Here is a 288,358-nt window from a genome sequence, read left to right as displayed (position 1 = left end):
CTGAAGGATCAGTTGCTTTGTTTAGGGCACTTTGCATTGTGTCGTTCTTTTTTCCGTATTTGCATTAAACAGGTTGGAATTATTTAAACTATATTTCGAGCTGGTCTGTTATGTGCTGCTAAAAAGGCATTTGAGTATTTTAAATTTGGTTTCTGTTGAGACAACAATATTCCTAATTTGTCTCCTTAGGAAAAGGACAATCCCTCAAGTGAGTTCAATTATGACAACTTGGTTTCTACTGTACTGAATCTGTTTGTTGCTGGAACAGAGACCACCAGCTCCACCCTGAGATATGCTCTCAGTGTGCTGATTAAATACCCCAAAATACAGGGTAGGTGTACAGAAAAAAGTATTACCAACTTGCTTTTAGCCCTAAATATATTATAGTTAGGGATAAGTCTGTTTGTGAATCTAAAACTTAGCAGTCATTACAAACAGATCAGAGCGGTTATAGTTTTTGTTTTGCTTTGTCCAGAGAAAATGCAGCAAGAGATTGACACTGTAATTGGAAAAGATCGTTGTCCCAGGATGCACGACAGGAAGTCCCTCCCATTTTCAGATGCTGTCATCCATGAGGTCCAACGTTTTCTTGACATTGTGCCCTTCAGCGTACCTCACTATGCACTGAATGACATATCCTTCAGGGGTTATACAATCCCAAAGGTATTCTTAATTCCAAGACATTATACGTATTACAGTCAGTATTAAGTCCATTGTGCATCATGTCAGGGGTTAATGTCAAAAGTATTAAAAGCATCAATAGACTAACAACATATTTGTTCTGAACAGGACACTGTAATTATTCCTTTCTTGCACTCTGTGCTGAAAGAGGAAAAGCAATGGGCCACTCCCAGGTTCTTCAATCCCCAGCACTTCCTGGACCATAACGGCAACTTCAAGAAAAATCCTGCATTCATGCCATTCTCTGCAGGTACATAAAGTCCTGACACAGTTGATAAATTATACAATTTTCAGCTGTAGCTCTATATAAATCAGCTAACCTGGCCTCAAGGCACTTATTATTGTAAGGTAGAAAGCCTAAATTAATAAGAACAAGCAATTTTGGTTACCATAGAGTGATTTGTGATTGTGTGTCTTTACAGGGAAGAGAGCGTGTGTTGGCGAGTCTCTTGCTCGTATGGAGCTTTTTATCTTCGTAGTCTCACTGCTGCAGGATTTCACCTTTTCCTGTGAAGGAGGCCCTGACAGTGTAGACCTCGATCCAGAGTACAGCAGCTTTGCCAATTTACCTCGAAGTCATCAAATCATAGCTACAGCACGTTAAAATGAGAGCCACTCAGTCTGTCATCATTTGCAGCACTATCACTGACATGGATCTCTACAACATGCTGCATTGCGTTAATGTGGTGCAGTAACATTAAATGCACAATTAAAAGTAGAGTTAAATGAATGTGCAATAAATTTTTGCTGTTATGTCTGTGATATAGAAAAAAGACATGAAATAATAATAATATAAGTGAGATGTGGGGTTTTAGCTGGGAAGGCATGATTTCAAATAATGTGCTGAATCTAAGTTCTAAGAGTTTCTGTAGTGTTTTAAACTAAATAGTGAATTTACTGACAAATTGTTGTTGTTGTTGTTGTTGTTTGTTTTTTTTGTTTCTTTCATTTTTTTTTTTTGTCAAAACACAAACACAGAAACACGATAAAGTTACTCATAGGTTTTATATAATAATTTCAACAAGTCTTTCAGAGTTGATGATAAAGAATATCCACGCCCTGAGTCATTCCTGTGAATCATTAACGTGCAATCTTGGTGAAGAGGACGGAGCTGTTTTACATGTTTTGATTATAGAAATCAGGTCAAATGTTGTAATAGCTGTTTGGCAATGAAATGAGAAATAGGTGTACTAAGGTGAACAGGAAGATCACATGGCTCACCTGTGCTCTAATGCGGTGCTCCTGCCAACTCTCTGTCAAACATAAACTAACTAGCAATGAGTATAAACAAACAAGTAACAGAATACAAAGGTTATCTAATAGATGACAGTTGGAATTTTGCTGTATTGCATAGCTCATGTATGAAACCTGCTTTGCCTGTACTCTTTATTCCTTATGTATATCTGGATGCAGTGGATTCAAAATAAAGATACTACATAACCTGCAAAAGCATTACAGCTTCATGCATACCCTTGCTTTTCTAAGAAATCAAAAAAGATCTTTAAAACAAAATTTTAACTGTAACAAATAGCAGTTAATTGTTGCACCAGAGTGGATCAATATATTCATTGTAACCACACTATTACAACACCAACAGTCACAATATCAATAAATGTTAATGATTGAGGAGCTTTAAAAAGGTTACACTGAGTGACCTATGTGCCAGACAGCCAGTGGATGTCCAAGTAAACACATAGGCAACATTATGTCATGTCAGACAAAGCTAAAGACAATACTGTAAATACTGACAGCATTTACAAGTACTGACATGGTAGACCTAAAGTTAATCATTTGAAAACACAATATAATTTTTGGATTTTTCTATGTATATATTATTGCTGGGTCTGTCTTAAAATATAAAGCGTCTTGAGGTGATTGTTGTTGTGATTTGGGGCTGTATAAATAAAATTGAATTGAAAATTGAATTGAATTGAATTGAAAATGGTCAAAGCATACCATCAGAGCAGCCTGTTATTACTACTTGTAGAGTGCTCCAATAGAATCCCCATTAACTTAAGAAAAACTAGTCATCCTCTAGTATAGAATTGAAGGATATCTATCTTCTTCCAGAAGCACATTGCTTTATTCTTTGAAGTCAACCTTCATATCTGCTTGTTTTTGCATTGTCATCATGATGCTGAAGCACCATGTCTTTATTTTAGGGCTTTATGTTAATATACAACTGTTTTCTATCAATAATTACAAATGTCATGCTCATTGTTTGCAGTATGACATGACTAGTGGGTTTAATTTTTTTCAAAATAAATGATGTAAAATCTAAAAAATATATTATCTCTGTTTATGGTGTTGAAATTAATAAAAAAAAATGAATAGTGCATTTACTAATTTCAGGTAACTTGTTGCTGCTTTCTAAATTGATACATAGTTCAAAATTTGGTATAGACACATTATGACGGATTCCTTGACTCGGTTCAAAATGGAACCAAACCAAATGCAAAAGCAATATAAACAGTATGTGTTGCACTTATAAGTTAACTAATAGCTAGTACAAATTACTTTAGGCCTGTCAACAAAGCATATGTTTTTATGTAAACACCTAGTCTTGAACATTAAATTGTAATCACTATGTTTCTCCTTAGTGCTGAGCAGGTAAACCCAGTTTCATATGAAAAAGAAAATAAACAATCCAAATAAAGTCTGACAAAGATTTTTGTGAAATGTTCCTTTCAAATTTAGATCATAAGTATTTACTACTTTAACAGCATTCACTGTAAACATATTTTATGTTTCTACGAGTGAAGCACAGTATTGGATTGCTTGGATTCATTTCACAGAGTTGATTGGTTTGGTAAGAGAGCAGATTTGTATTAGAAACTGAACCTATTTTATAATAGTTACGTATGCTGTTGCAGACAGCGTGTAAATGTTCAAACAGGTGCCAGAGCAGTGTGTGGGCCAAATCTTGATTCCAGTAGAGGGCAGTGTAGACTGTCAAATGAGGATGGTTTACATGTTTTGACTTTATTATTCAAATCAAATGTTGCAACATCTTTTTGTCAATGAGCATCATTAACAAGGTAAAAGTGTGCTAAGGTGCACAAGATTAAAACATCACATTGGTCATGTGTGTCCAACCAGCCAAACCCCTGTTAAACATAAACTAGCTACAGAAGCCAATCACAGAGAGAAAGTAGGTATATAAGGAAGGACAAAAATACAAAATACAACATTATGGAGTTTTCTGCCACAGTGATCTTGGCAGGGCTAATCTTAGCTCTGCTGTGGCTGTTTAGTGTAAAAAGAAGGAAGTATCGCCTGCCTCCAGGACCTCCAGGATTTTTCATATTGTTAAATTGTTCAGTAACTTAAGAATAAACAAGGGCACACTCCCCAAAAGTGGATTCTGTTCATCTGGACGTAGCGTTTTGTGGGAGAAACGTTTCGTCACTCATCCAAGTGACTTCTTCAGTCTCAAGAGCACACTCCATTACTGTCTGGATTTTTATTTTAGCTGCGTGCTGACGTTGCATGAATACAAAAAAGGTTTTTTTCTTCTTAGCTTTGTCTTAGTTCAGTGAAACCTATGGTCCTGTGATGACACTGTACATGGGCTGGCAGCGGACAGTGGTTCTGGTGGGGTATGATGCTGTGAAAGACGCCTTGGTGGATCAGGCAGATGACTTCACAGGCAGAATGCCCGTACCATTTCTGTTCAAAGCTACCAATGGTTATGGTAACAAGACACCATATATCATTTTTCAAGACGAGTGATTTCTTTGGCATGACTCCAAATCAACTTTACATGAAAATAAAGAAATTTCAAATAACAGTTTGTGTAAAAGTTTTCCTAAGCTTGACATTTCATCTTCTCAGGTTTAGTAATCAGTAATGGGAAGCGCTGGAGCCAGCTGCGACGCTTCACACTCACAACCCTGAGAGACTTTGGGATGGGACGCAAGGGGATGGAAGAATGGATCCAAGAAGTCAGCCAACACTTGAGGGTTCACATACGTACATTTAAAGGTGCGTTTTCAACATGTTGAGGGTGGATTTGAAAAAGGACTGCTGTTTTTCTTTTTCCCTCAATCACTGCTCGAGTCTTTCACTCTTTTTCGAGTACAGTAGCTTGAATATGACCAAAAAATGTTCAATTCAATATTTACCTGAGAAGTTACTGTCACTTTGAAAAAAAGGAAACTTAATAACAAGAACATTTCTTGGAAACACTACAAAACTCTTCATTTGTGCCTGCACAAGAAATAGGCTGTAGTAGTAAGAGAGGTTAGGGAAACAAAACTAAATATGTAACAAAATGCAACAACACGCATTAACATTTTGATAAAATACATCAAATAATTTAGTAACATATGGCGAAGTCTACAACTATCAGATTTTGTAATTCATGTACAAATCCTGTTTTGTCTGAACTCTTTAATCTTTGCATAGAAAACATAAAGTATTGCATATCCTGCTAAAACACTAAAGCATCATTTATAACGTCAGCTTGCTGTGACATGACTGATGCGCTTGGAAAAGATTAAATTACCCATGCTGATTTACAGTTATATACTTTATGTGAAGAGTTTGCAGCCTCAGAGTCCTCTCACAGTACAAATAAATGTGTGTCAGTGTATTTGTTGATCCTAACTGGGCTGTAGGTGTGTGTGTGGCTCCTTGTGTTAGACGTTCACCCTATTACTACTGGAGTACATTCTAGAAACCAGAGGTGTGGACTCGAGTCACATGACTTGGACTCGAGTCAGACTCGAGTCATTAATTTTATGACTTTAGACTTGACTTGAAAAAATGTTCTAAGACTTGTGACTTGACTTGGACTTTTACACCAATGACCTGGGACTTGAATTGGACTTGAACCGGTTTACTTGAAAAGACTTGATATTTTACCCAAAATATAAAATTTAACATGCATATTATATAGAGATTGAAAATGTGACGTCATTCACGGGTAGAACCGCAAAGGATTCTGGGAACTCGTGGCAAGCGGTAGTAGCGCACGCAGGCTTTCAATTGAAATCAGTCACACAGCGATAAAAAGAAACACAAAAATGTCAAGAAGCCGTTGTATTATTAACTGCAATAGCCGGTCGCATGACAGCCACGGGAAGCCGACGGGTAAAGAGATCGGTTGTTATCGGATTACGTCGTTGAAGAGAAATTGTTCAAGCCATGTTTCCGAAGTAACAAAGACGCGACGGGTGGCCTGGATTGCAGCCATTCAAAGACCAAATATAACGTCCCAGAACACTCCAGCTCACAGGTTAGTCTGCTCCAAGCATTTACACGAAGGTCAGTGTTTTTCAGTAGTTAATACCTCATTTTCATAACATAATTAGTGATATAGGTTACAAGCAAGTCTGGCGCTGAACAGAAATTGTCGCGCTATGCTCCTTTATTTATTGTGCATAAATAGTGAATTGTCCTGACACAATATTGCGTTTCGCTTCTGTTATTATGGTACATTAACAAAAACATATACTTTTATTCACAGGATAAAACAGGTTTTTTGTATCACTAATTGCCCAGTACGATTACAGCATACAGTATTATTGTCACTGCTACATTTCTGTGATGCTACCAGAAATTATTTCCACTACTAATTAATTACCGTTGAGCTCAAAGGTCCTATTAATAAACGGTTAACGATTGTGTATTTATGACGACAATTTGTGAGACTGGTAAACTTATGATACGTACGATGGTCTTTCGTTCTACACGGTGCATTTCAAGGTCCTGTACCCATCCGTCGGTAAACTGTACCCGGACTTGTTGCAGTGACCTGAAGTTACTAAACTTCACGAGTGTATGCACTCACTCCAAGAACCGTATGATTATAAATATGCATATAAATATGCTACGATGAGATAGCTGACTTCATCTAACTAGCAAATGTTTTCCAGGCTACGTTGGTGATGCAGTTCTTTTTAATGTGTATGATATTTTTGTCATGCGATTTTAAAGCCGGTCCTACAACCGCATCCAAGAATAACATGCAGCTTATCTCAGAACTGTAGGTGAAAATTATTCTTGGAGCTAGGTTTAATTGAGCTGCATTTTAAAGAGGTGCAATTTCACAATTTGTGTATATTTTCTAAGTTCACTATTTTGTCATGTGTTGAGAAAAACACAGATTTTAAAATTACATGGTCTAATATTTACATTTAGCATAACTGCAACATTATTTTTTCGTTTTGTTTTTTTTAAAGACTCGAAAGGACTTGAAATTCAAAGTTTCAGACTTGTGACTTGACTCGGACTTTTACACCAGTGACTTGAGACTCGACTCTGACTTGCCTGACATTACTTGAGACTTGACTTGAGACTTGAGGATAAAGACTTGAGACTTACTTGAGACTTGCAAAACAATGACTTGGTCCCACCTCTGCTAGAAACAAACAATCCAAAACAAATATTAAGTATTTACTCCATAGCAGACAGTGAAGTACAACAACATGTTTGGCAAGTAGATTCTAATATAGAAGGGTGGAAATTCAGCAATGGCAGAAAATAGCACAATACCTATGGGCCTCGATGCTGGTGGAATAATAACACAGCTGGAGTCTTGGATGAGCAACAATGATAAAGTGGACATGGCTGAGGGGGAATTCGAAAGGTAAAATGACAGAAACACACTGTGATTTAAAGCACATTGAATAGAGACTTTTTTATTAGAAATTTATAGAAAAACAAATCAAATTATTGAATCATTGTGATGATGAAAGAATTCGATTTAAAAACAGGAAAGCGGAAGTGAGAAAAAGAAAAGAGTTGCAGTCGAAAAGCCCAGAAATCCAGACAGATGACTTCATTATTGAACTTCATGTTATCATCATATGATAATTAGCTTTAGTTGACTTCAATTGATTAAGGTGGATATTTTTCTTTTGTTAATCATAATGCTGTCTTGTGTTGATGGTTGAGACTGTTTCTCATTGTCAAATCTTTCTTCAAAGAGAAACTATAAGCTAAATGAGATGATTTATTTAAATAAAGATTTCACATAGTTGTATTTGTAATTCGTAACTTTGCTAACTATTTCCAACTGTCGTTTTCCTTTTTTCTCCAGGTAAACCATTTGACCCCCAATTTGTGTTAAGCAGCACCATTTCTAATGTGATCTGCTGCCTGTTTTTTGGGGAACGCTTCAGTTTTGAAGACAAGCAGTTCCTGCACCTTCTGACCATCATGCCTAAGGTCACAAGGTTTAACAGTAGTCCTCTTGGTCAGGTCAGTGGGCATAATAAAAAAAAAAGACAAACATACTGATTGAATAGTTCTGCATTATTACCTCCAAACCAACAAACCTGAAGTGTGTTGTCCAAAAAATTGATACACAATAAAATTTATTGCATGTTTCCACACGTCTTTAAACAAATAAAGCTGTTTTGTTTTTCCCCGGAAGATGTACAACATCTTTCCCTGGATCATGGACCATCTTCCTGGCTACCACCAAACTATTTTTGGACATGTAAAGGAGGCCAGAGATTTTATCAAGAGAGAAATCCAAGAGCACAAAGAGACCCTGGACCCCAGCTCCCACAGAGGCTACACTGACTGCTTCCTCATCAGAATTAATCAGGTTGGAAAGAACTGAAGGATCAGTTGCTTTGTTAAGGACACTTAGGACTTTTTCAGTAGAGATGATGCATTCAAATATGTATTATTTATTCAAACTATATTTCAAGTGGGTCTGTTGCCTGCTGCTGAAAAGGCATTTAGTTGTTTTTTTTTGTAATTTCTTTTGAGACAAAAATATTCCTAATTTGTCTCCTTAGGAAAAGGACAATCCCTCAAGTGAGTTCAACTACGACAACTTGGTTTCTACTGTATTGAATCTGTTTGTTGCTGGAACAGAGACCACCAGCTACACCCTGAGCTCTCACTGTGCTGATTAAACACCCCAAAATACAGGGTAGGAATACACAAAAAATATTACCAACTTGTAGTGTTGGGAAGGTTACTTTTAAAATATATTCCACTACAGATTACAGAATACATGCCCCAAAATGTATTTTGTAACATATTCCGTTACGTTACTCAATGAGAGTAACGTATTCTGAATACTGTCAGTGCGCCCCAGGGTGGCTGTGGCTACAATGTAGCTTGCCATCACCAGTGTGCGAATGTGTGTGTGAATGGGTGGATGACTGGTTGTGTAAAGCGCTTTGGGGTCCTCATATGTGGATCTCATTTTTCTCAGAAACAAAAATCATGTAAAAAAAAAAAAATAAAATAAAATCTGGAAATTCTTTGTTTTTACATTCATCAGGTCCCAATCTGCCCAAATAGGAAAGAGAAATTAAAAATGCATGCCATGAAAGAGTTTGGGTCTTAGGAGGTTAATATAAGGTGGACATTAGGCATCTCATATAGAAAACTATTCCACGTGTATATAAAACAGGTCCACGGCTCCGAACTGTAGTAAAGGGACCTCTGGATAATACGTCGGGTTCCGTGTCGGGCTCGTAGCCGAAAACTAGCTTTACTTTGTTGTCGATTACGGCGAAACTCGGGCCGATCCCCAAAATGGTCAAACCTTCATTTCTGGTCTTCGCCATGAAGACATTTTTCATTGTCATTGTCATCATGCTGCTGAAGCACCATGTCTGCAGTCTGCAGTTAACTTGTAATATGTAACTGTGTTATATCAATAATTACTTATTATTTGCTTAATAACAAGACTTTAATCAAAAAAAGTGAGTATTGTAGAAGCTTAATTCACAAAGCTTCTACAATACCTGTCATCTATTCTTCCATTTAAAGGTGCATTTCATGATCCAGTTGATACTTAACATTAGATATTAGATAAATATAACCCTTCAACTAGATGAACTGCAAACTGCTCAAATTAGACTCTTTCAGTCCCCTGGCTAACCACGTGACTTTAAAAAAATAATAATTTTGGACCATCAGACAAAGTAAGATAGGGAACAACAAAAGACACACTTAACAATTACAAAACTCTCATTTAACATAACATGGCAGAAACCTGACAATGGGAGACAGACAGGGAGAGGAACCAAAATCACAAAGGCCGAACAAAAATAAAAATTCAAAACACAACACCACAAAACTTGAGGAAAAAGATAAAGTGAGTATTTTGAATTTTGGCTCTATTTTGAGTGTCAAAGCAGTGTTACCAATTTGTCCTCTCAGGACATTATGACAGCTTGCTGTCTGCAAAGCCGGATCTTGGCTGGAAGAGAATCCACCAGTTCTAGCCTACAAAACAAGACAGTTCTAAGGAAGAAACAACTTTGGCATAGCTGAATAACTTTTAACTTTTCTGTTACGGTCATCAAAGAATTAAATATGTAACTTCTATGTTATCTAAATAAATCCATAATTGTGCAACACTGCAGTGACACTGCTTATGTATAAACACAACGTCCTCTACCACTTCCATAGAAGATATTTGTTCCAAAGGTTAATTCTTGGAGTAATGCTACTTGTTTGTATGGTTGTATGTTTGAACATACTATTAAACCCAGTAGAAATATTGTTAACCTGAACCCATATTATTCTTGCTCACTCTTGGCTTAAAAATACTGATAACCATAGCTTCATAGCAGACCTTGATTGAACATTCAGTAACTGATTCAAAAATTAAAAAAACAGGAAAAAAATATTGACAGATATCAATGACATCACTTGTATAAAGAAGAAAGAAGGATTTAAACTACTTGACCCTGTTCTTCCATTTATTTACTACAACTGTAATACTTAACCTTTGATGTACAAACTAAACCTGATAGAACTGGCTTCAGGTACAAACTACAAACCGCAGTCAGTCTAGATTCCTTTATTATGTGTTTTTGTAAATGGCCTGTATTTGTATAGCGCTTCACATAGTCCCTAAGAACCCCAAAGCACTTTACACGTTCAGTCATCCACCCATTCACACACTGGTGATGGCAAGCTACATTGTAGCCACAGCCGCCCTGGGGCGCACTGACAGAGGCCAGGCTGCCGGACACTGGCGCCACCGGGCCCTCTGACCACCACCAGTAGGCAACGGGTGAAGTGTCTTGCCCAAGAACACAACGACTGAGACTGTCCGAGCCGGGGCTCGAACCGGCAACCTTCCGATTACAAGACAAACTGCCAACTCTTGAGCCACGATCGCCCACAATTTTTAATGGAATCTTGTTTCTTTTTCTATTGTTTTTGTCTGCTGAATGTGTTCCTGTGAATGTTCTTGCTCTTGTGCATTTCCTTGTGAGAGGAAATTGTAATTTAAATAAGACAGCTCATGTATATAAATATTTAATACCACAAAATTATATTTTCTTGCTGCCTCTTTGCTGATGCTCCACTCAATTTAATATGACTGGAAGTACTATGTCTAACAAAGAGGTGTTTGTTGTTAGCTCAATTATACGGTAAAGGGCTGACTTTTCATATGTCAACTGGGCCCATTTTTGTTGTTTACATTTTTTCACATTTCTTAATTATTCAATGAAAATACTAACTCGTATTTTTACCAGTCTAAAAACAAAATTATTTTTTAAACACAAACCACAAAGTATTTAATACTTGTACTGAAACTCATTATTTGATCATTTGATTACGTCTGTATTTATTAATGTAACTTGTTCTTTTTTCTGTTTGTTTAACCTTTTCAAATAAACCCAGATGATATGACAGATTGGAGGCTAAACAAAAAGGTGCTTCGTATTTACTATGGAATAATGCAAATGTTGCTGCCACTGTCTCTAAGACAAAGGTTATTCCTTGCAGTACAGTGGCATTTTCTGCAGAGCTGATTTCCTTCGCTCTCATGTGGGTGTTTAGTAACATAAGCATAAAAAAGGGGTTTTCCTTCAGGACTTACTGTTCTCACACCAATCTGAAATTAAACATGTAACCGACAGATTCAAGTATGACTACAAGGCTGAGCATATTGCTCAACAGCATTCTGCAGCACAGCGTGAAATCCAGGCAAAAGGTTGACCAGCGCCTGACAAGCAGCGTAAATGGCTGCATTTCAATTAGTTCTCTTTTGATCTCTCAGCCATTTCAACTCCAGGGAACAGCAAGAGTTTCTGTCCTGGAAAATCATGGAGTTTTCTGGCACGTTGATTTTAATAGGGGCTGTCTTGACGTTACTGTAACTTTTCAGCATCAAGAGTCATAGGCAACTTGCCTTACCTCCCGGACCCTCTGCCCTGCCTGTCATCGGAAATGTGCTGCAAATGGACAAAAGGGCCCCATTCAAAACTATGCTAAAGGTGACTGAATTACTTCTTAACACATAAACCCCCACATAATGTTTAACACAATGTTCTGACTGTTTTGATTGCAGTGTGTATGTGCATGTTTTTGTGCATTCTTATGGAAAAACCACTAAGCTGATTGTTATTTTTATTGTGTAAGACAGCATTATAGTATACCAGTAAACCATTATTTATTTATTTACAGACATCAGCCTCAACTGATTGTCAAAATATTTCATTGCTTGTGGCATAGGATTATGCTTTGGTGTTAAAGATCCCAGGGATTGGTATGTCTGTATAAGCTCACTCATTTTTCCATTTAACCCTTCAGCTCAGTGATAAATATGGCTCGGTGATGACGATGTATCTAGGCCCCCAACGCACAGTGATTTTGTTGGGGTACGATGCTGTGAAGGAGGCGCTGGTGGACCAAGCAGATGACTTCTCTGGCCGAGGACCTATCCCGTTACTTTTCAAAGCTTCCAAAGGCTACGGTAATATAGAGGATTTAATGTTACAATGTGTCTTTTTTGTGAAGGTCATGTTTATGAAACTATGCGTTACTTCTACCTTTCAAAAGGTTTGGGTGTTAGCAATGGAGAGTGTTGGCAACAGCTACAAAGGTTTACCCTGACAACTTTGAGAGACTTTGGGATGGGATGTAAAGGAATGGAAGAGTGGATCCAGGAGGAGAGCAGTCATCTGGTGGGCTGCATTAAAAAGATGAATGGTTGGTATAGAATATGGAAAGGTGACTGTGCTTGTCTTGTGTGTTCAGTTTGTCATATACAGAGTTATAAACTAATATTCACACATTCAAAATAAACTAAACTAAATGATGTTGTACATTTGAGCTTTTGCACCATGTCCATTGTGACTTGCTGTTTGTTTTTTGACCAACACTAAGTGATTTGCAGTCACAAATCATGTGATTATCAAGTTATAAATAAATCAAAAGTTGCTCCAGAAACACCATAATTTTTGGATCTGTTTTTGCACACATATAAGTAAATGTTGCCTATTTTTACATCATCCTAAAAGCTCTCAGGTAAAACAGTGTCATATATTTTGATGCGATTTTGACTGCTGGTAAGCCCAATTCCCAGTAAATATCAGTAAATTTTAAAGTTCACAGTTTCTCAGGGCTGTTGTACGTGTCAGTTGTCATGATGCTCTTTAGTTTTCTGCTGGATTACTGAGTAACAAAAGACAATTTCCTATCATCTGCAGGCGTTTTCTTACACAGGGACTTTTTGTAATGTCTCTGTTAGAATACTGATACTACAATTTTAATCTTTGCATGCCCTACTGCTTCAAATAAAATACAAAATTAGTTAACATTTAAAAATGTACCTTAAACTTAAAAAAAGCATTTAACACAAATAAACATATATTTTTGATTGAGTGCCATTGTTGCAACTGTTTAAGTATTCATATAATTCTTGATAATAATAAAAAAGGACTATAATGAAAATTGTTGACTCCTGACTAGTGTCGGTTTGTTGTTTCATGGGTGACACTGATGAATGTCTTTCTTTCTTTTCTTTTTTTTAGCTAAACCCTTTGATCCAACCTTCTTCCTGAGCTGCACCGTGTCCAATGTTATCTGCTGTTTGGTGTTTGGCCAGCGCTTCAGTTATGATGATAAACACTTCCTATACCTTCTGCAGATCATCTCAGACACCTTGAAATTTGGCAGCAGTTCTCAGGGCCAGGTAAAAGCTAAAGTAACAATAACATGAAACTGGCATGGCGGGTGAGTGATTCAATTAAAAACCAAATGTGCCCAAATAATAGCTAGAGTTCAGCAACATTGCAACACAGCAATCGAGTCTTTTTTTGTTTCTCTCATCACAGCTCTATAATATCTTCCCACGGTTGATGGAGTGGTTGCCAGGTTCACATCACAATGTGTTTGCCAAACTTGAGGAGATGAGAGCATTTATTATGAATAAAATCCAAGAACGTCAGGACACACTGGACGCAAGTTCACCCAGAGATTACATTGACTGCTTCCTCCTAAGACTCAATAAGGTGTGACAGAACTAAATTTAATAACCAGACTAAATCTTTGTGAATTACCTCACTTAGGCTTCTTTTATTTACTGCTGATAATTGCTCTTTTACAAATGTGCATGCCCCCTATTATAAGACAATTCCTTTGCATTGGTATTCCCCTGCAAGTGCATTTTAAAGTCTTTAATTTTAATCTTGAGGTTGTATTGTTAAACTGATAAAATTGTTTTTACTTTCTGGAAAAGCACATTCCTACAAGCCAGTTCCACTATGACAACTTGGTGTCAACAGTGTTGAATCTTTATGTGGCAGGAACTGAAACCACCAGCTCAACTATCAGATATGCATCAAATGTTCTGATCAAATACCCCCAAATACAAGGTAGAAACAGAAAGCAAATGAAATTCTACACACTTGCTCTGATGATTTTCTTCTCTTAAAAATAAATAAAACTTCAGACTGAATGACATTATAATTGGTAATTTGTGTTAATTGTTCACTCCAAAATTCTTTGTAAAGCAGCACTAAAATATTTGAAAGTCTTTATTTAATCTTATTTTTTGCTGATTTGCTACTGACTTTAGAGCTTTCTCCACTAATTATGTTGCAATTTTCTTCTCATTCCAAAGAGACCATTCAGCAGGAAATTGACACTCTAGTTGAACAGCGTTGCCCTTGTATGGAAGACAAGAAGTCCCTTCCATATACAGATGCAGTCCTCCATGAAATTCAACGTTTTCTAGATATTATCCCCTTGAGCATCCCTCACTATGCACTACATGACATTTCTTTCAGGGGTTACACAATTCCCAAGGTATTTTGATGTAATCTATTTTAGTGCTGTTTATGCAGAATGTTCCCAGATAAGAAATGTCCCATCTGATTGAACATCTTTTCTCAACAGGATACACTAATTATTCCCTTGTTGCACTCTGTGCTAAAAGATGAAAAACGGTAGGCAACTCCACGGTCTTTTAACCCCCAGCACTTTCTGGACAACAATGGGAACTTTAAGAAAAACCCTGCATTTCTGCCCTTCTCTGCAGGTAATGATGCACATTTCCTTCTATCCTCCACGCCTTTAGAAAATGTGCTCCTCATTGGATCTACTTTATTAACACATTTTTGTGGTATTATGCCCTTTCCTGGAATATTCTGAGTAACTATTTCTAAGATTTTTTTCTGTGAACAGAAGAATCATAAAAATCTTTTTTTCCATCACAGTTAGATGTATATTGTTTCTCTCATTGACTTATTTATGCTCTTCTTCCAGGAAAGAGATCTTGCATTGGAGAGTCTCTTGCTCGCATGGAGATTTTCCTCTTCCTGGTGTCACTGCTGCAACATTTCACTTTCTCTTGCCCTGGCGGGCCTGACAGCATAGACCTCAGCCCTGAGTACAGTGGCTTTGCCAACGTGCCTCGCAGATACACAATTATTGCAACACCCGGGTAGTAATGCTGATTTAAACTATAGTCTGGGTTTTCAATCTTCTAAACTTTTAAGACTGATATCACTAGCTGTTACAATCAATTTTCATGCCCCGTGCTTCAGTGTGTTTTTCTGTCTATATAAATTCTATCATCTTCTTTACAGCATATCCAATGTTGTTCTGTGTGGTATATTTTCTTTTCCCACCTATCTTTCCATGAAATCTCTTGTTTTTAAAGAAATCATACAATAAACCACGAGAAGAGATCCATATGAAGTAATTTCATTGATGAATGGGAAATTTTATTAATCATTATGTGAAAAGTTGCTTTGACCAGGAAAAAAAAGTAGGGCTGTTTATAGTGTATGGTAAACCCTGTCTGTCTACAGCACAGATCACTGAACTATATAACAAGGAGTTAAATCTGTAATTTGATAAGTCAGGTGATGAATCAAGCCATGTGTCAGGATGCTGGTGTGCCGATGCGTACTCCAGTGGATGGCTGAGTAACAGTGGATGCCTGCATCTGACCTTAGGTATCGCCATTGAGACAGTGGCTGGAGTACATTAAGAACCCATCAAATTATTTAAAGTATTGGCTTTCGTGGTGGGTTTTTATTAAACCTTAAGACTGTGTGAGGAAGTTAAACATCAAGTATACAGGCTAATATCCAGTACTAAACGCTCTTTTTTTGGTTTACATTAACAACATCAACAATGTTTACAGAATCTGAAGATAGATGCATTTGTTTCTCTTATATATGGTAAAATGCTCAACTATTTTAATGTATGATTAGTAATTACTGGATGTATCAGAAAACCGGTATAGTCTTGTAGCCAATTCGCAATGGCACAGTGGTGACTACAAGACATTTGTTTCAATCTTGTAGATGTATCTTTAGCTATGATACGAACAGATTGTGCATTCTTTGCCCTAATCTCAGCTCATAATATATAAACTATTGTTTTTTGTATGAAGAATATCGTTTATATCTATAAGTAATCACAGAATTAAAATCGTATTTTACTTACCACAACATTAACGTATGTTCCTTCAAATCAGCTTATTTAAATGACTGCGCAAAGCAGAACTTTACTCCATCGTTTACACATTTCAGCCACTAAACACTAGATGAATTTATTTATTATATGTTGGGCAGGTGATATTTTTGCTTCACTTGTTTCTTGACTTCTGGTGCAGGTGAGATGTTACTGTTTGGTAACTGAGGGAGGTACTGAGCCTAGAGAGTGAAAGAGAGAAGGAAACAATGTATTAGGATAATGTCTTGTCAGCCTGTGTAGAGTTGCATTCACCGGTTTAAGGACATTTGTAGCTGTAGCAGTGTGGACAATCTCTTTGGGCTTTGGATCATTTTCTTGCACGATTAAACCCCTGTGTGTCACACTGACCCCAGCCTGTCTGCGGCGGGAGCCTCTGTCATGTCGTCTTCCTAGGCGCTCCCCCTCACGGCCATAGTTGAGTCCTCCTTCCTCCTGGAAGTAAGGCAGCTCTAGCAGCTCTTCACAGGACAGGCGCAAAGAAGGATCCATCACCAGGGATGACTGTTAACACAGAGACTTAGCATGAAGCAAAGGCTTTTCAAAATATGTGGACAAAAACTGACTCGCTTATACTGGCTGGGCCTGAAGGACTGATTTGGTTAAAAATTGTCTTTGACAAATTGTCCAGTAGCATTAATCATGATGCTGTATCAGCCAGTCTGTATTACACTAAATATACCTTCATAACCTGAAGGGCATGGGGAGACACTCCATGGAAGCGCTTTTCCAAAGGTTCCTATAGCAAAAAAAAAAAAAAAAAAAAAGTATATAACCCCATTCATTATGACTTCATTACGAACACAGATTTGGTTTTAATAGTTTTCATACCATTGTATCAGGTTCAGGAATGCTAACTCCACTGAAGAAAACATTGGAGCGGAAGACCTGCTGGTGATGGGGGATCAGGTCACCTACGGTCAGAAATTTGATTATTAACCCAGCCTGTCTGTGAAAAGTTTCTTGTTGTCTGAGGGTGTGTTCGGACCTAAACCAGTTTGGCTCAGTTCACACAAAATAGCAATTTGCATGCAATGGGTGCAATGAGCTAACAATATTGTGAAAAAATTTCAAGCAACTAAATAAGAGGAAACAGCTCCTATTTTGAGCAACTAGTTCTCTAGTTAAAAAAAAAAAAGCTACCAGACTGTCTGACAGAAGACAGTTCTCCTGATTGTAGATGTAAATTTATGCTGATGTTACTGATGTCATTAGTGTTTTAAACAGCTCTTCAGTCTACCCAGAGTTTTCCTGATGAGGTAGAGCTGGTCAACGTCAGACTTCCCGGGCCAAAGTGGGTTCCCATTGAGGAGCTCGGCAAAGACACAGCCCAAAGCCCACACGTCAACAGGAGGCCCGTACTGAGTATCCCCGACCAGCAGCTCAGGAGCCCGGTACCAGCGGGTTGCTACATAGTCTGTATAGTCATCCTCTGGTCCCGCTAGTATACCAACACAAATACACATGGTGACAACTTATACACATAAACATTAATATACTGAATAATGCACACTAAATAACACATACATAATTGAGGGAGGGATTACAAGACATGGTGAAAGATTACATGTTAATGTATGGAAACATGACACTGAAACGTTATGCAGCAGGGGTAAAGAGAGACTGTACAGTGTCATTTCACTGTACAATGCATTCACTGGAACTCTAAAAGTGAGGTGGCCATGAGCAGGGCTGACATATAGGATCTGTGTTGAATAAGTCATTACAGACAAATTAACACTCTTCCTTGAATGACCTACTCAGAATACGGGCGAAGCCAAAGTCACAAAGCTTGATGACTCCGGTTTTAGTGAGGAGGATGTTCTCTGGCTTTACATCACGGTGAATGCACTGTGAGACAAACAGTCATTATCAGGGATTTAGGCAACATGATATACAGTCTCTTTGTGTCAGAGCCACAAGCTTATGTTAAGGCTGGCAAATTAAAAATGAATGGGGAAGAACAAGAGCAAGAGATTAGAAACCGTCACACTTTTAACTTAATACTGTATGGCTAAGAGTTTATTTTATTTTTTATTTACCAGATAGACTGCCTATGCTTGTCTATCTATCTATCTATCTCTCTCTCTATATATATATGTGTGCGTATGTGTGCGTGTATAGGAGGGAGCAATAAGGCGAACTGCTCCCCCTACAGGCACCAACTAGTTTTACAGACTGACATTTCAGAAGGGAACCTATTATGACGTGTAACAAACATTGCAATAAAAGCTTTGAGAACATTAAAAATGACTATGAAATAGTATATTTGCTACAATGATGCACAAAAAGGTGCTTATATAGTCGGTAGTTAGATTTAGCTACAGAATTAAGCAGAACTGTGTATCATAAAGAGCAATATATAACATTTAAAAACAGATAAATGTTTGGGAAATAACAATCACTGAAAAAATATATTTAAAAAATGAATATGTTACGGATATCAGATAATTTAACTTATAAAATAACTATATACGTGAGATTTTGCTGAGTAAAAAACAAAAAACACAAAAAAAACCCCCCAAAAACAACAAAACAGCATTTTTATATAAATCAAATCAATAAAGACTTGGTTTGATTAATATAAAAAGGAATGCGTCAACCATCCTCCACAGTAAGTCATTTGCCACTAAGTCAAATACCAGTACAGAGGAAAGGAAGTATTACAGCAATGAGTAATTTAACAAAAATAAGGCATGTGCTCACCTGCATCAGATAAATATATGCAAATCATTTAGATGAAGTGCAACATATAATAAAATATACTGACATTGTGTTTGTGGCAGAAGCTGACAGCCTGCAGAGTCTGCCATACTATACTTTTCAGCTGAGCCTCAGGTACCCTAGAGACCACAAGAGACAAAGGAAGGAAAAACAGACAAACTATTTACAAATTACAATGTCCTCATCTGTCATTCCAGTCATTTCAATAAAAGAAGTGGTGTTTTACTCGGCCCTGCGGTCACCCGGGTAATCCTAGGCCTGTCTTTAAAAGCAGCAGCGCCTTTGTTTTCAAGACCAGCTAGAGTTTCTGCTGCACACTCGTGGGAAAAAGAAAAATGGTAAGACAACAGATAGCCATTGTGGTTTACGTGAGTTCACGTGACAAAAGCTAAACTGAAATCTTGGCTTGCGACCATACATTGCTCAAAGTGCAGAGAAAAGACAAGAGCTATTTTTTCCTACTTTTTGATCCTTCATGTTAAGACTGCCTATTACGCCCTCATTCTACTGCCAGCATTTTCTGTCACCAGAATTTCTTAGCTACAGTCTTGCTCCCTCTTTCTAATTCACCCTGTTCCTTTCTTCTGTCATTCTCCTGTTAGAAATACCAAATACTTCTTTGGCAAACTATTTGCCAAATAGATGACTCCTTAAACCTAAATTCCTTAGTTATAATGTTACTTTATCAACACATCTGGAGGTTGAAGGGAATGATTATTTGAATTTCCAAGTATGTTACCCTTCAGCAGCTCTACCACAACAAACATAACCACTAATCCCAAACTGGCAAAGAGTGAACAGATATTTTAAAAAGTTAATTTGTCACATGCTGTTCCTGTGCTGCTTTGACTTACCCTCGGGGATGTTTGTCAAGCTCATTTAGGACTGTCTGTTCACAGAACTCAAACACCAAGTGGAGCCGCCTTTTCCTCCTGAACACCTCGAGCAGGTTGACCAAATTCACGTGTTTGAGTTGCTAAAAGATGAGCACACATCACAGACACTTCAGTGTCAGTGCTTCACAGCCTGACAAGTTTCTTTCATCAATTCATGTAGCATGCACATGTGTGTGTGTGTGCAAGTGTACACGTGTGGTGTGACATGTGGAAAACTTGATACCAGAACTAATGTCTTCTCACCTTCAGCATACGTATTTCTCGCAATGCAATCTTCTTAATAACTGGATCATCTTCAGACTCCACAAACTTCTTGATGGCGACTATTTGGCCAGTATCTCTGTGCCTGCATTTGAACACCACACCGTAGGAACCCTCACCAATTTTGGACAGCTTTTCGTATTTCTCCATTATGGCAGCTGAAAACTGTCACCTGTCAAAAAATAAATGTTCCCCATTTTATTTAAAATCGCTATCGGTGCCATACTTCATCAGTTTTCACTGCAATCTTTCATTACTGGGGATATTTTTTTAAAGGTGGGCCCAAATAAAAGTCACAGGGCAAGATATGTATGTTTGAAAATTAACTCACGGAGACGTAACCGTTTTCAACGTCTGAGAGGCACACAGGTCCAGAATCTGTCTTTATGTCAGTAGTGAGTCCATCAAACGTCCGCAAAGCTACAAAGAATAGCCATCTCTGGTATTACCTGTCAGGCTCCTTGGTCTTGAATTTACTAATGTCACACTAAAGAGGACTCTCGCCTTCTCGCTTTCATTGCTATTTGCTGTTTCCTCTCCCGATGCGTCGTCACCACCTTGGTAACCCAACAGGTATTATTTCCAATCGGCACAGTCCACTAACTCAGTGCGAGTCATTTTTAACGCAGTGTCCCTTTAAAACGACGCCTCGGAAACGTGTCGACACAGAAATAATACTTCTATAAACTCACCTTTTACCTTACTTGTGGCAAAATGCACAAAAAGGGCAGAAATGCGTCCCAAACACAGAACATCAATTCACAAAGCCGCCTGCGTAAGACACGCACGTATACACTTTCGTTGTAACTATGGAGACAGGTGACACTAGCCTGAGAAGAAGCAAGTAGTAGCAAAAAGTTAATGAGTAGTTTAAATATGTATTATATGGCACATTTTTGATGCATATTGAAGATACAAAAAGGAACTTAACAACCCCCCCTCCCCAAAAAAACCCCCCAACCCTCGGCCACTTTATTAGGCACACTTGTTCAGGTGCTTGCTCAAGTTTTAATGTGATTAGCAGCAATCCATTGCATTTAGGCATGGAGACATAAGTAAAATCTCATATGTTGAAGTTCAAATTGAGGATCAGAATGGAGAAGAAACGTTATTTAAGTGCCTTTGAACATAGCATGGTTGCTGGTGGCAGATGGCCTGATTTCAAAAAGTATTTCAAAAAGTGATAATTTGCTGGGATATTCCTACAAAACCATCCCCTGAGTTTACAAAGACTGGTCCAAAAAAAAAAAAAAGAAGGTATCCAACATACTACAGTTCTCTGGGAAAGGCAACAGTAACTCAAATAACCACTTGTCACAACCAAGGTATGCATAAGAGCAAATCTGAATGCACAATGTCTTGAACCTTGAAGCAGATGGGCTGCAGAAGACTACACTTAGAGCTAGTCCTGTAGACTAAGAGCAGGAAAATGAGGGTACAATTTTCTGCAATTGGAAAGTTATAAAAACATTGCCTGTTCTCACCAGTCTTGATTTCTGCTGGAACATGCAGGTGGAAGGGTCAGAATTCTGCTTATATAACATGAAAGCATGGTTCCATCCTGCCTTGTATCAGTGGGTCAGGCTGCTGATGTAAAAGTGCGTGGGGATTATTTCTTGTGACATGTTATGCCCCTTAGAAGAACTGAGCATAATTTAAACACCACATCCTACTTGACAATTGTTGCTTCAAGTAAGAACCTTCACCATGTCCATCCATCTATACCAGGGGTGGGCAACTTCAGGCCTTGAGGGCTGGTGTCCTGCAGGTTTTAGATCTCACCATGGGTCAACACACCTAAATCAAGTGATTAGTTCATTACCAGGCCTCTTCTAGACTTCTAGACATGTTGAGGAGGTCATTTAGCCATTTAAATCAGCTGTGTTGAATCAAGGACACATCTAAAACCTGCAGGACATCGGCCCTCGGGGCCTGGAGTTGCCCACCCCTGATCTATACCCACGTCCCAATCCAACAGTGCAGGTTTGGGATGTGATGGAACAGGAGATTTGCATCATGGATGTGCAGCCAACAAAGCTGCAGCAACTGTGTGATGTTATCATGTAAATATGGGCCAAAACCCTCTAAGGAATGCTTCCAGTACCTCGTTGAATCTGCGCAATAAAGAATTAAGGCAATTCAGAAAGCAAATGAGGTCCAACCCAGTGCTAGAAAAGTGTACAAAAATAACCCCAAGACTTGTGACAGCTAAAATTAATTTCCTCTAATTAAGTTTTAGATCACACAATCAACAACACCCAGTCAGCATCAATGATTTATTATAAAACATTTAGCATAAAAACGAATGACCTCAGCTTTGAGAGTAAAAGCTGTTATCCAAACCAAATCCCAGAGCAAACTTCATGCCAGTTCTCAATATTGTCATCAGTTGGAAAGACCTTTGTAAGACCTTACAACATCTGATGTGGTGATATGATTCATATACTATCTGTTCTCTCTGTTGACTGTGAATCTTTTACCTCACTTCTTTCAGAGACTTCAGTGTTTACCACAGCTGTGTGGGATCTTTAGCAGAATAACACAGAGAATCATTTAGCTCTTCAATGTGAATGATGGGAAAGCAGTCCAAGTTGCACTCTTGTGCTCAGAGACACACAGACACCTTGAGCTACTGCCATGCGGGCTATGTGGTGACAGGTATGAAATGCCCCATGGCAGACTGGTCAGACAGGATGGCTGTGCAGTGTCAGTAAGAGATGGATGCCATCTTCTTAAGCACTTATGTAACTGAGATTTCTTGCTACAGCAAACTTTCACACAACTTCTGTTCAGGGGTTTCCCAAAATACTCTATCCACTGTGACACTCTTAATTGTATTACAGAATACACATCCAGTTAAAAGCATGACGACATAAAAGGTCTTTTTTAGCCATTATAAAACAGTCTGTCTCGTTTGTCTTCAATCGCACTTCTTCTGGATTTGCGTGTTTATTAGGTCTGCTTCTTAAGGCTGTGTGTAAGATTTTTTCCTCTTGTAATTTTCAATCGTTACTCTTGTCTATCTTGTTTTCCTGTTGTTAAAACAGCAGTATACATTTGTAATGGATATTTTTGTAGGGGAAATAATTTGAAATATCCACACCAAATATCCATACCACCAAACTTACTATCGATAAGAAAGTCAGTTCTATAACCGTTATACCATATTTGCCCACCAGATGGCAGTGTATGCCAATCAAAGTTTAGGTGTCACAACACAAACGACATAGATCAGCAACAACATTAAAAACAGACACACAGGTAACAGTAAAAGCATAATCTGTTTACAGTGCTGGGAAACCTTGGGACCTAGGATTCATATGGCTTTTACTTTGACATATACCACCTACCTAAATTCCAATGTAGATCCCCCAATGTCATAGGGACTCCATGATGGCAGGGGCCTCCCCCAGCAGGACAACACACTGCCACACTGCAAAAACCTGCTCAGAAATGGATCAACAACACAGCCAAGATCCACAGGCTTTGGCTTTGTTTTCCATACTCCCAGTCAGACTGAGCAACCGCAGGATTCCATAGAACAAGCCCAGTCCGTGAAGGCCCAATGGACCCAAAGACCCTACTTGTGCCAGGCATCGGCGGACAGCCCCAGAGGTCCTGTCTCCATGCCCAGACAGTGTATGGAGGATTTAACAACACTAAATAAGATGCTGTTGATGTTGTGGCTGACTGGTTTACAGTAATGACTGCTGACATTTGATCACCCTTTTTTGTTTTTTTCTCACTATCTTATCATTAATGGTAATCAGAGCCATGGAAAAGCTGACACTTAAACAGCCTTTAGGTTCCTTGTTTAACTGACAACTGTTGTTATAGTACTGCTGAAATACAAGGGGATTTTGCCCTGACTTTCCCCAATGCTGAATGTCACTATTTATTCTCAGTTTGTAATGAACAGCTTATTCATGAGCACATTTGGCTAAACCTTAAAAAATTCCAAGAGTCTCCACTGTGCAACGATAGTTTGCTATCTTTACTTCTCTGTTGAATCATCCATCAGAATGAGACAAAAAGATTGAAATAATCTAAGTTTGTTTTAGTCTAGCCCTTCTTTTGAAAATATACAATCTAACCTCTAAAAAGCACCCAGACGCAGAACAGTGCACCACACAGCCCTGCCCTGTTGGCTCCCAATGCTTTGAAATTCACTTTTCTATTTTTAAACCAGCTTGTCTCAAGTGGCTCAGTTCTTTGACATGGTTTGGCTTACACCTTTTTATCCACCAGGTAAATGTGGTGGGCATTCGGTGAAAAATTTGTATAAGACTTTATTGACATATCATCACTGCCTTGGTTGCAGACATCGCAGTGTGACAGAGGTAATGCTTCTAAAGTCAGTTATTAAGCATGTTCAGTTCCTGGCTTCCTGATGTGGACAGAAGTCAGCTCTGTTAAACAGCAGATGTTTTACACTGCGGCCGTTACCCTCATTTCCTGGGCGGAGAGCTGCTCGCTCTAATAGAGTAACAGGAACAAGAGAAAGAGAAGAGCTAGAGGGGGGGAGAGAAAGAGGCAGAGCAAGGCAAAAGAAGTTATCTAAGCGCAGAGCTCCCACAAATCACTTTGTCACCAGCAAGCTCTGACAAGCAGGAGGAGAGAGAAAGAGTACGAGCAGAGACTCCGAGTTAAACAGAGGTGCGAATAGGGAGTCTTGTCGGTGGAGCCTCGAAGGAAGAAGGTGTGAAGAAACTGTAGAGGAAAATAACGAGGCGATACTGCTGGATGGACAGAGGGAAGATAGAAGAGAGACGAGACTAAAATCCAGTTCCCAAAACAGCATAAGTTAAGAGGGACGGCTACTGCTGTTGTTACTGCCGCTGTGTCTGGATGGTACATCACCATTTAAAGAAGGTGTGTCAAACTTAAAATCTGTTACCGGAGGACACTGTTTCATTGAGACTGACATTTTAATCTTCTGATAGCAAACGCGCTTGAGACATTTAATCTCACAAGTGGAACCCAGAGAGCATACACTATCGTATTATCATGTTTGAGAGAGAGGAGAGGGATAGAGAGACAGCTGCTCTGTCTGTGAAGTAGGCATGAGACAGAGGCGTTGAAAGCAATTTCTGGTGTAGTGCAGCTGTACACAGATCACATGTTGTTACTAGTAAAAAGAGGTAGTTAGAGCCAAGAGCAGTACATGTTTGTGAAATGTTTTTCTATAGGGGCATGTGCAGGTTTGTGACTGGTATTGAATAAGTTGATGAAAGTAACTTCTTTGAGAACAATTTCTTTCTTTTAACCATTGATATGGTTAAAAGCGCCTGAGAGTTTTATCTGGACTGTAAAGGTTGAGGTCATCTCACCAAACCTAAAAAAAATAGGAAGATCATTTTCAAACTTTTTAAGCAGAGACTATTATTAATATTTTCTCTTTATTACAGAACATTACAGGGGAAATATTTGTCATTAGCACTAATAAGAAATTGTGCCAATTTAAACGTCTTAGTCTTAGATAACAAGTAACTTGGGCTCTGTAAACACCTGTCTTCATTTTGCTGAGTGCCATACTACTCTTTTCACATTCACTTAGGTTGCCTCTGTAAGAAAGACTGTGGTGACATGTGGAGGATGATATGCTAGCTCTAAAATAGACAGGATTCAGTTTATATAATAACATAATATAATCTTGGATTTGGAGGTTTGAAAACATATCAGTCAAACATTGGTCTGTGAGCACAGAAACAAATCTGCTGAATCCTTGATGGGTAGTAGTTTGTTTTGGACCTAGAGGTGTTGAAGAAACTTACAAAAGGGCACTGACTGTGTGCATGGGCTCTTTTAGCATTTGACAGCTCTGTTCTGGACTTGCTTCATCCTGTGGGACGTAACTTGGTTACCTGTTTGGCTGAGTCAGAGGCTGGGTCGTCACTGGATGTCTGTCTGCTCACTGGGATTCTTTCCACCTGTTTCTATGCAAATAAGACAGATGTGTTAGGTACTTTTTACAGCAGCAGTGACAGTCGTGGTGGTGAATTTTCAGGACTCTCCACACTGCTGTAATTGTTTTGTCGTGTGTAAACACTTTGCGTCAGTGACACCTCTCCACTGAGTGATTCACTGTTCCCAAAGGATCCCCGGTTGGACGAAGGCATTGAAAGGGAAGTTGGAGGAGCTTTTACTAAGAACCAAAGAACACAAGTGACTGCACAGACAGGCTGTCAACATGAAATTGTGGTTCTTGATATTGATGGTAGTGTACATGGTGGGCAGTGTACACAATCTGTCTACATGTAACACTGTGGACTTGGAGATGGTGAAGAAAAAACGCATCGAGGCCATTAGGAGCCAGATCCTCACCAAACTGCGTTTGCAAAAGGCGCCAGAAGAGGCTGGGGAGAAGGAAGAGATCCCTGCCAACTTGCTATCACTCTACAACAGCACCAGTGAGATTCTGAAGGAGCAGCAGGTTCTGGAAGAGGAAAACATCCCCACAGAACAAAAGGAGGAGGAATACTTTGCCAAGGTGGTTAACAGGTTCATCATGAAAGGTGAGTATAAAATTACCCTTAGCAGCAATATATAAATCTTGAATCTGTGAATCCTGATTGAATATTAAGAAAGGGGGCAATTCCTGATGGCTTAACTATAGTTGAATGTCAAGTAATGACTGTTATTTATGCTACTACATTTACAAGCTGAGACATAATTCAAGGTGAACACTAGCATTGCACTGACACTTTCCACTCTGAAAAAATAGTTATTGTCCAGATGTCACATGAAGTGCTGCTGTTAATCCCTCCACTACGGCAATACTGCGGTAATAATGTTGTTATTACTAGCAGAAACACAACAATAGCATTGTTTACAGTCCCCCTGTACAGTCCTTACTGCTCTTTGTCTGGTTGATCAACACTAATATTAAATATAGTGCACACAGTGCTGTCCAGAAGTTTCAAGCTGCACTCCCAAGCATTCACCGTATGCCTTATGGCTGGTGTCAGTTCCAATCTTGACCATAAATTCCCTCAACACGTGTAACCCTTATGATCTCCACCAAAGATCCTGAGGCAGTTTCAGGGGTTCAGAGATCACAGGCATTACAAGTTAGCAGAACTCTGTGCAGCATCTGGTCTGATGCTGTGTTGCTTACATGATATCTATGGCATTTTTACTGCTTTATTACTGCTCTTTGTCTGGCAAGGCTGCATATGATGTTTGTTCAGCCAAATGGTTTCTGGCTGTAATTGCCTAATGATTCCCAAACTATTACGATAAACATATTTTCTAGTTTTGCTTCTATGCTCCATTGTTCTCTGCATGTCTATACTCATCACCCTATCAGGCAGCCATCCACACTATCCCCCTTTTATCCACCACTTCAAACAGCACACTTTAGTGGATGGACCATGCTCAGGAGTGTGTAGACCAAAGAGAGAACAAAGCAACCTTCAAAATGAAGAGCACAATTTTGTTCTGCTTAGGTAACAACCAAAGAACAGGATGAAAAGTAGAAAAGCCATAGGAAGAGACATGAAATGAACTCCTTCACCCATGCTTGCTCTTTTTCTCTTTCATTTTCTCTTTTTTCTTTCTCTCTGACTTTGACCCTCAGGGATTGGGGTTTTCCTGTAACTTGAGCATTGAGTTCTCCCTTGCTTAACCTGTCACTTGTTCTCCATCACTTTTGCTTCTCTTTGTCACTGACTAGTTTCAGTGTGTCCCTTGAACCATGATTATCCATATTGCACGCTCTCTCTCTCTCTCACTTCTTTCCTTTGCACTCCTCTATCTGCGGGTTTCCTGAGCTTATTATATCAATGTGTTTGCAGTGTGTTTGTGACAGGGCAGCTTGACAGGAAGGAAGACAGGCTGATGGCCACTGAGATCTTGAATGACTCAGGTCCGGTCCGGTGCAAGCGGTGCCCATGGGGAGCATGTGTTTCCTATAGCTCTGGAATGCCACAGAACACCCATCCACTGCCTTATCTATCCGCTGCCTTGTTTTGAATCAGCTAATAAGGGAACAGCTGAAAGTAGCTGCCCCCTTACTCACGAGGGGTCACAACAGCATGTAGCACCACGTATTTGATTTGGCAGGTTTTTATGTCGGATGACTTTCTGGGAGGAGACACAAGGGATTTGTCTCCTCCTGGGATCAAGCTAGGGATTTTGCTGTTTCAATCCTGGGAGGTTCGCTTGCTAGGGGAATGTGTAAACCATTACACTATGGAGCCACTGTTGAGTCAACCTCTGCACACTGAAAAAGGAGAATGACAAATGTATGAGGATAAATGTTAAGGCCATCAAGTACTGCTTTGCAATTGTGAATTTAAAAAAAGCCACACATACACACACGCAAGGATTTTATCCAGCTTCTGCTTTTCTGTAATACGTTGTTTGAACGAAACAACAGAAATAGAATACAGGGGGAAAAATATTTTTATTTCCATTAACAATTCTTTTCTACATTTAAATCTTATTGGGCAGCAGACACTTTCCTGACTCTCAAAATCATTCTACGGGGGAAACATATTTGTGTGCAGAGCATTTAGAACATAATAGGTTTAGTCTTCATTGTGGTAATTGTGTGGTAGATTAAGCTAAATTCCTTTTGCTGTTTAGCACTCATATATCTCCCTTGAAGCCCACACAAGTTATCCTCCTATTAAAAGGAGTTTTGGTCCAATTTACACGAGGGAACGCTTTTCTCATTTGGAAGCTAGCCACTTTGTGCTATTCTGGGATGAAAGTAGTTCACTTCTCTGAAGTAATTATTGTAGTTACAAGTAAATGAACTTAAAGCTGTATTGTAGAAAGGAGTAGCAACAAGGGACCAAAGTCAAGTGTGAAATAGGGTGAAGTGGGGAAACAAGACATTGATGAGGGGGCTGTGAGAAGGTGGAGCTGAGAGGGAAGAAGGCCAATATTTAGTCAGTTGCTGGAATCTGGTTCCTCCTACTGGTAATTATAGAGCTGTTACTCAACCTGTCACAACAGCTGTCCCCGGCTTACCTGTGGATAGGCCTTGATTCAACACACAAATCCCCCCACACCCACATTTATATGCAGGCTAGGATGCTATCTCTACCCCGTCTAGCAGAGAGAGAGATTTTTTTAGCTGAGCATGGAGCTCATTTCTTACACTTTCTACTCTAAATGATTAATTTTGATCACAGAGCCAATGCAAACTCTGTTAATTGGAAAGTAGAAGTGAAGATAAAGCGTCAACGTAATTATGGTGCAGCAGCCAATATGCTTCTTAGGGGAAGTGACTTAATTTCCTGTTTTGCAAACACTTCTCTAACCCTTAACACATTTATCTCACTTTTCTCAAACTAAATGGAGACTCTGACTTTCCGTGCATGCGTTTGCCTGGCACACCAATTCCACTTGACATACTGTACGTTGTTGTGACCGTCTGTGTTTCCATTCATATGCTTCAAACCAAATATTTGACTGCTCTGGGTGGTACCAGTAAACTGTCATCTCATTTCCCGTTACACTCCACATCAGTTCTTTTTGGTTTCAGTTCGGCCTCACTGCAAGGGGTGAAACACTACCTCAGCCACAATGCAGATGGTAGATGATATACAAGCAGCCGTGACATGGAGTATCCTGGTACAGCCTGGGCTGAATATGTAGCACAAGTATGCAAGGCTGGGTTGCAATTCCTATCAGAGAATAATTCCCGGACTTGAGAGCAGAGAACCCTTGCTTTGGCAGGCTGAGACAGAGTAGAGGGTTTGGGTCCTGGCCAGTACTTGCGCTCCATTGATACACATCTCCAATTTCTCCACACCCCCACTCACACCCTCTCACCCCTCACAACTGTGAGTTATATTCAAGAGTGCATTCTTCCCTGTGCTGTTTCCTTACCATTGTGTTTAACAGTTACATTGCCCCTCTCTGAGCCTCTCACTCGCTTTCTATAGTGTTTCACTCTTGATCTTCTGCCTTCCTGTGCTTATCTTTGCATGTGACTGTTCGACGTAATCTTTTCGATCGTAACACTCATACATTTATGGTGTTAAAGCCTCCAGTAGCTTGTCTCTGTTTTTTATCAAGCCCTCTAGGCATCTTCATGCTATGATTAAAGTTGCGCATATGGGCAGCAAAACTGTAAAAGAACAAAATATTCATGTTGGTCAACTTTAGCAACAGCTGGAAGAGATGAACACTTGGCTGCAGTTATGATTATTGAGTAACACTGAGCTCAGCCATTTTATCTGATTAATGTGTAATCCTGACAAGCACTTATGAAAGAAGCCTTTCATTTACTTTATTCATAAAAAACATTGATATACATCTAAGTGTTGTAATGTTTACTAAATATCAGTGTTGTTAACAGTTTAGAAGTTAAAAATTGTAATTAACTTGGCTTGATTTGAAAAATCTGAACCCGCTAATTCGAGAGTCCTGATGTTTTTGAGCCATATGTCCATTAATTCTAACCTTACAATGCCCAGTCATCCCTTTAATAATCATAGTTCTTTTCTTTGTGTTTACAGATATTACACTAAAGACCATTTACATTAAATACCATTTACCAAATACAGTAACGATAGGATGACTTACCAAATAAGCTCTAGGAGTGGTCTCACAAAAAAAAAACAAGTAAAGATTCATGATTAAAAATAACCAAAACGTGTAATGAAAAATTAGTAAATCCTAAACACAAATAGAATGTTTTAATGCCAAAACTTGTTGCCTTTGCCTAATGTTAATGAATTCAGAGGAAAATGGCAAAATGAGGGAGAGCAGAGAAACAGCAGAGGTGTAGAGTGAAGGTTTTTTGGGACTAGCTCACATCTAAGCATTTAAATATACTAGTGCAGTGCCTTTTAAAGTAGGTCATAAACCATCATAACATTACTGTATTAAAAAGAGATCAGCTATAAGGTTCGAACGTGTTTGAATGATTGCATACGTTTAAATGTGGTAGACAGGCAGATTGTGGGTTGCAGCTTTCTTGAGAACTGCACATTTAAGTACCAAGAAGTTGTCTGTCACAGGAAACCACAGACAATAATCATCATATAAAGTTAAATTGAAAATTGAAAAAAGGTATTTTGTGAGAGCCTTTTTAGTTTTAAACTAGGCGTGATGACATTTAGTAACATTGTGGCTTATTCTTATTTTATCACATTCTACAAAAAGGCACTTTGAGGGTTCATTCCTGGCTTTATGCTTAAAGTTATAATTAAATTCATGTTAGGGTAAACTTGGCCTAGTTGGAATGGTTCAACGGAGAGGTCAAAGGGTTGGCAAAGTTAGCCAAAGAAACATGCCTCTTTTGTACATATGTGCCCCTCCCCCTAAATACAGAGTGGAGCAGCAGTAACTGTAGGAGAAAGACTGTTAGCAGAGAACAAAGCACAGAGAACCCCTCATCTGAACAACATCAAGTTTAACACTGCACCCACTTGGGTCTGCAGCAATACAAATGCCATGTTTAAAGCAAGTTTGATACGGAGTTATTGAGACAGTCAAAGAAAAGATTTCTTGGAAGTTCTATGTTGTGCTGACTGACATTTGGTCCTGGTCCAACATTTAAACTGTTCCACATTAGCTTTCTTTACGTTTTTAAATATAATAATAACTCCTAAAAGACTAAAAACACATTACAACTAGCTTTTAATAAAAGACAGTTTAAAGTACATCTACCATGAAAGTTGGTTCCCTTCGTGATGGATGAAGTTCTTTTGAAATATTGTACCACAAGATATACATGAGATGTACATCTGCCCATTAAACATTAAATGCACTTAGATGGGTTGTTTGTCAAAATATCAAAACATAATTTCCTCTTCTTACATCATACAGAAAAAAACAACTCAAACACCAACTACAAGCCCACGGTCATCTCAATGAGCTTCAACATCGCTCAGATACGGAGTAACGTCGGGGGCAATCTGCTACTCACCAGAGCAGAGCTACGGATGCTCATCAAGGAGCCCATGATTTTGTCTGAGGAGAGAGTGGAGCTATACTATAGCCAGGGGACCTCGACTCGTTACCATGCGTCTCGCTTTGTCACAAACATGCTGAAGGACAAATGGCTGTCCTTTGATGTCACTGAACCTCTGCGGACCTGGCTCCAAGGGAATGGTGAGATAAGCTTTTATTTTTACTTCATCATCATGTATTTGTCAATCTTTCCATTTATTTAGTTCAGCCCATGTGTGATATCATATAATTTCTAGGTAATATTTCCCTCCTCCATGATTTTTTTCTGTTACTAGAGAATGAACAGAAGTTTGAACTTCGGCGGTACTGTGAATGCGGCATGCCGCATGACGATGGTACTTTAAGTTTTATCATCTCTGGGACTACGAGCAAGAGGGGAGACACTAAAGAATTAGAGAAGCTGAACCAGCAGCTACCCTACATCTTTACCATGTCCATCCCTAAAACCAACCACTCTAAGAGTTTACGCACAAAACGTTCCACTGACACAACGGACAGCTGCAGCACGTAAGCAATTCTGAACTTAATGATTTATTCCACTCCATTTCTGCTTTAAAGCTGCAATAGTAACCTACTAAACCACGAGCAGCTTCAAAATACAGACCACTGAAACAACAAACATCAACTATCCCTGTTTATCCATGCTGTAATTCTGTGGTCGTTTTAGTGGCTGTATAATAAATGGACTGTAGCTTTAAAATGTTTTATAATCTTAGACAGATTACAGTGTGCCTCTCATTTACCCCCACACATATACACAAGATGGAGTATACCTCCAAGGCCCAGCCATAGGGTTAAATTGAGTGTAATGTTGTCTCCCAACATAACAGTTATCGTCCTACAGCTTTAAAACTGACTTGATTTCAATACTCTTTGCACCATCTCATCTTCACACTGTTTTCTCTTTTGCAGCCAATCACACAACTGCTGTTTGAAGAAACTGTACATTGACTTCAGGAAAGATCTAGGATGGAAGTGGATCCATAAGCCAACGGGGTACTATGCCAACTACTGCATGGGGTCCTGCACCTATATCTGGGATGCAGAAAACAAATATTCTCAGGTACTGTGTGCATTTTCATGAGTGTTATTTCTCCCAAATCCCAGGAGGCAATTTCTTAAAGTCTGGAAAAAATGTTAATGGCAATGTTGTATTTATATGTTGCCATAATAATTCTTGATGATTTAAATAAACCAAAATGCAAAGACTACTTGTATTATTTTAGCTCTAAGCACTACGGCACTAGGACTATCTGAATTTAACCGGTTATATAAAATTCTGGTAGAGACAAATCCCACTCAGAAGGAAAACCAATGGTTTTATGAGAAAAACAAAAACACAAATCCCTTGCAGGTTGCAGGAAGGGGATGTAGTGTGAAAAATCCGCCAAAAATCAGTATACACAGAGCTACCTCATGCGTTGCCCCCTCGTCAGTAAAGGAGCAGGAGCTTTGTTTGTGCCAAACCTGATTAGGTTAGGGCTGAAATGATGACAAAAACTTTGTCTCTGGTTGTTTTTACTCTTTTAAAAAGCTAAATATCCTTTTTATGGCCCTTAATACTTTTAACACTTTCCACTCATTGAGGAAACTCTGGGTCTTTCAAAAATTTGTGCAAAAATGTCTTTAAAAAGTAAAGTATTGTAGTTTGTATTAAGATTTTTCTAAAATCACACTGAAAATTCTTAGAAATGTTGTGCTTATGTATTACATTTGCTTCGGACCATGTTGTCTTGGTGAGTAAATTCTCATAAATCTTGCCTACAGATTCTGGCACTGTACAAACATCATAACCCCGGAGCTTCTGCCCAGCCCTGCTGTGCTCCACAGACACTAGAGCCACTGCCAATCATCTACTATGTGGGGAGGCAACACAAGGTATCTATACTGCAGTCACTTTCAGGTCAAATGTTTGCAGAACATTTTATGTGAAAACAATATATAATTGATCACATCACTGTTATTTTCTACTTGCAGGTGGAGCAGCTGTCCAATATGATCGTGAAGTCTTGCAAGTGTAGCTAAAAATATAGTATGGCACACAGCTCTGCCTCCTCTTCTCAAAACACAGAGGGAAAGAAGATGTTGTGTTGGAGACTACAGATAAGAGCAAGTGACAGAGAATTTGAGATAATGTGGACATGGGGAACAAAATATTTTAAAGCTTTTCTCCAACAATCCCTCAGTTGTCACATTTGATGCACATTAAGCCATGGACCTCTTTTTTCTTCTTCTACATATTAACGATTATAGTTTTTATACGTACATTTACCTTGCAGTAGTAAAATTGTCGGTCTTGAAATGAATTAATTTATTTGTTGCACTGACAGGTGTCTAAAGAATAATAATGTACATAAAAGAAGTGTGTGAGACAATAAAATTTGGACAAAAAAGCACGAGGACAATAATGAACGTTCATGGAAGAATATCCATATTCAGGGATGAAAGCGTGGGACATTTCAGATGACCACATCATCGTCCTGGTGAAAGGTGCTGAATTACAGGTGGAAAACCAGGGAGGTTGGGGTTTTCCTCAAAGATAAGGCTGTAGGTGTTTTTGCATGGCTACATCATAAAGGACAGAAAAAGACACAGGGAGAGTCCAACCTGGGGAAAATCCCTTTTGACTGAAAGGCTGGACTTTCATTTTACAAGAACCGTCCATTAGTTTTATTTTCTTTTTTCAACCCACGTGACTTCTAATATGCATTTTATCAGTATGTTTCTGTTCATAATGTTCATAACTGAATGTCAGATTGTCCTTTAACCCCACTGGTTTTTCAAAGCCAGAGGCACTATCAGCTGAGAGTGATGACATCATGCTTTTAATCCCTCTGGGGACTTACCGCCATACATGTTCTCTATTAATGGACACATGGTGGTAGTGCTGATATGAGTAAGGCTATTAATACTTATTGTTTTATTTTATTTTGTTTTAAAATCATGGTAAATTATTTTAATTTCAGGAAGTTTCACAAGGATGTTTTTTCTTTCAAACTCATGAACTGGTCTGGCTTCTATGACTCGCATTAGGAATAAAACCAACACATGATTTCAGCTTTCTATGTTTTTCTGGTGCACCTGCTTTTATAATGTCTATTTGTAAATATTCAAACAAAAAAAAAGAAATAAACATGTTAAATTATGTTGTGATGGTGGAAGATTTTATGAGCAAAATAAACCACAGGAGATGTTTCCACTTGGCAGAGAGTTGCCTTGATTAGGTGTGTGCGTGTGCGGGTTTGCGTTGCACTTGTCAGTGCATGTATGCGTCTGTTTTAACTGTAAGCCGACTTGACGAAAGCATAAACTGAAACACACCTAAAGTGATGTAGACGTGAATTTCATCATCTTGTCTTTGTCATCACAAAAACAGTTCAAAAGAGTCGTGTTGTTAGACGTGGTTTTCCTCAAAAAACTGTAACTAAAACATTTTTAGAGTACAGTCATGTTAGGTAAAAAAAATAAGATGAAAATGTAACGCTAGTTGAGATAAAACTGTGACTTCAATTTGAAACTAAGAGTGATTTGAAGTTCAGGGCCGTTGCCGTACTTGACAGACTGGGACCCCACCCCTTGCACCTCCTTTTCCTTCTACACTTCAGTGTGTGACTACTTCTCTTTCTTGATGTCTTTCACAATCAGTTTTTTTAAAACACTACTTGTACTTGTGTACTTGTACAATGACTTTCCAGTGTCGGGGAACAGATCGGCCGATGGAAAAGCTTGGCTTATGGCACCATGTGGACTATTTCAGGCCAACTGCAGGGCAATTATGGGATGACTGAAGAACAGCAGCAACAAGTCCTATTTGGCTTCACCAGTGGCAAAGAATGCTCGGATGTACAGGTTCTTTAGTTGCACTGTCTTAACCTGAAGGGATGGATGCCTTTCCAGTTTTTATGCTATCTCTGTACACCACACCCCCACCGTCCCAACCCCACCCCTCTCACTCTGTACTCAAGGGATTATTGTCAGCCCATGAGGCTGAATTGGGAATGAGGAGAGCAGGTCCAGACCCGTTGGTAAGTCCCAGACTTAAGGGCAGTGACTACATGGAAAATTAAACACACATACTGTGCACATGCATATGAAAACACTGAACCCACTGACACACAGACACAGCTCAAGCACACCAACATCAAATGCCTTACATAAGCTTTGTGCTAGTGACTCGTGTGGGGGATGCTTGTGCTGTTAACAAAGTGACAGTGATCAGTGCTATCTTGTTCCAAGGCTGGTCATGTTACCCAGAAAGCACAGCAATTTTCCCCCAATGAAAGAACACACAAAGCGCCTGTTTGGAAAGGCAGCTAAACAAAGTATAATGAAACATCATCAAAATAATTGAATCCTCTTCAGTCTCACCTCTCAAAATGATTCTGAGTGATCTGTTGCCAGGTCATAATCTTGCCAAAGTACAATGTGTACCGTGTTATCGTGACAGGGGAAATGTAATTGGAATGTTAATGGGGCTTTTTTTTCACCAAGAAAACAGGATCATTGCCCAACCTAAACAAGGAAAACCCAAGATCTGATGCAGGAGACAAGATCATTAACATTAGACACTAAAGGTGCTTGAACTTGAATTTTGCTTTTTTCACTTTCCCTCCTAAAGATGAAACAAAGAGTAAGAATGTCAAGAGACTCATAAATCTATCTGTGGTGCTAATGGAACAGCCCTATGGGGGAAGTAAAACTTAAGTAGCCTTGTTCCTCCAAGTGATGTTCATTTCTCAGCAGCTGCTTCCTCTCAAGCCCTCTGGCTTTTCATGGGACTGAATTAAACTGCTGACACCTCCTGCTAAAAATGAAGCACATCGCAGAATACGGCCCACCCGAAGAAAAATAAAGGATTGAACTGAACACAATTCAACCCAACAGAGAAGATTTAAGACAGATGGCGGCAGCTTTTGAAGGTCAAGCAGGTGTTCTTTTACAGCTAAGTCCATGTGTTGAGTTTATACAACTGCATGAGTAACAAGAAAATTGTTCTGTTGTTGCTATTCATCAATTTTGACACAACTGGTCCTTTAATTACATCCAAGTGCAGTGTTTAACCCTTTTATATCTGTTGATGTGATGACTTTCGAAGCATTCTACCTGTATGCTACTTATCTAGGTTCATAATGCAGTCATGCTAAATGTGAGCTCATTCGTCATGCCGCTGGTCTTGAAATGTTATTTTGGGTTCGCGTCTTATTACAACATCCATGAAATGTGCGATTATACGTCCACCAGTCTTCCAGCACAACTGCTCATTAAAAGTGGAGCAGGAAAGCGACCTGGTATAATTCCTGTGAACTCAGACGGAGCTGACTGCGACCTTAATAACAGACGCTGATGTCCTGCTGCAGCTCAGCTCTGCCTTGCAAACACACAGCTGTGCAAATCCATTGTTGCTCCAGGTGCTGAATCTGTGTGCAAACACACACAAATACACAAACATCAACAAACATGCCTTTCTGTTTAAAGACGCAGTTTTGCAGTTTAAGATTTTGGTTTTATTTTCGCATCAGTTTTACACAAGTCTAATTAAATTCGAGATTTCTCTCTTAAAATAACAGGGTAATTATGTTACCATACTTACTGATATAAGGGGTCAGGCTGAACAAATTTACCACAGTACTGACTTTAATTTTGTACATGTTTAACTTACTTTTATGCCTAACTTATTTTTTGCTTCGCTGTACAGGCAAGATTTGAAATAACTTTAGTGTAGATATATATGTTACTGCTCTACCTGTATTTTTATTAAATAAAATGTTTCTGATACATATAAATTAAACTTTGATTTATAAGTCCCCAGAATACCTGGGTGTACAGATCAACAGAATATTGACAAGTTTACTGGAACATGTTAGACATGAGCTGACAGCGATTTCCTTCTCCACCTGTCAGGCTTTTATTGCCATCTTTTTCCTTCACACCTGCAGTAGATGTTTATCACAGTCTGAGTCAGCCGCCCATATCGCTCGCTTCGCCTCCTCTTTTCTCTCCTTTTCTCTCTGATCTTTTTGTTAGCCGCTGCCAGCTCTTTGAAGATTCCCTGAAAGTTTTGTGTTATCACCTGCACGACACAAAGCAAGTGATAGGGGATGAAAAAAGATGAGTGACTAAATGAGGGACAGAGACAGAATAAAATACCACACACGTTTTTCTTTCTAGCTTTTTTTCCCTACAAGCTAAAAAGAAACTAGGGTAGAACAAACATTTTTAAAAGAGAGTAGTTAATTTCCACTTCACCAGATGGCCGCTGTGCTCCTTTGTCATGTAAATAACCAGTAGCTAGCGTCATAGCTTAAAATTCTAAGGATCAAAGACTGAGGAAAAACAAAAAAAGCCTCTTCAAAGTGAAGCCCACAAAGGGAAAGTATGATAAACCATATGACAGTGAGTGTGGTTATAAAGCACGCTGGGCCCTGACTCATTTGCTGGACCTCTGTAAGTAAGAAATGTTTTCTAAAAAAGGAAAGGTACCAATTACATCTCTGGACTGGCTCCTTCTCGTGGCACCGCCCCTCCGTTTCCTTCCTTCCTCCTCTCTCTCTCTCTCCCTCTGTGTGTGTGTGTGTGTGTGTGTGTCCCTGGACACACAGGGACAGATATGCCGCTATAAACAGCTACCATGTCCCTGGGTAATAAACAGAGGAGAGGACCTGGCTCATGGCTCTGAAAAAACAACAATGTCCGAGCAGGATCTACACCCAGAGGAGAGGCAGTCTCTAAATAGCAGTTTAATCATACAATCCCAACTGAAGAACATACCCCAGTGGGTGATGGTGACGGCAATGGGGAAGACGAATTGGTGAGGGGTGGTGTTTGAGGGAACCTTAATTCCCCTGGTGAATCACTATCAAGCATTTATTGCAATAGCATCTGTTGCTCAATGACTTTATAATTGAAAAACTCCAAACATCATTCTGGGCTCTATAAAAACTAAACGCTTCTAATCTAGATCTAGATATCCTGCTGTATTGGGCTGGCTTGTAAAGTCCGAACACAGCAGTAATTTTAATTGTATATCAGTTGTTGTTGTTGTTGTTGTTGTTTTGGTTGCTTGGGAAAAGAATAATTCTCAAACAAGCTGTTGACCAGATGGCCTTGATATAGTCTAAATGTTTATTTCTAACAATAATTTAGGTCTAACACTCAGTCTTCTGCTAGCTCTGTATTGTTCACCACCATCTGCTGTATAAAAATCTAGCTTTTGCAAGACGTTTGACTTACTAGTCTAGCGGCATAAATACTGCAATCTTTTTATTTTGGTAAACAGCTGCCTGCTGTTGTTGGACATAAGGTTGATTGAAAGCAAAGCAATGTTTTGGCCACTATTTTCAGGGGATTTTCCACTCTGAATGACACTTTTCCCATGAACCACTAGTTTAGTTCATTCACTGAATAGCTCAACTGTCCTGATATAGTTTTTAAATAAAAACACTTGTCCCAGTTCCAGTACTTCTTTTGGAGTTTTTTTTTTAACCATTTTGCCTTATGACCACCTTTTAGTTGGAGAAAACAGTCATTATGAAAACACACCTGTGTAAAGTAAAAAGTTAATGATTTTAGGCAGATGCAGCCATGCGGCTTCAGAATCCAGTGGAATAGAGGCATGCTGGGAAAGCGTACAAGGCATAATCTCTTTACAGACCCCATAGTAAGCTTGGCCGAACCAAGGCTGTGACCCATACCTTGGGCGTAAAAGTTCATTCACACACTATTACTCATCCTACTACTTCACTTCATCCACGCACCCTCACGTCCACATAGACACACACACGCACACACACTAAAACACGGGCAAGGCTGCTGACTCCTATTAAGTGAGGTGTGACTGAACTCACAAATCACACATTGGTGTTAAACTGACATGGTGGACAGAAAGAAATATCATCCCGAGAACATGCACACACAAATTTGGGTTAAATCACACAGTAATATGAATCTTCTTATTGGATAAATGGGAGGTTAGGGAGGTGTGAGGTTTTCAAGGTTAGCTCTGCACAGGGTCTGTTTTAGATTAGTCTGCCATAGTCTGTGGCCTACTGTGTCAGTGGAGCTCTCAGCTGTATTGATAGGTGCAAGGGTTATGACAGCAGAGAGAAAAACTTGGCAGCCTGTTCCTCCATTGCCTTCCCTCAGAGGGATACTGGTCAGCACGCTCCCACCCCTCCTTTCTCTCCCCACTAGCTCTGAATTCCCCAATGAACAACACATTCCTCCTTCCCAGTACCACTGTTTATGACACGGTATCCTTTGAAGCAACATGTGAGTGTTTGTGTACGTGTAAGTAGATGGGTGTGCAAGTGTGTGTGTGTGTGTGTGTGTGTGTGTGTGTGTGTGTGTGTGTGTGTGTGTGTGTGTGTGTGCGCGCGCACAGCCTTGAGCAACTGAGCCTTGGTAAATGCATAAATGTTCCAGCATGACAATAACAAAGTTGGACTGTGAGTTTAATAAAGGTCTAAGTGTTCTGTGGAACACCTGAGCAGGTATGATAAGGGCATACATCTGTGTGACAGCTGTTTCCTTGCATCCCTCAAGTGATGGCAAAATCTAGAATCTAGGCCAATTGAATTACACATTGAGATGGAGAGTCCATGAGAGCAATGGGTGGAGGAAAAAGCTGTGAGTCATCACCAAACTTGGGATGCGCTCATTTTAAAAGGCAGAGAGAGAGGGGGGAAAACTGGGTGTTGAGACAAAGAAAAACAAACGAGTTGCTTTTCTAATTAAAGCAGCCCTAAAGGAGAGGGTGGGGGTGTTAGGGAGCTGGGAGGGGGGCAGAGGTCAAAGCTAGCTGAGTCATTTCTAAAAACACCCATTTCCTGTGATTGGGGTGCTTCAGGAGCGGGCAGAAATTACTTGTGGTTTATGCAAACCCTCCTCACATTTCCTCCCAATCAATGCACTCTGACACGCAACGGTAATACGCATTTACCATGTTTTATTCAGGCACACATTGATGAGTAGACCTGGAAAATGTATAGAAGGTGCATCCGAAAATGCAAAAAAATGCCTTTTTTTTCCTCTCTCTCTTTTTTTTTTTTTTTTTAGATCTTTGCACTTTTTATAACAAGTCTTCTTCATAAAAGTTTTATTCCACTATTTTATAGCAGCTTTGTAATATTGTTATATAGAGTTCTAACCTTACAAAGTATCAGTCAAAAGTTTGTCCCAAACCTTTGATGTATGTTTGAATATGTGTATAAAATAGTAAATGTTATTAGCTGCATGATTAAACATAACTAAAAAAAAGTCAGTGTTTCTAGAAAATCAGCAATGGAACAGATATATAAAAAAATACCAATTTTTTATAGATCATATTTGTTTTTATATTTTTTATTAATAACAACATTCCACATCTTAAAGCATGGCAAAACCTTTTGTGTTTTAATAGTTTTATAGAGTTCAACTTAAATATGTCATTATAACTAAACAAGATTCTGAACTTGGATTACATTTTTGTTCTTGATATTTTTGCAAATTAGTACAAATTTAACAAGATATATTAACTTAGTTGAATATAAAATATTGAACAAAAGCCTTGAGCCATTCCTCGTTTCTTTTTCCTTATATTTTGCTTTTCAGAGGTTAGAACTCTTGTAATGCTCTAGGATCGTTTTTGTTTTTTTTTGTCATTTTCAGTCTAATTCTTGCACCTAATTATTTTCAGAGCACTGTTTATTTGATATGTTAAGCCAGATGATGTGCATCATTCAATCATAAAAAAGACTCAAACTAGACTTGTATCTGCACATAACACACAACTTGGCAAAGAAACTATTTTAAACTCTATATTAGACACTTTGTTACTAGCAACCACAAAAGCATATAACTTGTTCACATTTCTTTTGCCCAATCTATAAAAAATGCTAAACAACACAAAACAACAAAAAACAGGGAGAGTCCCAAAGAGCTATTGGCAAAAAAAAAAAAAAAAAGAAAGAAAAAAAAGCAGAGGGCAGAAGAAGAAGTCTGAAAGCAGTACCTGAAAGTCATGTTCTTGAAAAATAAGAAAAAAATATCCAGCAAAGAGGACATGAGAGATACAAATGGCCCTTCGGCTGAGCTACTGTTTGCTGGAGTGTCGTGAGAAATGACTTCAGGGGAATGGTGGCTGTCAAGAAACCATTCTTAAGGAAGGGAAACAGGGAGAAATGACACAATAATTGTACTGAAAATTATTAGCAATGCATCTTACACTGCGATGAATCAAAACTAGAAATCCTTAATTAAAATTGCCATCTTATATAGACTAAATCAGAAAAAGGGTGCAACACATTGGAGGCTCTGGAGGTCTGAAGCTGTATTTAAGTTAGTGGTGTTGGGGATTTTTGGATGGAAATGAACGCTGAAAAGTACGGTCAGATTTTGATGCACTGTGCAATATCACCTGGAAGGCTTTAGACAGAAAACAGAACAAAAGGCAGCCAACATCAAAATAAGAGCTTTTAATGTTCTTCAAGAAGCCTGGAAAACTATTCCTGAAGACTGCTTAAATATTATAAGAAAGCTTGTCTAGCAGAGTTCAGGCAGTGTTGAACAATGGAAGTAGTCAGTTGGTGACGTTCCCTGTCCAGTCTGAGTAAAAAAAAAAAAAAAGAAATGTTGAAAAGATGCTTTCATTTTTAAAATAATTCATAACTAAAGGAGTTAATGAAGGGTTTTCCATAACATGATTTTGCTGCTTTTTTTTAAGTAAAGCTTTTTCTTCTGTTTTTGTTCTTTTGGTTTGGTCCTTTCTTTTTAGCCTGTAACAACCAAGATTTCTCCTCTCACAGGCCCGACAACAGCTTTGGCATCCTCACATATACACACGTGCTCAACACACAACCAGGGGGGAAAAAAGGCATTTTGTCAGAGAGGTATAACAGAACCCAGACTGTGAAAGAAGGCCCTAATTCAAGCCAGTCTATCCTAGCATCAGCACCACAGTCCCGCCCCTCTGGCACTGCTGAATCATCAAGACTCACCCTTAATGCACTGGAATGGCCGAGAGTTTCACACACACCATGCCTTCCATAGTAGTATTTGTGACTAAATTAATTTGGAAGGCCGACTACTTGATGATAAAGGCAAAGATCATAAAGTCTGACTCATTCTACTGAGGTCCAGTGAGAAATTGGAAGATGATATCTGTGGTGGATTTTTGGTTCACAGCACCTGATGAACACATGTGACTAAACGACTGAGTGTGGTCCTCATTTTCCTTTAGATACACCCGCTGGTCTGCACTGCAAATAGGTAGAAAGGGCCATCTGGTGCAAAAGGCACCTACATCTAATGCTGCCTCCTCTGACTGGCCACCCAAGAGTTCAGGATGTGAACTAATACTTTGCTGTAATGAATTACTCCCTAGAGATACAAAAATAAAGTTAAGGGATGAGTCTGGAAGGCTCCCAAAGTGCTGTCAGTAGTCAATGCTAACTGACAGGAAAGTCCAACAGTAAGAGCAACAGGAAGAGGAAACTCTCCCCCACAACATCCTGGATGGCCTGCCCATGTGTGACTGAATATTTTCAGATATTGTTCAGGGTCTTTGTTTGTGCCTCATAGCTGGTATTGTCATGGCAAAGTTATAATGTCTAATTAGTGATTTGCAAACATCTGTGTGTACACTATAATGCTGTGGTTGGCAAAGTAATGTTATTCTACTGACAGATATTTACAGCTTGTTTTGAATACTTCTAACTGTCTGCTCCGCTGCTTGTTTGTTACAGCTATTCTAGTCTCTTGAGATAATTCCACCACATTAGAAGAAGTCTGGGGCAGATTTTTCAACAACCCGTCCCTCTTTCCACCTTATTTGCAGAGTTCTGTTGAAGTCTTCCTTTCCTTTCAAGTCCCATAGTCATCTAATGGTCAGAATGTGTGTACCCAGACATCCTGAGTCACTTATGATGCCGGTTCCTTTCTGTGGGAAAGCGTGACCATGTGTGCTGTGCTCAGTCGCTCATTGCTCATAAACAGTAGGAGCACAGCCTGCAATGTAAAATAAACTAGCCGCCACAACATGCTGTCACTACCGCTAACTAGCGTGAAAACAACAACCACAGAGCCAGATCAAAGGGGTGCAGCCGGTCACACAACTCCTCGGCTTACGTGCCACTCTCGCTTTGATAGATTATCCTCTTGCTCTTTCTCGCTTTACGATAGAAGGTTATTGTGAGATTTAAGATGTAAGTCTGTCAAAGAGTTGGCGTCACATCCAAGTGAAATGGGCGAGCTGGTAATGAACTCTAAAAAGGTGAAAGCCTGCGTGTGTTAGATGAAAACTTGCCAAGTTCACCATGATGGTTGATATCACAAGGCAATGAAGAGCAGCGTCATGGGTGGTCACTGTGTATAAATACTTTTTACTGAGGATGTTCCTCTCCTTGCCTTTCTTCATGCTCACATACAGACTATAACAAACTTTTCACCTCAAACATTCATAGCATGTTGATTCAGCATGTCTATTTCACATCCTCCGCTGTCTGCTATGCTCTATCTATCTGCATTCCTCCACATGAGCTTCTGTCTTTCTCTCTGAGGCGCAGAGTCATTGCCCTATTTGCTTGAATTTCTCATTTCCTGTTTGGGGTGTGTATCCGATCCCTTGTTCTCGTGCCCAGCACACATCAAACACTCAAAGCGAGAAAAAGAGACCGAAAGAAGGGCACACAGAAAGTATATAAGTGAGGGAATCGTGGCAAAATTTGAGGTGAATGGGAGAGGTTGACTTTGAAAGGAATCGGGCTGAAGATGTCAGGACAATGGAAAGGAAAAATCTTGACCACTGTCAGAGAAAGCAAATGGAAAACCAAAAAGGAGTAGGAAACACAAAGCGGTTAATTATAATATCCACAGATATGCCTCAAAAAAGGTCAGGCTCATGTCAAAGGCGTTGTTCATTCTGTAAGATCACGTTTCATCTTTATCTAATTTATAAGGAATCTGAGCTGATTTCACTTCCCTGTGCAATTTGTTTTTATTTACTCAAATTATCTGTTTAGTCAGTCATTTTCCAAATTTCCTTTAACAAGGCTGTGGTGCCAGTCAAACAGGAGGGGGTTGCTGAGCTATAGCCATTAAAAATACAGCTTCCCATAGTCTGCTTCACATTTCCATCATAAAGGACTGATTCCACTCAGGCTGTGTGTGGGCTTACACTCAGGTATGGAGTAGTGGTTTCAGTAGCTAAAGCAACTAACTGTAGTGTATTTGTTTCATGAGACAAAACTGCTTGTTTTACTGGAAAATATGCTGTCATTCGTTGTAGCACCAAATCTGATATTAAACTTATAACCCAGCTTTTAAAAACTGAAGTGAAGAAATAAAGCGAATGGAATCCTGATGCAAAGTTAAAGAGTTTCCATTTATTCTGCTAGTCGTTTTCATTTTTCATGGCCGGGTTTTTTGCAAAAAACAAAACAAAACATAGATTTTCTTTGTCTATGTATCAGAAAATGATAAAAAAAAAAAAAGTCAACAAAAACAACTTAAAAAACAAATCAAAACTAAACATAAACTCAGCTACAACCGTTGTGTGTTTATATATCTTCAAGGTAAGGAAAGAACAATAATTACCAGTAAATGTTTGCCCTTTTGAATGACTTCATACTTAAAATCTGTGTTTGAATGGAAGAGTTACAAATTAAGAAATAAAACAAGCAATAAAAACCATCATCAACATGAAATCAGATGCTCATTTAAGGATTTCTAGTCATCAAAATTCAAACTGTAGCCGAAAGGTAAAATTTGTATTTTATACTTAGAAGAGCACTGCAAGAAATGCAAACAGACGCTCAACAGAATATAAACACTAACGATTTCTATACCCTCCTTCAGTCTCCACCCTAACCACTGTGGTTACAAGTCCAAGAAACACAGGAGAAAAACAGAAGAGGATTTTAATGTGGAAAGGTAAAGCAGCAGTGTTTTTTAAGCAGGTATGCATCACGTTTCTTTTCCATTTACATAAAATTTCCAACACTTTTCCTGAGGCACAAGTGAACATGCAATTTGTCATTTGGGGATGTTGGTTGACACACTAGCTGATGGCTACACCAATCAACAGGAGACTTTGTAATGCTGCTGTACAATGTGGGCAATCCCTGCAATTTATGACTCACACTGTCAGAAAAAAGCAGCAGGTTACAGTCAAAGCCAATGTCTAAACTAACCATGACGGAAATGAGAACTAGGATGGTAACTGAAGCTCATGGGGTTTTTTTTTATCACAACTTATCTTCAATTTGGCTTTAAGTCCTGTGCCCTGCCTACTAGAAAAACATGTGGTTCAAATAAACGTGACCCCCCACAGACTCCCTGAAGTCAAGCGCTCATTAGTGAATTATTTTCACAGAGTAGAGCAGAAGAAACTGTTGTTGTCTCAACTTATACATAATACTCGCCAGGTCTGATAAGATGGTTAAAGGGATATAGTAAAAGAGTTGGGGGGTAGGGCACAATCACACAATCGCTACTACTATGCGCTACAAAACAATAAATACTAAGAAGGTCTGGAACAAGCCTATGTAACAATATACTCCAAGCACTCTGAGACCTCATCATTTATTGGCTTGTGGACCTGGAATGTCACTCACATTCCCACTGACCTTCATCAGTGTCTGTCTCTGGTTGCTCGTATATCTCTGTGCTCCTCCGTTTGTGTTTGTTTTAACTTTCTCAGGACCCCCCCCACCACCAAAACGCCCATGCATCGTGCACCCGAGAGGACAGCAATTTCCCTCTTCCCTCCTCCCACCAAGCCAGACTTTCTCTACCTCTCTCCCTCCCACACTGTCTCTCCCACTCACTGTCTGCGTTTACTCTCATGTGTGGCTGACGCTATAACGTCAGCTCATGCTCAGTCAATCTTGACGTGTTTTTTTTTTTTTATATATTTTTTTTCCATCCCTGAAGCGCTACTAGTAAAACCATCACAGACACGCCATGGCTCAGAAAGGCGGGCGAGTCATTGGTAATCTTCTAAGAGAAAGTGAACTCACACTGAGGTTAGTAAGTGTATGGTAGAGGTCACGGACAGTGAGTCACCCAAGTACTTGGCCTCTTATTCTTCATGGTGGGATGTCGCTTGTGAGTCACTGCAACAGACTGGACTTGGTTGTATACTCTGTGTCATGTGCTTTTCTTCACCATGTCAAGTTCTGTTGAACTTCTAACCCTAACCAGTTAAAACCCAAATACACCAAACTGCAAAGCTATATCTGAAAGGGCTGATGTTCTGGTACACAAGACATATGTGACTATGTACATTGCTACTAGAAAAGGAAAGGTGTTTCTATTTAAATTTAGGTTCATGTGACATTTTACAAGCCAATTATATGAGACTGAGGTGCATCAGATGTCATGTGTGAGTGAAAACATTGTGGAGCTATGCACCTGTGCTTTGTCCCCTCATTAGTGTGTCTTGTTGCGTGCATACAACAGTGACAGAGAGAAATGTAAACCCCACATAGCCTGGAGGCATATGTAACATAAACAAAGTAACTGTGCCAGAGGCTGTACTTTTTTGTTATTGAGCCAACAATTTATTAAATGGGGAATTTTCTGTAGCTCAGTCAGGTGCATATTTAAAGACAGGGTATTTAAAGCAGTTAATCCAGACAGACCATGGCAAATTGTCCCACATATGAATCATTAAGTCAGTCTTTCACTAATTATTCTTTTGAAACAAATTACTCATCATCTTAAAATTTCAATGGTTAACCTCACGCGAGGCTTAAGGCTGCCTACAAAACAAACCGGTTTTATGTCTATATCAGTGAATGTATTTACTGACCCCTGCTGGCTGATAACCTAAAATAACTCAAACGTGGATACAATTTGACATTGAAATTAGATTTGCAAGTCAAATGAAGAGCTGAACCAATATCAGCAAACACACAGTTTATGTGCAGTTTGTTACATAATGTGTCTCAGCTGAGTTAAATACAGATGCAGAATTAACTTTAATATGTGAAACTCAGAAATTGAGAAATATGTAAGAAAGAGAGGAAGGGAGAGTGAGAAAGGGTTATTTTCAAAGGTAAGGATTGTCCAGGAAGTAGATCTTTTAAAGGGGAAACTTAAAGCATAAAATCCTCATTTATTTTAGAGTTGTTGTTTGTTTTGTTTTTTAAATCAGTTATTGGATATTGAATCTATACATTACTGCGGAAATTTTGCTTTTGCACAACATTTTGGAAAACAAATTGAAGCCAAATTTTGCTTGCCTAAAGTTCATGGTGAAATTTAGGTTACACTGAGGGTAGCAAACCAATTTAAATAGAAGGTGATGATACTGATTACATTCACTCAGGGGAATTCTACCTGTCACATTAGCTTTAAAGTGTCTAAAGAATGAAAAGAATCTGTGACAGCTTATGTAACATCTGATTATCTCATTATTTTTTAAGGGAATACTGGAGTAGCAGCACAAGACAGCTGATCACAGCCTGCACACATATAAAAATCTCCTTGAATTGACAAAACAATTCACTATGCGACTTATTTCCAGGTGACTATTCTCTCACAGTTTCCCCAGCTACCAAATCCTACTTTAAATACTGTAGAAGGGAGAACAAACACTAGAGGGGCTTTTTATTTATTTATTTTTTATCACGGATGTGAACCTCAATTACAAAACCATACTTTCACTATTTACTGATAGGACACCAAAGGAAGTTATTAGTGGACACTGAAAAACACAAAAAACCCAACTAGCAAAATATTAATGTAACAAAGAAATGCATTTACTTTTTTAGGCACTCAAAGCACAAAACGTGCTTATTGCAAACTAGTCTAAAGCAGTGGTAGGAAACCATGTGTGTATGGGATTTGCATGTGTTTTCCACACTCACTGAAATCACTGCTCAGGTAACTAATCTTATAACCCCACAAGTTCCTCTTTTGATTTTTATTGGAATCTCAGCTGACTCTAAATTATATTAATTTCAGATAAATCAGAATAATTGGAATCTAATTTGGTTGTTATTGGGATCTTTTAAATTGTGGGTATTTTTGCTTTCATTTGCAAAGCACAAATATATATAGCACTTACATATTTATAATGCACTTATAACATGCATGTCTTCGGACCCTGGCAGAAAGACAGAGTACTAAGAGGAAATCACTACAGGTACTTTAGAGTGAGTCAAACATGCAAACTACACACAACGAGCCCCCTGCCAGGATTTGAACCAGAAGCCTTCTTAACTAAGGACAGCACTAACCACTCCACCACTATGCTAACCTGTTTCAGATCTCCTGGCACCCTCTCAGCTCGGTTCCTTGGGTGCACCATATATGATAACGGCTATGCTGTTTTAGTATTTTACTGTTTAGAAATTCTTCCACGATCAGTCAAACCAGATGGTGTCTGTCCCTGCAGAAACCTGGGCAAATGTGATGAGAACACAGATATCGCTCATGACAGTGTCAAGCTCTACCACTTGTCACCACTATCCCATAGAAATACACATGTAACTCATAATAAATCCAGAATTATTTATTCCAGAAATAATTTAACCCACATTGGTGGATCTGAAATTGGGTATAACATCAATGTTATTAACTTTGACCCGAACAGTGTGCAAGGGTTACATGTTGTAGTTTCGTAATGTCGCACGTATGATCACCCCGTAAAATTACTTTCAATATGACAAATGGTAAAAACTACACCTAACTTTGCGACCTTTACGACAGTCCATCCCAATGGCGCACATATCGGAAAACGGCAGTGAGAAGAAGATGGCGGAGGGAGGTAACGATGCCGAGCTACTCAAGGAGAAGGCGAATAAGTACTTTAAAGGTAATTTCTAAAACCTGTCAAGTCAGTGTGTTTTTTCAGTATTTTTTTTATAATTTGACACTGTGACCATTGGTTAGCAGCGGCGTGATTGTGTTGCAGTACACCTCAAGCAAAGCCGGTCGCAAATACTAAGCTAGTGTTGCTCAGAGAGCATGCTAATGGTAAACCCCATTCATTGGGATCCGCGGCACTGATGGGTAACAGCAGCTAGCTAGTAGCCACTACACTCAGCAGCGACAGCACCGACGTTAACCCATGCCGTCACTCGTGTCGTGTATATTACACCACCAACTTCCCTATTTATCCAATGTCTCGAAGTTATAAGGTTTATGACCATGCGCTGTGTTTAACAGTCACTGATTTGTTTCCATTTAGCCGCCGCAGCGGGTTAATATTGTAGTTTAAGGTGAGGTTCACATAGAACTAGAATTTTCTGTTAGCCGGCGGCTGCTTGAACAGGAAGAGCAGCGAGGCAGAGCTCCCTAAACTCATGGCAGCAGTTACGAAATCTTCAATGCAACTCAACTCTTATTCGTTTATCTGAAATGCAATTAGATTTCAAGTCACTGAAGAGGCGCTTTTAATATCGTACGATTAGCATTGAAACGTGGTAGTCACGTTGCGCCCCCATTCAAAACACATAGATAATGAAAGTGTCTGTTAAGCAACCGGCGCTAGGGTTTCTAGTTCATTTAGGTAGATTCCTTAGTAAATCAAAGCATATAAAATCCAGCTTGGACACAGTGGTGATCTGTGAAACATGCATATGAGGTTATCAGCCGTCATTCACATTTTGTATTAAGTACATTGTCCAGGATGTATTTTTCACGCCCACGACAGGTCTGTCTGTCGCTGGTTAATTGGGAAACTTCTGCGGGGTTGATACTGATGAGTCAGAGTACCGGTAGGTGCAAAGAAAAGACTGTTATGTGAGGGACGGGGTGGTATTTTTCTGCTTTATAATTCATATAACCATGTTAGACATGCACTCCCCGGGGTTGCAGTCCCATTACTTTCCTAATATAAGACACATTTTTTCCTGGTGTCAGATTCTAGAATAGAATTGTCATTTTACATGTACAATGAAATTGTGGGTGCTCCACACCAACTGTGCTGGAATGAAATATAAATGGTAGATAGCAGGAATAAATAGCCAACAGGAGAAATATATACAATCAAGAGGGATATATATAAACAAAAGAAATATATGGCACACATTAGAAAGCAAATATGGTCTAGAACTAGTACGTTTTGGCAGTTTTATTTTCTTAGTTGTATATATTGCAAAACTTGTAAAACCTGCTTTAGTTTGTTGTCTGTTTGTAAAGGTGGGGATATGATTTCTTCATAAACAATGCTGAATTAAAAAAAAAAATTCTTAATATGTTTGGTGACTGGTCTGCATATAGTTTATGCCCTTCAAAATAAACCCATTAAATATATATGTGTATATATTATGTTTGTGTGTGTGTCTGTGTGTATAAATAGTTATGTTAAATAATCGTGATTGACCAAAATGATCAACAATTTATTTTTGCTATAATTCAACAGTCCTATGATTAAGAAAACCATGTATCATGGCAGTGATATACACTGCTAAACACACACCATTGTAGTTTTTACAATTTCTTTCACTAGTGGGTAACTCATTACGTTATGTTTGAGTGTATGATCAAGGTCCAGTTAAACTCCAACTTTGTTTTTTCTTTTCCTTATTCAGAAAAAGACTATGAAAATGCAATCAAGTACTACTCAGAAGCCTTGGAACTCAATCCATCCAATGCCATATACTACAGCAACCGAAGCCTGGCATACCTACGCACAGAGTGCTATGGTTATGCCCTGGCGGATGCCACAAAGGCCCTGGAAGTAGACAAAAACTACATTAAGGGATATTACCGCCGTGCCACCTCCAACATGGCACTGGGCAAATTTAAAGCTGCACTAAAAGACTACGAAACGGTAAGAAGCAATAGCATTTTTTATTATTAGAAGACACATCATGTACACTTGCCATCCAGTCTAACCTTGAATAGAACAAAGTACAGAGCTCTCCACTTCCATCTGTTGCTCTGTCACCACCAGTTAGGCTCTTTGTGTTGCCTTAACAGCACAAAGTGGGGATTATCCTGTAATCCTGTCATGATGCCAATTAGATCCAGTTTGAAGGCTCTCATACCACAGTTAATGGGGTTTGTGCCTTCCTCATAATAAGCAATATAATTTAAATATAACGATAGACCTTAGGGATCTCTGAAGTTCTGTCTTAGTCTCTAGTTTATTGCACAAACCAGACCACTAACCATGATATTTCAAAAAGCATATTCAACGCTTCTGTAAGCAAAGAAGGGTTGGGGCTAGATTTAAATGTGTATAACTCTTAAGAGATATGGGACAGAACATCATGTGACTAAAACCATTGTTCATTTTACGTATGTTAATTGAGAGATTTGATCCTTTATGTTTCTGTTTCTATTTATATTCTCAGCTTTGCATCTATACAAAGTCCTTGTCCCTATGTATGCTTTAATGCCAGTTAAAGGTTAACCAGGGTGTTTATTTCATGTCTCTGTCCTGATAATAGGTAGTGAGGGTTCGACCGAATGACAAGGATGCAAGGATGAAGTATCAAGAATGTAACAAGATTGTGAAACAGAAGGCTTTTGAGAGAGCCATTGCCAGCGACGAGACAAAGAAATCTGTTGTTGACTCTTTGGACATTGAAAACATGAGTATGTTTGCTTTCTTATTTGAGGAATATACATTAGTGTCATATAATAATATTTAATTCAGAAGGTAATAAGGTGAAAGATGTGATGTGAACCATATTAATCTTGACTGTGCAGCGATTGAGGATGACTATACAGGCCCAAAACTTGAAGACGGGAAGGTAACATTGAAGTTCATGAAAGAGATGATGGATTGGTTCAAAGATCAGAAGAAACTGCACAGAAAGTGTGCTTATCAGGTAACCATAGTTATTTATATGACATATAGTAGAGTAAGACAAGGAAATGGAAATATGTGTATGCTTCAAATTAAACTGGTATGTATGTATGTATTTCTTTTTTTCCCAGATTTTGGTGCAAGTTAAAGATGTTCTGTCAAAACTGCCAAGTCTTGTTGAAATCACGTTAAAAGAGGTGAGGATTTTTCTTCATATACTCAAGAATGAAGTGAAGTTTTTTAGTTCACAAGTAATGAGTACAAAATTAGAGCGTGGTCATATTTTCTAAGTGCTAACACTAACAAAACCCATAATGGGAGTACAGGTAGTAGATGATTGTACATGGCCATTTTTTAAAGTTCTCCATTCTTTGTTAAAGATGTTCTGTTTCTCTTTGTCACAGACAGAAAAAATAACTATTTGTGGGGACACTCATGGCCAATACTACGATCTCCTCAACATCTTCAAGTTGAACGGCTTACCTTCTGACACCAACCCTTATGTATCCTTTGTTTTTGCTGACGCTCACACACATTGGTTTTAAATTTGTGTTCACTGGAGTACTTTTCTGTGTCTAAAATTGTAACAGTCAGATGCCACAAACTTGTCCAGAACTTGTGCGTCATAATGCTTAACCACAGCATTCAGCTGTTCAATGGTGACTTTGTGGATCGTGGCTCTTTCTCTGTTGAGGTCATTCTTACCCTTTTTGGCTTCAAGCTGCTCTACCCCAACAACTTCCACTTGCTTAGAGGTGAGAGCGCTCAAGAGTGTTGTGCATGGATCTCAGGCTGCTGTAACGTGCCATATTGTACATCATGATAACTACATATCTCTGTTGGCATTGGGTTTAAAGGCATCTACTGCAAAGTCCTATAATTTATCAGTAATTTAACACCTTTCATGATTAACTGAACATATTGATAGAATATCAAACAACAACTGCTATGGCATTATGTTCAAATAGTCTATGTATTGTAAAAATATTGTTTTGAAGAATAGTCAACTAAACAAGAAAGGTTCATGTTTTACTTTAATGGAATACAGACCACTAACCACACAAATTTGTACCATTAGATGGTGCAACATGTCAGTGCAACATTTATTTAACCACACAAGAAACTGGGAGTAAATTCTAGTTCATAGCAGCAATGTGGTGAATGGCAGAAGTTGTTAAATAGGGGGTGAAATGCTGTCACCTAGTGGTGAAAGTTTAAATTCTGCAGAAGGTAATCGCAAACAACTCTTCTAAAGAGCGATACCCAGAAGTCATTTGCTGGATAATTGATCCTCCATAGTAATGACTGATTAAAATATTTAAGTGTCCTGTGTAATCCGCAGTAACCACTTTTAAATCTGCAGGTAACCATGAGACGGACAACATGAACCAGATGTATGGATTTGAAGGGGAGGTCAAAGCCAAGTACACAGCCCAGATGTTTCAGCTTTTCAGCGAGGTCTTCCAGTGGCTTCCTCTTGCACAGTGTATCAACAATAAAGTACTGGTAAGCTTTGAGAATGTGAACTAAAAGGTGACACTGGCGAGTAATTTATTTGTGCTTAAGGTGTGAATATGTATGGATTTAATTCTTATGGTTGTCATTTAAGTGGAAGTTAATTCAAAATGATGAGATATAAAGTATATAGGAGTATGCTAATGTATGTAATTTCTGTCACCTCAGTTATGCTTCTGAAATAGTATGTGTTGTTAAGATAACTTACTGATTACTATTTTTTTGTATTCATCACTTTTCTTGCACAATGTTTCATGTGTTTTTATTCCTGTACTCACAGTTCTAATTAAATTCTCCATGTCAGGTTATGCACGGTGGGCTGTTCAGTGAAGATGGTGTCACATTGGAAGACTTAAGGAAGATTGACAGGAATAGACAGCCTCCAGACTCAGGTGGGGCCAGACTCTTAAGTCATTATCAGTTTAAATTGCTATAAGAAATAACCTTTAAAAGGGATGACAAGTATAATTTAACACTTTTCCCCATGCGTTCACAGGTCCTATGTGTGACCTCCTCTGGTCAGATCCACAGCCACAGGTGAGTTCTCACCCACAGGTTTATACTGAAGCATAATTCAGTGCTTCCTACAGATCTGGATGCAATTTGTGGCAGTACCTGCTTTATAGTTTGTGTCTCTCTCTCCCTCTTACACAGAATGGCCGGTCGATCAGTAAGCGAGGGGTGAGTTGCCAGTTTGGGCCCGATGTGACGGAGCGCTTCCTGGAGCAGAACAAGCTGGATTTCATTGTGCGTAGTCATGAGGTCAAAGCTGAGGGGTACGAGGTCACTCACTCAGGGAAGTGCATCACCGTGTTCTCAGCACCCAACTACTGGTAAGTAATCAAGTTACCTAACTTAAGTGTTGACTGTTAAAAAAGTGGCACATTTTAACTGTTGTATTCTCCTTTTTTTTCCCTCAGTGATCAGATGGGAAACAAAGGAGCATATATCCACCTCAGGGGATCAGACCTCAAACCAGAATTTCACCAGTTCACAGCTGTGGTTAGTGTCCTGTTATCTTGAGTTTAATAAAATCAATATAATATAATAATAATAATGATGATGATATAGAAATAAATAGTTATTTAATAAATAAAACAGTGCAGGCAGTGTCTCCTAAAAGATTAAAAATTTACCCGTAATACATAAAGTGCATGTTGAGGTTTAGTCAGTAAGGTACATCACTTTCAGGTCCTTAATTAAAAGAAGCGATATCTCAGATGTTTCTACATGAAACAGGGATTGAATTGCGCTAATGGAAAAGTGGTTGAAGTGTAACAAAAACTTAAAAGTACTTCATTCTCATTAACAAAAATTTTAAACATAAGAAACCTAGAAACAACATTGATATTATATCACTTAAGTGGATAGTTTAATGAAGATCATCACTATACAAATTTTGAATATGTGGTTAGCTTAATGCACAGTGTTACAGTGACATCTGCTGGACTACTGAGATGAACTTCTCCCTCATGTTTAGGCCATTTTTTTCCCTATTCCTAATTTATAAGTAATCTGACAATTTGTGAAAATGATGCATTAGAAATCATAACACCCTGAGATGAGCAGTGGAGTCATATATTATCCTAACCAAGTGGAATAAAGCCGAAAACATTAAACTACTATTAACTGCTAAAAGTTTAGCTAGTAGTGTCTTAAGAGTTTTAAAAATCTTCTTAAATTGGAATCTAATTCTCATCTCCTTTTACAGCCTCATCCGAATGTCAAGCCCATGGCATATGCCAACACGCTAATGCAGTTGGGGATGATGTAGAGACCCATCTAATCTGTCTGTGACACTGATGACCTCTCATCGGATCCGAACCATCCCAGCCACCTCGTTCCTTCCAGCGCTCGGACATGCTGTTGTTCATGCTTAGCCTAAGGGATCCCTCTCCCTAAAAAACTTCAGCTAGTTGTACGCATAAAGTGTGTGCTTTAGTTCGGATGGGAAGAGATCACTTAGACCAGCCCAGGCCTGGATATACTCCTTCACATTACCGGCTAAAACTGAAAAATTACAATTTCCGTTGTCCCTTTGCCTGCTTTTGTGTTCCATCAGTGGGTACAAAAACAACCACAACATTTTCTGACGAGTTTCCTTCAAGCTGCTTTGTTTCTAAATATGTGAGCTCCTCAGACGGCATCATATAGCTGGTATTTACCAAAGATCTGTAATGAAAATGATTGTTCAGTTTTTGCAAGGTGCATCTTGTGACTCTGAAACCTAGCATTGTATACTGTTGGCCTGCATACACAGAGATTAGAGCTTTGGAAACTGGTTGAAAAGCAGCATGTCTATCAGTGTTTCTCAAACCACTCTGCAGTATGTCGGTTTATTTCTCACAAATCCAAAATCTTATTACATGTATGATTCCAGTCTAAAAAACAGATATTGAGTCTCTGGGTACACACTGAAAGGTGCTGTTTGCCATTAGTGGTGTATTTAGCTGGTTCGGTCACGTGCACTGCTTCCCAGTAAGGAAGATACTGCTGCTCTCCATGTGTTCATCTCCTCGGTCGTCATTGTGCCACTGACCCAGCGGTTCCCGCACAGTCCACTCTCTCCAAACTAGCTTGTAAAGCAAACACTGTTGGCACTCTAGTCTCCAATACATGTTCAATTACCAGTGACTTATTAACCCCGTATGTGAATTTCTTCAGTACACAAACATCAGAAATGCAATCCTGTCTTGAAACGCACAGCTGCATTGTCCAGTGGCCCTCAACTTTTTAGATAAAGAAATACACTGATGTGTATGTATATAACTGTATCATTTAAAGATTCTGTGTAATGTTTGGAGAAAAATATTGAATAAAAAAGCCAGTCCAGTGATTTTAGAAACATGCCTATATCTTTATTTACGTCAGCTAATAGTCTAAGCTTGCAGCTTTGCAGTTTCAACAAGCTTCAAATATATTACCTTGTTTTGTTTAATTACAATGATCAGATTGTTTTTTTCAATAAAATACTTAATATATGTTTCAGAAACAGCAAAGGCTACAAATAAGAATGCTATGGAAAGTACAGATCACAAAGGACTGGAAAAGCAATGGAAGACAGCAGGTTTGATAAGTTTTTTTTCTTCAAAAATTATTCATTTTGTTTCTGATTTCATATCCATGGAAAATATGGAAGATGGCAAGGAGTATTAAATTGGAGACTAAATGAAGTAAATAATAATCACAGATCCAAACTCAAGCCAATACGTGGGTAGCAAAGAGCAAGAGTGGAGGAGATGCTATTAGCTATAAATACATTAGCTAATATTTAAAACAAAATGTAAAAAATAGATGGGGACAAGCTAGCAGAAAGAGCAGTGTACAGTACTGTGCAAAAGTTTTGAACCCCTCTTAATTGCATCATATTTTGCTTCCAAGGAACTAGAGCAAATAACTTATCCAGGCTTACTGAAGATCTGAAGAGTCACACAAGAACTGAACTAAATATCAGTGGTAACAGGTTTACTATTGTAATGAATCCAAATGTGAAACTCTTCTGTACGGAGGATCTCAGGAAAAAGGTGCAACACTGGGTGTCTACAGCCATCTGTAAAGCATGGCTCTGTCATGGTCTGCATTGTTTGGAAACAAAATGCTGGAAATATTAATACAGTCAGAGTTTGATGCACCATCTTCACTGAGAACGAAACAAACGGCAGACAATATCAAAAGAGCTCCGAAGCCTGGTGAGATAGTCCTGAAGAAATGACAAGAAAGCAGCCGAACAGGCTGTGTTGAAGAATAACAGCCTGAACCCATTTTCCCAGCAAAATATAAAGAAACGACGTCGTTTTTCACAGTACTGTATATTTATGTAATTCTATCACTTTTGGGTTTACTAACGAAAGAGTCCCATAAAACAACGAAACAGCTTATTTCCTGAAACAACGTTTAAAATGTATACATCTAGAAAAAGTCAAACAGTTTGCCAACTCATCCGCGACTCCTCAAGCAAAGCTGCCTGCTTCCTGTGGGCGTGGCGGTCGCGCTCGTTTGACGTCGCAGACTCCCAACAGCTGATCCTCCTTCGTCATCTAAGGCGCCACGAGTTTACAACACAGCACGAGTTTCACAGACCTGTTTCACCTTGTTATGAACTCAGCGGGACACGAAGACAGCAGCAGAAGTTACCGTAGCGCTCCGAGATGCCAAAATATTGTTCGGTCCCAAACTGCAAGAATGACTCCGCGAGCGACAGCGACAGGAAAAGCTTCTACAGGTGAGCAGGTGTTTTAAAACGGTGTTAGCAGGCCAGCTAAACGCGATGCTCAGATGAGACAGGTAGAGGCGCAATCCAACTTCCAGCAACTTTTTCCTGTTCGACGGGTTAGTCTCACAATCTCGTTTTTACTGACGGAAAATAACAACCGAGGTTAGAAAATCTCCGCACAGGAGACGCTTTTTATACGTTTGATAAGTTTGTGTCTTCTACTTCTGACTTTGAAGAAGCCTTCATTTAATCAACACAGCACTTGACTTGATTTAAGCCAGGCCGTCAACACGGTGAAGTCTCGATTAAAGCAAACTTTTAATCAAGACATTTTTGTTTATATCAACGCTGTCTGATTTGTAGCTCTAAGGTATTCTGGTGAGTAAGTTATATTGACAAGTTGTGCAGAAGAGCAGGCAGAAATAGTGATGTGTCATCCTTATCTTTAAGCTGATGCACTCCTAGAGCTGCAGAACCATTGTACGATATTGCAGCCAGTATCAACGATACTTTTAACTTATAAAGGCAGCTTATGTAGAGGACAGCAGTGGATCAATATGCTTAATCTGAATACTTTGACAGCTAATTTTATTTTATTTTTTTACACCTTATATTTTTAATTAATTAAGTAGTTAAGTTAAAACACACGTCTGTGAAGGTTCTCAGTCATCCAGGTCATCGTAGTCTAAAGGAGCTTGGAAAGAAAAAAGTCCGGACTTCTTTGAGTTGCTTCAGTTCAGAACCGAAGAAGCTTCTCGGATGAGAAGAAGTCCAGACTAAAAGAAAAGAAGCCCTTTAGACTAAAAACACACATCTCAAAATGCTTCACCTGTTTTGAAACATTTTATTTTATTTTATTCTGGAGAGTTTGAATGTGCCTGCTTGGAAAGCACTTTGTGTTGGTTTCTACTGTGCTGTATATGTGAATAATGCCTTGACAGTTGACACAAACGGTATTACTACGTTATTATCGTAGTTAGTTCATACTTCATTTGTTAAGTTCCAATAAAGTATTTCATATATATCATTGCCATGGTAATCAGTCTTCTGGTAACATCTGTGATGACCAAGAAAACTTTGAAAAATATCTGACACAAAGATACTGAAACATCACTTTTACCAGACCATGATGATGTTCGTCTGGGTCTTTATTAATTCCTACACGGATATTTGCAGTGTATTTAGTTACAGCCATAAAATACCTCCACAGGATGCTCCTCTGCCTCACTCACTACAGCCTACACGTGTCTACTCAGTCTGGGTCACGTGACTTTACAATAACAAAACATGGCAGCAGGAGGGGGGAGGGGCAACATGTGCTGGCATGTCTGTTAAAGTATCAATCTAGATTGTGTAAGTCGCTATAGCATGCAAGTAAAGATTCAAAAGATGAAACATCCTACGAATAAAATAAACTTTTCAGCAATAATAAGAGTACCTCAAGAATATTGCCTAACACCTTGGCTGTTTTGGGGGATTTATTATTTTTTTTGTTGTTGTTGTTGTTTTTGGCTGTGTAATTTCAGTATCAGTTAATGTCTAAAAGAACATGCAACAACTTCACAGATTTCACAACTTTACAACAGGTTCAGAACAAAAGTAAATATGAACACAGTTACACTAGCTGCAAGCTGCTGCAAGATGTAGTTGGTCAGAGCAAGCCAAAATGTGATGAGTCCACAGAGTCAGTCAGTTACCTGATCAGATCATATCAGATGCACTGATTTGCACTGTCCAATCACTGACACACACACAATGTAAACTGAGTTTTAGGAAGCTATTTTCTAGTTGCACATTAATATGAACAATTTCACTTGAAGGAAGCGTGATCAGTGTTTTACGTGTGTAATTTTCATTGTTTTCTAGGTTCCCTCTTCAGGACCCAGTCAGGCTGCAGCAGTGGCTGAGAAACATGGGACGTGAGAACTGGGCTCCCTCTCGGCACCAGTATATTTGCCACGAACATTTTGCACCTTCATGCTTCAAAGTGCGATGGGGGATCCGTTACCTTGAGAGAGACGCTGTGCCCACTGTGTTTCAGGAGGCTGAGGTAAAGCAAAAAGAAACTAAACTTGATTTTTAGTGTTGCAAAGTAGCGCCAATTATTTTACTGAATGCTGAGGTCTTGTTTTAAAACACAGGAAAGTTTCATTCTCCTACCTGGATTTTAGTTTAAGCAGTTTACCTTAGTTCATAAGGCTCGAGAGCAACTCTTGCAGTATTTTAAGTAGTAATAGTGTTATTGTAATTGTGGAGATTCTATGCTAGAGTCACACAGCATTTGTTTTTTCTTGAACAAAACTAACCAGAATCATACAGAATGCTAATACAGAAGTTTTTGTTGCGTACCAGAATATACAATAACAAATACATTATTTTATAGCTTCTATCTTAACATGGAGAGTTAAGATAAAACCTTGTTTTATGCTTTTTGATTTATCTTTTTAGAAACGGAAAGCCACAGACGATGGCGAGAAGAAAACAAAGCGTCTTCGAACTATCTGTAATCCAAGCGTATCGGTATCAGATGACAAGACCATGGTTTTTGACACAGCAGACATGCAAAACAAAGTGCACACTGTGCACCTGTATCAGATTGCTGTCGATCCATCGCAACAAGAAGAAACCAGCTTGGTGCAACTGAGTGATGTTGGAGAATCTGACTGCTCTTTTGAGCCAGAACTAGACTCACTGGCAACAGTAGACAGATTAGAAACGGGGGTAAACTTCCCTTTAACTGTTTTACACACAATAGATCATCTAAGTAACAGTGGGGAGAAGACAGAGGTTGTACTTATGTCTGAATGTCCTGCTGGGGAAGGGCAAGATGAGCTTATGAATGAAATAACTGCGGCCATTTTAACTCAGGGACACAGGCTGGTAGTGAATGACTCCACCCTTGAGTGCACAGATGAGGCTGTGGCTTTAAGTGGAGTTGAAGATGTGACGCATACCACAGAGTTGTTCTCAGATGGCGACGACGGCAACCATGAAACTCAAGTCATTGCCTACCTCGAGACGATACCGAATGTTTTACCCAAAGACACCTTTACCCAGTTTACCTTTTCACCAGAAACGGTACTATCATCGGCTCTGAGCTCCACACCCATCACATCCACTCTGCCTATAGTGTCCAAACACGCAGCACCTCCCCCCACATCCCTGGTCCTCACTTTGGAAAGACTGGATTCTGAAGGAGGAGAGGGAGATGAAGGCAAGTCGGAGGACGACGATACAGAGCAAGATTACCAGCTCGAGGAGCACTGGTGAGTTCTGATGCTTAATTTAAATTTCTTTTTTTTCATTCAATGAAAGAGTCTTTCTTATATCCCTTTGCAGTATTATGGTTTTTAGACTCTCTATTTTTATTACATCATCAGCTACCACAAGAACAGTTTGAGTAAGGAGCAGCTGGAGGGAATTGTGTGTGAGCTACAGAAAAAGGTCAAAGTGCTGCAGCAGCGGCACCGAAGACACCTGGAAAAACTCGTTGGACTGGAGAACACGGTCAGCCAGCTGAGACAAAGCAATCTGCTGAATGAAGAGCGACTGCAGTTACTTGAGAGGGTATTTATTGGAATGAAGTTCAGACTGGCAGCTGTAGCTGTCTTCCAATATATCACTTGAAGTCATTTAAGTTTTCATTTAACTGAAATAATTTTTTGTCTCTTTGTTTCTCAGGCGTACATGCAGACCAACGGAGCAGTGTCTGATGCTGGTGAGACGGTCACCATCATCTATGAGGAGGACGATGCTGCTTACTTGTATACACCACTGATAGATACAGAGGCAAAGCTGTGAGGCCTGACTGACTGCGGATATCCCATCTCTGCGTCTGTGCCAAATAAATAAATAAATGAAAGAATAATGGAGCTTAAGCTGTTGAAAACAAAATGCTACAAAATTTTGTTCTTTCCAGTTTTGTCTCTAATCCAGAAAAAAATATATGAAATGTGACTGTGGGTTAGTCCATCTGCTGTGAACTTTCAACAAATACGGATAAATAGTGGGACAGTGTGGTTTGTGGTAATGTACATATAATTAAAGTAACTTCAGTTTGGGTTCCTGTTTGTGTAGTTTTTATGAATCCATATATTTATTAAAAAAAAACCCAGATTATTCAACCACTGAAGTGCATCTCATGAGAAGGAGTTGGATATAATTATCACTGACGGCACTGAAAGGCAGGCTGAAACAAAACAAATGAGTCAACACAGAACACACCCTGTTTTCTGAATTGCAGTTTTGGTTCTTGGAAGTTCACTCTCATTTTCCATTACACCGAGAACACCATGTAGTGATTTGATCTAAAAGGCATTTCTTATATATTTATGTGTAAATATGTGCCTGCTTGTCTCCTCCTACCTTTGTCCCAGAGATTAAAGTCGCTACACTTTATTGAAGGATGCCCCAAATCCCACTTCATTTCAAGTGTCTTTGTCTAAAAGAACTGATAGAGAGCCCCAGGTATTTAACTAGTTTGTTTTCCCCTTGGTGGTGGTCCTGACTGTTGTTGACCCACTCTGAGCTCACATGTGTTGTCACATGAGGCAAAGTGTGACACAAGGCGTGGGTCATTATGTCAGAGGAGCCACCCTTTGGGTGACATTTCCTCGTCATGTGAGTCTCAGAAGTCAAAATTATAGTGGGGTTTTAATCCCCTTGGTAGGGTTCTGAAGATTGCATTGTAAGTGGCTGACAGCTGGTGTCGTTAACCATCACTTCTTTTTGAAAATGGTCGTCCTTTCACTCCTCTGTCAAAGCACGCGCTTCCTTGGTCCAATAAGCACATCACTCAAGACTCTACAACTAGTCTTTTTATTATTCATGTTATTTCAGTTACAATCACTGTATGTTTGTGACATTTGAATATAAACAGTATATCTAGTAACACTATATTATTAAAAGTAAATCGATAAGAAAAGTCACGAACACTGTTACATCTTATATCATAAAACACAGCAGTAGTTGGACTAAAACAAAAAGTATATATTTAGGCCAAATGTCACATTTAACTAACCTTTCAAAATCTGACTTTTAGACAACGACAATTTAAATGTACATTACCTCACCTACTCCCCTTTTTTGGAAGGGGAGCTAACATTTTTTCCCACATTTGCTTTACTAGTATTTAAAAAGAGAACATAAGTAGTTTTTGTTTTGTTTTTTCCCCTATGGAAATGAACATAATGCTAATAGAGAATCTATGCTATAACTTTGTTCAATAAAACCTGTAGCAAATTATGTATATGATGTAGAGTTGAGACATTACTCAACAGTAGAACTGCCAGCAAAATAAGCAGTTCATTAAACCTGCATGATTTCATAGGAGTGTGAAATTCTCCCTTTTACAGTGTGTTTTCTGTTTCTGTCACTAGATGGTGGCAGTGCCAGTAAAACCTTACTGGATTGTTCATCTGGATTGTTACAATTTTAAGTTAGTTTTACACACATTTACAGTGACAGATTATTTTTTGAAAGAGGGATTTAACACAGTCAAAGTGGTTCAAATAAGACCAACACATCACATTGCTTTTTTAAATAAATGACTGCAAACAAGTTTTACCTTCATTACCAGTGTAATATTTTTATGCAATTAGTCTTGTTCTGAGTATTCATTTTTTGCTTAATTGCTCTCATTTATCAGTTGCATTATAAAAGTGGAAATGAATGTCTAAATATGTTCTGTGGGGAATTGAATGAGCTATTATAATAACTTGCAAAAGTACCTTGGATGGCTGCATGGAGAGTTAAGATCCAACCGTGCACAGTAAGATAGATAATATTGTTAATTGAAAAAAATTCACATCCGCTTGAATAGCAAAAGAAATAAAATAGTTATTTCCTCTGTGTGAATAAAATGAGAACTGCTTTTTTATGCTGCAGGATATGACCCTTTAATTGTCCACAAAGTGACAATGTCACTGTTTTATTTTATGTTTAATCAAGTGCTCAGAGAAGGGAGTCATACTTGAGATTCACTCTGTTGCCTTGAAGAAATACAGAGCAGTCAAAAAAATGCCTGATGCCTAAATACAGATCCACCTACAGAGGATAACATAATATAACCCTCTGATTGTGAAAGCCATTTGTGCTGTGAAATCTTGACCTTAGTCAAAGAGTGTCTTGATTGGACATGCTAATTACTTAAAGTTTCAAATTATTTAAGAAATATTAAGACCATTTTGAATTTTTTAGCAATACATTTCATGTAATTTCTCATCATCCTCTCCTCTATCCTTAGTATGAGCAGCGACATGCCAGGAAGTTTTCACCTATTTGTCTCCCATCTTGTCTTGGTGGTAGGCGTAGCAGTCAGTAGTGGGAACCTGAGGGTGAGGAGCTGGTGAAAGAGAGGTGTGGGGCATAGGAGAGAGGTGGCTGACCTCTGGGCAGCCGTCAGGTAGCTTGTAAAGAGACAGATGGTGACACTGGGAAGATGGAGGCATGCTGACAGGAGTCTGCATAAAAATGTAAACACAACTATAAGCACAAAAAGGAAGAAACCATTTTAATTAATTTTATTTCACTGAGTCAGTGAACAAGCATTGTGCTGATTAATAGCTTACAAATGGGCACATAATCAAAATGTGTGGCCTTGGGAAAGGACTAGGCTAATATTTATATTACAGCACGTATTATTTTCAAATATTAGCTGATAATCACATTTGAAGAAACATCAGTTTTATTAAAATTTCTAGAAACTTACCAGCACAGTGTGAAGGTACAGGCAAGCCCCTAATCAAAGGATAACTAGCTACCTTCTCTTACAAAACAGAAATTCCTATATAAATCATATGTTTTTTGCTCTGCCTGTTTTATTAGCCTTTATGCAAGTTTTCAGTTTCTCTTTAATGCACAAATTATATAAATAACACAGCAAAAACCACTGTAAAATAAGTTTTTTTTTACATTATTATTATTATTATTACATTTACAGCATGTTATTGGCACTGGTTGCCACTGGACCCAGGTCAAAATTTATCCTTTATCTGAGGGCTGGCAAACTTTAAATTGAGGCAGTGGCAATATAGAAAGCTTTCAGTGACAGTAGGAGAGACCTTATTTCCCTAAGGGGACCCCTGACTCCACTCACTGCAGAGGCAAGTGACATGCATGATCCTATTTAAACAAACCTAAGAGCAACAATAAAAGCCACAAAAAGCACAACCAACTAAAGCAAGATGGCGGTGAGAAGAGGGGAAATAACGATTAAATATGATGCTGATTAGCTAAATGAGGTGGCTTCCTATGTACACTGTATTGACACCCACCTGCAGTGTGTTACTGTCACTATTTCTCAGTTCATCTAGGTAAGTCAACCACAGCTTCAGCCTCTGCCATGTAGCCTTTATTTCTGCTTGCACCTGTAAGAAAGGGGAGGAAAAGAAGCTTGAAATAGGATAATAACGAGAACTGAATTTGGAAACTTGACTTAGAGACTGGGTTAACGACTAAGAAAATGAAGAGGCTAAACACTGCAAAGAGTGTTTGCAAGTAAGGGAAATATCTCAAATGCAAAAGCTAAAATCTGCAAAAAATGAGTAACACATCCTCTGCTGAACATGAAAAACATTTACAAGAGACGCATGTCTTGATTCTTAAACTGTAGAACATATGAACGACATCAAGACCAAGAGGGCCTGCACCTTTTCTAGTGTCACCTAGTCCCTTTTCACTCCAGATGGGCATTACATTGACTTACATGAATTTCTCGGCTGTCCATTCAATTCAGCTAACTATAACCTGTACGCTGACCTTAAACAAGCCCCGCTCTAACCTTAAACTGAGGCTTCATTCAAAAATGTAATGATTAATATTATGAGAAGTTTGTTTTGTCCACCACATCACATGCTACATACCTCCTTGTTGACAAAACAGTACAGGACGGCTACAAGTAAACCCTGTAAAGAGTTTGTATTAGAGGTCATTTAGTAGTGTTTTGCTACTTTTATCTGCAAATTATTATGATGGTAAATATTATCTAGGTGCAGATTCTTGATTATACCTGAAAAGAGTTCAAGAAGAGCTGGAAGAAGAGGTTGATATTGTGAAAGACTCCATCTGTTTGCACATTCGTCAACGCCGCAAACACAACTTCATGGATCCCCAGCAGAGGGATCAGGGTCAATGTGGATTTGGCCAGTCTGGAGAGAAACATGAGAATCAAATGTTCCCTGGTGTTTACTTATTGAACTGTTATTAAACTCACTGAAGCAGTGATATGCTTTTGTAGGCAAAGGTTATGTCAAGCGATGTAACAGAGTTCCCTCACTTGTCTTCTCTTAATTACTGTCTGTATATGTGTGAGTTTTGATCTTTACACTTACACACAAGATTCTTACAAAAAAGTCTATCAATTAGTTAATTCATGTTTTATTTTCACCTGATTTTTGTAGTTGCTAAGCAAAAACGAAAGGAAAAAAAACTAAAATTAAACTAAATTAAAGATAGGTGAGCAAATTAGGTCAAACATTAGATAATTATGTCAAGACAACAAGGAGATGAAAGCACCTTCACTCATCTTAGTGCTAATAAAAAATTCTCACTATACATAATGCAGTTCTCAAATCAGTAACGCTTTCCCTCACCCACATTAGACATTCCAGGCGTTTTTACACACAATGCTATGGTTACTACACATACTTCACTACTAAAGATATTTGTTACTGTGTTGAGGCACTTCTAACTTGAATCTAAAAAACTCATCAGCACACTCTCTCTCTGGAGCTCTCACTTCTCTGGATACTGTATTAGTATTTCCAGTCAAGTTACTTCAAGTTTTGTTCAAATATTTATACTGTCAGAAGTTTACACACTCTCACAGGTTTACTTGGAACACATAGAAATACATACTGTCAGTCTGTGTCACAGGTGCATGTGACAACATGTTATGAAAAATGCCAGAATGACTTTTTCTGCTGTGAGAATTGCGGCGATCGAGAAAAACCGTATCTTTTGTCATTGTCAGTGTTCATTACTTTGTTGTTATCTACATACCTGAATTTATAGTCAGTATATCTCATCTGATGGGCTTTCAGTTTAGATATAAGGATCAGAATGATGCGAATAAAGATGAAGAAGTTAACCTGAAAAGATAAAATAAGAGAAACAGACTCATTAGTATATTTATTTTGTAATTATTATTTTAGTCATTTTAGTTTTAATTTGAAAGCTGGAGGTGATATGTAGGTGACTATGATGTACAGAGTGCCCCGCCCCCTGTAGGTCACAGGGCTGTTTATGGTCACATAACTCACACATGATTGTTCATACTGACAAATTTACTTTATAACCTTTATATTTGTGTCTATTACCATTATGGCCAGGAGAATAGGGATACGGATTATACACCAGTAAGCCATGTTTTCATTTATTTCCCAACACCTGAAAAACACAGACATTGCATGAAGATGATAAGCAGTTTTTATTTACTGAAGTGCTCCATTCTGACTTCATGCATTGTAATAACATATGCATTATGTATATATTACCATTACATCAACACTTTTTTTTATCATGGTAAAAGCATGGAGACTTACTACAGAACAAAATGGTGTTAAAACTACTGCATACATATACTAAAGCTATGATGTAGAGTGTAGTTAAGAGATTAAAGAAGAGACCAGAAAAGAATACAAATAAGTACAAGGCAGCACAAAGTCAGCAAAATAATTATTAAAAAAGTCAGACTAAAAGTTCACCTTGTGTCTTCATACATGTAACGTACAAGAATCCAGGGAAAGACAAATAACACTGGGGTGCCTGAAACAACGACAGTTCAGGTAAGCAGAGAAAATTCAGGATTGTGAGATTGACCTAACCAATTTTGCCATAATGTGAGCCAAGCCTTTAACTACTTCATTTCCTTTGTGTTGTATGTAGCTACTTTTGTCTGGTGTCCTTGGCTTACCCCAGCCTATCAACAGATATCCACCAAAAAAGCAGTTTTCAGAGAAAGCCATCAGCGCCAGCAAGTTGTGCAGATACAGGCCTTCCACGAGAAGCCAGTAGTAGTTGGCTCCCACACAGTAATGCATCAGCACTTGAGCCACAAGACAGCTGGACAATGCCTAATATTTAAGTGTGTTTTTAGGAGGAGATACAAAAAAGTAGAATTAAGAAATATCCGTCACTTCTAACAGTTATGAATCTTCAGAGTCCCTGGCTATACTTAAGTCTATATGAGGAAATTAAAAAAACTGCCCGGGTAATGAACACTTTTATTTTATAATGTAACAATTTATAAAGTCAAATTAATAACTAATTATCACTTAGTATTACTATATGTTATCTCGCATGAATGATGAAGCGGTCCAAGGAAGGGGTGTGAAATATGTTCAACTATGTCATCTGTGAAATGACACATATATTAGTATCACTGAAATAATACAAGTTTTTATGCTTATAACCTGGTTACTGTTCACTTCAAAGATTTCCCTGTTGTCTGCGAACTCCAGGTAGGTTTTACCCAGTAGAGCATCTTTAGTCAGGATGGAGAGAGCTCGCAGAATGAACGACGCAAACAAGTTGCTGTGGATGTAGTTTCTGGTACAGTGGAGCTTACTGCAAGTTTCACAAAGGTTAAATAATGTTAAAAACATAATAATCACAAAACAAAGTCAGCCTGCTAAACATGTGGCTCATAGAGAGTGAGATTGATTTCACTTTTCGTTTCAAATTTTTTGTAACAACAGAGCTTATAGCTGCAGTGCTAAGGCTCATGTAATTTCCCCATGTTTCATGGATTATTGTTGTTATGGTATTTGCACTTGCAAGAGCTTCACAGCTCTAGTTAAGAAAAGTTGGTTTTGAGAAGAAAGTCTGCTTAAATGCTACTTGGAGAAATGTTAGAGTATGAGACAGATTACCTACCTGAAAAAGAGAAGAATAATCAGAGCCACACAGAGACTGACCAGACTGAGAGAGTAGCCCACTGTGTACATGACCCGAAAGCAGGCATAAATAATAATTTGCTTCTCCTACACAGAAGAAAACAAAAAGACAAGGGTGGGTTATTACTGTGAGGCCACTAAATATGAACCTACGTAACTTCCTTTTACTAAACCCTAATTGTTTTAAAATCTGTTATTCAGAATAGTTGTGCACTTTCAAATGGAAAAATAAAGCATTGATTCTACTGATTTTGCAGTTTCACACTTTTTAAATTAATTTTAAATCAATTCTACTTTGGTGACAGTTTTCTGATTAATTATTTTCTGACCAATTTTCCCATATGCTCCTGGCATACCTCCTCCTGTTGGCTGTCCTCAGGTTGGCACTGAGAATGATCCCTCCAGGTTTGACTGGAGTTTCTGGTGGCCCATTTGCCATCAGGGCCACACTCACGCAACACAAAGCCACTACGCACTACAGGAAAACAGAAAAGAGGCTAAAACACATGCCTGTGATTAAAACAGTGCTTTTATCTGTGTGTATATAGCCTGTTGCTATGTCCATGTGTTTTTGGATAGCGATATTTTTTTTAATCATTTATTATCTGTACATCACTACAGCAGATTTTAAAATCAAATATTTAACATGGGTTTAAAATACAGTCACTTATTTGGACATTGGATAGAAGTATTGTTTTGAATATTTGAATAAGTATCAGTTGTAGTCATTTAAGTCACCGAAGTCTAGAACCCATGGACATGCCCAAATAGTGGATTTTGTTTCTTGAAATGCTCTGCCAGATTTTTACTGCAGCCATCTTCAGTTGCTGCCTGTTTTAGGTCTTTTTGCATTCAGTTTTTTACTGAATAACGGAAAAGCTGCTTTGCTCTGGTGGGTTTAGTTGAGGCGACTGACTTGAAGAATATCCCATTTCTTTGTTTTGAGAAGCTCTTGGGTTGCTTTTAAAGCATATTTTAGATCACTAACCATTTGCACTGTGAAGTACGGCCCCATCAGTTTTGCAGAAATTGTCTGAATAGCAATGACTGTGAGCAAATAGAATAGCCCTGTACACTTCAGAATTATCCCTGCTTCTTCTAAGAGCAGTCACCACCATTTTATCAGTAATCAGCAGTTATCAGTAACCACCAGTGACCCGGTTCTAGTGGCAGCCATACATGCCCATGCCATAACGTTATGGCCTCCATATTTGACAGATAATGCAGTATGCTTTGAACTGTTTCTGTTTTCCCATCATTCTGGTACAAATTAATCTTGGTTTAATCTCTCCAAATATCAATGGTTTTCCAAAACTGTGCCGGCTCTTTCATGTGTATCAGTTTGTATCAGAAGGTGGCTCTTAATTGTAAACTTTTACAATGGTACCTAATCTGCATTCATCCAGCTTAGTTATGCTCTGTGGTCTTTCTGACCTTTTAATGTTGTTGAGTTCTATACTGTGTTCCTTCTTTTGGCACACTTAAAGTTTTGCCGTCTTTCTTATAGGTTTATTTTGGGTTTTTTATTTTTTATTTTGTCATAATGATGGCCACCATGTCTGTCACCTTCATCTCTTTGGACCTCATATTGAGAATTGTAATGAACAGTTATCAAATACAAGTTCAACACTTAAAATCAACAATCTTTTATCGGCTTAAATTATCCCAACATAACAAGGGAACAGCTCTCACATGGCCATGAAAGTGTTTGTCAGTCCAATTATTTTTTGAGCTTCTGAATGGCTGTAATTCCAAAACAGTTAATAAAGTTTTTTATTAAGCTATTTAAATTGAATCGCTAAAAGCTAAAGGTTTGCAAGTCACATAGTCACATCTGAGTTGTTTCATTTAAAACTCATTGTTGTGGTGTGCTGGGAAAAAATGCAGGAAAATGTGTAATTGTAAAAAAAAACAAAAAAAACCTTTACCTAAATGTATCTATATATGTGTGTTTGCAACCTGGTACCTACCTTGGTTGTACCAAGGTAGGTACCAGGGGCAGGGCACCTTGACTGTAGAGTTGGGTTGTCCATCTGACCAACAAGCATATTCGTCAAACATACGACTGCATACCAATTCTGGAGACAGAATAAGAATGAATGAATTGTGTTTTATAATCAGTCGGTGAGATGGATGAATGTTCTATAAAACTTTCACCATGTTTGCACATTTATTCTAAATTAAATGATTTAACGCTTAAATTAATGGATTATATTTAAGCGTTAAATCTAATTAATGTATGTTTTAGCATTAATATGATTATTGAGCATATGTGTGGATTACCGTCTGGTCCGGGTTCTGCGCTCATCTTGACCAGACACTCATTTCTGTAGCGGATCCATTCTGCCACCATATCTTCAACAGTCCTCGCTGATATACTCTACACACACACACATACACACAAATGACCTGAAATGATCATTTATAGCCACTAAATACTAAACCCAACCTGTACCCTCAGTCAGACCCAACCACTTAAGCCTAATACCAATTTTAACCCTTAAACCAGGTCTAAACCCACAAACACCTCTTTGAATGTGGAATGTGAAAATGAGGACTAACAGAAATGTCCTTTTGGTTTCAAATTGGTATATTAAAATACAAAAGTGAACATATGACAATATTTTAGCTTTACATTAGTCAACACTTGCATTTAAATTACATGACGATAAAGGACACAAGTTCTGTGGCTTACAAATGACTGAGATTTAAAATCATCTATATACTTTTTTCCTTTGCATGCTTTTCTTTTATAGACTTTTAACATTATTATGGATACTCTTAGACCAATGCTTACTATCTGTTCACAATCTATATTCATTCTGGTAATCCCCACTAGGGCTTTTTGCAAAGAGTGCCTAATAAACTGGCATTTCACTGGATGTTGTACAGCTGCAGTTCTACAGCTACAGAGCTTTTTTTTTCAAGTATCAGGTATTGTTTGGTCATTGCTGGCACAATAAAATACTTTACCACAGTCCTGTCGAGTAGAAAGAGGATGATGAATATGTAAGAAGCCTTCATCATTCAGAGGTGCACCAGGCTGGCCATGCATAGGTCATCACAAAGCTACAGAAGGTCACTCAGAGGTCATTAGTGAGTAAACAAAGATTAAATCAGGATGTGGTGTAACATATTCTATTCTCTACCTGTAAATACAGAGAAAACAGTTTGACCCCATGAACGATTTTAAACGAATTTCTATTTGATCTGCATCCAAAAATCTAAAAAGTGGAAGCAGCATGCAAAGACTAACAAGAACTAAAAATGAAAGTGATTTCCATTTACTCCATGCTCTTACACCGTAACCAGCTGTGGACAATTTTACAGCAAAATAGAAAAAACTGTGGTGGTCAACCCCACTGACAGACATATTAGTGGAGCTCTGCCTTGCTGTGGCACAAATGCATAGTTGTGTTTTCATTTATATTTATAGAGTTTTTAACTATGACAATAACTTGTCATCATGTAATTTCAGCTGTGGGAATTTGCTGTTCTTCTTCATTAGTGAGATGAGCCTCCATAAAGTGACTCTGTAAACACATTAAGATCCCCAAAGCATCAGAAATACCCACACAACTACACATGAGCCCGCATGATGCTGCACCCAACAGGTTTTAGTTTATGTAACAGGACTAGCAGGCTTTTGCTTGCTCTCTCTCTCTCACTGCACACATGATGAAACACATACAGTTGTGTTCAAAAGCTCATATACACTCATCATGCATATCATGGTCATTTTAGGCTTTTAATAATTTCTTTGAACTGTTCCTTTTGGAACGATTGTACACCATACATTTCTAATGACTTAAAAAACAAGAATTGGTTGCTTAAGTTTATTTATTTTAGATTTTCTCCAATCCACATAGACAAAAGTATCAATACACCCACTAATAATATTTGGTTAAACATCCCTTACAAAGTTGCATCCAAACCATATGGTTTTGTTTGCCTTCAAGACGCTTCTGACATAATTCTGTCTAAATATTTGACCACTCTTCTTTGCAGAGTTCATCTAAATTGAATGATTTCCTAACCTCTAGCAGCCTTTAAGTACAGTCAACAAATTTTAAATATTGTTGAGGTTGGAGCTTTGGGAAGACTGGTGCAAAAATTTAATGTTAAACCACTTTATCCATTCCAACACGAGTTTTGATGTGTGTTTGGGATCATTGTCCCATTGGAATATTCAGTTGTGTCAAAGTTTTGACTTTCTGGCTGCTGATTTGAGGTGAAGCTGAAGAATTTGGGGGTAGTTCTCCTTCTTTATTATTCAACCACTTTTTGGATTGTACCAACATCGTGCTTGATAGCTGATGCAGTGTTCTTTGGTTTGAAGAGCTCACCCCTACTCCTATAAAAATACCTCTTGTCATTTTTAGGAAATCGCTCAATCTTTGTCTGTCATGCTGGTGTTCCAGGAGTTTTGAGTTGTTCCTGAACATCCTAACCAATTTGGACTCATCTGAGGGTGACAGTTTGGGTTTTTTCCAGACCTTTACAGGAAAGAGGTGACACATCCAATAAAACTGATGATCCTGGATTCTGCAGGAAACCAACTGATTTGAAGGAACTCTACGAATTCTTTCAAGAGGACTCGAGGAATATCCAGCCAAGGTCCCTATGCTGTTACTGTGAACTGAAACAATAGTCTTAATAATATTTTATGCCATTACTGTGGCAAAAAGATTTTAAACTATCACTATCTAAAAATACTGTTAATTCTTAATTGGTGAACTTGTCTGCATTCATTTGTTATTTTATATGACTCTAAGGCTGAGAGATCATTGGAGAATTTAATGAACTATTATTGTCTTTTTTGATATTACTCCAACTCCACTCCATGGAGGTCAGAGGTCAGGAACTCAGTGTGCTTATCGGTTTCTACAACCATTAGACTGATTAGAATCAACTTTAGAAGGAGAAATTTTGAGAAAACAAATCAACACAGGATCTGTGGACATAAGCCAACATAAGGCTGTTGGTTATGGAAACACTCACACAACACTCTGAAATAATTTTGTCATTTGACATTGCCATGACGATTATAATTAAGGATTGATAATTATTAGGAGCTACCTATTAAACAAAGAAATATGACGCAGTCCCTCCTGCCCCCCTCCCAAAAAAAAGAATAAAACGCAAGGCACAAGTTGTCTTGTGTAAACACAATTGAAAAGTCGAAACATACCTCACCTCTGGGAAAATCACGTTTCTCCGTCAAAGAGACGAATGTTGAACAGGTCTAAATCAGTCAGCGGGAACTGTTCCTTGAAGCAGAAATCATATTATGCCAGTGTTTATATCCAATCAGCGCACACACGACCTCCCTCTGATGACTGCCAGCAAATCCCACCTTTCTCTCTCCCTCTCTCTCTCGCTCTGTATCTCTCTCTCTGTTTCTTAACCTTCAGTAATTTGTATCCTACCAGCCTCGGAGGAGAGATTGGGATCACTAGCAAACCCCCAGAATGAATGTTAGAAACTATGAATACATCCATTGCCTTAACTGCCTTTCCAATAGCGAAAGGGGGCTGGAGGCTATCACACGTGTTGTCATCAAGGGGTTGCTTGATTCTGGTTTTATTTAGTTTTTGTTAATTTCAAGTAAATATTACTTAAACTATATTAATTAATACTGTACTATATTAAATTGTGTACTTACCCTGTGAGGTATATATCCCTCGGGATGAATAAAGTATTCTGATTCTGATTCTGATATATTAAGTGTTATATTAAGTATACCTACTCCTGCCAAAACATCTGAAGAAAAATATTTAAACCTAAAAGATAAAGAGAGATAAACTGTTTATTACACTAATGCAGGGTAATGTGGCGTGATAGTCTAGCTGTCACTGTAAAAAAAAACAACAACAACAACAAAAAAAAAAACAGGAAAGAAACATTTGTGGTTTTAACTATGGAAGTTGTAAAAAGAAAGGTACCATTTTTAGCTAGCTGGGGAAAGGTTTTGCACACAATCCCTAGCTTAATTTACAATTAAGAACATGTATTGAGATTATAGCAATTATTCCTTAACAGCAGCCACTAAGTAGTAGTACTATCAGCTCACGACACCCGTTCATTTCATGTTTTTGTGAGAAAACTCTACAGCAAATGCTTCTGTTGTTGGAATGAAGCTTGAATAGAAGTTGAAACTCATGTGTTTAATTTCCTGGGTTATCAAGGGTTGTGCATTCGGTCATAAATGCATGTACTGAAAATTAATCAATCACATCTCTGTGGGAAGTAGGAGTGCTGCAGCACCCCCTGTCACAAAATTCAGTCATGTCAGCTCCTGAAAAATGCAAAAAGTTGTTGAAACATTTTCAATTATCCAATAAGTTTATTGTATGTCTTGACTGCTGTGTCTTAAGAGGCCACTCAGTTAGAAGACTGTGTATACCTGACATGTTTGTCTTAAGTTTGAACTGTTTATTCTTGTCTGCTGTGTTCAGCGGAGTCGGAGCCCGTCCACGGCTCTGCTGGGGCCTTTCTCAGATAGATAATTGAACTGCATTAAAAACTGCAGGCCACCTGGTTTTAACTGCACCACAGACAATCCAGTATAAGGTTTGAACATGGAAACATGGATGTTGTACAAAATACCTGTGGTGTTATAAAGATCAGCAAAAATGAAATGACTGATTTTACAATAAATCACTTTGATGTTTACTATGTAAGAAACATTTAAACGGTGATAGCATTTTCTCGCAGAAACATTGTAACAACATGAAATAAATGGGTGCTGTGAGCTGATAGTGCTTTCAGGAAATGACTTCAAGTCTACAGTTGTGAAGGTGGATTATATGTGCAATGTCAACTATGTGCTGTACATTGTACATGAAGAAGTGTTCATTCACTATTGAAAATCTTATGCAAACAAAGCTCAAAGTCTCATAACTTCACACAGGTGTTTCCCCATTGCTGGTGAAAACTGTATAATATATAGTTTGCATTTAGCCTTTCTAATAGAAAACATTACTGTCAGGGCTGTGTGTGCGGGCAGGTGGAGATGTGGATCCAAATGCAGAACTCTGAGACGAAAATGTAACTGAAGACCACAGCTTTATTGCTGGCACCAAACAAAACGAACCAAACCATGAAACCGCAAACTGGAACACACAGGAATAAATCTGAGGGTGCGACGCTAAGCAAGGGCAAACACAGGGCTAATATACACAGGAAAGTAATCAGGGAATGGAAGATAGGAGGGAGACACAGCTGGGAGAGATCAGGGCTAACGAGACAGGGGGAGCGAAGCTGGACGCACTGACATAAGATACAATCCTTCAAAATAAAACAGGAAACAATACACAAGGACGCAGACTAAGAAACACGGACCTTACACGGGAAGAACTAAACCTAACCAGAATAATCTGGAACATAGAACATCATCAGCATCATCATCAAGAAGATAACCAAAAATACAAAATCAAACCAAAACATGAAAACTCAAAATACTGGGTCAAAACTGACCCAGAACCGTGACAATTACGCAACATTTTCTGTTCAACCGGCATTTTTCTTGGATGCGATCCAACTAGGTCCTTCTTTGAAAAGGTATGGTCTTACTGGGGGACTTATAATTCTGGTATATTTTAATAGACTAAATAAAACATTTTAAAAGCGCTAACAGTGGTCTATATGCTGCTATTTTTAAGCCTTGTATATCTTTACATTAAACTATAAGAATTGTGTATCTTACTTTATTACGTTTATTATGTGCATGCCTAAATTTTTTGACTGACTTACACAGTCTATTCATAATTACTGCACAGAATAAAACCAGTGGTGAGAGTAGTGTACCAACTTTGATTTTTTTCTTAAATAAAGACAAATCTTGCTAATTTTATTTTCAACCACCAGAGGGCAGAATTCTATTTTTTTCCCCTCTAGGTGTTTGTCCAGGACACACTTTTAAATGTGACAGATTTATTTTTGCAGTAATTTTACAGCGAGGAAGAACAAAAATGTAACCCTTCCATACAATTCAGGTCAAATTTAAATAGAGTATAAATACTGTTTTGAGAGGAAACTGCATTTCCCCAGATGCCCAGAGAGAAAGGCACCTGCAGGTCTTTGAAGGATCATGGGGGGAATCTCAACAGCATAAAGGGCCCCTCACATACAAAACTACAACAGCAAATCCATTATGTCTGATGACTTGCCACTGCGTTAAGCAAAGTGCAGCTCACAACAAGTAGGCTGTGCTCTGGGGCACAATTTCAATGAAGCACATTTGCTCGAGCAATAGAAGCAAAAAGTGACAAGGAGTTTGCGCATTTAGGACCATGAGGGCACAGAGCACAGCACATCCGCTTAACTTAGCTGTCAGTGTAGCCCGTATCACTTTCTTTGTGAAGAGGCCACAAATTTACTCACATGTGGTGCACATGCAGCTAAGAAATAGAGGTCATAAATATGTTAGACGGTGTCTTGACTGAGAAAACCTTGACACAGAGAGTAGAGCTACACCTGTAAGTACAAACACGTGCAATGTAACTAAATAATCTAAAAAACAAGAAAATTAAAAATATTTACTCTGAGGTAACTGAGATTAAATTACCTGAAAAATAACTGAGAGTAAAAAAAGAGACCAAAAGAGGTGTGGGGGATGGGGTCTTGCTGCTATAATGGTACCTAAACTGCCATTCTGCAGGATGTGGGAAACAAGTCCCACAAATGCAAGGATTCCCACTGATTTGACTAAAAGGACTACTGTAAAACAAGCACGTTTTAAGTGTTAATTGCAATTGCATGAATTGTTATTGATAATTAGAGATATTATGATTTTTTATGATAAAGCAGTAAGGGCCTTGTTATCAGCTCTAATGGTTATATATGGTTATTATAACAAATCCCCCAAATTTCAGAATGTTCTTGCCATGTTTACCTAGTATTAGGCTATTTATACATTCTAAATAGAACTATAATTCAAAATTTGGTATAGACAGTTATTATCAAAACTAACCCGAACCATAAAGTGAAATATCAATATATAAGGAATTAATCTGTTGAGTCAAAGTCCGCTTTAAACTGTAAAACCAGGATCCTCAAATCTAACTGAGAAGAACTTAAGTCGATCTCCTGACTCACACAGAGAGTGTCAGATTTGTAGCAGTCTGTCTACTGACATGATATCACTCTTAAGTGCTTTGCTACTTGGTCTATGAATCAAAAAGACTCCCCATTTTCTCAGCCAATCATCTCCATTCTTGTTGTGGTTGAGATTCTTTTTTTTGCAACTACAACTGTTCTCCTCTGTCGTTATTCCACTACCACGCCAAACTGGCTTCAACCTGTTTTATTCTTCCAAAGAACTGAGGAGTGAGCAGTGCTTATCTCTGCTCTGCCTGAGGTTATCCTGGAATGTAAAAGGGAGGAATTCTCTTATCTGCTCCATTTCAAATCAACTTCACCAATGAACTAATAGGCCAAGATTCCAGTGAATTGTACCCTGTACCTTTATGCACAACCATCCACCCTCAAATTCGTTGGAACTTTCTTGGTCAAGATAAACCTCAGTATTACTTATAATCCCTTCAGAAATCCTGTGCAGCTATATGGACCTAAACCTCCTTTTTTCAGCTGTGTTCAACAAATAAAGCCAAGCAATCTATTTTTATAAAGCACTTTAAAAACAGCCAGTGCAGACCAATGTGCTGAAAATAGAATAAGAAAAAATATTAATATAAATAGTATAAATAAAAATACAACAACCGTAAATGATATAGAACACCAACATCAGAAAAACAATAAAATCCAAATAAAATGAACATTTCTATACTGGCTTCAAAGCCAAACTGAAAAAGTGGGCCTTCAAACCAGATTCAAAAGTCTTGCATCTTCGGCACATCCAACAACAACTGGTCAGCTGATCTAAGAGACCAAGAAGGGGTTTACAGGTTCAGTAGCTCAAATAGGTAGAGTGAGGCGAGACCATTTAAGGCTTTAAAAACAAATAAAAGGACTAAAATTAACTCTAAAATGAATAGGCAGGTAGTGAGGGTAAAACGGGAGTAATATGCTTTGTGCACCAGTTAAAAGCTGTGCGGCAGCATTTTGCACCTGCTGAAGACCCGACAAGGATGACGGGCTAATACCAAGGAGTTACAGTAATCCAGCGGAGTTGTAATAAAAGCATGGATTACTGTTCTGAAATCATCTTTTGACAAGATAGGTTTAATTTTGGCCAGTTGCCTCAGCTGATAAAAGCTGGATTTCACTACTACTCTCACTTGACTGTCAAGCTCAATATCTATTTTAAAACCCACATTGGTGATAGTGGGCTTTTCATGCTGTGCTAGAGGGTTCATGTCCACAAATTGCTCTCCCTGTCACTCACCTTGGTGGCCTCCTCCATTTGTTGCAGAGTGGATCATGAGTTTTCTTATTTTGAATAAGGTACCCTCATTTCCAGCAGCTTTTATGAGTTTCATTCCACAAGACCTTTCATATATTATTATTATCATTATAGTGCAAATGTGTAGGTCCTGCTGTGGGATCTACATGCTGTAGGCCTTTGTTATATGACAGTGAAACAATCACACTAATGGCAGATTGTTATTATGAGGCATCAAAGTTAAATTATCTTGAGAAAAAAAAGGCTACAACATACAGTAATCACATTACACGTCATAGATCAGGGGTTGGAATTTTTAGTACAGCATGTTTTTTGGTTTGATAATGATTTATGTGTGAGGTTTGTTTCTTTTGGAATATTGGTCTGTATTTAGTTTACTTTTAATCAACATATTGTTTTTATTCAGTTGTGTTTAAAAGTATTCTGTAAAGCTACTGTGACTTTCTGGAGGTATTAAGTTCCCCTTTGTCTGATTTTGGTTCCCGTCTCATTTCTGTGTTGTGCTTTGTCTTTCAGTGTCCCTTTGTGTCAAGTTAAGCTTTTTTCCTCATTCAGTGGTTTGAATGAGGAAACAGGTTTTACCTTGGTAATTTTGATCCCTTTTGTCTTGTGTTGAGTCAACTCTGTCTTGTTATGTTAATTGTCTGCAGCTGAGTTCCCCACCTATTTCCACTTCCATCAATACCTCTAATGTATATATTGTCGCTGTTTTTTTTGTTAAATGTTGAGTTGTCCTCATAGCTGTATGCGCTCTAGCTCTGTGTTCTCTATGTTCCTAGTGATTTCTGTCATTTTGGATTGGATTTGCTCCTTGTAACTTTTGGACTTTTTTTTTACTCCTTGAACTTACCAGCATTTAAGGCTTGGTTTATGGTTTTATTTTGATATCCTGGATTCTGCTATAGGTCCCAAAATAAACACTCTAAACTCCACACAGTGCAATCATAACACAGCAAGACAATTATGACACTATTCTTGAACTTTAGATAGATCTGATAGCATCAAAAAAGTGCCACATGAATGTGCAGACACAAAGTTATTCAAACCCGATTCTGCATTCTGCTAGCTTTACTTCGTTAAATTACATCAATAGGATTTCCCTCAACTTAAACAAAGTGTGAAACTTTGGGACTTATTTGGGGTCATTTTCCTGTTGGCAGTTCTGTCAAAACCCAAGAGTCAGCTGGCTCACTGATGGCATGATGTTATCTTCCAGGATTTTCCCTGTTATACAATGTGGGTTTCCAGTTCTGGAGAAAATTTGAATAAATTTACTTTTTACTTTTTTTTAAATTTATGTATGCTGTATGCATTTTGTTCATTCCTAAGTTGTGAGTCGACACCAACCAAAATACTGTCTTTAGTTATTAACATTAATTAACATTAACATTTGAAATGTTGAAGACACTTGAAAAGTAACACAAAAGTAACACAAAATTAACTGCTTTTCCAGGAAAACTTTTCAAAAGTACTTAAGGTTTTGTGAGGGTACAAAACCCTGTTCAGTCTTTCCCTCCCAGACTTCTAGACTTCTGATCGGCACACATTTTGTTTTTAGCGTTATTTAGCAATATTTTTTCAAAACTGCACATTTAGACTGGATTTTTTTAAGAACAAAACCCGAAAAACGTAGTTTTGTATGTGTGGACGTAGCCTTAGATGCTCCTGAGAATACTGCAGCCAAGGTTTTTGTGCTGAGCATTGATCCATTAAACGGAAACGTCAGTGATTGCTAACACCAGGTCCTGTGTTTGTTTTTACTTTTGCAGACACACACGTGATCTGCCTTTGATAATGTCCTCTTTCTGCTATGCCCAGTGGAGCCACAGTACATTTGATTTAAAACTTGTAAAGTTTACTTCCAGTACTGGAAACATTTAGTGGCTTTGCTCTCCTTTTTTCCATTCCTGCTCTTGTTTCTGCAAAGTAAGATTTTGGCAACTTTCTCATCCTGGCCATATTGTTAATAATAAATTTAGCTGATAAAAAAGTGTTAAATTTAGGTAGGAAATGTTTCTTGAAGATTAACAGAATTTCTTTTGTTGGTTCACTAACTTTGTTATCCTCATTGTTTTATCATTGATATGTGGATCTGTTGTGCTTTGGATTTGCATTTCTTGCTGTTACTGGTAGGAATCTTGGTGAGTTTCTGTTCACAGTGAGTGGACACAGTGAGTCTGTGTAATTATCAGGTAAGGGGGCTGTTTTCCTTTTCTGCCTCCAGGTGCCAGGCAACCTCACTGTCCTTCACATTCCCCAGTTTCGGTCATGTGACCAGAGTTTGGCTAGAGCCAGCAGAGCATGACCAGAAACACTCACAGACTGCCCTTTCTTCTTTCCCCCCACTCATCCAGGTTTAGGTATTTGATTAGATACAGTTTTATTAGACCCTCAGGAACTCTGGGGTTGGTTGGTCCCCGTTTGCTTCTCAATTCCAACTCCCTGGGTTTTTCCCTGTTTATTTATGGTATTATTTTGAATTTGTTTTTTGAGTTAATCACTAGTTTTATAAAGTTTCTGTGTTGTAATTCACCAGCTGGGAGTAGGGCTCTTAGTAGGACTTTATATTTTGCAGAGCAAATAAAGAATTGATTTTGTAATAAGTATTATTTTAAGCTGATACTTGACTCCTTTTATACTTCTCGTCAAAAATAATTCTCCTTCAAATAAAAACGATTAATTTCATTTCACTTCTTTCCATCGCTAAAGTGTGGTACCTGATCTTAGAATGGTTTAAAGTGCACCTGTGTGTAAATCACCGATTAACAGCAGCCAAACATGCCCGAGGCTCCTAGACCAGTCACTGGAACAACACACGGGAAATGGTGCTCAGTGGTAAACAACTTTAGATGATGATCCTCTGTCACATGTCTGAGAAAAGAGCTCATTTGTTTTATTTATTTGATATTTATTTCATTTAAAACTTTCAAGTTTAAAGAAAATTTCTTGTAAATGTCTGAAACTTTAATATTTTAGCCATTTGAGAGGGATGTGTTTGGATGCCCACATCTATTATAATGCAGTTATACAAAAAGTTAATCTCAATTAGTTTAAAAGAACTTTTAATTTAAATGAGCTCTAACCTGTGGTTACAGGGATCGTGACCAGATGTCAAGCAGCTCCTTGTCCATTGTTGAATGTATAGGACTAAGAGACAGCAGTCAGTAACATGATACAGCACCAAGGGACCTCTTCCATATTTACTGTGAGATATTCATAAATTTTTAACATTCCTGCCTTCCTCAGATGTGTTTGCATGCGTTTTGAAACTACACTGAAAAGGATGTCTGTCATTGCATGGAAATTCTAGTTGGTAGGAGTTTTTTTAAGCTTCTGAGTTAAGATCACTATGTGCTCCTTTGCTGCATGTTTTTATTAAATAAAGAGACAAAATGAAAAACTAGGTAGTAGAAGATTGAGGAGAAGTTAAAGTTTTACTGCAATTGGTGAACACTTTTAAATCTTGTTTTTACTTTCATAAATTTGAAATATTTTACTTTGTTTTAGTGTTATACATGCATTTTTATTTTGTTTTGTAGTATTTATTTGGATTTCAGTTGATTTTACTTCATGAAGGACGTTGTTTTATTTAATTATTCAAGCTATTAGCTGTAGTTAACTTGTCTTAGCTGCTGTACCAAAGATATTTCTTTACATCCTGTTACGTGACGTATAGTGAAGGTGTGTGTTGTTAATGGGTACTACCTGCAAACAGGCGTAGCAACAAGAAATAAAAGAAATGCAACTTGCCTGGAATGACTCCACTGTTTTGTGCTCACATTCTCACCTCTGCCAGTTAACTGATCCTGTGGCTAATTGTTTAGAGCGTATGTGGTAAAGCTGCCAGCTGGAGGTAATTTATATCTCAGGATTGAATATCAGGGTTACTCTCATGAACACACACCTTCCTTTTTTGTTACTGGTTTACTGACTCATGCAAGAGTCTGTATGCTGTTAAAAGATTAACAAAAGCATTTTTTATGTTCTTGATGAAAACATTTTTTTAAAGAAAGGGGTAAAATCTTAAAAAGTCATTTTATTTAGAAAAAAAGGCCATTGAAAAATACATATTCATCATGTAATACAGCATGATTAGCTCAGTGACAAGTTGCCTCAGAACCCATGTTCTTTTATTCTCAGTACACACTGTGGACACTGTGTGTCCTGCAACCTCCAGTCTCTCAGCAGACTTTCACCCTTTCCACAATGTAAAAGAAACTCCATTTAATGCATGTTAACATTTGTCTTGGCTGGTACAGGTCATTATTGATATTGTTTCTACAGTATTTACCTCTGTGTGCTATTCAACACACCAAATCATTAAATTTTCTACAGAGGGATGCTTTAGTATGAATGTGGCAGTGGTGGCTTGTGGGGAAAAAAACTTTCTTTGTAAACATGTAAAGAAGTTGGTACCATATAAAATGTAACAGTAACAAAAAATAAACAATATTAATCTGAAAAAGATGGAGTACTAAGATATGCACAGACATGTCTCTTTCATCCTTTTTCAGTCTCTTGAAAAGCAAAAGGTCCATCACAAAAATACTTAATATTACAGGCAAAATCAAATGCATCCCTCATTGAACAGTTCTCATTTTTTATGAGCTCTTCGTCTAAAGACAATCTCACTTTGATGGGGTGAGCAAGTTCAAGATTGAGTACTGTTTTTTTTTCTTTTTCTTTTTGGATCATACATAGTCTTTCCTTTCTAAACCTGGCCCACCGACAGACCGTGGGGCAGAATAAGCCATTCGTGAAGGGTTGTATCGTGTCTCACGAGGCGGACAGGAGAAACAGAGCAGTCCACCGCCCAGAATCAGGAGTGCAGCGGCTCCCCAGCCAATATACATTGCAGCCCCCAGCTCCCTCCGCTGGGCATCAGTGAGTAACGGATTGTAGAAATCCCTGATTATGGTGTTCGCAGACCAGGAGACAGGAATGAGCTGCATGACACCGGATACAATGAAGAAGACTCCAGAGATGATCATCACTTTGGCCTTGGATGCCTCGTCTTCAATGCAGTTGGTGCACTTGGCCCCAGCAATAGCAATGAGCAAAGCCAGGATTGCTAACAGGATGGAGATGACTGTGAGAGCTCGGGCAGCTTGAAGATCTTGGGAGAGGGCGAGCATAGAGTCATACACCTTACACTGCATCTGTCCAGTGCTCTGGACCACGCAAGTCATCCACAGGCCCTCCCAAATGATCTGAGCAGTCACAATGTTGCTGCCAATGAAGGCTGTCACCCTCCACATCGGGAGGGCACAAGACACAATGGCAATAAGCCATCCTATAATGCAGAGGGAAATGCCAATCAACTCCAGCCCTATAGACATGTTGAGGGTCCTTTTTCCTTTTCCTGCTGAATGTCACACCTGAGGTAAGATCCCAGAAAAGAAATCTAATACAGGAGAAGAGCCGAGAAGAGAGCCAGGTATGGTTAATTTCAGGCCTCGCATTGGTGTGTGATGATCTTTCACATCGACTTCACTAGAGCTGATTTTATAAGGCTGGTCAGGTGCAGGGGAGGAGTCTGTGATGAAGCTGACATCACTAAAAGGGGAGGGATTACCTGGACACTCAAGTCTTTCTGCTATCGGCTTACATGGCCAACTTCACAATGGGCCTGACCACAAAGAGGTCTTTTACAGCTAAAAGTGTTTTAAGTTTAATGTACAAAAGTATGGGAAGAAAAAAAGATCTTTGTTGTCAAGCAAACTTATTAAAAAAAGAATATAAATGGAATTTTACCTTCTCAGAAAACGTTTATGTAATGAAATTTTGTGAAACCAGTGAAATCTTTCCTTTCACTTTGCAGCTGCTCTTAAAGCTGATAAACCTTCAGCCCAGCCTTCCCTCTGTGATATCATGTTGCTCTTTTTGAAATGCCTGATAAATGAAGAATTCTGGTCTCACTACTTCCAAAACAAACTGTTACTCTCCTGATAATCACTGCAAAAGCCCTTGCTTCTCCTAAGCGAGGGAGTGAAGATTCTCTGCAGCTTTACGAGAGCACAGACTACCTCGGTTGAAGTTAAATCCTTACACATACAAAGAGTAGACTTATGAGGCTGGCTTTCACCTGGCAGTCCTGTTAACCTTTATGAGTCTTAATGAATCCATCTGTCTGTAGAATGTCCTTGAATTTCTTTTCGTCCAAGACTGTCTCCCTAAGAATGCCCCCATCCCCCAGCACTCTGTAACCCAGGAGTAAAATGGGTTCATTGTTTGGAGTGAGAGTTCAGATAGTTGTATGTGTGTAAGACAAGGTAGCGGTTCTTGTTATCACAGAGCCTGCAGACATATGGGAGACAGGGAGATGAATAAGTGCTGTGACAGAGACTCTGAGTTGTCTAATGAATCTGAGTGTGCAAAATTAATGACATTGTTCTTCTTTACACCCCTACAATATCAAGCTTGACCATTTTTGTTCTAAATTAGTACATTCTCATTTTAGTATGAACAGTAGAGTATAATTGACCAGTCTACCATCAAACAGAGACTTGGTTAATTTTATATCATTACCATTAGTTTATATAACTGCTGTGTAATAGAGCACTGCTTCTCAGCCAATGATGGAAGCAACTAGATTTTGAAAAAGTCAAAACATACATTACTTCGTTGATGCTATGAAATATTATTAATGTGTGTATTTTGCATGGTTTTTCTCAAATGTTGATATACCAGATAGCTCACTCTCAAAAAAGTAAAAAGGAAGAAAAAGCTTCTTTTGGGTGTTCGCTTATTCACATTCACTTATTTTTTATTTATTTTATTTTACACTGCATACCCTATCTCACAGTAACATTCATCCAAAGATCATCGTACACCTCGGATTTCTTAAAAAAAAACAAAACCCACTGACATCGATTATTTTGATTGACATTTAATTTCATGTATTTGTTGCTTACACTCTTTTTTTCCTGCCCTTTATACTTTTTAACTTAAATTTTTGCGATCACTTAAAACAGTCATAGTCACGCATTGATTATTTTTTACATTAACTGCAGGATCCTTTATAGACAGATAAATAGATTATCTTGAAGCCTTAGCAATCCGTCATTTTCAACAGTGAGGGCTCATTGTCAACAGTCAAAATCATCACAAGAGGTTTGTTTAAAAAGGGCATTAAAAACATGTAAACCAAGAAAACATTCCAGAGAAACAGATGTAAAAAAGCATATAGATAGATACAGACAGAACACAATGACACCTTATTCTAATCAAAGCATTTATGTGTATTTAAAAATGCGTAATCAACACAATTTAAACTTCAGGCATATAAATGAATAAACTCTCTAAATTTGGACTGCAAATAATAGAACTTTAAAGTTGTTAATCTCCAACAGCAACATGTCTGCACTTAAAATGTAGGACATGACAATATACCAAGACAGAATATGGAATTTCCTTCTGAACATGAAAGCAGAGCGATACCAATTTCTAAGAAATGGCTCTTCTCCTCAACCATGATGGCAAAGATATGATAAAAGAGCAGATGTTTTTTTCAGACGTAGTCTTTCCTGTCATAGTCACTGGGGACGACGGACTTAGGTTGAGCGTATACCGTTGATGGAGGCCCATGCTTTTTCTGAGGCTTCTGGGGCCGGCTGCACAAGAGGATGGCCCCTCCTATGAGAAGAAAAGCAGCTGCTGCCCAGCCCAGGTACAAAGCTGCACCGAAGTCTTTCTTCTCCCCCGATCCCGTTGAATTGTGGAAGTCCATCATGATATTGTGGGCAAACCATGACACGGGTATCATCTGGCTCAGAGATGCCAGGATAAAGTTCACACCAGCAACAATCATCACTTGAGCCTTGGTTGCCTTTTCATCCACACAGTTGGTACACTTTGCTCCCACAAAGGCTGCAAAAAGCCCCACAATTCCCAAAAGAATGGAGAGGATAGTAAGGGCACGCGCGGCCTGAAGCTCAGGACTTAGATCCAACATGGAGTAATGAATTTTACACCCCATGTAACCTGTGCTCTGGATTCGGCACTCCATCCAGATGCCCTCCCAGCTCGTCTCAGTAGTGATGATATTACTTTGAATAAAAGCTGTTACTTTCCACATGGGCAAAACGCAAGATGCAATGGCAAAGATCCATCCAAGGAAAGCCAGGGCCACTCCAAGAATCTCTAATCCCATTGAAGGCATGTCTGCACTGTGTGTAAATACGAAGTGTCCACTGTCAAGTGTCAAGTGTCAGATGTCCTCAGAGTAGTTTGAAGAGATGTGAGTGATTTATTGAGATTATTGCTGATACGAGAACAGATGGTTTTAAATAGGTGGAGTCACATGGATATTGATTGGAGGAGTTCAAATAGTTAACTGCCCCACCTCATTTGTACTGCCAGAAACAGCCGACTCAGCTTAATGATTCAACTTTCACGGCCTTAGCAGCTCTCCCACCTGTTTGGGTGAGGGGAGAGTAAACAGTGGCTTTTTCTCTCAAGTCTACAGTAGTTAAAGAATAACAGAAAAGTTAAAGGTCGAAGGATGAATGCTTGAAAGTAGAGGACAACTTCAGCAATAGTATCATTGTAGTAGTGTGTGGCAAATGAATCAGAAAGAAAATTTGTTAAAAATGCTTATTAATAATGCAAGTTGCACAAATGGGTTTGTGAATGCCATTAGTACTTTATTACACCTTATTTGGATAAACAGTAGTCACTGAACCCCGAACATGATGGAAGTGGTGAAAAGCAAATGGGGAGGGGGAGTTCTCTGGAAACCAGTGGGAGTTCTCTGATTATGTGAAAGTTGTATTTGTATATATGTGAAAGCCTCTGCATACCTCTGATAAATTTGATTAAAAAAAAACATCATCCCAAGTTCTATGGAAAGCTTTCACAATTCCACCTAAAAATGTTTAATCTTTAAAAGTTTAGAGATATAAATGTTTTGGAAAAAGCGCTTTCATCTGGCCACAAAAAAGACAAGGCCTAGGTTTCTTTCTCTGCTTTTTATAGAAATATCATTTAAAAAAATGTCTTTTTAAGACAGGTGATTGATAAGAATGTTGTTCGAGTTAATTTTCTCTTAGTGTAAAGCACACACTGAGTTACTCAAGCAGCCTCAATTTAGAAAGCTTAAATTATTAGATATTATGTCATCATAATAGGGTGTGTAATGTGCTGATATGTACTGCTGAAAACAGCTTCACTGCATCTGTTCAAATGACTAATCTGTCCTTCTGGGAAGTTCTTGACTAACACTACTTGTGGAACTGCAATGCAACACAAAACCCCTCTAACATAATACAGTGTGCACTGAATATATTACTTTCGTGAAACTCTTTTAGGAACATCTGTATTTCTCTCAGTACACACACGTGCTCGTAATAGAAGAAAACACTATATAATAGGCCAGTGTGTTGGAAAATGCATAAATAGTCTGTTTAGGTGTCCTGTGGGTGGGTGGAAGGGATTATCAGTGTCCTTTTTCAGAAAATCATTGCATCATTTATTTCAACTTTTATTTCAGTGTGCTGTGGAGAAAAACTTACACTCTGGCCTCCAAGATTTAGCAGAGCTTCCTCATCACACTAACACAAACTGCACGGCATCATTTTCACTTTGTAAACCATTTTACTAACATGAACATTATTGACATGATCATAGGACCACAGCAGTCAAACGCATGGCCTTCAGACACTTGAATGCTTGGGCTTAAATCAAACATTATTCAAGAAATTTATATTTTCTTGAAGTTGTTGAGCAAGCCTTGGCCCATCAGAATAAGAACAGTAAAAATATGAAAAGCCTTAACATTTTATCCTGAGTCAACCTCTGCTGGGAAATGATGCACTCATAGTTTGTCCACACCTCATTTAACCAACAACAACATCATTTTTCTCTCTTGCATCTGCAGTTTCTTTGAAATGGGAACTGGCTTGTACTAATATGTTTTCCATCACTTCTGACTAGCACCCGATTGCACTGTTGTGCTGAATGACACATTTTGTAAGCAGCTCTGTGGCCACTGAAAAGGAATTTCTAGTATATTTATAAGCTCGTAAATATACTTTACTGTATACTAATAAATATATGTAACTTCGTATCTAATGCCTAAGTTAAGAAGAGATGAAATGTTTTCTAATTTGTGTTTCTTGTGGATTTTTAGCTCTTCTTGTTTGTCGAACGGATTAAATCACATGGGTTGGTTGACCTTAAATGAAGCAAGTCGACTATTTTTCCGTCTATATTGTTAAAGTGTACTATTTAAGCATAATTTCTTTCATAGTAAATCTTTTTTATATAGTGTTTGCTTTTTTTAAAAAAAGAAAAAAAGAATTGACATACCCTTTTAAACATTCAAACTATATTTTGAGTCTGTGAATCCAATGCCAAGCAGAAGTGCACAGCAATTAGTTGCAAACTAGCTGATCAATAGAGTCTTTGTGGCTCAGTTGTGACTCGGCAGAGGTTACATCCCCTGCAGATGGAGACTGTTATCTCCGACTCAATTTCACTTTGCAAATGGAGGGCAGGCTACAAAAGAAAGGGAGCACAAGGTGCTCTTCTGAAACAAGCCATCTATTGTTAGTTTCTTCCATCTACATTGAAATAAAATATCCAAAGCTGGAATGCCCCTGAACTGCACTTCTTGGTCAAACATGGCTGAACTCTATAGCCGGTATATGTCCCTGCCTCTGCACACCAACAAACCTTTTGGAATAAAAAGCACAGCACAAAGTGCACTATAAAGAAAAGTTGATAACAAACCAGTTACTGAAAAAAAAGTTTTACTTTTCAACTGAAGTTGTGAAACTTCCTCTTGTCAGAATTTACTTCCAAGTACATTGTGTGAAGATTTCTAAAGGTTAGAAACATCTTGATTTCAGCTTTTTGAGGAAAAAAATGTGTTCATACTTGCAAAAGAAACAAAAAAATGCACATCATTTTAAAAAAAATGTTCACGACTAAAACATGAAACACGGATCAGTCATTTAAACATTTGAAGCTAGCACCAAACATGCATCTACTAACCACAAATTTATAAATGCAGTTCATCATTTCCTCATGTCACACAGTCATACATAGTCTCTTCTGGTGTATCCATTGACTGATATGGTTTTTACAGCTGAGTAGTCAATGCGGGAAGGTGCAGAACCACCACCACTTGGTGCCGTGGTTGATCTGCGAGGGCAGGAGCAGCAGAGCAGGGCTCCCCCTAGAATCAGCAGGCAGGAAGCAGCCCAACCAAAGTACAGAGCATTACCAAACTCCCTCTTCCCTGTCTCCTCCAGCATGGGGTCATAGAAGCCCAGGACAATGGCGTGAGCTGTCCAGGACACAGCCAGCAGAAGCAGCAGTCCAGCCACCACAAATGTCACCCCAGCAGCCACCATGAGGCGAGGTTTACTGCTCACATCCCGGCTACAGTTGGTGCACTTGGCACCAGCCACTGACAAAATGATGCCCACAATGCAAAGAACCAGAGAGATGATGACCAAGGCACGAGCTGCTTGCAGGTCAACTGGAAGCCCCAGCATGGAGTCATGTACCTTGCAGTGCATCTGTCCTGTGCTCTGTACAGAACAGTTCATCCACAAGCCTTCCCAGATAACCTGAGAGATGACAATGTTCTGGCCGATGTAGGCAGCCACTCTCCACATAGGCAGGCCACAGGTCACCATTACTCCCAGCCAGCCAGCCACAGCCAGAATGATCCCGAGGATCTCCAAACCGGTAGAATACATAGTTGGAGCAGGGGATGAGGAAGGAGCTGAACAAAATTCTGTTTCAGTACGCTGTGAGATGGGAGGGCTTCTGTGTCGGTGAGCTCAACCCTCTTGAGATGAAGGTGACATTGGATCTCTGTGGCTCAAAGGCCTGTGCAAGGCTTTTAGCGAGAGAGGAAGAGAGAGGGAGAAAGAGATTCTACCTTCTTTATTCAGTTTAGATGACTGAAGGTGGAGTCAGCTTAAGGTGGCATCATTTCTACCTCCAAACTGAACTTGGGTTTCTGGAGACATCAAAGTTTTCTTTAAAATCTGATACAAAAGGATGTCTTATAATATGAGACAACCACAAAAATACATATCATTGTTAATAGAATAGTCCAATGCTGAAATGTACATGAACCCAGGGAGTGTTAGTTTATAGTAAAATGCTGTAGATTTTTTTCTGAAAAACAGTTTTATCTATTTTTATACCAATTAAACATTTACATTTATTTACTGAGATGCATAAACTGAATCGAGTAAAGATACTTTTAAGTGTTTTGGAGTTTGTTTGTTTTTTTAAACTGGATACACAGTATTTTAGTCCATGTGTGCATATTTCTGTGACATGTGACAGAATGATGAAAAACGCTGAATCATTCCCTGAATGAGACCCATGAAGAAAAAAAGAGGAACAATGCCAGCCTTGTTTTTTGGTGGCCAGTCACACAATCCCTTATAGCACAGAAAATACCTACTGGCCAAAAAAAGAAAAAGAAACAGGCATCTAATGAGTCCTCTTTATGTCATTTGAGACCTATCCAGAGATTCTTGGATGACTTTATCCAGTTATATTACCTCATTTTAAGCCAGTTTCCTTAATGATGGCTAGGTAATACTGAAATAAAGTGTGATGGGCAAATTAAACTCTTGATAATCTAAATGACCAGAAAATAAAAAAAATACAAATCAAGGTGTAGTAATGCCCAGATATTTTCCCATTCAAAAAATATTCACTCACAGCTGTTATGTCTTTTTTTCTTTGGTACTGTCTGTCCTGCAAATACTTTGGTCAAAGGACTAGAAAAAAGTCTTCACATCTTCTTGAGAATAGGGGCTTGGCTAATAAGTGAACTCTGTGTCATTAAAGGCTATCCACTAATATACAGAGGTCACATCGGGTCAGTGATTGGCTACAACAGCATTAAAATGATTTGTTTATCAGCACTAATTAGATTGACCAGTGCTCAGAACAAAGAGTCCAAAGAACTGACTGAAGATTTAAGAAGGAGAAACATAGGTTTGCACAAGCTGGGAGGGTCTCTTGGGGCTATTTCTAAATAACTGCAGATCTGAAAATCTTTGGTTCAAATAATTTTACGTGAATACAAGTTATTCAGATGTGTCACTCAAACTCTTACCCTCAGATGAAAGAAATTTGTTAGGTTGCTCAGGAACAAGAAAGTAACTGCCAAGACTCAGGCCTGCAATGAACAGTAAACTACTGGAATGTCAGATCTCAACCTTAATGGAAATTTGTGTACTTTGCTTAAAAGTCAGGCCTATGCTAGGAAATGGACCCATTTAAATTCAAATATCCAGAAAGAATTATCCCAGAAGCTTGTTGATGGCTACCAAAAGCATGTGGTTGAGGTGCAATTTAACTAAATTTAACTAAAATTAATAGGGGAGTATAAGTCAGTAAAGATGTATGCTATGCAATCATTCCACCCTGAAAAAGAACAATTCAAAGAAATCATTAAGAGGCCAAAATCTCCTTGAAATTCTTGTGCATCATCAGTGTCTGAAAACGTCTGGCCACAACTGTAAGCTGGGAGTAGTAATAGTTCTCCATTCTGCAACCACACAGTCTTTCATCATCATGACACATGCCTGCCAGAAGTCTGTTGTTAGTCAACAGAAATATACTGAATAGTACTCCCTTTGTTGCCAAATAAGTATTAATAATGTGACTTAAAATATAAATAAATAAATACAAAAGCTTTATCGGTTAGAAACAATAGTAGCACAGTGGTGATGCAGTGATTTACCTAAACATGCAAACATACATGGAATACAGTACATAAAGAAATAACTAAAGAATTTGTACATACAGTACTTTGCTTCATTTATTATTTCATCAGTTTTGACAAAACCACCTCTGTGTTCTAAAGACGGCTGTAGGGACTCACTGTTGTACCTCTGCTTACCTCTTCTGTACAGATTGACAATTTGTACAACTTTCCCCCCTACCTTGTTCAAATTTTTACACATTTTCTGTCCTTCCTTGAGAATGTCTTCTTCACAGACACTTTTTCCCTCAGACCATTTCTAATCATACTTCAATGAACAGACTCAACTGAAGGGCCTATTTCTTGACTATAAAATACTGTTCATCTGCTGTAGTTTCTTTTTGGGCTTTTCCCTTCTACTTTTGTCCTACACTTTTCCAGTTTCTTCAGAACTTTTAAGAAATATCCTGCGCACAATGCCAAGGTATGCACAACTATTTTAAGTAATGTAACTATTTGGCTAATAGCTATTTGGTAAACACCTTGTTGGTGTGAAAATATTAAAATATTATTTTATGGCTGTCAAACTGTGTTATATTTTGCATCATATATTATATTTCGGAGATTCAAGTAAGGAAATGCTGCGTGTTGTTACAACAGGTTGATAGTATGTTAGTAACAAAATACCTAAGTTACCTGTTATGTGTAGACACAACACTGGTTCCTCCCTGAGTTCTCTTTTTATGTTTGTATAAAAATAAAATTCACTCAGGTGTCTTCTGTACAAGCCTTTTATGCTCGACTGATTCATATTATCAGATACAATGACTGGATTGAAAAACAGTGAAAAAGCAGCCAGTTTCCATATAAACACTGTGAAAGAGCTCAGAAAGCCTGGAGCACTACTCAGTATCACTTTAAAATTTACAGGTAAGTCCGGTTCCATGGAGGAAACATGAAAAGAAATGGGGAGTGGCTGGAGACTTTTGCACAGTACCATGCATGGATAATATGTTATGGGAGCTTTAAGATGTTCTTTCCTGCGTGCCTCAGCTGTGGTGACCATTTCTTGGTATCACACATGTAGCAACTCGCACACCTTGCTCAACATTTACCTGTTATGGGAACCAGTCTGACCTGTTCAATGAAGGTGCTCCTGGTTGTTGTCACTGTACGCTAAAGTGTACTAATCCTAAGTATAAATGTATACCAATTATTGTTAACATTAAGCTGAAGAATTTCTTTTGTTGTTTGATTTGATTGCTTTTTAATTGTTATTTAAAAACAAGCATCTGTTGTTGAAAAATACTGTAGTGAACTAATCCAGTTTAAGCTAATACAGCTTAGTGCAATCAGCATTGTTACAGTGATTGAAAGCACCATGAATCATGTAAGGAAATAGTAAAATAAAAGGAAATAAAAGCTGTTCCTGTATAGAGCTGTAACGGTCTACACAGACTTTACGAGTCTTTCCCCAGGGCAAAATACAACCTGACAACAATTCTTATAGAATTCAAAACAACACCTGCATGCTTGTATTTATCATAGAACAAACAGCATTCTTTTTTTTAGGGGGGGGGGGTAGCTCTCATCTCAACCATATGAGCATCATAAGTTGTAAATTAGCAAACCAAAAGTAGATCCGTCTAAAACGGGCCAACTGTCGTTTTAAGTTTTCTTGAAACCTGTTCAGTCACAAAGACATCCATATTTGGTGCGTTGTTATGTTGTGTCGTGCAGACTAGTCTCTGAAGTTGCGAAACATTAAAGGGCACGTCGATGTACTCATTGAGATTAGTTCTTAGCATGTCATCCTCTTGGCATTACAATGCCCACAAATGCAGTTCGCTCTAAACTGAAACTGGGCACAAACAGTTTGCATGGTACTTTTATTTATTGCATTACATCTGATCAAGCAGTTTAAATTCAAGGTTTAGTAGCGCTGGGTGGTTAGCGCTTGCGTTCATCCTCATGCCCTGGATGTTTTTGTTTATTTGGCAACATAAACAGAGCAAGCACCTTCTGTTTTTCTAACACAAGTTGCAAGTGGCCTGTACTTTTTGAACACCTGTTAATTAATTTTGTGTGTAATGTGGTGGTTTGTATTTAACGGCATTGCTCAATGAATCATTGTATAAAAACTAAATAACCTGTTGTCATCTCTTTGAACAGAGATATTAATAGAATGTATTAAGGGGCTAATAGGAGTGCTACTGTCAACAGACCTGACTTCAGTAAGCTCCAAATAACAGATTAAACAAGAAAAAGACCACTGTGAACAACAACGCACAAACACACACAGACATCTTCCAAGAGTGTGATTTTAAACCACTGCCCTCTGAGAGTAAATATTAACAGGTGTGTTTTATACAGGATGTTATCATTTCGGGTCTAAAGAAGCTCCTATTTGGCAGACTGAAAGATTTCAGGTTCCCGTTGGTGTCATGTGATAATAAGACACGGCAAAAATGAGTGAGTCACTGAGCAACACACCATGTTGTGCCTAAATCATCTGTCATGGTCCTGGGTCATTTCGACCCAGTGTTCTTAGTTTTTCTGTAGTTTTGTATTTTGTTTCTTATGTCCATTGGATTGTTTGGTTTGGTATTTGGATTCCCCCTGTGTCCATGTTTTTATTGTGGTGTTTGCTCTGGTACCGTGTTCCCATCCTATGTGTTCTGTGTTCTCCTCATCCCCTCGTATTCATCCTTCTTCTCTGCCTCTCTCTCTGCCTCTCTCTCTCCGTGCTCATCTCTGTGTACTGTGTTGTGTTTAAGGTCCACATCTTGGTGTCAGTATCGTCAGTTTCGTGTCCTCCCTGCTCGGCCATGAGTAATTGTCTTCAGCTGTGTTCCCCGTGTGTTCCCACTTCCCTCGTTACCTTCTGTGTATTTATGTCAGAGTGTCCCTCTAGGTTGTGTGCAATTTCCGTGTCTTCCCAGCGCCTCAGCTTTTAGTTGCTCCCAGTATAGTTTTGTATGACTTCTTATGTTCCTGTTAATAAAGACCGGCCTTTGAGTTCATCCCCGTGTGTCTAGAGCCGTGCATTTGGGTCCTCTCTTGCCTTCACACAGCCGCCGCATGACATCATCCACTGAAACTGTGACGCTACCTGAGCAACTGGCACGCAGCCCCCAGTGATGATGTCATACAGATACAAGCAAACCACAGTTTTATCTGATGAAAATCCTAGACAGTATAACAATTTCCCTTACATCAGAAAATCTAACTTTTTCCATAGGAACCAGTAACAAAACATTGATCTCATATACAAGAAGATACCTTGAGCATATGACAACTTATAACTTATAAACAGGTGCAAAAACTATTAAATAGGTCAGGTAGGTTTTACATACAAAGCTTATGGGCCTTACAGCATATAAAATAACACACAATCCCTCATCTGCAGTTTTATTTTGTTTATTTCTTTGCATCGTAACCCTTCAAGTTTGACTAAAGGGTTGGGCAACTGAATAACAACCAAAGGCAGCCGTTACTGTGAAGTCTGAGCTTGTTCCAGACAACTCCCTTTGTCATTTTCCCACAGCTCAAGCATTCAAGTCTCTTACCTGTTGTATCAAAATTTGTACTGTTGGCTTTTGCAGGGATACTTACGCATTGTTATGCTTTTTAAGCACAGTTTAATTACTTGATCGCATGTCTTGGCAGTTTTTTAAGTAACATTTTTTAACAGTTACATTTAAATTTTGTTCACCATCTGAATCTTAAAATGATCTTACATGTATGTGAATATTTTCTTATTACCCACGAGTTTGACACGAGGAGTCATGAGGTAAATGATTGCAGCATAAGGCCTATCAGGAGTAATCTGGCCCTGAAAAATCTCTCCTCAGAGTCTTAATTGTGAAAATTCCTCCCAGCCTCCTTGTGTCTGGAACCTAATCTCCATAGCCAGGCTCAAGTACCTTTAATGATCCTACCTTGGAAAAAATAGAGGTATTATGGTCCTTACCGCAGGTCTGGCTCTAAAACACTGCCTCTATTCATTTCGGGGACAATCTGATTCTCCCTCTACCTCCCTTAGCCCCCACTCACTATTCCCTCTTTTAGTAATAGTCTGTCACCTGAAATCACTGTTCCTGGTGTTTGCTATTTCTCTAACATCTCAACCCTGATGTCTTCAGAATACTGTGGAAAACTATCTGTAAGTCAAGTGGGATCTGGACTGCAAAATATACATTCTCTCTGAGGACATCCTGTAAGAGCTGCAAGTATTTAAGGACTGACATCACTGCAAGGTCAGCTTTAAACCTTTTTACTCTTTTCATGCTAACTAATATAAATTATTTTCTTGAGGCTGTAAAGGAGGTTGACAACAAATCTATCATTCTTTTTCATTCATTTCAGCATGAAATAGCATTCTCTTTACATTTGCTGACAAGCAGGGCATGTGTGCTTTCAGTGAATGATAAGAATGGTGTGAGTGCACCTGCACAGTGTAAAGTTTATGAGAGTCTTTTCTAAAAAGCTGTTTTGGAAGACATTTGGGTTCAGCTAATGTACATTTAAACAACTATTCAATTCAGATTAAGTATTATTAATATTAGTTTATATTATTTGGACAGTCAGGATTTTCTTTCTCTAGACTGAGGCATTATTGAATTTCAGAAATAACTTGTTTTCAGTGGATCTGTTATCCTGACTTGTATAGTTAATCAAAAAAAAGGTTAACTATACTACAAAAAAGTATAACAATTCGATCTGTATATTTAGGAACCAGTTGGAGAAGCTTTTTTTTTCATAGTTCCTCAAAACCTGACATTTTACATATGCATGATTGTTACTTCACAACAGTAAAGTAGTTTCAGTCATTGTTACTGCAACACATCAAAAAACATGGGACAAAAAATATCTTCTATGGGCAATGCTTCTGCCACACCCGTGAGTCATAAGGTAGCTTTTCCACCTGCAACGATTACCCAACTGAGACCAAAACTGACATGATGATACACGTTTGGGGTTGAGATTAGGGATAAGAACCGTAAGGACGTCACAGCTCTGTGTAACTTTGCATGTGTCAAGCCCCTCCTCAGTTAAGTATAAAAAAGGCTCGTTCCAGACTTATTCAAACATTTACACTTGGGGATCTTTCAAGCAAGACTAACTTTCTGGACATTTTTTGAAATACTGCAAGAAATTTTCTGAGGAAATATGGCTTCGGCTGGCTTTCAGATGCTGGGCACTGCCCTGTGCATTATTGGATGGATTGGGGTCATTGTTATCTGTGCTTTACCTCAGTGGAAAGTTACAGCCTTCATCGGCCAGAACATTGTCACAGCTCAAACTACATGGGAAGGCATCTGGATGACCTGTGTAGTCCAGAGCACAGGCCAGATGCAGTGCAAAGTTTATGATTCAATGCTGGCCCTGTCTTCAGACCTCCAGGCTGCTCGAGCCCTTACTATCATCGCGATCCTGCTTGGTGTCATTGGCATCCTACTGGCCATGGCTGGAGGGAAATGCACCAACTGTGTGGAGGATGAGAGCTCAAAAACCAAAATTGGCATTGCAGCTGGAGTGGTCTTCATCATTGCAGGTGTTTTGTGCCTTGTCCCAGTGTGCTGGACAGCAAACACCATCATACAGGAATTCTACAGTCCAATGTTAATTGCTTCTCAGAAGAAGGAACTGGGAGCTTCTCTGTTCATTGGCTGGGGAGCAGGAGGCCTCCTCATCATCGGTGGTGCATTCCTCTGTGCCAACTGTCCTCCCAAGGATAACTACTCTGCCAAGTACTCAGCTCCCCGTTCATCTGCTCCAGCTGCAAACAAGGGCTACGTTTGAGGAGAAACAAGGAAAAGGAAAAGCTGAGAAAGCCAAGAGACTAAAAAAAAGACATGAATCAAATGCGTTGTGGTCTTATTGATTGATTCATGTTGACACTTTAAATATTTCAATATTTCTATCGTGCTTGTTTGAAAATTGCTAAGAAAAAAAGCCCACCGCACCCAAAACTGGGCGTGGTGCACACAATGTCCCATACGGTGGAGTCACAAAATGCTGTAAAGTTCATCATGCTACTTGGATTTGTTGTATTTTTCATTCATTCATTTTCCTTTGATATTATCCATTTGTATCTTTTTGCATAACATTTCATGTGTGTTCAGTGTGTTTTTTATTCATAGACGTTTTTAAACTGTAAATAAAGATGCGTTTTAAGCACTGCTCAACCAACATATTTTGTGAGTTTATCCTTTTTTTTATTTATTAAAACTGTATAATGTTAAGTTTAAATGAAGTCTTATAAAAGAGGATATGAGGTAACACCTCTGTCTTACAACAGAGGTGTTACCACCCATAACCATATTTTAGTTTATAGAACTAAATCAGTGTTTCTTTTTGTTGGCCAAAAAAGAGTCCAAGCAGATAAAACTTATACAAATCAGAAAACAATATAATTATTAAATATATTGTAATATAATTAAATATAATATATCTAAGCACATATTTTTAAAAAAAAAATGATTAGTAGATAGTTGGGATAGGCTCCAGCGCCCCCCGCGACCCTGAAAAGGATAAGCGGAAGCGAATGGATGGATGGATTAGTAGATATATATAAGATACATATTTATCAAATCACTACTAGGAAACATGACTAATTTTTATGTAAAAATTCTTTAGTAGATGCATGAGCAGCTTAAAGATTTCCATAATGTACTTTAAAAAGAACAGTACAATACCGTGAAAAAGTATTTGCCCCTGATTCATTGGTTTTTGCATATTTGTCACACTTTCAGATCATCATGTTTCAGATCATCAAATAAATTTTACTAATAGTCAAAAAACTCAAGTAACTACAAAAGTAGTTTTCAAAATTGGTTTCACTTATTAAGGGAAAAAAGCAAACGCGGTTTGTTTAGCCGTCGATAGGACGACTTACTGAGTTTCTTATCATTGGCCTTCTGCATAACCCAGTTTTACTCGTGCTTCAGGGCACAAACTGTTTGCCCAATTTAAGTGTGAAAAATGTGCAAAAAATAAGAAATCAGAAAGGGGGCAAATATTTTTCACAGCACTGTATTCTAGGAAAATAAGGCACTCCTTTTCCCTCCAAAACTGCTTCCTCTGAGTGACTCTTTAGTGAAGCGCTCCCTATCTGAGTAATTACTTGGCCAACACTGCCTCTTGCTGCAAAGAAGATATCACATCTTGCAGTTTTTTGTCTGACTGCTGAGTGAGACAAAAAAACTGTTTCAACAGTCAAACGGTAGCATTTTAACCTTAAAAAATCTGTTAAACCTGAACCTTCAATACATCAGTATAGTATAAATGAACAAGGTTAGTCACTTATCTGATTAAAGATTTAAACATTTAGCATAATGTCTGTGTAGGTTCTCAGTCATCCAGATCATGATATTCCAAGGAGCTTGAAAAAGAAGCGACTGGACTTCTGTAAGTTTTTGACAAGAGACCATCAAATAAAACAGGAAATTGCTAACACACTCAAACATATGAACTTGTCCCAGAGACAGGAGATAAATACAAGACAGCAGGAACAGAATGGGAACACAAAAGAGGATTAAAACCCTATAGCCAAATTCAAGCAGTAAAAACACAGATTTCAATATCACAAGGAAAGTAAAGCTAACATGGAGCTCGAACATAAATCCAATCTCAAAACCAAAAGAAAGTCATAAACCCCCAAAACACAGAATAAACCTTAAGACCTTTGGAACAGGAACACAGAACTAAAGGCATGAATTAGCACCAAAAGGAACTTGTATCAGTTGTAAGCAAATCAAGGCCAACTCAAGTAAATCAAAATAAACACTAAGAAATAACAGAAATCTAAATATCAACAATACCGACTAAAACTAAAGAAAACTTAAATATTCCCAAAACTCAAAACTCTGGATCCCAGACAGAAAGACCCTGACATTTATAGCATATTTAAATCAACTGACCAAAGTGTTTAGAGGCCATAAAAAATATACATACAATTAAAAGTGCCCGAATAAAGACATTAGAAACATAATTAAACAATAATAGAAATAAATAAGACTCTGCTTGCACAATGATAAACCAAGAATATTCTTTTAAAAGTCAGAGAAAATAAATAGGTTTTAAACAGCATAGCGTGGCTTAGCATATTTGATTCTGCATTTTCAGCATATTTTTACACCAAATGTCCTTGCTATTGCAACCCAAAAAATTAAAAAGAAATAAAAGAAACCACAGAAGCAAAAAATTATTGTTGTTTGCTTTTTCATTTTTTTATCCAACCTTGAAACTCTGGATTTCTGGCTGGTCAGCAATAATGAAGGTCACTAGGTCTGTTTGTGTGTAAACTCATCTGGCCAATGGCAGTTGACGACTGTGGTTTCGCATTCCCTTATGTCTGTGTCTCTTTTATTTCACACAACAAACTTTAAGCACAAGCTTACAGCATTTCCTCTGCACTCTTTTTGACCTTAATGTTGAAGAAATTAAGACAACAAGATGGTTTCTCAGGGGATTCAGATCACTGGTATAACAATGGCTATAGTTGGCTGGCTCTTGGAGATCACAGCATGCGGCTTACCCATGTGGAAGGTCAGTGCTTTTATTGGTGCCAACATCGTCACAGCTCAAACCTTCTGGAAGGGCTTGTGGATGGACTGTGTGGTGCAAAGTACAGGCCAGATGCAGTGCAAGGTGTATGACTCGATGCTGGCTTTGGAATCTGACCTACAGGCTGCTCGTGCCATGATTATCATCGCGATCCTTGTTGGAGTCTTTGGACTGATCTTGTCAGTTGCTGGTGGAAAATGCACTAACTGCATCAAAGAGGAGCGATCCAAAGCAAAAGTCTGCATCTGTTCTGGGGTTCTGTTCATCATCTCGGGATTTCTCTGTCTCATTCCAGTCTGTTGGTCTGCCAACGCCGTCATCACCAATTTCTATAACCCAATGATGATGAATTTCCAGAAATATGAGCTGGGATCTGCACTGTATATTGGCTGGGCCGCTACTGGGTTGCTCTTAATGGGAGGGGGGCTCCTGTGCTGGAACTGCCCACCTAAATCTGAGCGCCGCCACTATGTGCCCAAATATGCACCTGGAAAGTCAGTCTCCACATCAAGAGAATATGTTTAAGGTGGTATTCCATTTCCACATGGACTCTCAAGGTCACAGAAATAGCAAAGGTAGCAAACTGGAGATTGCTTTAAAACTAAGATATAAATTATCCACATATTTGAGATAATGTAAATATGGCTTAAAACTACTGCTTGTTGAACGATGAGGTTTGGTCATGCTTTGTGTGGTTGTCAAGGTGATCTTTTCCACATCGGATGTTTTGTTTGGCCAAACATGTGAAGCTTATATCATAAACAATGGCTGCATTCCATTTGGAGGTACCGGCAGGGCTTTGCGACTGAGTCATTTGATTCATTGTCACATCTGCATGAAATGAAATGTTATTATTGTTACCGCTGTACTATTCCTTATGTGATTTCTCAAAAGGATTGGTGTAAAATACTTTCCTTAAACACCAAAGTATTCTGTGAAAGGGGCTTTTGTAATGTCTAATTTATAATGGAATGTAGCTGTGTTCAGAATTTCTGTTATTTGTAGCATCATTATGATCGGTGTAAATTTTAAGTCAGTTTTCTGTCAATGACAAATTGATTAATATTTATATCTTCTCTCACATATTACCTAAACAACCAGCAGCACATATATAACTGCTACTCAAGAAATGTGTCTTTAAAATTGTTTTCTTTTGCAAAACACTCTTTCTTGCCTTTGATGTATTTTCCTGAAAATAGAGAATTCTCTCCATTTTTCTGTTGGTGATCACTTGTAACATTTCAGCACTGCAAATAAACTGAAGTTTGTTCTGCATTCTTGATTTTTATTTTGGTCAAATTTTAGTGTATAAACTATATTATGGAGACAGGTGAATGTTGAGGAGTAGTAAAATGAAAGTCAAGCAAAAGGTGAGGCAAGTACACAATCCTCTACTGTAACTAAAGAGCAGATTAAGTACATCATTACTCTGATAATCTATTTTGCATGCCAGTTTGTCTCAAAATATGCCATAGATCAATACTGAAATATAGTATAATAAAACTATCAACGTGAGCAATAGCTGTAATATGACATAGTGAGGATTTTTTTTTATAACTTAAACGCACCCATTGTTGTGTTAACAAGCTTTAGTTTCAAATTTTTATAAAAACCTAAATCATATATCACTCCGTAAGAAAAAGGTGTGTTCTACTAACAAGCGAAAGTGTGAAAGTGGTTGGTAGAGCAGTATCGGGTAACTGGTATAACATGTGAGCACTTTGTTTTTACCCAACAGACATCTCGGTCATGGGATGTTATGGGTTTTCTTTAAAGTATCACCGTCAGCTGTATTTTATCCCATTCCTTTTATGTGATTATTATCAAAACGAAAACAAATAATCCAGTTTCTGTATGTACCTTTGATCGCCTGTCAGATTGGCATAAAGTATATGAGAGAAATAACTATAGGCAGGCAACAGAGAAAACATTGTGAGTCTAAATGTGTTTGTTTTGTACTTCATCACGTTTTTTCAAAAGCTTTTATTTTAGTTTTAATTTTAAAAAATGACAGCTAACAATTTAATTACTGAACCACAGAGAGAAGCAGCATGTCAGCTTTGTTATTCCCTAAATAAATGAAATGAAGAAATACTGGCGAGTGTGTTAAACAAAATAAATAGATGAAAATAAATAAAATTAAACCATGTGTTTCATTTTAGCTTATGGCCATACCACCTTGAGCTCACAAATCCGTCTGAATTTAGAACTAAACATTTAAAACAAATTTTCCAGTAAAAATCTATTTAGCTTCAAGTTACTCAGTTTTAGTGAGTGTGTGAAGGATGGAGAGGGGTTATCCCAGTTTCAGGTACTTTAAACTTGACGAGTGATTGTTTCATCCAAAAGACTTATTATCACTGTGAGAAAAAGATCCACATATGACACTGTGTTTTGTTTTGTTTTGTTTTGTTGTAAAAGGAAGCACTATAAACATTTTGTTTGCCTGATTATCTAATCAGCTGTAGGCTAATTATCCTTGTGTGTGTGTGTGTGTGTGTGTGTGTGTGTGTGTGTGTGTGTGTGTGTGTGTGTGTGTGTGTGTGTGTGTGTGTGTGTGTGTGTGTGTGTGTGATCACCAGTGAAGGGCAGGGAGGGGGCATCACAGTTTAAGCTGGTTTCAGGCACGTTAAAGTTGATAAGGGATTGTTACTAACCAACAGGCCAATAATGATTATGAAAAGAGATCTGCATATGAAACTGTGCTATTTATAAACAAAAGGCAGGCACTGTTTAAAAAAATCTGTGGCAATCCTTCAGCTTTAGAAGCAGAGGAATCTTGTTTGGCCAGAAGAACTCATCTGACAACAGGACTGCCCTCCTCCTTCACATTCTCTCGCAAAAAACAGAGCTGTGTCACTCTGCAATTGAACCTGTCCACCGAAAGACTTTTCTCTCCTGGTGTAGACGAAGCTGCTAGACAATGGGGAAGATTGGCAAGGAAACGGCAGGTCAGGTCATAAGCTTCATAGGCGTCATTGGGGTGGCAGTGGCCTGTGGGATCCCCATGTGGCGAGTTACCTCTTTCATTGGAGCCAATATTGTTACAGGCCAGATTGTATGGGATGGTCTGTGGATGAACTGTGTGATGCAAAGTACTGGACAGATGCAGTGCAAGCTGAATGACTCTCTCCTGAGCCTGACGACTGATCTGCAGGCTGGCCGAGCACTAGTCATCATCTCACTTCTCTTTGGATTTATTGGCTTTATCATCTCGTTTGTTGGAGCCAAGTGTACCAGCTGCCTGGAAAAAGATGCATCAATGGCAAATGTGGTGATCATAAGTGGCTGTCTCATCATTATCTCTGCTATCCTGATCTTAATCCCCGTCTGCTGGTCTGCAGCTTTCACCATCTCAGACTTTCAGAACCCCTTGACTGTAGCAACACAGAAAAGGGAGATTGGATCTGCTATCTACATTGGATGGGGCTCAACTATACTTCTTCTGATTGGTGGGATCATCTTAACCACCTCCTGTCCTCCCCAAAAACAAATGTATGGATACCCTAGCTACCAACAACCGGTGTATGCTTATTCAAGACCAAACTCAGCTGCATATGGCCGTGTGTATGCTCCACCATCCAACCAACCATACACAGTCGCAGGTGGTTATGCTCCCAGCAAGCCATATGCAGCACCAGCCTCATATCCTGCTTCACAATATCTATAAAAATGAAGGAAGAGATCAAGGACAGAGACTGAAAACCTTGCCCTGACAGCTGCTGGACTTTCAAATGACCACTGGGAAATACAATCACACGAAAATATCAGATGTACAGACGGCATTATTCTGATACACTGATGTAAAACAACTAGACTTCTACACATACTTTTACCTTTAAGATTGTGAAGCTTTGATGTAAAAGGAATCTGTGTGTGTGCTGAAAATTGCATTGCTTTTCACAAGGAAGTCACTGTCTGATGTATTTATTTCCCTGTTATGAACTACAGATTTAGCAGTGTGCTTCTTTTCTGTAACTGCCACTTTATCTTGTACATTTTCATATGAATTTCAATAAAAACATTTGTCTTACCTGTAACCTGCCTGTTTACGGAGTCATTGTTTATTAAAACATCATGAACAATTATCTACATAAAAAAATAAGTTCAGATCCGTAGATCTACACCTACGTAAATTTTCTGCTAAAATCTTTAAGAAATTGATAGGTAACAAATGATATTAGTGTCTGATTCCACAACACAAAATAAAAATAAAAATCACAAGGAGTGCGGTTTAATCTTTGATAATAATGTAAAATATTGATAGTGATATCAACAGAGTGGAAAATAAATTGGGAAAAAATCAACTCGATTGGTACAGCATTTCTGATAAATTAAAAAAATGAAAATAAAAATATACAAAACAATACATTGACTCAAAGCTATGATCAATTTCTATTATGTCTAAGGACACCTAAAGTAGGAAGGCATCTTGTTAGAGAATGCCTTGACATCCATTGAAACTAACACCCGTGTTTGTTTGTAAAGCCCGAAACCAGTGACCTGCCCAACCAATGGTTGACCAGTGCAGAGGATTGTTGGAATGAGGAATTTTTACAGTCCTCATTTACATACTGACGTGCATCTGATCGAAACTAAGTCTAGTCTGCGTACAGATAATGTGAAGAATCTGGCTGGGCTGGTAAATCATTCCTGGTAGTGGTTTCAGGTCAGAGGGAAGGATCATTTGACTCCACCTTCAAGAGAGCAGAAGCACCTTTATATGTGCCATGGTCTTAGTTAGAGTTCACAACCTAAGTGGACGTGCTCGTGAAACCTTTAAATCCTTTGCTTCGTTCATCTCCAAGGGACTCAAGCCTCATCATGGTGTCAATGGGACGACAGATGCTGGGCTTTGCCCTGGCAATCATTGGCTTCGTGGGGACCATCGTCACTTGTGCCTTGCCTATGTGGAGGGTCAGCGCCTTCATTGGAGCCAACATTGTGACGGCGCAGATTATCTGGGAAGGTTTATGGATGAGCTGTGTCATGCAGAGCACTGGCCAGATGCAGTGCAAAATCTATGATTCTCTGCTGGCTCTTTCTCCAGATCTCCAGGCTGCCAGAGCTCTTGTGGTCATTGCTATCTTGGTTTCTTTTATGGGGGTTATCGTCGGCATTATTGGAGGAAAGTGCACCAACTTTGTGGAGGAACCAAGATCCAAAGCCAAAGTGGCCATTGCTGCTGGAGCTATCTTCATCTGTGCTGGTGTGCTTGTTCTCATCCCTGTATGCTGGTCTGCCAACTCCATCATCCAAGATTTCTACAACCCTACCCTGATAAGTGCCCAGAGGAGAGAGATTGGGGCTGCACTCTACATTGGCTGGGGCACAGCTGCACTTCTAATCCTGGGTGGTGCCCTCCTCTGCAGCTCCTGCCCACCCAGAGAGAGCCCAGAGTATCCAGTGAAGTATGGCGGTCCCAGGTCCACAGCCACCAGCCGAGCCTATGTCTGAAATTCTACTGAGAAGGACTATAAATTATTTTAATTTTCTTCAGTAACACTCCTTCATTCTGATTGTCTAATTATACCACAATTTGTATGTCACTTTCTGTGTTAAGGTAACAAACTATTCTGACTTTCTGTGAAATTCAGAATTCTTTGGTAGACACATGAGGGTTGTGTTTCTTAGACATCAAAAGTCCAAAGATGTGTGAATCACAGAGCTTCCAGCACGCCCCAAATCTGGACTGAATGAAACTATTTTATACTGAGCTTGTATCAAACCTAACTATCCTCTGAAGTCTTGTGGGAAATCAAACCTGTGCTTGAACGATGCTATGCAAGTAAATGTGTATTGTACTACAGTTATATTATGAATTTGTTGTAAACAATATTTAGAAATATCTCTATTCAGCTGCAATATGAAAGTACTGCTTTTGTTTACTGAGCTGATTTGTAATAAAACATTTTACCTAATTATATAATTTTGTTGGTGTCCTTTTAGATCACTCAGAAATTTGTTTACTGGTTTAAATGAGGTGTTTTTCTTTTTTTCATCTTTTTTTCCTATTTATCTTGACAATAATGTATTTATCATTACACAGAGCCTAAGCAGTTAAAACATTTAGCCTTTGTTGCCGCCTTCATGGCAATAAAAGCTAAATGCTCCTTCGTGGCACCTTTTAACAAGTTTAGCCAGTTTCACACCAATACTGCCAGCGATACTCTTTTCATAAAACTGGTTTTGTGTGTTAGTCAATGAGTAAATAGAACACCCATAACACCCATAAGACACTACAAGTTAAAAAATAATGTCAATTAAAAGGCATTTAGTTCTGCTTTGAATGTAAGCTATATAGTGAAAAAATGAAGTAGAGCGGTGGCCCATAGATGTGTTTTTGGAGACCTATGTTTTACTAAGCTCGATAAGTGGCGAAAATTTATTCATCGATTCAATGGATTCTCTTTGGAAGGCATGAGGTGGGAAGTAACAAAGTACAAATACTTGTACTTAAGTAGAAATTTCAAGAATCTGTTATTTGATTATTTCTGACAGTACTCGCTTTTACTCAACGTGTAATTCTTGTATCATTTATGGCACTAGTCTCTGAAACGGTTAAAGTGGAACCGTGTGTGCTAAAAAGCAATAATCCACCAAAAATTTATTTCCAGTCTTTATATCGTTGCCCATATGGTAAACAGGTGACAGTCTCATGGTCACAGCACTTCAGTCTCTAGCTAAAAGACGCATAAAGGGAGTAACATGTTGTGCAACTTTTAAATGCAAGTATTTAGTGAATATCAGCTAACACAAACTGTTTGCCACACAGTGTGTCTGCTAGATAAAGGTACAACAGTTTCATTTCCCAGGGAGAGAAAAGAATGAGAGATAACCACAGATTGAGAAATATGTAAGAAAGGCACGTCAGCACAAAAAGAAGAGAGGTTATGTTTAAAAGTAAGGCATGAAGCATGTAATGTGCTCATTAAAAATCAGGTGTTACATCTTTTTATGGTGTTTAGATAAATTAGATTTTTTTTCATGTAGTGAAATTTCCTGCAAAACAAACTGAGGTTTGCTAGCCTCAGGTCATTGTCCCATTTAATGGGCTTGTGATGCTTAGATTACGTCACACCAACTGTATACTGCCGTGTATAAGTACAGTATCAACAGTATGCTGTCAGTGTAGGGGATGGAAATCACCCAAGGTAGCTTGTTGAATTCACTTCATCCACAAAGAGCAGTAAACCTCAGTTCAGCAAAAGCAGCAGCACAGGTCAGCTGATCAAGCCTGTGCACAAAGAAAGTATACTAGAACGCACAACAGTAGCGATGGTGTTGTGAATCTTTTACCCACACTGAATAACTACAACCAATTTAAAGGTTCCCCAGCTGCTGAATTCCATTTTTAACCCTGGTGTTCAGGGTGTGTTCGCTACAGTCACACAACCTGTTATGTCTGTCCATTGTTATCTAGTATCACATTCCAGAGTTTCTCTTTGTGGTTAGACAGTGAATCTGCTGAAACCAGCTGGGTTGATTACTCTGAGCTCTGTCACATGTCACTGACATCACAGCCTTCTTCTCTGAACGAACGAAAAATAACAACTAGGTTTTGGTTACTCAATTAACAGAAACTCTAACGCAGGGGTGTCGAACTCCAGGCCTCGAGGGCCGGCGTCCTGCAGGTTTTAGATTTCACCCTGGGTCACCAAACCTGAATCAAGTGATTAGTTCATTACCAGGCCTCTGGAGAACTTCAAGACATGTTGAGGAGGTCATTTAGCCATTTAAATCAGCTGTGTTGGATCAGCACATCTAAAACCTGCAGGACACCGTCCCTCGAGGCCTGGAGTTTGACACCTGTGCTCTAACGTGTTGTTTCTACTTCCATTATACATTAAAACACTTATAGTAGTCTTGAAATAGATAGTTGACATTTGAACAAATGTAAATATAAGGAAATATTTATGAAAACAAAATCAATTTGGCATTATGTTGAATAGATTTCTCACTACTAGTATTCAGATTGAGGGATTAAGATATACTTCACTGATCCTCTCAGGGAATTTTATTCTATTTATTCAACCCATCCTAAATATTTAGAAGAGCAAACAGCCAGTATATTGAGTCCAGATGTGAGCAATTGCCTTAATCAAGGGCACAGTGACAGGAGAATTGAATTAACACATGTGACATTTTGACAAAAAGACAAAAAATAAGAAAAACAAAATCTTATCAACATTTCAAAATGTCAAACAAACTGAAATACCGATGCAGTGTCTCATTTCCTAGAGAAACGTGTGTGAGAACAGATAAGCTTTGGCACCGTTCATCTAAGGTTTTGGATCATTAGGACACATTTTAAACAACAAAATAGAGTTCTGTCTAATTAACATCCAATATTGATTTATTTAAAAGTAATTTATCCAAACCTTCATCAGTGACATTGTGAATCAAGCTAGATACAGGATCACTTCACAACAAAGCTGAAGTTTTCTCAGACCCCAGACATAATGGAGAAGACAAATATATATATGTATAAAACAGATAAAGACAATTTTTCATATGGGGGTTACAAATAATATATACTGAAAATGAAAACACGCCTGAGAACATGAGAGCAAAGCAGAAACAATGAGCCCCTCCCTGTTTCCGGAAGCTTTTACTCAGTACTTGGATGTCTGTGTTTTGTTCCTTTTACGGTAGTTCTCACTATGACCACATTTCGCCATGACAGCACATACACTTCGACACACACTGACTCACAAAGCGAAATCAATACCACCTGCTCTATTGCGGCTGAAAATCTGTTTACAGATTTGGAGTTTACATATTGCACCTTTATCCTTTGTTTTTGTTGAAAAAATGTATTTTGTTTTGGTTTTTGATGTTCAGAACATGAGGAAAGCATTCAGTTACCAAAGTCCTTGTCCTTCTGAAAAATGATAGAAGCCTGAATGTTTAATATTCCTAAACACAAAGAATCCAGCATAGCCAGTCTTCTCTGTCAGGGCTTCTGAGCCCACAATAGCTTCGCTTTTATACCTCTTTTTATTAGATTTCATACACACTTTAGTGACATTCAGAGCGAGAAGACAATGGCTTCTCTGGGGTTGGAGATGGCAGGCTGTGCCCTTGATCTTTTTTGGTTGGATTGGTTTATTTGGTGCTCTTTGTCTGCACCAGTCCCATGTGGAGGGTCACAGTGTTCATGGACAGCAACATTGTAACTTTGCAGGTCATGTGGGAGGGCATCTGGATGAGCTGCATGCATACATGTATGTCTACGACTCCATGCTGGCTTTAAGCCCAGACCTCCAAAGTTCCTGTGCTCTGGTGGTAGTTTCCATCATCATAGGTATTGCAGGGCTCCTCGCAGCTTCTGCTGGAGGGAAATGTACAAACTTCATTCCAGAGGAGAGAGCCAAAGATAGGGCCTCAGTGACAGGTGTTGTGCTGCTGATCATCATTGGTCTACTCTGCACTATTGATGTTTCCTGGGCTGCCAGCATCACCATAAGGGACTTTTACAAACCCATGGTAGTAGACGCCTAGAAAAGAGAGCTTGGTGCTTCCCTTTACATTGGCTGGGGGACTACTGATCTCAGGAGGGGGGCTCTGTTGTGTCAACTGCCCTCCTAAGAAAGATAATGCTCCATCTGTGAAGTACTTCTTAAACAAGTCTGTAGGAAACAACACAAAGGAGTCATTCAGATCTCTGACACCAAAGACATACATTTGAACATTCTGATGGGAATATTGAATAAACAAAGGCTGTTGTGAAACATAAAGAAAAAGCACATGCACACAGACAACATGCAATGAAGGAAATCTGTTCATTGCATTTGTTCTCAAGAGGGAATCAGTTTTAGCTTCCTAGAGGCTTCCTAAACATGTTTCCTAAACATTAAACATGTTTATGTGGACAGTTTATTGTATAATGTATTTTATTATATATATACATATATATATATATATCAATCACCTGACTAATATATATATATATATATATATATATATATATCAAATATATTATATATATAGTTCTTACTTTTATTATTATTATTATTATTATTATTAATAATAATAATAATAATAATAATAATAATAATAATAATAATAATAATAATAATAATACAATAATTCTGCTTCTGTGTTTGTTTCCTCTGATGATATTTGTTTACATACTTTTGAAAAAGGGGCCTGGGAGTGATGTGAAAAAAACACGGAGAGAACCTGTTTGTCCGGTACTTACCAGTAACGACTACTCAAGTAACAAAAAATGGTGACTCAGGGACCAACAACGCTGTTGGCTGATGAGTTTAGTAACCCATGACTTACCCTCAGTGGTTTCATTCATCACACTGTGTCATGCTGCGTTTGCTCAGCACCGCAAAAATTCAAAGGTATTATCTGAAAGGGTGTAAACCTGTTTCCGTGTGTTGAAACTGGTGCCACTGTGTGTATTTCAGAATAAAAAAATAACTTTTAACTGATTTTCCTTTAAAATGCTTATGTTGTTTGTGCTCAGCCGCACCTGTCTAAAAGGAGTGTTTTCTCATGTTATCAGGCTGCTGATCTGACAGTGGGCGGGGTCGAATCACTAGATGTTCAGGAAGTGTGTGAATAGCAAATGATGGTCAAAACAACACCTCTCACTGCTGTTCCTATCTTTCTCTGCTGTTTATGGTCACAGCCCACCCCCCGAATGGCACTTTCCGGTTATATGGATACAGCGGAGGAATAAAGATAGCTATTAGTATCAATAGACTTTATTATCAGTTTACTAACAGACCCAATGCAGTGTGGGGCGCTAACAGCTCATTGTTTAACATTAAAGAAAATTCAGTTGTAAATATGTGCACCACAGATTAAAAAAAAAAAAAAATCAAAAAGGTGATACCAGCTTCTCCAACATCCCATAAAGATTCCGATCGAATTAAATTTTATACTAACTCAATTTTACTTATATAGCGCAAACTCACAACAGCAGTTTGTATATTGTAGGGCAAAAACACTGTAACCTCCTAGGTGAAGGAGAAACTCCCTTGAAACAGGAAGGGAGAACAGCAGAACCAGGCTCAGGGTGGGGCATCAATCGGGTGTGACTGGTTTGGGGCAAGGGGAAAGAAAGAGAGCAGACGTAGCGCATTTTGTTTTTTAAATAAGGTTATTACTAACTCAGCAGTGACAACTCGAATTCTGAACCTGTTCATTGTGAAACAGCTATTTATAAGATGATAGATCATAGTCCAAGAAACTGTCGACTGCAATCATCTTAACAGATGTGTGTTCGTCTTTAGTGAAATACTGCCATCTAGTGGACTGTGAGCCAGAAGGCCAGAAAACCCCAAAATGATTTTCCGATAAAAGACACAGGAAACCGTGGAAGCTTGTTTTTGCCAGTAGAAAATGAATAACTTAAAAAATTATGTATTTTTTTGTTATACAAAAGAGCTTTTTTGCCTTAATTTTAAAAATTCTCTCAAAATTCCAAGTCAGCTCTCTCAGAATCTTGACTTATTAACTCAAATGTTTGAGAAAATAACTTGAAATTTAAACTTCATACAATGCTTCATATTTCTTCAGTTTCCAAGTAGTTATAATTTAAATTTAAAAGCTGTATCTGTATGATGATCCTCATCTACATGAGTACATGTTACATGACAGAATGTTGCAAACATCTATTCCAAATAAAAACGAAGCTTCTCATTCTTGTCAACCTTCTGTGTTTCCTGCAGTTCTCCATGGGTCTGCAGGAGCTTGGCATCAGCCTGTCAATGACCGGTGTCGCTGGGACCATTCTGATCTGTGCTCTGCCCATGTGGAAGGTGACAGCATTCATTGGCACTCATCTGGTGGTTATGCAGGTGTTCTGGGAGGGTTTGTGGATGACCTGTGTCAGTGAATACACAGGTCAGATGCAGTGTAAGCTCTACGATGCTCTTCTGGACCTGTCTCCAGACCTCCAAGCAGCCCGTGGCCTTATTTGCATCAGCCTGGTTTTGGGATGTCTGGCGTTCCTTATCTTTCTTCTGGGGGCGCGCTGCACCAACTGCCTGGGCCACCCACAAATCAAAGCTAGGGTGGTGATGAGCTCTGGGGCCATCTTCTGCCTGGCAGCTCTCACCTCTATAGTTCCTGTTTCTTGGACAGCCAACTCCATCATCAGGGATTTCCACAACCCTCGAGTCCCTGAGGTGATGAAAAGAGAGCTTGGAGCAGCCATATACATAGGTTTTGTGACATCTGGGCTGTTGTTCTGTGGGGGAGCCATTTTGTGCACAAGCTCTCCACCCCATAGAGACAGGTTCCCCTCTAGTGGGTACACACTGGCCAAGACACCCACACGTAGCAGTTACGCCATCAAGAACTATGTGTGAAGATAAGATTGAAGACTGAACACACATGTCAGGGTGCATCTGAGTGAATAAAATACACTACCAACATGTTATCACTTTAGAATAAATACCTTGAACTTGCAGTCTTGAACTCTTTGGATAAAACCTATTAGCCATTTAATAATTCAAATATGGAAGCAATTGTTAAGATAACCATCTATTCTGGCAGTAAAGTAAAATAATTAGATAATTTATGTCTTAGTGTCAAATCATACATGTTTGATCATATGGAAATCAACTTTAAAAGTATGAAAAATTTACTCAGTAGTTTGTTTGAACCACATAAATCTTTTCTTTTTTTCTAGATATTTTGAAGTGGCACAGGGTTGCACCAGTAGAGGTAGTGCATTTGCTTCACACCTCACTCCTTACCCAACTCTCACCTCTACCTCAAAGAAGGTGTCTGTTGAATCTGGCTTAGGTGTCAGAGTTGGTCAGTGACTGCTCAGAAAGTCAGTGGTTCAGTCCCAGGCTTGTCCAGTCTGCATGCGTTGTACTGTGTGGCTACAAAATAGTGAACATTCCTATTTCTTATGTGTCTGTTTTGTGTAGCAGTCTGATGTCTATAAGTTGTAAATTTAACTTTATTAGAGACACACACAAAAAAAACAATCAAGAGAAAAACTCTTGAAAGTTGCCATTCAGTGAGACAAACACACATATTTGTAGTTGTATCCAGTTCTGGAGTACTGCTGATTGTGAGAGTGCTATCAGTCCCCACATTCAGTTAGTGATTGTGACCATAATTGCACAGAATGAACACATATTTCACACCCATCAAATCACTCAAAAACCTCTCTTGAGCTATGGATGGGAGCATCATTGTCATCCTATAAAAGACTCATCCCATCAGAACAGAAATGTTTATAATGCACTCACCATGGCCTGCTAGTAACAGCACCCCTCCCACCTTGGCCTTCAGAATTGCCTTAATTATTCATGGCATAGATCCAACAAGGTGCTGGAAACATCCCTCAGAGATTTTGAATGTGTTGATAAAACATCATTACACAGTTGCTGCAGATTTGTCAGCTGCACATCATCGACAGCAGCCCCCTGTTCCACTGTTTCCCAAAGGTGCTCTATTGGATTGAGATCTGGTGACTGTGGAGTACAGTGAACTTATTGTACCCATAATAATCAAAAAATGAACTTGTTTCTTGAAGCTTTATGACAGGGGATGTTATTCTGCTGAAAGCTATCAGAAGATGGGTATATTGTGGTCATACAGAGACAGAGATTGACAGCAATAGTACTGAGACAGGCTGAGGCATTTAATTAATGATCAGCTGTTGTGAAGGGGCCAAGTGCCACTACACTACCACTCGAATACTGAAGCATATTCAGTATCAGGCAGGATGGATCCATGTTTTCATGTTCATACTACTCTCTGACCCTGTCAAAGCTGGTCCAAATGATACGCCTCAGAAAAGCTTAACTCTGGTGAGCCTTTGCAACTTGTAACCTCATTTTCCTGTTCTTAGCTGATGGGAATGACGCTCTCCAGGACAGGTCCTCTGCTGTAGCCAATCTGCTTCAAGTTCAACATGTTTTATATTTTCCCAGATGCTCTTCTGCATTCCTTGGCTGTAACAAGTTGTTATTTGAGTTACTGTTGCCTTCCTATCAGCTCGAAGGAGTCTTTGCCTCTGACCTCTGACATCGCAAGACAGAGCAACACACTAATGCTCACTGGATATCTTCTCTTTTACAGATCACTCTCTGTAAACCCTGAAGATGACTGTGTGTGAAAATCCCAGTAGATTAAAAGTTTCTGAAATATTTACACCATCACCAACAACCATGACATGTTCAAAGTATTTGGAAGTAATTGTAAAAGTAATTGTGTTTTCAGCTTACCGTGCATGCGTTCGTGTAGTTTAGTCTGAAGTTTTTGTGAACTTAAACAGAGAATGTTTTCTACGCTGAAAGCTTTTGTGATTGTGACTTGTTTCTTAGTATTCAGAATAAAGACTGCAGAGTAACCGTGCGTCATTTGAATCAATATTTTGCTGTCACTTTTCTTACTGCCACAGAGATTTAGTAACCTGTCTCAGAATCAGCAAGAATTTGTGGCTCTTTAGATCAAGTTACTTCCCAGAAACACAGGCCAGTGGCTAAACATGAGCGCACAGAAGAAGCTTTGTTTTCCCCCTCTGCTGAGAAACTGTGAGAAAGCGATTGTTTTGAAACCATGGTAGGGCAAACAGGGATTTCCCTCCTCCACCCAGCCGTAGACACGCGGTGCCTTCTTTTCAAGAATACCAAAGAACTGGTTTCCTCTCTCTGAACACGGCATGCAAAACAAACAGGCGCACAAGCAAATGATCTCTGCCTCACACATGCACATGCACGTTAAAATAACACCCCACCCCACTGTGCTCTGCAGCCAGCTGCTTCTGGTTACACAGGCAGGTCTGCAGTGAAGAGGAGGACCCGGCATGAAGCAGAAGCTGGAGCAGAAGCTGGAGCTCGCTGCCCTCGGCCTCGGCGCCATCGGGTGGCTATGTGCCATTCTGACACGCTGCCTAGCCTTGTGGAAAGTAAGCGGCACCGTGGACAACACCACAGCTACTCTGCCTGCCTACTGGGACGGGGTGTGGTTGGAATGGGATCACTGGGATTTGGCCCACGATGGCAGCCTGCATTGCTCCTTTTACCGGTCTCTCATGTCTCTTTCTGGAAGTTTTCGGACGTGGAGAGCCCTGATTTTGGCAGCCATTGGCGCTGGGGCTTTTGCTTTAGTGATCGGAACAGTGGGGATGGTGTGGTTCCCTCAGCGAGGCCAGATCAAAGTGTTTTCTGGTAGTCTCTTTGTTTTGTCAGGGATCATACTGTTGGTTCCCATAGCTTGGACGTGCCACCACACCAGTCAGCCACTGGAGGGCGCTGTGGGTCTACAAAGGGACTGGGGACCTGCTCTCTACCTTGGATGGATCTCTTTTGGCTTGATGCTTGCCGGTGGGGTGTTTCTTACCACCAGATGCCCAACTGCTCAGAGGCAGGAGGAGCAGACTTCAGACAGCAGGTACCCAAATCTAGAGGAGGAGGCCAGTCACCCACTGAGCAGGATCAACAGGACTACGTTCACACACAGCCAGTACGAACGCAGATCAGAGCCTATATGAGAGGACTGTGATGCAATATTTAACCGAGCGTGAGGGATTAAACTGGAAAATCAGCAAAGAGCTGAAGAAAACTTGTGGCTGCAGGTTAGGTAATGATGCACTGGCTTAAAAGTAATGAACACAGCACTGGAAAGTCATTTATCATGGGGCTAGTTTCACTGATAGGGATGTGGGCAGGACTTTAACTTTGCATGTTGCTTTGCAGTGTTTTCACCTCCAGTGAAGATAGCAAACTGTTCATAATGCAGTACTGTTATACAGTTTAAATTACTTTCAAGTGATACTTTTGGGTGTCTGTTGCATTACTTGATGAAATTACCAATTCTGACCGATAATAACGATCCCAAAACTTATCGCACAAATACATTTTACTGTGTAAATAAAGCAATACAACTTTACATGGACTGAACTGTTGGACACAGAAAAGCACTGCAAATTATTCAGAAACATGTTTTAATAAAGTTGTTTGACTTTTTTTCTTTTAACTAGTTATGCCACTGAGCAGATGAAGAGGTGTGAGGGGCAATTTAAAAATCATATAACCATCGGTTTTTCAGTCTTTTGAAAATGTTTGATGGAAATAAAGCCAGAGTCTCTGAATAGATGAATATTTGTGGCCCAGTGGCGAATAAGACCATAAACGTACTCATCCTACTCACACAATAAGCAGTGAGAAACAAGCATGAATTACAGTCTTCTAGAAGAACGCCAGCATCTGGATATCATTGCACGGATTAAAGTTTACCAGCACCACATCAGGTGCTACAACCTCACCCAACATCACCCAGCATCACCCAGCAGGAGTGCATACGAGAGCTCAAACGTGTGACGCTGCTGGACAGAAAAAAGTCTGCGTTATATCGGATTAAGCCGATGTGCCAAAAGCATAGATTATAATCCAACAAGCAGAAGTGAACCGTTTCCTGTGTGTGCTGCATGTGAGAAAGGAAAACTGTGGAAAATATCCTCATTCTGAATTTGACAGTCTCTGATATTCATGTGTGAACGAGGATCTGATTTCTCAGCTGTATTTCTTTTGTTTGACTTCTAATTTAAAAAAACAACAACAGTTGCATCACTCTTTGGGCTGCATCTCACTTTTACTTTATAGTTTCTTCTACTAATGATATTTACAAATGCTGTATTGTCACCTTTCTGAACACCTTTAAGATAAACACGATATTCCATGGAATTCTGTACATTATTTTTTTTCTTAAAGAATAAAACAGAGGTGAATTTGTCATTACCCTGTGCTGGTTTACTATCCATCCTCCTAATTGCTTTACCAATTCTGGGTCTTGGGGGCCTGGAGCCCCTCCCAGCTGTCATTAGGTAAAAGGCAACAGGAACCCTGTTGCTGTGAGCAGACAGTGTGAACCACTGCACCACTGCGCCGCCTCTGCAAAGCAGCGTATATGAGAAAAATCCCCCAAGAGATAATATTTTGTATAGTGTTTATTACAGACCAAACTTATTATAATAAAATAGAATTTACCAGGATAAAGAAATGATCCACAGATAATAGGATGGGATACTGAGCGCGACTACATGGCACACGACTTTGTGTAGACGTTCTGCTAAATTAGTAATCGACTTAAAAAAAAGTGAATAAATAAAAGAAAAAACATCAGAAATAAGCACCGACTTTAAAGTTCAGGCATAAATTCTCAAACCTGCTTTCAAAATATATTCCACTCAGCAAATTATAACTTCTTTCAGTCAAATTAATCCTTACAGGGTGAAAGTGGCTGAAATTGTGATAAATCAGACCATAAACATAGATTTTTTTTCATGAGTTTGCAGTCTGTGTGCCCTAATGAAGCTAGTGTGTTAGTGTGGATAAGGTGCAGAGTTCTGACGGGCAGGGTTACTATAGTTTCTCATCTCCCTCCTCCACATCCTTGAGACTGAGAACCTCCAGAGAGCCTCGGCCTTTAGTCTCACAGCGGATCAGCTCATCGATCTCCCTGAAGCAGCCGGGATCCACCAGACACACCTGACAGACGCACACCCGGGAAAAATAAAGAGTAATAAAGGGATAATAATATTGGCTTTACATTATAATATGGTAAGAGACAAAATTTCAGTTTAAAAAACACAAAGCTGATCTGCAGAGCTTCATGGAATTGTTCATATTATTGAATGAAAGTAGAGATTATTCAGTCACAACCACAAATACCATTAAACGCCGCTCACCATTTCCAGCTCCTCATCAAAATCCTCACTCTCCACGACCTGCAGGAGCGGTTTCAGCTTCTCCTTCAGCCTCTTGGCCTCTTTGGCTGGCAGCACCAACCGCAGCCTCATGTGGGCTCTCTGGATCTCCATGCTCTCCTTCAGCTGCCGAATCACCTCCAGGGCCTGAAAACAACAGCACACATCTGTTTATCAATGATGTAAAAAAAGCATCATCATTCACTGCAGAGAAGGCCTGAAATACACAGATTATAACTGCAACAACTTCCACACCAACAAACTGAAGTCAGAGGGGCAGAGTATGTGTGATCACCGAGCTTCAAACATTTAGTTGCTCTTTGTTTACTTGTCACTGGCAAAAGACTTTGAATTCACTCTCGTCTATTTATTTGTTTTAGACACAAAACTCAAACTACTGAAAAAATATGAAGCTTCCTGGCTTGAACTTTCTAGTGGGGTCTGCTTTGTTCTTCCTGTGTCTGTGTGGGTTTTCTCCAAGTGCTCTAGATTCATCTCGTAGTCTTTGGACTATCAGAGGAACTGGTGATTCAAAATTGGCAGTAGGTGAATATGAGAGCCTGAGGTTGTCTGTCTGTGTTAGCCAGGATGCCCTAATGCCCTAGTGCTATGGAGTAGACGCCAGCCACCTCTCTCAAGACCCGTATATATAAAACCAGTTTTAAAGAAAATGGATGGATGAATTAGAATTTTTTTTTAATATATTTAACATGATTTTTAATGACTTTAAAGGAAAATACACCCATTCGTGCACTATTTTCCATCTGAAGTTGCTGTTGGCTCCATGTTAAGCCTCCAGTTCCTCCTGGGAGATCCTGAGGTGCTCTCAGGCCAGATAAGAAATTTAAGCTCTGCAGCAGGTTCTGCATCCCCCCACAGGGTCTCCATACATACATACATACCCAGAAAACCTCCAAATAGAGGTGCCCAGCAGGCCTGAGATGACCAAACCATCTAAACTGGCTCTTTTGACATGAACGAGCAGCACCTCTACTCTGAGCTCCCCAGATATCTGCTTAAAGGGCTTTGAGTGCTCAGGTAAAGTAGAAAGATGCTAAATAAGAACCAGCCCATTTACTAACACAACACAAGAAAGGGAAACACATGGTATCCTCCTCACCTGCTGCTTTGTGCTCTTGTTGGGCTTGACAGAGTAGTGGATGTCCTTCATGGCCCGCTCAATCAGACTGACTGTGTACGGCCTCTTGGTTTCAGGGTTGACGCACTTCTCTGCCACAATAGTAGCTATATCCCGGAACATGGTCTCCAGCTGAGTCTGCCTCTCTTTGTCTGACACCTGGAGCTCTCCTTTGGCCAAGATCTTCAGGAGAAAAAAACAAAACAACCAAGCCTACATGCAGTAAATGGCATGGCTTATGCTTACAATGTGTACGTATGGGGATGTTTTATACCTGTTTACAGATTTCTGTAAGGTCGTCAGTCCCAAAAGCTTTGGTTAAGTCATCCTTCTTCGCCACCTGGCCTTTGGAAACATTGACGAAAACAGAGTGCGTCTGCAAAACCTCGTCCAGGTCCTTCTCTCTGTAATGAAAACATGACGTTTTGGAGCATTTTTGGCTGCTTTAGCATGTAACGACCATCGAGAGGATTTAAAGTGGAAGAGAAATGAATTGTCAAAGTTTCCTCTAGCAACAACGAAGTAAAACAGCAATCAGGCACAGGAGGCGTTAACATCTCCTGGTACTCACGCTCCTGATCTCCAGCTCATAACTTTGTTCTTGTAACAGGCGATTTCAAATCGCTTCCCGCCTTTCTTCATCCTCACCACCGCTACGTTGGTCAGCCGGATTTGATTCGTTGGCGTAAATATCGACATATTTGCGATTACCACAAACAGTTGCGAAGCAAGCGCCGCTGACAAGAAACGTACGCTATCACAACACCACCCGTATTCTTCGAGTGTATCCTAAATGGCTGTTCGGTATGAAACTGTGACTTCGAACATCAGTTCCGAGTCAGTTTTGTTTTCTTTGTTGTTATTCGTTTAATAAATTAAATAAATACATATATGCATAATTAAATACATATTTATGAAATTTAACTTTTCAAACTGTTATTATTTTCGAAATAAAACGCCACATAAATTGGGCACTGTTAGATTAATGGCTGCAGAGTTATGAGATAACATCATATTTAATTGTCTGACAGCACAATCTATTCTTATTTATTGTTATTGACAGCGTTAAGTATTAAAAACGTTTTGAACTACGTGTAAGTCTTATTTTGAAATGAATAATCGGACGTGCTTAATGCCGCTGTCATGCCTACATTAATGCAAGTTTGACGAATTTCTATGTGCAGTTCGCCGCTGTGACCACTGGAGGGCAGAAAATATTCCGTTTCAATTTAAAGCCACCTGCAGTTCTTTCTTCCTACATTATCATACTTTTCTCTGCACGTTAGTGATTTCGCCTAATAATAGTTGTCACATTATCACGGAAGTTAACACAACTACCAGAAAATAGCTCACAGCTTTTCTCAAGCCTCAGTGTTGTAATTAATTTGAACGTTAGCATATTTTAATCGGTCTATTGCAGTTCCTCCATATGACCACAAGAGGGCGATCTACAAAAACGACTAGAGGTATTTGTAACCGAGCTAGCTTACCAGAATGCATAAGTGCAGTTATTTGTTCAATATCAATTGACATTGCATTCATTTTATTTTTAATGTCCGGGTCTCCTCATCTGGCGTCAGTTTACAAAATGTTAAAAGGAATTAAAATAAAAAGGACAAATTAAAAATCCTTCTGGAAACAACAAGAAAATCAAAATAGACATAGTGTAATAGAACCACTTCCTCTATAGACTTTCAAAATAAAGCATATAGGTATGAATGAGTAAAATATTCAAAATTAAATCCAAGAAGATGAATTTCATCGTTTAATTTAACTTCAGCTGCTTTTTAAAAAGTCTGAATGTCCATAAGCAAACAAACTCAAGCCGTTGGACGATCCGAACTCAACTTCCCAGCATTCATATCGGCAAAGAATATGGTTGCGCAGAGCTTCAGGTGCTGAAGACTGTGTGCAAGTAGTTACTTGCAGCAATGCCAACTTTTATCGTATTTGTATTGCTTTTGGCCTCCAGCGTCTCTGCCTCGGATTCAAAAGGTGAGTTTATTTTAAATATTTAAAGCAACTGAAAACTCTCTTCAAGCTGTGTTTTGGCTAAAGGAGGGTAGCATTACTAGCTAGCATGCGTTGCTCGCCAGTCCCCCGACTTTTATTTTTCGCAGGTAGCTTCAGGTTGGGATTTAATTCTGTTTTGTTGTTGCATGTGGTCAGCTGTGGTTTGGCAGAAACAAATATGATGTGGCTGTTTTCTTCATCAAAGCAGTTCAGGATCTGAGGACTCAGTTTGATGTGTTTTCTCCCTCCAGTTTCTCAGGATGCCCGCAGTCCCACTGAGAGCTATTTCATGTGGTTATGGCACAGCAGGTTGTACCTGTACTCAGCTGCTGCGCTTGTTTTTGGGCTCTGGTTCTTACTGAAGAAGGTGAGGCACTTACTCATACCTTACTCTAATTTGTGTATGTGTTTTAGTCTCTAAACGGTCTCTGCAGTGCTTCTTAAGGTCTCGCTGTCTTGACCGGAAACAGCTCCATTTATCGCTGCACTGATCTGCTTTCAGAAAAGCGTTTCTAAAGATGCCAGCAAAGAGAAGAACGACAAAGTTGACAAAGCTGCAAAGAAGAACGACAGAGAGACCAAGGAGGTTCATGTGTCAGGAGTCAAAATCTTCTATGGCTCACAAACCGGGACTGCAAAGGTACAAAAGTTATTTCCTGCAAATCTAAAGTGACCAGATGAGAGCAGAGAAAATATGAGACACAGAGAAAGCGACTGATCAGAAACCTCCTGTTGGTTTTCCAGCCTGTCTCTCCTGTCACAGGGGGCCACTGACACGCAAACCCCTTTACCCTTTTAAAAATAAAACAAAATAGTAATACTAGTAATTATAATTACTCTACAGATCATTGACAACCTGAATCACTACACTGATTAACAGTTTCTGTATCAAGGCTCATGTGTAACTTTCACAGTCTGCAATAACAATTCATTACCCTTGTGCATATTTTTGCTCTAGCGTGGTAAAGCTACTGCATTTTAATGCATCAGTAGCACTCCTCATCTCACAAAGCACAGTGGTAGTAAAGCTTTCTGTTGCATACAGCAATGCTAAGCTAAATTTCATCAACCAGTTCCTGAGTCAAAAACTCTGAGCACTAAATTTTACACACATGTAATCAAGCACATTAAACGCAACTCAAATTTAAATCGATAGTATTTTGAAAAGTACTCAGCATGTGGTAATTTAGTCTTTACTGACATCTTAAAAGCACCATCTGAGACTCTCCATATGTTTAGGGCTTTGCGAACGAGCTGTCAGAGGAGGTGAAGTCTTTGGGTTTACCAGCCGAGGTGATTGACATGAAGGACTACGATCCAGATGATCAGCTTGCTGATGAGGTAAGCCAACCAAAGCAGAATATGCTTTTCAGTTTCATATTAGACTGCTTTATACTGTAAGGTAGAGACCCTGTACTGTTTCACCCTGTGAGCAAACACTTCTCAGGGGAATGCTAGGTGTCTGCCAAGTCCTGTTGGGGAGTATGGGGGAAGTATAGACAGAGAAGGTTAGCACAGAGATGACAAACAACACACAAGTGACATAGTTGGCTGGTTGATGGACCAGTGAAGCCGGACAGGGACCGTGCATCTTGGAAACCATAGACACCGCTGGAGGGAGAAGGTGTTGATATGTAAGTGCATATGGAGGGAAAGTGACCAGAGGCTAGTTGCACAACAAAACACAAGAGGTCCAGAGCCACTAGCAGCATAACTGAGGGTGGTTCAAGGGCATATGGGCCAACCCAAATATTTAATTCTACTATTTAGTAATACTTGTCTAATAGTTTATCTAAAAGGAAAGTTTAAGACTAATCTGCAAAGTAAGATGGTGTCTACACCCCAAATCCAAACTGGGAGCTGGTTCCACAGATCCTCTAAGGAGACCTGGCAAACTTTTCTTTATCACCCCTACCTGTGGCATCATAGAGAATAAATGAAAGATTAATGCAGCTGTCAGATGGGTACTCTGTAAGCAATTAAATGCTGTTTACAGGATGCTCAGAAGCAGCTGTTGGGTGCTAATTAAATCTCTAAAATGTAACTGTGAGCTCATAAGACCTGCCTGTGTGTACTTCCAGGGAACACCTGATTAGAACAGAATTAATCAAAGGAAAATAAAAATCGTTACTCTTATTTTCAAAGCTTGACAGCAAACACTGGCGTGATAAGCCTCAAGTTCTATTACTGCCAGCTCAGCTTAAGCTTCATTTCTGCTTGAGCCTTCAAACGGCCGGTGCAGAGAGCAAACATGTTCCTGCTCATCTGCAGCAAGATGGATTGTTTTCATCAGTCTTTTTATTTTTGTGAGCACAGTCCCTCTGTGCTGCATTTCGAGATGAATAGGAGATTGGTTGGCTGGTTGACAGCAGAAAAAGGAAAATAACTATTTATTCAAAGGGACAGTGATACAGTTTTCAGTGACAGAAAAGCTCTACGTGAAATGTGTCTGCAGACATCTCTCCTTCAGTGCGACTGATTTACTGGTCAGGCATCAGAGGAAGGAACCTTTTTGTTTGGCACATTTGACCCTGTTTCAGTTCAGTTCATTTTATTTCAAACATTTCAAACATATGGAGAGATGGGAGGAAGCCGGAGTACCATGAACCTTTTTGGATACTCCAGCTTCCATCTACCTGTCCAGGGTGTACTCTGCCTCTTGTTTATAGATTCCTCCCCAACTGTGACCCTGAGTTACGTAAACAGAAGAAAATAGATGACTGCATTATTTGTGGATTTGAGCTACTGTTGGTTCAGTAACAAAAAAACATCCACCATCCATTTTCCACTGCTTCTCCAGCAGCAGTCTAACCAGACTTGCTCAGACTTCCTTCTCTCTCTGGCACTTCCCTTCCACCAGATGCAGATACATAGATTCCCAAGCCAGTCGGGAAAAATAACATCTTCACGGTGTTCTGCCCTGGGGTTTGCTTCCATTTGGACATGCTGAAAACACCTAGGAATGCCTATACCACTTCAACTGGCTTCTTTATTGCATCTGCTGCTGCTTAGTTTGTAGCCACAGGCGAGAGTAGGGTGTTAGTAATTGCTTAATTAATTAGGACTAGCTGGTACGTAATTATGTGTCAGCAGTACATCCAGTTAGTGTCCAGTGTTAGTGTCTCAACCTCTCACTGCATTTCGTCCCTAGTTAGTCCCACAGATAAGTGTTTCCATATTTGGACAAAAAAAGTCTTGAATGAAGAAACACTAAGCTTTTTTCCTCCTGTTTAACTCTTTCCTATATGCTGTGTTTACCTCTCCCATTAGTGCATCAGTAAGTCGGTGTGCGTGTTTCTTGTGGCAACCTACACTGATGGACAGCCCACAGAAAATGCTGAGTGGTTCTGCAAGTGGCTCGAAGAGGCATCCACTGACTTCAGATATGGGAAGACCTACTTGAAAGGACTCAGATATGCAGTGTTTGGCCTTGGAAACTCTGTCTATGTTGGCCATTACAACACGGTATGAAAGGTTTTCACAAAATGAGAAGAATGACACTGGTTGATAATAGTCAGCTATTCAGAGGATGTCTAAAGCTTCAAGGCTGTAGCTCAGCAGTTTATTAAGCCTGAATCACTTCAGTGCTTTCAGTAATTACTAAGAATTCAACCTGCTTTTTTCATACAGGTGTGTAAAAATGTGGACAAGTGGCTGTGGATGCTGAGTGGCAGACGAATCATGACCAGGGGAGAAGGCGACTGTAATGTGGTGAAGAGTCTTAATGGCAGCATCCAGGCAGACTTCCTGACCTGGAAGGTCAAGTTCCTGAACCGCTTAAAGACTCTGGCAAAGGGCGAGAAAAAGAGCTGCAGTGGGAAGTGCAAGACTGAGGGCTCCTGTAAGAACAAGAGGAAGGAGCGACAGGAAGAAGAGAAGAAGGCCTCTCCACAGAATAACAGCTCTGAGGTAAGGGCAGGAAAGTTGTTTTTATTAAAGTCTTCATCAAAATATTCAATTATTCACATTTTTGGGATCCAGATATTTGCTTTTAAATATGTTTGAGCCTATACCGTCTCAGCTTGGCAGCCTGACACGCCTCTCACTTCCAGCTGTCATTATCACGCATCAGTTCGCTTCATTATTGCCAACTTGGAAACTTTGTATCAACGTTTAGCAGCTTTTCTAGGAGCCGTGTTTAATTGCCATTGGACGTTTCTTCCTGTACTTTTGAAGGGAACCAGCACCCAGACAGAGAAAAGGAGACATCCTCTTGCTTCTGTCATTCTCTCCGAGCGATTGTTTTAAGATAGTATATCTTAATATTATTATCTATAACAGTAGTTCAAACGCCCCTTTTGCCCCTGCTGATGGGCAAAGCTGTGAATACTCGATGTTAATTATCACCAAATCTGTTCTTTTGTGGGTGAAGGCTGGCCTTGTGCTTAAAATGACTAGCTGATAAGCCATTTAGTTTCTGAACATTCATTCAGCTGTTCTTAAATATTACAGCAAACATCTACCTGCTGTGTGACAGACAGAAAAAATATTTATTGGTCCACACCAGTTGTTCAAGTTTTGGTAGCGTGTCTCTATTTTTATATAATAGTGAAAGCAAGCTTCTGAGTGAAAAAATGTTGATTTCTCTGGCTTCTGACTGAGATTATAAACTATAGTCAGAATATGAAATATAGCCATGGGTTCTGCTTTTAAAAATGTCCAAGTGGTTTCTAAAGGCCAGCAAGAGGTGATTCACGTCTTATTGAATACTTCATGAAAATCATTCTGTTTACATTTAGAGTAAGAAATGGGGATAAATCCAGGGTAAGCTTTCGGGTGGGCCTAGCATGTGATTTATAAGCCACTGCTGTACATGCGGCACAACTGTCCTCGATGTCTCAGTGATATTGATCTCTCTCTCTCTCTCTCTCTCTCTCTCTCTCTCTCTCTCTCTGGACGCCCAAAATGCTTTAAAAAAAAAAAAGAGTTCACAAATTAATGGGTGACATCAGGGTGCCTCTGTCATCTTTTATAGACAGCCTACAAATAAAAGTAAAAACACCCACATAAAAATGTTAACTATCATCAGAACAGCTTTGTGCATACGATACCACACGTTGTAATATTATTTCCTCACTATTTGACTCCAGGCTTGTCCCACCGACTCTAAATGAAGCAGGTAAAGAGAACTGGAGAAAGAAAGATAGAGAAAGCATCCAGCTTACATCTAGTTGGAGAATTGTCCTTTGGGTTAGGATAATGTAATATGACATTACATGGGCACTTTAGAACTCCAAGCAGGAGTCTGAAACAGACTGGCCAGGCTAATGGCTTCATGTTGCACTCCTTCAACAATGTGATTAAAATCAGATCAGACGCCTGAATTTCTCAGGAGTGTTATACTTGGCTTATTAGGTCCTTATTTAGTAGCAGCGATGTGCACTTTCAGGTGCAGCGTGGCGTTATTTAATGTTCTGCATGAAAATTGTTGTATTTCACTTAACACCGGTCTATCATGTGAAAATATGAAAATAGCACTTTTTTTCCCCCCCCACCGCTCTCTAAAATTACACATTTCACAAGTACAAAAAGACATTTTATGTACACACATGCGCACACAGCCTTCATATGCATCACAGCACACACAGATGATCAGTTGTCATGGTAGCGGGGACCTCAGAGCCAACTCTAGCTGAGACTTCCTCCCCTCTGTCTGCAACACTCAGCAGAGGTGACATTCAGCCGGAACCGAGAGGAGCTGAGAACTGTGGCGAGGGGACCATCGTGGTGATTTATGTACCCGCTGTACCACTCATGCATTTTATTCTCCTGCTGCACATGTCGGCCATGTGTCGTGATAAATCTGCTGAAATGCCATAAACGCATACGGTACATAGTTTTCTTATTTAATCAGGCAGCCCAGGAGGACATAACGATGTTCAATAAATGTGTTCCACATCAGCACACTCACTCAATCACAACTTCTTTTTTTTTTTTTAATTTGTTATGGATTGGACCATATGTGAGCCTTTCTTTACTACATGCCATTCATCTTTATCACCGTGTCCCCGACTTTCCATTTTGACCTTGTTTTTTAACCACTTTTTGTGCTTCTTTATTTCTTCTTTCATTTTTTCCCCAGGATGATCTAGTGGAATCCAGCAGTGATGAAGATGAGTCCGGTCTGCCAGATGAGAAAAAAACGGTGCTCGACGTGGAGGATCTGGGAAATATTATGAACAGCGTTAAGAAAGCAAAGGTCAGGCTTCCTCCGCCAACATGTTAGCACCACTTTTTGCAATACATATGCTCGTGTTATTTCACACATTGACAGCAGAAACCCTTAGAACTAAGCAGAGCTTAGTATTCGTACTTGTAAATATGAGTTGTGTATACAGTACTTAGCAATTCCCCTCATAAACCTGCAGTTTTGTTATTCTTGAGTCATTTTAAACTGTCACTCCAATGTCATCATCCAGCAGCTCTATTTTCAGCATTTCCATTTCAAGGTCTGCAAGCAGGCATCACTGTGGCATTAAGCTCCCACCACCTTCATCCAGTGTAAGTGCGTTCAGTAAAGAGATAAGAGTGGTATCATTAAAGGAGAAATGGCAGATGGTTTGATAGACACCAGACCCCGACAGACGAGGAGTGGAGGCTTGCGTAATAGTTAGGACGCCCACTCCACAGACTTGCGAGAGATGAGTGACTCAAGAAAAAATTGAAAAAGAAGAGACATTATCACTCTGCTGTTATAGGCTGTCCTATAAAGATCTATGACAGCTTATATAAAGTGGACAGACGAGTACCCTGTAATGTACCACTTTGAATGTAGCAGATTAGTGTAAGCTGCTCATTAGTTTCATTCAAAAAAATGGAAGAAATTGGAAATTCAAGAAAGAGAAATTACTTCATTCAATTGCAGATTTTCATTTTTATTGATTTTAATCATGAATAATGCCAAATGATATAAATCTCTTATTTTTTTTATGTACATCGTGACATTTTTGTTAGTATGCTTTACCTCAAAACCTCTGTACTCAGTTCAGGAAGCACTGATGCACTGCAGAAATGAGCCTTTTTGGACTTCAGTCTGCTTGTTGGCAGATAAAGATGAAATTCATAATACACAACAACAACACAAGATAGATTAGTATCAGTACAGGAATTTTCCATAGTGTAGGCCCACTTTAGAAAATGTGAATGAGTGCATAGATTTTGAACTTTTAACTATAATTTCAGTTTCACCGCTTGTGCCCATTCACACTACACCAAAGTCCTTTGGGGTTACATCAGGAAGGGCATCCAGTGTAAAAACTTAAAATAAGGGAAATTTCAGCCGAAATGCTAAAAAAAAAAAAAAACTTCAAATAAATTGCCAAATCAAATCCAACATGATTTGGCAACTTGATGTGGCAGCTCTTTGTCAAAAAGGGAGCAACTGAAAGTATCATTATTATTGTTATTTTAAATTGATAATGATAGTTGTTGTGACTGTATCATTTCTATACATCCATTTTATTAATTGAAGTGAGGGGTCACAGGGGGACTGGGACAGAATTGAGGTAAATGATGGACAAATCAGCAGTCCATCACAGGGCTAACACAGAAACACAGACAGCCATAGACTGTCACTTGCAGACAATATACATTCATCGCTTTAACAGCAGAGCTGTGTGTTTAAAGTGTCGTAAAGATCTGTAGCAGTCCTGATGTGCAAATCGGTCCTCCATCCTGGGTATAGCGGCAGGCGACTAATTGGTAACTTGAACATTCTTGCTCTAATACGTGGTGCTAACCACGGCACTACTGTGCCATGCATTTACTGTTACTTTATAGTATTTGACATTTTGAAGTGATCACACTCTACTTTAAGCTTCTTTCACCAGAAATGTTACATCATAAAAAGACATTCACAGAATTATTTACTAATGTTGCCACAGTCAAAACACAAACTTCTGTCTCGGTCGACTTTACATCCAGAAAACTTTTAGTGTGGAGGCAGCTCCTGTCCTGAAGACGCACACAAGTATTTTATTCTGTTGTGTTTTGATAGATGTGAAATTATTATTTTCGCTGTATGTGCTCCTTTGGGTTACTGAATATTATGCTTCATTTGACTGCGGTTCATAGGAGACTTAATGCACTGAATGCAAAATGCTTTGTGCTGTCCATGCTCTCCCAGGCTCATCTCTTCCTGTGTGACAGTAATATTACAGTGTAGACGCTCTTGGAGGTTAGGACAGACTACGTTGTAAGGACAGCACAAATGTGTTTATACAGCACAGCTGGGAAGTTAAAGAGACATTAGTTTATGACTTGAGGAGTCTGGGTTGATCAGTACTATTCAGTTATGCCCTCCACAGTAAGAAGAGTCAGACTTCTTTTCTTTTTTCTTTTTTAATTCATGAGGTGTTTTCATGTAATTTTTATGATCAAGCTGCTGTTATCCTTTTCCCCAAAGATATACCCATAGACTATTTGTTTATGATACCCAAGGCAGTCATCTTTATTCCTAACCTGTCATGTAAGATTTAATTGTAACTGCTCTGGGATGATTTGTGCCATCACACGTGGATGCCAGAGATGACTTGGATTCCTGTAGTAACAAATTTATGTTGCTTTTGCATAATTTGTTCACACAGAGCGAGCAGTGTAAGATGTAATTAGTTTGAGCATTAATATTGTCAAGAGACAGCAGGTATTTAGCCAAGCTGAATACTCTGTGAGTAATCAAACTGTGACTAGAAAATGCTGTATCTGTGGGGCTTGTTACACTCTTCAGGCTTAATTCTGGCTCTTTATGGTGATTTTTAGTAAAACATTACATTTTCTTTAAATTTGACATCTGTAATACTGTAAGAGGACCAGATTTACAAATACCATTACAATGATGAAAGGGAGGATTTTTTTTTTTTTTTTTACAGGTTTTATATCCCACGCTGATTTCACAAGTTTCCTTGTGGCATTTAATGCTCTCTACCCCATTACACTGAAATAAACATCAGTCTCCTGTTCGTTTTTAGTTTACAATTATGGTGTAGTGTCAGTAGCTGAATAATTCACGCACAAATCACCTCGTGCTTGGATAAGTAGGTTACCTCGCCCAACCTGTCTTTCTCTTTTTTTTGCCATTAAGTTGATGTAGGTGCCCCTGTGCAAGATACTAAACCGCACATTACCCCTTAGATGCATCGACTGACCTATGAATGTGTGCATGGGAGGTAAAAGGTGTTTAAAGACACCAAATATTTCTTGAAACTAATAAAACACTGTGTGAATTGGTAAGTTTGGCTTGTAGTGTGAAATGAGCTTTGAGTGCTCAGTAAGAGTAAATATAAGTTTGCATTTATTGACTGATAAAAACTGAAACTGGAAGGATTTGTCTGTACTGGTGTCCATGTGGCTTGTATCCCAGATGGAATCAGGATGACTTGATCACTGCTAAACATTTCATGAATACATGTTTTGTTTTTTTCCTTCAGTGATGGACAGGCTGTGATTGGCTGTGGCCTTAATCTATATCAGTCTTTGGCTGTAGCTCCATTTTTATTCTAGCAAGTGCCTGCAAAATTCATTTTGCATTGTTGTCCTAAATTGATTTTGTACAATTGTTTATAGTATTGGCATCTAAACTTTGTCATAAGAGTCTTCCATTTCTGCCAGAGTGGTCGATTTTACGTTGTGGGACTGTTGCCAGTTAGGAGTTAGTGTAAAACGCATCATTAACCTGAGCTGGCACGCAGCAATTTTGGCTCCGTTTTTATGTTTTCAGCTCACTAGCCAAAGGAAAAAAGCACACATAAGATGCCAGTATAACTACTACTAAGGTATATTCTATATTTTCAGAAACATTGATTGGCATAAATTAACATGTTCAGATTCTGGACTGGACTGGCTTTATTAAACCTCCTGTGTGCAAAATGCACCCTAGTTAAAAGTCCTCAGGCAGATTACATAGTGAAAACAACAATTTTGAGCTCTTAGGGGTGCAGGGGAGTTTTGATTCATCTGCAGGCCTTTTTAATTTTAATTTTTATCATTATTATTGTTATTATTATTTATTTTTATTTTTATTTTTTATAAATCATCACATTTTTTTTTTGTTAAGTTTTAATGTCTGCTAACTGTTTTAGAAACAGAAATGTAGAAAAAAAAAAATTCGAAATTTAGAATTTATGCTGTTCCATCAACATATCTGTTACAATATGACTACACTTGTTATAAGCACAAAATAATGGCAAATACTGTTATTTTATTGTTTTACAGTATAGAGAGTAGTGCACCTATAGACTAATTTTCTTGGTGTGCAATCCTCTTTTGGAGCCGGAGCAAACACTGGTAACAAATAGCTTCTCTTATTCACATATATTAAAATATTTGGATAATAAGGTTAAGCTTTAAAATATTGAATTCATTTTGCCAGCTTAGAGTGTTTGTCTTTCTTATTTTCTACTTGTTCATGGTTTGGGCTTTTTTTGCCTCCCGTACTTTTATGTTTTTCCCTTATTCACATGTGCTACTCAATCAGTGAAGTATTATTGCATCATTCATCTGCAGCAGCACCATGTTGTGTCATGGTTCCCGTGCACAACACGATGCTGTGAGATGTCCCATTTCTGTTAGCCCAGATTGGCCCAAGCATGACTGGGTGTCAAGGCTGAAAGCCAATCAGTGGGATCCAGAGACTAGGGCCAGATAAATTTTCAAGGCTGCATGAAAACACCATAGGGACAGATTGTTTCACCGTTGGCTACGTGCTGTGTATGCTATCAGAACTGTACGAGTCACAGATGCATTAAGTGAAGGTGGACATTTGGGCCGGCTGAGTGGCAAACTAGTCTTATCCAATCTTGAGTGTTAAATTGTAGGCTGTACATGTTTTCACTCCCAGTTTAGATTTTTGGTGAACTTTAAGAATGACTTGAGGCCCATTCACACGATGATTGAAACACTGGATGGCTGTTGCTCGCCCTGATTTACAGTGTATGGTTGTTTTTGTACTCCTGTCTTTATTACTGGAATAGATCATAGCTTAACGTCACCTATAATAGAATAGATCATCGCTTTAAGTCACTCAGAGTAAAACATGCAACCCACACATTTTGCAGTGATCTAAATGACGCGTAAAAATATCATCAAGCACCATCTTTTTTCCATCTAAGAAAGAAATGTGACAGTATTCTGACAAAGCAGCGTGGCTTCCTTGTTCACAGCATCTACTATCAAAACTGAGCTCTAGGGGACCACTGCTGCTGTCAGGTGTGAGAAACCTCCTCTGTATTTGGGGCTATGATTGTTGAGGAAATGCACAGAGCAAATAGTGCTACTAGATAGCTACAAGGGCTTGCATTCTTCCAGTTTTAAGTTAAAAGAGTGCTATTTTACACAGATGACTGTGAACACCTGAAGCATAGGTTCACAAATAAAATTGGCAGTATATTTAGAGAGAAGCTTGCTCTCTGTTTTTTAACAAAGGCTTTAGGAGACTAAAACGGATTAGCAGCTGCTCAATTCTGGCAAAAATTATATTCAGAATTAATATTGAGGCAATTATCATTTAACCAACTGCTCACAGACTGTGGAAAAGTTGACTTTGTCTTGTTTCTTTTCCAGTTGATCAGATAGTTATTAAAATATTTTCTAGGCTTGCAACAAGAAACTTACTGAAGAGTTTCACAAAGAACAGACCTCATAATTTCTTATCCACACCCAAGGACATTAATTGCAACTACGTTAAAACAAAGAACAGAAGCAAAATTCTCACAGACTCTAAGTTTAACAGTTAATTTGTGTTACTGTTACATACTGGGGTAGCTACTTGGCTGGGAAGCACCAAGGCATGGACGTGCATGCTGGGAGCTACCGAGGCCTTGAAGAGGGTTGGACGGTAATATGTTACAATTTCTAAATCTATTGCTCAAAGATGCTCAAAACATAGTTTCACAAGCTTTTAATACTGGAATATAATTACTTCCAATGAACAGACCCGAATAAGGGAAATGGTAGCACCAACAACACCAAACAAAAGAGAAAGAAGATCATGAATCAGACACAATAGACTGTCATATTCAGGCTTCTCCCCAAACTAGACTGTTAGTAAACTAGACTACAAAAAACAAACCTGAAATCTGGAATGCCGGTATTCCCAACTCAGCCTATAATAAATGTGAGGAATAGTGCAAGTGCTGATGGAGGTGAGGGAGCGTGAGAAGGAATCAGCCTGACAACCACTCTCAGGCCTCATATGAGTGCAGGTGAGCCTTCTGCTGCCAGTCAGCACTGGAGATAAATTGGATAGCAGGTTACTCAGGATGACTGAGAAAGAAAAGCTGGTGCACTGAAGCACATGTAACAATCCACATTGGAAATAGCAGTTGACCAATAATTTCTAGCCCTGATGCAAATGATGTTTTACTATCATGAGGTGAAAACTTGCCTGCAGTAATTAGCTATATCCTGTGGAAGCCCACTGTATTCTATCTGCTCAGCACCAAGCAGCAGACATATTTAGAGACAAACTGGTGTAAATGAGTAAAACATTTAGCATTTAAAGAGCATGATCTTTCCTTTTACACTTGCAAGAAGCAAATATATGGGTTAAAAGGGGAGTGAGTACTGGACTTAATTAAATTTCCACTGGGTATAGCGCAATATTTTCATTTATTTAGAGCCATTTAACCAAGAAATCTGCTACTGCGGGATCAAAGTTTTTGCAAATTTGCAAGTAAGAGAGAGTACAAATGTTCTCAAGACTACTGACTCCAGAGATAAGAGAGGAAAGATTAAAATGGACTCTATAAGAATCTCATTGATTTGCAGTAACGGTTTGTGCAATGTTAACAAGTATTTTTCACACAGTTCTACGGGGGTTAGTACCATACGGTGAGCTACAAAGGAATCTGTGAACTATCTACATTCTTGAAGAATACAAGTGTGTTGAACATTTATCAGCATTTGCTGACACTGTATTAGCACCTAAAGGGCCCTAGTGTGCTGACAGAGTGACATATAGATCCCTATAGACAAACTGAAGAAGTGGCAAAGGTGCAGTAATTGGGTGAAGCTGTCATTTACCATGGTTAATGTTAAAGGCTGGTCATCCATCACGTCTTTCTGAAAAGTAACACCTGTTTCTCTGTCCCCAGGCAAAGTTTTCTTGCAGGATTTAATCAATCTTGTTGTATTTGTCCACAGAATATATCTAAGATATTTAGCATTATACACAAAATCACTGCATTGCAGTATTATAATCCTGGCATGAAATAAGATGTTGATGATGATGCAGCAAAAAGAAAAAAAATAGCTGTTGTGATACAGAGAGCTGTATAAAAGTTGGTCATCACTTTTCCAAATGGATCCTGGACATGTTTTCAAAAGTCAACTTTCTTAGACAACAGTTGATGTCTGCAGCAGTGTCCATCTTTTTAAGCAGCCTGTGATGGTCATTTGAAAGCAAAAAAAACCCCAACTTATTAATTTTCGCAAAGCAGGGAAAATGAAAAGACGCCAAAGTATTTTTCGCTCGCAGTTTCTAAATATGGACCACATACATATGTATTGTAATGATAGATGCAATTAATAGGCAGGTTGAAGAGGAAATGTTGGATTTGTAATGTCTTTATGGTTTTTTGCAAGTGTGTAAATGATTCCTTAATGTATTTATTCTGCTTGTCAAAACAAATATATATACATATATACATAGCTGGATTGACGTGATCATCTTTACAACAAAATGCTCAATTTATGTGGCCTTTACTTTGTTCTTTACACACACAACAGAACATAACAGAAAAATTTTTTCAAATACTATAAATAAGACATCATTTAATTATGTCTTTTTCTCTGAATCTTTTGATGATGGCTCATCTACAGCATTGCATTCAGTTTTCACAATTTAATATTAATAAACATTGTCATCTTTTGCAGATCTAGATCCCCTTTTTTGCAGAACCATCTTTACTTCTGAGAAACCCCGTCTCGCTAAGATGCTCTTTTTGTACTCTGTGATGTTACGGACTTGTTGCCGGTTAACCTGATTAGTTGCAAAATGTCTCTCCAGCTGTTTCCTTTTGTTACCTAGTATAGATATAAATGTTTATATGGCTGTAGACCATAATAGACTGAAAGTTTTGTTTCTGCCTCAGAGCAAAGAGGAGAGTCAAAGAGACGGCCAGATGGTGAAGCTATCCAAATTAAACGGAGTGCAGAAGATTGAAGACGAAGGGGAAAGAAGGGAGATGATCACCCCTGCCCTCAGAGAAGCACTGACAAAGCAAGGTGAGGAAAGAGGATTCAGAAAAAAAATTGAGGATTAGCAAAAGAGAAGTCACAAAAGCAAATTAGAAACCAAAAATGCCAAGTTACCAGCACTGATAGCTTACTGACTCAGTCAGTGGTAGTTTTATGGTTCTTCAAGGTGTATTTGTAAAATTATATATCGCTTTCTAAAGGAACATCTGGTGGGTGTCACTTGTGACTGCGAATAATATATGCATGTTATCTAGCTGCATTGCTTTGCATTGTAAACCAAAGAAATCTCATTACAGACAGAGTGCACCAGCTGCTCTCAGCATATGTTTAACCTTCATCTTTCCACAGAGGGCAGCAAAGTTTTTTTCACTTTAAACATAGATTGTTAGTTATGCCATTTTTTTAAATTTATGTGGTACTAAAAGGTATTTGCATAACAATTTAATGTAACTCATATGGCTAAAGATGTATTTTTGCAATTCATTAAGTATTTAATGGCTATCAGTGCTTATTGCTCTGGCGTACTATGCAGAAAGAAGAAATTAGTTGAAACCATTGGAGTATATTTGGGTTAATCAGTTGCTGAAATTTCATTACGTTTTAACCTTGCTGATAAGCTGTTATTTAAAGGTTCAACATGGAAACTGTGGGTGGGTGCAGTGCATTTCAGTTCTTGCTTGTTTAAGATAGTAAGTTCAGGACTAAAGATTAGCTTAAAATGTTAATCTAATGTTAACTTAATGTCTAAATAATAATATGAATGTATAACTAGTGTCTGTTTTAACTGAGGCTATTTGAAAATTGGACTGTTGTATTAAGGTTTAACATTATCTAGTAGAAATAACATCAAAATATTCTGTTTAAAAGGTCTGTGAATCCATCACTATTTATATTGTTGCTATTTTTTTCCACTGTGCACCATGTGCTGATTTTTTTTTTTTTTTTACTCATTAGGTCTGGATTTTACTATTCTACTCTTCTACTATCCCACTATTAAAACACAAGCCAGCAGTCATTTTCAGCCAATACCCCCCACAGTTAGCTTACACAACACTCTATAAATAGGACACTGAACACAGGACTTCACTTCATTTGACCAAATGTTGACCTATTTCGTGGTGTTTATGTTGGCAACAATTAGTCCTGGAGGGCAGTTTGTTTTATTTAGAAGGAAGGATGAAAGTTTTGGCATTGTCTTCATGGTTTTCAGCCTTGGAAGGATATGTTTCCTGTATAGTCTTTTCCTGGCATGGATTGGATGCCAGTGTCACATACTGCTCTTGTGCATTGTCCAAAAAAGTTTTAACACAGTGCTGCACAGTGTGCAAAATAGTTTTCCATCAGCGAGGTTCAAGAGAAACCTATTTCAAGAAAATAGTGACAGGGAAAGTCATAACTAGAAGGTAGAGGTTAATTAGTAAATTATTATTAATTATTAAAGTAGCTTACCAATGTCACTTTCAGTCAGTTCCGGTAGTGTGCAACACACAGAGTTTGGCTTCTTCTTTGTGCCACACACCAGGTAAAGCTTTCCTGTTTGGTTCAGACAAGAAAAGCACAAAGTCAAGAGTGTGAAACCTGTTGTGGGGGTGATATGTGTGGTATCTTTGTGCTTAAATTGTCACTCTAATATGTAAATTGGCAGTCGTCTCTTTCATTACTTGGTGGAAGACCAGTTAGGACATTGTCTCCCTGCTCCTTTCATTCCCCTCAAGCAGCTCAAGAGTGAAAGACAGAGTATCACATGAGTGTAAACTGTTTTTATAATTTTCATATTCTCCGATGCTGTTTCTCTGAAATGGTGCAGTTATCATAGAGTGTATTAAAAAGACGGACACATTCTCAGTGACATCAACTGTTGGTTTGTGAAGTCTAATGTGAATTGAGCATATTCATTGTCGTCATCTTGTGTTTTAAACCTGACATGATGGCGAGGGGAGGCTCTCACCGGAAGAACTGAGAGACGCTGCACACATGGCATCACTTCATTTTTCATATTCAGAAGACATGTCCATCTTTTATATACAGTGCATGGAGACACACAAACACAAAGATAATCATTGTTCTTGTTAAAGTCACTAATAGCAGGTCCGATTCAGTACTGTGTTGTCCAGAGTCTTGTAGACCTGCACTCAGTTTTTTTTGTTACTTGTGAAAAGATGATTCAGTGGTAAGCTGTTACATTGAAGTGTAAAAATCAAAAAAGTGTATTTCATTCATTCAGCCTTTCCTGCAAATATACCCACAAACAGCCTCGATGAGGAACATTTTGTATTTGACTAATCTTGCATCAAACCTGAGATCTGTGGGAGCAGTTCGAGCACAAACACACCCCGGTACAGATGTCCTGCTGTGTTTTTGTGTTTTAGATATTTCATGAAGGTTTTAATAGCAGCTACAACACACACAAGCTTCCAAAATAGGAGGCTTTGTTTTTTAAACTTGCTGCCTACATTCTTTGTGTGGCTTTGTACTGCTGTACTTACTAGAAAGCTATTTTAAATGATTTTGAAAAGGAAAGGCAGCCCTTCTTCTTTAATCTATCACGTTTTTTTGTTTGTTTGTGTTTTTTCCTGGGATTTCATGAATGCGTCAAGTCATGAGGATAAAAGGATTCCATCTGACAGATATTATAGAGCGGGACGGATTTTTTTCTTTTCAATTTTTTTTAATGAGGGAGAATGAGGAGAAATCCACATCCGGCTGTTCATAGTGGTTTGAGGCCATGGTGTTAAAAGGGATAGAGAGGCCCACCTCAGGGGCATTTGAAACACTTTCCTCACAGACCTTTTTGTGCAAAAAGGGAATCTGAAACATTCTCTCCTTTCTCCCAATGACATGGCTTCAAGCTGCCAGTAGACACTTTGCTGGAGATGTTCAGTGGCTGTTAGCATGGGGCCATTAAAAAATCAGACTTTGTGAATGTTGAAAGGCTTTACTGAAGTAAAGCTATAAAAAGTATATTGTCCATGTTTCTTTCAGCTTAATTTGACTTGTGCAGTTCTGCATTGTGAAGTGTTTCACTGATTTGATGCCGTATTTATAACACGTTGTGTTTTTACCTTTTTGTGAAGGATATAAACTGATTGGGAGTCACTCAGGAGTGAAGCTTTGTCGATGGACTAAGGTAACGAAATCAACCCTTTTAAATAAACCGTTAAAACACTTCCTTTAAATTATCTCAAATTTCTATTACAGCTTTGACAAACTGAATGCATGAATTGTAATTCATTTATTTATTTTAGTCTATGTTGAGAGGAAGGGGAGGTTGTTACAAGCACACTTTCTACGGTATTGAGTCCCACCGGTGCATGGAGACTACCCCCAGCCTCGCATGTGCTAACAAGTGTGTCTTCTGCTGGAGGTATGTGCTTCTCAACTTCTTCTCTTTTAGTTTGACATCATTAAGGAGAATCTTAAGTGATCCAAATAAAAGTTAATCTTTCAGCCTATCAATATTAATACCCTAGTAGAGTACATGTCTTATTTATACTGTGATTTAATTAAGATGCTAGTCCTTCTGGGTACAGGCTTTATGCTTCCCATCTAGGGCTGTGCAATATGACCAAAATCTCATATCCCGATATAAGAATTTTATCGTCCCGATAACCATATGAATCACAAAAATATAACATTTTCTGTAAATTCTGTGAATCTCGGGCAGCTCCACTTGCGTGAAGTGTTTCCAGCTGCGCGTCATGTAGCTGGAGTCGAGTGTTTTAACCGATGCATGAAACTATACATTTTTAGACATAAGTTGTAAAGGCCGCCGTTTTCTTTGTGAGTATTTATTACACGGCGTGCTGCGGGGAAAAGCCTGTTCTAACGTTTGAGTCTAAGGTTTATTTTTTAGCACCTGGCGGCTCTTTTTTTAATTCTCATCTGTAAATAATCTGCTCTTTCACGCGATTATTTTGAAAAGTCTCAACAGGATCTTGAGCTTTATTGTGAAAGGTTTATGTGGAACATAAACAAGCGGACACGCGATGCTGTTACTGTCGTTGTTGCTAACGACAACGCATTAAAAACGGCGCTTGTCCGTCTGTAGTGTGGTTATATTAAATGTAAGAGAAAGAGAGAACTTTAAGAAATTAATATACAGTGACCATCAAAACGATGAAAAAATATTGCCGTAAACAGTTTATTTTGCGACACCACGAAACAAACAATAGCGTAAAATGAAACGATAGACGTTTTTATATCGTCATCCGATATATATCGTTATATCGAACAGCCCTATTCCCATCACTTTAACTGTCCATTGCTACACAACTGTATATAAGGTTTAACTCCAACATGTGTTTTCCTGTTTTTAGGAGTGTTTTTATTTTGCTATATATTAACTAGTTTTAGCCTGTTTGGTTACTAACTTGTAGGGTTTTTTGTTTTTTTTAAACCAAACCCATTTAGGGTTTAGTCCAGTCACTGTTGATGATCTCGCTGTTCCATAGAAGTTCATGTTTTATGTGCAGATGGATAATGGTCTGCATAGCTGCAAGGCCTAAATGTGGACACTGATTCATCATGGCATTAGTGAGAGATTGGGCCTTTTACCAACTTCAAGTTCCATTTGAAAAGGCGACTGTGTTGAGCACTGAAAGGTCGCTGTCAGAATGTGCTGTGGTGAACTGCTGCCCTGTCAACACAGATCTGCCCGTCTCCCTTACTACAGCTATGTGGGATGACAGGAAATAAGCAATTTCGGGGCACAGTTGCTTTGTTCCTTGCTGCCCCCACCATCCACCTCTTTGTGGCAACAGGTGGATCAAGATTTTCATGGACGCCATCAGTATATGTCACGTTAGAGTGTGCATACTTATCTGACAGAAATTTGTGATGCCCCAGGATTTGGTGTTGCACGATGACAGAGGTCAGTAATTTGCACCAGAGGTACACTTCAACTGTGAGAGACAGAATGTGAAAAAAAAAATCCATGAATTCACATGGTAGGATTTGTAAAGAATTTATTCATAAATCAGGGTGGAAAATAAGTATTTGGTCACCTCAAACAAGGAAAATCTCTGGCTCTCACAGACCTGTAACGTCTTCTGTAAGAAGCTTTTCTGTCCCCCACTCGTTACCTGTATGAATGGCACCTGTTTGAACTCATCATCTGTATAAAAGACACCTGTCCACAGCCCCAAACAGTCAGACTCCAAACTCCGCCATGGCCAAGACCAAAGAGCTTTCGAAGGACACCAGGAAAAGTATTGTAGACCTGCACCAGACTGGGAAGAGTGAATCTACAATAGGCAAGCAGCTTGGTGTGAAAAAATCAACTGTGGGAGCAATCATCAGAAAATGGAAGACATACAAGACCACTGATAATCTCCCTCGATCTGGGGCTCCACGCAAGATCTCATCCCGTGGGGTCAAAATGATCATGAGAACGGTGAGCAAAGATCCCAGAACCACACGGGGGGACCTGGTGAATGACCTGCAGAGAGCTGGGACCAAAGTAACAAAGGTCACCATCAGTAACACACTACAACGGCAGGGAATCAAATCCCGCAGTGCCAGACGTGTTCCGCTGCTGAAGCCAGTGCATGTCCAGGCCCGTCTGAAGTTTGCCAGAGAGCACATGGATGATACAGCAGAGGATTGGGAGAATGTCATGTGGTCAGATGAAACCAAAGTAGAACTTTTTGGTATAAACTCAACTCGTCGTGTTTGGAGGAAGAAGAATACTGAGTTGCATCCCAAGAACACCATACCTACTGTGAAGCATGGGGGTGGAAACATCATGCTATGGGGCTGTTTTTCTGCCAAGGGGACAGGACGACTGATCCGTGTTAAGGACAGAATGAATGGGGCCATGTATCGTGAGATTTTGAGCCAAAACCTCCTTCCATCAGTGAGAACTTTGAAGATGAAACGAGGCTGGGTCTTCCAACATGACAATGATCCAAAACACACCGCCCGGGCAACAAAGGAGTGGCTCCGTAAGAAGCATTTGAAAGTCCTGGAGTGGCCTAGCCAGTCTCCAGACCTCAACCCCATAGAAAATCTGTGGCGGGAGTTGAAAGTCCGTGTTGCTCGGCGACAGCCCCAAAACATCACTGCTCTCGAGAAGATCTGCATGGAGGAATGGGCCAAAACACCAGCTACTGTGTGTGCAAACCTGGTAAAGACCTATAGTAAACGTTTGACCTCTGTTATTGCCAACAAAGGTTATGTTACAAAGTATTGAGTTGTATTTTTGTTATTGACCAAATACTTATTTTCCACCCTGATTTATGAATAAATTCTTTACAAATCCTACCATGTGGATTCATGGATTTTTTTTTTCACATTCTGTCTCTCACAGTTGAAGTGTACCTCTGGTGCAAATTACTGACCTCTGTCATCATTTTAAGTGGGAGACATCACACTTGGATAGTTGGAACGTGTTATTAACACCCAAAGGGAGAGCATGCATTCTTTCACTTAATATGTTTTTATAGGGTGATAATACACACGCCCACATAATTCACTTTCAATCTGTGAGTAAATAACTTGAGTCTTAGCATTTGGCACCTCGTTAACGAGGTGCTCCTCCCTTTTATTCTAGTGAAATATGTCTTTAACTTTTTAAGTGATGTTTGTGTTGAACAAACGGTCTAATAGTCTTGGACTTTCTAAATCAGAATTACCATGGAGTAATACCACCGATGAGGTGTAATGTCCTTTGTTTGTACTGAAGCTGGTTTGGAGCCCATATTTACAGTTTGTTTAGGCCATTTATTCCATTTGTAGCCACAAGCAGTGTTCATTTTCCCTTTTATGCTCCAGAAGCATGTCTCCAAAGAAGGTAATACCATCTCTAAGGCTACAGTGGTTGCTCTTTGATTAATATTTAGTTTGCTGTATTGCTACATTTGGTTGGTGCTTGCTGAAGCAGTTACATCTTGACTGCTGTTAGTTCCTATTTATTCATGTTTGTGCTCCACTAACAGACATCATACCAACCCTGTCGGCACTGAATGGCGCTGGAAAATGGATCCTGCAGAGAAAATCTTGGAGGATGCCCTGGAAAAGCACCAGAACATGATTCGACAATTCAGAGGTTAGGCTTTGAGCAGGTGACACATGCAAACATGAACAACAACATGCATGTTTTTTCTAAATGTCTGTCTGGCTATTTGTCTGTTTACTTATGCTTATGCTTGAAAGTGTTCATCATCTTTGTTAAAATGAACATAGTCACAAAAGTGTGCAAGAATAAGCCATTTTGCACTTTTTCTCCTTAAGGTCTTCAGCTTGGAACTTATGAATTCTTTTAAACTTAATGAAGTAAAGTTCACATGCAAGTGCTGATGATCTGTGGGGCTAATGAGCTGTTTCATCACATTGTTGCTTTCCTCGCTCATAAATCACTTTTCAATCGCAGATCCACAGACACACAGTGCATGCAATCTTTGATTTCCACCTCCTGTTTGTAACAACTCCACTCTTTATTTTCTTAAAACTTATCAACATTTGAGGTATCTAAGTTAGTAATTGGAAATCAAAGATTTAAACCTATTTGTACTCCCATTTTCTGGACTATGCTTCTACTGCTTGTACTAACATTGCTGGCATTTGGGACTTTTTCTCTGGCTGCTACCAGCTTTGGCTGAGAACGGCTGGCTGGCCACTCAAAGCTCAGTCCAAACAGAATTTACTGATCCTGTGTGTATGCCCCAAGCAGATTTTCTTTGAGGTTTTCAGAAATGTTGTCAAAACATAGTGGTGACAAATTTATCAGACGTTAAGTAAGGCAAACTAATTCAGAAATATTTTGTTCCTCGTGTGGATTTAAAGGTAATCAGCAAAATTAGGTTAGAGTTCAGACTAAGTTACTCCTTAATGAGTTGTAGGAATAAAACAATGCTTATACTGCAATGTTCTTACACATAAATGTAAGAATATTTTATATTGTCTGTGTTAAACAGTTATTTATTATTCAAAATATAGTGGAAAGGCCTAGCAAAAAGATTTCTTAAGTTTTTCATGTATGTGTGGGCCATTTGATTTACAGTGATATAAAATAACAATTTGAGAAGCTAAATGTATGAATGTTTTTATATTTTTCTAGATAAAACAATTGTGAATAATTAATAGTCAAGAATGTGTTTGCATCTGTTTTGTTTTGTGACAAGCTCAAAGAAATGCGGATAAATTCATTACCATATTGTTAAAGACAAAAGTGTTTTCAAATGTTTTTCAGACTCTTGCTCTCGAGTGTCAGCTGTGGTACAGAAATACAGTCTTACATTATTCCATTCCAAACTGCATTCTGCTCAACACTGGATGTTACTCTGTCCGTACAGCCTGTTGTGACTCTAGTTAGCATAAACACACTTGCAGAGACCATTTCCATCAAGCCCAAACCAGCATCTTTCCAGTTAAACTCTTCATCTTATTTTCTATCGTGCTCATGTACAAGTCAGTACTGACACCATACACTTACCTGCATTATGTAATATGATATTATATGGCTAATAAATAAAATATTCACATGATTGCTAGGCCGGCATGTAGGACCTCGGTCCAGCCAACTATTCTTGAGGCCTGGCCTGATCCTGCAACTTTACGGTCAGAGAGCTGCCTCTCTAACCTCAAAGCTGCTGCTGATCCCATTATAAAACACTGCAGACATTGTGCTCGTGAAATGATATAAATGCAAAAAACTTCTGAGACGTATCTTCTTCAAAGGGGCTATTTTATAGTTAATATGATTCTCAGAGCTGAGTTTAAGGATATATATAACGCACATCATCATAGAAAATCTAATAATTTTTTCTTGATGTGGTTGCAAAAGAGCAATGGCATACCAATGGTTGTCCTGAATGCCACCTTCATATTTCTCTTAGAGTTAACCCCCCCAATATTTCACAAAAGACATTACAGTAAAATGATAGAAAACGTATATTTTCAACTTTGCAATTCTAATTAGAGGCATACTAAAGCAAGGCACAAGCTTCTATTGTCATCATCATCCATAATCATCTTTCCAGTTGCACTGTAAGACCACATTATGCAGCCTTCAACTTCTTTTACAATTGACAGTGATACATTTTACTCTCTCTAGCACAATGAAATCCCCAGACAGTGGCTCACAAAACCTTCAGTGTGATTAAGCAGCTTGGTGTCTGCTCTGACTCCATGATGGGCTACTGAATAAAAGGTCTCAAGTAGCAGTTTAATGTCAGGCACAATTTATAATGGATTTATAATGAAAGCTATTACTCGTAGTTTAAAAGCATAAACGTTAGCTTATTACCCTGGGATCTGCTTGTTGAGTTTGTTTGTATTCTTTGTAATGTTGTCTTGATGACTGCATCTAGGAATAAATCTGTGTTCTTCACGCATTAGGCTTGCCATGATACTAGAATCTCAAGCTTGATATCAGTACCCAGGAAAATACTCAATACCATTTGGAAAAAACAAAAAACCTATAAGGTGTGTAAATGGGATATTTTAAGATTACCTTACATAGTGCCAAAAAAAAAAAACCCAAACAGACACCAACATTTTAGCTTGTCTGAGGTAGTGCTGTTGCTGGTTGCGTTGCACCAAACCTTTATTGCTGATCAAATAGAAAGGTAGGCTGCAACAATTTCTGTCTAGTTCCTTCCTGGTAGGCTTCTCAGCTTCAACCTATGCATGACACGAATATTTGTTCTGTGCTGTTAAATTAACACTGTTAATTATAACGTTATGGATGAGCATAGCTGCTAGTTGTTACCTTAATGATGACTTAACAGGAAGCTTATGTGGCTGTTTGACAAAGGCTGTTCTGAAAGTACCTTTGATTTGTCAAAGGTTTTATACCAGATACACTTCCTGATGCAACCATCCCAGTTATGGGATGCATAGTTGCATAGTCTACTAGCTTATGACCCCCCTGAGGCTAGGTCAGTGGCTATTGGGTAATTGACGATAATTAAGCGTCTAACATTTACGTATGCTCCAGGCAAGTTAACATTTGTGACAACTGTTTAATCCTTCAGTGTTTCTAAAGTAGGAGCTTTGATGACCTCTCAAAATTCATGTCAACTGCTTCAGCCAGTAGTGAGGGGAGTGGTTATGTGACTGTCTATCTGCAAGTGCTGTGTGAAGCTGTGTGTCAACTGCAGGAGTCAAAGAGGGCACTTTCATATAGATACTGTTGCAAACGAGTATCTAATCTCAATCATTTTCATTACCAAGCATAATGAACCCCAAACTATTAGTGATACGTATCCTGTATTCAGTATTTATCTAACTGTCCCACTTAATTCTACACTCTAGGCAGTTTGTTACAATTCACACAATTATTTATGTCACTGTGCAACAGAAGCTTGGTGAAGTTTACTTTGGCAGACAAGTCAGCACATTAATTAAATATCTTGTAATGTCATTCCCTGTTACAACAGCATGGCACTTTCAGTACATGAAATGTCTTTCTTCATTCATGCATACTGAACTAACCTGTACCCTTTTCATAATGTAAAGGTGCAGATGCACTGATATGAGTGGACAGTATCATGACAAAGTCTTCAGTATACTCAACTCTTATACAAATTGAACTCAGAAAAGAAGCCTGCAAAGATAACCAAATTAAATTGTAATGCTAATGCCACTTTTTATTTATTTATATATAGAGATATAAAGATAGATCCATATATATAGATATAGAGATATAGAGAGATAGAGATAGATATAGAGATATATAGATAGATATAGAGATAGATATGGATCTATATATAGATATATAGAGATATATAGAGAGATATAGAGATATATATGGATCTATAGATATATAGAGATATATAGAGAGATATAGAGATATATATGGATCTATATATATATATATATATATATATATATATATATATATATATCTATATATAGATATATAGATATAGATATATATATAGGGATGGGTACCGGTGTCCGGTGCCATGATGGCACCGGTTCTGACATAAACGGTAGTAACCAGACCGAAAAGCAGCGCACATTTCGGTGCTTTTTTTTTCCTGAGCTGTGATACACTTCTAGCCAATCATTTTACGTTTCCCAGGATAGTAGGCGGGGCCAGGTACGTACGTTCAGTTAGAGCAGAGCTACAGATTAAAAATGTCCAAGGCGAAGCGGTCAAAAGTCTGGCTGTACTTCACAGTAAAAGATGCAAACTCAGCAGCAACAAGTGCTTTAAGCTGATACTGTGATATTGTCAAAGGAGGTAACACCTCGAATCCGATGAAACACCTGGCGACGCATAGCGTTTTTTTTAAAAGCCGAGAAATGCGCCGTATTTGATAGCTTGCTGCGAGACCTCACACTGTGCACGTTGGGTGGGTTGCCAGTTATCGGACCGGAGCAACATCCCCCAAAAACCCGAAGAATAGAGTCCTGGCCCCTAGCCCTGCCAGTGTAGCAGAAATGATGAGGATGATGATGGCAGCAGAAGCCGTTCTTTTCTGCGTGAGTCGCTTAATGTTGTTCGAGTGTAATTTACGTTGAGTAGGCTAACCACGTTATTACATTAATGCATGTAAGGTGAACTAGCAAACATCATCATAGCTACATGCGGCTGTCCTCTTGTTTGATGGCAGATACTCCCTTCACCCTGGACAAAAAGGCTAAAATGACCAAAGAAAAAGTGGGAAACAGCTGAACATGAGAGGATTTTGGACAAAGTTTGTGTTTTTTTTCCATTGTTTAAGCACTGCTTCCAGCCAAGAGTGATACCATATATGCCCCATAGCTGCAGAAAAGGCTAACATTGTTATCTTTTTACAAAAAAAAAACAACAGCTGAACATGAGGTTTTTGGACAAAGTTTGTGTTCTCCATTCTTTAAGCACCGGTTTGAGCACCGTTTAAGCACCGGCACCGTTTCAAAAGTACCGATTTGGCACCGGTATCGGATAAAACCTAAACGATACCCATCCCTAGATATATAGATATATATAGATATAGATATAGAGAGAGAGATAGACATATATGGATCTATAGAGATAGATATAGATCCATATATCTATGTAATATACTTTTTATAATCTGAGTGATCCACATAATTCTCTAATTATGTGAGAATTTAATGGAATTTCGCATATGATACTGTGCAGTGTCATAACATTGACTCCAGACATACAGCCAGACTCATAAAAACTATTCTCAGCAACAAGAATAACCAGAGGTCCTAGAACAGATGGTGCCCCCCCTAGACCTGATGTCAGCATCATCAAGTCAATCTGAGGCTACATGAAGAGACAGAAGCAACTAAGAGTTCCTAAATCTGCTGAAGAGTCTTCTGTCTTTCAAAGATCTTGAAAAAAAAAAGTGTGTGTAGACACACATTAGTGTTTAAAAGCAACAAATACTGATTCTTTTTTGCTCTCTGCATTACTAGCTACCAAGTTATTAAAAATATATATATACCGGTGTGTGTATATATATATTCATGATTCATATCAAGATCTTCTGTAAGATTTCCTGAATTTAGTCTAAAAATGTCTTCTGTTCTGGCTTGAGAAATATCACATTAAACCCTTTGAATATTCTCTGATACCATTTTCATGTTTGTTTATTCCCTTTATTACAAATTCCTGCAGTGTCATACTGCTTTTAATACTTTATACCATTTCCAGGCTGGAATCCCAAAAGCAAACTTGGCCTGATTAAATCATTCATATACCTACATACTTCACATTATCTCTCCTGCTCTTTTCAGTGTTTTTGATTTCATTCATCAACATTCTTATTTCAATTTTAGATGAATAGGTGGATGGATAGATTTTTAGCATGGTTTGTGTCCTTCGAGATCTCAACACAGCTGAAAAATGAATGGGAGGTTTTTAGATCCATCTATTATAAAATGCTCTCCACCATGCTCTCAAAACACCAAATGAGCAACTGTCTATTGGGTGAATGTTTAAAACCATTACTGTGGTTATTTTTTGCAGTTTATTCTATGGATCTTCTGTTATGCAACACTTTGAAGGAAATGGATTAACTGTTTAAGAGCCTAGGATCAAGAGTTGAAATGAAGATATGTCAAGCCCTAGATCTCTCTTGTTCATCTTCACATCTATTTCTTGTGACTCTTTGGTTATGGGTGTAAGGAAGAGGACTCCCTTACTACATTTATTTATATTATATTATCTGTATAGCACTTTAAGCACACCTTTCACTTTATTAAAAGCACCTTATCAAGCACTTTATTTAGCATTGCACTTTAAGCCTGGATTTGCACAGTAAAACATTTACACACAAGAAGTTTAATTATTTATTGACTATTTATTGGGAATTTTAAAATCAGTTGGTAGCCTTGTTTCAGATCCTGCACAGCTGCTCCTCATCAAGGAATATGGTGGTTGTCTGTGAGGAGAGAAGAACGGTGATTGAGATTGTGATTAAAGTTTACCAGTAAGGAACACTAATGCAAGTGTGTGTGTGTGTGTGTGTGTGTGTGTGAAATCTAGGAATAAAACTGGTGCAAATAAGTGTTTGTAAGATAATGATTACTCACCTTTCTTGCCTGTGTCCTCTTCAAGGTGTTTGGGCAAATGTTTCCCCAGGGGTCCAGACACCATTTAAAGGTTCCGGGAGAGACCATGGGTTAAGAGAGTGTGGTGAATCTTTTTGTGCTTGAGGTTTCTGGGTTTTTATAATATTGGGTTTGGTGTAAAATTAAAGTGTGAACTATTTATTAATATGAAAATGTGAAATTTATTTATGTATTTATTTATTCTAATTGACATATAGTGTGTTGTGGTGGAAGGTTGGGATTTAATAATTTACCTGAGAGTGGAATAATGGTTTAGTCCGTGACAGCTGAACATATTTAAGGCTGCCAGTTGTCATTAGAGGGGTTGATTGTGCTGTGAAGAAGCTCGACGAGTTAATTGTTGTAAGGAGAGCTGTATAGCAAATAAATACTTTTTGTTCCACTACACTTGCCTTGGTCCATCTCACTGTGTTTCCAGCCGCTAAGGGCTGCCCTGTTACAATGGCTAATCACTAAAACAGCCTTCAGTTCAAAACCTCACCTCAGTCTATTGCTTCACACAGTTGTTTTTTGTGTCTGACAACTATGATCTACTCCGACATTGACGTCTCTCCTGCTAGGTGTCCCTGGAGTAAAGCCTGACAGGTATGAGGAGGGCCTAGCAGTCAAGCACTGCGCCCTGTCCTTGGTTGGTGAACCAATCATGTATCCTGAAATCAACAACTTCATTCGCCTCCTCCACCACCATCAGATCTCCAGTTTCTTGGTAACCAATGCGCAGTTCCCCCAGGAAATCAGGTACAAGCAAAATGAAAAAATATCTTCTTTGTGTGTTACATGATCTTTTTGTTCTTACTATTAAAGTAATCTTAAAATAAGTTTGATCTGTTTTCATACTTTAATAACCTACCTAACCCTAACAAGAAGATTAAAGAGTTAGTCGGCGGGGGGGGGAAGATAATCCATTTTTCAGTGCTTTGAGCAGCACATAATTTCAATTAACCTTCATTAAATTGATGGATTTTTAAAAACCTTAAATGTTTGCATGTACTGGGATAATTTGAACGCTTTTCTATAATTATATTAAAAAAAAACATTTAAACCATAATGGCTGATTGTTGGTACCTTTGCCTGAGTGTGTAAACATATATTATTTTCTGACTTTCCTTATGAAGGTGAGGTCTCTGTAGTTAATCCGTAAGACATACTGTAGATTCCAAACCCATTTTTTCCCCTACTAAAAAATTCCTAACCACGATAAGAATCAAGGTCTCGATTGTTTTTATTAATGTTTCTTTCACTACAGCTTCACCACAAACACAGTTAGATACTAAGTGTAGTAAGTGAAATGTGCCTTAGATTCAGGAAGGACTGTAAGCATCAACATGAAAAGTTTTTGTGAGTCACACTCAGTGTAATGTGAAGTGTAAGACGAAGTACCAAAAGTTTTGTCAGGGCAATATTGTCATGCTACAAAAAAGCATGCTGAAGTGCACATCTGTTGTATTATTAACAATGTTACCTAACACAAAGGTTACTTTGTTTGCAGACATGTTTTATTCAAGAATAAGTTTTCCAATTGAGTGTTGGTAACTGGTAAATGCCCTGTTTGTATAGGGCTTTACTTAGTCCCTATGGACCCCAAAGCACTTTACACTACATTCAGTCATTCACACACTGGTGATGGCAAGATACATTGTAGCGCACTGACAGAGGCGAGGCTGCCGGACACTGGCGCCATCGGGCCCTCTGACCACCACCAGTAGGCAACGGCTAAAGTGTCTTGCCCAAGGACACAACAACCGAGACTGTCGGAGCCGGGGCTCGAGCCAGCAACCTTCCAATTACAAGACGAACTGCCAACTCTTGAGCCACGATTGCCCATTCTATGAGTGTTGAATAAATCTGCTAAATTCTTGATTAGATCAGCAGACAGAAATTTTTATTGTATTTTTATGTCATTCTTCACTCCGAAGAGGAAAGTTACCACTTCTGCACAAACTAAATTTATCATTGCCTTTTAATCTTTCAGTGGTTTTGTAGCCACACAGACTCTTAGTGAAGATGCTGCTGCTTGTTTAAAAAAGAAAAAAATATTGTATGTGTTCCCATTTAGTACACAGAATACTGTTGACACTTTCTATAAGTCTAGACTGTAATGGATGAATGCTGCGTGAGCCATTTGAAATGAACAGGATATTGACCTCTCTATCAAGAACCACTTACCGGTTTTCACGACACACACTGACATATCCAATATTGTGGCTAACTGGCCTGTCACAGGCTTATCACATAGTCATCGAGCAAGTTAAAGGCAAGGACACCAGGCATCAGCCATTTATCCTGTCTGCCAGAGCTATCTTATAGGAGATGAGCTGTTGCACTTTGGGTTGGAGAATCTATTCCACGGCTCTTTTAACAAGGGGAAATGTGTTTTTGTTTTTTGCTTTATTTGTTTTTTTGTTCTTTCACCAGTATTATAAACGTTCTTCATGTGGTACTTTCTGCTCTATTACTCTTTTCTGATTACTTATATGACCAAAGTTCAGTTTCACCCAAATAAGTTTTTTTTTTTTCTTACTTGATATTTATAATAGGTACTCTTTATTTTTACAGTTTCTTTCTCAGCTCCAGCTCAGTATTCTCCTTGTTTATTGATTATCTATAGAAAAAGAAAGAAAACCATTGCTTCAACAACAATGAGTATTTGACTTGATGTTCTTGTGTCACTGAATCAAGTTGGCAATTAATCACGTTGTCTGAATAGGGTATAAGTGCCTGCATCAGAGAACTGTGTTTTCTTAGGAGAATGTAATTTTTGTTTTAAATGCGTCTTAAATTTTGCAGCAGCTACATAATTCTTGTCTTTTCTCAACCAAATTCTTTTTAGGAGTTTGGTGCCAGTTACTCAGTTGTATGTCAGTGTGGATGCCAGCACCCAAGACAGTCTGAAGAAGATCGACCGGCCACTTTTCAAGGATTTCTGGCCGCGCTTCCTGGATAGCCTCAAGGCCCTGGGAGAAAAAGTAAGCTTTCATCCAGGATCTTAGACAAGTGATCAGCTGGGCTGTGGGGTTCAGTTTGATAAAGAATCTGACTCCTCGGTAAAATTCAACTGGATAAAAACTAGCATTATTAAATTATCTGCAGACTTTTACGATAGCATGGTATTGAGCCCTAAAAAGAATGTGCTTGCTTTCCATTGGGACGCTAAATTAAAAGTAAAAATGTTTTTCACACATTCATACATTGTTATTCCTGTCCTAAAAATCTTGGCCCAGAGCCAAACCACATAACTGTCCTGGGTTACATAAAAAATATAGCAAAAATTAGCAGTGGCAATGTAGTATTTTAATACCATATTTTAATTGAAAAGAACGAAAGAAGTCATTCTTAAACCTGCAACGCAGATGTGATAATTATCAGTTTTATACTGTGTCAGTCACAATTAAAGTTTTAATGTGTGGATGTTATGCTGCTGTTAAAGCCTACAGAATTTCACTAACCTGAATGTTACTGTAAATATGATTAATTTAGTGCCTATAAAATAGTTGCTGATATGTTTTTTTCCCAGGTCATAACAGCTTACAGCAGCAGTCTTTGACTAATACTGCTTAACTTGATCGACCTTTGTAGAAACCTCAGAAGGAGGGGTCTTCTCTGTTTACCCATTTCCATATATTGACACTGAGATCCCAACAAATGACAGGGAGCAGCTATTCAAGTGTGAAATGTTGCCTTGCTATTCTGCCTGTTCTTTTTGCAACTTTAAGAGAAACAGAGACCTATGTTTTCATTCTTATTGTGGTGACAGTGACCTTATCGACTTGTCTTTGTGATCTGTGCTCATAGATTAATTTCAGCAGGTTTAAAGTGCTTTCAATAGACTTTTAGAAGTTTTTGTCATTCCAAGAAGAGGGAAAATCCATTATCACAACCTCCACCTTGCTACCTGGCTGCTTCCCCCCCCCAAATAAATAAATGGGTCTATTAACCACCAAATGACCTTGAGAAGGATAAAGTCTGCAGTGTCTCTATTGCAAATAAAACCTGTTCAATAAGTATGTAGATACTTTTTTTTTCTTCACATTTTATGTTGCAGCATTTTGGTAATGTCAACCCTCCTTCAGCTAACACTGAATTATTTATGTTGTTTGTTTTTTTTAAACTTGTATAGTATATTAACTTATAATTAAATTACTGTACAGAAGACATGAGCAATCACTCCTTCTCCCCCCAAAAGGAAGGGAGTATATAATCGGTTCAATTTGTTTGTCTATTTGTTTTCATGCAGTTTTCATGATATCATTTCCAAATTTTGTGTGATGGTATGACCATTCTTCATTTCGTTGTTCTCGTGACAATGACAATAAAGTTTCTGATTCTGATTCTGATCCCAATAGTAGCTCGAGCTGATCTAATTTTGGTGACAATGGCATCATGGTCAAGGTCACACCAAATATATTACCCACAGTTTTTATGGATAGTCTTAAAACTACACTAGGTCTTGAGTACTTAGGCTGGTTAAGCATTTGACCTTGACCCCTCCATTGTTAGTATCCAAGATCAAACTTGACCTTCAAATTCAAGAAACCACATTGAGTAATATATCATATGAAAGGGCGTGGAGTGAGCTTTGCAACACACTTCTTATTTTTTCAATGAGATGCCCTACGACATCTCATTGATACCATAACATGCTTATATTTGCCAGTATTTGCCCATTATAGCCCCTTATATATTGTATACAGGTTTCTGTCTGCCCACTCTACCATGAAAGTCAGATCAATGTACTGTACAGGTGTGGTTATGATTGTTTTCCTGGAGCTTTTTCATTTCCAAATTGGATCTCTGAAGCTTAGTGGTCATCAGCTCTCTTACCATGGTTTATTCTCTGCCACTATTTTTTTTTTATTCCCAACACGGAGCTGTGTCTTAGCATTGCAGGCAGTTTCTGTGAAACTTTTGTTTTTTGCTTTGATATAAAATATTATATACATATTTCAGGTTAGAATTATAAATACATTTACAAAAAAAATCAAAACGTATTTATTATGGAGCAGCAACATAACATACAAATTTGAAAAATACTTTCTCAGCTGTATCTGTGATGAGCCTGTGTCCTCATGTTTAATCCTTTAATATTGGGACTTATTCATTAATGCTGCCCAGCTTGAGGTGTTTTTCAGTGCTTGGCGTGAAGCAAACTACAAGTGATCATCACACTCTATTTGGATCTATATCACCAGTTTAACCTGACCACAGCAGGAAAATATGAACGTGCTGTAACTGCACATATGAGATGTACACACACGTGCACACACAATTTTACCCTGTGGCATATTTACTGATTTCTGCCTGCAATCTCATTATTGTAAATATTGCTCCATTGTCTGATAGTCGGATGAGGCATCAATCAATACAATTATTTCTGAAGTTGTCAGAAATATCTGATATCAGTTTTTCTTGGCTAAGCATTTTCATTTGCATATTGCATATTAGCGATACTAGCGATGACATCTAATGCGCACAATCTGTTTTGCATAAATGTCAGCAAAAGTCAAATCTGCAGACCTTGCAATTATGTATGCCGTGCCATTCTGGGGGGCATGAGAATGTTGCATATTGTTTGTTTTTAATAGTTTGAATTGTAGTGTGTGTGTCCAAAGGGTTGGCTGGAGCTCAGGAGGTAGAGCAGGTCATCTACTAATTGGAAGGTTGATGGTTCAGGACAAAGTACATGAACACAGATGTTTATTTAGCATTAGAGGTCATGTGATTCAGTTCAATATGGATGTTGTACCTGTACTTCTGTGTTTGCATATGCACATCTGACTGTAATACTACAGCATGTCTGTGTGCAGTGTCCAGAAATAACCTTTCTGTTGCCAATCCCCCTCCCATCCCATTCACCTCCCTGTTCGTAAGTCTTCATTTCACGGTGGGCTCGCTCTCCATCCTCTTGAGCGCTTATCCTTTATGCGCTCTGTTTGACAGCTCTCCTCCTCTCCCCCACTTGGCCTCCCTGCCAGTGCACTTGGGATTGATAGAGTTGTGCCTTCGTGTTGGATTTGGAATAGAGACAGCTTGAAATACCTCACCTCCCTGCTTCCACTGGCCAATTATCCCCTTCCCTATTGGGCTGAAAGGACCTAGTGTTAGAGATAACCTTCGAGTGCAAGAGGAAGATGGAGAGGAAATGAGGGAAAGAGTGCGCTTTCTTTTCTCGATGTTATTTGCTTGAGTCTTTGTACCAACCATTTGTCATATCATCTGTTCTTACAATCTCTTGGCTTTCCTTGCTTCTCTTCCTCTCTGTCATATTGACAACAATTCAGTTTCTACTGTATCTACACCACTGAACTGTGATTCTATATTTCCTGTTTTACTTACCTGGGAAAAATGGCCGACTCATGAGATACAGATCAGGTATTCTTATCCCGTATTTCGGTTCAAAGCTGTTTATAATTGTAACATTTAAGCCTGCCCAGTATTGTGTAGGTACCCTTTGGACTGCTGAGATAGGTCTAATCCACAGAGGCATGGACTTTATAAGGTGTCCTGTGGTTTCAGGCCCCAACATCTTTACAGCAGATGCTTTTCCTAAAGTGCTGTAAGCTGTAAAATGGGTCCTCCATACATGTGGACTTGTGACCCGCTGTTTTACAATTGCAGTGAGCAGTCATAACAACTCTGTCCAGGGCCATAATAATGTGGCCAGATCCTTACCCTTCACTGAAGCCTTATATGAATACATATACCCGAGTGTGGCAGGCAGGTTGGGACCCAAATGCAGGACTCTCAGGCTTGACTGAACTGAACTGCTTTATTTTTGGAAATAAATCCTACTAAGTAACTGGCAGTCACTCATGGAAACAAACACTGGAGGCGCTGAACAAAGAAAACAAAGAGACACAGACGATATATACACATGAGGGAATCGGGGCGGAGAGGAAACACCTGGGGAACACAGCTGAACAATAATCTAACTAACGAGATAGGGGAACAGCACTGAGACACGACTGACTAAACAGAGCGAGAGCAAGGGACAGAGAGAAAGAGAATGACATCGAACTTGACATTAATAGATCGACATGATGGGCTACACACTAGGGACACATTGGAGGAGACAGCAAGGAGAGACAAAGACAAACTGGACACGAAAGGGAACGAAATTTTTAAAAAAGAACTAAGAACTAGAAACATTACATAACTCGGAGGCTCTCCAAACTGAACATTAGCATCTCATTAACCTGCAAGAAGTGACCAAAAGACTAAGCAAACTCATAAACCTGTATCAAAGACCCAGAACCATGACACAAATGACAATATAAACAAATGCTGCTCAACCTGCAAATGCATTTTCCTTACAAATTTGCCACCATTTAAGGGGAAATAAACAAGCTTTTCAGGCATATATTACCAAGAAGTATTGTTACAACAATCAATTGTCAGCCAAACACAAATTTCTGTACTTTTCATTCTAATATTTTTAAATAATTTAACTTACTTTGTTCATGTTAATATTTTCATAACAAACAGCTCCGTTTAGGGTTACACTCTCCACACTCCTGCTTATTGAATGTACAAAGCCTAGGGTTCTCAATTCTAGAGCTACATGGTCTTTTGTGGCAGCTAGAACTGTGTCATTCTCTTACTTCATCCTTGAAAGGGAAAAAAAAAAAGTTCTAAAATTTTAAGATGTTTACCCGAAACATCATTTCATTTGTGTAGTGTGCCTCACGGTTGTTTTCTTTTTATATTTCTATCTCCTCTGCTCACATAGCTTATGCTTACTGAAGCCGAACAACTGAAGGTGCTGGCAGCTTTTTATTCATTAAAAGTCCACATGCAGTCCACAATTCCCTCCACTATTCACTGGCTTACAGTGCTGCTGGAGTCCCAGTGTATTGTGGAGATTTTTGTGTGTTGTGTCTGTAGTGCAAAGTATTGAATTTGAAAAAGTGTTACACAGTAAATAATATAACATGCAGCTCTTTTGTAACAGAGGGTTAGCAACCATTTGCTAACTGATTTAGGAGGAAATACGGCAGCTGACATCTGTGAGCAGCTGTGTTGCCTCCAGTGAACAGATGTTGGTGATGACATACTGTCACTGGAAGTGATTTGAAAAAAAAAACAAAAAAAAACGAAGTGGTTAAGTTCAAAAGTTATAAATGACTCATCAGCTTTGTATACCAATGTGTGCCAGAGGAAAATAATGCATGCTTGTCCTTTCTAATTTGAACGAATATTCTATATAATGTACAAGTCACAAAGGTAACTGTGGTTTAGAAACCGAATTAAAAATGAAGTTTTTCCTTCAGTGTTCTGTAATCTATATGTCAGTGTCTTGCAGATATATTGTCACTTCAGAATCTTTTGAGTAGCACTAAGAACTTAAGTTTATAAGTTCTTACTGATGAAATGTAAACTAAAAGATTGATACATATGGCATCTCTTTATTGGATATCATAGCTATTCCCACACCTTATGACTTCTTACATCACTCCCAAAAATCTGTTTATTCATCCACAGAAACAGAGGACGGTGTACAGACTGACGCTGGTCAAATCCTGGAATGTGGAGGAGATGCAGGCTTACTCAGAGCTCATAGCATTGGGCCAGCCAGACTTCATTGAGGTCAAGGTAGGATTTAACAACATTACGTATCTCAGCATGTATTTTCATGTATATATCATTGTGGTGTAGCATGATTGCCTAATTGCCTGAAGTGTGTAAAACATTTGTGCCGTTCCTGTTACTACATATATTGGATAAATTCACTGAACTGGTGTGCTGTGTACCACATTCACTGACCTTATCCTCGGTCATTTGGCGGATATGGTATTAATAGTGTGGGAGGGGACACCTGGTGGCAATCTGAGCTACAGCTGTCATAGTGAAAAATGTGAAAGAGTTTGAGCTCATTATGAAGTGCACCACATCAAGTAGTGTTGGTGATAGAGCCCCATCTTGGATGTCTTTTTCCCGTTCATGTCAGAAAGACACTAACAGGAAGGGGTTTTTCTGTCAGTGAAGACAAAAAGTTTCTAGATTGCTCTTCTCACCTGTAGTGGTGAAAAGGTTTGGAGAATGCTTAACATTAAACAAGCCCCCTGCCTGACAGGAAGGCTTTTGTGGAAGTATGTTGAAAAAGTCGTTGTCTCAATTGTTAATCTACAACTATGAATTTAGAGTTTTTGACAGCTCTATGCTCTAATTTAATTTATTTATTTAGGACAGTGCATGGTAATGAACATAAATGTAAAAAAATTACATGAATGTAAACATACCAGATTATAGCCAAGGGCTAATTTCCATCTGTTGTCCATAAAACATAAAAAAAAGACATAATAATTCATAAAAAAATCATAATTCATCCATAATAAAAACTCCATCACCAAACTCACACATACACACCATTCTATTCCCAAATAAAACATAGAATCTATCTATAATAATATACATTTTTTGGTTTTACTGGGGTAGGCATCAGCAACCTTCAACATCAAACAAGCTATTTTAGCTCCTCCTACCAAACAATGGGAGAAAAAGAGCAGGATTACAGTTAATCCAAATTATAACCTGTGGTTGGAGGTTGCTAACCTCCGGACTGGAGTATCCAGACATTTTAATTAGGGGATGTCCCACTGGAAAGTTCTTAATTGTCAGTGTTATATCATTAAATTGTAATTATTGTGTCAGATTGCGTCTTAAGATCTGTCAACACACGCTTGTAGTGCAGGTTTATTTAATTCCCAATTCTTTTTCTTCCATATTCCCCAAAAAACACAAATCTTATTAAAGCACTATATGCCTTATGATTATTCTGTCATGCAAAGACACCATAAATGTAAATATTCACTTCTTTATTCACATCTTCTGTCACGTCTACTGTGATGTCATTATTTCTTTTAGGGTCTGTCAATTATAAAAGTACATACATATAGACATAGACAAATGAGGCAGGTTTAGTGACAAAACACAGGATTTTGTGACTTGTGCAATTTTAGTTGATTAATTAATTAACTAAATTAATTCTTTCTATATAAAAATAATGTAGAGAGAAAAGAGAAACATAAGAGAAATATAACACTATAAACAGTTTATATTCCTTATAATAGTAAGCCAGCAGAAACACTATGTCAAACAGAGATTTTTAAAAAAGTAAACCAAAGTTGAGTATTACTTGTGTTGATTCTACTCTAACTTGAGTGTGGAGGTGTGATCTGATTGGTCTGAAGTGTTTTGCTCTACTCTGGTGGTGGTCAGAGGGCATGGTGGCGCCAGTGTCCGGCAGCCTCTCCTCTGTCAGTGCGCCCCAGGGTGGCTGTGGCTACAATGTAGCTTGCCATCACCAGTGTGTGAATGTGTGTGTGAATGGGTGGATGACTGGATATGTAAAGCGCTTTGGGGTCCTTAGGGACTAGTAAAGCGCTATATAAATACAGGCCATTTACCATTTACTTCTTTCCTTATCCATTTACACATAAATGACACATCATCATGACACATCTTACATGTGCACCATTACTTGTCCCTTATCTTCAGTGTCCTGATATAAAGGCAGAAGAAGAGGTGCAAGGTTTCCAAAGTCAAAATTAATATTCACCGTGAGCCTCTGTCTGCACGGAGCCTCACATGGCAATGCTTCCACACATCCTCTCATTCATAATCCAGAGTACAGTTTAGGAGTCCAACTATGACACAGTGTCCGCTGGGATCTCACTGCTCACAGTTACTGTAGCTATTACTTTCTTTAACCTTCGTTCACGCAGGCTAGGTTTACTGAAGTGAAGTTTAGGGTTTTTTTTAGTACTAGGCTGCCCACAATTACACTGAATCATACCTGGGAGCTGAGTTGTACAAGCACAATGTTATCTATCAGCCAGCCAGGAGCATTTGGGGGTTAAAAGTCTTAATCAAGAGCATTGTTAAAGATGAGGGTTTGTCTTCTGTGTGTTTTCAGAAAATGAAATTCCTAGGTTTTGTTTATTAGTTCATTCCCTTTGCATTATACACATTTAATGGCAATTTTAATCTAAGTTACAAAGCGGAAATTTATTTATTTTAAATCACTTGTTCTGCCCACCTGCATTAACTCCATGCTCACTGTTGCTCCATGCTCACAAAGATTTGCCCTGTTCACTATATGTCCCTGCTCTAGACTATAGTTTGCTGTAATTCTGCTCCTGCTTACTGAGGTGTTCTGTAGCCCACCATAGCATATTTGAGCAGACTGCTGACACTTAAAAAGACCGTAGAAATGTGCCTGTTTTGCTATCTCGGTTCACAGTCTTGACTTCTGCAAACTCCACAGAGAGAAAGTGAGATGACGCTTTGCAGAACTCAGCAGCAATCATCTCCTCTCCCCATTCATGTTCTGCTCTTCTGATGTTGCATCATGTTGCTGAATGTGCAACGACACACAGACACACACAACAGAATTTGTTATAAGCAATCTATGCAGGACCACAAGTAAGATTGTTGTTGACCTGAGCAGTCTTTTCATTTTGCTGTTCACACCAGACATTGTAGCACTGTCTGGATGTCATGCCATTAGTTCAAACATGTTAGTATATAAAAGGCACAAGTGCGTTCTACATGTTCAGTTTAAATGTCTTTAGCCTTGATCTTTTATGTAACTTTAAAGCACATATTGTTTCAAATTTTTTTAAGTATTGTTCAACATAGCAAAATCAATCACTGTAGTTCTACTGTGTCTTTTATCATTTCCAAATACAACATGTATCCTTTCATGGTAAATCAACTTTTTTCTGTATTTAGATGACAGGTTGGGAAGACAAAACTTCTCTCAGGTTCTGGCACAGAACTTGGTAGGATAAGCTATCTTTCACCTAAACTGAACCTTTTAGAGCTTTCTTTTTGTGTGTCTAGCTAGATTCTATTGAAGTAAGTTGCCATATGGAAATGGTCAACAGGTTAAAAATCATTTCTAAACATGTCTTGCTCTGAGCTTATAATCTGACTCTTTTAGAAACTGGCTGCATGGCAAGGATTGGTTAAGAGCATTAATGTCGGGCTTGTCAAGCGTTTCCAAGGGAGCACTGAAAAATTACCATAACATTGGAAGACTTCAGTCTTGTAAAGAATACTTGATGTCTCAACTATGACATGCAACTTTGGTACTTAGACTTTTTTAAATGTAGTCTTTTACAGAGCTGCTGGGGATTAGCAGGGTTGGGCATATGTACTGAGTTACCTGTCTAGATACTCACACGTTAAGCCATAGAAGTATTCCAATTTATTCTTTATAGTGAGTTGTAGTTGTTTGTTACCAATTCATCCTTTTACCTGATCTTTATTTCTACTAAAGTTGTGTAGTGACATACCTTTATAGCTTGATTTGTAGGTGCTGTAGAAGAAAAAGGACTTAATTTGCCATGTGTGCAAAAATTCAACCGCCTGTGTGGTAATTAATGGATCCCCATCTGTATCTCCCCCAGTTCTTTTATGTACTACTAAGTTTGCTTTGCTTGCTGTGTTTTATTGCTCTCAAGTAATCGGCGTGGTGCTTCAAGCAAGTCTTTGCTTGATCGAGTTTATGATGTGCTCCTTTTTCAATCCAAGTTGTCTATTGAGACAGTTTATTATTGACATTCTCTCACAGGACTCTGTATTGACCCAACACTACATGCCATTTTATTATATTGAAGAGGCAGAACACTAACAAGATAGTGGGGAGCATTGTAGTGGAGAGGAAACCACCAAATATGGGACGTCAGACCTTGAAATATTTTTGGCTTGTCTTTTCTTATATGCCTTTCTTTAATGAAGGCAAACTACAAACCCACATTAACAGTTTTGCCTGTTCTCTGGAGTGTGTAAAAACGTCAGCCAATAAAAGACCACATCCTCTGGTACAGGAGACTAACAGCGATGCCGCATCCAGAGACCTTATCTCAACTTGGAAGCTAACATTTGAAGTGACTAGCAGTTGGATTGATACCAACTGATATACTGTATGTAAATGCATTAGGGCTTTAATTAAAATGTGATGCATGATAAGCAAACCGCTTTGTCTTGACGGACTTGAGACCATCACATACACACCTGTGCTGTAAATAGTACAACTTGCTGTTTCCTTGTCATCAGTGTATCTGCACAGTGATTACCATAAAGTACAAAGGTACATAAAGACAAAACTAATTTGAAAACATAGATGACAAATTATTAAAGATATTTTACACAATTCTTTGTTATTGATCACATTTAAGCAATATTTTTAATAATATATTGGAAAGTCATAACTTCTACAGCACTAATTTTGGCTTACTTCCTCACAAATACAGCCACATTTTATGTGGTAGCGGAAACAGCGGTACTTTATTGCTTTATTCAATGCCCACATTTGCCCTAGCATTTGTCCAATATTCAGTTGTACATATGTAATTATATATCTATCAGTCTTTATACAATTTTGGTCTCTCAAAGTCTGACCTTCAGATCACTGAAAATCACAGTGAAATCTCTGCCTCATCTTGACAGTTAATAATTTAAGCTGTCTCTCTTGCACAGGTCACTCTCAGGGTGAACTCTCCTTCATGTTATAAAGGCTTTTGTGTCTTTTCTTCCTTAATTATCTTTCTCTGTCACCCTCTTATCTCTCTGTCCTCCTCTTCCCTGTTTCCACAATGAAGAGTATATTGTCCCTTACTGAACAGATAAACTTCTCTGGCTACTGGCAGCTCTGGGCAAGCTATCAACTTCAGCATCATGGGTCCAGTAATTAGTACATCCCAGGATGGATTAATGACAGTATGATAGAGTGAATTCCTTTGTCATCATATCGCTAGCTCTCAAATTGGCTTTTACTGCTGACCGGTGGGGTTGCTTGGGCCTGTGAATGGCTTTAGTAGTTATAATAATCTTAACTTGTCCTTTTTTTTTTTTTAAGATTTACAGTACTTTCCAACAGTCTTAAACCACCCCTTGTTTCTTTATATTTTGGTAGGAAAATTGGGAAAGAGTTGCAGTGATTTACTGTAACACATGCAGACATGGAAATATTATGTCTGCATGTACTATACCAAATACTATTAAAATAATAGTATTTGGTATGACCACCTTTATTCTTCAAGACTGAACTCTCTTTTTCTTTTGTCCTTTATTTGTCCAGTTTCCTCATTTTATCTTTAAGGACACACTGCACAGCATGCCAAGATATGCCAAGTTTTAGGTTTTTGGAAATCACCTTGTTTCAGCAAAAAATAAAATTTTATTATCAAACGTAATTATCTTAGGTGTTTATGTATTTTAAATTGGTTCTTTCCCGAGTTGTCTGTTATCTGTAGACACAATACTAGTTAACCCTTGAGTTAGGTGCCATTCTTTCCTCATGAATAAATTCATAGGTCAGTGATAAATGGCTTAACAAACATGCTTCAGTCTAAAAGTCCAAAGGTTTGCGGATAGGATGAGGACAAAATGCTAGGTTTAAGAGTTTTTTGAGAGATTACGGGTAGCAGACTAGGAACATACTGAAGTGGGAAAATTTATGACATTGTTACCATAGTTATGATCAGAAACATCTGGAAACCTGAAAAAAATCAACTTAATTACCTTCCCAGTGGTATATTACAACAATTTTTTTTCAACAGTTGTTAAAAATGAGCCTTCAGAACAGCTTCAGTGTTCATTGAGTCTGTATGTGTGTACGTATAGCATCCATTAATTAAGATGAATTGTGGCTCTTTAAGAATGATGAATTGTATGCTTATGTGCATGTCCACCATCACCAGCAACAAGACCTTTATTACTGACCCACTAATAACTAGTTCATCATCTTATGTGGCACAACACATTCTGCCTGTACAGTTTACCATCCTCTATCCAATTGCCCAGTGCCTAATTTATCATCTTAGTCCAGCATCAATACCATTTACTCTGCCACAGTCTCTCACTTGGCCTGAAAGGAAATGGATTACTGAGAGCAAAAGAGACACAGAAAGAGAAGAGCCAGGCCAGCATGTAAGTGTATTGAGATAAATTTGGTGAAAAGTGCACAGGGATATGTTGCACAGCGTGAGTGAGGCCTCAATGACCAACATTTATGATTTCCATTAAAGGTAAGAGACATAGATTATTTGAACAGGTGAGGGACTCTTATTATTTTTGCTCCATCTCTCCCACATAGTACAATATCTTCTACCATATATCTCAAAGATCTTTCCCCATCTCTTCCTGCTGCACACTCCTCCTGCCCAGGCCCCTTCCTGATGATTTATACAGAGTCCTGAATGGTTGATCTTTATTCAGCAGGCCTCCGGGCAAGGCTGATAACTCCAAGGTCTCCCATCAATTTTGTACAGCGCTCCCACTGTGTTTGCCCTCAGCCACCCAATTTCTGTCTTTTCAAACCCAACCCAAAGAAATTTTACACTCTGTGTTAACTTTTTTTTTGGTGCAGTGAATTTTCAGTCTTAGAAGACATATGAGGTTGGATTAGTGTAGAAATGGCTGCAGCTCACAACTGGATTCACAGATCCCCTACAGCTCCTCAGTAGATTGACTAGAATAAATGTGAATGGCAGTCTTGAAATGGGTGGACCGGTGCGAGAAAGAGATCAGTTGTAAAACTGCTGTTTGGGTAGCCTCTCTCTGAGGAGTGGAGTAAATTCTCCAACAGAGAAATGAAACTGTTTGTTTCATTTGACAACCAATTCTTTCTTAGGTGAAAATGATTTTTTATTGGATTAAGAAGTTTTACCTCATCTGTCAGATTTGTGTTTTGTCTTTGTTTTTTTTAAATCTGGCTCTGTGAAATGGTGAAGCATCAACTATTTTTACTTCCCTGGACATGTCATGTCTTCAAACTTCCAGAGTTTGAAGCCAAATAGATTATTTCTAACAGACAAATTAGTACTTGGGGCTTTTTCTTTGGGTCTTACTTAACAAAGAATCTAAAAGATAACAAAAGCAGACTCAGAAAAGAAGAGTCACAGTACAGTATTTAAATAGTGGATTGTACCAAGAGTGAAAGAGATGATTTTCACAGCTTTAGTTACAGTGCTTAGTGGTGCAGTGGTTAATGTATTCGCCTAAAAGCAAAAGATCCTCCGTTTGAGAATGAGAGGAGACATAGATCCCTGGGAGTGTTGTTTCAGGAAAGGCATATGACATAAAAAATCAACAATGCAGATTCATCTACTGTGGTTATCTGAGCAGCCAAATTGAGTTTTTAGTGAGTTGTATGATGGTTTGCAGATGGTGGCACTAGCAAAAAGTAGGGGCACCAAACTGGAGGTGGCAGAGCTGAAGATATTAAGATTTCCATTGGGAGTGACCATTATGGACAGGATTAGGATTGAGCATTGTAATGGGCAGAGGAGAGAGAGTGGATATAGTGGGCAAAGGATGTTAAATATGAAGCTGCCAGTCATGAAGAAAAGAGGAAAACCACAGAGAACATTTTTGAATGTAGTGAAAGAGGACAAGCAGAGGATTGGTGTGATAGAGGAGGATGATGGGAGAGGCTGAGATGGAGGCAGATGAGGAGACCGCTAAAGGAACAACAACTGAAAAATGAAAACTGTGAAATACATGTTGACAACAATATATCATACCGAAGGAACTGTGTAAAACAGGGTCTTTCAGCTCATTTTCTTCAAGCTTATAAGAACTTATAAAATACTGTTCAGGTGTGCTTTATGCTGTGAAGATGACCTACAGCAGTATATTTAACAAAACCATTCAAAGGTTTGTGGCTAATGAAATTTTTATCTTTAGGCATTAACTTTATTGGTTTCACTGCCTTTCACTAAACTTATTGTGATTATTGTGAATCACACCTTTTATTTAAAGTTTATGCAGTTAGTCGTTACAGGAACATGATGCAGTGGTTCATGTGTAAAGCTTTAATTAAAATAAGTAATGGCTGGCTGGGTCTGTGTAAAGATTTCTTCAAAAGACAGTTACGTCGTGTGCTGTGGATTCTTACTTTTAACTCCTCTGTAAAATTGTTTTCTTAAATGGTTTTAGGTAACATCTCTGTTTGTGAAGGTCCCCGACTCTTTCCAGTTTTTGCCATATCAATAATCATGTGTAAATACATCTATTTTTCCAGTTGTACAGGACCTTTTTTTTTTTTTCTGAAAATCTCATATCTGAATAGGTACTACTGAAAACATTCCTTAAATCCTGATGCATACACTGATTTCTTCTTCCTCTGTACTGCTTTGAGAGGTGTACTGAACTATTAAGAGGCTGGCTCAGTGATTATTCACTAAGAAATACAAAAACTTCAAGCTCCGACAAAACAGTTGTCTGTGACCTCCACAATCTTTTTGGTGTATAATGCAAAGCCAAGAGCAAATGACAGTCTGACACGGGGTTTTAGTCTGCAGCAGATTCTTTCAGATAATGGCAAAAGTTCGTGAAAGGTGTATTCACCTTATTGCTTTCTCCTCTGCAAAAGTTTCTCTTTATCTAGCGCTAAATCACAACAGTTCAAGTTCAAGACCCCACAATAATACAGAGAAAACACCAACAATCAGATGAACCTTACGAGCAAGCAATTTGGCAACAACAGAAGAGAAACCTCAAGTAGAACCAGGCTCAGGGAGGGGTGGGCATCTGCCTTGACTGGTTGGAGATGAGGGGAGGATGACAAACTGTGGAACAGAGCCAGTGATTAATAACAACTAAAGATTAAATGCAGAGTAAGAGCCACTATTGATCAGAAGAGTCGCTGCTGTATATCAAGTCTTAACAATTTCACAAAATGAGCATTAGTTAGAGTGAGAAACATCAGGGTCAAATGAATCATAAAAGTCACTACATAAAAGGTGAATGGTCAGTTGCCAGTCATTGCCCTCATGGAGCCAACAAAAGGAACTCACTGCAGCTCAATTTGATTGTAATTGACTTGATCTGACTGAACAGGGTGATCCGAAGGGCCAGCTCTGTTCTAGGATGCCCTCTGGACCCAGTGGAGGTGGTGAGTGACAGGAGAACGGCGGCTAAACTGTCATCCCTGATGGACAACATCTCCCACCCCATGCAGCAGACTGTGACAGCACTGAGCAGCTCCTTCAGTGGGAGACTGCGGCACCCACGGTGTGGGACGGAGAGATTTTGCAGGTCTTTCCTCCCCACTGCTGTCAGACTCCATAATAAAGACTTTAACTGATCAAGCACACACATCCATACATATGCAATAATACTAAGTGCAATAATCCTTTCTGTCATCGTTGTATTTTTACTCAGTTGTATATAGTATTTGTATTTGTATTCTATTTTTATCTTATTGTATATTTATTTTATTTTATTCTACTGTATATAGTATTTTATTTTATTCTATTCTGTACAGTTGTGTACTGTATTTATTCTTATTGTATTCTAATTTTTGCCTCATAACTTTTGCACTATCCACTTCCTGCTGTGACAAAACAAATTTCCCACGTGTGGGACTAATAAAGGTTATCTTATCTTATCTTATCTTATCTTATCTTATCAATCAATTACAATCTGGATATTTTTATGCTTTACATTGAACATCTTTGTGGTTCCTTTAGATCTATATTGGTTTAGTTTACCAGTTTCTTTTTTTTATGTTTTTGTGGACTTCTGTCTAGTCTATCAGTTTCTCCACAGGATAATCTACTTTTGATTGCTGTACTCTAAAGAATTTTAAGCAATAATACTTTGTTTTCAGAGGAAAGTATTTGATCTAATCTTACAGTATCTCACACATGTTATTGGTCTGGTAAATATTTGAAAGTCATACCTGTCCATTAGTATCCAAAGTACAAGCTCACCAGAAAAGACTCTGCATTTTCCAGTCTTAGATATTTCACTCAGTTTAATTTTTCAGTATTAATCTTTTGATGAAGGCATGAATACAGAAGCATTTATGCTTTTAATAGCTGATGTTCAATCAAAAAACCACTTCTGTTAAAATATGTTTCTTGGAAAATCTATTTATGTGTTTAAAAAAGAGAGAAAGAAAACAAATGGAGTACTAAGCAACTACAAGTGGATGTGTTTTAATGCTCTACAATGGCTGTTTTGCAATTTTAAAGACACCGATTCAGATATGATCTAAAAATCGAACTAGTTCTTCCTTTGCTCAACATCTCAAAAAGCTTTTATTAATGTAATGCCTTGTAGTTCGTGCAGTCTTGCTGACAGACACTGTGGCACTAAAAAAATTACTCTGTCACTCAAACTAAGGCCTTTGTATGGAGACAAAAAGCTGTTTTGCTGAAGTTTGTGCAGGAAATTATTTGTCCTTTACTTGCATCGTTTCTCTTCTGTATTTTGTGGGGTAAAAATATGTTTGTTAAAATCTGTAAATCTTTCTTTTCTGTACTCTGTTTCTGATTGTCTGCTCATGTGTCTCCAGGGGGTGACATACTGCGGGGAAAGCTCTGCGAGCAGCCTGACGATGGCAAATGTTCCCTGGCACCAGGAAGTGGTCACCTTTGTTCAGCAGCTAGCTGACATGTTGCCTGAATATGAGATTGCCTGCGAACATGAGCACTCAAACTGTCTGCTCATTGCACACACCAAGGTAATAACTCCTTCTAAGCCTCCAAAGGTTTGTACAAAACTACATAATGTAGCACATCTGAAGTTTTTGACAACTAAAGAATATTTGATACACAGTTATTATTTATTTGGAGTTTCTTCTCATCATTGATAATTACTTGGATGTCACAGGGATCCAAGTAATTCCACACATTTGATGCAATTAGTGTCAGTTCAAGGTTTTAAACTTATAGTAAGGTCTGTCACTTAATGTGAGGAAGATAATTGTCTAATTTTCGTGCTTTGCTCAAGATTATATGACTTTTTTGACAGATAATCTAGAAAACGTACGTTTTTAAACATTATTCCACAAGAAATTGATTTTCAGGAAGTTAGTACCACCTATGCATCTGATGGAAAATTCTGATTCCTTCTAAAAACTATGAACTTGAAATTAATAAAAAAAAATTAATGTTATCATTAGACGATACATAATTCTCTGTAGTTTTCCAGACACATGCCTTTTTATCTGTTTTCTCTTCTAAGGTTGTTTTCCAGGCAGCCCAGTGCAGGTTCTTAGTTTTAAAATTGGCTTTTTGATTTTTATCTTGTTTCATAATTTATATAGTTTAGTCTGCTGTCTTTTGAAAACGTCCAAGCATCAGGAGGAATTTACTTCTACAGAGGCAAACCCTCAAAAAAGTTCCAGTCAGTGTTGGGTTCTGCCAAGGCGACTGTCCATCAGCAGTTAATGAATGATGATTAATTGCCATCTTGGCTCTCTCTGACAGGAGAAATTCAAGGCAGCCAGCAAGCAAGGCACCCACACCTGCCTATCACAAAAACACATACACACATAGTAGGAACTCTGTTTGATGTACAGTCACAATTTATGGGAGTGCCAGTGCTCCTTATCCTCCTTTTTTCATTTTCATTTTTACATTTTTTTTTTCAGGTTGGGGGCAATGGTCCAAGTGTTTCTCTCTGTGGTGTGTTTGTTGACTCCTACTGCCAATTTCTTCTTTTCATTTAAATGCAATTGCTTGAAGCTATATATATAAACTGCATATACTGTAAACATCATATCTCTTGAGTCTTGGAAGATTTGAGATATGATTCTAAATAAGCTTTAGTTTTAGAAGTGCTGGCAGCATTGCACAAAGGATGGAGTGGATGGAAACGTTAGCCTGGCTAATGGTGACCATTCTTTTCCAGACTTGAATATCAGTAGCGCTACTGATATATATAAACACACTTTTAATATGTGCACTGCACTAAGCAAATGGATCAGAGACTTCCACTGAATAATTACTGCAGTGATTGTGTTTTGGCTGGCAACGGGTCATTTAACCTTAACTGATGCAGTGAATAGCTTCTCATTTCTTAAAATACCATCATGGTGGTTGTGGAAAACATTGCATTTCTAAATGCTAAAATTGTTTATTTATGTGCTGAAAGTACTGAAACTGAGTTAAGAACCGTCAAACACATTATTCAATCTTGAAAGTTAATGGTGAATGATCATCTTTGTGGTAGAAATGTGGTCGAAAAGCATCCTGAATGATCATGATTGGACGTCACTTAAACATTTGGAAAAATCAGTAGAAAAACAGTAGAACTCAGAACTCAGTTCTACAGTGTGTTGTGAGGGGATTTCAAGGGATTGGGACTAAACACTTTAGCCTTAAGAAAACCACTTATTAATTACACTAGTCATAAAAAAGGTTCAGTTGTTAAATAGCATAAAGTCTGGACTTTAGAGCAATGGAAAATGGTCATCTGGTCTGATAGGTCCAGATTTATTCTGTTCCTGACTGATGATCAGGGAAAGAGCTGGATGAAGTGATGGAGCCGTCATGCTTAGTGCCTACAGTACTGACCTGTGGGAGCATCACGATGCCAGGAGTCATAAGGCTCAAACTGTGAAATGGTGATCCAGGGAGTAGGAGACATCATTTTCACACAGATTAGCACAGAGTCCAGACTTTAATCCCAGTGAGAATCTCTGGGATTGGGCCGTGGTCCAGCTCTCCCACCAACAGCACTAGATCCTGACAAAAAATTAACAAAACTCTGAATAGGAATAAATATTGTAACACTACATAGGCTTATTGAAGCCATGCCACATATTGTAACCAATCATTAACTTGTCGGAGATAGCAATGAGGTGCAATGCTTATTTAACATTAGCGACGAATTATTAGGTCTGGGAATCTAGTGGACCTTGTAGTTCATCGTATTATCATTAAGTTTCTAATGTTGTAGAAAGCAAAACATTAATTACACTGCAATACTTGTATATTCACTTGCAGGAGACGGTTTACATGTTTTATGTTTGCTCTTCAGAATCTGTTTCCATGTTATTTTTAACAGGAATAATAATATGATACCATATCAGGCAGAAATAGTTTGGGGTGTTTTTTGCTGATTAGAATATTTTGGATGGATCTTAAAAGTCGTACTCATGACACTGAATGTTAATAATATGAATATGTTAAGATTGTCGTTCTGTTCTCAAATTCCGTGTGAGATTTATTGATAATTAGACAAGCGTTTTGACTTTATGGAGATAAACTGGAATGTAAGCCCATAGATGGTACAAGTGCACAATAACTATTCGCTGTTTGTGTCTTTTTATCTTTTTCTTCTATTTTTCTTCGGACTTACACTTGCGCGAGTATGTTGTTTCCTGTATCACACAGTCCATCTGTGTGTTTGTCTGTATCCACCTGAACTCACACATACTGAAAGAATGTGAATATGTTTTTGTGTCTGTATTTAAGACCATACTGCAATTTATAAAACTGCCAGGGAGAAATTGGATTATTATAGGTTGTTATTATTAATGAAACTAATGAGCAACGTTAATAAGAAACTGAATTATATCTTAGGTGGGATTCGCAAAAAAGGCAAAAAACCTCAAATATGGAAGCACTTAATTTTAAATTGTGCATAAATACTATTCAATGTTCAAATTTGAGCGACAAGTTAAAATACTCAGCTGTCAAGGACCATTAATTGAAAGGTCACCGCAGTAAGAGGAGTAATCCCTCAAATTCCTTAACCAAAAAGAGTCAGGTAAAGCCTTTTATTTATTCGCCCTATGAAATCTAAAACTAATAATAATTCAACTTCATAGGAGATGATGATCACCATCATCTCTAAATATACCAAAGCGCCAAATGGTAAATGGTCTGTATTTGTATAGCGCTTTACTTGGTCCTAAGGACCCCAAAGCGCTTTACACTATACACAATCATCCACCCATTCACACACACATTCACACACTGGTGATGGCAAGCTACAGTGTAGCCACAGCCGCCCTGGGGCGCACTGACAGAGGTTTAAAGCCAGTACCTGCCTTAGATATATCTCTACAGTGCTCTCCAAAAGTGCCCTGAAGTCAGAGTGAAATGTTTCCTTTTGCTACTTTAAGCTTTGTAATTTCTCATGAAAACATAATGCAGTTTTTTGTTATGCTATTTAACAGTTAACTGTAAGTTGAAATGTGATTCAGCTGTTAACACATGCTCAGAGCAGTGTTAATTTTGACTGCAAATTTTGATTTAGTTTTAACTATAGTCTTTTGAATAAAACATCAACTTAGACATCGAGATTTTTTTTTCGTTTTAGTCGACAAAATATAAGACTGTAGTAGACTAAATATAAAGTTGATTTAGTTGACTAAAATGTAAAGTCTGAAAGTTTGTCATGCTTTTACTGGCATCAAATGTGAAATGTGCATGTCTAATCTTCTCTTCCACCCAAACGTTGACATTTTGCTTTTTACACAAGTTAATTAGTTCTGATTGGATCTGGTTGCTCCAGAATATTTTCATCCCATTTTCATTTTTTAACAAAATTGTCAGTGCATTTCATCAGTTTTTGGCCTGGTGTATTAGTTTTTATTTAGTTATCGTCCTAGTTATGGTCAGGAAATAAAGGTCCCTGACAAAGACTGTGACACAAATTTCAGTGAAATTTACACTGTTTCAGTTGGTACTTTATAGATGAGTTCATCAACATTTATAGTTTTAGGCAGAGGAAAAGAAACCGCTATTGGTGCGCCAATGCCAAAGTGTGACTGGAGCAACTACATAGACCAAAGTAAAGAAATAAAAGGAAAATCAAAATTGAATGAAAACTTGAACCTCTGAATGCCTCCCAGTTATTTCTGTGTAAATATTTACCAATGTGTGCGTGCTGGCACACTGCTGTCTTTGGGCATTCATCAATAATCCAGCAACTTTGGGAATTGAATTCACTTTTAGGTTCCTCTTGTGAATGAGACTGTTTTGCTTACAGGTCTTCAGGGTTTTGAATGTCTTTGTGCAGCAGGAAGAGAAATCAGAATATGAATTCCTTCAGGTTTTATGTCAACTTACATAACAGCAGAATTTAATATGCATCACAGGGAAGCACATCAGTCTCATTTTGTGGGTGTGTGTATTATGAGTGTGTCTATTTCTCTATAGCAACTAGCAATAGATCCTCCTTGCACTGACACATCATCATCATTAGTTACTTTTCAACTGCTGGGATCCTCCCATAGCTGGGCATTTCTTTCTCTTTGAATCTCTGCCTCTCTCATCCATCGTTTTACTTTTCCTGCCACCCTTTTTTCTCTTTTATCTCTTCTCTCTTTCCCTTCCCTCGACTTTTCTCTGTTATTTTCAGTCTTCTTTCATCCTTCTCGGTTTCATTTCTCTAAGAGCACGGTGCAACGAAAAAACAGTTGAGACCCAACCTTGTTTTTATGAAAGGCGAGCTGACTTGCACATCAGTGCTTTCACTAGACTTGTTTAGTTTTTGTTTCAAAGCCTAAATTAAGTCAAACCTTACATCAAATGTTTGAACGTTTATTATAAATGTAGGAACAAAAACATCCTTGTCCCTTCTGGGCTACTGTATGTGTTACATGTGCCTGCATAGAGATGTATTTTTCAAAGATCTTGAGTCTACTTTTAATACAAATTATGCCAGGTACATTGCAGAGTATGTCTCCTCAATATTTCTATCTTTGGTTTTGCAAGTTTTCTACCAGTTTAATGACAGTGCTGTAGTCTTTTGACATTTCTGTGATCCATCTCACAGAGTGAGATATTTTAACTATCTGCCCTGAAGCTATCGTTTGATTGCTTTTATGAAAGGTTGTTTTTGCACCGGGCTGTGCAAAGCACTCAGCGTGGTAGTGCATTGGTAACCTGTAGGTGCTATGAAGAGCTATGCTTGTTTCTGGTGTTTTTGCTCTTTTAGCCCCACGACAACGTCAAATCTTAAATCTTAATAGACAAAGCACTTCTTTGTAGTTAGGTGGTAAAATTGTTCACTCTAATTATTATCGCTGCATCTCATGTATACTTTTTTTTTTATCATTGTGGGGTGGAGGGTTAAGGCTTTTTCTTTTTTGTGATTAACTTCTGCTGTTTCCTTTCTGTTCAAGATAACTTTTTAACATATTAGCGTTTGACATTTACATGGCTTCTATCAGGCTACACACAGGACTGCACACAAGTGCCTCTCCTGGTTGAATACCTCCCTCTGCAAAGCCAAAGAGCTACGTAAATCCAGCATAACTTGGAAGAGTTGTTTTTTCCCCTCTACTCAGAGCACTGTGCTTATTTCGAGTTTACTGTACCTCCAGTTGATTATAATCTATAGACAGAAAAGCTGGAGCGGTCTTCCATCCATCCAGTTGCTGAGAGCTACAGCTCAGTGACATGTTCTGACATGAAAGTAGCTCATTTAGTTAGTTAAAACCGCTGGGTGCCTGTTCTCCTCTAAGACGGCACAGCTTTGCTCTCACAGAGACAGTAATTGTTTACTGACATGCCAGCTAAGCAAATATAGTCCTTCCTCATTACAACAAACATCAACTCCCAACAGGTGATGGTTCCATTATTTTGACTCTTCTTGGGCTTCGTTAGAAGTGGCAAAGAGATTTTCTCTAATGACCGACGAAGGCACTGGGTCATCAACAGGCTAACGTTCAAAAGCCATTTACCCTCAGTGAGGCATCATTAGTCTTTAAAGGGGCAAATCAGCATTCATGAGTAAAAAAGAAATTCATCAAGTTGCTATATTTTTTTCTTTTTAGAAGAAAGTAAGTGATGTGATGTTACTCTCTTTTCCACTTGTTTATGAATAAAGTGGTAGGAGCAGTTTGGTGCGTGAAAATTTTAAAGTGGTGAGCCCAAGTGCACTCATGGGGGGTCAGGCTAAAGCAGCAGTGAACCTGAAACAAATTTTAAATGCTAAAAGCACAATGTTTGTCCCCAGTGACAACATGGTGACATTTTGCATCCAGTTACAGCTTATAGAAAACTTCCAAGTCTTCAGGGACCACTTTGAAATTCAAGCTTTGCTGTAGAGTTAGCTATAAATAGCATCAAACTTCAGAGAAGTTTGGTTTATATAACACACGCTTGCTTCTTTGCCTGCCCCCTGTTTCTTTTCAGTCTTTCCCACCTTTGCTGATAACAAGGAAAACATCGTATTGTATCAACTAGAGAGCACTGGTGCATGCTGGGAAAGTAGAGGTCACGCTCTTCACCCACTGTGCTCGTCAGGGAAAACAGGCAGGCTTAGCGAATGATGATGGAGGCTCTTCCCTCACTGTCAAACACACAAGCTGTTCTCTCTTTCCCGGGTAGTTTGTGTGCCCCACTCAATAAACACACACACACACACACATATTCTTTCTCCACGCTCCGCTGCCCATTTATCTCTGCTCTTTTTTTCTCTTTAGTGAGATGGATGGCAAATTGGGTGATGAAGAAGGAAGCAGTGATTGATAAAACAAGTGATGGGATTGGAAGGGAAGTGGTGGAGTTGATGAATCCCACACCATTTAAAGAAAGGCTCAACTTCTAGCCAGTGGTGAATGTGGAGGAAGAAGCTCTTTAATTAATGTTCATCTTTCACACCTGTGAATTATTTATGTTTGAATTTACACCACACAACACTTATGTGTTTGTGTGGTAATTTGCTGAGAGCCTTTGCTTTCTGCTTTGCTTCAGTTCCAGTGAAATATCCTGTAGAAATGAAATGTGTGCATCTCTTGTTTTACTTTCATGAAATGACAGATGCATGAAATTTGATGGGTGATATTATTTTCTGATACGGAAACGGCTGACATCAGTGGACATGGTGTCAGGTGGCCGTCTCCTTAAATTAGTGTTGAATTTCAAACAGGCTTAGCAAAAGATTTGCAAAAGCACAGATCCCTAAACTCTACTTGGATTACTGCTTGTTGCTCATCTGCAACCTTGTTTCTCTGTCTTTTTGTTTCTGTGGTTTTAGTTCAAGATGGATGGCGAGTGGTGGACATGGATCGACTACGAACGCTTTCAGGAACTGATCCAAGCTTATGATGAGAGTGGAGGACAACAGACTTTCTCTGCCTTGGACTACGTAGCCAAGACTCCCAGCTGGGCTCTGTTTGGAGCCCAAGAACAAGGTTTCGACCCTGCTGAGACACGTTTCCAACGACGCAACAAAAGCAAAGACATCTCAGGATGCTGATAGATGGATGAGCGAGCGAGAGAAACCAGACAGAGGTAGAGTTGCTATAGTGAGCACCAATACTTAAATAAAAAACGGAAAATTAAGGGTTTGTTGTTTTTATTGCTATCCTCTTGGAGCTTCAGAGTTATTTGTGTGTCTGTATGTCCACAGCTGCCTTCCTTGTCATGTGGACTCCCTGGTTTAATTTTTCTTATATTTCATTTCTTTTGACATAACCTCTAAAATCAGCCATGGACCAGAAGAAATTTACTCACTCCTGTTTTCTAGGGATTTGCCGGAACATCAGGTTATTGCTTCTTTTTCTTCATAGATGTGCCTAGATCTTTAAAATACCCCACTTTTTGAAATTATTATTATAAATATGAATGGCATTGATCCTTGTAATAAGGCAGTGGCAATATTTTACTTTGTTGAAGCCATTGACGGGTTTTTCGCACGATCTTATCTTCATTTCTAAAGCTTTTAAATCTAGGTTTTAGTGATGCAACTGCACAGCACAGGACAAGATTAGCACATAAGGAGTAGTGCCTATATTTCTCCTTATGTTGTCCTTGGGAGCACCGCATCTTTCCCGGGCACCTTTGCTCTTCCTCCTACTCATTAGGACTGTGGTTGTTTTTATTTAGAAGGAAAAGAGTTGAGCAGTGAGAGAAGTGCATCAAGGCTGCACCTCCATGGGAGAGTCTTTTTACAGCACATGCTTCTTGATGCTCTCTTTTTTTCCAGTTTTCTTCCAATGCATTGCATTCTCTGTTTTCTCGCATTGTCACCTTTGACTGGTTTCAGCACTTCGTATCTGGATGATAGAAAATATGTAGCGTTTCAAACATATGATGTGGCTGTTTTATTAAAAACAAAATCATGTGTTTGAAGTATTTCAGTACCGCAGTCATAAAAAAGTCAACATTTTGTGTTTGATCATTTGAGCTAAACTAAGAAATGTTTAATATGATAAAGCAGGCATGCTTCTCTTACTGTTTTACATCAAAAACTTAATTTAAACAACACTGGGTACAAAGATGAACCAGATTAAGGTTCAAGTTTAGATTGGATTGGTACTGTAATGCTGCTTTTTGCTGGTTAAATTCATATGTACCATCAAATGTTTGTCATGTCAGAACAATGCAGAACCTCTACTAGTTTGTTATTCAGTCCATATGTAAAAAACTTTTCTTACATGGATGAAAATCTACAGAATCACATGAATTTGGTTTGTTTTCTCAGGTCTCTGATGTGGTGGTGTGTTAATGTATCACTGTAATAAATGTCTTTGCAATAAAGTTCTTTCTCACTCGTGAATTTCATACAGTTCAACGAGATCTTAAAGCAAATAACAATAACTTACTGTACTTCTCGCAGTTTTTTGTTGACTTTTTACTTGCAGCAGTACTGAGAAGTTGACATTTTAACAAAGGAATGATTGTGGCAAAAGTTTTCTAGGCTGCACTTAGAGGCCACAAGGAGAGCACTAACCGAACAAAAGTGATTCAGACATACAGCAGCCCCTTTTTTAAATTTCTACATGTAACTTTGGCACTTCAGAAATAAAAATATTAAAGGTGATGGTAGTGGTGAGTTAGGCATACAAACACATTATCCTCTACCCTCTACAGAAAACTTGCATTATTAAGTGAAGGAAATGAAGGATTAAGCCATCCTTCATTTCTTTATATTAATAAATAGAGAGAGAAAATGCTATGTATTTTTGGGGACTTTCTTTTTTTTTTTTTTTTTTTTTTTTTTTTTTTGTTATGTGTAGACACAAAACTAATTTGTTCCTTGAGTTTATTGGCTTTTTTATGCTTGAATGATTCATAGATAAGTGTGAAGTGGCTTAACAAACAAGCAAAAAAACAAAAAGGGACTGGATTGAAAATGAGTCAAAAAGCAGCCAGTGTCCAAAATCTGGGGACTGGGGAACTATTGCTTCAATAAATTAGAAGCAAGGGACATAAAACTCACGGTGGCATTTAACTGTTCAGAAATTGTGTTCTTTTCAAAATACTGTGTGTCTCATTTTTAGTCCACAAGGTGTGGAGTAATTTATGTAAACTGAGTCTTCGTGCAGTTGGAAAATTCTTTGAGCTGTAGTATTGTTAGGTTTTTAAGATTATATATGGCCAGGTCGGGCATAAAGTCACTATTTAGCTATTTCTAAGAAAGCAGGGCTTCATAGTTCCTGCTGATGCGAGAAATGTTGAGATTCTTGAGTGTGGAGATTGTGGGGTAAACTGAAAGGTTAAATAAGTAGAGCTGCATGGCTTCATCTTTATTTCAGTCTGCAATTACCACAGACAAAAGAAAAGAAAGCTGTCTGGTTGTCTACTTCTATATAAGAGTAGGTGGATGGCTCTACCACAGATAATAGCATTTTTTTTCTTTCATTTTGCAATCAACAAGAAGCGGTTCCTTTTTTTTTCTTTTTTAAATAGTGGGGCACATATCAAAAATAGCTGTAAAACATTAATAAGCACCAGTAATTTGTAATTGATATATACTGTCCTTCACAAAGTTGAGGTAAAAATGCCATACGTGACTTTTAATCCGAATGCATGTAAAGCATGAGAGCACATTGCAAATTTACGGTTATTTCTGGCTTTATTGGTTTAACTGTACCCGTCTCTGTAGTCAGGAGTGGGAATCTGCCTGCCTGCGGTTTAAGTGCCTGCGGTTTAAGTGACTGGTAATGACTGGTAATAGCTCCTTTTCCACAGGGGACTCATGATAAGAGAGCAGGATATGCACATTTTTTGTTGTTAAGTTATTTGCCTCCTTGAAGACAGAGCTCCCATTGAAAGAACGTGATACTGATGCATCATTGGGTTGATGAAGTGTTATGTGCAGTAGGTAAGTCTGACTGTATTGAGGCAAAGGTTCATTTGAAGGTGATTATTAAAACATCTAATTTCAGTTGGATTTGATTGATTATTCATCATCGATTCACTCACAACCTTGTGAATAGTGAATAGCTCAGCAGATAGAGGTCATCTAATAATTAGAAGGTTGGTGGTTCGATCCCTTGGTGCATATTTGGTCTGCATGCCAAATATCCATAGGCAAGATACTAAAAATTCCCATTTCACTTAATGGCTTGACTGGTGTATTTTAGTTTTTTATTCATTACATAATCTTAAATCTGCAAATGTATCCGCCGAACATGGCCGTTATTTTTATTGTGTTATTGTGCAACACATTTAACCAGCACTGCCTCCTGCCAAATCTTAAGAGTTTGTGTGATTAAGCAAAACAAATGTCTAATGTCAAAAGGAACATAATGAAAGCATGTTGTTACGTCCACAGTGGAATAATGGATTCAAAATAATAATTTCCCCATGACTGACACGTTCCCACTTGTGTGCTTGCAATGCTTATTGCCATTAAGACTGGAAACTGGTGCACTCTCAAAGTCACTTTGGATTCAGGGGTGCTTTTTACCAAATAGCTTTAATGTCAGTGTAACTTTGAAATGTCTCCAAAAGAGTTTTATCCAGTAATGCTGTGAAGCACTTTGTTGTTGCAGTTGCAGGTGACAGTTCTGGGTTCAAGACTGTTTCCAGAGAAGGCCATTCCAATATACACAAGGATAAATCTAACTGAATAAAAGTATTTCTTTGTATGGAGAAATTGTTGTTATTATTATTACTATTACTGTTAGTGTTGTTATAATGTGAAAGCATTTTTAAATGAGAGAGAAGTCGTGTCCATGTGCTCTAGGAGGACTGATGGAGGATGATCTCTGCTCTGATCTCTCAAACAATACTAGCAACTCAAACAAACTGACCTACGTAAACAAAGGGGAAATTTAAATAGTCGCTGATCAGCACACAAAAACACAAAAAAGGGGTAGAACACAAACAACCTAACTGAAACTAGCATAACAATTTCCAATTCCCCTCCTGATCCAGAGTTATGGTATGTGCCAATTTGCTGGTCTCCATATAGGCTTGCTCCTCCCCTTTTCCACCTCTTGGCTCATCAATCAAAGGACTGGAGCAGCTGCAACTGAGGTCACTCAGAAAACAAAGATTAAATCATACATAACAGTCTAAACTAAAATGTGCGCACTTATTTTAGAATGCAGTATTATGTGAATATGTAAATTAATTCTAAACCAAAACTAGTTATTTATTATCCTGTAAATTAAATCCTATATTTAAAGAAAGAAAAATGTGAGTGTAGTGTTATGTGTAAGCCTCTAATATTTGGTGGCTATTAACACTGTGTGGCTGTAACTGCAGCCATCACAACTTATTTCATCCAAAATGCTTTGTTAGGTTCAGATGTAAAGTGCCATTTTAAAGCAGGGGCTACCAAGGGATATTATTTTTGGCAAGTAGGAAATCACTTTTAATTATTTTCCAGGTAGGTGTGGAGTCCACTGTCTCTTTGGAGCCCAAAAGAGTACGAGCAAGGGTCATTATGGGGATTTGTCAATGAATCATCTCCTTTACAGCCATGGTTAAAAATTGTTTTAGGTGTTCATTTTTTTCTCCTGTTTATGTCCCAGAGGGACATCCATTTAAAGCTGCTGCCAGTGTGTACAAGCTCACAGGTAGCTTCTGATTGTGAGGCTGTAAACACTTTGTCTTCAAGTCCATGGATCATTCTGCTTTCAGCATCCACTCAGCACTGTAACCTGGGAGTAAACTGTGTATTTATAAAGGTGGAATTTTTAAGGGTGTGTCTAGAAGCATCCTTTATACTAATGTGCCCAGACCTCATGGGAATGTGAAAGTGATAATGGTATTTGCAGATGACTGGTAAATGTGTTGGAGGACATGATTGCGTGTTTTCAGAAGAGAAAAAAGTCTGTTTGCCTCACTGGCGAGTTTTCACAGCCTGTTTCAAACCATTACTTTCAAACCTTCTTCGTCTTCAGCGTTTGTGGGCAGCGTGTAGACTTGTATGTATATGCAGATAATGTTTATAACTGTGCATCTGTGTGTTTCCTGTTTGGGCCAGATGTCCAAAGAACCTGGGCTATAAGCAGCTTCCTGTTCCTGAGTTAATCCAGTCTGTGTCCATGTGCAACAGACCATCAGTCCTAGTTGGTTTACCTGTCTCAAAAACCTGCTCCTGGATTGTGGTAAGTCAAATCTTTGACTTCCTGTTGTCAGGTGACCCTTCGCACTTTTAAGTTGCCTGCTGACAGTAGATTTAGATATGTCTCCTCGTGATTTATGACAATATTATATAACAAAACGAATCTTTTTAGTAATGTGAATGTCAGCATTAGTGTTAACAGAGTCATGTGAGTGAACTGAGGCTTACTTTAAATATTATTTTGTGGGGGATTTTCTAGTGGGGCTGTGACAAGAAATGAAAAAAAGAATAAATATACATAGTGTACTCTACTGAATACTTTCTTTGGTGTATTGTGCTTTGAATAATGACATGCTCATTGTTCATCTTTGGTCTAAAATGTCTGAAAAGGCTGACCTATAAGCCTGCTTACACCCAGCTGTGTTTATATCTATAGTACCTGTACATTCAGAAGCTTCTGTGACTGCTTTGCTTGTCCGTCTGTACATAAATGAATTCAGACGTGCAGGGACGAGTGTATCGGCACTCTGTCAAATCAACAGATTTCAAGGGAGCAGGAGCCAAATGTTAGGATGCCTGCTGCCAAAGAGGAAACTGCTGAAAAAAATAAAAGCCTCACACAACTGAAACAGGGACCCATATCTGGTATTATAATGCTTTATTACAAGCTAATGCATTTTCCTTCAGTTCTTATGTTACATGTTCAGATTGCTGTGGTTCAAATGTGGCAGGAGAGCACAAATCACACCCCGAGAATGTGTGATGGGAATCGTTCTGCTCCAGCTTCTTTCTCGTGCACTCAAATTCATTTGTCACATCACTTGAAGCAGCAGTGAAGCTCAACTGTTAGTACAAGCCCACAAATGCTCTATCAACACATACACCTGACCTCCTATTGGTTGACTAAATTAACTTTGCTCACTCATTTATCATCTGGGTCGTCATAGTGCGTTACTCAAAGATGCAACTGCTTAAAAACTGACATTTGCCCCCAGAAGTATTGGGATGCTGTATTGGTTGGTTGTAGCGTGTCGTGTCTGTATGAGACAGGTGGGGCGAACGACCTTGATTTAGCTCATATGCTAATTCCCTCTTAAAACAAAGTGACTCAATTAACCAAATGACCGTCTAATGAAGGCATCGCCTCGCATATTGATGCTTTATTTTCAAAGGAGGATTTGCATTCTAATGGTGTAATGAATTCTCGCCTGACTGCTGAGTGGTGGTAAATCACACAGCAATGCGATGAATCATAGAAAATCTGTCTCAATAATGAGTGCTGAAATGCATGCAGGGCGCAGACTGATTAGGAGAGATAGGTGCTAATTGCCTGCTGTGTGTCCTGGATCATTGTTTCTTTCCTCAGGCTCAGCTGTCATATGGTCTGTTTCACAACTCGGTGAATAAAAGGGGAAACGTCCATGCAAACATTTGACACCATCAAAAGCAATTAGCAAAATCAAGCTGAAGGTTAAACTTCTTTACTTTCTTTTTTGCTTTCTTGAGCACCATTAATGTTGACCTGCAAAATAACTTGTATCCAAGTCAAAATACCTAATTTCACAAAATTAAGTATGAAGAAAGTACAAAATGACCAGGCTATATCTCCCTTTTCTGGCTTCACCTACTGTAATATAAGAGTCACATGAGTCACCTTCATTCATATACTGTACCAACCCAAGAGGCACCTATCAGCTCTCACGCCGTGGCAGCTGGGATAGGCTCCAGTCTCCCTGTGACCCTGAATTAGATAAGCAGAAGAGGATGGATGGTAACAAAATAATAAAATACTAGAATTTCATTCAACAAAATTTCATACTACTACCCATGTCAGCACACCTGTCACTTAAGACAGCAATCCCCTCACTCCAGTATGTAAACATATGCAGACGTTATGAACTTCTCTGCTGTAAAGTTTGTTATTTTCATGTGATAGTCTATGAGGATTGTTTATTTTTTGGAGCCAGCCTCAAGTCCCATGAAAGGAACCGCGTCATTTAAGCCTTGGCTTCATTTTTCAGCTCCAGAGGTTACCACTTGTTACCTCATTAACATAACCCGGAATCTATAATCTACCAATCTATCAATCTAATCAATCTATCAATTTACCCGTGAGTATGATCAGTCACAAACATGGGCAGGCCCAATCCACAGAGTAACATAAAAACAAGAAGGAAACTATAATATTAGAAAAATATGAAGCTGATAATGCAGTCTGAAAGCAACACAGCTCCTAGAGCTAAAGCGGAGGAGAGCAGAGCAGAAAGAGGGACTGTGCACATGTAAAAGCTCTGTATGAAAAGCACTGTATTAATGGGTGCACTTCAAGACTTTTGAGTGGCCACAAATAATAGAAAAGCTCTACATTAAAAAAAATCAATCTAAAATTAAATCCAAAAAAGGCAATCTAAGGAAAAAGAGATCGTCTCATTTAGCAAACTTCACTGCCCATCACCGAGGTGCCATAATGACGCCTATAATTACTTCTGTATTTCATTGAATTAATGAATTGGTTCAATGAAGAAATTCCTATGTTATGTAAAACTTATTCTTAGATATTCTTTCAGCTTTAACTTTATCAGTGTTAAACTGTCTGAGAGCAAAAAATAAGCACATCTAAAAACATAACACAGACTGACTTCCAGTGCAAGGCTTTATTGGTTATTAGGTTTTTGTTTTATATGTATAGATCCTTTATCTTAAACTAATCTGCTCCAGAGTAGATTAGGTCTGAAGAATAAGTTTCCAAGATCCTATCAAAAGCAAATCCAATTTGTAAAGAGTTGAACTTCCTTCTCTGAGCATCAAAACCTTCTTCATTATATAAAGTGACTTAAATGGTTATGTATTAAGTTAGGATGCTGTTGTAGTTGAAGGCACTGTAAGAAAGTTTCTACGAACTGGTGCACATCATAAAAATATGCTAAATTACAATCTCAGCCAGAAAGCCAGAGATAGTTCATTCAATGTTCTATGTCCAGGAAGCATATGTAGCACAATTTCATGTAAGAATAATTGACTTGGCTCTATCCTGTTTTCATCCACTTACAGTTGGTGGCTGTGTCTGTATGTACACTAAATCTTGCATTAAGACTTTAAGGATGCTCATTAGAATAAACAACGTGGCAACAAAGAGTCAGTGTACATGTACTGGGAGCACACAATGCTCTCAGTACATCTCCTTTTAAATATATTATCATTTAAATTGAGAGAAAGAGAGACACAGTAACAGTCTGGATTTCAAAAAGGTTGTCATATGCTATTTATATGTTTCTGTCTCATGGAGACTGTGTGTTGTCTCAGCGAGCCTATTGGTGGGTTTAGAGCACATTATTCTGTAACCTTTATGTCCTGTGGTTCGCTATCTGCTGCTCAGTTTGACTGATGAATGGATGAGAGGCAGGTTAGCAGACAACAAGTCTGGGTTGCACAAGGTGACTGAAATAAAGACCTGTGATACTTGCTCCATCCATCAGGGAGCATCCATCCATCTTCTTCTGCTTAACCAGTTCAGGGTCAGGAAGGGGAGTTGACACCCTCTCCCAGCTGTCATAAGACAAAAGCTAAGCGATAAGCAACCACTCACACCTATGGCCAGTTCAGAATCACAAGTAAGGACTAACCCCATGCATGCCTTGGACAGAGGCCCTCCAGCTGGCGGGTAGATTCAAACCCAGGACCTTTTTAATGGGAGGCCACTGCACCATTGTGCTTGCCCTTAATGTGCCATGATGTGCCATGTGAGAAGACAGATGGTTTGAAAGAGGAGCAAAGGAGGCTATGCATGTCTGCTGTGAATAATCATTGAATAGAGGTGTCGGCTTACATCTCCATCTATCAGCCAACTACAATGCAGTCTTAAAATCCCATCCCAGGTGCTTCAAACCCAACTCGCACCTTGATGACTCAGGTGACCTCAGTAGGTCACATGATAGGATGGGGCAAGGTCTCACAGCGATTTCACCCCGCCCCCCGAAGTGTTGGTACTGTAGTAACTTTCTGGAAGTACTTGCACGAAGTTTTGTCAAACTCTGAAAATAATTCTATTTTAATGAAAACATGCAAATGCAACTTTTACCAACAAAAATGCAACAAAATATCCCTGAAATTTTTAGACAGAGAGACACAGATTTCTAGGACAGAAATCTTTCTAAAATATTCTTATACTGTAACCACCAACTGAAGATTACCATATGAAATGCTCTCCTTTTTAAATCACCTCTCTTTAGATCAGTTCTCCTTCATTCATGATTCATATCCAATAAGGTTATTTTGGCACATTTACAGACAGGCTGCTGTGATGTGTAACTCCAGCCTGTTCACTGCAGTTTTTGGTGATTAAGAAGCTGAGGTTGAGTAAGTGAATCAGTTTAATGTGAAAAATGTTAATGTAATGTAAACAATTGTGGAGCTATTTTAAAATATGTCTGTTAAAGCAGGACATTTGCCTTAAATCAGAACCGTCTCTCACTGGGGTTAGTATTCTTTTGTTCTTAAATCAGTTTAGTTTCATTTAGTTTCCAGAATAAGTTTTCTGGTTTTAGTTTAATTCTTATTGTTTAAAAATCTGAGTTAAAAAATAACTAAACTAACAAATACTAAAACTAAGAATATTTCCTCTGTTTTGTTTTGGTTAGTTTTCCAAGTTAAAAGTAATTTTAGTTGATTTTTCATCGTTTTCTTAGAAGCTTTCTTTCTTTCTTTTTAAATCTTAGTTAACTACAATATTTGTTCACATATATTTTAACTAGAATAACCTTGTCTCTCACTTGATCCATGACAACAGCACAGCTTTGAAATTTGTATTTCGTCTGCTCTCCAGATACCTGACCACCCAGCGTGATGGTTTTTTATTTTTCAGAAGCCATGGATCTGACCTCCGTGCAGAAGAAGAGACTTGCTCAATTATATTTAGCCACAGCTCCTTCTGTCAATAACAGGCTAAACCATGGTAACCGTGAACTGACTGCACTATGTTCCTCAGACAGGACTTGAACTTGAACTGAAAGGTTTTTTTCCCCAGAAAAATAAATAAATAAAATATCTAAACTCTTGCTGAATTATAAAAATCGCCAGGGTGTATTTTTGCATTTACTTAATCAGATTTATTTGTACTATTATTTGTCCTCACAGCATCAATTGGAAAGCAGGCAATTTGAAAAGCTGCTAGTTAACAGGTCCTGTCTTTGAACTGTGGGAGGAAAGTGACACTAAAGGCTCTAAACTGCCAGAAGTGTGAATCTCAGTGTGAATGTGTTGGACTGCTTGTGTGTGATGGAGCAGCAACTTGTTCTAGGTGTTCTCTGCCTTTTGCCAATACATTCAGAGAAAGTCTTTTTGCCACCGTGTCATAACATTATTGTCACAGAAATACTGTTGATCAAACTCTATTTTTCCCTAGTGCTGAAGTCCAAAATCATATTCATAAGGATTGTTATTAGCGTTGGTTATTTCAGTTTGGTTTTAAACCAGAGCTCATACCATTGCTCTAAAGACATGGATGGTAAGCTCCCATTTCACCGAATCATAATGCAATGAATGAGATATTCCGAATCATGCCTCTGACAATAGCCATTTAGTATTCACATAGTTCTAAAAAGACAGTCCTCCTCTTTGTCCCCTACAGAGATAAGCAGCAGGGAGAAGCTTTGTGGTCTTCAGCTGCTGTCAAGCCTCATCGTTGAGGACTTTAATTTTGTTTCAGCAAATCCAGAGCAGATGAATTGACGCATTAGATTCCATTTTGAAAAGTTACATGAAGCCACAGCAAAACCAGAGACATTGTGACTCATTCCATCAAGAACACACACACACACACACACACACACACACACACAGGCTCAGAAATGCTGTCCCACTGACACATGCACATACACACACCTCATGGTGATGAGCTTTCTTTGGCTGAACTAAGCACAGATTGGTTTCGTGATGCATGGTAGCTGTATGTGCATGTTCGGATGTGTGTGTGCAGAAAAGCTAATATCAAAATAGCTTTCAACGCTGCCTGCTTGAGGTGTATCCTAAGCCCAGAGCTGAAAAAAACTGCTAAGACTGCAATTTATTCAAACATACTTCCTCTAAATTGCATGGTTAATGACCTACCAAGCTTACTTGTTTTCTATTATAGGGGTTTCTTTATAGCACAGCCTCTATGAGAAGCTCCTTTTCAAGTAGTTATAAGACAAACAAAAGATAATCTTGAGTTGGATTAGTTGTTTGTCTTCTCTTGTTGTTTTTACATTCACAGAACCAGCATAACTCCCATCCTATAAGCTCCTTTTAATCAATGGAATATATTTTTGTCACAACATCCACGTAAATCCAAACAGTAACCCTCTAATGCTGGTGTCACAGTATATTTAAGCAGCTACGGAGTTACAGGCTGTTCCTACCAAAGAGTATTTATGTATGCACTTCTAACAGCATGAGGGTCAATCTGCAGGTAAATAATAGACCTCACCGGAACTCACAATCAGCTGGATCAGGGTGATTTCTCTACTCTGATTGCAATGTACAGGACACTGTAAAAAAAAAAAAAAATGAACTGTTTCATAAAAACATTTCTGCCTGTTGCTGATGTCTAGAGTCCAGAGCAGCAACACAGTAGATATGTGTTGAGGAAACATTACTGAACATAATGAGACATTAATTTTATAAATTCTGGTCCTCATTATAGTCATGGCAGGTATACTGTGTTACTGACAAGCTGTGACCCTAAAAACAAGCACTGTCCCTCACATTGCTCCTCCCTCATCACATCTGGATTCAAAACACCAATATGGCAACATTGAAACCACTCAACGTAAGACATGAAAACAGGATTCACTAACAGATGTGTTGATCTCATCCATCTTTTATATTCACAAGTAGTTTCTTGATAGTCTGTAACAGATCATGGACTGTGTATAAAACCTTTGTTTTTGCCTTGACCTTCTTGAACAAGAGTCACATGTACACTTGCTTCTAATAACCCCATGCAGTGCGTGGCAGCTTTGCAATGCACGGGGTTTTGTGCTCGCTTGATAAAAAGGAATTTCATGTTTATTGGAGAAAACTGTTATTAGTCAATATGCAGTACATCCAGCGTTTCTCAGACTACACTGTAACCAAATTGTCTGCCTGCTGACTCACTCCAAGTCAGACCAGGTGACTCCTTCCAAATGCCTTAAAATGTGAAAAATAATTGTTGCAACCCTGACAGTATAAACGTGGGTGGCACTTTTGGCAGGACCTTTTTTGTCCTTTGGCATTCCTAGTGGGCACATTACCCTGAATCTAGAATACCACTATTAAACATACAATACTCTGTTAGACATAGGCATTCATTTGATTAAACTGACAGGAATAGGAATAAAGAAAGTGAGTGGGTGTGTGGAAAGAGCTCTGCCGTCAGCCTCGTAGCCTTCAGCAGAAAACAGCCGCTGACTTCTAATCATTATTGAACAGAAAACCACGTATTATTTTCATTACTGGTCAGCTTCTTTAAATGACTTTAGCGACTCATTTGGAGATAAGTTCCCATTGTTATAGTCTTTCTGTATATAAACACTGCCTCAGAACTGAAAAAAATGTCAAGGTAAAATTACATTTGGTTAAAATTTTGTATTTGTATGCATAGAGGCTGCAAATAATCATCAAAAAAGCATTTCACGTACTGTATTGCAACAAAGCTGGGGCCTCCGGTTGCTGAAATGCTGGCTAATTGCAAACAAAGTCCTCATATTTAAACACAGACACTGAAAAGTATTTTCACCTGCAAATCACCAACTAAATACTAAGTCTCTCTGTATTTTGATTCCTTTGAAGAAAGTTTATTTTCTGGGAACAGCTTTCATTAACTATTAAAATGTGAACTGGCAACACTGAAAAGTAAAACGTATATCACTCTCACGTTAACCTTGAACAAAAAGCAACCAAACTGAAGGGCCACGTGGGCCTGCTGAGACATGAGAACCTGAGAAACACCTATCTAATGAGGTCTGCAGTGTATTCTGCTCAAACTGGTATAGTAAAGGAGGTTGAGGTAAACAACTTCCTTTCTCATATTAGGTACCAGATACTCTCAGACTTTCTGGGAGATGTCCGTGGTTTGCTCACGGCTGTTCTCTCACAGTATTTCTCCTCATTAAGGTAAACTAATTCCCTGTTTCTGTTTGAATCTGCCTGCATGTCCACCAATAAGACAAAATATCCTTAAGGCAATATATCATATACATGATCAGTGCACCAAATATGGACATTTAATAGCGTGCAGTGAAAAAGAAGAAATTTGGGAATGTGGTGGTGGTAGTGATAAACAGAGGGGTGGAAAAAATCTGGGAAGCCTTTTAGTTAATGAGACACATCATAAAAAAAAGACTAATAATGACACAATGGGAAGTAAATACATCCATTTCTTTTCTTATGGGCTTTTTAGGGGTCTTTCTTTCTTCACATCATATTATACTGTATGGTAGATGACTGTCTGGCAGTGCACTAATAATCAGAATTGCTTTAGCTTTTTGTTTGGGCGACATATCAGGATAGTAACGTTATTTTTAGCAGCAGCTTTCAGCTATAGATTTCTTCTTCTTCTACTTCTACTCCTATACAGGATAACTTCATTCTGTAAATGCATGTCTTTGCTCAGTTCTGAACTTCATTCATTATAAATTTCTCTTTTTCTTAAGGAGACATGTTGTTCAAAAGAACACACTGCACCTGCAGAATGTCACTGCAAGCCTTTCTGATATATTCAGTCATTCATCAGAGAGTTTGTTGCCGTTTTTAGTCATCAGTCTTGTTTTGGGTTCTGGTAAACATAAGCCATTGTTCAGCAGTCTGAAGTGGAGAGAGAATGTGTGATTAAGGCTTTGTTTGGTGAAGCAGGGCAGAAATGATGACTGAGCGTTGGTGAAAAACCTGTAAAAACTAAGCTCTCTGAGGAGCAAATACATGAATATTGGAGCAGGGAAGAGAAATTGTTGTATTGTATTGGAAACAGAATGTATTAGGAAATATGTTTTCTGTTGCTGGCAGTAAATTAATTTGAAATAATCCTAACACACAAACTTATTTTGGCTGGTTTGGCACGATGTCACGTCTGAAATTCGGAGAAGAGGCGGGGTAACCAGAAGAAATGTGTCCGGTTAGGTGTTTTCAAAACGGTGCAGGTGTTTCCTCCGCTTGAAAATGAGACGATAGACCACGATATAAGCAAACAAGTAAAAACAGCCAATCCGCTGCTTTCCTGCTCGGTTGCGTATTGGTTTGGATTGAAGCGTCTCTGTTGGGCACTGGGCTGCTCTCATCAATCGTACTGACGCTCGGCACTTGTGTGTGTGGATCTTCACTCCTTGGATTGTGAGTTTGAAACAACAGACCCAGGGCAGTGATTTTTTTTTTTTATTAGATTCCGCAGTCTCTGTGAGTATTCGGGGCTACAGCTAGATGATAAAATATTTTAAATGCTGATGAGAGTTTGGCAAAAAAGTGCAACTCGAATAGATGTGTCCAACTGCTGCTGGACTTCAGAAGCTATTAAAACACACGCTGCCCTGCCGGTGTAGCATGGCCACGCTGCACTGTCAAAACAAAGGAATAACTAACTAATAAGAAAGCAATCAACAGGATCACCGTCGTCAGGATCGATCGACACGGCTGATTGAGGAGTCCACCCCAAGTCTCTAAACTGGAGCCTACTGCGAGCATCGATTAACGGATTTGACAGCTCACCTTCAGACATCTAACAGCCTCAGAGGTAAGCAGTGGAATTCAGGGTATAAAATATCTTCACTGGGCAATGAATTGGCTGCAGCGTATCATTGGAAAATGGGGATTTTTTTTCTTTGTCCACATTTAATCACGCAAGTGCTGCGCTCAGCCCCACACCTGTTGTTGTTTGGCCCCGTCAGAACCAGCGGATGTCCACTCGTAAGAATCTGCGGGTGATTTTCGCTGCAGTTTTTTGTGCCTATGCAGACACTGTGGAGACTGGGTGAAAAATAGGCTTGAACATAAGTCCGCATGATACTTCGTTTTCCCTTCTATGCACTGACATTTGCGCAAGATTTCAGTCTAATAAAGTCTAGCACATTGTTCCTTAAAAAAACAAAAACATGAATGTGGTTTAGCTTAAGCAAAATCGGGTTGAGATATATTTTCGATTGAAGTAGGTGTTTCTGAGACGCATGTGAGCTTTGACTCAAACAGCATAAGATCTGAGCTGAAGGTGTTTAAATGAGAGGGTGGATGCTGTTAGTGATGATGGTAGCTGTTGGAAAATGTCATTTCTATCACACTGATGACAAGAAAGCGCGGAAAGTGTCTGTCTTGTATGTATCTTGGGTCGATGTGAGGAAGGACTTCTCACTGTGGACCCCCTGCCGGGACGCCGCCCCCCTTCCACCATCCCCATCCTCCTGTTGCGAGGCGTCCAGCGCGCACTCCTGCTCCACACGGTGGCGCACGCTCTTATAAGACTCTCCCAACATGTTCCGCTCTCTGTGGTTTCTCCCAGCAGGTCCCCGTGTAGACCTGCAGAGCGCACTGTAAGCAAAACCCACTGGGTTATTGGGACCGTCTGTACAAAAACACCCTTTCAGCCTTTTTCACGTTACCTATCATTTTTCTTTCAATTTCCCTGTTTTTCGTCTTTTTTCGTCTCTAATTAATCTCTAATAATTCACGTGTCTTTATTTTCTTTTTCTTCCTCTGTATCTCTCCCTTTCTTTTCGCCTCGCCCTTTCTCCCTCTCTGTAGCTTCTCCGTGTGTACTTTGCCAGTACAGCCGCAGGCAGGCAAGCAGAGCTGAGTCTGTCATCGGGACTCACTAATGAGCCCTCACTCCATTTCCCCATGTGGAGGAATGTTTGCGCTGTAGAGTGAGCGAGCGAGTAAGGAGAGGGGGGGGGAACGAGGGAGACAGACAGGAGAGGGAGGGACGGCGGGAGTGAGTAAGAAGCCAAGAGTGGAGTGTGAGAGGAGCTACCGTACCTGCTGCTCTCACTGCTCAAATATTAACAACGGATTTCAGGGAACTGATGCTGCTGCTCTGGGACAAACCCAAACTGTGGAGGCAGCCGGGTTCAGTGGTTTGTGGACAGGCACTGTACTGCTGCTGCTGGAGGCACTGCATATAAAAGACTGATGGAGGAGGAGGTCACAGAGCCGGATCCTCAGATGGTGGAGCCCTCCAGCATGCCATCGCCAGAGACACATGCGGAGGTAAATGGAGACTTACCGGGCAACCCATACCTGAGGGATGATGGGACAGTGGACGTGGTGGAGAGTCCGGCAAGAGAGCCTGTTGTGCTGCAGTATCCTACAGAGTACAATCTCAGCCACCAGTGTGGGTAAGAATCATCATATGGGAGAAACAGAGAAATGGTCTGTTGCTGCAGGGAGCAGCTGATAATATGTGCAGAGAGGTGGCACTTCTGTGGAACACTCCCGTCTTTTCTTTTCTCAGTTTGGAGATTGAATTCAGCTTTGTAGTGATGGTTTGATGAATTGGCTCTGCACTCACTTGGCCAATGTTTAAACCCCTTGTGTGCCTTTGCTGCCCAGTCGATGGCACTGGAAGTCATAGAGCCATAATTTAATTTCACAAAAAGTCCATATTTCATTGACAAATGGAAATGTTTTTCACGTTATGATTTCAACAGAAATTTGTTTCATTGCCTGTTGTGACTTGTCACCTTGCACACCATTCGAATAGATAAAGTTGAATGATCAAAAGCAACAGGCAATTAAATAAGTGTCACCATGACTTTTGTTTTCAGGTCTGTTTTAGCAGCTGTGTTGTGCATTCGCTGTATTGTATAATATCGTCTTATGGTCAATGTGTTTACACAAACTGAGTCATCAGATGGCACCAAAGAGCCTCACACCACAGAAACACCATTGTAACCGAAATGACCAACTTCTGGTTTGGTCTGGAAATTATTTTTTTTTTCATTGTTTTTATTTTAACATCTGTCATTTCTCTAATTGGCAATTTATTTTATGACCAGTTGACACACTATGCTCTCATTTTAATCTCTGTGATGAAAAATGATCTAACTACACACAAAGTTTCTGCTGCATTTATTTCTGTGGTTGGACCTTTTCAAGAAATCTGCCAGTGTAGCCAAACTTCAGTCTGTGACATCGCATCAGGTGGTTTTGTTTTGCTGTTACATCTTTGATGGAGAATGTATTTTTACACAAAGCTGTCACTGTATTATGTCCATTACGAAGCTGATCTTGTGGCTGGAGCGGCTGCTGTTGGTACACATTGTTCTCCTCGTGTCCCGCTCTGTATTGGCCCATTGCTGTTGGCTGTTGTGCTGCAGGGTCTGATGTAAGAAATTGCCATCTGGCCTCCTTGTCATGCAGGAAGCTCTGAGTAAGGCTGTGCTCTTTCATCAGGTTTTGCTTTTTTTCAAACGTGAAACCTCAGAAATGAGGACGGGCTACTTTTGCACTTTTGATGCGGTCATGGGTCAATTAGTGATTTCTTATAGGAGAAGAGAGGTGAGGGATTCAAGGGACTGAGTTGTTTGTATAGTTATGAGGCAAAGCATCAGTATATTGGTGAAACTCAGTTTGATCATTTATATCACATCATATATTTTTTGTTCAGAGAGATAGTGACTGTTTCTGGACATTTACATACAGTTACAGCATGAATACACCTTAAATGGAAGTCCATTGTGCTTAAATTGTAGTGCTAAAATGGTATGAAAATTATTGAATTGAAAGAACGTATTTTTATTACAGCTCAATTCCATTATATTCAAACAAACATTAAAAAAGAGCATTTGGAGAGTATCTGCCCATAAAAATGAAATATTTAGTGGTTTATAATTTTTAACATTTGGGATTGTTTTGGCTTTTGATGTGCATGTTCAACATTTTTTGTGACTGTAATCTTTGGCATCCAGTTGATGGACAGTTTGCAGTGGAATGAGTTCGTCATGTCTTCCTGCCAGTTATTTGAGGACATAAGACATTTTAATGGCAGCTGCATAATTGCAGCTTCCTGCTTCTTCCTTTGAGGTCAAACAGTTTTGATTAGTCATGTCACCTTTGTATTATCCTTGAAGTGTCAGCACAAGTAATGCTTTCCCCGTAAGGCATGCAACTTTAGTGAGATTTTATTTATGTCTCAGGTGTAATAGGGTTCATTTTTGCAGTGACCCAGTCTTTACAGGACTAGAAAGTCTTAAGAGTATTAAATTGGTGCATTAATAGTTTGTTCTCCCTTCAGCTAATGTGTAATACTAATATTTAAAGTGATTAAAATGCTTTGAAAACAAAGCTGTGAATGCTCCAAATGGCATTTAATTTTCTTAGAGTTGCCACCTTCAAATAAAAAGTGGCTTTTAAAATGTCTTTATTATATTACTGATTGTCATCCGTATTTACACAACCATCTACCATGAGTCATCTGTGGGAACTTTAATCATGAAAAAAGGAAACATGAGCTTCACTTTGCTCATACTCAACTTCAGCCTTTTTTTTGTTTTTTTAAAGCATGACTGTTAAAAACATTCATGGACTTTTATCCATCTGAGGAAGATCTGTTTTTAAAATCATGTTCGTGGTTAAGTTTTAATGTCAAGGTTTGTGGTTAGACATTGCAGAACAGTTCTGTGTTCTTTTTTTGAGCTTTTAATCTTATTACTTTTATCTTTGGGATGAAAGTTGAGGATCTAAAAAAATTAGAGACTTCAGACTTTTATCTGTGACCAACTCCTTCTCACCTGTCATATTTAGCTGTCACCTTTAGTACAGAACCTCTTAAAAAATCAAGACTCTTGATGTGACCGCTCGGCCCATGATTAAATGCCACAGGTCTAATCACAGCTAGTGCGAACATCAACAATAGTGTTCAGTCAATTCATACACTGTCCTTGAGCCAGATTCTGACTCCTAGCTCATTCCCTCACAGACTGAAAGTCACTTTGTGTAACAGCATCAGCTAATGGCCTCAACCTATTGTAAAATTTGAGTTACTATCCTATAAAACTAAAGGGCGGGTTTCATCTGCTTTTAGTGCCATGTTCTTTTGTGAATTTACATAAAATGTACTTTTGGGCAAAATATCTTCTAATCCATTCTAGTAAAAATGAAACAATTAGTGGATTAATTGCTTTATGGATGGTCTCTTAAATGTGTGAGGATATGGTGCTTTTCTTAATTCTTTGTCATTGTGAGCTGGATTTTAGGCTTTTTGTCAGTCAGAACGAGCGCAGTGATGACATTCGAGCGGATCATGTTGTAATATTTCTAAAACAATCGGTGATTTAAATAAGTAAACGAGTGAAACCAGTTGTTTGTAACGGTTTGTAATCGTCCATCTTCAAATACATATACAGAATTTGTCATTCTGTGCCATTTCAGTAAAATCCTCAGGAACATCTGCTGATTTCTGTGGTTCACTTTTATCAGGCACTCGATCTGAGTATTAAATTCCATGATCTTGCCTCCTTTTCCCGTTCATCTAATATATATATCACAGCATGCAGAGAGTAAGGATTAGATGAAGGGAAGATCACTTCTGATTTAAGTGATTACTGCATGCTTTGTTCCTGAAGGGCAAATTAGCTTCTTCAGCTGAGACCTTGATCAATTTAATCAGATCTAATGATGCTGAAAACTGTGAAGCGCTCTGTTCTACACTGTCTTTTTAAGGGGTTGAAGGTCAGTGTTTCATGGTCTCAGCACATTATTTCACACTTTATCTTTTCCGTTATTAAACACCATATCCTTGAGATATTTTAGTAAAGTGTTATCTAAATCTTATCCTTTCTTAATGTCCCATAGCCTTGATGTACGGAGCCCCGCAAGGGATATGGGAGAAAATAAAATTACGATAAACTTTTGCGACATCTCGCAAAACTAACTCGGGATCTCGCAAAAGTTTTGCGACATCTCGCAAATGTTGAATTCCAACAATGGCGGCAGCTACTTAGTTGTAATATTACTCTTTCTGGGTCACAAAATAAACTTTTTAAATATTTTGAGGCGTAAATGTAGCTGTGTAAACGTCAAATATCTGCTCGGATTAGAAGATCACATATTTGAAAAAGTGCTCCGACGTTTTCGGAGATGTCTGACACGCACCATCTCGAAGCTAACGGGAGGTCGAGACCTACTACAGCCGAACACCGTCCTCCCAGTCGGCTTTGAGCTGGCGGCCTCCGAAGAATGCGGCTAAAACGTTTGCAAGATCCCGAGTTTGTTTTGCGAGATCTCGCAAAAGTCCGTCTTAATTTTTTTTTTCTCCCATGTCCCTTGCGGGGCTCCGTACCGTATTGATGTGTAATTACATTAGTCTATATTTATTTTTATATTTCATAGTCGTTTTTTTTCTTTACATTTTGAAATTGAAACGTAAATGGACATATTTGGCATGAATAAATATTTTGTGCCATTAACTGTAAGATGTCAGTCAGCTATTTCAATTTTAACATTTACATTAATTTCCACTGTCACTAAAAATACTGTATTACACCATAAATATGTGCAGTGGTAGGAAGACTGCAAGTAGCCAGTATTTACACAAGACAGTATATTCCTCTACAAACCTATCAGGAAGTGTTTTACAGCGTGCATTTAATTTAACAAATCTTAGTCAAATCAAATGATAGCATGAATAGCACATGAGGAAGAGATCGAAGGAATTGTGATGGAGTGGTGTGGGCATAACTGAATCAGCAGAGTGATAGCGGGAAGTGTCAGATTGAAACGTGTGAAGATCTGAAATGGCTAATACCACTGACTTCAGTGCTCTGCTTGAACTAACATCATGCTTCATTTATGTATTCTAAAATGATTCTTTACTCTATGAATGTGTGGAAATAATTGAATATGTCTGCCACAGCAGCATACCAGGTTAAACCTAGTATAACTTAAAGGTCATGCTTGATTTAGGGAATTTAAGGAAAAAATGTCACCATGTGATTCATTTTCAACCAAACAACTACTAAACTGGGTTTTTGGTGAGATCAGGTACACAGATGACTGATTTAAAAAAAATAATAATAATAACAACTCAACAATTTAATTACTGCTGGTGTTTAAAATTCCAGCAATCCAACAGACTAATAATTCTAGCTTGCACATAAACTCTTACTACCTGTTAAGATGCTCAACAACCATCCCAGGAATGTAAAAAGTAAGAATTGGATTTCTGCTGCTGAGTGTCATTATGTCATTCATTCTTAGTCTTGATTAGTGTGAGCTTTTCTGCTGAATGCAGAATCTAATGAAAGTGAGAAAACTCACAATGGAAGCCACAATTTCCCTCCACCCTGAGAGTACACACAGTGCTGTTTCATCCTACAAAACCAAAAGTTTGCACCACAAACTGCCTTTTAATTAATTTGTGTCTCCATTGTCTGCTTTCAAAATATTTTCAATATGATTCTTGTTATCATAATAAGCCATGTGTTGATTTCTGATATGAATTGAAAGTCGCCCTTACATGGTAGCCATTCTGATCAATAGTTCCCCAGGCAACACAAATGCAGAAAAGTACCTGTGTAAATCAGCTGATATCATGTGGGTTGGCTCGTAGCGATAAAGTTGAAAGAGCGGACAAGAGGGATGATTGTAATATTCAAAATGACAGCTGAGAAATGGCTGAATAATTGATGAATTAGGAAATGAAAAATCCTGACATTACGCGCAAGAAAAAGCTGCTCCTAATAGGTGGAGCTGCAGACGTCTTGATGTGCATGCTTATTAAACTGACAAACATGCAAGATGCAGAGGCCGGTTGTGAACTGCGAGGCGACAGATGGCTGATCGTTGTTGCAGGATGTAGGAAAATAAACCTTTCGAGATAAAAGAAACAAACAAAGAGGGAAATATTAATGTATAACTATAAACTCCTCTAAAACCTTCAGTGAAGGCTAAGAAAAGATCACCCCTGGCTTATGGTTGTTGTTATTTTGGTTTTGCAAGAAGAATGAGCAGCATGCCTTTGTCATAAAAACCTCTAAATATAAACTAACAGATTTTGAGGGCATAAAATTACTGTAACCCTAAGAGTGTAAAATCTTTTCCCTTTTCACATTTAGATGTATTCTAAATATTTTTGTCTAAGCTCTCATAACTGTGAGATGTATGAAACTCTGCTCTGCTGTCAACTTAACCCGTAAAGGAGATGAAACAATGAAAAATGTGATTCTTTAGTTTGGTGCAGATCATTCAGTTCATTCTAAAAATCCTCCATTATGTCAAAGAAGCATTTCCTCAAAGGGCTCATCTAGATGAAATCCTGTCGGAGATCTTATCACTAAGATCTCAGTGCTTTTACTTTCCCCCTGTGCCCTTGAGCTTTAATTTATTGAATAATTAATTACTTCAGACTCATTTGCACCTACATTGCACACAGGCATGCTCATATGCACCTAACGTAGACATGAATTCAGCACATTCACCTCGAGCTACACGCTGTGTTACTTTCCATTTAGTGAATGAGTTCTGTTTCATTTATGAAGCATGTTTATGCCGCGCCTATTGGATTTGTTTTAGCAGTGCCAGAGTCACAAATGAGCGAAACTGTCGCTTTAAAATCTGATTATTTCTTATTTTCTTCTTGACTTAATTGTAAGTTTTGTTTGAAAGGGAACCTGCGCAGCTCGCAAATCAATTCTCAGTTTTTTCTTTTTCTGTGGCTAATTTGAAACCCTAATAAGTCAATTCTACAGTGATGTTGTGGGGACCATGAAATGTCACAAACAGAAGCTGCTGTTTTTAGAAATGTGTAAGGTGGGCTTTTAATGGTTTGTTTGTTTTTGGAATTAATCCTCCAAGAGAGAAGACTCCTGTACAGCTCCTCTTTTCTACCCTCACTGCTGTCTAAATGATTTCTTCTATTGTCTCTCAGGGAGAAGATGCCGTTCCACCATGTAACGGCAGGCCTGCTCTACAAGGGGAACTACCTGAGCCGCTCGCTGTCCGACAGTGACAGCGATGTGTTGGCCAGCATCTCTGTTGAGGAGCTTGACGGTAGGACTCTTCTGTAAACTGGCTACTGTCCTCCCTTCCTTATCCTTGATGATTTATTCAAAGTGAATAGGCTGCTTACAATCTTCCTACCAACATAGTAATTGGCAACATCATGCAGCTAATATATTAATATTCATTACTGCTATATGTTGTTACTCAAACCTGAGAAGAAAATCATCCATAAAGGATCTTCTATTAAAAAATAAATAAAAAATGATGTGTTTTGTGTCTTCAGCAAAAGCAAAGCCAGGTTTAGGCGTTTATTCACCAACTGTTAACTTATTTATGCAACAAACACAAGTCCAGGCCTTGAGTTAAAAAAACAAAACACACTTTTTAGACTTAAATAGTGTGACCTGGAAATGTTGCTGCATACAAATGATTATAAAGCCACTGTGGCTTCATGTTTAGTTACACTTCATGCCAGCTTAAGCAGGGTGTAGGAACAGAGTTAACCCTCTCCAGGCAGACGTTGCAGATTTGCAACAGTTAAGAACTAACAACCTGATTACCCCACATACATATTTTACGAGTTTTTTTTTCTCAGAAGTACCACTGCAGGACATGGTTGTGCATTAGCAACAAAAAACTTAGGAAAAAGTTACAAAAAGGTCAGAGAACAATTAGCCTGTAATTGAAACCCAACAAAGGTATTGAACATTTAAAGAATATTTGACTGTGTGTAAAGGGAAAAAATTATGTGTAAAATAAAAAACAAGTATTTTGGACGATAAGCCTGTCCACACTGTAGACTCTAAATCTATGTGGATCTCTTTCCCCCCCCCCAAAAGAGTCTGTTCTGTTCATTTTATTGCCAGAAACGCTTTGAGAGACAATGCGGCGCTACAACACGAGCAGCATCTGCCTCACCGAGTCAACCAGCCACAGAAATGCAGTATTCTCTACATAGCTTATCTTACCAGGAGCATTTGTGGTCTGCTGGCCTCTCTCTGTCCCAGACGCTGTGTTTATGAACCCTTTGTTTTGCAGTATGTCTGAGAGTAATCACCTGGGCCCGTACAACACAAACCTGATCAATAATGGTCTGCTGGAGTCAGCAATAGCAACCTCACAGGTAGCAAACAAGCTAGACTTCCCAAGACCTTGAAAATATTAATCTTTTGATGCAACATTAAGCTGCTGCCTGGAAAATTGGCATTGCAAGGCATGGTAATGGCCAGATACTCTGTCAGGACGGAGTTTTAATATGCACGAAGGGATTTGCTGTGTGTGAATTCCTCATTCCTGTTTCAATGGGTTCACGCTGTTTAGTGAATACGAAATGATCTGTGGTTATAGGGTCCTGATGAGGTCCATTTAAAAACGCTATGACTGAGTCACTGTAGCCTGCCAGCACTGTAATTACTGCATAAGTATTTACCCTGAATTATATGCTGGATGGTATTACAGTGGGTTTGCAGACAGGTCACTAGTTTGAATAGTGAAAGTCAGTAGAACCAGGTGTGACTCACTCAGGCCCTCATAACTGATATTGTTAACAAAATGTGTCTCAGTCGTGCAGGTTACTTTTCCCAGTGATGTCTGTGATTGCTACCAATGTCCACTATGTCATTTAGAAATTAAAGAAGAAACAAGAAGCTTTTCTGGGGAATTGCATGTCGGAATAAAACCACGACTTGTGGTGAGGGGAGCAACTGTGTGCTTGGCTGTCTGCAGGTGCAGTGTGAAGTTTTGTGCCAACTAGAGGAGATAAAGAGGGGACTGTCGGTGATGATCCTAATTTTTAGTATTGATTAGTTTGTTTGTTTTTTAAGCCATTTTTTAAAAACAACTATGGTGTGGTAAGGTAGTTCCAGAAGTTATACATCTTACAATATTCCAGAATATTAGCCTGCTTTCATGTGTATTTGGGATCTTTGTCCTGTTGGAACATCCAGTTGTGTCCAAGTTTTAGCCTTCCAGATGTTGATTTGAGGTGAAGTTGAGGAATTTGGAGGTAGTTCTCCTTCCTCAGTACTCCATCCACCTGTACCAGTACCACTTGAAACAAAACAGCCCCAGTGCATGCTGTTACCACCACAGTTGATACAGAGTTTGAAAGCCTCACTTTTTTTTGCATGCAAGCACATCTTTTTTCATTGAGGCCAATCTTTATCTTGTCTGACCATAAAACTTTTCTCCAGAAGCCATTTGGCTTGTCCATATGGGCAGCTACAAATTTCAGTGGAGTTTGAAGGTGTTGATTTTTGGAGTAGGAGCTTCTTTTTTAAGCCGCACCCTCTTAGTGCATGGTGATATAAAACTCAATTTATTGTGGACAGTGCTGCTAGTGATCCAGCAGTTTCCTGGTCCCTGAACATCTCAGGCAATTTCCTCTCATCTGAGGGTGACAGTTTCAGTGTTCATCCAGACTTTGGTAAAATGGTGTCCAAATAACTTTGAACTTTGAATCTACAGTTGTTTAAAATTGACTCCAAGAGACTTTTCTATCTTGTGTTAATCTACAGTTTTCAATCATTAGAAGATCTTTAGATTATCACTGTCTTCACTGACTCTGACTTTCCCATTGTTATGAGTATTGTTTAATCCAGTGAGTGCTGTCTAACAAATCCTTCTTATCCTGACAAAGACAAACTGCCAGCTTTATTCAATAGTGATCACTGATAGGTTAATTGGCCTTGGCCTTGTAAAGTTAAACAACATTATAGAATCTTCAGCACTACTATTTGAGCCTGTATGTCCATCCAAAATAAATTCAAATGTGTGCACCCAAATTTTTTGGTTTTTAGAGTCATTAAAGATATTTGTGGGGCAATCATTCCACTCTGGAAAAATAACAGACTTGTAAACTTTTAACCCCTGTAGCCCTTCAGTTTCAGTCCCCTGATACAGATTACTCAGCCTCTGCGTTCTGCACATGTAACACTTCTGCTTCACAATATTTACTGTGTGTCCAGGTGTATTAAAAACCTTGCAGCTGCAGGCTGAGCTCTCATATGACTGGTAGTGTGGAATCATTCAGCTGTTGAGTTTGTTGTTTAGTTTGTTAATGTTTTATCTCTCAGGAGGAGCTGCTGCTGCCAGCAGGGATTACTGAAGATAACAGCAGGCTCTTAAGTGTTTCTCACAGTAGGTACACCACTGTAAGATTTAAAATATGTCAGTCATTACGAGACTGCTGGCAGTTGTTCACCAGAAGCTGCACTGGAAGAAAGGCAACTTTAATATGTGAGGTTGATCCTGACCAGTGTTTTCACTCCATGTTACAGCATCAAAGAGAGTTCACGTTTCCGTGTATTTTCTTATAACTAGAATGGGGAAAATCTCTTGTAAGATGTAGGATTTATAACTAATTCTCAGAAACGCACTCGATAAGCTGTTCTCTGATCATCTGAATGTGAAATATTGTTCATGCCATTCCACACAAGCCTTTTTGCAGCGTTGCCCTTGCTCTGTGACCTGAGTGTAATCTTAAGAAGCTCTAAAAGCCATTTGTAACCTCTTTGCACCTCATTGGTTTCTTTAAAAGTGGACAGTTTTTGTCTTATTCGTTACATAAATTTAATTATGGTGTAAGGAAGGCCCAGAAAAGAGCTTTTTGCAGAATAATAAGCCTTTCCTTACCAAGTACAAGCACAAACAACAAAACTTCAAGACTTTTCCTTCCCTGTGTACTCTCTGGTCCATCCGGAATATATCAGGGAAAACCATGTTAGTCTGTGGCGTTAGATCCTGGAAGAACAAACTGAGCATTTATTACAAAGATGTTATTATTACATGACTCTCAGTAATATTGGGGCTGTGAAGTTTCACAAAATTGATCATAATCTCATAATATTTGAAAACTGCTACTTACAGAAGATCAAATGATTAACTGTATGCTTTGACCTTATGTGATCTCTTAGTCATGCTGTTGCTGAGTGAGGTTAGTACTCCAGGGTGAGAGTTGCATGAGGTCATTGACCTTTGGTTGCATGTGTGAATTTACAGAAACTCCTAGAGAGTCTTCATCTTTCAAGTTTTATGCAAATCAGATGACTTCATCTGTTACCACAGGGCAGCTTGAGAGAACTTAAACTAGTTCAAAAGTTTGAATTTCAAGACATAATGAATTTTTAAATCTTTTATGACTGAAAACTAAATTTATTGAACTATTTTCATCACACAGCTGACATTTCATTCAGTGTAATTCTGAAGGTGCACTGGGACAGTTCTAATGTAATAGCCCGGATGACAGACACCATAATATCAAATAGTATTGAAACACTCCACCACAAATTCAGATGAATATGCATCCACAGAGGCAGACCTGGGTGAGTTCAGTTTTTTCTAAAGGTTTTGTGAGGGTGGTGCAAGAAATTCTTCCTGGCTCTTCTTTCACAAAGCATGCTGAGTTAGAGCAGATGGCAGGAAGTCTACGGGTAATTTAGAGTTCCTTCAGCCAACCTGAAGAGAGACTCAAAGAGACACACAACAAACATTTCCAACTCCAGTGAGATAAAAGAAGCTGTTCCCACTTCTGTTTTCTACGAGCACCAGGACAGTTACCAATAGGGAAGAAACTGGTTGTGCAATTAGCGCGGAGAGTACCTGATGTATAGTTCTTGCATCCTGCAACAAACACAAAGAATCACACATACAGTCACACAGTTTTCAATAAACAACTCATCTGAGGAGGAGCTTGGGGAACTGTCCATGGTGCTGCCTGTGTTTTCCTTTACCCCAGTCACACTGGATAACACAGTACAGAATCCAATACTTAGTCATTAACACAGCACCAAACTCTAATAATAAAAATTGTTGTTGTTATTATTATTATTATTATTATTATTATTATTATTATTATTATTTAAAAACGGTTAAAATTATAATTTAAAGTCAGGCAGCCTCTGAAAAATGTCTTCAGACATTTATCTAACAATGTAATGTTCATTCATTGTGTCTGCATCAATCAGTTATTTTATTCTCTCTGAAAATTGAAGTCAAACTGCACTTGAGGTATTATAAATATACCACTTAATTTTTTAATAATGTTCTTTAAACAATCCCACAATCCAAATCAGGCCTTTTGAGATTTCAGAAAAAAAAATGAAGGTACAAATGAATAAAATCGGTTTTCTATGTAACACAAATATACAACAATTTGTTAACATTAAAAATACTTAAATACATTAAAACAAATACCATTTTAAAAATACCCATGTAATACTGTGTTGGGGGTATGAATATAAGACCTCTCTCTAACACAGGGAGACAGGCATCTGCTCACACACACTCACACACACACACCCACACACACACACACCTACACTTACAACTAATTAGAATCATAAATCAATCATTTATGCATGAGGTACACTGCAGGCAAACTAATATGTATGCCTTTGATGTGATGGGTTGTTAGCGTGTGTGTGTGTGTGTGTGTGTGTGTGTCCTGGGACACATTATTTCCAGAAAAGTGTCTCGTGTTCTTGCAAACGATGATGATGTTTTACGTGCTCAGGACCAGCTGGTTGGGGAAGCAGTAGCGTGCCATTTTGAAAAAGGTCAACAGGGACAAAATCCTCTTATTTATCTACAGTTGGCACTCTTCTTTGCTTAATGGCACAATTCATTATTTACACACCATTTATCCTTTATTATTCCCAATCATTTGCGAGAAGATAAAATGCTTTTAGTGTGTTGCTTTGCAAAGCAGTTAATTGCAACACAATGTCATTTATTTAAGACTTTTTTTTTCTTTCTCATTTGTCATTAAAATATTTGCTATCATCCAACCATTTTTTGATTACTTTTATGCACTTGTGAGAATATTACAAAAACAAACACTAGCTACCATCAAATATACATTTTGTTTGCAGGGATTTGATTCTGAGTCTCGGATGTGATGTAAACTGATTGTGACTGTTTTTTATTGTTGTTGTTGTTGCTTCCATAGTGATTTGGTAAATGTCCTCTGCTTTTACATTTCCTGGGAAGGATTGGGTTAAACCATGGTAAATGGCCTGCATTTGTGTAGCGCTTTTCTAGTCCCTAAGGACCCCAAAGCACTTTACACAACCAGTCATCCACCCATTCACACACTGGTGATGGCAAGCTACATTGCAGCCACAGCCACCCTGGGGCGCACTGACAGAGGCGAGGCTGCTGGACACTGGCGCCACAGGGCCCTCTGACCACCACCAGTAGGCAACGGGTGAAGTGTCTTGCCCAAGGACACAACGACTGAGACTGTCCAAGCTGGGGCTCGAACTGGCAACCTTCCGATTACAAGGCGAACTCCCAACTCTTGAGCCACGATCGCCCCCATAAACCATCTACTGTGCTCTCCCGTCTCAAATTATTCAGTGCTCAACAGCGTGCTCATGCATGTCATGCAGTCATAGTGTTCTTCAGAGAAGTGACATTCCTCTTCTATTTAAAAAAAACACCAGACGCCTGTCTGTCTCTCTCCCTTTTCTTACCATGCATCCTCTCTTATCTGTAGGCACACTTATGAAATATGTATTTATTAAAGCACAGTGAAGCCTGCTGACTTCTTTTACTGATGGCTTGATCACACATCAAGCAGTTACTGAACCAGCTGTGTAAAAATAAGGCATTTTTGTCTCTGGTCTGAGAATTGGTGAGCTCAGCTTCAGTTGCTCAGATGACTAAAGAAGTCATTTGGATGAGTGATGAAACGTTTCTCCTACTGAAAACGGTACATCCAGATAAATGGTATTGAATATGCATGTTCATTATCAATTTAAAGCTTTCTCAAATCATTCTATAAAGCAGAAACAGTTTTTATATGACGAACTTATTCTCTTATCAAATGATGTGACCAGTGTGGGAAGCCGCATCTAGGAAGTCACCGGGTAACATTTTGGGGTTTCTGGTGTATCTGGGTCAAGATTTTCTGATGGTCACTGTGTAAGAATGCAGATCCACTCATCCCTTGTCTTCACTACACTGTCTTCACTGCTTTACTACACATACATTCACACCTGTGGCTGTGGGAATAAACTTTTTTTTCGTTCTGTGATGATGAATGGTCCATTAACAGTGCAAAATTTTTACATACCTTGTGAGTTTAAAAACACTGTGCAATGATAAACGGTGGCGACAAAAGTAGTCCTTCTCTGACTGTATGTTTGCAGTCTTATTCAACAGAAGGCAAACTACACTGTAAAATGATCATTTAGCTGAATCAACATTGCTTTCAATCGCAAAAGGAGCTGAACGTTACACACGAGCTTCACCAAATTGGTATTTTCAGTTTTATTATTCCCCTGTAGTTTATCTTCCCTGCTGTTACATGTATTCTCATAAGCACTGGTGACTCGAACAGCCAGAACATGCTAAACCACACTACAGCAAAAAACAAGGCTTCAGTGTTTATTAGGCAACAACAAAGAAGGATGTTTAGCAGGATGGGAAGATGAAAATGTGTTTTTTCTCTTATCTGTTGAATAGCATAGGTAGGGGTGTTATTCTACACAGTAAATGGTTCTATCGACTGAAGGAAAAATCCAATATCCTAAAGGTCACAAATTTAATGCTTATAAGGGACGAAAAGCAGTGAAGCAAGTCCCACTCTAACTACCTCTTTTAGCGTAGCTTTGGATGATTGAAGCAGACCTAATCTGCTCATTTTAGATTTTATGTTTTTATTCTTGGAGTCGACATAATATACAGTTAAAAATAATAATAATTTGCCTCATAATCGGCCTCAGTGCAGTTCTTAAGTTCATTCATTGACTTAAATGAACAATTTGAATGCCTTTTCTCTCCCACTTTGAGCCAAGTTTCTCCTGATTGGCTGCCCCTCATAGACAGAAGGTTTAAATAGAAGGTGGATTCAGCTTTTCTGTTCACAGCCAGAACTACATGTCTGCGTTGACCCTATTAGGGATATTAGAGCATTCTGAAGTGTGAACCTTTGGCTCAAATTGATTTCTTTTTTGTATACATTCCTCAAAAAGCGCCAATCAAAGATAATATCATATACCAGCAGGTTACAGTGGAGAAGGTGAAATCATGAAAAGCTGAGGTGACAGTGGCTGTGACAGCAGGTGGAGAAAATGAATCAATGGTCTGAATTGATCTTGTTAACTTGAGGCAGTGGTGCGAGACCAATTGCATCACACAGCCCAAAGCTAGGTCAGACAGGAAGTAAGGGAGAGGGAAGAAGATAGAGGAAGGACTGTGGATGATGATGATGATGATGATGATGAATGAGGTGAAAGTTTGACTTCATTGAATGTATTGTGAAATAAAAGTCTCAAGAAGCATATCATTGCCAAAGAAAGGAATCCCAGAAATGCGAAAGACCAAGAAAAATAACTACGCTGAATAAGTGTTTGATTCCCCAAACTGGGAGCAGGAGGGGTAAGCCCTATTTATAGATGCTGAGTCGATATCCTGTTTGTCTTGGCAGAGATCAGAGAGGCGTTTAAGGTGCTGGATCGTGATGGAAACGGGTTCATTTCCAAACAGGAGCTGGGCATGGCCATGCGGTCTCTGGGTTACATGCCCAGTGAGGTGGAGCTGGCCATTATCATGCAGAGACTAGACATGGATGGTGAGTCACATGTACACACACACACATGTAAAAATGCTCTGTGCAGCGCAGAATGGGATCTTCCCTCATGTGTTGCATAATAAAAATGTACACACCGTCAGTTTTTATTGTCTTATCAACGGGTAACTTCACAAATATCTACGGTAAACTGCAATATTTCTCTGTTCACTCTTTAGGCTTCAGATGCACTGATTACATCTCCCACCGTCTCATGCATAAAACATTTATTCATGCCTGCATGACTTTGTACTATTCTTGTTTTCAGCTACTTGCTTTATCCTCTTGACACATTGAATTATCAAAGTGAAATTGATGCCCAAGGAGAGCAAAGTAAATGAAGAAATTTGGAGATTAATCAAAAGTATGCATGCGTGAGATGGGCATAGTTTTTGTCGGTTAGGTGGGTTTTCACAATGGTTGCCCAGCAAGTACAATTTGTATAATGTCATTGTAGTTCCTTCATAACTTGACAGTCTGGTGTGTGAAAGTACATTTAAAAAAATGCATTATAACAACAACATGTATAAGATTCTTGCAACATAAAGAAATTAGCTGAGTTTTATTTCTGCAGCACTGTCCTCACCTGAGACATTTGAACTTTTTGTCCTCAGAGAGAACACTCTCAGCACCAAGAAAATACAAACTTAAGCTTTCTCTTCTTTTGCACAGAGCATTTCTGCCAATACGGTCGTCTACGTTAACTGTGACTGACATTTAATAAAGGGTAGACTCTTAAAATTATATAAGACTGGGATGGGAAAATGCAATATGCAAATGTCAGATTGCTGAAAAAATATTCACATTTTTCATGTTTCTATCAGAGGCTTTGATAAGTGCTTTTCAGTCTCAGAAAGAGTGGAATACTATAAATGTTCAAGGCTGAATATTAAAGTTTAAGAAGTTAGACTGCCTTTATGCTTCTGACTCATCCACCACAGAATCCCCGGAGACCCTAACTGCTGCTGTGCCTCAGGGCCGGATCTTGTTGCATCGTCTGCCGCAACCAGAAGTTGAGGTTACTTTTGTCACAGCAGCTTTTGTCACCAACGTCCAGAGCTGTTTGTTTATTTATTCCCTTTCTTGTCATTTATCTTAGTGTATTGAATCTGAGTTTGCTGTGGTTTCAAAAACCTCTTTTAATCAACTAGGTCAATTTGTTTGTATCGATAAATGTCTTTAGCAAAATACTGGGGATTTTTCTTTATTTGGGCAGTATTGAATGCTGGAGCTGGCTGAATACAGAGTCAGGATACAGTCTAATTTTGAAAATGAACATAGAATAAGGTAACTCGGATCAAAAAAGAGATGGCACTAATGCAGGAGGCCAGTAGGAGGTAGGTTGTGTTTCCAAATAGGCTTAAAACATGGAACTGTGGAGTACTGGGAGCTTAACTGGAAATGTTATGGGTATTGTCATCTGCCAACACACACATCAAATCCTGCATGAGCTAAATGACCTCAAAGAAACACACAGTGCACAAACAAATATAAGAAAAAAATTCAGCACATGTTGTTTGAAAGAAATTATTTTGCAATTCAGCAATTCTCTTCTCGTGTGTATGTCCAGCAATGTATTGATGAAGAGCGTCAAGGGGGCGCTGAATGAGGGAGAGTAAGGGTATTAGCAGATGAGTGGGAATGGATGATGGTGATTGTATCCTGGCCAGGTGGGCAGCTGTGAGGCTCTTTCACAGCCATTGATTCTTTGCCCAGCTGCCAACTCCAGCTGATCTCCAGAAGATACTGATCGGTTATGTGTTCTGCTTCTCTCTTCTGCCAAACCAATCCATGTGATAGTTGCTGAGCTCTGTTTGCCCTTCATGCAGAGGTGTGACTCCTCTTCTTTGTTCCTAATCACAGCATTGCACCAGTCTTTGTTGTTCACTCAGATTACACTTGTTCTTTGTTGTACTGATAATGGTCATGTCTTCAATCTGTCAATTCTGAATACCAACATTTGCTTTTATTCCCTCCTGTCATTTGCCTGATTTGTTATCTTTACAGTGAGCAGGATTCTGCATATTTCTTTAATAATTCATTGTTCTGTTTCCAGCTGAAATGAAATGCTTGGTTGTGACATAACACAGGAAGAAACTGTTCAAAAGCAGGTGGCTTGGGCTATGACAGACACAGAAAGTGACTCAGTGACTTTGTGCATAATGTTCAGCTGTCAGAAACTGCGGATACATCAAAATGGGAGCTGAGATGCAACTGTGGTGTTTTAGGGAAGAGTGAATTACCCTGTACTGTGGTTTGTTTGTTTTTCTTTGAGGCTTTGTGCATGTTTGGTACAGCATCGAGGAATAATTTAAACAGTAGTAATTATCAAATTGGACAATCAACATGGCTTGTTGTCATTCAGTTTGCACACGAGTTTTTATCTGGTTTATCTTCTGTAATGGAAGTAAAAAGTTTGGGTGCTACTAAAACAACTGAACTAATGCATGTGTTAATGCACGTTGTAGAAGTATTCATGCACACAGGCTTGGAATTACATAAACCGATACAACAATGTAGCAAGAAGCAAACTGAACACATTGTTTCCCAGAGGAGCTGCCTTCCTGACAGCACCACTGGGGAGAAACACCTTCTTAGAAGTGGAGGGAATAAAATGTACAACACTGGGGTAAACTATTTAATGCTCGCTGTAGTAATATGCACATAAATCAGTGGATTTTGTGTGTATTGCTAAATCCTGAGATTGTTCATAGCTCCGCTTTCTCACACTGGAGATAATTTTTTAATGCCCTTAATTTTTTTTTACTGTTTTCAATTTCTGCAGGTTCATGCTTTCTTTTGGTTTTCAGACATTAAAGCTCTATATTCTTTATAGTTTTCTTTAAGCGTGTTATTTTTGGCTTTTTCGTGTTTATGAGGTTTTTGTTGTCTGTACCTTTTTTAGTTCTTGTTGATACCTTTTGTGTTGCCATTGTGTTTCTTCAATTTTGTCTCCTTGTGTCAAGTTAGTCTTGTTTTTCTGTTCTATTTGGTTGTTGTTGGGTTTTACTTCCTTTGTCTTGTTTTCTATATTCGTTTTAGCTCTCCTCCCACCTTTTACCTCTCCCCTTGTTATCTGACATATGCACACAAATCAGGCATAACACTGTGACCACCTCCCTAATATTGTGCTGGTCACACTACACTAGACTCCTGAAGATGTGTTGTGTATCTGGCACCAAGATGCTGGCAATAGATCCTTTGAGTCCTGTAAGTTATGCGGCGGGGCTTGATCAAACTTGTTTGTCCAGTACATCCCACAGATGCATGATTGGATTGAGCCTGGGAAACTTTTGAGGCCAAGTCAACACCTGAAACTCACTTTTGTGCTCCTCAAACCATTTCTGAAGCACTTTTCCTTTGTGGCAGGGCACATCATCCTGCTGAAAGAGGCCATAGCCTTTAGGGCAGGGGTGGACAATTCCAGGCCTCGAGGGCGGGCATCCTGCAGGTTTTAGATCTCACCCTGGCTCAACACACCTGAATCAAATGATTAGTTCATTACCAGGCCTCTGGAGAACTGCAAGACATGTTGAGGAGGTAATTTAGCCATTTGAATCAGCTGTGTTGGATCAAGGACACATCTAAAACCTGCAGGACACCGGCCCTTGAGGCCTGGAGTTGCCCACCCCAACTTTAGGGAATACCGTTCCCATGAAAGGATGTACATCGCCTGCAACAATGATTAAGTAGGTGGTAAGTGTCAAAGTAACATTCATATTCAACATAAATGGCAGAAGCCAAAGTTTCCCGGCAGAACATTCCCCAAAGCAGCACACTGCCTCGGTTGGCTTGCCTTCCTCTTATAGTGCATTTTAGTAGCAGGTATTCCCCAGGTAAGTACCCGACCAGCCACATGATGTGAAAGAAAACACGATTCTTCAGACAAGGCAATCTTTTCCATTGCTCCATGGTCCAGTTCTGATCCTCACATGCCCATTGTTGGTGCTTTTGGCAGCTGACAGGGGTCAGCCTGCCTGCAGCTATGCAGTCTCATCCAAACTGTAATACATTGTGTATTCTGACACCTTCCTATCAGAACCAGCATTGACTTTTTCAACAATCTGAACAACGGTAACTCGTCCGTTAGATCGGACCACACAGGCCAGCCTTTGCTCCCCACATGCATCAGAGAGCCTTGGTTGCCCATGACCCTGTCTCTGGTTCCCCACTGTTCTTTCATTGGGCCACTTTTGATATATGCTGACCACTGCAAACTGGGAACACTCCACAAAAACTGCAGTTTTGGAGATGCTCTGATCCATTTGTCTAACATTCACAATCTGGCCTGTGTTTAGACTCACTCAGATTGCTTGCTTTTTTCCCCCCCTGCTTCTAAGACATGAACTCTGAGGGCAAAACATTCATATGCTTCCTAATATAACCCACCTGTTAACAAGAGCCATGATAAAGAGACATCTTTTGTTATTGTTTTAGTGGTCACAATGTTATGCCTGATCTGTGTATATATTATCTCCTATTGTCCTTTGTCATGTCATCCCTCTTTGCGGTTTGTTTCCTTGCCCTGTGTGTTATGATTTTTGTACATTTTGGATTCCCTGCTCTGTGAATTGGATTACCTGTGAGTGATCAGCATTAAAGGTGGATTTTGCGTTTATTTTCTGTCTGCCAAGTTCTGCATTTGGGTCCACGATCTGCCTTCCATGCAGCAAATCCTTAAGAGTCACTTTAACTCACTTTTTAGTTGATGGGTTTCTGAGGAGCTGTCAAAAGAGAGCGGAAAGTTTTAAAAATGTTACATTTTTGGCATGACAGACAAATTGAGCAAACACAGAGAGGCAAAGATTTCAGTGACAAATTAATTTAAACCACATTTCTCAAAGATATCAGTCAAAAAAGAAAAGTTACCACCTATGTTCAGTAGTTTAGGCGTACTAGTTAAAAGTAGTAGGGGGAGGATTTTGGATTATTCCATAAGGTTTAATGTTTGTAGGTGTTATGGTTTGTGTGTTTAACAGTGTCTGTCCTACTTGGACCTCAAATAAAATTGACACAATCGTACGGGCATCTCAGGGCATCTCACATGGCCCCAAATGCCTTCAACAGCTAATTAACAGCTGACACAACCATTTAATGCAAGTTATTCCCCAGCTTACATTCTCCTTTTTCCTTTTTTTATCACATTCTTTTACTATTTACAGCATTAAAAAGAAAATAACCTTCTAAAAAAAGAAAATAAAGGAAAACTTTTCTTTTAATTCTTTAAGCCCATCAGTTCGTTCCAGTAAATGCAGACTGTCACTCCTGGGAAAGCAGGTGGCTGAGTGGAGTGCTATTTTAGTCATTACTTCAGAGCTACTTTAGAATTATTCATTCTGAAGCGGCTTCCTTCATGCCCCCATGCTTTGTGAGGAGCTTCTTCATATTCCCTAGAGCAGAAAATATCCTAGGATTGCCGCAAACAGGTATTTAACTCGCTGATCATTCGTTCATTCATTTATTTTTTTCTGCCCACTTGATTTCCACTCTGGACCTCCAGGGGGGCTGCAGCCTCTGCAGTGCAGAGTGCACCTTGTGTGGGAGGTGCATGTTACAATATGGCTTATGGAGTATTATGATTCATCTTTGGTATTGGTGGTGGTGTCTTTTTTCCTGAGATGCTTTAGTCTTACCTAGTATAAAAACAATAGTGGCGCTTTAAACAACTTCCCATAACATGTGTGTATACTAGTCTGTTCTAAATGTATGCATGATTGTTTTTCATCCTGTCTTACCTTGAACCCTTTCACCCAGTCCACCTTCACCTCTACTGTCATCCATCCATCTTCCAAGCTTGACATCCTCGAATCCTGATGTTGCTTCATCTGGCCTGTAGCCCTGCATTTGCCCTGCTGAATGTGTATGGGCAGAAGTCAATGACATGTTACTGTGCCAAGCATCCTCCAGAGTGGGTGTCGCTATTGAAGGGAGTGGTAGGGGCAGATAGAGGTGTCCTGCATCAGTAACTTTCCACTGACAAGGCCCGATACTCATCTGCACATAAAGCAGGAGCAGGTGGGAAGAAGAGAGAAGAGCAATTAGTTTACAACAGTGACAGAGAAACACAGGACACAAAAAAGAAAAGAAAGACAAACTAGGTTTTGAAAGACCAAAGATGACAAAGAATTCAACGTGTTTTGTTGTTCAAAATCAACTTTCTCTTTATTTAGGTTTTATGTCATGCCTTTGTTCAATAGGACTGAATTCAGAGTGTGTCTGTGAGCAAATTTATTTGAAATCCGGAGACTGCAATTCTCTATGGGCTTTGGTGATTTTGTTTCCAACTCATCTCATTTTTCACAATTCCCATAACCTATAATGTGCAGCAACTATTGTCAGTGTAGGTTTGGGTCATTTAAACACTGAAACTATGAAACCGGGCAAACGCTACAGAGGGAAGATAATGAAACCCTGCTGGGGGTTTCATTATATAAGACAAAAAAGGCTATATATTTAAGGGCATTCAGCTGGATCAATATAAAACTCTGATCTGTTTGTTTGAATTGTTCCCGTCTTCAAAGTTTTGATGCTTTGTTCTGGCAGTAGCTGTAACAACTATCAGCAGGCATCTGAGATCAGTGCTGCTGGAATTGATGTTCACGGCAGGACTCCATGTTTTGAGTGATGAAGTAGCTGCAAACTTTGATCTGCTCCACAGTCTGCATTATAGATCTAGTCAGAACTCAGTTTTTTTTCTTATGTCTCATCTCAATAGTAAATGTCATATTGAACTGTGTTATTTGAAGCATGCTGGCTCAAATAATATAGGGCGAAGACAGCGCAGCATCCAGAATTCTGTTTATGGTGGAACAACACTTTCTCCCACACATTGTAGAAACCTTTTGAATCTCCAGAGGCCTCAAGACTGTCTATACATTCACTTTTTTCCAAGAGGCCAGTCAAACTGGCCACATTCTTAATAATGCATAAATTAACTTTGTATTTAAACTGTAAAAACTGCACCCTCCACATGCTTTTTAATGAAAAGGAAGTTGCTGCATAGATCAAAATTTATTTTTTCTACCAGGCTGTAAATATGTGTATTTGTCCTTGATGTAAATATGTAAAAATTATTTATGTTTCTGTTCTGTGTCTTGTGTACTGTTAGTTTGTATATGTGTCTTCTTGCTGCTGTTACACCCAAATTTCCCCTTGTGGGACAATTAAAGGATTATTCTATTCTATTCTATTCTATTCTATTCTATTCTACTATATCTGCCACAAGTGGCCATTAGAGGAACTGCACTTGATTTTTCAGCTCCACAGGTTCCTGCTTACTAATAACTGCTTTCCTTTGTGCATCTGCAGCTCACAGAAGAAAAATAAATCACATTATAGGATAGAAAACAACTAACGATGATGGATTTTATTATTGGGAAAATTTTTAGATGTTTGTTAGATGACAAATGCCATGAGTGCTTCGTCATTGATCAACAATCTGTCCTCTCTTTCACCATCAGGGGACGGGCAGGTTGATTTTGAGGAGTTCATGACGATTCTTGGTCCCAAGCTCCTCTCATCTGAAACAAGAGAAGGCTTTCTGGGCAGCACAATCGATACCATCTTCTGGCAGGTAAATCTTGATTCTTTTTTACCTTTATTCTCTGTCACACATCTGTTTTGTTACCACTTCTGAGTCATGAAATGAACTGGATGTGATGATGAGACAGATGCTATATGTCTGAGCTGAAATATAAATGCAGCATCATTCTTCTACATCTTTGTTTTAACTGAAAACCAAGGAGCAGGATTTTTAAATCTGTTTACAAAAAAAAAGCTGCATGTTGGTCCAGGAATGCTGTCCTCAGTCTACTGTTCTCAGCCTCCTGTTATGTTGCGGGTCAGATTGACCCAGAACAGAAGAGATGTCACATGTCATCTGCATCACTAAAGGAAATGAAAAAAATCAAAATTATACAAGAAAATTGTAAAATAATCAATGCCAGGGTTTCTCACACTTTTGGATGAGTAAACATGCACGGGTCAAATTGACCCAGGAACATAATTGGTGTTCCTGGAAACCAACATAACAGGAGGGTTAAAAAGTGTGGTCGAGTTTGTCTGGTTTCCTCTAGATCTCTCACATTACATTACATGATTGGTTACTGCATCATTACGGCGCAAATGATGACCAACTGAAAAGGTACATTTTAATTTTAGTATTAAAGAATTAAAAAATAACAAAACACCAATGCCAAATTAACCTAATTACACTAATTAACTGTACTATGAAAGCAAAATAGAGCTCATATATATTCTACATCTTTAATGAAGCTGTGCAGAGTTTTAATTATTTTTGTTCTTACGCAATCAACTCTGTGAATATATTTTAGATTTTATGTTCCCGAAAAAGAATATTTGTGTTAAAGTGACGACATCCTGGAGCAGCTAAAGTGTGACGTGTCTTCTGTGCACTAATGGATTCTGCAGTGAAATATAGTCTTCTGAATTTAACTCCATTTCCAGATTTTTTCAATCCTTTTTTGAAGGGCAGTGCAAATATATATCCATCCATCCATCCATTCGCTTCCGCTTATCCTTTTCAGGGTCGCGGGGGGCGCTGGAGCCTATCCCAGCTGTCATAGGGCGAGAGGCGGGGTACACCCTGGACAGGTCGTCAGTCTGTCGCAGGGCTGCAAATATATATATATATTATATATACTGATCTCCGTTGAGTTGTACTGTGACCGACTCACAGCATAAAGGGGTTTCAGAATCTGAGAACAGTAGTAAAAAATGTCTGAGTAAAATAGTTTTGCTTTGAGTGAGCTAGAGTGTTTAACACACACAGACACACAATAGAATGGAGGACAGAGCCTGAATGGGCATGTAGACAAATCTGGTATGTGTGAGAGAAAGAGCAGAGCATTTGGCACTGATAGTAACACTTGGCAAGCCTGCCCCCCTGATGTAATCATCAGCTTGACCCAGGCTTTTTCTCAGGGGAATGAGCTTGTGGTTTACACCGTGAGGACACAAGTCTTTAGAGGTATGAGTGCAGGACGGCAAATGTACTGCCAGCCACATTTGGCCGATGCAGTGACCTTGGCTTGTAAAGAAGAGCGGTTGGCTTGAAACAGTGTGTTTCTTTTTTTTTTTTCAACCCCTCAAGTAAAACTGGTTGTGGTTTACGGTTTGTTACTCCTGCACTAATAAACCCACATTTCAAGTCAAGACGAATGCCCAGACGCAGAAATCAAACACCTCATCAAATGTGTGGAGCACGTTCAGAGGGAAAATGCACTGCAGACCATCTTTTATCATAATTATTTCTTCACTCACCTCACAGATGATTACTTGCTTGAGACATTACAATTTTGTGCCTAGTTTATTTTATTGTTAATAGTGTATAACTGAGCCTTATTCAAAGAATTTGCTTCAGTGTTCCTCTTTGAATACATAAGTGTTTTTTTCCTAATTATTAGAATATTGGAGTAGATGTTGAATTTTTTACCTTGCATCCTAGTACCAGGGTGTTAAAAGTGATTTTTATGAAATATCTCAATAAATCTTGCATCCACTCTGCAGACAGTAACATGCAGTGTTTTGTGTTTGGTGGGACAATTGAAAAATGAAAATGATCTTAGCAATGCAAGTATGCATGGAGAAAAATAACACTATCGGCTCAAAAGCCTTCCCATCAGTTCAGCAGACGCTGAATAAACCATCAGCTGAGACAACTCATGCTGCTGGCTCATTATGTCCCACTCATTAAGATTCAGAATCAGCACTTCAAATCAACAGCTCTTACATGCTTAGAAAAATGCAATTCTTTTGTGGTCGTAAACAACAGGATAAAAAAATATATCACATTCATTTAAAAAAAAAAAGAAAGAGAGAGAGAGAGACAGGGAGACAGTAGAAATGTTTTTTTTCCTTCTTGCTGACAATGATGCTTAATGCATTATAGTTTTACTCGCTGAAGATGCACAATTCAGTGCCATTAACAGGAAAGAAACATAATGACTATGTGAAATGTGAAAGATGTGGTAGAGATGAACCAAGAGCACATTATGAGTGTTTGTTGGTTTTTACTGCAGTAAAAATAGGCTGTTGAAGAAAATAACATCTGTTGTTTCAGCCCAACCATATTTCAATAGAAGTTGTTGGAGACAAAACAAATGCTAAGGAGAGTTGGTGTCAGATATAAACTGTAATCTTTAGTTCCAAATTAATGCTAGCTGTGATTTGCATCGGGCATAATGTGCAAATTGTCAGAGAATGCAAAGTTTTTAGCCATAATAAGCTTTTTAGTCGAATTCCATCCATATTTTTTACCTAACTAGAATTGCAGGATGTTGGAGTCAGTCCTAGCTGGGCGACGAGCAGGGTACAGCCTGAACATGTGTAATACAAAGACGCTGACAGCTGTTCACACCAACAGCTAATTTAGAATCAACCTAATATGTTTTCAGACACGTGAGAACATGCAAACTCTACACAGCGGACCAAGAGGTACAAACCCATGGTATAAAATGACATTGCTAACCATTTCATTATGGTGCCAAGGTAAAGACCTTAAAATATTATGCAGCACAACCCAGTCTGGCAGAACCAGACTGAGGGAAGATGGTTAAGCTCTACAAAAACTAGAATGATAGGGAAGTCAAGAGAGGAGAGCAAAGACTAAAAAAATAAGTAATAATAAAACAAATAAATGATATAGTAAGTCAGTCAGCTAATATGTAATTTTTATTTTCCCCATAATGGTAACTTAGAGAAACTGGCACAAGTATAGTTCAGGAAACAACAAAGTAAATATAATACTCCACTACATTAGGAAACGGTATACTGTATGTGCAAAGTTGGGCTTCAATAATGACATTCATAATTCTCATCATGACGTAAAACATTTTAAATTTTCAGTAGCTTTTAAAACCGTTGAATATATAACAGTTAAGAATAATTTCAATGATATAGACTCACAGCTGCAGATTTGTCAGTTTTATATCCATGAGGCAGATTCCCCAAAGCTCTGTTGAATGGAGATCTGTAGAGGTCATCTAAGTACATGGAGCTCATGCAGAAGAAACCAGTAGGAGGTGATTCGAGCTTTGTGACATGGTCCGCTAGTTTGCTAGAAGCAGTGATCAGATTGGTACACTGTGGTCACAAAGGGATAGTTAGGTTTCACCATTTAAACGATGCTCACATGGTACCAAGGGGCCTAAAGTGCCAAGAAAATACCCCCCACACCAGTAGACCATCAACAGGATGAACCGCTAATAATAGACAGGATGGAGCCATGCATTCATGTTGTTCATACTCAATTCTGAGGCTATCCTCTTAATGTTGCAGAATAGCTCGAGACCCATCAGACCAGAGACCGTTCAAGCCCATCTGCTTGAGGGTTCAACATGTTGTGTGTTCAGAGACATACCGTGGTTGTAATAAATGGTTATTTGAGTTGCTGTTGCCTTCCTATCATCTCAAAGCATTTTCACCCAGAGAACTGCCACTGTCTGGATAATTCCTTTACCTCATTCACTATAAACTCTGCACATGGTTGTGCAGGAAAATGCCAACAGATCAGGAGCTTCTGAAATAATCAGACCAGCCTGTCTGTCAACAACAAGGATGTTATGCTTACCTTTCTTACCATTCTGATGTTCCGTTTTACATACTTGCACTGACCATGTCTACATGCCTAAATGAACTGAGTTGCTATCCTGTGATTGGCTCCTTAGACATTTGCAGAGAGTTAAGAGCCGTTGAAGAGAGGTACATAACAAAGGGGCTGGTGAGTGTAAGTTCAGGTATAACAGTGATGTCTGCAACTGAATAGAAATCTTTAAAATCTTTAGAATATAGTATGTAGTGCCATGGACTGGACCTGAGGAGTCAAGAAATTTGTTCTGCCTTTACAACCAAGTAAAGCAGTCTCTGGCTGTATAGTATATGCTTACTATATGTTTCCCAGAACCTTTCCCAGACATGCTTTATATAACTTTTTATAATTATGCTTATAATTATTAGAATTAACATCCTTCAAATCTTGAACTTTACATTGATTTGGCACATCTTAATAATTTGCTTTGATGGAAGCAATATATTCAATAATCGTGACAAGGAAACAACGTGCACAATACTGATAATATTTTCGCTGTAGGCATTTTGTGCAACACTTAAACAAATTCAGTTTTCAAAGCATTTTACGGAGTACACTTTCCTTCTTTGCCAGCATTTGTTTTCTGTGCTCGTCCATCAGAGCAGAGCGGGATTCGTTCAGCAGGAGTGTGACACAAGCACACCCTGCACTCAAATGAACCTTATATTTTGTTGTGGTTCAGTCCTTTTGAACCCTGAGAGTAGCTCTGTTCTTGACTTGGAAGAGAGATTTTTTCATTCCAGCGATATCAAGCAAAGTGTCACATCCTCACCAGCTGGGGTGATGGGATAATGATTCACTCGCTGTCACACACTCACTTTCCTACTCACCCGTATCTGCTCCTGAACAGTTTGTTAATGTATCTAATTATCCCATTGGATAATTATGAGCTTGTATTTTAACAACTGCAAACATTAAAGTTGTTTTTTTAAGTCAGCAGCAGCAGCCTGATTAACAAGACAAACGAATAGTAAACAAAACAATGAACATTCGAAAAATCGTTTTTCAATGCCTGCTTGATTGAGATCAACATTATTTTAAATTTTCATTTTTCATGTGCAAGCACTTAATTCCTTCAACTGAAAATTACTGAAGATGTATGGAATACTTGTTATATAAGATCAAAGCTCCTCTGCACTTTAATTGCAGGTCAGTGTACCTTGCATTGTGCTAATTAATCCCTGAGTAGGATGGTGACTCACCAGTGAGAATAGTAGAAATGGAGATCATATAAGTTGTGAAGATAATGAGTCAGAGGTCAGATCTGGTCAAACGCAGTGTGTTTCCTCTTTGTGCACTTGAGATTTATCAGTTTTTAATTAGTGAACTTCAAGGTAATAGTGTGTACCTTTTCAAGGATCATAAAGGTACAATAAAACTTACTTATTTGCACCATTTCTCAATATTAACTATACCCATATGTTTTGAAATTTATATTCTGTTAAACAAAAATAAAAAAAAGAATTTAATAAATTTCATTCAATAGACCATAGATTCTCTATCAGTCTTGTATGTCAGTGGCACGGAGTTACACTCTTTCCTAACAGCAAGAAGGTCTTTTTACTTTTGGGGTTTTCTTCAGGTGTTCTGGTTTCCTTTCAATTCAGTTCATAATTGTAACTTGGTGTACATGTTGATATGAATTGGATAAAGCTTTAGAGCAAGAGATTTTGGAACATGTACAAAATACATGAATTAGTGTTTTTGTGTGCATTTTATTTAAAGGTACTGTTGCATTAGCGTATAAAATTGTAAAGTTTGGTTTCTGTAAGTTGCAAACCACAAGGGTAAAAAAAAGCAGACCTGTGAAGGGTTCATCAGTTGGCCTCTAGAGCATACGCCCAAATGCGAGTAAAACTTTATTTTCTTAGCCTACGTGCAACAAAATAACACCCTGCACTGGTACTAAATCCAAGGAAGCTTATGATAATGTTTGCAGTTTTTCAAGCCATGTAAGCAGTTCTTGTTCGGGAAAACTTGGCAGACACTTTCATGGTCCCAGACCTGACAGCATTAAAAAATAAAAAAATCAATAACAGTTTAGTTTGTCTAATGCTTTGGTACTGCTGAATAAGCTGTTTGTGAACAGCAGCAACAAACATTATATTCAGGTTCCAACATTTTACACTTGGTCAACAATCACACCAACCATAATAGACAGTCCCGTGTGTGTGTGTGTGTGTGTGTGTGTGTGTGTGTGTGTGTGTGTGTGTGTGTGTGTGTGTGTGTGTTTAAACAGCTTTGAGGACCAAAAACTGGCATTCCACTGTACTTGTGGGGACCAACTATCACTTGTGGGGACAAAGTTGTTTTAGTTTTCCTCATTTTTGCACATTTTTCACGCATAAAGTTAAATAAACTGAACATGAGGAAGATGATCAGGGATTTTAAGTTGTTTTTTCTTCACTGTGACACTCTAGAATGTATTTTTACATTTTTACAAAAATCAAAGGACCACTGTCAAAAAATAAAAACTATACCAATAGCCTTTCTCAGAAGTAAAACTGGCAGCCAGGAGAAATGAGTGACCAGGTTTCCTGTACCTCTTTGACAGGACACCAGGGGTTTTCTTATTTTAGAGCTATTTACCCTATAATTACCCCATGTGCTGCACACCCACTTTAAATAAGAAAAAAAATACACCAACAAAGTTTGGCTGTTATTGTTTAGCCTTCTGGCATGTAATTTGTTTCTTTCTTTCATTTATGATGATTTCTTTATTTTTTCTTAAAGGTAATAAGATAATGTTTTTTTCCTTATCACGTTGATTTATTATGGGCTGTTTCCTTTAAGCTTAGAGACAAAGTCATTTAGTCCAGTCAAGAAACCGAAGTATCTCCAGTGTTGTTCTTGTTATTTGGTTGATGCTAACTGACCGTGTCTTAAAGTCATATTTGTATACAATGTAATTCCACAGAACCGACTTGTAGTGCCTAATGTGAATACAAGTGTTAATGTAATCAGTGTTATTTCAATAGAATAGATCTTTATAAGTTTTATTTGTCGATCTTTTTTCTACTTTTAAAGACAAAGAGACAATACACATAAAAACTAGTTTTATGTGGTAATGCTAAATATAGCAGACCCTGATTTGGGTCTTTTTTTGTTTATTTTAAACCAATATGTGTCAGAGTGCCTCTGGGTGCTTTAACCCTGTGATAAAATATTACATCCCGCAAAAATGTCAGCTAATCTTCCCTGAAAGTTATTTTTGATGGAGAGACTTTAGTGTTGGTTTCTCTGAGGTGTAGCATGGTTTGGAGAGCAAATGTCAGGAGGAAGCAGTGCACAGCAGAGAGGTGTGAGGAGCAGTCAGTCTAACGAACAGGTATTCACCTCCAGGTCATGAGGACTCCTCAAATGAACTGAAGCGTGAGAGGACTTTGCTTTTTTTTTTTAGGCTGCATGTTGATCAGAAAACAAACCGCAGCCTGGACTGTAAAGTGTTGTTTACATGTTAGAACTGTTGGGCAAAAAATTTGTACCTGGTGATTTTGTAGACCTTAACTAAAAATTACTTTTAAACTACCACAAGTTAACAACTGTAAGTTGCTATGCACTGCTGTTCCTTCTTTCTAGATATGAGTGAGTTTGAAAGAGCAGTTAAAAGGATGCTGGGTTCTGAAACATAATCTGTTTCTCAATAGTGCAAAAGCTGTTCCTCTTTCTCAGCAATATATGCCTCTGGCATTTTGTTACACGTGACCAAATAATCGTTTATTATTAAAATGCAAAATGTTACAGTTGGCACGTTCCATAACACATTATCAGAAGTGCTTTTTAATGTAAGTCTACCAGTCATGTTAAAGTCATGGTGAAGAATCCAACTCCGGACATTTAGACATGTGGCCTGTCTGGCTTGTAAATGGAGATTTTTGCCTTAAATCAGATCCATTAATCGTCTTTTTTTTCTCCCCTTGGCGCCAGGGCACAATCTTGGATTTATAATGACTTTAGAAAATCATCTGTGATGAATAATATGCATGTCACAATGATTTTTCTTGAGACATTTTAGATTAGGTTAATATTTGTGTTGGTCCCTGCAGAGTTACCCTGGAAGTGAAAGTCTGCCATGAGCGCTGTAATTGTTTCTGTGCTATGGTTGTCTCTGTGGTGTATGTAAAGATCATATGCAATATCATATAATAGGCTTATTCCAAATGGGATGTCCAGGTCAATTTCATTTATCAGTTGGGATGGTCAAATTCTTATTACAAACTTTTATTGCATCGAATACAGTGGCTTGCACTTTTCAGTTATTTATTTGTGAAAAATGTTTGGAATCATGTATGATTTTCGTTCCACTTCTCTCGTGTGCACCACTTTGTGTTGGTCTTTCATGTGGAATTCCAATAAAATTGATTCATGTTCGTGGCTGTAATGTGACAAACTGTGGAAAAGTTCAAGGGGGCCGAATACTTTTGCAAGTCACTGTATTCCTATCATATATTAAAAATATATTTTTAACAGCATTAGTGGTTTTATGTTTTTTATTCAGTTCCCCTTTGTTTTGTTTTTCCATCTAGCTTTTGCAATAAAAGAAAATGGTTGCAGTTTTCAGCAAAGTGGCATCATAATTTAATCAAAATCTTGTTTTTGAGACTGGCTAAATCTGCTGGTGCTCTAATCTGCCTGCTTTACTTTCTGATAATGCTCTGCATCTGCTAAATGGGTCCGTTATGGACCAATGGGCTTGTTGAATGTTTCAACAAGCCCATTTGCTGCTGATTAGTTAGTAAAAATAATATCCAAAAACATCCGAGCCTTTGAAAGATTTCTGCAGGTACCCACCAAAAGGGAATGGTTTGTAGGAATGTTTTTGAGGCTTTTCTCCTGCCTCAGATTGTTGTGTAAGTGCTCTGTCAGATAGTGCTAACAACACAACAACCACTCACAGCAAAGCATCCGTCCACATGACATTTCTTTTCTGTTATTTATCTGGTCATACACTGCTTACACATGTCTGTGGTTTTGTTGTTGAAGTTGAATGTTTAACATAAACCTCTGCTGTACTTGACTTTAGCTTGACTTCCTGTGCCCATGCAGGTAGAGCCTTCAATAATATCCATGCCTTAGTAATACAGCAGGCTTGAACTGATTCAGGATCAGCGTTTGAATTTGCCAAATAGATACATTTGATAAATGTCCTCAATCATTTTCTTTTTTCTTTCTCATTCATTGCAATGATTAGTTATAATTCCAAGTTTCTCAGATTGCCTTGCTAAATTACTGAAATTTAAATAAGATGTCTGCTGATGAAGAACTGCTGACTGTCAGATGTCCTGCTCCAGGCAGGTAGTATGAGAAGAGCCAGCACTTCTCTAACAAGCAGCTGCTGGGTGCTTGATAGATTCAAGGCCAACGTGCAGGATGTAAACAAACTCTAAGGGCGTTCACTCACCGGCTGGGAAGGCTGAGACGAGCGAAAAATCACTTTCCCTCGCCAGGCATGGCCTTGAATGGCAATGAAGGTGGCACAGAGACACAGCGTTACAGACAGCTAATCAACACCCACACGTGTGCACACGCATGCACATGTTCTCCGTTTCGTTCCATATGCCTAATCATCCTCCTTCCAGCAGTCTGATCTACTCTAATGTGATCCTCCTCACATTGAAGCACAGAGGTTGGGGGGTGAATTATAGAGGATTATCAAAGTGAAAATGACTCAATTTGTCTCATGCATCAAGAAGGGCATTACTTTTGATCCCTGGCCAGAATCTTTTCCTTGAGGCCGTCAGTGCCTTTGCGAGACAGAAATGTATTTTCACGATGACCTCCACCTGAGTTTTCAATGCTGACTTTGAATGAGAGCAAGCAGTAATCTCTTCATGCTTAAAAAAGAAGCCAGTGTTGTAGTACCAAAAACTGTAGTTCTTCAAGTCAAACCCTTCAGTGTTACCAAGAACAACTTCAGCCATAAAAATGGCATCTTTAGAGCCTAAATGGTTTTATCTCCATGTGAAATTTCCCTCTTTGTGGCCATTTTTATTCTTTTGAGCCTTAAAGCTTTGGGCGTGGCCATTGTGATTGACAGGTACACCATTACAGGTTGCTGTAGCCAATCACAGTGGCTCCACTTCCTGAATAATAATAGTAAAATAATAATAATAACTTCATTCAAATAGTCAAAGGAGCTTGCAAAGAAAAGCGTCTGGACTTCTTTAAGTTGCTTGAAGACGTTTCACCTCTCATCCGAGAAGCTTCTTCAGATCTAAGGTCAAATGGTGGAGAGTCCCAGATTTAAACCTAGTGGGAGTTTCCCCCCACAGAGGGACAAAAGGACCCCCTGATGATCCTCTAATCGCCTGAGCCAAGGTGTGAAACTGGGTGTGGGTCCCAATCAGCCAGAGTTTCGGGTGAGCTCATTGTGAAACCTGGCCCCACCTTATCATGCGATTTCCTGAGGTCAGATGGCCCAGGATGTGAGTGGGCGTTAAGGCGTCTGGGGAGGGATCTCAAAACTGGATTATAGATGGCAGACAGTTGGTGTCGTAAACCACCGCCTCTGTTCAAAGATGGTCGCTCACAGTGGACATAGATGGCTTCTTTCATAGAATTAGTGCTTCACAGTTTGAATAATTCAATTTCAATTCAATTCAATTTAATTTAAACAGCGCCAAATCACAACAACAGTCGCCTCAAGGCGCTTTATATTGTAAGGTAGACCCTACAATAATAGATACAGAGAAAACCCAACAATCATATGAGCCTCTATGAGCAAGCACTTTGGCAACAGTGGGGAAGAAAAACGCCCTTTTAACAGGAAGAAACCTCCAGCAGAACCAGGCTCAGTGAGGGGCGGGGCCATCTGCCACGACTGGTTGGGGAGAGAGACAGAAGATGGGAGAAAAGACACGCTGTGGAAGCGAGCCAGAGATTAATAACAGGTATAAAAGTATACAAGTAATAAAAGCTACACATTAAAGATAAGTGTATGCAACAAAGATATACACACACATAATCAACCACATGGCCTCACATTCATTCCAAAATACACATACACACAACTGAACTGAACCTTTCAACTGTCTTTGGGCTGTCGGTGCCTTTTAGAGTGTTTTTTAATTACCTGATAATTTGCTGACTTCTTTTTTGGGCTGTAAGCTACACATCAGTGTTCCAATTTTGGTTTGTGTTATTTTAGTCTGCTACTTGGCACTTATTAGCAGGTATTAGTGTCTGTGTGATCCAGTTATACGGTCTTTGGATGCCGCTTATTAACCAAGTGTTAATAAGTTAGCACTCCATCTTCATTTCTAAAATTGTCACATCCGTCTCCTAAGGACAACAGAATGCATCATGTCAGAGGGGCTGCTTCCATCTGTAGTTGGCACATTGGTTTTATTGTTTGTTGGCTGTTTTCATTTTTCTTTTTACGTAATCTTTGGGAACGCTGACACTTTTCTCGAGACACCTCACCTCATGTTGCTATTGATTATAAAGTGGCAGGTTGCAGTAGGATTATGACTTTATTTATTGGTTAACAGAAATATATAACATAGAATACGCTGTATCAGTACGACCATTAATAGTAGTAAAACTTTAAAGCCTTAAACTTACTGTATCTACATCCATGCTGTTCGTGATGAACACTATATTGCTACTGTACTGTTGAGTCAGGCTGATAACTTTTCTTCTCTTAGCTCTGAAACAAGAAAGCTGCTGTTTGAAGTTTTGCTGCTCGTGGAAAAGCAGCAGCAAGTACCCTCAGGCCTCCTGCTTCAACTCTTAATTTGATTCCTGCCTCTGCCTGCTCCCTTAATCATTTGGAGCCTCGTGGTTTTTTTTTTTTTTGTGTACACTATGACATTTTTGTTCCTTTTCCTTCATCCTAACTCACGCTCCTTATGTTCCATGTAGCTTTAATTGCGTGTGAGTCAGCTTGGCTCCTTCAGTGATTCACTTCATTACAGCTCTTTCTCATCCACGATGCAGCTCTGAGAAGTGTCAGCACCACATCACTGTATTTTCTGCACAATTGCTTGACTTAAAATATGCACAAAATTGCATGTGCGCGCACACACACACACACACACACACACACACACACACACACACACACACTGTGGAGGAGCATTTGTGTTATTGAGTGTCCAGAATTTTAATGATGTGTCTGCCAATCAGAATAAATTTCTTTGACTACATTACACTGACACTGATTTACTTGAGGCGATCTTATTCATTTTTATCTACCAAGCAATCACAGCGTATAGCCCTATTTAGATATATATGGAGAAAATCATTTGTCAGCTAAATGTAATCAAAAAGACATAGGTCTGTTTCCCACTATTCATCATTTCACAGCGCTGTACTTTTATCCTCCGAGCTGCACTTCAAAGTCCCATCAGGCCTGCAGACAGAAAGGATGAAGAGTGAATATGGATGTATAGGACTTCAAAAGATTTGCACCCCATTCACAAAACCTTCTTTATTTATTTATTTATTTATTTATTTACACAAAATAGTCAGAGTTCAGGCGTTTTTACTAGCCAAACTCACAATACTGCATGAATTAACATTTCCCCTTGACTTTTAAGTACAGGCTTGGTGATGCAGTCCTTGACATACTGAAAAAGAACACCTTATGTGACATTTCTTTGAAGATGATTTTAATTTCTGCAACACAAATAAGCAGGTGGGTAGACAGATCTCTCAGCTTTCCCCTGCATCTACAATGACGTTGAATGTTTTCTTTGGGGAATTATTACATTGGTGCTTCTCCAACTTTTTTCATGTTACAGACTAAAAAAACAAAATAATTTTTTGTGACAATCTGCAAAATTTTCATTTTGCAGTACCTTATAAACTGTATAAACTGAACTTAAATTGAAGGTTTCGATGGAAGTTAGAGTTGCCTATGTTGCACTAGCCGATATAAGAAAACTTCTCTGTTTGGATCGAGCTTTAATTAGATTTTTCTACCACTTTAAGATGAGAAATACAATATATAACCAGTCGTCCTTTAGCAGGGGTCCTGCTACACCGTGGGTTTAATTAAACCATGTTTTAATCTGTACTATCAGCTATTGAACTGCAATTCAATGCCAACACCTCCAAGTAAAATTGTGCTTACGATTTATTTGGTTGTTTACATTTCTTCCTCATCTTTGTGTGTCTCTCGCTGTACTTCATTCTCATATCTTTTATCTCTCTTCCCTGCTGTCTCCTCTGTTGTTCATTCTTCTGCAGTAAAAGGTAATGAATTACATGAGGCACACCACATAGATCCACTGAAAGCCAATAATGAGGGCAGTGACCCTCAGGCTGCTCCTGTAGTCTGCTCCAGTACAGGGGTTAATGGGAGTAATCTCACCTTGATTAATCATACTAACAGTAATTGGCTATTGGTAGCTTTCTATGTGGCCTTAGGCATTTTCCCTTCTTCCCGTATTTTCCTCAAACTGTCTGTGAAATAAACTGTCTAAAGTCTGCTGTCCTGATCCAAGTATCATGCCAGGATTTGCAGACTTTAAGTGCCTAATATGAACATTTATCTGCAACTGTTCAATCAGATATTACTGCTTGTATATGAAAAAGCTGTAAAAATTCTTAGGATGAGTTTTTTTGTTTTTGTTTTTTAATCTAGCGTGTGTTGGTCGTGGGGCTATAATGAAATGTGCACTGGAGCGTAGAGGTTACAGACCTCAAGACAGAAGTAACTCTTTTTGTGGCCCATAAGAGTCTCACTGCAAGTCATTTTCGTCAGTTTCATCATGTGGCCAATGTTTATGTAAATTCAAAACACTACATGACTGGTTCCAGAAATGAGCTACAATTCATTTTCCCGCCTGTTGTTACCCTCGTGGCACGTGTTATGTTTTATTTTGCTCAATTAATCTTCTGGCCTTTGACGGCTTGGTGACGCAGCGGTAATGGAGACATAAATTTCTCCTGAAGGCTTTGGGCCTTTTAACGGAAACAGATAGGCTGCAGAGATCGATAAAGACGCTGAGCATTCATTTTAACAGGGAAGAGAATGTGTGCATGTTAGACCTGGGTGTTGAGCAGAGGAGGGCATAAATAATTGACTAAACTGAATTGCCTTACAGGTTGCATACTTAGTGTTAGTGAAGATTTCTATTCTCTTTACTTTACACTTCCAAACTGCACCATCCCACACTGCAACAAGTGTACCTGTGTGTAGTCACAATGTCGATTGTTGAAGGGTCTCTTAATAAGGAGCAGGGTAGAAATACACCAACCAGCTTTTGGATGCCGTCACTTTTCTCCAGTGGAACTCACAAATAACATCTGCAGTAATTTATATACTGCTGTCAGACTGATGTTTTAAGATCAGGGGCTGAACTTGCTTGAAAACACAGCTAGTTATTTACAGTGTCAGTCAGACAATAAATCCAACATTTACGAAATGCTTCCACTTCTAATCCTCCTTTTCTTCTTTTTGGTTTCCTCATCATTAGCATTTATATTAATAAATTGAAGCGCTAATCAAAAACGTCTATAAAGTCATATGATTTAGTCTTCACTGAAATAATTACACAGAAATCACACTTGTAAGTTTGTGGAGTTTCATCTGTATTTAACATAAAACAGATGTGCACCATCACAAGTTTTGGTTGTTAAGGATGTAACTGTGCAGACGCCGTAGTGGAGGAGTCTGTTTCCATTTAATACTAGTTGGATCAGCAGTCTTTCTTTGCTTTTTCTTCTTCTCCCTCTATCTCACTTCCCTTACCTTTGATTTTGTTGTCACTCTACGGCTCTTGTTTGTTCTTTCTTTATCACTCCCAGTCATCCCGATTACACCGAATCGCTCCTCATTTAACAAGAGAACTGCCTTTTTCTCACACTCTGACCTTTATTAGTTTCAGTCTTCAGCTCTGCTTTTGTTTTCTTTCAGGAGTCAGTTTTTTTTCCATTTGTGTTCTGTAACTGTAATTTACTTTAGAAAAAACATTTAATTTTAAAGGTCTGTAATTTCAATGCTTTCTTTATTCCCTTTATTCTAATTAGATGCATGTTTTGACGGTAAGCCTTTTTTTCTGAACATCCTAATTAGGACAAGTATTTTAATTTTCAGATTTAGAAAATTTATATTTTTAAGCAGACATGATATCGTGAAAATACTGAGATTTGGATATATGAGTAATGGATGAGTGTTTTTTGTTTTGTTTTGATTTTGCAGACAGTGCACAGCTGGGAACACCATACGTGCACAGCTGTTTGCGTATAAACCTCCTTTCAGTATTGCACGTGTGTGTGATCTTGCACTATAGAGGCCATGCCAGGTGTCTTAATCAACTGTAAGTTTTTGTTACTTACAACCATTTCGTCGGACTTGGAAATCACATTACATATTTGACATATTTGAAGCCTTGTCTGTCAAGCTTCTGTAAAATTCTCCCCCAAAGTCCAGAACTCTCCTTTCTCCAGCTTGACAACAGCATCCACAGATTACATGATCAGTTTCTGTTACTGTCATGTTGCCCTGCAAAAAAACAAACCAAAACAACAAAAACCCTGGTGCAGTCAGATCCCTGGAAAACCACCACCTCACACTTTCTTATAATCAGCCTCTGACAATACACTGAAATGAAAAAAATGAAATATCTCTTATTTCTATAGATAGTGTTTACATTAAAACAAGCATAGAGCATGTTCTTCTGCATTCAAATCAAACAGGGTTCAAGGATGTGCCTCCTCAGCTGCAGCACGTTTTAAATGGATTAATATTTCTACCATTTGGAAAAAATAGGACTTGCAAGTTCATTGCATTAGATTTACATTAGCAAATGCATATAATTGGATTCGTCAGTGTGTGGAGAATGTTATCTGTAGCTCTATAATTTGGCTGTACTGCAAAGGGCTGAACTCAGCAGATGGATGGATGCTGGCTCTTGGCACCTTCTCACCGCCTGTGTGTGTGAGCAGCTGAGTACGCCTCATTTATGGGTGTAAAGATGAACATGGCTTTCTCCACAATCCCAAATCCACTTTGCGGTCTTAACAAATATTCAAGAGTTTGCAAAAAGTCAATAAATTAATGGTTTTAATTCAAGGATAGTGCTTCTGTATGTGTGGGCAAATACGATCTCAGTGCATCTCCTTACACTGATTTTGATGAATTTTATGGTAGTTACAGTTTTAATGAACTTCAAGACTCTTTTAGTAAAAGTGTTTCTAAACCTTGCATCAAAGGCTCTCACAGTGACTCAGATATGTTATAGTACAGTTATAATATACCCACTGTTCCCATGAAATAATTGAGGAGAATATTAAAAACAGAAAATCCACATTTTGAAATATAACCTGTCCACTTCTTAATAAGTAACTGTATTATTTGAGTCTTTATGACACCTCATGCATTTATTAAAATGGTATAAAGTTATGTCAATGCAGTAATATTATTAGTGGTGTGATTGTAAGGGCCTGTGTCCATTTTCTCTACTCAAAGATTTGTCAGTTGAAAACTTTTGGAACAATTTCTCCCGCAAGCCAATCAAATTCAGAAAGGAGTGGGACTTATGTTATCAACACTGTAAAGAGTTTATCAGCATTATACACTGGACCCTAAACTTCTGTGAGTCCAGCTATAATAAACAAACCCAGTCTCTCTTGCAAATAGTTTGCATCTGTTCTTGTTGAAAATCTTTGAACTTTAGCATTGGAGAAGAGGAAAACCTGACAACCACAACAGGTGGTTTTTCACACACAGTGTATGTGGTGCAGCATGGAAGCGGGATGGTTAGCACTGTTGCCTCACAGCAAGAAGGTCCTGGGTTTAAATCAACCATCTGCTTCTGTGTGGAGTTTGCATGTGTCTACGTGGGTTCTCTCCGGGTACTCCAGCTTCCTCCCACAGTCCAACGACATGCAGATAGTGAGGTTAGGTTAATGTCAGTGTGAATGTTGTTTGTCTCTCTGTTAACCCTGCGACAGGCTTGTAGGTTTAGGAGTCACAGTTATGGTATATCCCTTAAATGTTCAAAATGGGAGGGACTTCCGACTAATGGCGGTTTGGTGCGAGTAGCGCTTTTGGTGAGCTCTTGCAGGGTCGGCCTTTTTTAAATTATTATTATTCTCTGACTCGACCCCAAGCGATATCTATCTCATTTTAAAATAGTACATTTTTTGATTTTGCTCACTAAAATGCCACCAAAGCTGACTAAAGGAGGAAGCTCGGTCTGGCCTCACCTGCAGCCTGCTTCTCCTGACTACCCTTTTACCCGTCCTGAATCGGGGACTGCGGCCCAGGCCGCCACCAATAGCGATGTCAGCGCTCTCAAAGCGGTGCTGCTTTCGGCTCTCCGCGAGGACTTTGCTGCTACACTTAAAACGGAGTTTCAAGCTATCCTTGGTGAATGTCTTTCCTCCATTAAGTCCGAGCTGCTCTCCTTCAAAAAGGAATTAAATGTTCAAAATGTAATTGTAATGCCTGTGTAACATATTGGTTTAATAACCCCTGGATTTGTCCGTCAGTCATACATGGCTTTAAAAAATATGCCAGTTGTCCATGTCGGATCCAGACCAATCAACATAAGGTTTATTATATATATTTGATCTGTTCATTTACTTTTACCAAAGCTCCTTGTGCTGTACAACACATATCTACCTTAGAGTCTAAACGGGGTCCTGCAAACTTTAGTAGTCCCTAAGTTCCTTCAGTTTGGACACACAAAAGAGGAACATGTCTTTCAAGAGTTGGAACAGCTATGAAAACTTTGCCAAAAGCACCTACCAGAAATGGTTCATGCTTTAAAGATTAGTTCAAAACGGCACAGTAACATTCCTGCTATTTGTTACCAGACATTTTTCTTCTCTTTAAATATCAACAATGAAAATGTCAGTTTAATCACAGGATTTTAATGATCACGTGAATCTGTTTTATCCCCATCACTCTGTCACGGATTCAATTCATTTCAATACAAGGCTCCTTCTGAGCTTTGACCACAGCAGACCTTAACAGTATGTGACATTTCCAACTTCTCCAAAGTCTCCATTAAAGTTCTCTGTGCCTGAGGCATGTGATTGCACTTCAGACTGAACTTCTTAGGAGAATGTGTAACAAAGAAGACTGAAGGTTTCCAGCGTGGGCTCCAGTATGAAGCTGTAGGTCACAAACCACTGGGTGTCCTACTAAAGGTCTTTTCTGTGGGAGTCACTTTAGGTTCAGGTGTGTAATTCTTTTCTACTCCCCTTTCTTTCACCATATTCTCCATAAAGGTCAGTCCATACTTGAATGTGAATGTAGGTTGAGAAAGTCTGTGGGATATGGGAAATGAAAATAAAATGGCTTTTTCTTATCTTCTACTGTAGTGCTCTGTGAATAGAGCTATCCTCTGGCTCATCTCTCTTTTTCTTGGCAAATGAAGTTCTGCCAGTCTCTTGATGGGTGCCAGCGATGCCGTCTTTATTGGGAAGCGAGGCCGCATAAAGGTTGGGTAAACACAATTAGGCTGCCGACCTTTTCCTTTGGGGGGGAAGTAACACAAAAGTTGGCAGTAACTTTAAGTGGCAGATGCTGCGGGGGCACTCCAGGTAGATCTGTCTGTTTAGTACAGATCCTCTCTCTGTTTTCCAGAGGGAGATGCGAGGAGAAATAAACAGAGCTCTGCAGTCTGTGAAACATCGCATCCATTTCTGAAACAGGAGGCAAAACATCTTTTTATGCTGCTGTACATGGTGGCTGATGTGAGATTGTTGCTGTATGAGCTTTCCAGTTAGGACCACAGCAGCAGCAGTGTCCTGAAGAGAGCAGGCGCATGAAAATGATCAAGTCTAACACATACAAAGGAGAATGATGGGTTGTGAAGAGGCTTGCAGATGCATGGCTCTGTTTGAGATTCACTAGTTGGTTGCTTGGAAGAGTATTAGCTGAACGGCTGGGATTATGGGCTGAGCTCGACTTTGTTTCCTGCCTAAACTAATGCCATACTCTATTTAGTCTCACAAAAAGTTTGTGTTTGTTTATGTTTGTCAATACTGAACTGTGGGGCTCTTTATTATCTGAAAAGTATGTTCAATACTAATGTAGAAAACTTTGAGTTTGGTGGTCAACAAGGAGTCAGTGTTTGAGTTTCAGTGGTCATCATAGTTTTTTCTGCTTACTGTGTTATTCTTTTAAATGATTGATAAATTTTATTATTTTCTTTTTTTATCAGTTTTTTTTTTTACACAGTATAGAGTAGAAAGGCAGATGGGTTGTATGTGAGGGGGAATGGCACATAGAAAAGCACCTGGAGCAACCTCGAACCTGCAGTGCAGCACTAAGGACTAAAGCCTGCACAGCATGAGTCACCTGTTCAACCAGGGGCCCGTTCTTCGTACCCCGCTAAGTAGGTTAGCCGGATTAGATTGTTGACGATTTCGCGTGATCCTGGATCAGTCGGTTCCCCGAAGCTCATCCGGGACTTGCTGTCATAGCAACAGAGCCGTAAGCGTAAACCTGCTCGGGAGCAGGTTCACTTTATGTAAACAGGATTAGATCGCGGCCACGCAGGTATGTCCGCTTCATTTATACGAAAGCAACAGCGATATTTTTCCACTGTTTCACCATAAATAAATATTATCAATGTAACTAAAGATAATGCAGCACTTGATCCTTTTATTGATTTCACACAGATACATACAGGTCATTCCCTAAAAAAGGGAAATGTACTATTAACATTCTATTACATGTATGTGATTATTACAGATGTAATTCATATTTCAGAGTAGTAATTGTAAATTACTTCGTGTAATCAAGATGAGAGACCACGGCTATAAAAGCGAAGGTGGATTTGGGAAGCCTGTCGCAGCCATGTCCTGTCACTTGTGTCAAGCCAGCCTCCAATTCGAGACTTGCAGTCAAGCCAGCCTCCAGTTGATTTTACGTTCCCTGTGTATTCAAAGTATTACGGGAATGGATGTGGAAACCGGATTTCAAAATAAAAGCCAACTTCGAGTGAATTAACAGATATGTTAAGAACATAATAACATATAATTTAGGCTTTTTTTTTTTTTTTTTTAGAAACTCTAATGTTACATCTACATGACACAGCCTTGTACCCTAATTGTGCCCTGTCAAGGCCATCTTATTTTGGATTTCAAAGTAAAAGCCCTGTGAATCTTCATTTTTGAACTACTCTTTCAATGAATTCATAATGCTCTTAAAAGCAAAAGTCGTATTTCCAAATACTATTTGAACTTTGTATCAACACTTTCCAACCGCAGTCTTTTTCACAGTAATACCATATCAAATAAATTCTTTCTGATTTTGCTTTTCATAGTAATGGCCCTTTGAAATTGCCGATATTTGACTTAATCTTCTAACGATTCAAAATGCTCTAAAATGGAAAATTCCTGTTTCCACAGGGTAATTCCACCTTAGATCAACAGTATACAACCCCACAGTGACACCATATAAATATCAAGTCATTCTGATTTTGCTTTCAAAAATAAAAGCCCTTTCAAATTGTCCATAATTGACCTAACTTTCAGTGATTTCAAAATGCTCTAAAATGGAAAATTCTTGTTTCCACAGGGTAATTCCACCTTAGATCAACAGTATACAACCCCACAGTGATACCATATCAATATCAAGTCATTCTGATTATGCCTTCCAAAATAAAAGATTTTTCAAATTGTCCATAATTGACCTAACTTTCAGTGATTTCAAAATGCTCTTAAATAGAATTTTGCTGTTTCCACAGGGTAATTCCACCTTAGATCAACAGTATACAACCTCACAGTGATACCATATCAATATCAAGTCATTCTGATTTTGCTTTTCATAGTAATGGCCCTTTGAAATTGCCGATATTTGACTTAATCTTCTAACGATTCAAAATGCTCTAAAATGAAAAATTCTTGTTTCCACAGGGTAATTCCACTTTAGATCAACAGTATACAACCTCACAGTGATACCATATCAATATCAAGTCATTCTGATTTTGCTTTCAAAAATTAAAGCCTTTTCAAATTGTCCATAATTGACCTACCTTTCAGTGATTTCAAAATGCTCTAAAATGGAAAATTCCTGTTTCCACAGGGTAATTCCACTTTAGATCAACAGTATACAACCTCACGATGTTACCATATCAATATCAAGACATTCTGATTTTGCTTTCAAAAATAAAAGCCCTTTCAAATTGTCCATAATTGACCTAACTTTCAGTGATTTCAAAATGCTCTAAAATGAAAAATTCTTGTTTCCACAGGGTAATTCCACCTTAGATCAACAGTATACAACCCCACAGTGACACCATATCAATATCAAGTCATTCTGATTATGCCTTCCAAAATAAAAGAATTTTCAAATTGTCCATAGTTGACCTACCTTTCAGTGATTTCAAAATGCTCTAAAATGGAAAATTCCTGTTTCCACAGGGTAATTCCACTTTAGATCAACAGTATACAACCCCACGGTGATACCATATCAATATCAAGACATTCTGATTTTGCTTTCAAAAATAAAAGCCCTTTCAAATTGTCCATAATTGACCTAACTTTCAGTGATTTCAAAATGCTCTTAAATAGAATTTTGCTGTTTCCACAGGGTAATTCCACTTTAGATCAACAGTATACAACCCCACGGTGATACCATATCAATATCAAGTCATTCTGATTTTGCTTTTCATAGTAATGGCCCTTTGAAATTGCTGATATTTGACTTAATCTTCTAACGATTCAAAATGCTCTAAAATGAAAAATTCTTGTTTCCACAGGGTAATTCCACCTTAGATCAACAGTATACAACCTCACAGTGATACCATATCAATATCAAGTCATTCTGATTTTGCTTTCAAAAATAAAAGCCCTTTCAAATTGTCCACAATTGACCTAACTTTCTGTGATTTCAAAATGCTCTAAAATGAAAAATTCTTGTTTCCACAGGGTAATTCCACTTTAGATCAATAGTATACAACCTCACAGTGATACCATATCAATATCAAGTCATTCTGATTTTGCTTTCAAAAATAAAAGCCTTTTCAAATTGTCCATAATTGACCTAACTTTCAGTGATTTCAAAATGCTCTAAAATGGAAAATTCCTGTTTCCACAGGGTAATTCCACCTTAGATCAACAGTATACAACCCCACAGTGATACCATATCAATATCAAGTCATTCTGATTTTGCTTTTCATAGTAATGGCCCTTTGAAATTGCCGATATTTGACTTAATCTCCTAACGATTCAAAATGCTCTAAAATGAAAAATTCTTGTTTCCACAGGATAATTCCACTTTAGATCAACAGTATCCAACCCGACAGTAAAACCATGTAAATTTTATGTTGGTCTGATTTCGCCTTTCAAATTAATGGCCCGTCGAATTTGTCCATATGTGATATACTCTTTCAATTATTTCAGAATGTTTTAAAAATGAAAATTGCTGTTTCAACACATATTGTGTTTTCATTTTGAAAAGCAAAATCAGACTCAATTGATTATGACAGAATTGAATCATAAAGATGATGTAAAAGGAAGCTGAAATTGCCACTAGGTTGTAATTGATAGTATGTTTATATTTTAAGTCTGTGGAAAGATGTCATTCTAAATAAAGAAATTACAAAACAGCTTGCAAACCAACCATGACATCTTTCCACAGACTTAAAATATAAACGTACTATCAATTACAACCTAGTGGCAATTTCAGCTTCCTTTTACATCATCTTTATGATTCAATTCTGTCATAATCAATTGAGTCTGATTTTGCTTTTCAAAATGAAAACACAATATGTGTTGAAACAGCAATTTTCATTTTTAAAACATTCTGAAATAATTGAAAGAGTATATCACATATGGACAAATTCGACGGGCCATTAATTTGAAAGGCGAAATCAGACCAACATAAAATTTACATGGTTTTACTGTCGGGTTGGATACTGTTGATCTAAAGTGGAATTATCCTGTGGAAACAGCATCTTTCAATTTAAGAGCATTTTGAAATCGTTAAACGAGTAGGTCGTCTATGGGCAATTTGAAAATACTTTTATTTTGGAAGGCAAAATCAGAGTGACTTGATCTTAACATCGTATCTCTGTGGGGTTGTATACTGTTGATTTAAAGTGAAATTATTCTGTGGAAACAGAAAATTTCCTTTTTAGAGCATTCCGAAATCACTGAAAGTTAGGTAAGTTATTGGCATTTTCAACAGGCCATTATTTTGGAAGGCAAAATCAGAATGACTTGAAATTGAAGTAGTACCATGGTGTGGATGTACACTTTTGATCTAACATGGATTCATCCTGTGGAAAGAGCAAGTTTCATTTTTAGAGCGTTCTGAATTCTTTAAAAGAGTAGGTCGTATATCGGCAATTTGAAAAGTCTTTTATTTTGGAAGGCAACATCAGACTGATTTGATATTGATATGGTATCACTGTGGGGTTGGATACTATTGATCTAAAGTGGAATTATGCTGTGGAAACAGCAATTTTCCATCTTAGAGCATTTTGAATTCGCTCCAAGAGTAAGTCATATATGGGCAAATTGAAAAAGCTTTTATTTTGAAAAGCAAAATCAGACTGACTTGAAATTGACATGGTAACATCGTGAGGTTGTATACTGTTGATTTAAAGTGAAATTATTCTGTGGAAACAGAAAATTTCCTTTTTAGAGCATTCCGAAATCACTGAAAGTTAGGTAAATTATGGGCATTTTCAACAGGCCATTATTTTGGAAGGCATAATCAGAATTACTTGAAATTGATATGGTAACATCGTGAGGTTGTATACTGTTGATCTAAAGTGAAATTATCCTGTGGAAACAGGAATTTTCCATTTTAGAGCATTTTGAAATCACTGAAAGTTAGGTCAATTGTGGACAATTTGAAAGGGCTTTTATTTTTGAAAACAAAATCAGAATGACTTGATATTGATATGGTATCACTGTGAGGTTGTATACTATTGATCTAAAGTGGAATTACCCTGTGGAAACAAGAATTTTTCATTTTAGAGCATTTTGAAATCACAGAAAGTTAGGTCAATTGTGGACAATTTGAAAGGGCTTTTATTTTTGAAAGCAAAATCAGAATGACTTGATATTGATATGGTATCACTGTGAGGTTGTATACTGTTGATCTAAGGTGGAATTACCCTGTGGAAACAAGAATTTTTCATTTTAGAGCATTTTGAATCGTTAGAAGATTAAGTCAAATATCAGCAATTTCAAAGGGCCATTACTATGAAAAGCAAAATCAGAATGACTTGATATTGATATGGTATCACCGTGGGGTTGTATACTGTTGATCTAAAGTGGAATTACCCTGTGGAAACAGGAATTTTCCATTTTAGAGCATTTTGAAATCACTGAAAGGTAGGTCAACTATGGACAATTTGAAAAGTCTTTTATTTTGGAAGGCATAATCAGAATGACTTGATATTGATATGGTGTCACTGTGGGGTTGTATACTGTTGATCTAAGGTGGAATTACCCTGTGGAAACAAGAATTTTTCATTTTACAGCATTTTGAAATCACTGAAAGTTAGGTCAATTATGGACAATTTGAAAGGGCTTTTATTTTTGAAAGCAAAATCAGAATGTCTTGATATTGATATGGTAACATCGTGAGGTTGTATACTGTTGATCTAAAGTGGAATTACCCTGTGGAAACAAGAATTTTCCATTTTAGAGCATTTTGAAATCACTGAAAGGTAGGTCAACTATGGACAATTTGAAAAGTCTTTTATTTTGGAAGGCATAATCAGAATGACTTGATATTGATATGGTGTCACTGTGGGGTTGTATACTGTTGATCTAAGGTGGAATTACCCTGTGGAAACAAGAATTTTTCATTTTAGAGCATTTTGAAATCACTGAAAGTTAGGTCAATTATGGACAATTTGAAAAGGCTTTAATTTTTGAAAGCAAAATCAGAATGACTTGATATTGATATGGTATCACTGTGAGGTTGTATACTGTTGATCTAAAGTGGAATTACCCTGTGGAAACAAGAATTTTTCATTTTAGAGCATTTTGAATCGTTAGAAGATTAAGTCAAATATTGGCAATTTCAAAGGGCCATTACTATGAAAAGCAAAATCAGAATGACTTGATATTGATATGGTATCACTGTGAGGTTGTATACTGTTGATCTAAAGTGGAATTACCCTGTGGAAACAGCAAAATTCTATTTAAGAGCATTTTGAAATCACTGAAAGTTAGGTCAATTATGGACAATTTGAAAAGTCTTTTATTTTGGAAGGCATAATCAGAATGACTTGATATTGATATGGTGTCACTGTGGGGTTGTATACTGTTGATCTAAGGTGGAATTACCCTGTGGAAACAGGAATTTTCCATTTTAGAGCATTTTGAAATCACTGAAAGTTAGGTCAATTATGGACAATTTGAAAGGGCTTTTATTTTTGAAAGCAAAATCAGAATGTCTTGATATTGATATGGTATCACTGTGAGGTTGTATACTGTTGATCTAAAGTGGAATTACCCTGTGGAAACAAGAATTTTTCATTTTACAGCATTTTGAATCGTTAGAAGATTAAGTCAAATATCGGCAATTTCAAAGGGCCATTACTATGAAAAGCAAAATCAGAATGACTTGATATTGATATGGTATCACTGTGAGGTTGTATACTGTTGATCTAAAGTGGAATTACCCTGTGGAAACAGCAAAATTCTATTTAAGAGCATTTTGAAATCACTGAAAGTTAGGTCAATTATGGACAATTTGAAAAGTCTTTTATTTTGGAAGGCATAATCAGAATGACTTGATATTGATATGGTGTCACTGTGGGGTTGTATACTGTTGATCTAAGGTGGAATTACCCTGTGGAAACAGGAATTTTCCATTTTAGAGCATTTTGAAATCACTGAAAGTTAGGTCAATTATGGACAATTTGAAAGGGCTTTTATTTTTGAAAGCAAAATCAGAATGACTTGATATTGATATGGTATCACTGTGGGGTTGTATACTGTTGATCTAAGGTGGAATTACCCTGTGGAAACAGGAATTTTCCATTTTAGAGCATTTTGAATCGTTAGAAGATTAAGTCAAATATCGGCAATTTCAAAGGGCCATTACTATGAAAAGCAAAATCAGAAAGAATTTATTTGATATGGTATTACTGTGAAAAAGACTGCGGTTGGAAAGTGTTGATACAAAGTTCAAATAGTATTTGGAAATACGACTTTTGCTTTTAAGAGCATTATGAATTCATTGAAAGAGTAGTTCAAAAATGAAGATTCACAGGGCTTTTACTTTGAAATCCAAAATAAGATGGCCTTGACAGGGCACAATTAGGGTACAAGGCTGTGTCATGTAGATGTAACATTAGAGTTTCTAAAAAAAAAAGAAGCCTAAATTATATGTTATTATGTTCTTAACATATCTGTTAATTCACTCGAAGTTGGCTTTTATTTTGAAATCTGGTTTCCACATCCATTCCCGTAATACTTTGAATACACAGGGAACGTAAAATCAACTGGAGGCTGGCTTGACTGCAAGTCTCGAATTGGAGGCTGGCTTGACACCAGTGTCCTGTCCGTATACGCGACCAACCCATTGCGGAAGGTGCAAGATTGATAAGGAGAGTCCTCAGAATTCAGCGTATATTGCGGGACAGACAGGATCCTTTAGCTCAGCGCGACAGTGTGCTCATAGAGAGATATCGATTTTCCCGTGAGGGTATTATTTACTTAACCAACTTGTTGACGAGGGGGTGCAGGACCACCACCTGTCTTTTTTCCTCTGCCCTTTTCTTGGTTGCTGTTATGAACAAACTAACAGAGTATTACAGGCCAGTATTACCTTGCCAAGAGACGCAAAGCAATCTAAGAGATAAATATTACCATTCTGTAGAATACTCCTGTATTCCACTTTTACTTGTTCCCATGTTCTTGTGGGTCCTGTTGTGGCTCTAATGTGAAAGGGGATATAATATAACATATTATAATATAATATAATGCCATATGATATTGGACAATATAGTGTCATATGATAGATCTACCCTACCGCCTACTGGTGTTGGCCAGAGGGGCCGATGGCGCGATATGGCAGCCTGGCTACAACCGTAGCTGCCTCCACCAGTGTGTGAATGTGGGAGTGAATGAATAGTGGTATCGTAAAGCGCTTTGGGTGCCTTGGAAAGCGCTATATGAATCCAATCCATTATTATTATTATTATTAAATTACCTACGAGTTTGATTTGTCAGCAACTTTCTGCCAGCCCTCTCTCCTTGCTTTTGCAGCCTTTGCAGTGTTCTCTTGCGTTTTAATTAAACTCTGAAACTCCTGAAATCCCTCACTCATGAGTTCTTGCTCTGCTGCCGGAAAATACCGAGCACGCCCCTTCGACATTTTCGCCGACCAATCAGCGGGTTGCCGATCAATGTTTCTACTATCGATGCGTAGCCCCTTTTACGACACCCAGTGATGTCACATTCCTGCGTCCAGCTGTAGTAATCGTCAACAGCAGGTGTGTTCGGGGAACCGGATTAGCGAGCTCACGGTTAGCGCGATGATTTGATCTTGGATGTGTCATTTGATCTTGGATGTAGTAAGCGACGTACGAAGAACGGGCCCCTGGTGCTGCATCGTGTTGCTCCTTCTGTCTTTTCACAAAAATGCAGTAAAATGAAGAAAATCAAATAACTGAAGAATATTGAAGTATCAGTTGTTGTATTGGTATAAACCTTTAGTTGTACTGGTGGTTTCAGGGGAAATATTTAGTAACTGTACCTTCTTTTTATGGGTTTATGTTTTCTGTCACTGTTATATTTACATTTCCACTGGATTAACTGTACCTGCTTTTAAATTACATTTCACAATGTATGTGATTTATTAGTCTATTGTTGCATAACTTTATTTTACTTTTGTCTTGCCAACATTTACATTTACGTTCACCTTTGATTAATGAGCCGGCAAACAAAAGACGAAACATTGACCCAAAATTTTAATTACCTCTGATAATAAATCTTCATGAAGGCTGATTAACATTTGAGGTGTGATTGGTGCGAGTGTTCATTAGCTCACTCTGAGAAGGCTGAGCGATAACAAATCTCATCGATGGTAAGTGTCCAAGTGTGATTTATGCAGTGGGCTTGCCAGAAAGTCCAGTGAATGTTACCCTTCACTCTCTGGACGAGTGTCATTCATCATAATATCACCGAGTGCACCAAACACAATCTGGATTTGGTGTTTGTAAACTGAGATCAAATGTGTTGAGAAGCTGGATAAATTTAGTAAATCATATAAACTCTATATGAATGAATAGATAGATACATAGATAGATGTAGATATATATATATATATATGGTCTGTGAAGAAGCTCTCTGGAGTTGCTTGACTGAACCAGAATGGAAACCTTTCTGTTTATACTAATAATTATGTTAATAATAAAAACTGTATTTGTATAGCAGAGAGAGATGTGGTGTTTCTCACCTCGTTCACAAAGTTTCAAAAACAACATGTTCAGTGAGAGCCTTTTATGATCATCAAAAATGTGAATATGCATTTACATTTCTTTTTTATGTAAATGCGTATTGATGTTGTATTTTCCATCATCTTATTTCCTGTTTTTGTTAAAAGAATGGGATCATTGTTGATTGCATATTTTTGATATCACCAGGTATTTGAACCTTATTGTTTCCTCACGCACATACTTCACTCTCTCTTCACTAGCAGGTCTGCATTAAAGAAGACAGATCGGGGACTGCTGTAGCCCGAGGTCATTCACTCTCTCCCCACTTTCCTGTCTATCCCTCTGCACTGTTCGGTCTCATAAATTCAAAAAAAAAAACAGGAGACCAGGATTAACACTCATTCAGCTCATGAGACTTGATGAGACATGATTCCTTATCTAAAAAGATTATATGTTTATTACAAATTGATGTGTCATATTTGGTCATTTTACTGTACTAGTGTCACAGTTTGAATTTGTGCACTCCATACTAACACATATGAGGCCACAGAGCAGGCAAAATGAAATTATTTTGTAATAGAATGACTTGGGCCGATGTTGTATTTTGTTATTAATTATTTATGTTAATTAAGTTTTTTTTAAAATATTTGGTTGGTTTAATATAACAGAGTTTTCTGCTTAATTTTTTTTAGGTTTATAAAGATAACAGTGGAACTTTTGCAATTATTTCACTGTTATCATTGTTGTTATTGCTACTATTTTAATGAAGACAGAGCTGGTGTCCCGTTAACGTTGACTTCCTAGATCTCCTTGTGCTTCTGCCTGTCGTAGCTTTTTATGCTCCACTGATTTGGCTCAGCTGTTGTTACACAGCTTATCAACTTCAGGGTCATACTGGGGCAGTTCCCATCCATGCATGTCCTGGGTACCGCGGTGAGTGTGTAATACAGATAACAGAGAAAAGGCCTAACCACCTGATGTGTTCAAGGCCATGGTATTTGACAACAGCGGCAAAGGTGATAACCACTGAGTAAAGTAGTCTAACCTGTTTGAAATGAATGCGTGGACCATTTTCCCAGTTTGAGATGAGAATTTTCAAACTTTCAATATGTTTTGAAGTGTGTGTGTGTGTGTGTGTGGGGGGGGGGGGGGGATAAAAATGAACGCATTTTTGGAACAACAACAAATATTTCTGGTTTCTGCAGAGCTACAGAGAGACCGTCAAAACAGAGTACTCCTCCAGAGTAGAGAGCTCACACTCTTCTACATGAAATAGTACACTGACAAAAAAATCTATGCATATAATGTGCATTTTATAGATTGATACAGATAAATATCCTCTGCATAAGAATGGTAAGATATATTATGATTTCTTTATGATAGTACAAAGTGCGAGTGTGTAAAGTTTAAAGAGTAGCAGACCAAGAATTGACCCTTGCGGAACCCCTCAATTTTTGAATTGAATTGAAACATAAAATGTTCTGGTCCTTAGATATGATGAAAAGCAGTTATGAAGGCTTTGGATTAAAATATCATAATCAAGAGTGTCGAAAGGCAGTGGTGAGATCAAGCATAACTAAGACTGAACGACTGTAACTCAGTGCTCTTAAATAATCTTTCTCACTGCAGAATGATGGACTTCAGTTTACTTGTAAGGTAATTACTGATATCTTTCCTCGTTAGCATTGTGTTGGCACACACCTGAATCCACCAAACCTGCAAACTGCTAAAATATCTGCTTTTATAGAGGTGATCACACTTGCTGATGATCAGTTAATTAAAGCGAATTTGAATAGCAGCATCTGGCAGCTACTCATGTCTTAATTCCCATGGAGGCAGTAAGGATATACTTAATACTTAATGACATGGTGTAATATGTTATCTGTTGTTAATCTGATGCTGCACTTACCAAAATTTAAGACCAGAATAATTTTGTAATATCCTGATACATGAAACCTGGGAATTGAAAGCAGATGCATTTTGCTTTTACCATGACTTTCTTAATCCATTCATTCTTTTCTGTAGCTCTATAAACTAAAAGTGTTACCAAATTTTTATTCCTACAGTGTGCACAATGGACACAACATCAATATAGGAACAATATACGTTGCCTTTGTTGAAAGTAAATATCAGTGAGTTTATACAAGCGTTTAGACGAATTCAGAGGAACTCGCTGTCCTCGCAACTGGCTCGGGACACACTGCTCTTTGTGATTTCATTATGAGTCAGGTTTGTATCATAGTCCGGCTCTGAAGCTTTTCTTGTTGCAGAATAAAAAGTAAATTAAATTATCCTACTGCTCCTAAGTAAAGCACTGCTTTCCAGCAAAGCATCGCTCGCCAGCAAGATCTTCTTGATCTGACCTTCAGACACCTCTGGTTTAAAAGTGGGTGTGTCTGTAAACACTCAAACAGAACCATAAATCAGCCACTCTTTGAACATAACTCTACCTCATTCAATTTAATCAATGCATCAGCGTTACGCAATGCTCAGATTAAAGTAAATGTATAGGAGTGACATCTGTAAGATGTACAGGGACGTACTGGAACATGAAGAGTGATTTATTCATTTGAACTTTTTGTCCTTTCTTACAGGGAACATCACTTATTGTAAGTCGCCCTAAGCAAAAATCTACTCAGATTTATTTTTTTCTTTTTTGTACTCCACAGCTTAGGGCGATAGAGACTGTATTTGTAATGTTTTATTGAGGTTTGCAGTCTAGTGGAACTCCTAGTGGAAGGATTGTGTCACGCACTACCCTGCCAGGCACGTACGGCAAGCTTATTTATGTGAAGAGAAAATGGTCTCTTTCTTTTTAAAAATCTCCTCCTCATCTCTTTCTCCCTCAGTTCGACATGCAGAGAATCACCCTGGAGGAGCTGAAACACATCCTGTTCTGCGCCTTCCGTGACCACCTCACCATGAAGGACATTGAGAACATCATCATCAATGAGGAAGAAAGCCTAAAGGAAAACTCTGGCAACTGTCAGACAGAGTTTGAGGGAGGTGAGCTGAATTCCCTGAGCTGGCTTTGCACATAGGCACGAAGATATATATATATATATGCCGGCGTGTGTGTGTGTTGGGCTAGTCGTGTGTAGGTAGAGACAGAGAAAGTAATCCATTCTGTCAGGAAGAATTTGATCTGTCTCATTGAGATCTAAAGCCAACACAGTCACAGCACACCTGCTGATTTATTAATTTGGGGGCTTTCGTGGGAACTGGTGTCAGCTGGTCACCTGTTTAGAAGCGGCACAGATGAAATATACATGAATTCACTCTGCAGAACTATCCAAGATCCATCCAAGATTCATGGATATCAGAGCAGCAGAGCGTATTATAAGACTTTCACTCTTATCATAAAAACAGGAAATGCAATTGTTTCTTTCAAAACCATTTAAAATGTTTTTTAAATGCCAGGTTTGGAGTCAGATTTGATGAATCATCCCTTTCAGTCATCTCTGCTTTGGGTGCTGAGAGAAATACATTTTAAACAGACCACAAAGTGACTCAATTTGCATAAAACATTTGCAGTTTGAAATGAAATGAAACTTGGCAGTGTTTTGTCACAGCACTCGGCATTCAGGCCAGGCAGTTCTGAGCATGTATGTGGGGGGGATCGTGTTAATAATCATCTGTTTGGCTGTAACTGAACAGATGCTCTGCAAGCGAGAGATATGTTCAAGCAAACTTTGTTACTAGAATGTATTTATCTTCTGCTCCCCACTTAAAAAAGCTTCAGCCTCTTCAAAACTGCACATAAAAAGTTATGTTTTGGAATTTTTTCCCCAGTTTCTCACCTAAACTCATGTGTCTATTCAGCCTTGTTACATTTTAGCATGTGCAAATTAATTGATTCCATGTGTGTTTTGAAAGCAGATTAAAAAATGGCATCTATTGTGTTTCAACACCAGAAACATGACTTTTAGAAGCACAGAAATCTGAGTCATAACACCAGCAGCTTCTACATGTCCCAAAGCAGCGTCCCAGCCTGCTTCGTTATGCAGTGAGTCTGTGCTTATCAGTCTCTTAGGTTAATACTGTGTGAATTAAATTCCAATGTGTTGAGATTTGTCTTTGTAGCCACGGCCGTTTATATTTCTTCTGTGGACCAAAATGACTCTCAGAAGCATAAGAGACTTTAATGTCTCTCACAAACACACGTGCCTGTGAATAAAAAAGGGATTTACTAGGCCAACACTGGTGTCACTGAGAATGGACAAAGATTGCACAAGCACTTTATCAAGCTCTTAAAACTGGTGTAGAGTGATGACAACATGATGACCCTACTAGGTTTATGATTAAGGCTGCCCACTGCAGAATCTATTGAGCCCAAGGTCTTCAAGTACCACCTGCCACACAGGGACACCAAAAAAGTGCTCAGTCATGGAGAAATCGATACATCAAGTCATGGTGTGATTCATACTGAATACGATTCATCATGCTACACTTGTGCTTATTACTTCAGCTTTCTGATATATGAGGTAGCACAAGAGGCAGTTGATTTCCCTCTGGCTTTTCCTCGTTCTGGATCAATATGGTGGGAGGCTGAAAAACAACTGGAAAAAAATGTAACCACTGATCCATAGAAGTTCACCAGACGCTGATTCATTGCTGAACAAATTGCACCAATAGCATAAAGTGCGGAGAAACATGCTGGAGCTGCAGCAGCCATCCAGAGTGCCACTTGCAAGTGTGGAAATCAACTGCGATCCATGAATGTCACAGCTGCCTCACAGGTGTGGAGATTTAAGGGCATATTGAATCTCTATATTGCATACGCTGGTTAGTTTGTGCACTTGCGCTATGTAAGGTGTGATTTCTGACTTTTTCAAAATATCAGCGTTGTTGTTGCTGCTTTCAGCATAAAAGAAAAATCCCCCTGGAACACATTTAACAGGTTCAACTAAAAAGCAACTAAATTACGCAGCAATTCCCAGTTTAGCCCTCAAAACTCTCTTTTAACTCGCTTTCCTTTTTTAATGCCTTTATCACCATTTTGCACCACAGATTCTGCTAAAGGCTTCAGGGCAATTGTGGCTCAAGAGTTGGCTGTTCGTCTTGTAATCGGAAGGTTGCCAGTTTGAGCCCCTGGCTCGGACAGTCTTGGTCGTTGTGTCCTTGGGCAAGACACTTCACCTACCGCCTACTGGTGATGGCCAGAAGGGCTGATGGCGCCATATGGCAGCCTCGCCTCTGTCAGTGCGCCCCAGGCCAGCTGTGGCTACAACTGTAGCAGTGTGTGAGAGTGAATGAATAGTGGTATTGTAAAGCGCTTTGAGGGGTCCCGAAAAGCGCTATATAAATGCAATCCATTATTATTATTAAAGCATTTTGTGTGCTTTATTAAACCTCAACTCTTCAACTGCAGCCTACAGCCTGACCTGCTCATATTTAATTTGTGACAAATATGTTTATAATATTTATTGTGACAAATCATACTTTTGCACCACCGTTCTTTTGTAGCCATGAGGTTGGGAATCTATTACCTTTTCAATATTTCTTAAACCTTCTTAATTAAAAATGCATGGTGTTTACAAGCAGTCAAGCACACATTTACTTTTCTGCAGGAGTCAATGTATTTTGATTCTTCTCAGTACTGAACAAGAAGAAATGTTGCTAGTAGCTGAACAAATACAAACAAATACAGAATCACTGCATCATAGTCTGCAAATGCTCTTTGATTGTCTTTTAATAGCAGTTTGGAAATCAGCATCACAACAGTAACAAGTGGAAGTGTCATAAATTAAACCAACACAGTATGGATGTCAGCTAAAGTTACCCCGCTGGATAAGGACAGAAGGATGAATGCATTAGTCAGCAGCCACTAAGCCACCGAGCACTTTATTACCTTGAGACCACAGTGGCCCGGAGAAAGTCCTCTGTGGATATTTGGCAGTTGTATCATTAGGCTGGGCGGCTGCAGAGGTGTTTTATGAGGCCGACTGGACTTAGAACGATTGTCTAGACCACAACTCTCCTCCCATCTTCAGTCCAGCAGCTGAACACATGTTCTTTCCATTTGTACCCTGCTAGCTCATCCTCAGAGATGTATGTGAAAGATTGGGCAGATTTTGTTTAAGCAAGACTTTAAACGAAACTGATTTAACAAAAATTGTGACATGTGTAAAGTCCCTGAACTCTATTAACGCCATAAGATTTAATTGACTTGTTTGGAGCTGGTTGGGGATAAACTGCCTTTGTGGTAACATTCAACAATCACAGGCTCCTCTGAAGAAGAAGAAGAACTTAAAAGAAAGCAAATTTATGACTACAAAGCCGGGGAAGGCTATGAAAAAGATTTAAAAGCACTTCCAGCTTGCAATTTCCACTGTCCAAAATGTCTTTAAGAAATAGTAGCTTAGAGAGATGGTGGAAGTCGTGAAAAAATGGGAAACAGGAAGATTTAGCTGTCTGAAGACTCATGGTGCACTTCTCCACTGAAACTGCAAAACAATTAAAGATCATTTCACCTGCCAGCAGCGCTGTTTTGTAACAGATGAAGACTTTCATGTTGTGTCAGCAGTAGATTAAGATTTAGGGAAACAGGTTTATGGAGGGTAATACTGAGCGGAGAGTGATTTCTCTACCAGCTCCTTAATTTCCATCTATGTGACACAAATGTCTAACAGATGACACTGTGAATGTGAGTAACTGTCGGTGTCAGCATGCTGTTCCTCAAAAGAAGCAGCCAAAAGATCTGTTCTTAGAAAACTACCCTAAATTGTTTGTGTACAAGGAGCAAACCACATTTAGACTCTTCACTCACCCAGTGTTGGGTTATGTAACCTTGGCATTTCAGTTTGTGGTCTAAGATGTGGATAAAATGACAAGTTTTATATAAATTTGAAAGCCTGGAAAATAATTATTCAGCTCAAAATTGCCAAGTAATGAAACCACCTCAGCCAAAAATGATGCAGCCTTTTCTGTCCCACATTCCACATTTTCTTTGGAGCAGCACTCAAGAAGCATTTTTGATGACTTTTTTGTGTGAAAGTTAAGAATAGTGCCGTGTGTCTGCAGGTCTTTGGCTCAGCCTCCCTAATTACTGTGGCCCGGAAAATCATTTCACTCACTGCAGGGAGGATGAGCTGCTAAATAACTGGTCAGGGAAAGAAATTGATCGAGCCAGAAGTAAAAACCTGGCCTGCTGTTGTGAAAATGTGTGTCAGTTTGAAATCCCATTTCATGACCTTCAGTTCAGCATCCTGTCCTTTAGTCTAAACTCAGGGTTTATGGAGACGAGATTTTAAAATCCTGAGTTTGAGGTTTTTCGATGAAATACAGAAATCTCCCCCAAACACATTATACCCCCTCACTGCTCATTATTATACAATAATACTCTTCCTTCCTGTTTATGTGAATGAGTAGAAAAAATATTAAAACCTTCTCTCAGTGTGATGCGGTTAAAAAACAGCACAAACTGCAGCTTTCAAATGGCTCAAGAGTCGAATTGCTACCTTTCAGACAGTTTCAATTAAAATGAAAGAAAGAAAAGAAAATTATTACCTTTGAGAAGGTAATTAGGATTTTTTTGCATGTATTAGACTATATTAGCCATGAATCTGGTGTTCCTGACTAAAGGTGACTGGGTGGGTTTTTCAGTCTGAGCCCCCGAGCTCTGAAACTCCCCTCTGGTAAGCTGCACAATAGGTGAAATCATTAAAAATACTTTTTTTATTAAAATCTGTTTTTCTCCTCCAGTCCATGTTCTGTACTTTTCTTTGGGTTTTACTGACCCGTTTCTGCTGGTTTTATCTGAATATCTCATGTAAAGGAGTTATTTAAAGGTGCTTCAGGAAAAGAGTTGATATATAACGAGGTACAGCGAGCCTGTTTGACAGAGTTAAAAGGAAATGTTAGAATACATGCTATTTATTTAAATAATCCAATCTTTAGCTTAAAGATTCTCCTATCACTTTAAAGCCGCTAGACTAATTGGGCTCTGTTTTGTGAAATTTGGCTGTTGCTGTGATGTCTGGACCGCTGAGTTGTGGCTTAGTGGGCCTCTCTGTTGCTTCTTTCAGCTGGGATCCAGAGCAATAATTCTCCTTGTCATGGCCTATGGGAGATCACACCTCAGGGTTATTTCTTTTGTTCTCGGCTATAGTAAAACATTTCACAATAAATTATATTTATGTGCTGAACCCAATTCGAAGTAGGTTTGTTAATAAGTTATAAGTTAACGGAGGAAGCTGGGAAGGAAATGTGGAAGGTGGGGAGACAGGAAGGAAATTAATGCTAGAGATGGGAATGAAGGGAAGGGAGAGGGCACAAAAACAAGGAAGCTCACAAAGAGACTGAAGTAATGGACGAAGACGTAAAAAAAATTAAAGAAGAAAGGCTTCAAGAAAGAAGGGAAGGAAACAAAGAAGGGAAGAAGATCGGAAGGAAGGAAGGGATGGAGAGAGAGATGAAGAAGCTACCACTGGCTGCTCTCTTATTCAGGAGTCACCACATATTTGATTTGGCAGATTTTTCCAAATTAAATATTCATGCAACCCACAAAGGATTTGTGTGTCCTTCTGGGGTCAAGCTGGGAAATCTTTTGTTTGTTAGCCGATGAAGATGGTACGGATATGAGGAAAAGATGAAGATGGTTAGGAAACAAGGAAGTGAGAAAGGGAGGGACACATAGCAAACCAGGAGTGGAAGGAATGAGGTAGGAAATGAGGAAGAAAGGAACGGAGGCAAGGCGACCAGCGAGGAAGATGAAAAAAAGAAGGAAAAGCCAATATCCTGAATGCTTCTTGTGCGTGGGTGTGCTCATATTCAGATCTTTTTCCTCCAAGCCCCAGAATTCAACATCTGCCCTCTAATAATCCGGACTCTTTCCACGTGGGACCATCCTTTGCTCTTGGTCCAAGCTGAGTTCTTATCCTCGACACCAAACCACAAAAAAGACAACAGAGCAAGACTTACATTTTAAGCATCTTAGGGCACTTTGTAATACTATTCAGCTTTGAATGGCATTAATCTTTCCTGGGAGAGAAGTGTTGACCAATGAGCTGAAAAAGTAACACTTCACAGCAAAATAAACCATTGAAAGTCTGATGTGTGTCAGTGAGCCCTCTGTTTTTCTTCATTATCGTTGTCTGGGCACAATAAATGATTTATCCAGAGTCTTATTAGAAGCAAAAGTGGTACCATCATTTAAATCTGCTTATTTTTTATTTATGTCCTTCATTTGTGTTTGTCCGCTTCTCACATCTCTTTCAGTTCACCCCTCAAAGAAGAACCGTCAGACGTGCGTGAGGAAGAGCCTCATCTGCGCCTTTGCCATGGCATTCATCATCAGTGTCATGCTCATCGCAGCCAATCAGATGCTGAGGAATGGCATGGAGTAGCTGTGCCCACTGTGAGCTGGAAACAAGCCAGCCTGCATGTGCATGCCAGTGGGTGAGGTCGTGTCCCTGTTGATTGGAAAAGAACTGCAAGGAGCAACGCTCGAAATAATCAACGAAATCTGTTTTTAAAATTGTTTTTAGTGTTTTTGAACGAGGGCCACGTCTCCACCCGACGTCCAATAAAACCATGAAGCCAGCATGAGGAGTCGCGCAGGACTCCTCCCCCTTTACTCTGACAGGGACACTCAAGGGCTGACATTACACATAACATACTGTTGTCTCTGTTTCCCTGGTGTAATAAAAAATAAATAAAAAATCCGACAACGATGCAGGAGTTAAGAGCTGTTCGCTTTCCCAGCAGCCGAAAGTGATGCACTTCTGCTGATCTGTCACCCACCAGAAGACTCACGAGCTATCAGGGCTGCAGTCTGGCTCCCAGGAGAGAAAGGAAGGAAGGAAATATTTGCCCTCTTATTAGTGCTCCTGAGAAAAGATGATGGCAAAGCTTGCCACCACTGAAGCAGGAGGATCTGTACAGGCCACAGCTTCTCTCACGTTATAATACTCCAGCACTCCATCTAACTACTCTCTCTGGGGGCTAGTAGGTGCTGGCATCAGTTCATCAGCCCTAGAAGCCAATCAGTCAAGCATCTGAAATGTTATATGGTAACTCCGGGCTTGTCTTTTGAAAGAACAGAGAACATTGGGAAATATGTTATTTTTTCCTCTTCCTGGACACTGTTGGGTGAACAGTGTGCAGAGTGTGAAGAAAAAGTCCTATTTACAGAAAAAAAATCCACCCTCCAATGCTCTAGGTACTGTGTGTGTGTGTGTGTGTGTGTGTGTGTGTGTGTGTGTGTGTGTGTGTGGTATACAGGTGTGAATCCATTGCATTCAACTGTGTCATAATGTGTAGGTGGAAATAGCGAGGATAATGGTAGAATCAGAGTGGCGAGACGTTTTTCCAGCTGAGAAAACTTGAATCTTGCCTTTTAATCTAAAAGTAAAATGTCTTGTGGCGTTGAAGCATTCAGGCTTCATGTCAGAGTTCCAGCACCATGTCTTTTACTACTCTTTGATGACAAGGGACTGCTACCTAACCCTAACATATCACTGTTTTAAATACTTATTTAACCAAGATTTTATGATCTGGAAATACATCTGTGACACCATCATGTGGCATCGTCATCATAACTCGTTTAGGAAGAATACAACCAACCAAAGACAAGTCACCACCAAGAGAGTGATAAAGTGTTTCAGGGTGGATTTTTTTCATTTGAATTTTGGGTGTTTTTTGTTTTTTTTCTTGTCCTTTAAATCACCCCACATCAATTTAAAGATTTCTTAATGCTGTGAAAAATTGCTGAGCAGTTCTAAAACCCAAATTTAAAAGTTTAGTATCATCATAAATGTGGTATATATTATTAAAATCAAAGGGTTTTTCAAAATTAACAAGGTACACTTAGATTTTTCAGCTGTATTAACTTAAATCTGGGTGGCTCCACAGTGTAGCGCTTTATGCATTATTTGCCTTCTAAACAAAAACTTTCAGGTTTGATCCCAGGAGGAGGTTTGAGTCCCTTCAGGGCTGCGTCAGGAGGAGCATCCATTATGGAAAAACTGACAAATCGAACATGTAGAGCTACCTGCTGCAGTGACACCTTGTGATTAAGGGAGCAGCTGAAAGTAGCTTGCATTATTTTAATCTTAATCCAGTCACACATGACTGGATTATCTGCAGAACCAAAACTGTACAGAGTCCGCTGATTTATAAATCTTCTGATTTATAAACTATTTTTAAAAAATCCTTATTGATTTTAATTACTTTTCACAGCAAGAGTAACTAAAAGAGTCCACTCGTACTCTTGTTTTAGATAACTAGATCTTTATTTCTGTTCTTTAAAGATGCATAATGCTCTCTGTATCTGTTTGATCCTGGGAAATTTCCCTGGACATGACAGTTTTAGATCACACCTTCTGATCGCTTGAAGAAAAAAATCTGCAAATTAATTGATACTAATAACAGTTTTAAGTTGCAGCCCTTTGGCTGCAGAATAGACAGAATAAGAAAAATGTAATCATGTGCACATTAAATGCAGCTTCAAGGCTAGAACCCAACTTGTGTGGAAGAAAAACATGTCACTGACTCACTGACTCAAGTACTCACCATAATGAAGACTATATTTTATGACTACAGCGATAGAAGTCAAATCGTGCCACTCTTAAATAATTCGGAGGCAAAACAAACTCTCTAAGGCGATGTACAAACATTCTCACAGCACTGAATAATTTGACGGTTCCTCTCCCACCGAGGACAGCTCTGAACTCCTGCACTGACTCCCCCCCAGGGGTCAGAAACACCCCTATTATCAAGTGCATGCGATCAAGTCAGTGTCTTCTGTAAATACTGTAACCCATGTCTGAAATATCTCCAGTGTCTGTTGAAGTGTACAGTATCTGTGTGTGTGCATGACCGTCGGTGCTCTCTGCTCACTCGGGTTCAGAGGTACAGGGAGGAGGCTCAGCAGGAGTAGAGGCAGCTGCTTCATCACAAACATGCCAGGTGCAGGCGGTAAAGGCCCTTTCTGTTTCCTCTCAACCCTCCTGCCAAAGCCATAGAACTCTGCCGAGGTGAACCAGACAACACAATATAGACATTTTTCCCTGTTCCTACATGGAAACACAAGATCAAACGGGCATTTTTTTTTGGCATAAATATGTATATCATATCGGACTCAGTTTGTTCCTGTTATTGTTTTTGCACTGTACTTGTCATCCATTCCAGTGAAACGATGCAGAAGGTTGTAGGTTGTGCAATAGTGCCATCTAGAGGTGAAGTAACATCACACTGCCCGTGCTCTTGTCTCGTCACGGTGTTTGCGTGTTTCTCCCTCTCTGCACACTCATGGGAATGTGCTGTCAGGCAGGACTCAGCGTTATATTCACAATATGTGGAAAATATATTGATATTGAATGTTCAAATATGAGGATATGTATAATGTATAGGTTGACTTTGCTCTACCTACACTTCTGGCAGAGCAGCAGTTGCAATGCGAACACATAATTAAACGGTGTATTTATAGGAACAGATTTCTTGCCTATGGCAGACAAAGTGATTTTAAACGTGTAAAAGGTTTCATTCACAGATGATTTATTACTATCACACCCTGGAGACTTTATAAAGAGCACTGCTGCAAAAGCAGCCTAAACAAACTTGTACAGTAGGTCACGCTGGTTTAGTTTTTCATCAAAATGCTTTTTTTCTTTTACTATTATTTTTGAAAACGTTACAGCACTGGTGGACATTTCCTACCAAATAAGAACTAGACACTACTGTTATGTAGTGGTTAATTGGAAAACTGTTTTATCACGAATTTCTTATTTAGAAATAATTAAAATTTTATTTGATGTTTTTTTTTTTTTTTGGATGGATACTGTTATTGCAGTGATGCTGTAATTAAACTGTCTTCACCCCAGTAGAATAATTGCATGACTCCATCACTGAAGTGGAGGGTTTGCTTTGGAGGGGAAACGCACAGTGTCTCTTTAGTAGCATGGTGGTTGGATCCCACATTTGTTTCTTATGTAACATTGTAAATAGCTGCTAAGACAGCATATCTATTGGACAAGCACATATTATACATACTTTGCACGTGCAATATTTAAACATGTAGGCTAGAGAATGACTTTCAGTTGTATTATTTATTAGACGAATACTAATTATCACTGTAAATATGAAAATCTGTACAAAACATCAAAGCATTAAGAATACTTGCAATAAAAAGAAATTTTCTAAATGGTGCTGTTTGTCTTATTATGCAGTAGACTTGAGATCTCAGTAGTTATTAGTTCAAGATCAGGACACAGTGTTTAAGGGATTGTACATTTCAAAATATAATTTACTTTGAAGCGATCTGATCCTATGCCATGACATTTAAAACATTAACATAATGCTCACTTAAATTGAAAAAAAATCTCTCACTTTGTGATTTTTAAAAAAGCAAATAGAATGCATTTATCAAACACTTTTAGTTGATGTTTGTTATGGAGTAGTGGCAGAAATCTTTAGCCATTCCTCGTTGCCTCAGGAGCAATGATTTTATTGAACATGTGCAAACATAAATGGAAATATACGTAAAATAGAGTTTATAACAATATAACAAGCTTGAAAGTCAATATTTGGCATTGTAACTGTTATTCTTCAGTTCTAGTTTTCTTGTCATTTCCACAGGAACAGTTTTCCAGGCTTCTTGAAGGATATTCAGAGCACGTCTTTGGGTGTTGTCCGCCTTTTGTTCCGTTCTCGTGTCACAATGATCCCACACTGCTTCAGTAATATTGAGGTCTGGGCTCTGGGGAGGCCAAGCCATGACTGATGCTGTTCTATTGTATGTTTTTCTATCCAGGTATGCTTTTACTGTACTGACAGTATTTTGGGGATCATTGCTATCCTGAAAAATGATGCATTTGCCAATCACATGCTTTCCCAATGGCATTACATTGTGGATTAAAATCCATTGTTACTTTTCTATATTCAAGATTCCATCAATCAAGAGTTTCCCATCCTTAAGAATAGCTTCTTCTTCTTCTAACAATTTCTGACAAGGGTTCAGCAAACGGTAGATGAATCAGCTGAAGGGCTAGATGCACCTTTCAGGTCCTGTGTTGGGTCTTAACTCGATTTTCCCCTCTTATTTCTTAAGGACATGACTTTCAGATATTGTTAATTTGCTGTAGAGGGTGTGTGTGGTTGAAAGGCAAGGCCTGAAGAGGAAATGAGGGTTAGGTGAGAGGAATGGTGGAAACATTGGGGTAAAACTTGGATTCACTTATTATTAATTATTAAACACTTATTATTAATGGAGCAGTAAAACTGAGAAAAAAATCATCAAACTTTTACTCCTACTGACAAAATTAATCAAAAGCATTTTTAATTATGAACATTAAAAGTACTATTGAATGGGAAAAATCACATCTATCTGGATTTCTTTGCTTGTTGATTTCCAAACTAATATAAGTATTTTTCTGTACCTTTGCACTGATTTAACTGCTTTAACTGAATTTATCCTGCCAATGCTTTTTTGCATGTGCCCTTTGCTGCTAGAAATCAGATCATCTTTTTCATATAAATCTATGTACAAAAAAATACATAGATAGCTTTTAAAGCTGGAATCGGTCTTTGACTTTGCCTTTATTCTTCATTGCTGTATTACCTTTCCTCCTTCTGACCTTACTCTTTATGGCCACTTTTAGCATAAATATAGCATCTGGTTTAGCAAACCTTATAAAGGGAAAATCGATCTGAGGAATGGGAACAAAGCAAAAGTCATCATGAACGTGTCAGTTGAGGCTGTTAATCAGTGGGATACTGCAGGTCACCCTGCTTAAAAGCTGTCCCAATCCCTCTTTACGTGAAGCCTTTGCTTTTATTATATACTTCATATAACATATCATATTTATTTCTAACCACCATGACACCACAAGAGGGAAGCATTAGGCACTGAGATGGTGAAACTGCAACTGATAAAAATGCAGTTCATACATATAATGCAGCAAGCTAATCGATCTGTTGAAATTCACAAACACTTCTGCAGAGTAGATACATTCATTTCATTTTGTAGAATAAAAATATAATTTCCTGCCTTGTTTAGTATCACTATAATAGAAGGACACCGGCGCTAACAGTAAAAGTAAAAGTAAAAGCTATTGATACCAATTAAACAATGATGGAGATAGAAAGATAAAAACCATACCATAGACCATAGAACCTCATTTTGGTGCAAAGTCAGCAAATTTTATAATTTATAAATTTTTCAATTTTATATTTTATATTCCCCTTGCCATAAGAGCTGGGTAACACCCAAATTTCTCATCTGTGCAGTATTAAAGGTTTATCCTATTCTATTCTAAAACTTTAAAACTGTTTTTATTCTAGTATATAACTTTTATGATCACTGAAATTAAAGTTAATATAGATATAGCTTAAAAATAATTGGACAAATAAGTGCCTGGAGATGTTACCAAAATGGCTCCAGAGTGTGAGAACATGTTTAGTACAAAAGAAAGAAGAAACAGATTTTGATTCTCACTGTGAAGTGAGGATATAGTATAAAAATAATTGGTATCAATAGCTTTTACTCAACAATGAACACATAAGGTGAAGTAAACGTAAATCACAGTCTGATAAAAACCCTTTAATAAAGCACATTCAGTACATGTTCTGAAGCTATTACTCTGGCTCTGTTTGGGGTCATTGTCACGCTACAGAATGAACTTAAGCGATCTGATTATTTTGCATGATAAAAGATCTAATTGTAGTTCTAGTCTCTAGTTTTGACATGCTCTCTGCAAAAAAAACCCCAAAACAACAAAAACTAAAACAGCGGGATGCTTCACCATGCTTCGCTGCCAACATCTGTGCCTAAAGAGTTGTGCACAGTATTGTGTGTTGTATCATCTGTTACCCTTGCTGCAGTGGGTTTTATGAAATTGTCACATTTTCATACAGTGTTGCTGTTCTGTCAAGTAATTACATCTGTATCTCTGCTGCTTTTTTCCCGAGGCAGAGCAGAGAGCAGGCTGGGGTGACAGCTGCAGTGACACTACCCTCCAATCACAGAAAACATACAGCGCCACATGGTGCATATTAGAGCAAAATCATATTTGACAACTGTGAGTTCTCTGCTCTGACATTAAACCATAACCTCTTTCATTAAGTGCTCACAGGGAGCTGCAGGACACTGCTGGTCAGAACAATGCAAACTATGATACAATAATGTCAATGAATTACATTCATTTTCTAGATTTTTTGTCATCCTTTAAAAATAGCTCCATTTTTTTACATGCTAAAATCTACAAATTATACAAATTTCCATCCCCATAAATACAACCTTATCTAAGTAACGCAGTGAGTTTATTTGATCAGTTTGTCCTTGTTAGCATTTACTGCTGGCTTACATTTAGCAGGACTTTAACCAACATATGGTAATCCTATTTCACGCCAGAGAACGATGAGCAGTCTCTTCGTTAAGAGTCTGATCAGCATTCAGTGTTATGTTAGCATGCAGGCTCTGTCCCTCAGAGCCGCCTCACTCCTCTCTCCCCCTCTCTGCTAGAAACAGGCCCTTGTGCTCCCAGCAGTCTCCTCCTGTTTTATTTACATCTTAAGCATTTAAGCTGATGCTTCATCCAGAGCAGTTTAGCGAGAGTAAGCAGTAGGAGGTCAGTGTCTGATTCAAGGACACTATTTACAGGACATATGGTTGCTTCAGGATTGAACCCATAACTTGTCATTTATAGAACAGTCCCTTTAATGTTCGGCCACCTGGCTGCTTTATTTGTGGCTGGGTAATATTGTGTAGAAGCGCTTTTATAAAAAATGTGATGAAAGTACTCTTAAGTCGAGTTGGTGTAAGTTACAGCAGATGCCATGCAGCTGGAAGCTGAGGGTGAAATCTCTTTTGAAGTAGTCTATTTTGGGGGATGATTTTGAGGACTAATCTCACAGCATGCCGAAAATATTTTGACCACAACCATGAAAATGGATGGAGCAGTTAAAAGGAGAGCAGGCCAGCATGGTAGCTCATCTTTGCTGTCTCTACCTTATTTATAGTCCAGAAAAGCAAAATAAAGCATGAGTTTAGCAGCAAAAAATTACAAACAAGCTTGAAAATAAAATTAAACTGAAAAAAATAAGCATACTAATTAAAGTATGACAAATTTAAAGACTGCAGATGTATCCTAAAACACAGTAACAAAGCACAACCCAGGAAACCAGTTGTTTATTGGAAGACAATCTTGGGAGCAAAAATCCAGCTGATCACACTTATGCAATTTAATATATGACATCATATACATCTCAGTACGTTAATAATTTCAGCCTTTAAGGCCTCCTGCATTTCCACTATTGGTACTTTTGTGCATTCCTGATTCAATCCTCCTCTCTCGTTCATGTTCCAACCCTTTGTCCAAAAAAGTGCTTCCTATGTTTGACTAGGTTTTCAGTAGTTATGGCACACAGCAGTTAACCAAATAAATTAACTTAGCGCAAAGAAACTTTGTACCCAACTGCTTACAGTACTTCATGCTACGAGATATATTGCATCTGATGCTACAGAATGCTTGGTGGAAAAATAGCAATAAAAGTCAGAATCCATAAAACATAGAAGTGAGATTTAGCCCAGAGTCCTTGTTGGGGTGATTTGAAAAAAAAAGTACACCAAGTAATATTTTTAGCATATTTTTCTTCAAATTATAAATATTTACAAGGATTTGAATTTTCTGAAAAACATAAGAATCACTTTTCAGGCATTTTTGCTAAACTGTGTAAAATTTTCTCCTGTCACGAGTAGCCATTCCTTAATTTCTAAGTACCATAGACCAGCGGTCCCCAACCCCCGAGCCATGCACTGGTACCGGTCCGTGAGTCGTTTGGTACCGGGCCACGAGTGTTGAGGTTCAGGTGTGCAATTTATGGTTTACCGGGGGTTTTTTTCTTCGTTTTATCGTTCATATTTATTGTTTTTATCGTTACCTCAGTTCCCCTGTGTCTTTTCCCGTGTGTTATGAACACATTTTAGTTATTTAGGGCCGGTCCGTGGCACAAAAAAGGTTGAGGACCGCAGCTATAGACTAAAACCTTCATGATGTTGAAAACTACAAATGTAGTTTGATCAGTGCATATAACTGAAATTTAATTCCAGGTATTTTATTGGTTTTTTTTTTAATATAATGAAATATTGCAGAAAGACTGATGGAAGATGGAAACTTTTTTTCCCCTTCACATAAGAAAGAACACGCTTTTGGTCGATTAAATGTCTACTAAAACTTAAACACTGTAAAGAAGTGGCACACAGGAATTATGGCAACATCACATTGAAAGTTTGTAAAATTCATATAGAGAAATGGTCCTCATGCTAAACTTTCACCACGTTGAATGTCCATGTTTTTAAAAAAAAACTAACAAAAACAAAAAAACATCAATTGTTTCCAAACCACCTCATCACTCGTCTCCTTAAAGCCATCTATTTTTGAGTCTTATTTCAAAAGCTAAGGAGCCCCCGCATCATTGATTGTCCACTGGCCAAGGTAACGTCAGGTGACAGCTCTTGGAAATAGCCTTTGTAATTGGTCCCAATGAAACTGGCCAGGCGATCACTGCTTCATAGTGTTCTTGATGGTCCACCTCTGCCCCGAGCAGGGCTGCAGGACCAGCAGGTGGCCGGAGTAAACATTAGCCGGCACCACCTCCAGACAGCGTCCAGTAGCCCGATTTATGATCGATTCGTTCTGCAAGGCAGAAGGAGATACAATACTTTGGTTTTAACAGATTTCACAGATGGTCTGTGAACAATGCGTGATGGTGACAGAACAGTATGTAACCAGACCGGGCCTTATGTGAACTGTTGCAACCTCTTTCTTAAACAAATGGCACTAACTTTTTACCTTACATCTATATAAAATAAGTAAGGTCTCCCTATTTCCCTAAGACTTCTACGTCTGCAGGACTCTTCACTGCTTGTCCTGCTGTGTGACAAAGAATCGATGTGGCAGAAGGTCTGCAGCATCACTGTTCAAGCTCTCCTCTTCCCGTGCTACAGGCTGTAACTCTTTAGTTTTTAAAGGTTACCCAAACAGAACTAAAAGACCAACAGAAAATTGACTTACAAAAGGTTTTTCACATTAAAAGAAAAAGAGAATCAATGCCAAAGTAAAAGGTATATTGAGTCGCTTGTTACCCTTTAAGCAGTCTGGGTTTAGTTGTCTTAAGAGGACCCCTTATTTTCTAGCATAAATATAATTTTACAACAGTTATTGTTCATATTAATCATAGCCAAAGTCTCAATTTATGTGCAAATAATCCCCGTTAACCAGACTGCTTTGATTTCAGTAATAGCAGAGATGATATCCTAATATAGTCATCACAAACAGACAGATCTATCTGTGAAGTCCTACTGGCCCCGGTGTTAAAACCTTCTGTTTGTGAGGGTTTTAACACAAAGAAAGGTGGCTTCAACGGAGGTATTCGGAATATAAAGGCGGTTCTGTCAGATAAAGCATGAACTACGGGGCTGCAGCAATGCTGAGTATGAGAGAAATGAAGATTCATGCAAAGCTACTCTCATATTAGAGTCCAAGAGAAAAAAGAATGGACCCAGACATGAGCTCAATAGGTCCCTTTTAAAATCTGACATATAGATACTTTTCCTCTCAACTCTATGCCAGTAAATTTTAGTTTCTCTTATAAACACTCAGTTATATCATTGAAAAAGAGATTTCTTTACACTTCTGACCTGAGAGAAATGCCATGTCTTCTGTTTCACGTTGGTCACCTTTTCACAATTGAGGAGCTGAGGAAAGTTGCTCATCTGATCGTACACCACACAACGAGTGTCCTCACCAGTGCTGCCTAGGGGTCCCAGAAACAGCTGACCTTCTTTAGTGTAGCGTCCTAACTAAGAGGAAAACAGATACGTCACACATACAGTAAACGGAAAGTTACTGAACTGGCTGAGTGAATACTCTTCTCTTTATTAGCTAACGATGAAATAAGTATGTGATGATGTACAAGTTGAAGGTAACCTGGCAGGAATTTTCCTTGATTATGCAAGCTGTTGGGTTTTTTTTTTGCTGCTTTGAACAAGAGGATGGTGTTGTTCCCAATACTGCTGAGAGGCAAAACATGTCTTTGTTCTTCACTGAGTGCTAAACACAAAGATTTTCCTGTACATCACTGCTAATCACAGTGTTGTTTCAGCAGAGTTCTAACCCACATATAGCCCTAACATTTTATATACACCAAATTCTGCAGTTTTCTCAACTTGACAGAAAGAAAAAGCAGAAGTGAGTCAGATTCTTCCCGCTCTGTTTTCTAACCTTTGTGTCTTTCACTTCAGCTTTTTCGTTCAGATTAATAGTAATTTCCACTTTAGCAGTGCAGATAAAACAGTTCCTTTGGTTGCATCTAGCTCTGAGGCTTTGAGTGTGCTGACGATAAAGACTGATTGGGAAATTGTTTATATCGCATTCTGTTCCTAACAAAGCATGAATAGTGGTTGCAATGCCTTGCAAAAGATATAAAGATAAAGCTTTCCATCAACCACCCAGTCAGCCCAGTTTGGGTCTTTTTGCAGAGTAACTGCATCCTGTTTGCAGTACATCATACAAAAGTTAGGTGATTTAACAGCGTTTGGACTCAAAATCTTAAAAAATCCCACTTGTGGTCCCTAGATGTCACTGCTTCTTCTTAAGAACAGAGTATTTATTAAAATGTTTTTCTAGTATCTTTGACCACTACAAGTTACATTCATCTTTTCACAGATATTCATATCGCACTTTATTTTATGCACTTATGTGCTTTATCTGTTTTGCATACACACCTACAGCCAGTCACCATTTAACCTAACGTGCATGTCATCGGACTGTGGGAGGAAGCCGGACTACCTGGAGAGAACCCACGCTAAGACACCATGGGGTCGCTTTTATCTCCGTGGAAGTGCAAGTGTGAAAAACTGGTGGTCTAATAAAAACTGAAGACTTTTTGTTCCATCAAAAGGATAACTTTAAAAAATGCAACTGAAGCATGTCTTGTGAAGAAAGTGTGATGCGGCACTCATTTTTCCAGAATTGAATTGAAATTTTAGCTCCTTTAGCATTTTACCACTGAAGCCTTGACTTTCTGCCTAAAGCACCTGTTTACCACTGTGAGCTAAAAAGAGAGGCCCTTAGGGCTGAAGGGATGAAGAGCTGACACTGGCTGACTCAGGGCTTCAACACAAAAAGTGCAAGACACAATTTTATTCTGACAGCAGAACTCGCTCCTTGGAGGATTTCAGCTGAGCCTGTGATTGAGACACAGCTGCAAATCACATCACCGGAGAAGCTCACTGTATGTTTTCATGAGAAAGCAAAGCAACTGGAAAAAGATGGAGTATACTCTTTAGTATGGTGGTGAGGAAGAGTGTTGTACCTGAGGACCCCACCCATGGCATGGGTGCAGGGTGGCTGTGTGGTTCTCCTTCACACCCTGATCCATACACAGGTGGCTTGCTTTAGAATTGCGGACCTTAAATACACAAAAAAAAAGAGTCAGACTTAATTCATAAAATATGAATATTCCCCAAAATAATTACCGATTAAAAATGTATAAAGGCTAAAAACAAGGATGTGTCAGTGTGGATCAGACAAAGTTCTAAATCTCATTTATTTTCTATTAACAGCTGAGAAGATGTGGATGTACATGCTGTCTGAGTCCCTGCTTTCTTGTTATATTTTGGTCTGTGGAGGAGATACAAGTTTCTTAGGACTTTGTGTAAGTATCATTTATTTAATTTCAGTGGTTTAATTTGTACATCAGATCTTACATCTACAAACTTACTTTTTCCTGTGTCTTTGTCCTTCATGGCTCACCTCACCGTAGAACAGCGTATCGTTGTACCTCCTCATCTCTGGGTAAACGTTGTCTAGGTACCAGTGAAAGCTCTTACATTGCAGACTCTTCCTCAGTGCAACCCTCTGTGATATGTCTCCGTAATCAATACCGTGGTTCTGCAAGAGCAAAGGAAGTTATTATGCCTAAAGTCTCTACATAAATTGTGGAACCAAAAGAAAAACTGTTTGGCTCTGAACATGGACATCTGATAGTCACAAACAGACAAGCATGACTGACAGCATCCTCTCTAAGAGAGGTCTTGGTGCAGAAAAATGCCGTTCTCACCTCCATGGGGATGTTCCAGGCCAGGTAGACATTGGACTTGTACTCATCCATCCAGACCTCTGCCACACGCAGGGCATTAAGGCGTGTGTGGAAAGCTATGTTACTGTGGTAAGGTTTCTTCATTCGTGCAATATGAGCCACTCTGGAGCAAGGCAGCACCTCCATACTGCCTCCACACAGCCACACCTGTGGGTAGTAGGAGTATGAATTAAAGCTCACAATAATATACTGCTGGCTGCTGGGCAGCAGGAAATATAAATAGGCAGATGCACAGTCGCCGCGATGTCCTGATTTATAAAGTCAATTACAGCTAACAGCTGGAGCATAGAGCACCTGGAAGGACGTGTTTTCTTTGTGCTGGAACTAATGAAAGCTAAATCTGTACATTTAGAAGTCCTTCTCGGTTTTTCTTCTTGTTTTCTGTTATATAAAAAATATCTAATTGTTGCTTTTATTCATTTTTTTCTAGCCAACCTTAAGGGGCATCAAGAGGAGCTGAGGTTTTCGGCACTTCAGCACTGGGTTAACTTTTAAGCTCCAACTGTGAGTATACATACATAAATGCATGTTTTTTTACTTATATTGTTTGCTGTGACAACGTATCATCCAGAGCACTCTCCCAGTCAGCGAATACACCATGATGATTCCAGGCATGTCATTAAAGATCAACAAGAAGAGACGGTCAGAAGCACAAGTCATGCTTGAAGATGTGGCCAAAACATCTTCTACAGTTCACCATGCTATTTCCCAGCTTTGATGTAGGACAGCGGGCCAGAACAATAAGACATGAATGCTAGCATAGCCCCAAGAGCTACACAACAACAGCTTGGTCAAATGATTAAAGTTACTATTGCAACCCTTAATAATAATAATAATAATAATAATAATAATAATAAATTTTATCTGAAAGCGCCTTTCAGAACACTCAAGGACACTGTACACGGCAGAATAAAAAAAGAAGCATAAAAGCAAGCAGTTTACACAATCATAAAAGCATAAGACAACAAGTGAGTTTTGAGTTGGGACTTAAAGAGAGAGATGGAAGAGATATTTCTTAAATCAGGAGGTAGGGAATTCCAGAGTCGTGGAGCAGAGCAGCTGAAAGCCCTGCTCCCCATGGTGGCAAGACGGGGGGAAGGGACGGAGAGAGAAAGGGAAGAAGAAGATCTAAGACATCGAGATGGGGCAGTGATCTGAACCAGATCAGAGAGATATGGAGGAGAGAGATGATGAATAGCCTTAAATGTGTACAAGAGTATTTCTTCTTCCTGACCAAGATTCGTTCCTTTTGTTGCTTCTCATTAACAGAGGTCAAAGAAAGTATAATGATAAAGTGGAGAACTACTGGACATCATTCATTTTTGGTGCTAAAGGTTTAAGAATTAACTGCAGCAGAAGAGCTTCACCTGCTTGTGAAGTGGTTTAGAAAAGAAACCTCAGAGCATGAAGGTTGAATCAATTATCTCCTCATACAAACCACCCAGCAGCTGAGCTGAAAATGATATCAGAATGGCTAGAACAATGTTATGGTGCATCTAGAGCTACTGAAACAGCTCTTAATGCAAAACTTTAAAAAAGAGCTTTTTGACCTAGCAGACTTGCTATTGAAGAAATAGGAAGCTGAACAAGATAACTTCCTCCCAGGATCCTCTCTGGAAACAGCCAGTGGTACTCATCCCTTTTTCCAAAAGCTTCTACACAACCTCAGGAAAAATGGACATGCCCAAATAAGGGCATCATGTAGCTACAATCTCTAAGTTGATCAGTGGTGGAATCCAATGACCTAGCTGTAATCCTTACTTCATTCACAATGATAGCCATCAAAATCAGCAGGTCAAGACTGAGGTATCCTCTGCAGGTTTGGAGAACAAATGTGCAAAGCCAGCAACTGACCAATTAGGAACTATCCCAGCCACAGAAAAACACAGCCCTTAAACAAACACAGAGGCTTCAGAGGAAAACCCCTTGAAGAACAGATGAGAACAGGACATGGTGCTGTGAATTCATTCATGCAGGACTGTGAGTGAGATCAAACCACTGGACCCTGAATTGACCTCTCACTGTTAGGTAGAATTGTTGTGCACATCCACAAGCTTCAAAAGGAGATTAACTGCTCTCATAATGAATAATTTACCCAGAAAGTGGATCTCGGCAGGGTACTCACAGAAGAACTGAGCATCAAAATGGAAAAGAAAGAAGATTTAAGACACGTTAGGCATGGTTGTTGTTGACAGAAGGACTGGTCTGAGTATTTTGGAAACTCCTGATCTACTAGGATATTTCTGTATTACCATCTCTAGGGTTATCCCAAGGGATGGTCCAAAAAAGAGGAAATATCCAATGAGAGACAGTTCTCTGGGTGAAAATATCTTGTTGATACCAGACCCGACCAGAGACTGCTTTGAGCTGACAAGAAGGCAACAGTAAAACAGATAACTTCTTCTTAAAAACCACTTTTGCATTACTTTGAACCGTGAACCTTGAAGAATTTGGGCTAGAGCAGCAGAGGACCATATCAGGTGCTACTCTTGTGAGCTAACAGGAAAGTCTCCACAGTCAGGGGATCTCAATCAGATAGATCACCTTTGGTATATGACGCAATGGGAGATTCCCATCGTGAATGCACAGCTGACAAATCTGCATCAACTGCATGAGGCCATCATGCCACGATCAATCTTTGAGGAATGTTTCCAGTACTTTGTTGAATCTATGCCATGAAGAATTAAAACAGCTCTGAAGGCAAAAGAGTGTCCAACCTAATACTGACAAGGTGTATCTAATAAAGTATCTGCTGAGTGTGTCCAACCCACGAGCCTTCTGCTGTGAACATAATGAAGACATGGATATCCAAGCTATCTGAACCCACGTCAAAGTGATGTGAGCGTAACAGAAACTTCAAACTGACAGGTCGCCAAACAATTGCACAGATGCAACCTATTTCACTCCTGACAAACATTCCTACTGGATAAAAAGTAGGTCCGTCAGTCTTTCTTCACACTGGGAACAATATGAAACATGTTCCATCCACAGATAAGGAGCACTACAAACAGAAAATGGGCACATAGGTTTTAAAGATAACCTATGTGTTTCTGTTACCCAAGGACACGGGTGCTAACCAACAGAGGGTATGCCAAAAAAAAACATTTTACTGCTCTCTGCCACACTCTAAGATAAATAAGCAGTACTATGATTTCATGTAAAAGATGTTGGACAACAACCATGCAAAATTGCCCCATAGAGGTGCTGATATCTACCGCTTAACATTCATTATCCCAAGAATCCTGTTAAAACCCAAACAGTCATTGATTCAAGTGCTTGTTATGAAAGAGTTTCTCTGAATGAGGGCCTTCTCCCTGGACACATCCAAACAATCCTCTTGTAAGGGTTGTAGTGAAATGTAGAAATGTTGTTGTCGCAGGGCAACTCTGGATATGTGTCCCACTGCTTTGTAGTAAAAGAGGAACAGAAAGAAATGTGGTTCTTGAGATGTGACATTGTGGGCTAGATTCATGTCTTTGCTAATACTTCATCTCCAGCAGTTGTAATATATTTATAGGTGCGTTGAAGCTGAATTTTAGCTGTTTTATTGCATCTGTACACGTTTACTTATCTAGACTTAATTTTGGGGGGAATCTTGATATTTTTGATGACAAGATATAAGAACTTTCCATTTCAGATTCAAGTTATGACCAAGTCAACTCAAAGACAAGGCAACCGTTTTTGTCTTTCTAAAAATATTTGATTGTTTAGCTTGCTGGATAAAAGCCAACACACTCGGGTTGTGAAAATGTTTGACGTTATTTTTTCAGGAAAAATCTAATAACCTTGCAGAAAAACAAAAGACTCTCCAATCTCTCAAAATGTACAGAAACAAACTCCAACCTTCCTGCTCTGCTCTACGTGACCTATTTATCTCCATTGCCCTGCTGTGAGCTGCTCACACAGGACTGGTCCTCCAGGACTCTTAATGGGGCCTCATTTATCAGTGGTGCCACGCTACGGTGGCCACTGCTCCACTTAAAACCTACAGGGGTAAAGAGGGAGCAGGAACAAGAGGAAACTGGGTGACACACAAACCCTGATGCCTAGTTCGATGTTCTCCCCTCCGTAGACGTCCATGCCTGAGTCGAGTAGACCGAGTTCTCCAAAGTAGTCCCGATTGGCCACAAAGGAGCATCCAATCATGGCAGGCGTCCTGCAGCCAGGAAAACACACTATCATGTGACACTGAGCGTTTGCAAACACCAGAATGTGTTTTTTTGTGGCTTTATCTGATGTTTATTTTGGAGTACTTTTCTACAACCCAAATCTCCACTATGCAAAGTTTCACACTTTATATTTCAGCCTATTATGTGGAGGGTAAATCTAAACATTTTTGTGCATACTCATGCAATTTATTCTTATTTTTAATTAAAGAATGGAAGGAAATCCAATTTAACACAAATATATGGGTGATAATCAGATAATTAAAATCCTATTTTCACCACTCTCTAATTTAGGCTGTAATTTTTTTATTGCTTTAATGAAGTCTGGTTTCCCATCAGGAGCTTTTTTTCTTGTTTTCCCCTAATCTTCCCCAAAACTAAAAAAAGAACTTGGTGGCAGTTTTATTGAAAATCTTAAAGAAGTGGAAAAAAATACATCTCAGAAGTGTGAGATCTGTGTTCACGTTTAAATGGGAGAAGCTGGCATACCTTATTGGTGCAGACATGTCTCCCTCCTCCCACCACTCTTTGGGTGGATTAATGTACATGCACCACAGTTCCCAGTTGTAGCCATGGCCAGAGTTCTCATAGCGCTCCACCTCAAAGGTATCGTGCTTGATGTTGTCGATTGACGGCAAGATAATCCTCTTGTGGTTTTCTTTTATTCTAGCTAGAACTGGTTCTGCCCTGAAAAAAGTGCAAACACACACACACTCACACATTTAGTTGACTTTACTTTGTGCAGAAACAAAGTTTATAACATCTTTTAAGAGCACCACTTTTTTCATCCACTTCAGTCAAATAGAAAGTTCCTTGTGTCGTCCCAGTTTTATCACTAATTCTGTTTGATTCAGCCGAGTTGAGCTCTGCAGGGGGCAGTGAGAGAACTGCACGGTATACCTTAAGTTATGCACTGAGCTCGAAAATGAGATCCACAAAAAGACATCAACAGGATGTGGCAGTTGTCTTAGCGGGGTTAATAAGGTCCCTCATTGCATGCTAATTTCTTGACAGTATTTAGCCTTTGATTCAGTTCACCACCAAGCGCTCAGCTTTTTTGAATTAGTACAAAACCTTCATTTTTTATGGTTACTAAAAATTTACTTTTACGACAAGTTCTCCAAGAGGGGTCCTGTTTTGGTGTGTGTTTTATGTGTGCTTGTGATGTTTTTTTTTAAATAAAATCCGTTCAACCTGATCCCACAGCCTCAAGTGTCTCATTTTAAAACTTCTCAGGCGTGAAATAGCTTGGCTCTTCCTTTTATGCAGCTTCAGCTATCCTTTGTCTTCTCTTTCCATGGTTTCTTTGCACTTTGTAGCACTCTTTTAACACTGATACCCAAAGCTCTATTATTGTCATTGTTGTTATCATGAATAAGTTATTCCAATGTTCATACATTTGGCAAAGATATGTTTTTTTCCAGATTTAATTTTGAGTACATGTCATTTTTGTTTTTGAATGCTGTGTTTCACTTTAATTTACACTAAAATAAGCCTTTTTCCAAATACCAAAAATTCACTCCTGACTGTTAATAACACCGTGCTTCCCGCTAGATGATAGGACCCACTCACCATGATGGGGTGAACTCCACATGGGCATCAAAAAATCCTGTCACCTCAGCAGTGGCTACCTTCCAACCCTCGATCCTGGCCCTGATCAATCCCTCTCTCTTTTGGTTCCTTACAATCTTCACCAGGCCGGGATAGCGTTTGTTCACATACTCCTCCAGTGGACCTTTCAGTTGCTCTACAGTTCAGAAAATGAAGATAACACATCAAACAAAACAAGTCAGAAATGCTTATAAAGACTGATCTTTAGTTGATCTTTGAATCTGCAGTTTAGCTTATAATCTGCACATCTATCCTTGAACAGTCTGCCAGCTGGAGTTTTCCAGTATTTGATCTGATGTCAGGACTAATAAAGCCTGAAAAGAATATATCACCATTGCAGCTAAGTTGGCGAGTTTAAGAAGAATCCCTACATGCTAAAGAAAGTGCTTGTATTTTTTTCTTAGCTTCTCTAACATCAGATCCATTGCAGCCCTCTTTACTGAAGAAAGGAGGAAAAAAAGAAAAATGCTGTTCCAGAGTCCCCTCTGGCAGCAACAATCAAAGCCTGACACATTATGCCTAGCTTGCATAATTATTTTCATGCAATCACAATAATTGGAATTCATGTCGATAAATATGAAAGGACAGCAGAGTGAGCTTAAGCAACCATTCCCAGTATGACAACTCTTTTGTCTCACTTCTCTCACTGGCAGCCTGCACTCCTTTATAAACCTCACATCAAGCCTTAGTATTGGTTGTGTGAAACAACATGATAAGAACACAAAGGGCAACCCACTAAGCACTAAGCAGTGTTTTTGATTTTTATTTTAGGCTGTCCAGAGACAAAGAACTAAAAAATATTTAATATACCTATGAAAATATACTCACTGTATATATATATATAATCAAAGCATTTCTTTAGCAAAGTGCACATACTAGCCCTTTTTAAGTTCATTGACATATGTGCACTCAAACAGGCCCAATGAGATTGAGGGTTATACCCCAATTATTTGTGTTAGGTTTGTAAGCTTTTCCAAATGAATACAGAAAATCAGCAAAACCACCATAAAGAAAGCTTATTTAAATAAAGCTGATATTGGGAGAACAAAGCCCAAGGGGTGGAAAATGAGTAAAAAACCTGTGAAGCAGAGAATAACATGAGGGACTGTTGCAGAGCGCATGAGTGAAACAAGCTCACAGATGAGCTGACAAAGATTGGCAGAAATCACTTTAGAGCAGCCGGGTAATAAGGAACAGGTGAACATAGAGTGGAGCAGATAATTACGAGCAAAAACCCAAACAAATACTTTCAGACAATCCTAAAGCTCTTATTTAGTTGCATAGAGCCATGTGTGAACATTTTGTCTTTACATTTTGCTTCCAAGGAACCGAACTGTCTTTTAATTCTGTAATTTATTTCACGTTCTTCAGGCTTTCTGAAGCTCCTTCAAATTTTTCTTTGGACATCATTTTATTATAATTTTCAGTGCAGTCCTTTATTTGTTTGTTCCTATGAATCATTCACACATAATAAAGGCACCTAACTCAAGGGACAAATTCGTTACTGGCACATTACCAGCAGCTTGTCACAAATACACAATTTGTTTCCTGCACAAAAAATGACAACGATAACACACCAGCAAGGTGATTACCAAAGAGCTATTAGCCAAAAACTTGACATATGTCAAGAAACTAAACAAGTAGAGGACAAAAGAACTGGCAGCTTAAATAAAAACATCTACAGCAGACGAACAGAATTTGAAAGTTGTGTCCTTAAGAAATAACACAAAACTGACACACAACCTGAGAGATGCATCTGGCATCTTATGTTTGCAAGTTTCAGTAAACTGCTGCATCTATTTCCCATTTTCCTAGCAAAATACAAAGACATGATGGCTTATTAGCTCATCCTATCCTAAATAACCACTAATGTATGCCAACTATTGTCACTGCTACACTATCAAAAGCTGAAAACAAACATAAAAAACATACAAATTCATCACCACAACAACACAGTTGATAAATAAAGAAATACAGAAGCACACATGCAAATAGAGAGATGACATAAAAGTTCTCACTCAGCTCCCTGCGGTGCTGTTTTAAGCTCCAACTCACTCTAAACAACACCAACGGGGGTCTACTGCTTCCTGAGCATCAACGACCGCGCCACCTTTGATCTCTCAATCAACTCATCAGCCTTTTCCCTCCGGACCAAAACACTCACAGCCCTTCTTCCTCTGTATCACACACACACACACACACACACACACACACACACACACACACACACACACACACACACACACACACACACACACACACACAGAGCAACATTCCTTCAGAGAAAAACACATTTCTCGTGCTCTGTCTTCCATTTCTTTCTCTCTGTTCTCGTACTTCTTTTTTATCACACATACTCTTCATCACAAACTCATTTCACATGCGTGTTTTTTTTCACATACAAACATATATGGCAAGAGCATGGCGGTGGGTGTCTTTCAGGCAGTAAGAGGGGTAAGCACTATTTGTTCGCTCGCCTCGCCCTGTGCGCCACTGCAATGTCTTCCTCTTTGTGATGGATAGCTGGCTGTCAGCCAACCAGCAGTGTCAAGTGAGAGAACGCCTCAGCTGTCTCAGTCCTTTCACTCTCCCACTGTGTAGCTCCGTGTTTCTTATACTAAGTCCCATTGTTTTATAAGAATGATTAAAATACATCTGTAAGCTGCACTGTCACACATGCTTCTTGATAATGTATAACTTGCTGCATTACCAGATGCCAAAAAGAAATTAACACTCAGACAGCACATTCATGGCTAAGACTAGTTTTTGCGATCCACATCAACACATCCACTTCCATTAAATAAAGCGATCCACATCCACAGCAAAATTTCTTCCTATTCTTTCTTTATCCGCGATGCACCACTCCACCGGGTTTTATAAAATCTCAGCAGGTAGTTATTGTGTATTCTTGCTACAGACAAACAGCACTGACAACAATCATCTGCCAAGGTGATTCTTGGAGTATAAATTACACCAAAAAATACACAAAGAAGTCCAAAAATGTGATAAACATGAATCACGAATGAAACTAGTTCAGAACCAAAGACCCATGTCCAATTTTCTATTTCCTGCTTGGGCAACATTTTGTAAAAACTTCAGCACACAGCACTTTTAGAAAATGATGTACCCTTTGTATAAGAATGAAATCATGTATTTGCGACACTAAAAGCCAATTGGCTTGGGGAGTGAAACTGAAAAGGTAGGGAAGTCAGAAAGTGTTGGGTGTGAGACTAAGGCGTTGTTGGCTTTGATCTTTTCATGGATTTGTTGACAGTACATGAATTAGACATTGGCAGCCTTATCCCCTAAAGCCTCGACTATCTCATCTCTTTCTTCCTGTTTCCTTGTTATTTTTCTTTGCTTTCTGTTGCTTTCCGTTCTGTTAGATTGCTTCTTCTCCCTCTTCTAGATATTCATTGCCTGCGCTCTCTCCCCTCCTCTCTGTCCGACCTCATTTATCTTAGAGCCTCCCTGTCTCTCATCCTTTCCCTTTCTTGATGCCACTTTCTCTAATAGCCTGGTTTGCTCTCTGAGCCTCTCCTTCTCATCTCCCTTTTTCTCTGTTCTTCATTGCCCCTCCTTTCACTTTGCCTGTTTTCAAACCCTTCAGCTCTCTTCATTCTTTGACCTTTTCTGTCTTCTACGTCATCCCCTCTTCTCTTATTTTTCTCCACCAACACCTCTTTATCTCTGCTGTGCCTCCCCTCTCCTTTTCACTTTTCCCGATTTATCTCCTCGCCCTCCTCTCATCCCTTGCCGTCTCTTCATCTTCTCACCCTGCCCGGTAAATATGACAGAGACATCTCTCCTGTGACATCCAATTGTGTGTTCTGCCTCTATCTGCCTGTCTGCCTCCACAAACACTTGACACCATCAGTCACCTCAGAAAATGCCTCTTTTCAAAAGCAATGACCACAGCTTTTGTCAAGGAGACACTCGTCCCCATGACATGCAAACACAGCCCCATCAGAAGTCTGATGCCTTTCATCCTTTAGAAACAATGTTTCAATATATCTGCATGTTTAAGTGTAACAGACATGAAAAAAGTATGAACACATGCTTTGTGTTACATTTATAGTGTGTTTGTGTCTCATTGTGATCTGCCCCAAATGATCAGTTAATGTACATGTCTGCATAGTTATGGTTGTTCCCACCCTCAATCCTAGCCCAGGTTCAACAGTAGCCATGTCTACTAAAACATAATTACTGGGAACAAAAATGTGCTTTGGTGTGTTGCTATATTTAGTTTATTAAAGTCCTTTTATGTCTTGCTTTCAGCTCCTTTATCACAGTGAAGCTGGGTCAGATTAGGACACAAATTTGTCATGCCAAAGTCAAAGAGGGTAGCTCTATAGGAGACTGTGTATGCAATAATCTTCAAACAATACTGGTTTTAGAGGGCTGTAATGCTTTGCCCTAGTTTCCAATGATTGTTTTGACATTTGTAAAACAAGTCTTTTGCCTGGTTGTAACTTCAATCTACAAAACTCGCTTACACAAACTCAGAAGCATTTAAAAAAGTAAAAATAAAGAAAATACTACACATATATCTAAAAACTGGAATCCTTGATGCTGACAGATTGAAATCATTTCTTTGTAACATTGACAAGAATATTTGTTTTCATATGCCGATGCCTGTATGAGAAAAAGTATTCAAATATTCTCTTTTTCACTCACTAGTTTCAGTTTTATAATAATATAAAACTTAATTATATAATTATATTCAGGTTACATGACACTTATTGTATAAGATAATTATTTCTGGGATGCTGAATGACAATTTGATGTGTATTTTGTTGCTTTCAGTAGAAATCCTGCTGATGACTCAGTGGATTTTAGATGGAAATTCTGTGTTTCACTCACTATAAACCATCTTCTAATCAGAGGGCGAAAAAGCCACTCTTCTTATTTGGTATTAGCTGAAGAAAATATTTAATCTATACTGACCGTCATCGCTGTTGTCGTCCACCAGGATGACCTCCTTGAGCAAGTGCGCCGGTGTGTGATTGACAGCTGAGTGGACTGAGCGCAGGATCACCGACAGAGCCTCGTTGACGAAGATGAAGATGAGGGAGATTTGGGGAAGGTCTCTTGAGTAGCTGACCTTTCTACATCTGTAGAAAGACACGACACAACACCTGTAAACTACTTGCATTAAGTAATACGAGGTGCCAGTGGAGCACTAGAGTGATGGTTTGGGAAAAGTAGTCTACAAAGTTATACAATTAAAAAGACAATCATGATTTTGTATTGATGAGCCCATTTACCATGATTTCTAACATTTCTGATCAATTGAATGTTGTATTAAATAACAAGGAATATGCCTTTCTTTTTAAAAAATGAGGACATTTCTCAGTGAACCTTAATTTTTGAGTGCTCGCATATTTAATTTTGAATTTGTAAAAAAGACTAAACTACCTCCATAGAGCTGCTGACGTCTTGTTCAATGGGGCTGAAAGGCAGAGCAAGTGCTGCTTCCTGTTCAACTATAATCACAAGGATTTATTTTCCACATTGGCCTTTTAACTGCATGTGCTGTTTCAGATAGAAACCCTATTTTAAACTTGTTTTGTTTAAACAGCTCTAATGAAGCGGAAAGCGGCAGGGTGAGGCTTTGGCTCTAAGTTTAGCACATGTGGGAAAGGAAGGGGCTTCTTTTATTGTCTCCTTTTCACGTCTTTTTTTCTTTTATCGATTATCTTATTTCCTCTGTGAAATAATAGCTAATTAGAAGTTATTCTATAACAAATCCAGTGTTTTCAATTCACGAGGTTGGAGAACACTTTTTTAGGGTTTTTGGCAGGAAACCATTAGAAAACAGAAGGCAACATTAACAAGATTAACCACGAAGAACTGGGACATTTGTCACCTTTTTTCTCCTTCTGATACAATATTGCAAAAGTCTTGAGGCATCCTCATTTCGTTATATTCTGCTGGGAAAATGGGAAATAGGCAGAGCAATTCACTGAAACGTGCAAACATAAATGGAAATACAGTACATAAGGCAAAAATGTACTTGAAAGTCAATATTTGGTATGGCCACCTTTACTATCGAACATAGCCTGGACTCTCTCTTTCCGGAACACACTGCTTTAATAAATGTTGAGGTCTGGGCTCTGGGGAGGCCAATCCATGACTGATCTAGGTATACGTTTATTGTATTCACCGTGTGTTTGGGATCATTGTCGTAATGAATAAAAATATGCCTTTTCCAACTAGATGCTTTTCAGCTGGGACTGCATGATTAATGAAAATCTTAATATCTGGTTCATATTTCCATCAGCTTTCTCAAGATTCCCAACACCACTGGCAGAGCCTTCATCGTGTTTTACAGATGGATGTAAACACCCTCTGTTGGAGTCATATCAACAATTATTTGAACCAAAAATGTCAAATATGAATTCATAATGCTGTAAGACCTGTTGCCACTGATATAGTCCAGTTCTCGTGTAATTTACCATACCTCAGCCTTTTCTCCCTGTTTCTCTTCACTAAAAATGGCTTCCTGACAGCCTTCCACTGAGACCGTTTCTGATGAGGCTTCAGCAAACAGCAGATGGATCCATTAAAGGGCCAGTGCATCTCTCAGGTACTTCAAGTCTTTGCTTTTCTTTATATTTTTCTACATCTTAAGGACATGATTTCCAGATACAGTTCATCTGCTGTACAGAGTTATTTAGTCCTGCTACTTTTCCGGTTTCCTCAATTTTTTTAAGGACTCACAGCACGCCAGATTTTTGGGAACCACCTAGTTGGTTCAAAATGTTATTTTTACCTATCAGATTTTGTTATCTTTTAGATTCTTAAAGATTCAACTAAACGAAAAGAAAATCTGGCTCCTTGAAAGCAAAATGTTTTTAAAAATTAGGCACATCTGAATATTTTTTGCACTGTGCCGTATATGTGACAGAGAGGATTCCAGAAGATCCCTTAGGTTCACATGAATAAGGCTTAAAAAAAAACTACAAACATGATCACAGTCTAGTGGAAATATAAAATGTCCAAAAACATATTTTAAACCCCTATATTACAATCATGGAGGGGATATACTGCATGTACATACACTGCAGGTAGGAGATACTACAGCAATTTTGTTAATACAAATTGAGAACAGGAGGAGGCAGTGACGGTGCAATCAGCGTAACCAGTTCCAGCAGTGTGTAGGAGATAGAAGGGAACAGCATGAATGATTGCAAAAGTGGGAGTGTGAACTTGTCACTTTACAAGTACAGCTTCATTGATTAATCTGAGTATGACTGTGATTATGGCTGTAGGAGTCAGCTCATCAGCTGATGGCCATCCTAATGGCACTTATCAGACTTAACATCACTACAAACTAATGCTGTCACATCTATGATGTGCAGTACGAGTCCACTTTTATTTCTACACATGTACCACATTGCTGAAAAGAGAAGCAAGTTTAATAACCCTAGAAAAGCTGAGCAGGTTGACAGAAGATCATTTAAAATGCTGTTTTTATTTTTTCCTATTTCTGTTTCTCTTGCTCCTCTCATACTTCTCCATAATCTCCTTCAGTCAAACAGAGTAGACTCCTCTGACCCCAGCTTACATGCTGTCTATGTCTGAAAATGCCGCACCCCAACGTGCTTCACTGGCCACATTGATCGAAGCAACATAAAAGACCTTCTAGAAGAAAAATGAGGGCACTGGAATTTCATCTAGACCAAGGATCCAGTCTTTCTTGTCATCAGTGATTTTCAAAAAAAGGGTCTGTGACTTGCTTCACTATCAGCTAGCTGGAAGCTACAAACCCTTAACTAAGAATTACTGAAGACATAATACACACGGCTGTTTGTATATGACGATAAGACATGAAGACCATACACATAGAAACGTGCAGTCATTACATAAATAAAACCATGTGCAAACGTGAGGTAAGCATTTTGTACCCAGGCACTGACTTACACATGCACACACAGCACACTGTGAATGTGTACGTGAACGCCTGCTGACCGATGTCAAACCAAGACTTATAGTGCAACTTCATCAGATATGAGCATAAGAGGCTGGGGGAGAGTAATAAAGACTAAAAGGGGGGGACGTGAAATATATGGAAAAATGAGCCAAAGGATTCATGTATGCTGTGAAAAGCAGCTGGTACAATAAGAGAGCCACCAAAGCACATACTCGACCCAAACCTCTGCACCTCTGTGCATATACTGTTACTACCTAATACTATAGGGTTGGGATTTTCCTATGATAAACTAAAAATGCAAAACTATAGCATATCGAGCACAGATGAGGCTGCCTGGGAGAGCTGCGTTACACCACTGTGCCCCCTTATAATGGCTGTGCTCTACACATGCATGGATATGATTAGACATGACTAGTCTGCTGATTGCCACACAGATGTGAATTACTCAGTTACTGTGAAGCATGAATGAAACAGCTGATACCAATCAGCTAATGCAAGGCCAACCTCAGTGCTCTATGCAAAAGTGTGGGCACTCCTGGGAAAAGCACACATTTATCAATTCACTTATTCAACAAAGAGCAGTTTGACACAGCATATCTCTGATGCACACCTTTCCATGATGAACAAATTGGATCCTTGGATTCAAACAAATATCTAGACTCAGATTTGTTTGGGTTATTGCCTTAAAAACATCAAGATAAAGTCTCTCATTTTTATTATTGATATTTGATAGTTTTTGTTATTTTTTTTTTTAAAACATAGAAAAAAAATTACATTTTGAGCTACCTCACAATGGTAAAGAATCCAGAACCAGGCCGACTCTAGAAGTCAATCCTTTCTACGTTAAGCCAGCCCCTTAAATTAAATTTTAATGCACATTCATGCTTCACTTTTTGAGCTATACTGCTATCAAACAAACAAACAAAACCAATGAGCAATCATTTATTCAGTTGTTAAATATACGTCACTTTTTATTTTAGGATTTTAGAAATAGGACTGGAGCATGTGCAAACATTTGGGCTGGGCTATAAAATAGTGAGAAGTCATTAAGTCGTAAGGCTGGAGGCAGGTCAAAAATTCTCATCTGAAGTTCGCAGCTGATGGCATTTCCAGAGTTGATCAAATCTATGAGTCGTCGAACCTTGTGGTGACACTCAACAGCTCTGGGCTCCTCTTAACAGATGACTAAGGATCAGAAAATGAACCTATCTAATGCCTACAAAGCAGGGTGGTGCTATAAAAATATCAAAGTGCTTCCAGCTTGCAATTTCACCAGATGAAATAACATAATGAAAAGGGAGTTGAGGGGCACAGTGGAAGTTAAGACAAGATCTGCGAGAGTAGAGAAACTCTGGTGAAACTGAATATTTTCTGGGGAGAAATGAAAAACAAATCTTACATATGGTCGCAAAAAAGTCAACATCTTCAGTATGCAAGCACAACATTTGGATAATGCAGGCAATAAGTTTTAAGACTCATTAGCTGAGTATTACTGACGTGTGTGTGGGGGCTATATTTAGAAAATAAATAACACTGCATTAACATTAAAAGGTGTGTTATCTGAGACTGAATTTATTCATACATCCACACGTACATCAGTTTTTACTGGAGCAAAATAAAAATTAGGACTGTTTTCAGGGAGTTCTACATTATCCAAAGCAACTGAGACACTGATTATGGAAAAATTATGCTGCTCATGTATTTTCTTTTTAATGCTGAAACGACCCCAAGTGAAACGTCAACCGTGTCCACTGTGTTAGGCTCGAGGAGGCTATCTCAGAAGCAAAGAAAAAAATGTAAAATTTGGATGACTCAACCATCTGAAGCGCAATTTAAAGTTTCCTCACTTGACTTGTACTCACTTGCTAGGCCGATGGTCTGGTATTGTGCGATCCAGAGAAATTCTGTCACTGAGGTAGGCATTATAGCCGTACTTCTCCCTAAGGTATTTAGCGTCACTCTCCTCAGCCGGTGACAGCGTGGCGGGGAGGCCGCCTTTACCCCGACCCCCAAAGCCCTCAATCAGGCCCAGAGATTTGGACAGACCTAAGCAAGGCAAACAAGAGAAGATTACATGTCAGGATCCTTTAGTGTGCCTGAGTCACTCTCCTCTCAGTAATGCATTATACTGCCCACAGCTGATAGCCTGCCTTACCATCACAGCTCCAAACTCACATGAATATACAGTATTTTGTCAGTGGCTGTCAAAACAGGTGAACTTCTGGGCCGAGTTCATTAGAACCAGAGTTGGCACAGAGTCACAGAGAATATCTTCAATCTATGGACACAATTTACAAATAGGATGTGTGAAATATTCCCAATCCAAACCCTCCTATCCATTCTGAGGTCAGTAAGCCTTCATTTAATGATGGGGAAGAAAATTAAACTCTAAACATAGGCTAAACTACACAAGTGAAGGATTTAAAGCTTTCGCTCTGTCTGTAGGGGGGACAGAGAACAAACACATACCACACCATCCTTCACAGTGTTTGAACCTCTGTGTTGGCAAACATCCGGCATCCTGAAGACACCAGAACCCTGAAAGCTCCTTCTCGGAAGTTAACATTAAACTCTAACCTCCCGGAGTGCAATAAAGACATTGTCTTTTCAGAGATTAATTAAAGTACAATTCGGGATAACCTTACTACTGTTGCAGGGAAAATCAATTCACTGGATCCTATTGTAAACAGCCCCATGTATCCATTTAAACCCAAACCCGACACACTTGTATTTAAAATTAAACGTTTTATTGGAAACTTAATTACCATTGGTGATCTCTGCTGCTCTACGCTGGAGTATTAAATATGCTTGGTAGTTGCTGACTCTTTCTTCAGTGGTTCAGTAGATGTAGACTTTCTAACAGAGAGCACACTCTCATCATGCATGACCCATAATTACTGAAATAATGTGAGAGGAGTGCCAGATCCAGCAGCTGACTGTTAGACAATATTAGGGACAATGCAGGGAGGCTTATTCATTAGTTTCTAACATGTCATGTCAGGGCTCCAGAGGGAGTAAAAAAAAAGTCAGACAACACTGACTTTTAACTTTTTCAGATTCCTTGAGGGGAAATCAAGTTGACACGTTCTTTCACTTTAAATGTTAACGTGCTCTTTACCGTTTAGCTGCCTGTACACCACGTCCTCCAGAGAGCTGAGCCTTTTCAGCAGCACCTCATGGCTGACGCTGGGCCCCTGTGCCGTCCCGTTGCCCCGGGCTCTCTTCCCATCACCCGCGGCCTCTGGACCGGTGGTCTGGATGCTGCGTGCGTTGTTGCACTTGGCCCAGAAAGTAATGAACCCGGCAACCGCGAGCACGTTCAGCACCAGTAAGACCCTCCATCTTCTGAACACAAAAGCCATTAAAAAGTCACCAGTGTCCGGGCTTCCAGTGCGTAAGAGGTCAGGAGGAGGGACAGTCTCAGGAGAAACCTGAGGCGCGTTATAGTTACAATGCGCCAACTATGCATGCGCCCTTCACCCTGACTTCAGAGAAGTGTGACAGAAAGCAATGCTCTCAACCGCGGTGTGTGTAGCTGTCTCAGTCCGCAGCCGCAGCAGTATACACTCGCCCCGTAACGTGTCGAGATTCAGGTCTTCTTTGCCTTGCGTTGCGTGGAAAGCTGCAGGGATAATTCACATCAACAGACCTTACGAGAGCTGCAGAAACTCACAGTTTTTTTTCTCCACTTCTGAGCAAGTGCACGGATTCTCGACATAAGCTGCGCTCTTACCATTTGACACTGGGGTTATTCTAGGTTGCATCCCCCTTCTGATGAAATTCGGGGCGCCTGGCCATCGGCTTTCATCCGTGTCACCGCCACTTCGAGCCTTGCTTTACAATCATGTAAGACAAAGATACGAGCATATGTTGGGCTTGAGGAACAGATACTCCTAAATAATTTAACAGAGAGGAGAATATCAAGTGTGTCTTTTTTTTTACCCTCTCCTTTGCGTCTAACACAAGTCGGCAGTGATGCGACTGAAGCGGGCAGCGCGCAAAAAAATTCTCTCGCGGATGCTCAATGAAAACCTTCTTAATGTTCACTCCAAATTTCTGCTCCTTGTCTTGTTCGCACGTCGTCTTTTACTCCCGACACTCGTTAATCACAGTGAAACGTAACTGAGGAGACTGTGCGGATAATGAGCGGAGGGCAGCGATTCCGGGGATGCAGCATCCTCTCCCCGGTGAAGGTAGTCCGGAAACGCAGCAGCGGCAACAGAAGCAAAGAAAAACGACGCTTTCTTGTTATTCTCTAAGCGCTTCTTGTTTGTTGTGCTCTGTTATTTCCTCTAATTCTCCCTACAGTGTGTACAGCCCTCATCAGGAACGCAGGAATCAATCCGGCACCGTTTCACTTACAGCAGGTCAGGGTGGTGGTGGGTGGGGTGTCTGCTTACTGGCACCCAATTAGCTGCAATTATCCAACATTAAATACTGGATTTTACAGCAGGTCACAAAACGTGGCACAGTTTTAATTGATAATTTCACCACAGGAGTCTGAACAGTTTTTTCTTTTTCTTTTACACATCTGTTTCACACATGTCGTTAAAATCACAAAGCCCGAATAGACAGTAACCCAGTTCTGCTTCTATACTAAATTCTCTCACGTGGCGTTCCTGTTATTTTCTCTAGTTCTCGGTTTAAAATAAGATCTTCCACTACTGAGCAGGTGAAATGAGAAACCAGCAATAAAATTATAGTAGCCTGTGTTATTATGATTTTTTATTGTAACAAAACTGCAAAAAAATGTCTTCTAATTTTACGCATAAAGTCAGTAAATTTAAATATAAAAAATGAAAGCTGATTAAATTTTATCGACACATTTTGGATGGTGTTTTGCAGGCGCTGCCTAATTACATCCTAAGGAACTTGGAAAGAAAACCGACTGGACTTCTTTAAGTTTCTTGAAGACGTTTCACCCTCTCATCCCAGAACCTTCTTCAGTTATAAGACCAAATGGCGGAGAGCAGGTGTTTAAGTCCAAGTGGAAGTTCACCCATTATTCACGTGTCTCATCACATGAGCCGAGGTGGGAAAAGGGTGTGGGTCATTGTCGGCAAAGGTTTCCTGTAAAAACATTGTGAGACCTTGCCTCACCCTATCATGTGACTTCTTGAGATCAGCTGATGCAAGATGTCACATCTGCTCATGATCACCTTTCTGGTCGTTTTATATTTTTCCATTTCTACATAACTGCAGAAACAGTTGTCACTTTCTCACAAAGCTCTTGCTGATGGTCTTGCAGCCCATTTCAGCCTTTGCAGGTTGATCTAGTCCCTGATGTCCTGTGATAGCTCTTTGGTCTTGACTATGTTGGTGAAGAGGTTGGAATGTAAGAATCTGATTCTCACAGGTGTGTTTTATCCATGTAACAAGCTGGTATCAGGAGTATCAATAACTGATTGAGTGATTGATTGAAATCTCTGTGCCACGTGGGTAATCTGTGGGAGTCAGAATTCTGGCTAGGATGTAAAGGATTACATACTTATTTCACTCAATGACATGTTTTTTTCTGGATTTTTGGTCTCTCGTGGTCTTGGAGTGTCTCTCTTCATTAAAATTAAATACCAAAAAAGTTAGCGACTATTCATTTAAGCTAGCAAACTTACACATTCAGCAGGGGACTGAATGATTATTTCCTCAATTATAGTTCCAGCTAATATATAAAGTTCAGTCAGGTTTTAGACCAGGATACTCTACCGATACTGCTCTTACGTACCTTTGTAAGATTTAATATGACTTGTGGTTTGTACACTGGTTCTGTTTTAATAATCTTCCAAAGGCTTTTGAGACTCTGGATCATTCTTCAAACAAAATTAGAAGCCACAGGTTTACAGAATATATTTGTAAGATGTTAAAACAGTTAAATGCTCCAATGAGGGCAGACTATTTCACATAAAAACTGCTCCATGATATTTTGTGGCATTGCCTCGCTCTCTCATGGTATCCACATTTGTCACGTTACTCCAAATGTTTTTTGTTTTTTTTTAACAAAATGAAGACTACATAATTTTAATATGTTTTTTTAAGTGAAGTCTATTAGCATTATGTGATGGTTAAATAACATGTAATATTTGATCTTGATCTTCATGATTACTTTTTGCTGCTCCTTATTCTGGTATTTACTGCATGTACTGTATCATGGGCTTAATTTATATATGTTTTTTCTGAGATATGTACAGATAAAAAATACAGTTAATCATTTATAATCAAGCTATAAAATAGCAAAAAGGGTTCTATCCTTTTTTATCTTGTACTAGTGGTTCCCAAACTGTAGGGCACAGCATTAGTTGAGCACAGAGTCAATGCAGGGGATTCATGGATGATCAGGACCCAAACTAAGCTGAATGAATATGCTTTATGACTTTATTTAGCATGTTTAGTATAGTCCTCATAACAAGGTCTACCTCCACATGGTGGACCATGCGGTCGCCCCCCCCCCCCCCCCCCCCCCCCCCCCCCACCCCCACCCTCCCCGTACTCCACTGAATGTGCCAAACCCAATTTCAGATAATCAGAAAGAAAACCACACTGAGGTAGTTTACTTGTAGATGTACTGTTGAATTAAAGCAATAAAAACACAGCACTGTGAGCTTGTGCAGAAATGGGTCACCCAGATAGCTGGTATGAATCAAGAAGCTTGGTAACTCTGCAGCTTACTGAGAGACACGCCAACTGTGATCTGCAGGCAACTTGTGAGAAGAGAGTGTCTGTATGCGTATGTGAAACCGAGAAAGACTGAGAAAAAGAGAGACCTAGTGAGTTCAAAACCAACGCTAGATAGTGTGAGACGAATCAAGAGACAAATGGAAAAAAAACATCAAGGGAAAAGCAGAGAAGAGCATCAGTGAGATGCACAGAGGAAAGGGGAAAAGAGAGTTTTTAGAAAAGGTGGGTGGAGAGACACTGGGGAGGAATCAAAATTCAAAGGAAAAAAATTCCTAAAGCAGTAGAGAGAGACACGCTGAGATGGAGGGGAGAACAAAAGACAGGAATGTAAAAGGGAGAGATTGTGTGACAGCAACACAGAAGGCAACTGGGTGCAAAAAAAAGTAGGTGTAAGAGTAGACTTGACTTGATATTAGAGGAACGAGTGAGCATGATAGGCTCAACTCAAGGACTCCCGTCAGCCCCTCAAGTTGCTGTCGAGAAGCTAGTCAAGTGGTGGACAGTTCAGGGCTGAAGCAGACAAGTTGAAGCAAATATCACCACTGAAAAAGAATAAAGACTCTAAGCTGGCTGTGCTCGAGGGAGCCAATCAATTCCATGTTTTTACGTGTCTGTCAGTGTTTATGTTTGCTTTATTTGCCTCGCTATCTTTAGAGCGTGCACTACATTTTGTTGTGAGCAAACACATT

The 288,358-nt window shown here is 38.8% G+C and overlaps 21 protein-coding genes, 2 long non-coding RNA genes and 1 pseudogene across 32 annotated transcripts in view; 17 read left to right on the top strand and 7 right to left on the bottom strand.

Annotated features, from left to right (window-relative positions):
* Positions 1–2,133, top strand: part of LOC113036797 (cytochrome P450 2G1-like) — a 6,961-nt gene extending 4,828 nt beyond the window's left edge. The window contains exons 6-9 of the mRNA XM_026193296.1: positions 190–331; positions 476–663; positions 790–931; positions 1,104–2,133. Of these exons, the coding sequence (XP_026049081.1) occupies positions 190–331; positions 476–663; positions 790–931; positions 1,104–1,285 (654 nt within the window). The 3' untranslated portion in view covers positions 1,286–2,133. The remainder of the gene's footprint in view (positions 1–189; positions 332–475; positions 664–789; positions 932–1,103) is intronic.
* A 5,653-nt stretch (positions 2,134–7,786) lies between these two features.
* Positions 7,787–8,566, top strand: LOC113036676 (cytochrome P450 2C31-like). The gene is made up of 3 exons (XM_026193104.1): positions 7,787–7,887; positions 8,063–8,239; positions 8,436–8,566. The coding sequence occupies exons 1-3, from the start codon at positions 7,846–7,848 to the stop codon at positions 8,553–8,555; spliced, it is 339 nt and encodes a 112-aa protein (XP_026048889.1). The 5' UTR covers positions 7,787–7,845; the 3' UTR covers positions 8,556–8,566.
* A 3,027-nt stretch (positions 8,567–11,593) lies between these two features.
* LOC113036673 (cytochrome P450 2F2-like) lies at positions 11,594–15,613 on the top strand. Its single transcript, XM_026193098.1, is given in 9 exon segments — positions 11,594–11,891; positions 12,208–12,370; positions 12,457–12,606; positions 13,431–13,591; positions 13,734–13,910; positions 14,138–14,273; positions 14,522–14,706; positions 14,797–14,938; positions 15,166–15,613. Coding segments are annotated over 9 exon segments (1,467 nt in total). The 5' UTR covers positions 11,594–11,720; the 3' UTR covers positions 15,348–15,613.
* Positions 15,614–16,428: 815 nt separating this feature from the next.
* On the bottom strand, positions 16,429–21,086 carry LOC113036675 (cyclin-dependent kinase-like 1). 4 transcript variants are annotated; one of them, XM_026193100.1, is made up of 11 exons: positions 20,957–21,086; positions 20,596–20,684; positions 20,247–20,436; positions 19,962–20,083; positions 19,154–19,226; positions 18,144–18,234; positions 17,624–17,824; positions 17,215–17,297; positions 17,066–17,122; positions 16,735–16,887; positions 16,429–16,565 (listed from the first exon to the last, which is right to left on the bottom strand). In XM_026193100.1, the coding sequence occupies exons 3-11, from the start codon at positions 20,412–20,414 to the stop codon at positions 16,470–16,472; spliced, it is 1,044 nt and encodes a 347-aa protein (XP_026048885.1). In that variant the 5' UTR covers positions 20,415–20,436; positions 20,596–20,684; positions 20,957–21,086; the 3' UTR covers positions 16,429–16,469. The 4 variants fall into 4 exon arrangements, with proteins under 4 accessions (XP_026048885.1, XP_026048884.1, XP_026048886.1 ...); XM_026193099.1 differs by having other exon boundaries at positions 20,596–21,086; XM_026193101.1 differs by having other exon boundaries at positions 20,607–21,086.
* Positions 21,087–24,774: 3,688 nt separating this feature from the next.
* On the top strand, positions 24,775–35,351 carry tgfb1a (transforming growth factor, beta 1a). Its single transcript, XM_026192895.1, has 6 exons — positions 24,775–26,779; positions 32,055–32,339; positions 32,474–32,705; positions 33,111–33,261; positions 33,966–34,076; positions 34,176–35,351. The coding sequence occupies exons 1-6, from the start codon at positions 26,455–26,457 to the stop codon at positions 34,221–34,223; spliced, it is 1,152 nt and encodes a 383-aa protein (XP_026048680.1). The 5' UTR covers positions 24,775–26,454; the 3' UTR covers positions 34,224–35,351.
* A 14,520-nt stretch (positions 35,352–49,871) lies between these two features.
* Positions 49,872–57,301, top strand: ppp5c (protein phosphatase 5, catalytic subunit). The gene is made up of 13 exons (XM_026192722.1): positions 49,872–49,995; positions 51,716–51,957; positions 52,580–52,727; positions 52,842–52,963; positions 53,073–53,138; positions 53,346–53,444; positions 53,591–53,696; positions 54,305–54,447; positions 54,761–54,848; positions 54,953–54,993; positions 55,111–55,289; positions 55,377–55,458; positions 56,168–57,301. The coding sequence occupies exons 1-13, from the start codon at positions 49,899–49,901 to the stop codon at positions 56,228–56,230; spliced, it is 1,476 nt and encodes a 491-aa protein (XP_026048507.1). The 5' UTR covers positions 49,872–49,898; the 3' UTR covers positions 56,231–57,301.
* A 1,141-nt stretch (positions 57,302–58,442) lies between these two features.
* LOC113036392 (THAP domain-containing protein 5-like) lies at positions 58,443–62,779 on the top strand. The gene is made up of 5 exons (XM_026192723.1): positions 58,443–58,678; positions 60,536–60,719; positions 61,118–61,935; positions 62,050–62,236; positions 62,351–62,779. Exons 1-5 carry the CDS (start codon positions 58,605–58,607, stop codon positions 62,468–62,470), a joined length of 1,383 nt encoding a protein of 460 aa, XP_026048508.1. The 5' UTR covers positions 58,443–58,604; the 3' UTR covers positions 62,471–62,779.
* Positions 62,780–64,340: 1,561 nt separating this feature from the next.
* On the bottom strand, positions 64,341–74,834 carry gipr (gastric inhibitory polypeptide receptor). Its single transcript, XM_026192836.1, has 15 exons — positions 74,761–74,834; positions 72,538–72,633; positions 71,848–71,944; positions 71,535–71,642; positions 69,921–70,039; positions 69,545–69,651; positions 69,082–69,235; positions 68,583–68,742; positions 68,374–68,434; positions 67,987–68,056; positions 67,670–67,758; positions 66,678–66,816; positions 66,532–66,573; positions 65,944–66,036; positions 64,341–65,130 (listed from the first exon to the last, which is right to left on the bottom strand). Exons 2-15 carry the CDS (start codon positions 72,589–72,591, stop codon positions 64,945–64,947), a joined length of 1,479 nt encoding a protein of 492 aa, XP_026048621.1. The 5' UTR covers positions 72,592–72,633; positions 74,761–74,834; the 3' UTR covers positions 64,341–64,944.
* A 9,112-nt stretch (positions 74,835–83,946) lies between these two features.
* LOC113036893 (claudin-3-like) lies at positions 83,947–85,398 on the bottom strand. The gene has a single exon (XM_026193480.1). The coding sequence runs from the start codon at positions 85,267–85,269 to the stop codon at positions 84,622–84,624; it is 648 nt and encodes a 215-aa protein (XP_026049265.1). The 5' UTR covers positions 85,270–85,398; the 3' UTR covers positions 83,947–84,621.
* Positions 85,399–87,215: 1,817 nt separating this feature from the next.
* LOC113036279 (claudin-4-like) lies at positions 87,216–88,173 on the bottom strand. Its single transcript, XM_026192505.1, has one exon. The coding sequence runs from the start codon at positions 88,089–88,091 to the stop codon at positions 87,441–87,443; it is 651 nt and encodes a 216-aa protein (XP_026048290.1). The 5' UTR covers positions 88,092–88,173; the 3' UTR covers positions 87,216–87,440.
* A 2,780-nt stretch (positions 88,174–90,953) lies between these two features.
* LOC113036171 (claudin-4-like) lies at positions 90,954–91,765 on the bottom strand. The gene has a single exon (XM_026192321.1). It carries the CDS (start codon positions 91,636–91,638, stop codon positions 90,970–90,972), a length of 669 nt encoding a protein of 222 aa, XP_026048106.1. The 5' UTR covers positions 91,639–91,765; the 3' UTR covers positions 90,954–90,969.
* A 6,086-nt stretch (positions 91,766–97,851) lies between these two features.
* Positions 97,852–114,696, top strand: cldnj (claudin j). The gene is made up of 2 exons (XM_026191804.1): positions 97,852–97,873; positions 113,876–114,696. The coding sequence occupies exon 2, from the start codon at positions 113,882–113,884 to the stop codon at positions 114,515–114,517; it is 636 nt and encodes a 211-aa protein (XP_026047589.1). The 5' UTR covers positions 97,852–97,873; positions 113,876–113,881; the 3' UTR covers positions 114,518–114,696.
* Positions 98,690–99,809, top strand: LOC113035928 (claudin-4-like). The gene has a single exon (XM_026191806.1). The coding sequence runs from the start codon at positions 98,787–98,789 to the stop codon at positions 99,417–99,419; it is 633 nt and encodes a 210-aa protein (XP_026047591.1). The 5' UTR covers positions 98,690–98,786; the 3' UTR covers positions 99,420–99,809.
* Positions 102,026–103,403, top strand: LOC113035927 (claudin-4-like). Its single transcript, XM_026191805.1, has one exon. It carries the CDS (start codon positions 102,075–102,077, stop codon positions 102,708–102,710), a length of 636 nt encoding a protein of 211 aa, XP_026047590.1. The 5' UTR covers positions 102,026–102,074; the 3' UTR covers positions 102,711–103,403.
* cldnf (claudin f) lies at positions 105,058–106,219 on the top strand. The gene has a single exon (XM_026191802.1). It carries the CDS (start codon positions 105,109–105,111, stop codon positions 105,853–105,855), a length of 747 nt encoding a protein of 248 aa, XP_026047587.1. The 5' UTR covers positions 105,058–105,108; the 3' UTR covers positions 105,856–106,219.
* On the top strand, positions 106,913–108,111 carry cldne (claudin e). Its single transcript, XM_026191807.1, has one exon. It carries the CDS (start codon positions 107,010–107,012, stop codon positions 107,640–107,642), a length of 633 nt encoding a protein of 210 aa, XP_026047592.1. The 5' UTR covers positions 106,913–107,009; the 3' UTR covers positions 107,643–108,111.
* LOC113035925 (claudin-4-like) lies at positions 111,233–111,876 on the top strand (annotated as a pseudogene).
* A 2,137-nt stretch (positions 114,697–116,833) lies between the features above and the next one.
* On the top strand, positions 116,834–118,909 carry LOC113036845 (claudin-4-like). Its single transcript, XM_026193382.1, has one exon. The coding sequence runs from the start codon at positions 116,977–116,979 to the stop codon at positions 117,661–117,663; it is 687 nt and encodes a 228-aa protein (XP_026049167.1). The 5' UTR covers positions 116,834–116,976; the 3' UTR covers positions 117,664–118,909.
* A 191-nt stretch (positions 118,910–119,100) lies between these two features.
* On the bottom strand, positions 119,101–121,828 carry sbds (SBDS ribosome maturation factor). The gene is made up of 5 exons (XM_026193381.1): positions 121,587–121,828; positions 121,290–121,419; positions 120,998–121,198; positions 119,860–120,024; positions 119,101–119,659 (listed from the first exon to the last, which is right to left on the bottom strand). The coding sequence occupies exons 1-5, from the start codon at positions 121,712–121,714 to the stop codon at positions 119,534–119,536; spliced, it is 750 nt and encodes a 249-aa protein (XP_026049166.1). The 5' UTR covers positions 121,715–121,828; the 3' UTR covers positions 119,101–119,533.
* A 404-nt stretch (positions 121,829–122,232) lies between these two features.
* tyw1 (tRNA-yW synthesizing protein 1 homolog (S. cerevisiae)) lies at positions 122,233–179,004 on the top strand. Of its 2 annotated transcripts, none has more exons than XM_026191614.1 (16): positions 122,233–122,481; positions 123,280–123,395; positions 123,531–123,668; positions 124,268–124,369; positions 126,299–126,493; positions 126,659–126,937; positions 129,111–129,227; positions 137,116–137,248; positions 140,296–140,348; positions 140,467–140,585; positions 144,157–144,266; positions 151,300–151,477; positions 153,570–153,705; positions 159,218–159,328; positions 170,049–170,216; positions 177,476–179,004. In XM_026191614.1, exons 1-16 carry the CDS (start codon positions 122,445–122,447, stop codon positions 177,695–177,697), a joined length of 2,214 nt encoding a protein of 737 aa, XP_026047399.1. In that variant the 5' UTR covers positions 122,233–122,444; the 3' UTR covers positions 177,698–179,004. The 2 variants fall into 2 exon arrangements, with proteins under 2 accessions (XP_026047399.1, XP_026047398.1); XM_026191613.1 differs by lacking the exon at positions 122,233–122,481 and adding an exon at positions 122,499–123,010.
* A 2,673-nt stretch (positions 179,005–181,677) lies between these two features.
* On the top strand, positions 181,678–187,758 carry LOC113036979 (uncharacterized). Of its 2 annotated transcripts, XR_003274531.1 has the most exons (4): positions 181,678–181,707; positions 182,663–182,786; positions 183,244–183,388; positions 187,566–187,758. It is a non-coding gene; the product is annotated as an uncharacterized LOC113036979 (long non-coding RNA). The 2 variants fall into 2 exon arrangements; XR_003274532.1 differs by lacking the exon at positions 183,244–183,388.
* Positions 187,759–191,868: 4,110 nt separating this feature from the next.
* caln1 (calneuron 1) lies at positions 191,869–254,857 on the top strand. 3 transcript variants are annotated; one of them, XM_026191994.1, is made up of 7 exons: positions 191,869–192,088; positions 192,356–192,485; positions 200,610–200,731; positions 209,115–209,258; positions 216,716–216,828; positions 248,033–248,189; positions 254,403–254,857. In XM_026191994.1, the coding sequence occupies exons 3-7, from the start codon at positions 200,617–200,619 to the stop codon at positions 254,528–254,530; spliced, it is 657 nt and encodes a 218-aa protein (XP_026047779.1). In that variant the 5' UTR covers positions 191,869–192,088; positions 192,356–192,485; positions 200,610–200,616; the 3' UTR covers positions 254,531–254,857. The 3 variants fall into 3 exon arrangements, with proteins under 3 accessions (XP_026047779.1, XP_026047778.1, XP_026047777.1); XM_026191993.1 differs by having other exon boundaries at positions 191,869–192,485; XM_026191992.1 differs by lacking the exons at positions 191,869–192,088; positions 192,356–192,485 and adding an exon at positions 193,504–194,079.
* An 8,626-nt stretch (positions 254,858–263,483) lies between these two features.
* On the bottom strand, positions 263,484–285,377 carry galnt17 (polypeptide N-acetylgalactosaminyltransferase 17). 3 transcript variants are annotated; one of them, XM_026191858.1, is made up of 12 exons: positions 284,731–285,377; positions 284,116–284,619; positions 282,860–283,043; positions 278,009–278,175; positions 273,023–273,197; positions 271,940–272,137; positions 271,323–271,440; positions 267,246–267,431; positions 266,939–267,076; positions 266,499–266,594; positions 264,823–264,984; positions 263,484–263,818 (listed from the first exon to the last, which is right to left on the bottom strand). In XM_026191858.1, the coding sequence occupies exons 2-12, from the start codon at positions 284,357–284,359 to the stop codon at positions 263,684–263,686; spliced, it is 1,803 nt and encodes a 600-aa protein (XP_026047643.1). In that variant the 5' UTR covers positions 284,360–284,619; positions 284,731–285,377; the 3' UTR covers positions 263,484–263,683. The 3 variants fall into 3 exon arrangements, 2 of the variants coding, with proteins under 2 accessions (XP_026047643.1, XP_026047644.1); XM_026191859.1 differs by having other exon boundaries at positions 284,116–284,827; positions 284,940–285,377; XR_003274409.1 differs by lacking the exon at positions 263,484–263,818 and having other exon boundaries at positions 264,927–264,984; positions 266,907–267,076; positions 284,116–285,377.
* LOC113035956 (uncharacterized) lies at positions 266,601–268,070 on the top strand. The gene is made up of 2 exons (XR_003274410.1): positions 266,601–266,840; positions 267,715–268,070. It is a non-coding gene; the product is annotated as an uncharacterized LOC113035956 (long non-coding RNA).
* Positions 285,378–288,358: the final 2,981 nt, after the last annotated feature.

Source organism: Astatotilapia calliptera, chromosome 14 (assembly GCF_900246225.1).
Source record: "Astatotilapia calliptera chromosome 14, fAstCal1.2, whole genome shotgun sequence".
Taxonomy (NCBI): Eukaryota; Metazoa; Chordata; class Actinopteri; order Cichliformes; family Cichlidae; genus Astatotilapia; species Astatotilapia calliptera.
Note: the sequence above shows the minus strand (reverse complement) of the source record. Positions and strands in the feature narration are given on the sequence as shown.

Bases quoted from the DNA above. Each gene is read 5' to 3' on its own strand.
- LOC113036845 (XM_026193382.1), top strand. From the start codon at position 116,977: ATGAAGCAGAAGCTGGAGCAGAAGCTGGAGCTCGCTGCCCTCGGCCTC.
- LOC113035927 (XM_026191805.1), top strand. From the start codon at position 102,075: ATGGTTTCTCAGGGGATTCAGATCACTGGTATAACAATGGCTATAGTT.
- LOC113036676 (XM_026193104.1), top strand. From the start codon at position 7,846: ATGCCTAAGGTCACAAGGTTTAACAGTAGTCCTCTTGGTCAG. The intron at 7,888-8,062 runs GTCAGTGGGCAT...TTTCCCCGGAAG, and splicing joins ACAGTAGTCCTCTTGGTCAG to ATGTACAACATCTTTCCCTG. The intron at 8,240-8,435 runs GTTGGAAAGAAC...TTGTCTCCTTAG, and splicing joins TCCTCATCAGAATTAATCAG to GAAAAGGACAATCCCTCAAG.
- LOC113036392 (XM_026192723.1), top strand. From the start codon at position 58,605: ATGCCAAAATATTGTTCGGTCCCAAACTGCAAGAATGACTCCGCGAGC. The intron at 58,679-60,535 runs GTGAGCAGGTGT...ATTGTTTTCTAG, and splicing joins GACAGGAAAAGCTTCTACAG to GTTCCCTCTTCAGGACCCAG. The intron at 60,720-61,117 runs GTAAAGCAAAAA...TTATCTTTTTAG, and splicing joins CTGTGTTTCAGGAGGCTGAG to AAACGGAAAGCCACAGACGA.
- ppp5c (XM_026192722.1), top strand. From the start codon at position 49,899: ATGGCGCACATATCGGAAAACGGCAGTGAGAAGAAGATGGCGGAGGGA. The intron at 52,728-52,841 runs GTATGTTTGCTT...TTGACTGTGCAG, and splicing joins TTTGGACATTGAAAACATGA to CGATTGAGGATGACTATACA. The intron at 53,139-53,345 runs GTGAGGATTTTT...TCTTTGTCACAG, and splicing joins TTGAAATCACGTTAAAAGAG to ACAGAAAAAATAACTATTTG.
- LOC113036893 (XM_026193480.1), bottom strand. From the start codon at position 85,269: ATGTCTATAGGGCTGGAGTTGATTGGCATTTCCCTCTGCATTATAGGA.
- LOC113035928 (XM_026191806.1), top strand. From the start codon at position 98,787: ATGGCTTCGGCTGGCTTTCAGATGCTGGGCACTGCCCTGTGCATTATT.
- cldnf (XM_026191802.1), top strand. From the start codon at position 105,109: ATGGGGAAGATTGGCAAGGAAACGGCAGGTCAGGTCATAAGCTTCATA.
- sbds (XM_026193381.1), bottom strand. From the start codon at position 121,714: ATGTCGATATTTACGCCAACGAATCAAATCCGGCTGACCAACGTAGCG. The intron at 121,199-121,289 runs GTATAAAACATC...TTTCTCCTGAAG, and splicing joins TTACAGAAATCTGTAAACAG to ATCTTGGCCAAAGGAGAGCT. The intron at 119,660-119,859 runs GTGAGCGGCGTT...TGCGTCTGTCAG, and splicing joins TTGATGAGGAGCTGGAAATG to GTGTGTCTGGTGGATCCCGG.
- LOC113036171 (XM_026192321.1), bottom strand. From the start codon at position 91,638: ATGTATTCTACCGGTTTGGAGATCCTCGGGATCATTCTGGCTGTGGCT.
- tgfb1a (XM_026192895.1), top strand. From the start codon at position 26,455: ATGAAATTGTGGTTCTTGATATTGATGGTAGTGTACATGGTGGGCAGT. The intron at 32,340-32,473 runs GTGAGATAAGCT...TTCTGTTACTAG, and splicing joins GACCTGGCTCCAAGGGAATG to AGAATGAACAGAAGTTTGAA. The intron at 32,706-33,110 runs GTAAGCAATTCT...TCTCTTTTGCAG, and splicing joins ACAACGGACAGCTGCAGCAC to CCAATCACACAACTGCTGTT.
- galnt17 (XM_026191858.1), bottom strand. From the start codon at position 284,359: ATGGCTTTTGTGTTCAGAAGATGGAGGGTCTTACTGGTGCTGAACGTG. The intron at 278,176-282,859 runs GTGAGTACAAGT...GTCTTTCTACAG, and splicing joins CCAGACCATCGGCCTAGCAA to ATGTAGAAAGGTCAGCTACT. The intron at 264,985-266,498 runs GTACAACACTCT...TTTTCCTCTTAG, and splicing joins GCCATGGGTGGGGTCCTCAG to TTAGGACGCTACACTAAAGA.
- LOC113036675 (XM_026193099.1), bottom strand. From the start codon at position 20,414: ATGGAGAAATACGAAAAGCTGTCCAAAATTGGTGAGGGTTCCTACGGT. The intron at 19,227-19,961 runs GTAAGTCAAAGC...TGTGGTCTCTAG, and splicing joins CTTGACAAACATCCCCGAGG to GGTACCTGAGGCTCAGCTGA. The intron at 17,825-18,143 runs GTAGGTCATTCA...TTGGTATACTAG, and splicing joins TGGCTTCGCCCGTATTCTGA to CGGGACCAGAGGATGACTAT.
- cldne (XM_026191807.1), top strand. From the start codon at position 107,010: ATGGTGTCAATGGGACGACAGATGCTGGGCTTTGCCCTGGCAATCATT.
- gipr (XM_026192836.1), bottom strand. From the start codon at position 72,591: ATGATGAAGGCTTCTTACATATTCATCATCCTCTTTCTACTCGACAGG. The intron at 70,040-71,534 runs GTAGGTACCAGG...GTTTTCCTGTAG, and splicing joins CCTACCTTGGTACAACCAAG to TGCGTAGTGGCTTTGTGTTG. The intron at 68,743-69,081 runs GTTATAAGCATA...CTTAAATATTAG, and splicing joins TTGAAGTGAACAGTAACCAG to GCATTGTCCAGCTGTCTTGT.
- cldnj (XM_026191804.1), top strand. From the start codon at position 113,882: ATGGGTCTGCAGGAGCTTGGCATCAGCCTGTCAATGACCGGTGTCGCT.
- LOC113036279 (XM_026192505.1), bottom strand. From the start codon at position 88,091: ATGCCTTCAATGGGATTAGAGATTCTTGGAGTGGCCCTGGCTTTCCTT.
- tyw1 (XM_026191613.1), top strand. From the start codon at position 122,947: ATGCCAACTTTTATCGTATTTGTATTGCTTTTGGCCTCCAGCGTCTCT. The intron at 126,494-126,658 runs GTATGAAAGGTT...TTTTTCATACAG, and splicing joins ATGTTGGCCATTACAACACG to GTGTGTAAAAATGTGGACAA. The intron at 140,586-144,156 runs GTATGTGCTTCT...CTCCACTAACAG, and splicing joins AAGTGTGTCTTCTGCTGGAG to ACATCATACCAACCCTGTCG.
- caln1 (XM_026191992.1), top strand. From the start codon at position 193,874: ATGGAGGAGGAGGTCACAGAGCCGGATCCTCAGATGGTGGAGCCCTCC. The intron at 194,080-200,609 runs GTAAGAATCATC...ATTGTCTCTCAG, and splicing joins AATCTCAGCCACCAGTGTGG to GGAGAAGATGCCGTTCCACC. The intron at 216,829-248,032 runs GTAAATCTTGAT...TTTCTCCCTCAG, and splicing joins TCGATACCATCTTCTGGCAG to TTCGACATGCAGAGAATCAC.